Below are 288,358 nucleotides of genomic sequence, written 5' to 3' on the forward strand. Positions count from 1 at the left end.
AACCTCGAACAGCCGAATTTTTCTCAAATTGTTCGTGTTCGCCGAACGGCTCGAACACCGCCTAAAACAGCTCGAATTTGAGATTGGCAAACAGTTTGAGTAGAACAACGCTCATCTCTATTAACAAGACGGTTTTAATGCCCCTTACAAGACCCATGCAGTACAGCATATTAAAAACATTATTCCCATCATTGGGGAGTGGGTCTCCCATTGTCTTTGCCTATGCCTTCCAAGCAAAAGCTGCTAAAAATTAGGACGGAGGAACTGGCAATACTGGCAACACGGACCATGGTCACCCTGGTGGTATAGTGGTGGTGGAGGCTGAGGATAAGGAGAAGAGCAAAAAACAGCCAAAATGAGGAAGCGCATACCCATGTGTGGGTGTGAAGCGGTGCATGGGAATACACCTCCCGAAATAACACAGTGGATTTGACTTTATGTTACTCTGCAGTCATTTGGTGGTGATGAGAAATCTGGCCCAATCCAGCCCTTGTTCATTTTGATAAGGGTCAGCTTGTCAGCATTGTCAGTTGACAGGCGAATGCGCTTATCAGTTATAATTCCTCCAGCAGCACTAAAAACACGCTCCGATAACACACTAGCGGCAAGGCAGGCCAGGACCTCCAAGGCGTACAGAGCGAGTTCATTCCACGTTTCCAGCTTGGATACCCAATAATTAAAAGGCACAGAGGAATCACGGAGAACGCTGGTACGGTCGGCAAGATACTCCCTCACCATCTTTTGAAACTTTCCACTCCTTGTGAGAGTACCCCGTGCCTCAGGGCATGTAAGCTGGGCGGGACTCAGAAAACTGTCCCAGAATGTTGACAGTGCTCCCCTGCCTCTGCTGGATTGGAGTTGGGTCTCTCTTTCCTGCACGCCTTGGTTGGGCAGCGAACTGTGACCTCTTCCACTAGCGTGTTCAGATGGGAATTTTTTTTAACAGTTCTGCAGCAAGGGCCTACTGGTACTGCCCCATTTTTGTAGACCTCTCCACCTCAGGAATAAGAGAGTGAAAGTTCTCCTTGTAGCGGGGATATAAAAGTGTCATCAACCAGTAATGACTGTTATCCAACATTATGACAACGCGAGGGTCACAGTTAAAGCAGCGTAACTTAAAGTCAGCCATGCGTGCCAGACTGGTAATGGGCAAGACTTCCGTGTCCTCACCAAGATGTTGACTTTCCATGCTCTCCTCCTCCTCCTCCCCCTTGTCCTCAGGCCACCCACGCTTAACCGACGGTATGACAGTTGTACAGGTACTACCGTCTACAGCGCATGATACCAGCTCCTGTTCTTCCTCCTCCTCCTCTTCCTCATTGTCCCAAAGTGCACGTTGGGATGAGATGAGGCTGGGCTGTGTGTAATCGCCCGCTACGGCTTCTTGATCCATCTCATCATACTCTCGCTGCAATGCCTCCTCTTTAATTCTCTGCAGAGAGCGTTGCAAAAGACAGACAAGTGGGATGCTGACGCTAATGATGGCGTCATCGCCACTCATCATCTTGGTGGACTCCTCAAAGTTTGACAGGATGGTACATATGTCAGACATCCAGGTCGACTCCTGAGGTCTTATGTGTGGAGTCTGACCTGAATATGGACGGCCTTGTTGCAGCTGGTACTCCACAACTGCTCTATTCTGCTCACAAATCCTTTGCAACATGTGGAGGGTAGAGTTCCAAAGTGTGGGGACATCACACACAAGTCGGTGTGCTGGAAGCTGCAAACGCTGCTGTTACACATCAAAGGAAGCGGAAGCTGTAGCCGACTTCTGAAAATGAGCTGACAGGCGGCGTACTTTGACGAGCAGATCTGGCAACTCGAGGTACGATTTAAGAAACCGCTGAACCACGAGGTTAAGCACATGAGCCAGGCATGGTACGTGTGTGATCTCGCCTCGCATCAGAGCCGCCACCAGGTTACAGCCATTGTCACACACAACCATGCCTGGATATAGGTTCAGCAGTCTCAGCCACAGATCTGCCTGCTATTTCACAGCTGTCCACAACTCACAAGCAGTGTGAAGTTTATCACCTAAGCTTATGAGTTTCAGCACAGCCTGTTGCCGCTTGGCTGAGGCAGTACTGCAGTGCTTCCAGCTTGTAACTGATGTGGTGATACCTGAGATGGAGGCTGAACATGAGGAGGAGGAGGATGATGCGCAGGAGCTGTACACTGTGGGGGCAACTCTGACTGACATAGGGCCCGCAATCCTCGGTGTGGGGAGGATGTGTTCCGTCCCAAGGTCCGACTGGGTTCCAGCTTTCACTATGTTTGCCCAGTGTGCCATCAGGGAGATGTACCGTCCTTGGCCACAAGCACTCGTCCACGTGTCCGTTGTCAGGTGGACTCTCCCTGTTACTGCATTGTTGAGGGCACGGCAGATGTTTTGGGATACGTGCTTGTGTAGTGCAGGGATGGCACACCAGACAAAATAGTGTCGGCTGGGGCCCAAGTACCGAGGGACAGCCACCGCCATAAGGTTGCGGAAGGATTCCATCTCCACCAGCCTAAAAGGCAGCATTTCCAATGAAAGCAGTCGTGAAATGTGCAAATTTAGGACTGTGGCCTGTGGGGCGTTGGCTGTGAATTTACGCTTTCATTCAAAGGTCTGGGATATGGACAATTGAACGCTGTGATGGGACGTGGATGTAGACATTGATGCTGTTTCTTGAGAAACTGCCATAACAAGTGAATACTGAGAGGAGGGGCCATCGTTGCATGCAGTATGGACACGGGATTGACTTGCACGCAGTGGTGACACCCGCTGACACTGGTCGTGGACCCTGGGGTTCGCCCCACAAAGTCGGGTGCTTTGCTGACATGTGCCTGATCATGCTGGTGGTGGTCAGGCTGGTAGTTTTGTCACCCCTGCTGATGCTGGCCTGGCAGGTGGTACAAATGGCCTTTTTGGGCTTATCAGCAGAGTCTTTAAAAAAATTCCAGACTCTGGAAAACCTACCGGTTGTACTGGCAACGTCCCTCGTGTTGGTGTGACGGGGAATGGTTGCCCGTAGTGTTGAGCGAGCACTAAAATGCTCGGGTGCTCGAAGCTCGGGCCGAGCTCGCCGTGATACTCGGGTGCTCGACCCGAGCAATGAGCCCAATGTTAGTCTATGGGAGAGCGAAGCATTTTTGCGGACAGCATACGCATCGCCCCAGGAAGCATTTCTGACCCCCAGGTCACTGCTGTTAACAACGTGGTCAGAGGTATTAAGCCACTTTTACTGGCTCACAAGAAAACGTTCAAAAACAAAACTGAAAGTGCTTTCCTTTGAAATATGTTAAGGAACTTCCTTTCCAGGGTAAAGACTTGTGTATGAGGTAAAATAAATAACCAAAAACAAAAATACTCCTCCACACCTTAGGCTATGTTCACAAGTAGCATGCGTTGTTGAACTTTTGTATTGCTTTCAACCGTAACAAATGCATTCACTGGAAAATGTCATTTTAACATTTTACAATCTTATCTGGCCATGTGCTGTGTGACACATGCATACAGTGCTGAAAAGACATGGGAACAGCATGGGGAAGACCCCTGGAAGCATCTCTGACACCCAGGTCACTGCCTAAAAGTGTGCCCATCAGAAGTGATCCTTGCCGCATCAGAAGATGCAGACTTGCAACTATCCCCGTGCAAGTCCTTGTCCCAGAGCAGTGTTCAATTGTACCTCCCCCATTCCTTGCAATGCAAGCGCAAATATGCATCCTGCCACCCACCCACCCCCAGTCTGCAATACCATACCGCTAGCTTGCACTTGAAATGGGGCCTTTTAGTTTGGAGGAGGCCGAAGCTGGCCACTCCCTCATGGCTGCTTTGGCAGCGAGGTATCCATACTCAGTCCCCAGCTGCTTAGCGGCTGGGTGTCCACGTTCGGTCCCCAGCCGCCAGGGGGCGGCTGGGTGTCCATACTCGGTCCTCAGCCGCCTGCGGCCGGGTGTCTACACACGGTCCCCAGGCGCCTGGGGGCGGCGGGTGTCCATAAACTGTCCCCAGCCGCCCCTATTTCTCCATGGAACATCCCCCCACACTTTTCTTAACCCGACCTGCTTTAGGGCTGCATTGGACGAGCCTACCAGAGAACCAGTCTCCTCCGGTGGGCCCTGGCTTTTCCATCAGGGAGTTGAGAGTGCCAATGTGAGGAGCATGATGATGATGATAGAAGTTAGCATCTGCTTTGTTTTCTTGGAATGCAAGCGTAAGTGTGCAACCTGCCACCCCCCCAGGCTGCAATACCATACTGCTAGTTTGCACTTGAAATGGGTCCTTTTAGTTTTGAGGAGGCTGAAGCTGGCCACTACCTCATGGTTGCTTCAGCAGCGAGGTATCCATACTCAGTCCCCAGCCGCCCCGTGGCCAGGTGTCCACACACGCTCCCCAGCCGCCTGGGGGCGGCCGGGTGTCCATAAACAGTCCCCAGCCACCCCTATTTGAAGGACAGCCTAACCACAAACACGTAGACAAGTGAATGTGGCCAGGGATGGTCCATCTCACGCCTTCACACTGGGTTAATATTGTGGAAGCCGGGACACAGTTGGACACTGGGATGCAACACGTCCTCCAGACATAGAGGATTGCGGGTCCTGGGTCAATCAGGCTTCAACACAAAGTTCAAAAGGTAGACAGCAGCAGTGGTCGGCCTCCTACACAACGAATAAATTATTCATGATTATGAGGCCATCCATCTCCTTAGCTTTCTGTTCCTTGGAATGCAAGCGCATGTATGTAGTAGCGGCTAGGCCTGAGGTGATCAGCGTTTTGGCGCATATCCTACCTCCTCCGAGGATTGCTGGATGTTTTCCTGCTACTATCCCAGTTTTATGACTCCCATTAAAACAAAGCTTCAGGTGATGAATGATGGATGAGGTGGTGGCAAAGGAGAAAGAGCAGGAGGAACCGGGACCATTCACATCAATATCAGGCCAGTCAACCACACATGTCTTGTAGTATATGTTTCTGTACCAAAAGGAGCGGTTCGGCTACACAGTTATAGGGCATACAGTGAGTGCAATGCCTACCAAAAATTTTGAGGCACTCAAATACCCCTTGGAAGTGACATGGAGGTCAGAGGGCCTTAATTAAACTGTTTTTTCCATTTATAGCAACTGGGTCTCCTGTACACTGTTGGCCTAAGCAGTGAATGGAAGGCTTTCCAAAAATTATGAGGAAATGCAATGGCCCTTGAAACAGACGTGGATTACAGCATACTAAAAACTTCTAACCATTATTGGGGAGTGGGTCTCCCTTAGTGTTCGCCTATGCATTGAAAAGGAAAAGCTGACTAAAATTAGGAGGAAATGCAATGCCCGTTGGAAGAGTTATGGAGGTTAGAGTTAATTAAAAACAACATTTCAATGCCCCTTGGAAGAGCTGTGGAGTTCAGAATGGTTTAACAAGACGTTTTAAATGCCCCTTGGAAGAGACGTGGAGGTCACTATAGCTTAAAAAGATGGTTTTAATGCCCCTGGGAAGAGCGGTGGAGGTCGCAGTAGCTTAACAAGACTGTTTTAATGCCCCTCGGAAAAGTGGTGGAGGTCGCAGTAGCTTAACAAGACGGTTTAAATGCCCCTTGGAAGAGACGTGGAGGTCGCAGTAGCTTAAAAAGACGGTTTTAATGTCCCTTGGAAAAGTGGTGGAGGTCTCAGTTGCTTAACAAAACGGTTTAAATGCCCCTTGGAAGAGATTTGGAGGTCGCAGTAGCTTAACAAGACGGTTTTAATGCCCCTTGGAAGAGACGTGGAGGTCGCAGTAGCTTAAAAGACGATTTTAATGCCCCTTGGAATAGACGTGGAGGTCACAGTGGAATAAAAAGACGATATCAATGCCCCTTGAAAATGAGGTGGAGGTCACAGTAGCTTAAGAAGATGGTTTTAATACCCCTTGGAAGAGCGGTGGAGGTCGCAGTAGCTTAACAAGATGGTTTAAATGTCCCTTGGAAGAGACGTGGAGGTCGGAATAGCTTAAAAAGACGGTTTTAATGCCCCTGGGAAAAGTTGTGGAGGTCGCAGTAGCTTAACAAGACGGTTTTAATGCCCCTTGGAGAAGTGGTGGAGGTCACAGTAGGTTAAAAAGACGATTTTAATGCCCCTTGGAAGAGACGTGGATGTCACAGTAGCTTAACAAGACGGTTTTAATGCCCCTTGTAAGAGACATGGAGGTTGCAGTAGCTTAAAAAGACGGTTTTAATGCCCCTTTGAAGAGACGTGGAGGTCGCAGTAGCTTAACAAGATGGTTTTAATGCCCCTTGGAAGAGACGTGGAGGTTTCAGTAGCTTAACAAGACGGTTTAAATTCCCCTTGGAAGAGACGTGGAGGTTGCAGTAGCTTAACCAGATGGTTTTTATGCCCCTTGGAAAAGTGGTGGAGGTCTCAGTTGCTTAACAAGACAGTTTAAATGCCCCTTGAGAGAGACGTGGAGGTCGCAGTAGCTTAACAAGACGGTTTTAATGCCCCTTGGAAGAGACGTGGAGGTCGCAGTAGCTTAAAAAGACGGTTTTAATGCCCCTTGGAAGAGCGGTGGAAGTCGCAGTAGCTTAAAAAGACGGTTTTAATGCGCCTTGGAAGAAACGTGGAGGTCACAGTGGAATAAAAAGACAATATCAATGCCCCTTGGAAATGTGGTGGAGGTCTCAGTTGCTTAACAAGATGGTTTAAATGCCCCTTGGAAGAGACGTGGAGGTCGCAGTAGCTTAACAAGACGGTTTTAATGCCCCTTGGAAGAATGGTGGAGGTCGCAGTAGCTTAACAAGATGGTTTAAATGCCCCTTGGAAGAGACGTGGAGGTCACAGTAGCTTAACAAGACGGTTTTAATGCCCCTTGGAAGAATAGTGGAGGTCGCAGTAGCTTAACAAGATAATTTTAATGCCCCTTACAAGAGCCATGCAGTACAGCATATTAAAAACATTATTCCCATTATTGGGGAGTGGGTCTCCCATAGTCTTTACCTATGCCTTCCAAGCAAAAGCTGCCAAAAATTAGGATGGAGGAACTTGCAATGCTGGCAACACGGACCACGGTCACCCTGGTGGTATAGTGGTGGTGGAGGCTGAGGATAAGTAGAAGAGCAAAAAACAGCCGAAATGAGGAAGCGTATACACATTTGTGGGTGTGAAGCGGTGCATGGGAATACACCTCCCGAAATAACACAGTGGATTTGACTTTATGTTACTCTGCTGTCATTTGGTGGTGATGAGAAGTCTGGCCCAATCCAGCTCTTGTTCATTTTGATAAGGGTAGGCTTGTCAGCATTGTCAGTTGATAGGCGAGTGCGCTTATCAGTTATAATTTCCCTAGCAACACTAAAAACACGCTCCGATAACACGCTAGTGACAGGGCAGGCCAGGACCTCCAAGGCATACAGAGCGAGTTCATTCCAAGTGTCCAGTTTGGATACCCAATAATTAAAAGGCACAGAGGAATCACGGAGGACGCTGGTACGGTTGGCAAGGTACTCCCTCACCATCTTTTAAAACTTTCCCTCCTTGTGAGGTTACCCTGCGCCTCAGGGCCTGCAAGGTGGGCGGGTCTCAGAAAACTGTCCCAGAATGTTCCCAGTGTTCCCCTGCCTCTGCTGTATTGGAGTTGTGTCTCTCTCGCCTGTACGCCTTGGTTGGTCAATGAACTGTGACCTCTGCCGATAGCGTGTTCAGATGGGAATTTTTTTAACAGTTCTGCAGCAAGGGCCTTCAGGTACTGCCACATTTTTGTAGACCTCTCCACCTCAGGAATAAGAGATTCAAAGTTGTCCTTGTTGCGGGGGTCTAAAAGTTTCACCAACCAGTAATGACAGTCACCCAACATTTTGACAACGTGAGGGTCACGGTTAAGGCAGAGTAACATAAAGTCAGCCATGCGTGCCAGACTGGTAACGGGCAAGACTTCCGTGTCTTCACCAAGATGACGACTGACCATGCTCTCCTGCTCCTCCTCCTCCTGCTCCCCCCTGTCCTCAGGCCACCCACGCTGAACCGACTGTATGACAGTTGTACCGGTACTACCGTCTACAGCGCATGATACCAGCTGCTGTTCTTCCTCCTCCTCCTCCTCTCCCTCATTGTCCCCCAATGCACATTGGGATGAGATGAGGCTCGGCTGTGTGTAATCGCCCGCTACTGCTTCTTGATCCATCTCATCATACTCTGGCTGCAATGCCTTCTTTTTAATTCTCTGCAGAGAGCGTTGCAAAAGACAGACAAGTGGGATGCTGACGCTAATGATGGCGTCATCGCCACTCACCATCTTGGTGGACTCCTCAAAGTTTATCAGGGTGGTTTATATGTCAGACATCCAGGTCCACTCCTGAGGTCTTATGTGTGGAGTCTGACCTGAATATCGACTGCCTTGCTGCAGCTGGTATTCCACAACTGCTCTCTTCTGCTCACAAATCCTTTGCAACATGTGGAGAGTAGAGTTCCAATGAGTGGGGACATCACACACCAGTCGGTTTGCAAGAAGCTGCAAACGCTGCTGCAACACAGCAAGGGCGGCAGAAGCTGTAGCCGACTTCTGAAAATGAGCTGACAGGCAGTGTACGTTGATGAGCAGATCTGGCAACTCAGGGTACGATTTAAGAAACCGCTGAACCACGAGGTTAAGCACATGAGCCAGGCATGGTACGTGTGTGATCTCGCCTCGCATCAGAGCCGCCACCAGGTTACGGCCATTGTCACACACGACCATGCCTGGATGTAGGTTCAGCGGTCTCAGCCACAGATCTGCCTGCTCTTTCACAGCTGTCCACAACTCACAAGCAGTGTGAGGTTTATCACCTAAGCTTATGAGTTTCAGCACAGCCTGTTGCCGCTTGGCTGAGGCAGTACTGCAGTGCTTCCAGCTTGTAACTGATGTGGTGATATCTGAGATGGAGGCTGAACATGAGGAGGAGGAGGATGATGCGCAGGAGCTGTACACTGTGGGGGCAACTCTGACTGACATAGGGCCCGCAATCCTCGGTGTGGGGAGGATGTGTTCCGTCCCAAGGTCCGACTGGTTCCCGACTTCCACTATGTTTACCCAGTGTGCCGTCAGGGAGATGTACCGTCCCTGGTCACGATCACTTGTCCACATGTCCGTTGTCAGGTGGACTCTCCCAGTCAATGCGTTGTTGAGGGCACGGCAGATGTTTTGGGACACGTGCTTGTGTAGTGCGGGGATGGCATACCGGGCAAAATAGTGTCGGCTGGGGACTAGTGTTGAGCGATACCTTCCGATAACGGGAAATATCGGATCGGATTGGATCGGACCGATACTGAAAAAGTATCGGATATCGCCGATTCCGATACCGGAAACCAATGCAAGTCAATGGGACAGAAATATCGGAATGAAAATAAACCCTTTCTTTCCTTGTAGGTTAATTCTACATGAAGGAAAACAACTAAGAATAATGTAGAATGTATTGGGGGAGGTGGGGGAGACAATAAAGGCATAGAGGTTTAGCCCAATCAAATGGAATAGCAGGAATTAATTTTTTTTTTAAGACGTTCTGAGTTACGGAAATATTGACTATGTTAAGTATTTTTATATTTTGTCAGATATTTATGTTTCACTACTTCCATGCTCTTCACCTTCTTTTTTACTTCTCCCACACTTTCTCCTTCATCATCCTCAGCATCTTTTTCATCCACTTCTTCTTCACCTTCTTCATCTTCTTCTTCTTCACCTTCTTCGTATTATTCTTTTTTTTTACATTCTTCATATTCTACTTCTTCATCATATTCTTATTTGTGACAGGCATTCCTGTAGTTGTTATCTATAAAAGGTTGGACATTACACCTTTCGTTCTGCCCGTCACAAAAGATTTACAACAGGATTTGTCCGCGTTCAGTTTGTCCTGCAGCAGCAGGTCTTTTCCAGGGGCACCACGAGGAGGAACGGACTCACCCCTATACACTGCTTAGTCATCTTCTGCTTATAATTTAGATATTATCTTTTGCTCTGATTTTTAGTCTTATGCTTAATGTTCTTCCGCTTTTTGTTCTGCAGCTTCTTGTATTTCTGCTTCTTGGTTTTCTGTCTCTTGTTCTTCTGTATCTTGGTGCTTGTCTTCTCTTCTTTGTCCTTTTGGTCAACTTCTTCAGGGTAATCTTCTTCGTCTTCTTCGAGGTGGTCTTCAGGGTCGTCGTCTTCGGGGGTCCTCGTCTTCGGGGTCCTCGTCTTCTTCGGGTTGGTCTTCTGGGTCCTCGTCTTCGGGGTCCTCGTCTTCTTCGGGGTGGTCTTCAGGGTCCTCATCTTCAGGGTCATCGTCTTCGGGGTCCTCGTCTTCTTCGGGTTGGTCTTCAGGGTCCTCGTCTTCAGGGTCTTCGTCAGGGAGATCCAGAGTGATTACCAAGAACCATTTCAAGAAGCTTGAACTTGGAAATGTAGCAGAAGGTACAAGAAGGCTGAGGAACTACCAAGGACCAGCTGACGGTACTGGAACCCGGATGGGTAGCAAAAGGTACAAGAGCCAATGGAACTACCGAAGACCAGCTGACGGTACTGGAACTCGGTTGCTAAGCAGGAGGTACCTGTGCCAGAAAGCACTACCAAGGACCAGCAGACGTTGGTGGAACTTGGATACCGAGAAGGAGGCATCTAATCCAAAGGCACTGCCGAGAACCAGCTGACGGTACTGGAACCCGGATGGGTAGCAGAAGGTACCCATGTAAAAAAAAGTTTCAAGGCCGCGAGCCGGCCGCAGTTACCAAAACCCACAGTCCTACAGGGGGTGCTTGTCCTATTGGCACTATGGAACCAGCCTTCATTGCCAGATCCCGCAGCCCACATAGGAGTCACTTAAACTGCAGGCACCATAGAGTCGGCTAACCCGACCGCAACACGACAGGACAACTCATTGGAGGCAAAGTGACGTTGACACTACCTGGAAACAGCTGGCGTGCTGGATCCAGGCTGGGCAGGAGGGAGTACCCGTGCCACAGACACTGCCGAGAAACTGCTGACGGTACTGGAACCCAGATGGGTAGTAGAAGGTACAAGAGCAAATGGAACTACTGAGGACCAGCTGATGGTACTGGAACCCAGATGGGTAGCAGAAGGTACAAGAGCCAATGGAACTGTCGAAGACCAGCTGACGGTACTGGAATTCGGTTACTAAGCAGGAGGTACCTGTGCCAGAAAGCACTACCAAGGACCAGCAGACGTTGGTGGAACTTGGATACCAAGAAGGAGGCACCTAATCCAAAGGCACTGCCGAGAACCAGCTGACTGTACTGGAACCCAGATGGGTAGCAGAAGGTACCCATGTAAAAAAAAGTTTCAAGGCCGCGAGCCGGCCACAGTTACCAAAACCCACAGTCCTACAGTGGGTGCTTGTCCTATTGGCACTATGGAACCAGCCTTCATTGCCAGATCCCGCAGCCCACATAGGAGTCACCTAAACTGCAGGCACCATAGAGTCGGCTAACCCGACCGCAACATGACAGGACAACGCATAGGAGGCAAAGTAAGGTTGACACTACCCGGAAGCAGCTGGCGTGCTGGAACCAGGCTGGGCAGGAGGGAGTACCCGTGCCAAAGACATTGCCGAGAACCAGCTGACGGTACTGGAACCCGGATGGGTAGTAGAAGGTACAAGAGCAAATGGAACTACCGAGGACCAGCTCACAGTACTGGAACCCGGATGGGTAGCAGAAGGTACAAGAGCCAATGGAACTGCCGAAGACCAGCTGACGGTACTGGAACTCGGTTACTAAGCAGGAGGTACCTGTGCCAGAAAGCAATACCAAGGACCAGCAGACGTTGGTGGAACTTTGATACCGAGAAGGAGGCACCTAATCCAAAGGCACTGCCGAGAACCAGCTGACGGTACTGGAACCCGGATGGGTAGCAGAAGGTACCCATGTAAAAAAAAGTTTCAAGGCCGCGAGCCGGCCGCAGTTACCAAAACCCACAGTCCTACAGGGGGAGCTTGTCCTATTGGCACTATGGAACCAGCCTTCATTGCCAGATCCCGCAGCCCACATAGGAGTCACCTAAACTGCAGGCACCATAGAGTCGGCTAACCCGACCGCAACACGACAGGACAACGCATTGGAGGCAAAGTGACACTCCCCGGAAACAGCTGGCGTGCTGGAACCAGGCTGGGCAGGAGGGAGTACCCGTGCCAAAGACACTGCGGGGAAACAGCTGGCGGTGCTGGAACCCAGGGTAAATACTAAAAGCAGAGTGGAGCCAGAGGCGTAATTGGAGCAACTTTAAAATCTGTAGAAGTGTGAATGTGGACAGAACAGGAGAATTTGCCGGACACACAGCAGGGGAACAGCTGACGTTACTGAACCCCAATAACACTGGAGCAAGCGTTGACTGTGCAGATGGCACTTCTGAGCAGCAACTAGCGGTATTGGAGCCCAGGGTAAATACTAAAAACAGAGGAGAAAGAGGTGTAATTGGAGCTAGTTTTAAATCAGTAGTACAGTGGATGTGGACAAAGCAGGAGAATTTGCCAGACACACAGCAGGGGAACAGCTGACATTACTGAACCCCAATAACACGGCAGCAAGTGTTGACTGTGCAGACGGCACTTCTGAGCGCCAACTGGCGGTGTTGGAGCTCAGGGAAAATACTGAAAACAGAGGAGCCAGAGGTGTAATTGGAGCAACTTTAAAATCTGTAGTAGTGAGAATGTGCACAGAGCAGGAGAATTGGCCGTCCGCACAGCAGGGGAACAGCTGACGTTACTGAACCCCAATAACACGGCAGCAAGTGTTGACTGTGCAGACGGCACTTCCGAGCGCCAACTGGCGGTGTTGGAGCTCAGGGATAATACTGAAAACAGAGGAGCCAGAGGTGTAATTGGAGCAACTTTAAAATCTGTAGTAGTGAGAATGTGGACAGAGCAGGAGAAATTGCCGTCCACACAGCAGGGAAACAGCTGACGTTACTGAACCCTAATAACACGGCAGCAAGTGTTGACTGTGCAGATGGCACTTCCGAGCACCAACTGGCGGTGTTGGAGCTCAGGGATAATACTGAAAACAGAGGAGCCAGAGGTGTAATTGGAGCAACTTTAAAATCTGCAGTAGTGAGAATGTGGACAGAGCAGGAGAAATTGCCGTCCGCACAGCAGGGGAACAGCTGACGTTACTGAACCCCAATAACACGGCAGCAAGTGTTGACTGTGCAGACGGCACTTCCGAGCGCCAACTGGTGGTGTTGGAGCTCAGGGATAATACTGAAAACAGAGGAGCCAGAGGTGTAATTGGAGCAACTTTAAAATCTGTAGTAGTGAGAATGTGGACAGAGCAGGAGAAATTGCCGTCCACACAGCAGGGGAACAGCTGACGTTACTGAACTCCAATAACACGGCAGCAAATGTTGACTGTGTAGACGGCACTTCCGAGCGCAAACTGGCGGTGTTGGAGCTCAGGGATAATACTGAAAACAGAGGAGCCAGAGGTGTAATTGTTGCAACTTTAAAATCTGTAGTAGTGAGAATGTGGACAGAGCAGGAGAAATTGCCATCCACACAGCAGGGGAACAGCTGACGTTACTGAACCCCAATAACACGGCAGCAAGTGTTGACTATGCAGACGGCACTTCCGAGCGCCAACTGGCGGTGTTGGAGCTCAGGGATAATACTGAAAACAGAGGAGCCCGAGGTGTAATTGGAGCAACTTTAAAATCTGTAGTAGTGAGAATGTGGACAGAGAAGGAGAAATTGCCGTCCGCACAGCAGGGGAACAGCTGACGTTACTGAACCCCAATAACACTGGAGCAAGCGTTGACTGTGCAGACGGCACTTCTGAGCAGCAACTAGCGGTATTGTAGCCCAGGGTAAATACTAAAAACAGAGGAGCCAGAGGTGTAATTGGAGCTAGTTTTAAATCAGTAGTACAGTGAATGTGGACAAAGCAGGAGAATTTATCGGACACACAGCAGGGGAACAGCTGACGTTACTGAACCCCAATAACACTGGAGCAAGCGTTGACTGTGCAGACGGCACTTCTGAGCAGCAACTAGCTGTATTGGAGCCCAGGGTAAATACTAAAAACAGAGGAGCCAGAGGTGTAATTGGAGCAACTTTAAAATCTGTAGTAGTGAGAATGTGGACAGAGCAGGAGAAATTGCCATCCGCACAGCAGGGGAACAGCTGACGTTACTGAACCCCAATAACACGGCAGCAAGTGTTGACTGTGCAGACGTCACTTCCGAGTGCCAACTGGCGGTGTTGGAGCTCAGGGATAATACTGAAAACAGAGGAGCCAGAGGTGTAATTGGAGCAACTTTAAAATCTGTAGTAGTGAGAATGTGAACAGAGCAGGAGAAATTTCCTTCCGCACAGCAGGGGAACAGCTGACGTTACTGAACCCCTATAACACGGCAGCAAGTGTTGACTGTGCAGACGGCACTTCCGAGCGCAAACTGGCGGTGTTGGAGCTCAGGGATAATACTGAAAACAGAGGAGCCAGAGGTGTAATTGGAGCAACTTTAAAATCTGTAGTAGTGAGAATGTGGACAGAGAAGGAGAAATTGCCGTCCGCACAGCAGGGGAACAGCTGACTTTACTGAACCCCAATAACACTGGAGCAAGCGTTGACTGTGCAGACGGCACTTCTGAGCAGCAACTAGCGGTATTGTAGCCCAGGGTAAATACTAAAAACAGAGGAGCCAGAGGTGTAATTGGAGCTAGTTTTAAATCAGTAGTACAGTGAATGTGGACAAAGCAGGAGAATTTGTCGGACACACAGCAGGGGAACAGCTGACGTTACTGAACCCCAATAACACTGGAGCAAGCGTTGACTGTGCAGACGGCACTTCTGAGCAGCAACTAGCTGTATTGGAGCCCAGGGTAAATACTAAAAACAGAGGAGCCAGAGGTGTAATTGGAGCAACTTTAAAATCTGTAGTAGTGAGAATGTGGACAGAGCAGGAGAAATTGCCGTCCGCACAGCAGGGAAACAGCTGACGTTACTGAACCCCAATAACATGGCAGCAAGTGTTGACTGTGCAGACGGCACTTCCGAGCGCCAACTGGCGGTGTTGGAGCTCAGGCATAATACTGAAAACAGAGGAGCCAGAGGTGTAATTGGAGCAACTTTAAAATCTGTAGTAGTGATAATGTGGACAGAGCAGGAGAATTTGCCGTCCGCACAACAGGGGAACAGCTGACGTTACTGAACCCCAATAACACGGCAGCAAGTGTTGACTGTGCAGACAGCACTTCCGAGCGCCAACTGGCGGTGTTGGAGCTCAGGGATAATACTGAAAACAGAGGAGCCAGAGGTGTAATTGGAGCAACTTTAAAATCTGTAGTAGTGAGAATGTGGACAGAGCAGGAGAAATTGCCGTCCACACAGCAGGGGAACAGCTGACTTTACTGAACCCCAATAACACGGCAGCAAGTGTTGACTGTGCAGACGGCACTTCCGAGCGCCAACTGGCGGTGTTGGAGCTCAGGGATTACAGTTCAGGTGGTAGAAACATGAACACAACAGGAGACCTGGATACTATTGCCAACCAATTATTTATTCTGGAAGAGGACTGGCAAATTCATGAGAGATCCAGGCCTTGTTCATTTTGAGAAAAGTAAGCCGGTCAACGTTATCGGAGGATAGTCGCATGCGACGGTCTGTTAGTATACCACCTGCGGCACTAAAGACGCGTTCCGATAATACACTAGCAGCAGGGCAAGCTAGCACCTCCAATGCATACTGACTAAGCTCTGGCCATGTATCCAGCTTACAGACCCAAAACTTGAAGGGAGAAGAGCCGTCTGGGAGTACACTAAGAGGGCAAGACATGTAGTCTGTTACCATCTGACGGAAAAGTTGCTTCCTGCTGACTGGAGCCGTCTGTGATGGTGTAGACATTTGTGGCGGCGGGGACACAAAACTTTGCCACATTTCAGCCATACTGGTCTTGCCTTGTGCTGAGGCGCTGCTTCTGCTCCCTCTTTGTGCAGAGCTTCCTCCACTGCCTCGACACACTGAGCTGCTTTGTAAAGCACTAGCAGCACTGCTCTCGGTTGGAATGGAGAACATGATGGAATGCACTAGTGCGTCTTGGTACTCCCGCATTTTACGCTCCCGGTTCAACGGTGTTATGAGGCTTTGTAAGTTGTCCCGGTAGTGAGGATCTAGGAGGGTGGACACCCAATAATCAGTCGTGTTGAGAATGTGGGCGATGCGGCGGTCGTTTCTCAGGCACTGCAGCATGAAATCAACCATGTGCTGCAGACTGCCAACTGGCCAAGAAACGCTGTCCCCTGCTTGAGGCGTGATCTCTGCCTGCTCTGCATCACCCCACCCTCGCTCTAGATACTGACTACTAGAGCATTGTGAACCTCCCTCCTCTGGACAGATGTCTTCCTCATCCATTGACTCCTCCTCATCCTCCTCACAAAGTGTCCCCTGCCTAGGCCTTTGTGAGGAACCACGTTGCGCAGACTGTAGAGAAGCAGATGGCATTTGTGACTCCTCATCCTCCACCTCTTCCAAAACCTCGTCCCTTAGTGCTTGCAGTGTTTTTTCAAGCAGGCAGATAAGGGGGATAGTCATGCTGACTAGTGCATCATCTGCACTCGCCATCCGCGTGGAATAATCAAAGGCACGCAAAACGTGGCAAATGTCCTTCATAGAGGCCCACTCAGTGGTGGTGACGTGTGAACGGCGCGCACTGCGACTTGTTTGCGCCTGCTGCAGCTGGTACTCCATTACTGCTGTCTGCTGCTCACACAACCTCTCCAACATATGTAACGTTGAATTCCACCTGGTGGGTAGGTCACATATGATGCGATGTTCCAGAAGACGTAATCGGCGCTGCAGAGCTGCAATGCGTGATTTTGCGTTGCTGGAACGCCGCAAGTGAGCGCACTCTATGCGGACCTTGTGAAGCAGTGCATCAAGATCCGGATAGTCCCTCAAAAAACTCTGCACGACCAAGTTGAGCACATGTGCCAGACATGGGATGTGAGTGAGGTTGTCTAGGCCCAGAGCTGCCACCAGATTTCTGCCATTGTCACACACTACCATGCCTGGCTGGAGATTCGCTGGCACAAACCACACGTCGCTCTGCTGCTTGATGGCATTCCAGAGCTCCTGCGCTGTGTGGCTTCGATTCCCCAAAGAAATTCATTTTAATACGGCCTGTTGACGTTTGGCCACGGCTGTGCTCATATCGGTCATCATAACAGGTAACCGTTCACGGGTCGTTGTGGAGGTAGACCGTGACGGCTCCTGCAGCGCTGATTCAGAGGAACTGGAGTATGAGGAGGAGTCAATGTATACAGACTGGATTCCTGTAATCCTTGGAGTTGGCAGAACACGTACAGCGCCACTCTCAAGATCTGTACCCGGCTTCACAACATTTACCCAATGGGCAGTGAGGGATAGGTATCGTCCCTGTCCATGCTTACTGGTCCACGCATCGGTGGTCAGGTGGACCTTGCTACTGACGGCGTTTTGTAGCGCATGTTTAATTTTTCCCCCCACATGATGTTGCAGGGCAGGGACGGCTTGTCTGCTGAAATAAAAGCGGCTGGGCATGTTGTATTGTGGGGCTGCCAATGCCATAAAGTTACGGAATGTGTCAGTCTCCACCAGCCTGAATGATAGCATTTCAAGAGCCAGTAGTTTAGCAATGCCAGCATTCAGAGCCTGTGCTCGGGGGTGGGTTGCCGAGTATGGGCCCCTTTTCTCCCATGCCTGTGGTAACGATGGCTGTAGACTGGCCTGGGAGTGTGAGGATGACTGGGAAAGTGGTGCTGTGGGTGGAATTACACTGTGTCTCTGTACAACAGTGCCAGAGATTCTTCCATGGCGATCCTGTGAGGAAGACGAACTAGCTGTGTGTGAGCTGGAGGAAGAGGCTACAACACGAGCTGAAGAGGTGGTAGGTGGCGCTGTAGGTTGGCCTAGGTCTTCAGTGTGTTTTTGTAACTCCACCATGTGCTTGGTGCGCACATGTTTCCACATATTTGTGGTATTGAGGTTGCTGACAATTTTCCCTCTTTTCACCTTCTGATTACACAGCTTGCATTTGACAAAGCAAATGTCATCTGCAACTGTGTCAAAAAAGGACCAGGCACTGCAAGTCTTGGGAGCGCCCGCTTTGGATTTTGGAAGAGCCATGCTCCTAATGGGTGCTGAAGTGGAGTCTGCAGGCAACCAAGTCTGCCCCCTCCCTCTCCCTCCTTTTTGGGCTGTTCGGGGAATCTCTTCCTCAGAGCTGCTCCCACCACCTTCCTGTTCCTCACGCCATGATGGGTCAAGGACCTCATCATCTACACCACCCTCTTCAAACAACTGCTTCTCCTGGGTAGTCTCGACAGCACAGTACTCACCAGAAAGTGTCACCTGAGTCTCATCATCAGATGCGTACTGAGGTGTGCTGCTGACCATAGGCACTGGCCCACCCGCCTCTTCAGATTCAGAGAGACAAAACGGTTGCGCATCACTGCATACTACCTCTTCTTCAAATTCTCGAATTCTGCTTGGCTGGCCCCCTCTTTTCAAGCCAAGAGATTCAGAGAACAGAAGTAGAGATGGCTCCTGTCCAGGGCTCTCTGACTGCCTGGGCAATTTGGCAGGTGGTGAAGAGACAGATGGGTGCTCTTCAGTGCTCAGGACCTGAGAGGATCTGGAACTAATTGAAGTCGATGCATTAGCTGCCATCCATCCGACAACGGCTTCAATTTGGTCCTCCCGCAGCAGTGGGGTACGGCTAGCTGCTACAAAGCTGCGCATAAAGGACTGTTCCCTGGTAAAACTGGGGGATGCTGATGCAGGCACAGAATCCCCACGTCCTCTCCCTGCAGGCACAGAATCCTCACGTCCTCTCCCTGCAGAAACTCCACGCCCACGCCCACGACCACATGCCTTACTCCCTGCCTTCTTCATCTTGGTAGACTGATAAAGATAGGCAGAAAAGTACTAAGGGCTTAGTGTGCTTATTCCTGAACAGCTGCTAACAGGTATAAGAAACACTAATTTTATAAAGTGTGGACTAGACTTTAATATGAGCTAATGTGGCCTACATAACTGTAAAGTGGAGTGTTTGGTTAACTTTATTTAGTTTTTTTTTGTCACAAAAAGACACTGGATGTGCCTAAAGATGTAATACCGATAGTATCACAAACTTTTTGTAGCTATTACAATGTAGGAAGGTAACCTACAATGCAATAGATAAGGCTACAAAAAATAGGCTAATACTAATCTGGCTGGGGCTGCAGGGCCCAATGCTGCAGAAAGGCTCCTCTAACTACTCCTATATAGTGTGTTTGGAACCAATTTAGCTGAATACGGATGGAACCACCACACTAATAGAAGAAATCAGGAAAAATTATGAATTGGCAAAAAAGGACAATGTATGAGGCAGTGACACACACTGAGTGCACTACAACCAGACGTGGCTGAAGCACACACTACAGGGTGAGCTGCACTCACACACACAGACCTTTCAGACAGCGGTGAACAGTGCAGATGCAGAGCACTGTGCACTAGCGCTGCAAGACCAAAAAAATTTCTCTATCTACTCCTATATAGTGTGTTTGGAACCTATTTAGCTGAATACGGATGGAACCACCACACTAATAGGAGATATCAGGAAAAATTATGAATTGGCAAAAAAGGACAATGTATGAGGCAGTGACACACACTGAGTGCACTACAACAAGGCGTGGCTGAAGTACACACTACAGGGTGAGCTGCACTCACACACACAGACCTTTCAGACAGCGGTGAACAGTGCAGATGCAGAGCACTGTGCACTAGCGCTGCAAGACCAAAAACATTTCTCTATCTACTCCTATATAGTGTGTTTGGAACCTATTTAGCTGAATACGGATGGAACCACCACACTAATAGGAGATATCAGGAAAAATTATGAATTGGCAAAAAAGGACAATGTATGAGGCAGTGACACACACTGAGTGCACTACAACCAGACGTGGTTGAAGCACACACTACAGGGTGAGCTGCACTCACACACACAGACCTTGCAGAAAGAGGTGAACAGCACAGAGAACTGTGCACTAGCACTGCAAGGCACAACGATTTATAAAGTAGCTTGGGTAAAGCAGAATAGACCAAATAGGTAGCTAAAACTGTCCCTCAGAACAACAGCGTCCTATCCCTAACTGAATTCACAGCAGAGTGAGCTCAAAATGGCGGCGGCGGCTTTTATAGTGCATCATGACATCGTTTCAGCAGTGAATCACAGCCATGCCATTAGTTAAGATGCCTACATGCCTAACAGGATGTGCCCACACTTCTTAGGATCCTCATTGGCTGAATAAAATGAAAATGGCTCATTGCATTATGGGAACTTCCGATTCCGGTATACGATATCGGAATTAAGTATCGGAATTCCGATACCACGAATATCGGCTGATACCCGATATTTCAGTATCGGAATGCTCAACACTACTGGGGACCGAGTACCGAGGGACGGCCACCGCCATAAGGTTGCAGAAGGATTCCATCTCCACCAGCCTAAAAGGCAGCATTTCCAATGCAAGCAGTCGTGAAATGTGCGTATTTAGGACTGTGGCCTGTGGGGCGTTGGCTGCGAATTTGCACTTTCATTCAAAGGTCTGGGATATGGACAATTGAACGCTGCGGTGGGATGTGGACGTGGACGTTGATGCTATTTCTTGAGAAACTGCCATAACAAGTGAAGACTGAGAGGAGGGGGCATTTTTGCATGCAGTATGGACAGGGGATTGCCTTGCACGCATAACAGGGGGTTCTATTACACGCACAACAGCGGAAGAAGCAATGGTGACACCCGCTGACACTGGTCGTGGACCCTGGGTTTCACCCCACAAAGTCGGGTGCTTTGCTGCCATGTGCCTGATCATGCTAGTGGTGGTCAGGCTGGTAGTTTTGTCACCCCTGCTGATGCTGGCATGGCAGGTGGTACAAATGGCTTTTTTGGGGTTATCAGCAGAGTCTTTAAAAAAATTCCAGACTCTGGAAGACCTACCGGTTTTACTCGCAACGGCCCTCATTTTGGTGTTACGGGGAACGGTTGCCCGCCTTCTGTCTGCGGCTACCACACTACTTCTTCCTGCCTGTTGGGGTACTCTGCCTCCCTCCCCCGTGTGCTGCAGGCTTCGCTCTGCATGTCCTCCTGCCACATTGGGTCAGTTACTAGATCATCCACCACCTCCTCCTCTTCCACTTGCGCACCACGATCCTCCTCCTCACTTTGTGCCAATTGTGTTAGAACTCTCCTGTTAGTTTTTTTCTATTTTGGTTATGTGACCTGCTGCCTATTTATTCCAGCTCTGCCCTTCGGGCTTTGCTGGACTTCAGTGTTATTTGACTCTCTATCTAGCCAGGTGCTTTGGTACCTATCTCTCTAGTTCGTTTGGTCCTTTGGACCTCTAAGTACTTTTTGTCTGTTTGTCTTTTTGCTCCGCTGCAACATCTGCTAGGAGGTGTCCAATTTTGTCCCAGTCCTTAGTTCTTTTAGGGATCCCTCCCTTTATTCTATAGGTCTGCATTCAGACTAGCTGAGGAGGAAGGCGGGTCTGTTCACAAGGAACATGTCGCCCGCTGCAACGTAGGGAATCAGCTCAGTCTCATTGTAGGGACAGATTCCCTTTCTTTCCTTAGTTCTTGGAGCAGATTATAACAGTGAGTCCAGCCCAAACTAAACTTGGAAAGAAATCCTGGGATCAGTATGGTGTCTGTTCAAGAGTTGGCTCAACGCCTGCAGGGATTGTCTCTAGAGATGGCCGATCTCCAGCAACACGTGAGTAGCTGTCCTGGAGCGCATTTTGTGGAACCAAAGGTAGGACTGCCTGATATTTTTGATGGTAAACAACAAGATTTTTTTTCCTTTAAAAATGCTTGTTTGCTATATTTTCGTTTGAGACCCAGGTCCTCTGGGAATGAATCACAGCACATTGGGTTTATCATGTCACTTTTGCGCAAGGAACCACAGGGGTGGGCCTTTTCTCTCCAACCTAATGATCCGTGTTTTAGATCAGTGGAGGATTTTTTTTCTCTTATGGGGTTATAGTAGGACGATCCTGATCGAGTCTCATCTGCTGAGACAGAACTGAGACGTTTGAAGCAGGGGTCAGGTGATGTTGAAAATTATTGTACACACTTCAGAAGGTGGTCTTCAGAAGTGAAATGGAATGATTCGGCGTTAAAATGTTCGTTTCTTGCCGGTCTAAGTGAAAGGGTTAAAGATCTGCTGATTGCATTTCCTGCACCTGTGACATTGCAAGAGGCCATGCAATTAGCTATACATGTGGACAGGAGACTGCGTGCCAGGGTTAATGATGAGAAAATTCCTGCAATGGCAGCTCCTAGTCCTCAGAGGGTCTGCTCGGACGGCGGAGGACCAATGGAGGTTGGGGCGATGTCACTCCGCTCTCAGGAAAGAGACCGCATGTTTTCCAAGGGATTGTGTTTTTACTGTGGTAAATCTGACCATTTACTTAAGAACTGTGAGCTTCGTTTAAGCAAAGAAAAAAAAAAGGTCAGTTACGCCCGTATTGCTTGTTTGAATTCTAAGGGAGTATTTCTTTCAGGGAGTACCTTATTGCAGGAAGATTTGATTGAATTTCAGGTATTTGTGGATTGTGGTTCAACACTTAATGTGATTGATAAGGGGCTTTTAGAAAAACTTAAATTGGAATCCAAACCTTTGTCATCACCTATTTCTGTGATTGCTATTGACAACACTCCTTTGAAATGTATTACTCACAAGGTTGCTGAATTTCCCCTCACTATCAATGGTATTCACCAGGAAAATTTGGATTTGGTGGTATTAAATAATTTGCCTTCTCCAGTAGTTTTAGGTTTGCCTTGGTTAAAACTGCACAATCCTTTACTGGACTGGTCTACTAATGAGATTAAATCATGGAGTCCTAAGTGCTATGATCAGTGTTGTAACGGTCGCATTGCGGCTGTGGAAAAAGGGGAATTACCTGTACCTATTCAGGATTTTTGGAAAGTTTTTTCAGAGGAGGAGTCGCAAGTTTTACCTCCTCATAGGGACGATGATTGCATCATTGAGTTTGTTCCTGGAGCTACTCTTCCCCAGAGTCGCTTATTTAATCTGACTATCCCTGAGAGAAAGGCCTTGGAGGAATACATACAGACGAGCTTGGCTGATGGTCACATTAGACCTTCTAAGTCACCTGTGGCTGTTGGATTTTTTTTTGTAAAAAAAAAGGACGGCGGTTTTACGTCCATGTCTGGACTTTCGTGAAATTAATAAAATTACGGTACGCAATTGCTACCCATTGCCGTTAATTCCTGACTTGTTTAACCAGTTAGTGGGGGCCAAGTGGTTCTCTAAAATTGATCTCCGGGGGGCATATAATTTGTTACGAATAAAGGAGGGTGTTGAATGGAAAACTGCTTTTAACACTCCGGTAGGTCATTTTGAGAATCTGGTGATGCCTTTTGGTCTTACCAATGCACCCGCGTTTTTCAGAACCTTATTAATGACATCTTGAGACCTTTGATTGGTAAGAATGTGGTTGTGTATTTGGATGACATTTTGATTTATTCGCCAGATCTGGAGTCTCATTGGCAGAGCGTACGTGAGGTATTGCAGTTATTATGTGACAATTCACTTTTTGCTAAGCTGGAGAAATGTGAGTTCGCTGTGCAGAGAATTAGTTTTTTGGGCTACATTATCTCCAGCAAGGGCTTTGAGATGGACCCGGTGAAGGTTCAGGCTGTGCAGGAATGGCCTAGGCCTATTGGTTTGAAATCGATACAGAGATTTTTGGGTTTCGCCAATTATTACAGAAAATTCATTAAGAATTTTTCTATAATTGTTAAGCCACTGACCGATCTCACCAGGAAAGGTGCGAATACTGTCCAGTGGACTACTGAGTAGTGTTGAGCCACCCCCGTAGTGTTCGGGTTCGGTTCGGTTCGTCGAACACCTTAGAACACCGTCGGACACCGTTAAAATCAATGGCAGGCAAACAAAAACACATAGGAACACATAGAAAACACCTTCAAAGGTGTCCAAAAGCTGACAAACTGCTCAGAAGACGCTTTCTTTAAAAAAGCCGGCCGGCAATTCAGCAGCGGCATACACCGGTACCCGACAATTTAGACATGAAGGAATAGAGCATCACACATAGATTAGATAGATAGAAACATGTCAGTCACATATATATGAAGTACAGTGACAGTGTTGCTTACTGTACTTGTCATTTAGTGTAAAGGATTTATTAAAAAATATAATAGTGTTTTCGTGCACCGTCTCTTTAAAAAAGCCGGCCGGCAATTCAGCAGCGGTACCCGACAATTTATAACAGACAGAATAGAGCTTCACACATAGATTAGATAGATAGAAACATGTCAGTCACATATATATGAAGTACTGTGACAGTGTTGCTTACTGTACTTGTCATTTACTGCAAAGGATTTATTAAAAAAAATAATAGTGTTTTCATGCACCGTCTCTTTAAAAAAGCCGGCCGGCAATTCAGCATCTGTACCCGACAATTTATAACAGACAGAATAGAGCTTCACACATAGATTAGATAGATAGAAACATGTCAGTCACATATTTTCATTATTTCATGAATTTCCTGAAATAATTTTAAAAAAATTGACGTGGGGCTTCACACTATATTTGTGTCCAGTCAGGTACAGCAGGCAGGAACGGGCTGCCCCCAACCACCAGCTGCCTATTTGTACCTGGCCAGACACAACAATATAGGGAAGCCCTTTTTGAAAAAAATTATTTCATGAAATAATTAAAAAAAAATTGACGTGGGGCTTCGCACTATATTTGTGTCCAGCCAGGTACAGCAGGCAGGGACGGGCTGCCCCCAATCACCAGCTGCCTATTTGTACCTGGTTGGACACAACAATATAGGGAAGCCCTTTTTTTCTTAATTATTCCATGAATTTCATGAAATAATTAAAAAAAAAAATGCGTGGGGCTTCGCCCTATTTTTGTGCCCAGCCAGGTACAACTAGGCAGCTGGGAGCTGGAATCCGCAGCGCAGGGAGGCCCAAGCTTTCTGGGCCCCACCCGCTGCAAATTGCAGTCCGCAGCCGCCCCAGAAAATGGCGCGTTCATAGAAGCGCCATCTTCTGGCGCTGTACCCAACTCATCCAGGGCCCTGGTGCGGTGGCTCACTGGGTAATAAAGGGGTTAAGGCCAGCTTGGCATTATCAGCTGGCCCTAAGCCCGAAATTCATGGGGTCACGCCAATATTAGACATGACCACCATGAATTTCTAGTAAAGTATTTAAAAAAACACAACACCCAGAATAAAGTCCTTTAATTGAAATAAACACACAATTCTTTATTGTTCTAAATTAAACCATACTTACCGTCACGCCCATTCCAGCTGAAGCCAATGTCTTCTGCAATAAAAGTAAAATAATTAAGCAACCTCATCCTTACCTTTCCATGGTTCCCACGACAGCTTCAGCTCTGCTACATCGAGATGACAGGCTGGACCGCAGCAGAACGCTGCCATCCAGCCTGTCATCCCGCGGACACTCAGAAGCGCAGGCATGCTTGCGCTCCTCAGTGTCTCGCTGTGACGGCATAAAGATGAGACAAGCTCATGTCCAATGAACTCGGCGCACCTCATGCACGTCACTGACAGCGTGGGAGAATTCTCCTGCACTCAGCACTTCAGCGTGAAAATTCTCCCACACTGTCAGTGACGTACATGAGGTCAGCTGAGTTCATTGGACATGAATGAGCTCACCTCATGCACGTCACTGACAGCGTGGGAAAATTCTCACGCTGAAGCGCTGAGTGCAGGAGAATTTTCCCACGCTGTCAGTGACGTGCATGAGGTGAGCTCATTCATGTCCAATGATCTCAGCTCACCTCATGCACGTCACTGACAGCGTGGGAAAATTCTCCTGCACTCAGCGCTACAGCGTGAGAATTCTCCCACGCTGTCAGTGACGTGCATGAGGTGAGCTCATTCATGTCCAATGAACTCAGCTGACCTCATGCACGTCACTGACAGCGTGGGAGAATTCTCACGCTGAAGTGCTGAGTGCAGGAGAATTCTCCCACGCTGTCAGTGACGTGCATGAGGTGCGCCGAGTTCATTGGACATGAACTCGTCTCATCTTTATGCCGTCACAGCCAGACACTGCAGAGCGCAAGCATGCCTGCGCTTCTCAGTGTCTGCGGGATGACAGGCTGGATGGCAGCGTTCTGCTGCGGTCCAGCCTGTTATCTCGATGTAGCAGAGCTGAAGCTGTCGTGGGAACCATGGAAAGGTAAGGATGAGGTTGCTTTATTATTTTTCTTTTATTGCAGGAGATCGTTGGCTTCAGCTGGAATGGGCGTGACGGTAAGTATGGTTTAATTTAGAACAATAAAGGAATGTGTCTTTATTTCAATTAAAGGACTTTATTCTGGGTGTTTGTGTTTTCTTTTAACTTTGACTATGGGGTTAGTAATGGGGGTGTCTTATAGACGCCTCTCCATTACTAACCTGGGCTTGATGTCAGCTGGCATTATAAGCTGACATCAACCCCAACCCTATTACCCCCTGCCACCGCACCAGGGCAGCGTGGAAGAGCGAGGCTAAGTGCCAGAATTGGCGCATCCTATGGATGCGCCATTTCTGGGGCGGCTGACGGCTGGTGTTTCTAGCCTGGGAGGGGGCCAATATTCATGGCTCCCTTCCTGGGCTATTAATATCAGCCCCCAGCTGTCTGCCTAGCCTTTGCTAGCTATTAAATTAGGGGGTACCCCACGTCATTTTTTTGGGGGGGTCCTCCATTTTAATAGCTAGTAAAGGCTAGGTATTCAGCTGGGGGCTGACATTAGTAGCCTGGGAAGCTCCGTGGGTATTACCCCCTTCCCAGGCTTCAAACATCTGCCCCAGCTGTCTGCTTAACCTCCGCTAGAGACTAAAATTACGGGGAACCCCACGCCAATTTTTTTTAATAATAAATCCTTTATTTTAATACTAAATGACAAGTACAGTAACCAACACTGTCACTGTACTTATTATATATGTGACTGACATGTTTCTATCTATCTAATCTATGTGTGAAGCTCTATTCTGTCTGTTATAAATTGTCGGGTACAGATGCTGAATTGCCGGCCGGCTTTTTTAAAGAGACGGTGCATGAAAACACTATTATTTTTTTTAATAAATCCTTTGCAGTAAATGACAAGTACAGTAAGCAACACTGTCACAGTACTTCATATATATGTGACTGACATGATTCTATCTATCTAATCTATGTGTGAAGCTCTATTCTGTCTGTTATAAATTGTCGGGTACAGATGCTGAATTGCCGGCCGGCTTTTTTAAAGAGACGGTGCACGAAAACACTATTATATTTTTTAATAAATCCTTTACACTAAATGACAAGTACAGTAAGCAACACTGTCACTGTACTTCGTATATATGTGGCTGACATGTTTCTATCTATCTAATCTATGTGTGATTCTCTATTCCTTCTATTCTAAATTGTCGGGTACCCTGCTGAATTGCCAGCCGGCTTTTTTAAAGAGACGGTGCATGAAAACACTATTATTTTTTTTGATAAATCCTTTACACTAAATGACAAGTACAGTAAGCAACACTGTCACTGTGCTTCTTATATGTGTGACTGACATGTTTCTATCTATCTAATCTATGTGTGAAGCTCTATTCTTTCGGTTCTAAATTGTCGGGTACCGGTGTATGCCGCTGCTGAATTGCCAGCTTTTCATGTTTCACTGTGAGCACTGTTCCCATCGATTTGGGCAATCACTGTAATGCCACAACCACCATGGCTGTGGCATTACAGTGAGTGGCAGACAATCCCTGCATGATTGGTGCTCTAAATAGCGCCAGACATGCAGGACACGCTTTTGGTGCACGAACAGTTATCGAACATAACCTCGAACAGCCGAATTTTTTGCAAATCGTTCGGGTTCATCGAACAACTCGAACACCACCCAAAACAGCTCGAATTTGAGATTGGCGCACAGTTCTAGTCGAACACCGCTCATCTCTACTACTGAGGCCATTGAAGCTTTTGTGTATCTCAAGCAGAGGTTCAGTTCTGCCCCTATCCTTATGCAGCCTGATGAGACCAAGCCTTTTTTGGTCGAGGTTGATGCTTCTTCGGTGGGGGTCGGTGCCGTTTTGTCTCAGGAGAACAATGATGGAGTACATCCCTGTGCTTTTTTTTCGAAAACATTTTCAGAAACCGAACTTAATTACGATGTTGGTAAGTGGGAATTGCTGGCTATTAAACTCGCGTTTGAACATTGGCGGCATTTCTTAGAAGGTGCTACATTTCCGGTTCAGGTTTTCACTGATCATAAAAATTTGATTTATCTGGATGCTGCCAAGCGCTTGAATGCCCGTCAGGCTAGGTGGGCACTTTTTTTTTCTCGGTTTAATTTTTCTGTTACTTACATCCCTGGTACCAAGAATGTTAAAACCGATGCTTTATCTCGCAGTTTTTCTCCCATGGTTGGTACCGAGGAGGAGGAGAGCATTTTACAGGAAGGAGTTGTGGTAGCAGCATTGGACTCCGTTTTGGAAGATGGGATTCTGAAAGCCCAGGAGGATGCCCCATCTAAAACTCCCCATGGGAGGTTGTTTGTGCCTAGAACCTTTAGGAAAGATTTGTACGGTGTGTGCTAGGTCAAAGGCTTCGTATACCCCTGCTGCGGGGTTGCTTTGCCCTCTGGAGGTTCCTAGTGCACCTTGGACGCATCTGGCAATGGATTTTATTACTGACCTTCCTGTGTCCGAGGGTTTCACTGTCATCTGGGTGGTCGTGGACCGTTTTAGCAAGATGTGTCATTTGGTTCCTTTCATTAACCCCTTTACCCCCGAGGGTGGTTTGCACGTTAATGACCGGGCCAATTTTTACAATTCTGACCACTGTCACTTTATGAGGTAAATACTCTGGAACGCTTCAACGGATCCCCCTGATTCTGAGAATGTTTTTTCGTGACATATTGTACTTCATGATAGCGGTAAAATTTCTTCGATATCACTTGCGTTTATTTGTAAAAAAAAGTGGAAATTTGGCGAAAATTTTGAAAATTTTGCAATTTTCAAAATTTGAATTTTTATGCCCTTAAATCAGAGAGATATGTCACACAAAAAAGGTTAATAAATAACATTTCCCACATGTCTACTTTACATCAGTACAATTTTGGAACAAAATTTTTTTTTGCTAGGAAGCTATAAGGGTTAAAAGTTGATCAGCGATTTCTCATTTTTCCAACAAAATTTACAAAACCATTTTTTTAGTGACCACATCAAGTAACTTTGAGGGGTCTTTGTGACAGAAAATACTCAAAAGTGACACCATTATAAAAACTTCACCCCTCAAGGTGCTCAAAACCACATTCAAGAACTTTATTAACCCTTCAGGTGCTTCACAGGAATTTTGGGAATGTGGAAGAAAAAAATGAACATTTAACTTTTTTCACAAAAATGTTAATTTAGACCCAAATTTTTTTATTTTCGCAGGGGTAACAGGAAAAAATGGACCCCAAAATTTGTTGTGCAATTTCCCCTGGGCACGCAGATACCCCATATGTGGGGAAAAACCACTGTTTGGGCACACAGCAGGGCTCGGAAGGGAAGGAGCACCATTTGACTTTTTGATTGTAAAATTTGCTGGAATAATTAGTGGACGCCATGTTGTGTTTGGAGCGCCCCCTATATGCCTAAACAGTGGAAACACCCCACAAGTGACCCCATTTTTTTTCACTTTTTCATTATTACGAATCAATTTGTGATGCACCTGGGGGTTCCAAGTGCCTACTATGCATCTAGATAGGTGCCTTGGGGGGTCTAGTTTCCAAAATTGGGTCACTTGTGGGGGAGCTCCAATGTTTAGGCACAAAGAGGCTCTACAAACGCAACATGGTGTCCGCTAACAAATTGAATGGAAAATCCGCTCAAATTGTTAGCGGACACCATGTTGCGTTTGGAGAGCCCCTGTGTGCCTAAACATTGGAGCTCCCCCACAAGTGACCCCATTTTGGAAACTAGACCCCCAAGGCACCTATCTAGATGCATAGTGAGCACTTGGAATCCCCAGGTGCTTCACAAATTGATTCGTAAAAATGAAAAAGTGGAAAAAAATAATTTTTCATTTTTACGAATCAATTTGTGAAGCATCTGGGGGTTCCAAGTGCTCACTATGCATCTAGATAGGTGCCTTGGGGGGTCTAGTTTCCAAAATGGGGTCACTTGTGGGGGAGCTCCAATGTTTAGACACACAGGGGCTCTCCAAACGCAACATGGTGTCCGCTAACAAATTGAATGGAAAATCTGCTCAAATTGTTAGCGGACACCATGTTGCATTTGGAGAGCCCCTGTGTGCCTAAACATTGGAGCTCCCCCACAAGTGACCCCATTTTGGAAACTAGACCCCTCAAGGATTTTATCAAGGGGTGTAGTGATCATTTTAAACCCAGAGGTATGACACAGAATTTGATAACATTAGGTCATCATATTAAGTTGTCATTAATCTTGAGCGCAAGTACTCGCTTCTTGAGTTTGCATCTGGTACCTGGGTATGCACCATGTACTGCTTGTGCTCGAGTGACATGCTTGAGTCCCTGCCCCGCATGTTTCACGGTTATTAGACACCCAAAAAAAAACATGCGGGGATCACTCGTCCATGGCAGGCAATCCCCGCAAAGTTTTTTTGGTCGCGAAGCATATGGGGCGGAGACTCGAACATGTCACTCAAATACCCACGATACTCAATGCATACCAGAGCACCCGATGCAAACTCAAGTAGCGAGCACTTGCACTCAACACTAGTCGCCATATCGCCATCTTTTTTTCTTACTTTTGAAAAAATCACAACCCCATCACAACTCTAACCCCAAACCCAGCCCTAACCCTAGCACAACCCTAACACGAGAGTTTATTTTTTACGCCGTTCCTTGTGCGGTATAAGTGATTAGACGACTTTATTCTTCGGGTTGGTACAATTACAGTGATACCAGAATCATATGGGGTTTTTATGATTGACAGCTGTCACACACTAAAAGACGCATTTTTTTGTAAAATCTAGTTTTTGCATCGCCATATTTTGAGAGCTATAATTTTTCCAGATTTTGGCAGACAGTCATGTGGTGGCTTGTTTTTTGCGGGATGAGTTGATGTTTTTATTGGTGCCATTTTCAGGCATGTGACATTTTTTGATCGCTTTTCATTCTGATTTTTGGGAGGCAGAATAAACAAAATCCAACAATTCAGGAGCTGTTTTTTTTAATTTTTTTATTCTGTTCCGCGTGTGGTAAAATTGATAAGGCAGTTTTATTCTTTGGGTCAGTACGTTTACAGCGGTACCACATTTATATAGTTTTTCTATGTTTTGGCGCTTTTACACAATAAAAGCTATTTTATAGAAAAAATTATTTTTTAGCATCGCTTTATTCTGAGAGCTATAACTTTTATATTTTTCGGATGATGGAGCTGTATGGCGGCTTGTTTTTTGCGGGATGAGATGACGTTTTCAGCTGTAGTATATTTATTTATATTCGTCTTTTTGATCGCGTGTTATTCCATTTTTTGTTTGACGGTATGGTGATAAAGCTTTTTTTTTTGCTTCGTTTTTTTTTTTTTTTTTACCGTGTTCACTGAAGGGGTTAACTAGTGGGACAGTTTTATAGGTCAGGTCGTTATGGATGCGGCGATACCAAATATGTGTACTTTTATTGTTTTTTTTGTTTTTTCATAATATTTATTGATGGGTACATTATATTTTTATTTTTGGTGGATTATTTTTTTTATTTTTTTTAAAATATTTTTACAAATTTTTTTTTTTTTTTTCGCTTTCTGACAGTTTTTTAACTTGTTTATTTTGTCCCACTCTGGGACTTTAACTTTTTTTTCTCTGATCGCCTGCATGGCACAGGAATGAAGCACCATCCCTGTGCCGTGCAGGCTGTCAGCGCTGGACAGGGAGAAGATCATTTGGAAATGCACTGCTTATGTTCAAAAAATCTTCCTGCTGTCTAGTGACCAGGATGTTGTCATAACGACATCGGGTCGTCATGGCAACATCCTGGAAGCCGCGGCAGACAGCGCTGGAGGCCGGAATAGGAGGTGAGAATACCGATCACCTCCCCTTAGCCACCGCAATGCTGCGATCAGGGTGAGGAGGAGTATGCGGTCGAGACTCACGGCTACTAAAACTTGACCGTGTGGAAGACAGACCGGAGGTGGTGGTGCCTAGGTAACTGGAAGTATTATCTGCTATCCAATTAATAACCTGTTCACACTGATCAGTTCGCAATAGTGGTCTTGTTGTGTGCTTCCCTAGTAATTCGGTCAAGAACTGGGAGCGAGAAGATGTGGCTGTTGGTTGTGGCACATTTTCACCTTGACCACGGTCCCATCCTCTACACGCACCATTACCAGAATATCCAGTTCCACGTCCCTTGCCACGCGCCTTGCCCATTGTAAATGAAGTAAAATAGCTTACACTCGCACTATCAATGGAAAAAGGGTAATAAAAAGCAGATTAGAACCGTGGAAGAGGAAAACCACAGTTATATTTTTCTGGCCTACACCAGACTCTTTTAAACAGATATATTTGTGTCTGACCAGTCAGGTGAGATCCAAAGTAGAGAAGAAGTTTGCAGATTTTAATGCAGCTAAGGACTCTTCTATCCTTGGTAACGGGTACGCATCTTTGTGTGTGATACGGTTGACCTTCCTGTAGTCTACACACATTCTCATGGTGTTGTCTTTCTTTTTCACTAAGACTAGTGGAGCTGCCCAGGGGCTACAGCTGTCCCTGATTACCCCAGCCTCCTTCATGTCTCTTAGCATCCCCTTGGCGTGTTGATAGTGTGCAGGGGGTACGGGTCGGTATCTCCCCTTTATAGGGGGATGGTCTCCCGTGGGGATGTGGTGTTCTACCCCCTTTACTCGCCCGAAGTCTAGCGGGTGTTTACTAAACACTCTCTCGTACTCTTGAACCACCCGATAGACTCCCTGTTTCTGGTGTGAGGGAGTGGAGTCAGTACCCAAATGCAGTTGCTGACACCAGTCCTCCATTGGTTTCTTAGAGCCGTTACCTTCCTCTGGTTGAGATGGAGGCAAGGGTTCCACAGCCTGTACCGAGTTCTGGTTGATGCTGAACAATTTGGCTAGCGTGGCATACCGGGGCAGGTATACTTCTCTCTCCCCGATATTTATGATGCGAACGGGCACCCTCCCATGGCGTACATCGACCACCCCCCGTGCTGTCAAAATGGTGGGCCTACTGTCTGAGTAGACGGGTTCTACCATTGCTTGGTAGTCTCTACCTCTTAGACCAATAGCTGTCCGGCATCAAATCATCATCTCACTTTTCGGGGGCATGGCAATAGGGAACGGGTCGCACATTCTCACGCTACCTATCTCACCACCAGATAGTTCCACTTGTTGCCGCTTCATCAGTGCCCGGATCTCTTTTTGGAGCACACGCTGCTGGCCGGAACTGGCATTCTTGGCAACCTGCTGTAAAATGAGAATCACCTCTGCAAGACAATTTTCAATCACATTAGTTCCCAAGGTTATTCTAGGGTGACTCTCATGACGGTCTATGTCCACTATAATCAGTCCTTGTGCCGCCAGTTCGACTTTACCGATCTTAATGGTCACCTCCTTGAATCCCACCTGCGGCATGGGCTGACCATTGCTGGCGATGATACTCAGGTCGTCATCTGGGTAGCGGGTTATGTCCGAGTCATTCCAGTACTGCTTAAAGAGCACGTACGGGATGGTGGTCACCTGTGACCCAGTGTATAGTAGGGCACTCATAGGAATGCCATCCAGTACCACAGGCAAGATTGGACGTCCCTCTACGTATTTATAACGCCAGTTTGATGGGCCTGATGATCTTATGCCTGGGGGTTGGCCCTCTACCCCAGGTTGTGCCCGTTTAAATGACAGTACCTTGCCATATGTCCGGGTTGATTGCAGCGGCGGCAGATGGGTCGTCCGTCCTCGTTATATCTGTCGCTGGGTCTTCCTCTGGCCGGTGGGGTCCTCCTCAGTCGGCGCCACGGGACGTCCTCTGGTCCGGATGCCAGCTGGATCTTTCCTGGAGAAGAGACCTGTAAAGACTGCACAGTTCTGGTTAGCGCGGCAACGCTTTTAGTAAGCTCTTGGACCTGATGGTGCAGGTCTGTAGCCGGGTTACTGTTTAAAGCCTGCGAATCAGCTCCCACAGGCCCTGCAGACAAGGGCGCCATCTCCTGGTGGTAAGTGATAGCAGGGCGCCTGTAGGTCACAGCGCCACCTGGTGCCGGTTCTCGGAGCACCCGGATGGCTCTGTCCTTGAACTGTGCAAAGTCCAGGTCAGGGTCCTGTAAGGCCATTGCCCGCAACTGGGTTCGGTGGGCATTGCACAGTAGACCCTCAATAAATTGTTCGGTCAACAGCTTGTCTTCATTCCCCACGCGGTCAGGGTCTGCATGCTTAATGGCTCTCAGGGCCTCTTGTAGGTTTAGAGCATAGTCTCTTATACTTTCATGTGCCCGCTGTTTGCACCCGTAAAATCGGAGCTTTATTTCGGCTGAGGTGCCGGTGTCAAATGTGTCTTTCAGCCGGGCTAGTATTTCTCTGACAGTTCTCTTCCTCCTAGGTGGCCAGGACTTTACCTCCCTTTGGGCTGCCCCGATTAACTGGGCCACCAGGATGCTTACTTTTTGCTCTTCCGTGAGGGGGTATACCTGGAAGAGGCTATCCAGTCTTTCCCTAAAGTCACTTAGAGTATGTGACTCCCCTGAGTACTGGGGTAGCCAGGTTGCCCCCGGGATATAGGGCATGGTGAATGGCATGACCGCTGCAGCGGTTGCGCTGGTGGTGGCTGTGGCGGTGGAGCTCCCCTCGGTATCCGACATCCTCCTCCCCCCTAATGGACCGTGGCCTACCTTGCGATGCTCTTCTTCCGTAGGCCGCGGCTCCGCAGTCAATCGTTGGGGTAGAGGACCTGGCGTCGCGCTCCGATGACGTCAGCGTCGCTCTTTCTCCCTTCCAGGACCTTGCGCAGCGTTAGAGCGTGGGGCGGAGCTTCGGGTCTCGCGCGCTTTCGGCGTCCACGCCCCTCTTCTTCCCACGAGGCGTCCTGAAGATGGCGACCGATGGCGGGAAGCAGCTGCGGATGGCGGGGAAGACGGCGGGAAATGACCCAAGATGGCGTCCGATGGCGGGAAACGGCTCTGGAAGGCGGGAAACTTCACCACAGGTAAGTACCAAAGTCTTTTTCAGGCACGCAGTACCCGGTGGTTGCGGGCACAAAATCCTGCCGACTACGCCAAAGTTGACTCACCCCCTGGGCCGCACAGGGAACCCGGAACCGGGCCTTTTTGTAGGATGCTGGGGGGTTGTAGTCTCCGTGTGGCGGTGACCCGGTCCATGGCTCAGGGTGGTCAAACCAGTGGCAGTCTTAGTGTAACAGCAAGTGTCCGACTACTCCACCTGTGGATTGCGGTCAGTGGGGACCGCCGCTGCACTACAGACCGCTGAGGCTGATGTTGTTTCCACAGCCAAGAATGGGATAACTCCCCACGGGAGAAGTATTACCTCAGGGCAGCTAGTGTGGATGATGGGAGTGATAGTGTGAGCATCCCAGTACTAATGGTGCTGGTGCAGCGATGAAACACAGAGACGTGTGGTGCGGTTCAGGGTCTTTACTGATGGTATAAAGCAGACCCTCCCGGGAGTACTGGTTAGCAGTAGGGGCCTGGTCAGTCTGTGAGCAAGCAGGATCTCCCCCTGGCCAGGTGAAGTTGTAGGCCTCCCCGTCTATCTGCATTCTTTCTGGCTACCTTGCTGTAAGCGGTTACAAGTAGCCCACGTCCCTGATTATACCGCGTGGTGCTCACCCGTATGGCTGGTGACTTGGGGCCTTCTGTTAGCTCCCGCTCCTGGATGGCGGCGCTGGTCCCTTCTTTGTGACTGAGCCTCCGGGCTTCTAAGGCCAGAGGACCTGGAATCCCCTGCCGGCTGGTTTCTGCTGCTGGGTGTATATCAGTCCCCACAGCCTCGGACTCCTGTGTCCGGTTACTAAGTTACTCTGCCAGGGCGAGCTATATCTCTGCTTCCAGCCCCTGGTCTTCTGCTCCTGCTCCTACAGAGCTCCTGTTGTAGTTCTCCCTCTTCAGGCTCTGACTCTACTCTGCTTGTTCTGCAGGCTCTGTCTAACCTAATCCCGCCCCAGACCCAGTTTATAAGGGCAGATTCCTCCCCTCCCAGGTCTGGGTGGGCGGTGTTGCATGCTTAGGGCTCCTGACCAGAGAAACCTCCCACTTGCTTTCAGACATAATATTTCTATTACTGTGGCAACCAGACCCCTGGGGTGCCACACATACACTCTGTGCAGAATTATTAGGCAAGTTGTATTTTAGAGGATTATTTTTATTACTAGATAGTGGCCCGATTCTAACACATCAGGTATTCTAGAACATGTATGCGGCCGACCAGGCGCAATCAGCAGAGCGGTGTTTAAATTTGGCGCCAATATTGCAGATTGGTCGCGGCCGGCGGCCGCGCCCAATCAGCAGAGCGGTGTTTAAATTTGGCGCCAATCAGCGAACCGTATTACTGAGGATCGGGCAGTGGCGCTGCCTGTGCGGGTACTTCCGCTGCGAGCAGCCGTCCCTCCCTTCACACTTGCTGTCGGGAGATCAGTGGCCCAAGCCGCTGATCTCCGGACGGTAGCCGCATGGGGGTCAGCGGCGCCGCAGGTCGGGGTACTTATACTGCTAGCAGCCGGGAGATGAGTGGCTAGCGCAGCTCATCTCCCCGCTGCATCGCCGCTGACCTCTGTGCAGAGCGGTGTTTAAACTCGGCGCCAATCTCGCTGATTGGTCGCGGCCGCGACCAATCTGCAGAGCGGTGTTTAAATTTGGTGGCAAAATCACTGATTGGTCGCGGCGGCCGGCCGCAACCAATCAGCGAACCGTATTACTGAGGATCGGGCAGCGGCGCCGTCCATCCCTTCACACTTGCCGTCGGGAGATCAGCGGGCCAAGCCGCTGATCTCCCGACGGTAGCCGCATGGAAGTCAGTGGCGCCGCTCACTGGTCCTCCCTTCACACTTGCCATTGGGAGATCAGCGGGCCAAGCCGCTGATCTCCTGACGGTAGCCGCATGGAGGTCAGCGGCACCGCCCGTCGGGGTACTTGTGCTGCCAGCAGCCGGGAGATGAACCGCTAATGGCCGCCATCTTTTTCTGAAATCCTGCGTCACTGATTGGCCGCGGCCGGACCAATCAGCGACGCGGGATTTCCTGGACAGACGGACAGACAGACAGACAGACAGACGGGATAAGACGATTATATATATTAGATTGATCAACAACTATGTTCTCAATCATACCAAAAGGCTCATAAATATCCAAGCGTAATATTTTTGGTTGGAGTGGGGTTTTTTTTAGATTTGGCTATCTTAGTAGGATATCTGTTTGTGCAGGTAACTATTACTGTGCAGAATTATTAGGCAACTTAATAAAAAACAAATATTATCCCATCTCACTTGTTTATTTTCACCAGGTAAACCAATATCAGTGCACAAAATTTAGAAATAAACATTTCTGACATGCAAAAACAAAAACAAAAAAATTAGTGATCAATATAGCCACCTTTCTTTATGATAACACTCAACAGCCTTCCATTCATCGATTCTGTCAGTTGCTTGATCTGTTTTCCATCAACATTGCGTGCAGCAGCCACCACAGCCTCCCAGACATTGTTCCGAGAGGTGTATTGTTTTCCTTCCCTGTAGATCTCACATTTTATGATGAACCACAGGTTCTCTATGGGGTTCAGATCAGGTGAACAAGGTGGCCATGTCATTATTTTTTCTTCTTTTAGACCTTTACTGGCCAGCCATGCTGTGGAGTAGTTGGATGCATGTGATGGAGCATTGTCCTGCATGAAAATCATGTTTTTCTTGAACGATACAGACTTCTTCCTGTACCACTGCTTGAAGAAGTTGTCTTCCAGAAACTGGCAGAAGGTCTGGGAGTTGAGCTTCACTTCATCCTCAACCCGAAAAGGTCTCACGAGTTCATCTTTGATGATACCAGCCCATACCAGTACCCCACCTCCACCTTGCTGGCATCTGAGTCAGAGTGGAGCTCTCTGCCCTTTACTGATCCAGCCTCTGGCCCATCCATCTGGCCCATCAAGAGTCACTCTCATTTCATCAGTCCATAAAACCTTTGAAAAATCAGTCTTAAGATATTTCTTGGCCCATTCTTGACATTTTATCTTATGTTTCTTGTTCAAAGGTGGTTGTTTTACAGTCTTCCTTACCTTGGCCATGTCCCTGAGTATCGCACACCTTGTGCTTTTTGATACTCCAGTTACGTTGCAGCTCTGAAATATGACAAAATTGGTGGCGAATGGCATCTTGGCAGCTTCACGCTTGATTTTCCTCAATTCATGGGCAGTTATTTTGTGCATTTTTTGGCCAACACGCTTCTTGCAACCCTGTTGGCTATTTGCCATGAAATGCTTGATTGTTCGGTGATCACGCTTCAAAAGTTTGGAAATTTCAAGACTGCTGAATCCCTCTGCAAGACATCTCACAATTTTGGACTTTTCAGAGCCCGTCAAACCTCTCTTCTGACCCATTTTGCCAAAGGAAAGGAAGTTGACTAATAATTAAGCACACCTTATATAGGGTGATGATGTCATTAGTTAACACCCCTCCTCATTACAGAGTTTAACATCACCAGATTTACTTAATTGGTAGTTGGCTCTCAAGCCTATGCAGCTTGGAGTAGGACAACATGTATAAAAAGCATCATGTGATCAAAATACTCATTTGCCTAATAATTCTGCACACAGTATAGACTCAAGTGCAGTGTCTTTTTTTGGGAGGTCTAACTCTATTCCCATGCACCTCTGTCTTCACACTCAGACATGGGTATATGCTTCCTGATTTTGTCTATTTGCTCTTGTCCTCCTCTTTCTCCTCATCCTCCACCACCATTTCACCACCATATGTACCATATCAACATATCTACATCTCTTGCAAGGAACATTGGAGTTCCTCCAAATTTTTGGCAGCCGTTGCTTCGCTGCATAGGCAAACAATATGGGAGACCCACTTCCTAAAAATGGGAACATTGTTTCAGGAGGCCCTCCGACCTCTACGTCTCTTGCAAGGGGCATTGGAGTTCCTCCAAATTTTTGGCAGCCATTGTTTCACTGCATAGAAAACAGTATGGGAGACCCACTTCCTAATAATGGGGACATTGTTTTCAGGAGGCCCTCTTACCTCTACATCTCTTGCAAGGGGCATTGGAGTGCCTCCAAATTTTTACAGCCATTACAGTCACTGCATAGGCAAAGAGTATGGGAGACCCTCTCCTTTCTAATGGGAACATGTCGTTACTGTGGCCCAGCTCTATGTGTCTTTAAATTGTTAGTAGGGTTTTTTCTTAATTCGGGCAGCCTTTGGACTCACTGCATTCCCTATAACTGAATAGCAGACCCTATCCTTTCTATTGGGAACATGTCGTACTCGTTACTGTGGCCCAGCTCTATGTGCCTTTAAATTGTTAGTGGCGTTTTTCCTAAATTTTGGCAGCAATTGCACTCACTGCATACTCTATAACTCTATAGCAGACCCTCTTCTTTCTAATGGGAACATGTCGTTACTGTGGCCCAGCTCTATGTGTCTTTAAATTGTTAGTGGGGTTTTTCCCAAATTTTGGCAGCCCTTGCAGTCACTGCATAGGCACTCATGATTATGATCATAATTAAGACCGGGTTGGGTGGAAACATGTTGGTTTCTATGCCTATTTTGCAATCATGAGTGTATCCAAACTACCTGACCTTCTTGTTACATGTTTTTAGTATGAAGAAATAAACGGATGTTTTAAGAAACCTTGGATTTCCTGGGATCATTCATCCAAAAAGGCGCTGGATGCTTATTATTTTGAGTATAGGAGACTCACTCGTTAATAATGGGCACAACAAAGCATAGCCGGCTGATGGCTCTCTAACAATAGAGAGGGCCGACTGCTGGCCCTTTAATAGTAAAGGCCACCTGATGGCTCTAGAAAAATAGGGTTTGTGACTTTCAGAGTCCCTCCATCATAAATTAAACAAGATGTGTCTGATGATGTGTCACACACCACATGGTCAGATAAGGTTGTAAAATGTTAAAATGACATTTCCTGGTGAATGCATTTGTCTTGGTTGAAAGCAATGCAAAAGTTCAAAAACGCATCAAAAACGCTATGTGTGAACATAGCCCAAGGTGTGGAGGAGCATTTTTGTTTTTGTATATTTATTTTACCTTATATACAAGTCATTCCCCTGGAATGGATGTTCCTTGACATATTTCCCAGGAAAATCCATTTTGGTTTAATTTTTGTATGTTTTATTGTGAGTCCGTAAAAGTGGCGTAATACCTCTGACAACATTGTTGACAGTATTGACCTGGGAGTCAGAAATGCTTCCAGGGGTCTTCCCCATGCTGATCATATGTGCCCATCAATTTGGGCAATTTTTAGGCCCTTTGCAGACCGCCGGGGGGAGCCACTGGTTAAATGCTCAAGATTCCCATAGACTTACATTGGGCTCGTTACTCGGACTGAGAACTCGAGCATTCCAATTTGCTCAACTTGAACAACGAGTACCAGAGCATTTTAGAGCTCGCTCATCACTAGTACTTACCATTGGCAGAATTTGCAGTAAACAACCGTACTCATGAGTCTACTGGTAAGTTTCCATTTTTCAGGGCATATGGTTTTCATCCATAATTTAGCGCTTTTAATAGGAGTTTTTTCTCTGGTGTTCCTGAAGAGGAACGGTTTTCTATCTCCATCTCTTCCATATGGCAAGGGGTTCTCAATAAGATGAAGAGGATGGGTTCCAGATATAAGAATGCGGTTGATCTGAGACGTGTGAGAGGTCCGGACCTATGTGTTGGCGATTGTGTGTGGTTGTCGTCTAAGAATATGAAACTGAGGGTTCCCTCGTGGAAACTGGGCCCCAGGTTTATTGGTCCATATAGGATTGAGGCTGTCATCAATCCTGTTGCATTCCAGCTGGCTTTGCCACACTCTTTTAGGATCCATAATGTTTTCCACCGTTCCTTACTCAAAAGATTTGTGGCCTCTCTCAATCCATCACTTCCACCTCCCTCTCCAGTTCTTGTGGATGGGATCTTGAGTTCCAGATTTCTACAGTCATAGATTCTCGATTTATTCGTCGGTCCCTTCAGTATTTGGTACACTGGAGAGGTTACGGTCCTGAGGAGAGGATGTGGGTACCAGCGGCCGACGTTCATGCTGTCAAGTTGGTGCGATCCTTTAATGTGGCCCATCCTGAGAAACCTGCCCCTAAGGTTTTGGAGGTCCCTCGTAGAAGGGGGGTACTGTCACGGGGTTACCGCGATAGAGAGGTTTCAGAGTACTGCAATGTTCTGGGCATAGTTCACACACACTGGGCCGTAGCTCCTCTCCAGTTTATTAGCTTACTGCTTCTTGCCAGCAGTGCGGGAGTTAATCTGGATTTCTGGGTTTTCCTGAGATTCTGGTCTATCAGCTGATTTGGGTTAACTACTCTCCCCTTCTATATAGACTCAGCTCTGACTTCCCGGAATGTCAGTCAGCAGTTCTTCTGCCTGACTTGGAGAGTGAAGGAGGAGCATTGTGTTTAGGAGCTTGGAGGTTTACTTAGCTATCGTGGTTGCTGTTTTGCTGTGTGTTTACCTGCTTTCTCTCCTTTTTGGTTTCCCCTCCTTAGCTCCCTTGTGTTTCCTCTGTGGCTCAGTGAGCATTTCGTGTAACTGCTATTTCTGTTTACCCTGTCTGTATTTTCCTGTCTTGTCACAGTTACATTATTTTGCACTGTCTTCCTCCCTGGGGGGAGAGGGGGTCACTGTCAGGGCCAGTGCAGGAGTTAAGGAGACGCTGGCAGCTCAGGCCTCCTCACCATCAGAGGTACCCCTGAGATAAGGGAAAGTCAGGGCCCCCCTAGTGTGGCAGGGACGGGTGCAGGTCCCAACACTTCCCAGTTTCGCCGTTTACGGCGTGACATAGACATGTGATAAATGTTATTTTCTAACTATTTTGTGTGACATAACTCCCTGGTTTAACACCTTTAAAGCCCATGAAGTACTAATACGCGTCTGTGCCCTGGGACTTAAGAGCCTGACCCGTATTAGTACGTCATCGCGATCGCGCGCACACACAGGCTGTGCGGGCGCGATCGCCGCCGGGTGTCAGCTGATTGTCACAGCTGACACCCGGTACTATGTGCAGGGGGCGGTCCCGCACCGCTCCCAGCACATTAACCCCCGCAATGCTGCGATTGAAGTCGATCGCAGCATTGCGGTGGCTAAGGGGAAGTGATCGCAATACTCACCTCCTCTTCCGGCCTTCAGCACAGTCTGCCGCGGCTTCCCAGGTGTTGCCATGATGACCCGATGTCGTCATGACAACATCCGGGTCACCAGACAGCAGGAAGATCATTTGGTCATGCGCAGTACATGACCAAACGATCGTCTTACTGTGCAGCGCTGACTGCCTGCATAGCACAGGGTTGGTGCTCCATCCCTATGCTATGCAGGCGATCAGAATAAAAAAAGTGAAAGTCCCATAGTGGGACAAAGTAAAATAGTAAAAAAAACTCTCAGAAAGTGAAAAAAAAATAAAAAAAAATTGTAAAAATATTTAAAAAAAAAAAAAAAAAAAGAATCCACCAAAAATAAAAATATAATGTACCCATCAATAAATAATTTTATGAAAGAAAAAAAAACAAACAATAAAAGTACACATATTTGGTATCGCCGTGTCCGTAACGACCTGACCTATAAAATTGTCCCACTAGTTAACCCCTTCAGTGAACACAGTAAAAAAATAAAATAAAAAACGAAGCAAAAAACAATGCTTTATCATCATACTGCCAAACAAAAAATGGAATAACATGCGATCAAAAAAACGAATATAAAAAAAAATGGTACCACTGAAAACGTCATCTTGTCTCACAAAAAACAAGCCACCATACAGCTCCATCATCCGAAAAATCAGAAAGTTATAGCTCTCAGAATAAAGCGATGCAAAAAAAATGTTTTTTCTATAAAATAGCTTTTATTGTGTAAAAGCGCCAATACATAGAAAAACTATATAAATGTGGTACCGCTGTAAACGTACTGACCCAAATAATAAAGCTACTTTATCAATTTTACCACACGCGGAGTAGAATAAAAAAAATAAAAAAAAAACAATTCCTGAATTGTTGGTTTTTGTTTATTCTGCCTCCCAAAAGCTGGAATAGAAAGCGATCAAAAAACGTCACGTGCCTGAAAATGGCACCAATAAAAATTTCAACTCATCCCGCAAAAAACAAGCCATCACATGACTCTGTCGGCCAAAATATGGAAAAATTATAGCTCTCAAAATATGGCGATGCAAAAACTAGATTTTACAAAATATGTGTCTTTTAGTGTGTGACAGCTGTCAATCATAATATCACTCTGGTATCTCTGTAGTCGCACCGACCCGAAGAATAAGGTTGTCTAATCACTTATACCGCACTAGGAACGGCGCAAAAAATAAACGCTAGGGCTGCGGTTGGGGTTAGGGTTGTGCTAATGTTAGGGTAGGGGTTAGGGTTGTTCTTTTTTCAAAAGTAAAAAAAAAAAAAGAAGACGATATGGCAACTAGTGTTGAATGCAAGTGCTCGCTACTTGAGTTTGCATCGGGTGCTCGGGTATGCATTGAATATCGCGGGTGCTCGAGTCTCCACCCAATATGCTTCGCGGCCAAAAAAAACTTGCGGGGATTGCCTGCCATGCACGAGCGATCCCCGCATGTTTTTTTGGGGGTGTCTAATAACCCTGAAACATGTGGGCGGGGACTCGAGCATTTCACTCGAGCATGAGTGATACATGGTGCATACCTTAGTACCCGATGCAAACTCAAGTAGCGAGCACTTGCGCTCAAGACTAATGACAACTTATTCAATATGATGACCTAATGTCATCAAATTCTGTGTCGTACCTCTGGGTTCAAAATGTTCACTATACCCCTTGATAAAATCCATGAGGGGTGTCGTTTCCAAAATGGGGTCACTTGTGGGGGGTTTCAACTATTTAGGCACATCAGAGACATGGCGTCCACTCTCGATTTTGCGTTCAAAAAGTCACACAGTGCTCCTTCCCTTTTGAACTCTGCCGTGCGCCCAAACACTGTATTTTCCCCACATATGGGGTTTTGGAGTACTCAGGAGAAATTGCACAAAAGTTTGTGAAAATAAAAAAATTGGGGCTAAAACATCATTTTTGTGGAAAAAGTTAGATTTTTTTTATTTTCACGGCTCCATGTTATAAACTTCTGTAAAGGACTTGGGGGTTCAAGGTGCTCACCACACATCTAGATAAGTTCCCTGAGGGGTCTAGTTTCCAAAATGGTGTCACTTGTGGGGGGTTTCCACTGTTTAGGCACATCAGGGGCTCCCCAAATGCAACATGGCGTCCGCTAATTATTCAAGCAAATTTTACATTCGAAAAGTCAAATGGCGCTCCTTCCCTTCCGAACCCTGCCGTGTGCCCAAACAGTGGTTTTCCCACACATATTGGGTATCTGCTAACTCAGGAGAAATTGCACTACAAACTGCATGGTGAAATTTCTCCTGTTACCCTTATGAAAATGCAAAAGTGGGGGCTGAAAAACATTTTTGCGGGAAAAATGTGAAAATTTTATTTTTACGGCTCAATGTTATCAACTTCTGTGAAGCACCTGGGGGTTCAAGGTGCTCACCACACATCTAGATAAGTTGCCTAAGGCGTCTAGTTTCCAAAATGGTGTCACTTGTGGGGGGTTTCCACTGTTTAGGCACATCAGGGGCTCCCCAAATGCAACATGGCGTCCGCTAATTATTCAAGCAAATTTTACATTCAAAAAGTCAAATGGCGCTCCTTCCCTTCCGAACCCTGCCGTGCACCCAAACAGTGGTTTTCCTCCACATATGGGGTATCGGCTTACTCAGGAGAAATTGCACAATACATTTTGGGGTCCATTTTTTCCAGTTACCCCTGCGAAAATAAAAAAAAATTGGGTCTAAAGTAACATTTTTGTGAAAAAAGTTAAATGTTAATTTTTTTCTTCCACATTCCAAAAATTCCTGTGAAGCACCTAAAGGGTTAATAAAGTTCTTGAATGTGGTTTTGAGCGCCTTGAGGGGTGCAGTTTTTATAATGGTGTCACTTTTGGGTATTTTCTGTCACAAAGACCCCTCAAAGTGACTTTAAATATGATGTGGTCCCTAAAAAAATGGTTTTGTAAATTTTGTTGGAAAAATGAGAAATCGCTTGTCAACTTTTAACTCTTATAGCTCCCCAATAAAAAAAAAATTTGGTTCCATAATTGTGCTGATGTAAAGTAGACATGTGGGAAATGTTATTTATTAACTATTTTGTGTGACATATCTCTCTGATTTAAGGGCATAAAAATTCAAATTTTGAAAATTGCAAAATTTTCTAAATTTTTGCCAAATTTCCATTTTTTTCACAAATAAACGCAAGTGATATCGAAGAAATGTTACCACTATCATGAAGTACAATATGTCACGAAAAACATTCTCAGAATCAGGGGGATCCGTTGAAGCGTTCAGAATTGTAAAAATTGGCCTTGTCATTAACGTGCAAACCACCTTGGGCTGTAAAGGGGTTAAGGACATAACAATTAAAAGTTTTAAATTTTTTACCACTATCATGAAGTACAATGTATCACAAAAAATATTATTAGAATCAACGGGATCCGTTGAAGGATTCCAGAGTTATTACCCATAAAGTGACACTGACCAGATTTGTAAAATTTGGCTTGGTCATTAAGGTGAAAACTGACATGGGGGATGAAGCGATTAAAATACTAATTTTTGGCAAAATTGTTAATAATCTTTGGGAGCAGATGAATTGGCGACCAATGCCAATCGCATGTCTGACCAGGAGAACCCTCTCCATTACATGCAGAGTCCACACTTTCCACGTGTGTGGATCCAAGGCAGTGCAGTAGAACAAGGAGAACATTTTTTGTAAATTATATAAACAAAATTTTCGAAATTCTCTAGTGCATTTTTAATTAACAAGATTTACATTTTTTGTCACGTGTGTTAGCACTACGGCTACAAAAAATAACAAAGTCAGCAATAATTACTGTATATATATACTGTACATACATACTGTACATACTGTATATATATAATATATAGTGTATATATAGTATATACACTGCTCAAAAAAATAAAGGGAACACTTAAACAACAGATTATAACTCCAAGTAAGTCAAACTTCTGTGAAATCAAACTGTCCACTTAGGAAGCAACACTGATTGACAATCAATTTCACATGCTGTTGTGCAAATGGAATAGACAATAGATGGAAATTATTGGTAATTATCAAGACACACTCAATAAAGGAGTGGTTCTGCAGGTGGGGAACACAGACCACATCTCAGTACCAATGCTTTCTGGCTGATGTTTTGGTCACTTTTTAATGTTGGTTGTGCTTTCACACTCGTGGTAGCATGAGATGGACTCTACAACCCACTGAAGTTGCTCAGGTAGCACAGCTCATCCAGGATGGCACATCAATGTGAGCTGTGGCAAGAAGGTTTGCTGTGTCTGTCAGCGTAGTGTCCAGAGGCTGGAGGCGCTATCAGGAGACAGGCCAGTACACCAGGAGATGTGGAGGGGGCCGTAGGAGGGCAACAACCCAGCAGCAGGACCACTACCTCCGCCTTTGTGCAAGGAGGAAGAGGAGGAGCACTGCCAGAGCCCTGCAAAATGACCTCCAGCAGGCCACAAATGTGCATATGTCTGCACAAACAGTTAGAAATCGACTCCATGAGGGTGGTATGAGGGCCCGACGTCCACAGATGGGGGTTGTGCTCACAGCCCAACACCGTGCAGGACGTTTGGCATTTGCCACGGAACAGCAGGATTGGCAAAGTCGCCACTGGTGCCCTGTGCTCTTCACAGATGAAAGTAGGTTCACACTGAGCACATGTGACACACTTGACAGAGTCTGGAGACGCCGTGGAGAGCGATCTGCTGCCTGCAACATCCTTCAGCATGACCGGTTTGGCAGTGGGTCAGTAATGGTGTGGGGTGGCATTTCTTTAGAGGGCCGCACAGCCCTCCATGTTCTCGACAGAGGTAGCCTGACTGCCATTAGGTACCGAGATGAGATCCTCAGACCCCTTGTGAGACCATATGCTGGTGCGGTTGGCCCTGGGTTCCTCCTAATGCAGGACAATGCCAGACCTCATGTTGCTGGAGCGTGTCAGCAGTTCCTGCAAGATGAAGGCATTGAAGCTATGGACTGGCCCGCCCGTTCCCCAGACCTGAATCCAATTGAGCACATCTGGGACATCATGTCTCGCTGCATCCACAAACGTCACGTTGCACCACAGACTGTCCAGGAGTGGGCGGATGCTTCAGTCCAGGTCTGGGAGGAGATCCCACAGGAGACCATCCGCAACCTCATCAGGAGCATGCCCAGGCGCTGTAGGGAGGTCATACAGGCACGTGGAGGCCACACACAATACTGAGCCTCATTCTGACTTATTTTAAGGACATTACATCAAAGTTGGATCAGCCTGTAGTGTGTTTTACCACTTTAATTTTGGGGGTGACTCCAAATCCAGGCCTCCATTGGTTAATAAATTTGATTTCCATTGATGATTTTTGTGTGATTTTGTTGTCAGCACATTCAACTTTGTACAGAACAAAGTATTCAATGAGAATATTTCATTCATTCAGATCTAGGATGTGTTATTTGAGTGTTCCCTTTATTTTTTTGAGCAGTGTATATAGTATAGTATACATACAGTATATACTGTGTATATATACTGTACATGATGCACTACATGTTTCATCTGTCACAGCATCAACCTGATGAATATCAGCAAACAGACTTGCACTGTCTCAACAGCCAGGTTAAGTCATACCTGCACTGTGTCCTTTCTATGGCAGATACCCTAAGCTCATGGACATCTGGCTCAGTAGATTGGACAAGTGGCAAGAACTGTCTCAGTTAATTAGGGGTGTAACATCAAGTTCAGCCTCCAGTATACTATCAGAGAGGAGCTTTAGCGCAGCCTGTGGCTTTGTCAAACCCAAGTGGCCAGGTTCTCCACTGCAAGCATGGAAAATTTTACATTTGTCAAAATAAATCAGGCATAGATCAGGGCTGACTTTCATTCACCCACGGCTGATTATTTTTATTATTATTTATTATTATATCGCCATTTTTTCCTTGGCACTTTACATGTGAAAAGGGTTGGCTGATGCCAATGATTCGATCAGCTGTCCCTTCTGCCTACCTGACTGTCCATTGTCTGTCTTCTACAAAGTTCTGCTGCCACCATTGCTGATGACCCATGCTCAGTCAAACATCTTCTCCTTGTCAATCATGTCATCTTTACTGTAATACTGTTGTTGGCACGGCCAATGCCGTCCCACACCTCCTTTCCTGCCTTATCCTATTTTTATACAGTGCACCTTCTGCCACTGCCACTGCAGAACCACACTAGCCACACATCTGCTGGCTGCTCACTATGTTGTATAGTTGTAGTGTACTGAAGCTGGGAAGTGTACACTAGGTACACAATTTAGGCATAGTTATTAATGTGGAACTGTCTCTCATAAAACAAATAGCTGTCATTATTAACTATTCAGCTATGCACCTAAGGAAAATTTTGGTTGTTGGTGTTACACCTGAGAAGTGCACATCTTTATAACCTAGCTGCCTGTAATGCCTTATATGCAGGCCACCCGGACAAAGCAATATACCTCCTCCAATTAGTCTAAAATGCTGCAGCAATTTAAATCACCAATAAACTTTGACATGTCCCCTTAATCCAAACTGTTCCGACACTGCATTTGCATTTTCTGCCTGTGAATGGAAAATACATTTTAAAATTTGCTTGATGATCTTTAATCCCTTAATCAACTTTTTTCAGACGTCATCAATTTCTAAATGAGTTAATTTGTTTTCAAATGAAATGGAAAAATGTCTCATGTTCAACTTCTGATCTGTTTTTTCTGTCCTGTTGTGAAATCTTTTTTGGAATTAGAGTTGTAGATCTAAAAGAAGTAATTTATTTTTATGCTGATATTAAAGACTTTTTTATTCAGTCCTAAAAATAAATAAACAAATTAAAGGTATATTTATTGTGAATTAATGTTATCACACAATCAAACTGCAAAATTTCAAGTAGAGGAATAGTTTTATTAAGCAGATTATAAATACAATACTTGCGGTTTATTTCAAATATTATTTATTATCACAGTACAAGAAGAATATTCATATTTAAGTCTAATTATAGATGTTCATATTGCTTACAAATTTTAAATAGTATATCAAAATACTCATCTATATAGGGAAAAAACATTGCTGCATATTGCTGATTAATTATCCAGAAAATTAATCAGACTTATAGAACTTTTCATATAGACTCATACATTCATGTGCCAAAGATGGAAAATGGAATATGTTACAGTATATACACATTTAGCCACATTTTGAAAACTATATAGAGGAGATCAAAACACCATGAACATTTACTTTGATAAAATTGCTGAAAAAAATCAGTGCCTGCAGGTTTAAAGCTGAAAAATAAGAATTGATCAATATACTAACATTACTGACTGCTTTGGTCTTTTGTGTGCGCTTGTTATACAGCAGTGACAACAGCAGTATCAAAGTAAGATTACTATGGACAGAATGTGGCCCCAGCTCTAGCTATGGCTCAGAATAAGAAAGACAAGTGTATTAAGGAGTTTGTTTGTAATAGTATATAAAATATACTGAAATGTTGACAAAATTATCAGAATATAAATAAAAAGTTGCCTTGATAATTTAACGTAAAATCAGTGTATTGCTGTATATTAATAAAAGTGCACAAGATGCTGTAAAGCAAAGTACTTCAAATAGTCTTTTCAAGCAGAGGTATATCCAGGCACGACACCTTCAAACACTATTTGCAGTCATTAGGTCAGTATATCAGTGTTTATGCTCCTTGATCCATTTGGTGGTGCATATAGCCAAGTCCATATAAGCAATCACTCAATAAGAAAAATGAAAGGCAGCACACACCGAATCATAAATAAAAGTCCTTTATTCCTGTGCAAGGGACTTCATAGCGTGCGGCAGGTATTGGGAGGAGCAGACAAGGGAGCAGCGCACAGGACTACGGACGTTTCGCACCTTCCGATACCTGCCGCACGCTATGAAGTCCCCTGCACGGGAATAAAGGACTTTTTATTTATGATTCGGTGAGTGCTGACTTTCATTTTTCTTATTGAGTGATTGAAAAGTGCTTGAAATAATTTAGTTCTGTTGTTGCCAACTTGTTTCCATATCACAGATAAGTTTCCTCTATCAATTCACCATTTAGCTCTTTTTCATCACAAGTGGTTTCTTTAACCATTGACACCAAACTGGAGACTTGTGTGCTGGGATCGAGTAGCTTCACCAGCGGTATATTTACATTCTTCTCTTTAAAGATACGGCTTTGTAATGTCATGGCTGACATTGAGTCAATCCCCAGAGAACTGAGAAGAGTACTGCTACTGATATCACTTGAGCTGACTCCCGTGAGCTCCGTAAGTACTAAGAGAATATAATCTTCACAAGTTTCTCTATTACCACCACCAGGTTGTTTTTCTGTTGGTGTTTGCTCCCAACTCTTCATCTCTTCCACCACCACATTATAGAACCGCTTCTTCAATCCTGGAATATTTGAGATCAAGTTTTCATACATGGTTTTGAAGTTAAATTTGACAATTGCTTGAATTGAATTATTTATTTGAAGACATTTCTTCAGATACTTGTGAATTTCCTCAGTATTTAAAAGGAGTATTCCTTTTGCTTCTAAGAGTTTATGAATTTGGTGCTGATTGAGTAAAACTCCAAGGTTGAGGCCACCCCAACAGATCGATTGTCCACAAAGACCCTTATTTCTTCTGTATAGGCAGAACATGTCTAGAAAAGAGTTGGCAGCTGCATAATTTGCTTGGCCTGAATTTCCAACAAATGAAGCAACAGATGAAAAGCACACGAAGTAGTCAAGTGTCATGTCTGACGTGACAAGGTGGAGATTCACTGCTCCATCTACTTTTGGGCTGAGAACTTTCTCAAAGTGGAGCAAATTTAGGTTCTGCAGAATTCCATCGTGAAAAACCACAGCACTATGGAAAACGCCCTTTACTGGGATATTTGGAAATATTTTTTTCATTAATTCCATGGCTTTTTTTACTTCAGGGTAGAAGGAAATGTTACATTGTATGGCAACTATCTTGGCAGCTTCCTTTAGATTCTGAACCGCATTTAATTGTTGTTCCATTTCTGGGGTTGGCTTTCTTCTAGATAAAATTGCTATATGGCTACCACCATTGTTCACAATGAATTTCACGGTTTCAAGTCCAAGACCAGTCAGACCACCTGTGACAACGTAAACCGCGTTATCTTTGAAAAGCACTGGATCAGGTGCTGACATTGGTATCTTTGCGATAGTACTGGTTAGCTCAATTACAGGTAAGGACTGGGTTACAAAGTAGCTGGTTTCTTTACTATCCAAGCAAGGTTCATGTTGAACCAAAACTTTTGGAATGATAATGTTGGTTTCTGGAGATATAGAATAAAGCCACTTGTGCAGTTCCTTTGCATTCTGATGTAAATATGCCTTCTGGAAAGGAGCAGAAATATCAAGTAAGTGAATGTGAAAGTCTTGATTGCTGCTAAGAATTAGATTGTGCCAGTTTTTAACATTTTTATGATCAGATAAAAAAACCAAATCTTTAAGAAGTGGTAATGTATTAAGCATTTCTATAGTGACAGCACTAGCCATAGGAAGAATGACCATTGAAGTGCATTGCTTATCCACCACACTACTTCGATCAGTTATCACAGTTTCCCATCCAGATTCCTTTGCTGTCTTGGACAAAACTGTGCACAAAACTGACTTTGCATCAGATGTTAAAATAACAAGTTTAGGCTTATTCTTTGCACGTGGTAGTTGATTGTGCAGAATTTCCCAGGCCAAGATAAAGAATGAGATACAAGGTGCATTTTTTATCAGTGGTGCTTTTTTGACCAAGTAGCAAACATTTTCTGGAAGAATGACATTAGAGGTTGCAGTTATCAGATAGCATGCCACAACTCTATCACCAACGTGAATTTTCTTAACAGCTTTGCCAACAGCAGTAACAACCCCTGCAAAATCCAGAGCAACAAGCTCATGCTTATCACTAGACAAAGAGTTCCAGTACAGAGTATTCCCATATTTCCAGCTTGAAAGACTAACAGGAAAATAATCATTTGTGTGGGTGCAAATTTGATCAATACGAATCTTTAAGTCTTGGCTTTTAAGCATAGAAACATTGAAATTAGTTTGTTCAGCAGAAATTTTAGTTACTGTATAAGGCTCTGAAGTATAAAGGGTAAAACTATCAGATTTTATTTCCTGTGTTCTCTGTTCAGTGATGGTGGGAGTAATTTCACTTGTATAAATAGAGCCCTCCTTAATCCAGATCTCTGAATGCACCTCTGGATTGTAATGAAGAAGAACTTGGACTAATGCTGCAACATCTTGGGAACTGGAGGAGCTAATATCGATCAGCTGAAATGTTATGTCAGGTATTTCTATCATACATGCTCTCGTCATTCCGACTAAAGCAAATCCAGGGTTAATGTGATCCACAGTATTGTCCACAGTTCTAAATGTCACTATCCGGATTGAAGGCTTGGGGGTCTTTTTTCTTATTGTTAAAATCAGCTGTTGATAGACTTCACAGCATTTCGCTAGATATTGTGTAAGATTATTTGGAATATCTTTAGTTAATTCTTGGATTCCCCACATAAACACAACATCTTCGCATTCACTATTAAGAAGCTTATGTACTTGAATATCCGAATTCCAACTGTTGAAAGGAATGTAGGTCACCTCTTTCTGAATGTAGTTTGATAACTTTTCACCTATTCCAACTTTGTCAGAATAAATCAACAGCTTTGGCTCATTTTCTGATCTCTGACTGGATTGTAAACTCTTTGTCCAGTTTACTTGGAAAAAAGTATTTTCTATATTATTTGCAGTTTGTTTTACAAATGTCAGCTGAGCAATTTTTATTTCTACTAAAATGGAGCCATTGATATCTGCAAAACATCCACATAGTTCAATGTACTTCTCTGTTGTTTTTATCATTTTCATATAAATAATCATTTCTTCTTGAAGAGGCTGTAGCATCATTAAACTTCCTATGGATGATGGGAAGAGTGCTGATTCTTTCATTCTTGTTCCCATACAAACCACCATTTGAAGGAAGCAGTCTAAAATGACTGGATGTATGTGGTACTCGTACATTGTTTCCCTTACTTCTTCACTCACTTTTATTCTGGCAATTCCTTCATTAAGATCTTTTCCATAATGTACATCACCCAGCTGTTTGTAAGTCTCCCCATACTCAAATCCAACTGCAGAGAGTTGATCATATACTGTTTCTGCTTTGAAAATCGAAGTACATCTCTTGAAGATATGTTCAGCTGAGATTTTTTTGTCTTTGTTTAGTTTATAGTTACGTTTTTGTATTTTCCCACTTGCAAAAACATGTGATGTTAGAACTTCAAAAAGCATTAATTTCTCTTCTTGGTGTAGCTTGACTTTTAGGTCCACAGAGTCTTGGTGGAGAACACAGGGACTGGAAAATGTTGCACTGACTTCCAAAGAACTTAACGGCAATTTAGGTTTAAAGCTGGTAGCCGCAGCTGCCAATCCAAGTTCTACGTAGAATGCACCTGGAATAAGGGCAGATCCTCCATGTTTATGTTCATAGACATATGGTGTATTGACTTTAGAAACCTTGCAGTGGAAGTCAGACAAATCTTCACTCAAGCTATGGATTAATGGATGATTTGGACTTGATGATGTTTGGTTCCCTTGTCTAATTTTTTCATATTTAATATCTTGCTTGATACAATCAAATTGATATCTTGGAATTGTTGACGGTGAAGATTTATAGGCACCGAATACATTGCTCCAGTCAGGATTGTATCCTTGAGTAAAAAGTGACATCAGCATGGAAAAGACAGCTTCATATTCTTTTTGGGGCTGTATAGCAGGTAATACTGTTGTTTTTGCTCCTAAAGTTTCAATGATGTTCCTTTGTAGTGCTCTCCGGGGACCTATTTCAATGATCAATGGGTTTTCTTTATCTCTTGCTGAAGCTTCTACAGCTTGTTGAAAGGCAACTGGTTCACGAATATTTTTAGCCAAGTAATCACTAGTGGTGAAATCTCCTTTGGATGCTAGTTTACCTGTCACTGTAGAGAAAATATCAACTTCCATGCTATTTTCTTGCAAATCATGCAGCGTCTCTTTTACTTCATGTAATATAGGGTCCATCATTGGGCTGTGGTATGCTGCAGGAACATTAAGCTTTACGAGAAATATATTCTTTTCACTGTAATTTTTGGTCAGCTCCCCATGAAGGTGTTCTAATGAGTAAGTATCGCCTGACAATGTGCATGAAGTAGGACTGTTGAAAGCAGCAATGCAAACTTTTTCTTTGTATGACTGAATTATTTTTGATAATTTGGTCACAAGCAGATTGCCAACTACCAGCATACTGCCCCCGGTAGCTTTGCATTGCAGCATGCTTCTGTAATAAATGACTTTTACAGCATCTTCAAGTGAAAGAAGTCCAGAACAATGAGCTGCTGCAACTTCTCCAACTGATTGTCCAACAATTCCATCTGGCCTCACCCCCCAATGTGTCAGAAGAGCCACTAATGACACCTGAATTGTAAAGAGCAGCAACTGGGCCACATCCGGCCTTGAGAAATCATCAAACTCCATCTCTAACAACTGCAGCACAGAAATGGAGGTATAAGCTTGGATCAACTTATCGATTGCCACACATTTTGCTCTAAACACTGGCTCATGTTCAAGTAGCATCTTACACATTCCTTTATAAAGGACTCCATTTCCACAGAATATGAACACAATATGATGGCTGGATTTAACCATAGGAGCCAATTTGCTCACCGTTTGTAGTTGGTGGTGTAAATGAGTTACAGAAGAGGCGAGAAATGCTGTTCTGTATTTGTAATTTAGGTGACTTCTCCTGCAAGCTGCTGTGTAGACCAGGTTCTCCAGGGATAATTTTGTGTTGCTTAACACTCGTTTTGTGTCTTCAATACAGAGGAGAAGGGAATTGATGGAAGCTGCCGATAATATAAATAATTCTACTGATCTTTTCGAATGATACTTAGGGTATTCTTGATTATCTTGCTTTACAACAACATGAACATTAGTTCCGCCAAACCCAAAACAATTTATTCCTGCCATTCTTCCAAATTTGATGTCCTCTTGCCATTTTTCAGGACTGGTTGGAATTTCTAGATTGGATTTCTCTATGATTTTGTTCCCATTTTTTTTAGAATAGTGTAAAGATGGAGGAATAATTTCATGATGCATCATGAGAAGAACTTTAATCAACCCAGCAGCCCCAGCAGCAGATTCAGTGTGACCGATATTTCCTTTAACTGATCCAATCTTCAGGGGCTTCATTCCATTACAGCGTTTTTTCCCAATGATATTTCCTAAGCTTGTAGCTTCTATTGGGTCACCAGTTGGTGTCCCAGTACCATGAGCTTCAACATACTGCACAGAACATGGATCTGTCCTACTATAGATCTGCTGTAATAGATGTTCCTGCTGATGTTGAGATGGTCGTGTGATTGGTGATACAGAGTGTCCATCTTGGTTTACTGAACTTGCAGTTATAAGTCCCCAGATTTTGCAGTATTCTTCTTTAGCCTGAAAAAAAAAGTTAAAAAATGTTAAACAGAATTCCCACAGGAAAATGGAAGTAGGCAGCAGAATAACAACCTTCACACTAAAATTTAAATGGGTTATCTATTTTTCTATGGGACTAAACAATTGGTCGGTAGTTGCTAATTACATGCTTGTTCTGCCATATGCTGATCTCTCTTGTATAAGAGCGGTCACAGACTGTTCCTGGTGGCGATTTTCCCACTTTCTGTGATGTCATGTTGACAGAGCAGTGCCTTCTCTTCCACTCTGCTCTATCAATGACACATCAGTGCTGATGTCATACTGATTGACAGCTGGCTCCCTACTACCTAACTGAGCGCAGGTGCACTAAGCTAGTGTGATTCATGTTTTACGAGCTAGCGCATGAGCAGTGCAAATAACTGTGCAAGTGACTCTGATTTCCAGCACCTTCACTGGGTATAAGTGTCACTAGCAGACCTATCAAACTACACTGCTCATGCAATGCAAATCACAGAAACTCAGTGTGCCTGTGCGGAGTTAGGTAGCAGGGAGCTGGCTGCCAAAAAACATGACGTTGGCAATGACACACCATCGACAGAGCAGAGCAGATGCGAAGGAACTGCTCTGTCAACGTCACATCACAGAAAGTAGGAAAATCGCTGCCAGGAGTGGTTTGTGACTGCTTTCAGCCAGGAGAGAATAGCAAGTACCTACCGATAAGTGCTTAGTCCCATAGAAGAAAGAAAAAAGTTCCCCCTTTTAAACTTGGGAAAAGGAAAAGTCTCACTGACGTATTGGTCACTTTGGAGAATAGTGGATAGTAGATGAAGCATAGGCAATGAGCAAGAGGAAGATTGCAATTAAAGTGAGGAGAAAAAAACAACTAAAAATGAATGATACCTCTAGAAATGAAAGAAAAGATTTACGGTACACAGATCTGACCTAGTGACTAAGCCTCACACAATGTCATGATGACATGGGTCTAAGGAAGTGACAGATTTTGCTAGAAGATACCTAATTAAAGGATGTTGGCCAAAGAAGTGAAGCCCAGCTGAAACAGATGGGAAATGACATCGGAACTAGATGTCTTGGATATTTTTGCTCATTTCTAATAATATCAAAGAGATGGTAGAAAACATTGAGACTGTAAACATTTCATACCTTTTTTAAAGGTTTTAGAAGAACAATGCCACATCCTTCTCCTCTTCCATATCCATCAGCTTGATTGGAGAAAGGTTTACTTATACCATCTACAGAAAGCATTTTTGCTTTGCAAAGGGCAACAAAGATGCGAGGTTCGAGGATGCAGCTGACTCCGCCACATATGGCCATCTGACAATCACCTTAAATATACAGAAATAAATATAGATTTCAACACAAATTAAACAGAAGCGTACATACACACATGGTCAAAATTGTTGGTACCCCTCGTTTAATGAAAGAAAAACCCACAATGGTCACAGAAGTAACTTGAATCTGACAAAAGTAATAATAAATTAAAAATCTATGAAAATGAACAAATGAAAGTCAGACATTGCTTTTCTGCTTCTACAGAATTAAAAAAAATTAAACTCATGAAATAGGCCTGGACAGAAATGATGGTTCTTCTTAACTTAATATTTTTTTGAACAACCTTTTGAGGCAATCACTGCAATCAAACGATTCCTGTAACTGTCAATGAGACTTCTGCACCTCTCGACAGGTATTTTGGCCCACTCCTCATGAGCAAACTGCTCCAGTTGTCTCGTGTTTGAGGGTTGCCTTTTCCAGATAGCATGTTTCAGCGCTTTCCAAAGATGCTCAATAGGATTTAGGTTAGGGCTCATAGAAGGCCACTTCAGAATAGTCCAATGTTTTCCTCTTAGCCATTCTTGGGTATTTATAGCTTTGTGTTTTGGGTCATTATCCTGTTGGAAGACCCATGACCTGTGACTGAGACCAAGCTTTCTGACTCTGGGCAGCACATTTCTCTCTAGAATCCCTTGATAGTCTTGAGATTTCATTGTACCCTGCACAGATTCAAGACACCCTGTGCCACATGCAGCAAAGCAGCCCCAGAACATAACAGAGCTTCCTCCATGTTTCACAGTAGGGACAGTGTTCTTTTCTTGATATGCTTAATTTTTCCGTCTGTCAACATAGAGCTGATGTGCCTTGCCAAAAACTTCCATTTTTGTCTCATCTGTCCATAGGACATTCTCCCAGAAGCTTTGTGGCTTGTCAACATGTAGTTTGGCAAATTCCAGTCTGGCTTTTTTATGATTTTTTTTCAACAATGGTGCTCTACTTGGTCGTCTCCCATGAAGTCCACTGTGGATCAAACAACGCCGGATGATGCGATCTGACACTGATGTTCCTTGAGCTTGAAGTTCACCTTTAATCTCTTTAGAAGTTTTACTGGGCTCTTTTGTTACCATTCGTATTATCCGTCTCTTTGATTTGTCATCAATTTTCCTCCTGCGGCCAAGTCCAGGGAGGTTGGCTACAGTCCCATGGATCTTAAATTTCTGAATAATATGTGCAACTGTAGTCACAGGAACATCAAGCTGCTTGGAGATGGTCTTATAACCTTTACCTTTAACATGCTTGTCTGTAATTTTCTTTCTAATCTCCTGAGACAACTCTTTCCTTTGCTTTCTCTGGTCCATGTTGAGTGTGGTACGCACCATGTCATCAAACAGCACAGTGAGTATCTGTAGCCCTATATACAGGACCACTGACTGATTACAAGATTGTAGACACCTGTGATGCTAATTAGTGGACACAACTTGATTTACCATGTCCCTTTTGTCAAATTATTTTCAGGGGTACCATCATTTCTGTCCAGGCCTATTTCATGAGTTTAATTTTTTTTAAATTCTGTGGAAGCAGGGTTGAAAAGCAATGTCTGACTTTCATTTCTTCATTTTCATAGATTTTTAATTTATTATTACTTTTGTCAGAGTCAAGTTATTTCTGTGACCATTGTGGGTTTTTCTTTCATTAAACGAGGGGTACCAACAATTTTGACCATGTGTGTATGTACAATACTGTTCGCTATCTGTATTGAACACTGACTTTATGGTCGACTAGAGATGTTTTTTGACCTCCAAGATTAGTTGTTAGTTCACTGTAGGAGCCCTGATTGATAATCCTCTCAAGATTCAGGACTGTTCCATCTGGACTCCACATTTAGATTAGACTGTCATTGTGGCTCTTTATGAGCTAGCGCATGAGCAGTGCAAAGGAATAACATTGTGACATAACGATGATGCGGTGCTTAGACCGTGCCAAAGGTGCCTTGCAGGACCTTTCACGACATTATGACGTGTGTAATGAGATGATGATGTGTGTCACAATGTCATGACGTTGCAGGGCCTCGTCAGTGTGAAAGATGCCAAGAGCTGAAGAAAGACAAAAAAGATGACAGATGGGACAAAAGGAGACCACTGGAGCAGCAATAAAGGACACAATAAGGCTGAATGAGTATCATTGTTTTTTTAACCCCTTTTATTAGACTGAATTTGATTTTTTTTTTAGGATAATTTTATTCAATCCAACTCAAACAGATTCACTCATCTCCATCCATCAGATCACCGTTCACAGGTTGCTCAGGCATCAGATGATTATTATGTGCTGAGAACTGTCATCAAAGGTGCAACACATGAACATGATCTTATTTCTTGCATGTGTACCATCTTAGACCTCAGTTCACATTGCTTGGTTTTTTGTCTTGTTTGCATTCTGTGCAAATTAGGGGTGTGGCATCCCCCTTGTTGAGCTGGTCAGTATATATGTAGCTTACCACGGGCTTGGGTGGTCTGATATTGGGACCCGGTTCTATTTGTCTACCCTTTTATATGCATTACTTCAACTCTGATATACAGTAAGGTTTTTAATATAGACAGTGTAGGACCATCCCAATTAGGGTCACCTAGTCGCTGGTGTGACGGCTTGTATACTTTTTTTGATCAAAAATAGTTCACTAAGTACCCTATATTTCATATGCAACTTTGCTTTACATTTATATATAATGATGGTAGGGATGTGATATATTTTTTGTCTTTTGTAGGTTTTGTATCTTTTTGCTAGTGTGAACATGCTCTTATTTCTTGCATGTGTACCATCTTAGACCTCAGTTCACATTGCTTGTTTTTTTGTCTTGTTTGCATTCTGTGCAAATTAGGGGTGTGGCATCCCCCTTGTTGAGCTGGTCAGTATATATGTAGCTTACCACGGGCTTGGGTGGTCTGATATTGGGACCCGGTTCTATTTGTCTACCCTTTTATATGCATTACTTCAACTTTGATATACAGTAAGGTTTTTAATATAGACAGTGTGGGACCGTCCCAATTAGGGTCACCTTGTCGCTGGTCGGACGGCTTGTATACTTTTTTTGATCAAAAATTGTTCACTAAGTACCCTATATTTCATATACAACTTTGCTTTACATTTATATATAATGATGGTAGGGATGTGATATATTTTTTGTCTTTTGTAGGTTTTGTATCTTTTTGCTAGTGTGAACATGCTCTTATTTCTTGCATATGTACCATCTTAGACCTCAGTTCACATTGCTTGGTGACATGAAGAAAGGAAGTTGTAAAGCTTTTAAACATTTGTAATACTTTATGTAAAGAACAAACAAAGAACAACATATCTATCAAGTCTTGGTCTATTTAATTGTTTTTACCTTGTCTGATGGCTTGGCATGCATAATGTAAAGCAACTAAGGAAGAAGAGCAGGCAGTGTCAATTGATAGGGATGGTCCCGTCAGATTAAAGCAGTATGATATCCTGTTTGCAGCGATGCTCGTTGCTGTCCCAGTGCCATTAAAATGATTAATGTTATCTGGAGAATTATTATACACACTGACAGCATCTCTGTTCATAAGACCTGTATACAATAATACATTATTCTGTGTTAACATCGTCTTAATTTATTTTCTTATTATTCTGTACATAGTGGATTAATAATAATGTAATGATAACATTACTACAACATTTATAAAGAGCATAATGAAAAAGTAAAATGCAAAACATTCTAATTGACAAAGTGCAATGTAATTAGTGGAGGGCAGAGCAAACAGTAATGATTGTGATGATGACATGTAGAATAGCTGTATTGACATAGGAAAGTGGAAATCATTTGATTTTGTTTAATCACGCAGGGTAAAAAGATGCCCACAGTCCCTGAATCAAAGCATAAAGGAGTTTCCTGGTTTTGGAATACCCATCTCCCATTTGAAGTTTGTACTGAACTGTACTCACCCTCCTCAGGTCCAGTGCCGAGTCTCCGCCTCTGTTCCTATTGTCGGTTATTGTCTGCAGCACCTTCGTCACGTTAACAGCACTGCAGCCAATTATTGAGTTTATCAGCTTGGAAGTTAAATTAATTAGATTTAAACCGTTTTGAGGAGAACAAACATGGCTAACATATAGCCTCCAAAAAACAACAAAATTGTATTATTGATAATATTAAAAAGCGGGAACAAACAAATAACCCAAGTGTGAACAGATCAAGTACACTCATGAATCACCAAACCACCCCCCCTCAAAAAAGGGTGTGTATAGGGTAGTGAATAGGGTCCAAGTTAGGGGTTGTGTCAATAACACCCAAGCCCTCAGGATTCCCCACCATTTGTACGTAAGGCCACCACCCTACTACCTCCTATATATAGCCAGAAAAATTGAGATTTAAACGGAGTCCCATATGATGTTGGTTCATATCTCTCAGTGTACCGAGCTAATTAAGTGACAAAAGTGCATAAAGTAATACAGTGCATATAAAAACTGAAAAGACAAGTTTCCCACTAGGCTCTTATGATAGAGACTAGACACAGTATAAATATCTTGACTAACAGGACCCTAAGTCAAAGAACCTATATGCTGATAACCAGCCTTGCAGTGGAGGTTGGCACCCTAGTTAAAGCAGGCGATATGGCACCCACGCTCCACGGCGGCTTTCCCTGACTTGCCCTGGTTAGACCTAGGACTATATCGTTTGTTGCATAACAGTCATATGCAGACAATGAATATACGGCATAACAATAATAATGCATTAAATGGAAACTTATCTTGATATGAATATACACTGTGTGCAGAATTATTAGGCAAATGAGTATTTTGATCACATGATACTTTTTATACATGTTGTCCTACTCCAAGCTGCATAGGCTTGAGAGCCAACTACCAATTAAGTAAATCTGGTGATGTGCATCTCTGTAATAAGGAGGGGTGTTGACTAATGACATCAACACCCTATATAAGGTGTGCTTAATTATTAGGCAACTTCCTTTCCTTTGGCAAAATGGGTCAGAAGAGAGATTTGACGGGCTCTGAAAAGTCCAAAATTGTGAGATGTCTTTCAGAGGGATGCAGCAGTCTTGAAATTTCCAAACTTTTCAAGCGTGATCACCGAACAATCAAGTGTTTTATAGCAAATAGCCAACAGGGTCGCAAGAAGCGTGTTGGCCAAAAAAGGCGCAAAATAACTGCCCATGAATTGAGGAAAATCAAGTGTGAAGCTGCCAAGATGCCATTCGCCACCAGTTTTGCCATATTTCAGGGCTGCAACGTTACTGGAGTATCAAAAAGCACAAGGTGTGCGATACTCAGGGACATGGCCAAGGTAAGGAAGGCTGAAAAACGACCACCTTTGAACAAGAAACATAAGATAAAACGTCAAGAATGGGTCAAGAAATATCTTAAGACTGATTTTTCAAAGGTTTTATGGACTGATGAAATGAGAGTGACTCTTGATAGGCCAGATGGATGGGCCAGAGGCTGGATCAGTAAAGGGCAGAGGGCTCCACTCCGACTCAGACGCCAGCAAGGTGGAGGTGGGGTACTGGTATGGGCTGGTATCATCAAAGATGAACTTGCGGGACCTTTTCGGGTTGAGGATGGAGTGAAGCTCAACTCCCAGACCTACGGCCAGTTTCTGGAAGACAACTTCTTCAAGCAGTGGTACAGGGAGAAGTCGGTATTGTTCAAGAAAAACATGATTTTCATGCAGGACAATGCTCCATCACATGCACCCAACTAGTGTTGAGCCACCCCCGTAGTGTTCGAGTTCGGTTCGGTTCGTCGAACACCCGTGTGTTCGCCGAACTGTTCGTCGAACTGTTCGTCGAACACCTTCGAACACCGTTAAAACCAATGGCAGGCAAACAAAAACACATAGAAACACATAGAAAACACCTTCAAAGGTGTCCAAAAGCTGACAAACTGCTCAGAAGACACAACTAACACATGGAAAAGTGACAAGTACATATAGTCATGCGAAAAGAAAAGAGGTGGAGGAGTAAAAGGAGGGGGAGACACAGATATAGGCATGTCATGCCCTTCTAAAATCCAAAAAGTGAGAAGCCGAGACGGCCAGTCCGCTCCTGCCCGTGCCACCTCCGTGTCGCCGGGTTTGTGCCAGAGCCGCGGTGAACCCTGACGGCCAGCCCCCCTCTCCCAATACTGGTGCCTGTCCGCTGGTGGGTCGAGAGAGCCCCCCTGTGGTGGAGGCAGCTCTAAGCTTTTTAATTTAAATTGTCCCTCTAATTTGAATGAATACACTTTAAATCCATTTACAAGGATCTATTGGAGGGCAAGTCTCATGCCAGCAGCCGCGTAATTCCAGCTCCAGTAGCGTCCACTAAAGCTGCTGCAGTTAAAAAGCTTTTATAAGGATCGAGCTCGGCTGTCCACCGCAAGGCATCCTAGTGCCAGTCCCAGCCCCTATGCCTTGGGGTGCCTCCTGATGCTCTTCACTAAGTATCCCGTGGTCCCGAAGCATTTCCTTTGAAAAAATTAAGTGTCCAAACTACAGGTGGTGTAGCTTGCTTAACAGCCGGGATAATCCGCTGACTAGCAGACACTGCTACTAGGCACAAAGTATTTCCTGGGCTAGATGCAGTTAAAAATTTGTAAGTAGATACTCTCGTTGGATGCTGAGAAAGCATTCCATAGAGTCTCCTGGCACGCCATATATGATTCTCTTAAAAAGCTTGGGGTAGGGGTCTAGGGGACCCTTTTATAGCCAAAATCACGGCCCTGTATCACAATACGTCACCTAGGCTGAAGATAAATGGAACTGTAGCACCGAGGGCTCGGTTGCTACAGACGTATTGCACCTCACCCAGAGGTGTGATATCTCACTCTCAGATAAGGATGGAGTGTGGATCAGGACCCGACACCTGCATGCATTACACCACATTGCCGTGGGGCAGGGCGACCAATATGCCCCTGAGATGGGCACGACAGTCCCTGTCCCTGGCTGGAGTGGGGGGAGGGAACACTGAGGAAGGGGAACCCTGCAGTGCAGGAGCAGGGAGGAAGCAGTTCCTGGGTGCATTGAGAAGGGAGTATAAAAGGTGGGCACCATCTTAGTTCAGTGCAGAGAAGTCTGAGCAGAAGTGGCAGGGAGCAGGGGCTCTGCATGAGCTCTGCTCCGGAGGCGGGCCTAGTAACAGAGGCCCAGGCCTGCAAGAGGGAGAAGGAAGGAAGAGGAGCGGAGAAGGCTCCAGGAACGAGGAATGAAGGGATCCCAGGGGTGCGGACGGGCGAGTCGCCACCGCACGCCCGAATCCACCTGCGTGGAGGGGTCAGGCCAAAGGGGGAGACCGGTCCCCGAACTAGTGGAGGCAGGAAACGACCCTCAGCTAGAAACCGGAGGCTCTGACATTTTATGTGGCGCAGCCCCTTGCTCCACCCGCTAGGAAGGCACCACATAGGGTCAGGGAAACTGGCGCCAAGTTTACCAAGAGGAGGCCCGAGGCAGCCGGACAGAAGTGTTGGTAAGAAAGGCCAGACAAAGGACACACAAAGGGGGTCCTGTGAAGCGCTCCAAAGTTATCTGGGAGTTGTCTGAGCCCCTCACCTGGTGAGCACAGTACGACGTGGGCAGCCGTTACCTGCAGACGTGGTCTGGATAATAAGAACTGTGAGTAAAGGCCCTGAACTGCATCACTGACTCCGTGTCGTTACTGCTGCTGCCCTGCACCATCACCCCCATCCTCCGCATACACTGCCCTGAGGCTATACTCCTCCCGTGGGGAGTTATGCTACGCTCTGCTGCACCCACAACACCAGCCTTAGCGGTCTGCCCTGTAGCGGCGGTTCACTCTGACCGCAATCCACGGGTGGCGTAGTCGGACATTTAAACATCAAAACCACATAAATAGTTCCGCCACTGGTTTGACCGCCCTGAGCCACGGAACCGGATCGCCGCCACGAAGACTACAACCACCAGCATCCACCAAAAAGGGTCCGGCTCCGGGTGTCCCAAGGCCCAGGGGGTGCGTCAGAACATTTTCATCACCTTTCACAATCACCAATGGGACAAGGCAGGGATGTCCTCTGTCCCCTCTCTTATACATCCTAGTGACGGAGCACCTGCTCTCATCAATTCGCCATAACCCCAATATTAGGTGGATTGAGGTGGGAGGCACCGAGTACAAGTGCTCTCTATTTGCTGATGATGTCCTAGTATATATCACTCAATCACATATATCCATCCCTGCTGTTATGGCTGAAATAGATCACTTTGTTACATGGTAAAATTTTAAAATCAATGCAGCGAAGTCTGAGGCCCTCGATGTCTCCCTCCCTAAATCCATATAGGATTCCATCCAGTCCAACTTTCCCTTTGCCTGGCCCTCACAGGGTATCAAATACTTAGGAATTCCTATTCATAGAGACCTCTCCCATCTATGTTATCTTAATTTTGGGCCCTTTATTGAACAATTCCATACAGACCACGGTTGGCAAGTTAGAACTGTAAGATTCACTACGTGAACCACTGGTGTTTTGTGGAAAAGCACATGTACACCGCGTTCCAAATTATTATGCAAAAAGTGTTTAGGAGTGATAAGGGAAGAATTTGTTTGTTTGTCAGTTAAACTCATTGATGGTGATGTGTGTCAGGGCTCTTTATATCACTGTAAGCAATTGCAGACACCTGTGCTAATTAGTTTGGCAGGTGTGTCCAATGAAAGGCAAGATTACTTAAGAAGGCTCTCTCACATTATTAAGCAGCCTACATTTTCTGCCAAAATGGGAAAGAAAAAGGATGTGTCGGCTGCTGAGAAGCAACAAATTGTGGAGTGTTTAGGTCAAGGCATGACTACAATCAACATTGTGCGATGATCAGGATGAAGTGTCTTGGCAATCAAGAAGTATGTAGCTGATTCACAGTACACACGTGTGCGTGCTGATAAGGGCAAATTGAGGACTCTTTCCTACAGGCAATTACGTCAGGTTGAAAGAGCAGCGGCAAAAAAGCCTTGTCATAGCAGCAGACAAGTTTTTGAAGCTGCTTGTGCCTCCAACGTCCCCCGAACAACAAGATGCAGGGTCCTTCAGAGGTTTGCAGCTGTGCATACGCCATCCTGTCGACCTCCTCTATCCACTTCACACAAGCAGAAACGGCTCCAGTGGGCCAAACATTACATGAAGACTGATTTCAAAACTGTTTTGTTCACGGATGAGTGCCGTGCAGCGCTCGATGGTCCAGATGAATGGAGTGGAGGATGGCTGGTTGATGGACACCCCACGCAAACACGGCTACAGCGCCAACAAGGAGGAGGTGGAGTAATGTTTTGGGCTGGAATCATGGGGAGAGAGATTGTCGGCCCCTTTAGGATCCCTGAAGGCGCTAAAGATGAACTCCATAATGTATGTGGATTTTCTCAAACAGCACTTCCTGCCATGGTTCAAGAAGAAGAACTGTGTATTTCACAGCAAGATCATTTTTCTGCATGATAATGCACCATCTCATGCTGCACATAAAACATCTGCATCTCTGGCTGATATGGGCATAAAAGGGGACAAACTTATGGTGTGACCCCCATGCTCCCCTGACCTCTACCCCATTCAGAACCTTTGGAGCATCATTAAAAGGAGTGTCTATGATGGCGGGAGGCAGTTCACATCTAAGCAACAGCTCTGGGAGGGTATTCTGTCCTCATGCAAAACAATTGAAGCAGAAACCATCCAAAACCTGACAAATTCAATGGACGAGAGAGTTCAGAAGCTCCTTTCGAACAAGGGGTCCTATGTGAAAATGTAACATCACCTAGAATAAAGTTTTGAGTTGAAAACTGTTTGATTTCAGTTTCTAACAACCTGCTAATGCTTATAATTTCAAAAATGACCATTTTTTTGGTCTTTATTAAAATGAAAAGGTTGATCGAAAAGTTTGGGGGATCTAAGAGTGTGGCAACCCAGTAGTCATGATTACTTCGAATTCTGACAATATGAGGGTCATGCTGCAGGTAGTGCAGCAAGAAGGCACTTATGTGTCTTGCGCATCTCGGAGCCCCAAAATTATTTTCCGGGCTAGATGCAGCTAAAAATTATTTTTAATTTTAAATCTGGTGAAGCTTATTATAGATGGCCTAATAGGATCAGTGCTGCACACTGCTACAAAGCCCAAATTATTTTCCAGTCAAGATACAGATAAACATGATTAGTAATTTGAAAGCTTAAAACGGTTGGTAGGGTGATTTTAACCAATCATCAAGCTTTTACTCTCCCCAGGATGACACAGGGGTAGAAAAGTCGTTTCGGATCCATGATTTGTTCATCTTTATGAACGTGAGTCTGTCTAAATTATCAGTGGAGAGCCGCGTGCGCTTATCTGTCAGCACACCACCAGCAGCGCTGAACACACGTTCAGACAGAACGCTGGCTGCGGGGCATGACAAGATCTCCAAGGCGTAAGTGGCTAGCTCCGGCCATTTATCCAGATTGGAAGCCCAAAAAGAGCAAGGGTCCAGTGACACAGTCGTGGCTTCAATGTTTACTTGGAGATACTCCTGTACCATCGTCTCTAGGCGTTGACTATGTGTCAGACTTCTTGTCTCCTGTGGCCTTGCAAAGGATGGGCTAAAAAAGTGGTGAAATGATTCCGCAAAATTGATGTTACCAGCAGATACTGTGGTTCTGTTACGGTTTGAGTGCTGAACACTTGACGGTCCCACGGTTGGCAAGTTGGAACTGTGAGATTCACTACGTGCACCACTGGTATTTTGTGGAAAAGCACATGTAAGATTCTGCAACAGTCTCTGCTGATACTCCTGCATGCGTGCATCCCTTTCTATGGCAGGAATAATTTCTGCAAATTTACTTTTGTACCGGGGATCTAACAGTGTGGCAACCCAGTAGTCAGGATTATTTCTAATTCTCACAATTCGAGGGTCATGTTGCAGGTAGTGCATCAAGAAGGCACTCATGTGTGTTGCGCATCCAGGAGCACCAAGTCCCTGTTGTGTTGGTGGCGAGGTAACAATCATGCTTCCTTCCTCTGTCCTCTCCCCCCAACCTCGCACAACAGAAATGTGATCAAGGTCTCCCTCATCTGATTAGTCTTCCATCAGTTCGTCCTCCACTTCTTCCTGGGCTCCTGCACCTTCCTCACTAGTTTGGCTGCTACCATGCGCCCTGGTTAAACCATCTCCCCCACCCTCACATGCCTGCCGCCTTGGTGCTGCCGACCGTCTGGACCTTGCAGATGTTAGCCCTTCCGCATACAACTCCTCCTCCTCTACTTCCTCCACCTCCTCTTGTGCCACCACCTGACTCCGAATTCTGTTTAACATGTGCTCCAGCATGTAAATCACCGGAATAGTCATGCTGATAATGGCATCGTCAGCACTAAACATCTTCGTCGCCATTTCAAAACTGTGCAGAAGGGTGCATAGGTCCCTGATCTGAGACCACTCCTCCAGCGTGATTTGCCCCACCTCTGAATCTCGTTGGCCCAGGCTATACGTCAGAACGTATTGCACCAGGGCTTGTCGGTGCTGCCACAGTCGCTGCAACATGTGCAGAGTTGAATTCCACCGGGTAGGCACATCGCATTTTAGCCGGTGAAGTGGCAGGCCCAACGACTTCTGTAGAGATGTAAGTCGCTGAGCTGCGGGATGCGAACGGCGGAAGTGAGCACACAGCGACCGTGCCCTCTGCAGAAGGCCATCTAGTCTGGGATAGTGGGCTAAAAATTGCTGGACAACCAGGTTCAACACGTGAGCCATACAAGGCACGTGTGTGACATTGCCCCGGCGAAGGGCCGCACCCAGGTTTGCAGCATTGTCGCACACGGCCTTCCCTGGTTTCAGGTCCAGTGGAGACAACCATTCATGAAATTGGTTCTCCAGAGCTGACCACAACTCCTCAGCTGTGTGACTCACATTTCCCAGACATTTCAATGTAAAAACCGCCTGATGACGTTGAGCCCTACTGCCAGCATAGTAAGGAGGTGTGCAGGATCCCTTCTGCGCAGTTAGAAAGCTTGTGGCATGACCAGACAGGCTTTGGGTGCAGGTGGAAGACCGAGAGGAGGTTGAGGAGGCAGAAGCAGTGGAGGAACTTTGACATAAAGAGGATTGACGCACAACTCGTGGGGACGGCAAGACTTGGACAGCAGCCCCTTGTCCTGCTGTCACCATAGTTTCCCAGTGCCCAGTCAGCGACATGTAACGCCCCTGTCCATGCCTACTCGTCCAAGTGTCTGTGGTGAAATGCACCCTGTCACACACAGAGTTTCTCAAAGAAGCGGTGATGTTGTGTGCGACATGCTGGTGGAGCGCAGGCACACCTTTCTTTGAGAAGTAGTGCCGACTGGGCATCTGGTACTGGGGCACTGCGACGGACATAAGGTCTCGAAAATCCTCTGTGTCCACCAGGCGGAAAGGCAGCATTTCTGTAGCCAAGAGCTTGCAGATGGTGAAATTCAACCTCTTAGCTTTCTCATGGCTAGGAGGAAATGGTCTTTTACTTGTCCACATCTGAGGGACCGAGGGCTGGCTATTGTGCTTAGATGGGGTTGATAAGGGTGTCCCCAGCAAACTGCCGGTCTGTGAGGAAGATGCAGGCGGACATGTTAGGTTGCCTTGATCCAAAGGTGGTGCTATCGATGTCGGACAGTGCTCAAGACCAGCTAGTGTTACCACCTCCAAAGAAAATGATGACCTGCCAATCACGCTGGCTGTTGCGGGTAAAGAGGTGGCAGGTCTGCGCCCCAAAACAGGTGTGACTGCTGTCCCCCCAGTCACAGAGGATGAAGAGGCCGCGGATGCACAAGATATGGCAGACGGTGGTTGGCCCGGCCGGCTAGACCGCATTGTAGCACACTGAGCTTCCCACTGCAACTTATGCTTCATGTCCATGTGCCGGTTCATGCATGAAGTACTCAAACTATGTATTTTTTGGCCTCTACTTAGCTTTTGCTGACAAATGTTACAGATAACACGAGTTGGGTCATCTTTATCGATCTGAAAAAATGCCCAGGCTATGCAAGGCTTAGCACCCATGCGACCTGAAGAGCCACCACGACTTGTGGTGAGAGGCAGAGTTGTGTTTGAGGATGCAGTTGTTGACGTGCTTCCAGTACTACGTCTCTGTCCAGGAAGGCGCAACCTGACCTCGTCGTCACTAGCATCTTCCTCCACCTCCTCTGCTGACCTCATCTCTTGGCTGACTGTGGGTTGACAGTAAGTGGGATCTCCGACCTCATCATCATCACCCTGTGCGTTATCACACCCGTCGTCCTCAGAGCCAACCTGTTCGTGCCCTGACAAAAAACTAAAGTTGTCGCTCCAATCAGGTATTTGAGTCTTATCATCGTCTTCCTCATTGTCTCCACCAACAGGAGTTACAGTTTGGGAATGAGGGTCTACATTATGGTCAGAACCTTCTGCGTCTGGTCCTGGATCCGACTCATAAAGATTCTGGGCATCAGTGCAGATCATTTCCTCGTCTGGATTCACAGAAGCGCTGGAGTCGACCTCTGATTCCCAGGCTATAGTATGAGTAAACAGCTCTGCAGACTCAACCATCTGTTCTACCTCATACTCAGACGGGCAGCTGGAGATTTGGGAGCTGTGAGGAAGCAAGTGCGATTTGGGTGACACCTTTGAGGACTGGAGTATTTGTGATGTTGAAGTTGATGTGGAGGAGAGCCCACTTAAAGGAGCACTTGATATCCGTTGAAGCACCTGCTGTTTTTGTGCCTCATCTGGAATTTGTAGCGATTGGCGTGGCCGTAAGAAAGGGATCTTATCACATTGTCCGCTAAAAGAAGTAGACATTTTAGTTTGGCTGGAAGATGGTCTTTCTTCTGCACCTACCCCACGGACACAACCTTTTTTCCCCTTCCCAACACGCCTATTCCCCTTTCCACCAGCAGCAGGCCTTTTTCCACTCATTTTGGTGGTTAACTAATTCACAACTCTGGAGTTGTTTGCACAAAAAAACAATGGATGGTAACCGAGCAGAGCTGAGTGGCCAAACTGTGGTATTAGGCCAAAACTATTGGCTGGGTTAGATGCAGAAAAAAATTATTTTTAATTTGCAACCTGATGGAGGTCAGTATAGATGGACTAATAGACCAAGTCCCACACACTGCTAGAAGCCCAAATATTTTTTCAGAGCTAGATGCAGAAATTTTTTTTATTCAATTTGCAACCTGATGGAGGTCAGTATAGATGGACTAATAGACCAAGTCCCACACACTGCTAGAAGCCCAAATATTTTTTCAGAGCTAGATGCAGAAAAAAATTATTTTTAATTTGCAACCTGATGGAGGTCAGTATAGATGGACTAATAGAACAAGTCCCACACGCTGCTAGAAGCCCAAATATTTTTTCAGAGATAAATGAAGAAAAAAATTATTTTTAATTTGCAACCTGATGGAGGTCAGTATAGATGGACTAATAGACCAAGTCCCACACACTGCTAGAAGCCCAAATATTTTTTCAGAGCTAGATGCAGAAAAAAATTATTTTTAATTTGCAACCTGATGGAGGTCAGTATAGATGGACTAATAGACCAAGTCCCACACACCGCTAGAAGCCCAAATATTTTTTCAGAGCTAGATGCAGAAAAAAATTATATTCAGTTTGCAACCTGATGGAGGTCAGTATAGATGGACTAATAGAATGATGCTATGCCCAAAAGATTTTACTTCACTAGGTGCAGTAAAAAAATTGGTATTCTATACACAGGTGGTATATCTTGCAACACAGATAGGCTACTCCACTGACTAACACACTCTGCAATAGGCCAAAAAGGATTAGCTTTGCTAGATTCAGCCAAATGCTGTGAAAAAAACTTGCACAGCACTGGCACAGACCTGCCTGGCAAAAACTGATAGGAACTGATGTAACCTAGTCCTGAAAAGGACTCCAATTACAATTAGTCTTTACTCCCACAATCTATCTATTTAAGAGCACAGACCTGCCTGATAAAAGTCGTAGGAAATGCTGTAACCTAGTCCTTAAAAGGACTGCAATCACAACTATTCCCTACTCCCAAGCTATCTGTATATTTGTGCGAAAATTGGCTTGAAATTAACAAGGTATAGCGCACACAGCAACAGCGTTGCCGTCTAACACGCAGCTGCAGCAGTGAGAAAATGGTGGCGACGGGGAAAATGGCTTGGTCTTATAGGGCAAGGACATGTGACATACACTGCCAATCACACATGCCCTTGCTTGTGTGAAAAAAAGCACTTCGCTCCGTGTGTGCGCTGCTGATAGGCTGACAGATTGCACCTCCCCACTGCAAATGCGGGAAAGAGAAAAAAAAATGGAGATCTTCATTGTTCCTGCAGAGATCCATCCCCTGCCCCTCCCCCCGCCCCGCTGTACACTCAAACTGCGTATTAACATTAATTTTCATCATTACTGAGAAAAAATCCAGTTATGATTTTGGTGCACGAACAGTTATCGAACATAACCTCGAACAGCCGAATTTTTCTCAAATTGTCCGTGTTCGCCGACCGGCTCGAACACCGCCCAAAACAGCTCGAATTTGAGATTGGCGAACAGTTCGAGTAGAACAACGCTCATCTCTAATAGATACCTCCCCCTGATTACTGACCTTAGGTATATGTGACCACCCCAGGCAGTGCCCTTGGGTCTCTCAATTTCAGCACCATCAGTCAATATCATGTCCTCCTGTAATGCGGTCCAGGCTGGAATGCACTCAGAAGTCGCGTGTCCCAGAGACATGGTCATGCATTCCACACAATGCTCCGCATAAAAAATAATCCGACTTCCAGTCTTGTCATATCCGGTCAGCGCTCACTCAAACAGACATCTGCGTTCCAGGGAATGGAGTGCATAGAAAATACACGTCCCTTCCGGTTCTGTCATTTTCGGTACAGAGCTCTAGTAAAGACTAGCATATTGCACTATAGCAACCATCATGGAACGCAAAAGGACAAGATAACGCCCCAATGCGCTTCAACCAGTGTAGCCCATTGGGGTGTTATCATCCTTCAAAAAAATTTTGATTTTGACAGGGGCCTTTACAAGAATATATTTAAGAATAAATGCCAAAACCTCATTTGATGCAAAATCATTAAATATCAAAATTAAATAACTAGCCTGGAAAATATGAAAGTTCAATATATCAGAGAGAGGGAAAGAGTTTCTAATGGTAACATGATATATTATGATACGGGTATCCAAAATTAAGGACAACCCATAGATTATGGCAAGTAATAAATAAAACAGTACTGAAATCCCACATATAGCTCGAGAGACACTCCAAAACATACAAAAAGGGGGCAAATGATAATTGTTTGTTTAATCCCTTTGGTGACACACTCTTAAGTCTAAAAATCCATTCACTTTCTTTTTTTAGTATTTGCTTATCATGGCCCCCTTTCCTGATAGTTCAACCACACTGAAGGAAACCTCATGTATACTTGCATGGTGGATTCCATTAATGTATCTCGCCAACAGTATGTGTAGTTTATGCCGTATATCACCTAAATGCTCCCCTACCCTTCGCCTAAATTCTCTCGATGTCTTTCCCACATAGTCCAGTGGGCAGGTGCAGGTGGCTTTGTAAACTACACTCTCCATCTTACAATTAGAGAAATCACGCAGAAAAAAGTTTTTTCCTGTGGAAGCAGTGGTGAAGATCTTGCCTGGAATCATCCAATCACACATTTTACAGTTACCATAGCGAAAAAGGCCACATATCTTCCAATCATACAATATGCCCATGGTAGGCAGTTTTTGGTATAGACTATGGACCAGGCGGTCTCGGATTGACTGTCCTTTCCTAAAAGTTACGCTCCGTGATGCTAGAATAATGCCTCTTAGATCAGGATCAAACAACAAGATATCCCAATGCTTTCTCGGGATCCTAAAGATTTGTTAATTCTTGTTGTTAAAAGTTCCTATCAGTATTGTGATGCTGTTCTCTTTCTATTCGGCCCAGAAGTAGAGAATTCCTCTTGCAGTTCCCCGCATAGTCACAGGCCTAATTGAGGATATGTGTGGGGTATATGTGTGGAGTAAATCTTCGCTTTAGATCAGAGGATTGCCTGCAATAGTCAGTTAAATCAGAACACTTTCTTCTAATCCGACAAAATTGGCCCTTAGGTATCCCCTTCGGGTGGTGACTGTCCCATCTTAGAAGACTATTTGTGGCCGTTGGCTTCCGATGGGTAAGGGTTTATAAACATCCACCATGGTCTTTTATGATGACTAGATCAAGAAAAGGTAGTCTGGTGGAATCAGATTCTGACGTGAGCCAAAGCCCCACCTTGTTGATGTTTAGGAGCCTGACAAATTTTACAAAGTCATCTGTCATCCCTGTCCTCAAAATCAGAAAGTCATCTATTAATCTGACCCACATCAAGATCTTACTATACCACCATTTCTCTTCCTCTCCAAAGACAATGATTTCCTCCTACCAGTCCTCCCACCAGCCCAGGAAGATGTTAGCATACGAGGGGGAACATGGGCTCCTCATCACAGTACCCCTGATCTGGTGGAAGTACTTCCCATTGAAGAGGAAGTAGTTGTGGGTCAGAATGAATTCCAGAAGATTCACGGCAAAGGTTGTGTTTCTCACACTGGATCGCTCTTGATCTAAGATAATAATCCACAGCTTGAAGGCCGGCTTCATTATTATTATAGCACCATTTATTCTATGGCACTTTACATGTGAAAAGGGGTACACACAATACAAACAAGTACAATACTACTAGAAGTACTAGAAGCCGTGAGACTATGAGCTTCCCCAGGCCAGAGGTGTAAATGGAGAAGAGCAGGGGCCCTAGGACTAAAGCTTTTGGGACACCAACAGATAGAGGGCGAGGTGAGGAGGTGGTGTGTGAGTGGGAGACGCTGAATGTCTGGTCTGTCAGGTATGACGAGATCCGAGGTAGGGCCAAGTCAGTGATGCCAAAAGATGAGAGAATAATAGGTAATAGGGAATGGTCCACTGTATCAAAAGCAGAGGACAAGTACTGTAGGAGGAGGACAGAGTAGTGTCGCTTGGATTTGGCAGTTAGTAGGTCGTTAGTGACATTAGTCAGGGCAGTTTCAGTGGAGTGTTGTGGTCAGAAGCCAGATTGCAAGTGGTCAAAAAGGGAGCAAGAGGAGAGGTGGGAGGACAGTTCAAGATGGACGTGTTGTTCCAGTAGTTTTGAGGCATAGAAAAGAAGTGATATGGGGTGATAGCTAGACACACAGCATGGGACAAGGGAGGGCTTTTTGAGAATGGGTGTGATTGAGGCATGTTTATACCTCATAAGGTATGTTACTGTATAACGCTTCCACATCTATTGATGCCAAGATGGTATTAGCATCAACAGTTATACCTTCAAGTTTCCTTAATAAATCAGTAGTATCCCTGATGTAAGATGGAAGCATGGTAACTAGTGATGAGTGAGCATGCTCGCTACTGCTCAGTGCTCGCCCGAGCATCTCACTGCTCAAGATGCTCGGCACTCGCCGAGTATTTCTGGGGTTGCTCGACGGGAGCTCGGGTCCCCTGCCTGCATGTTTGGAACTCTTTAGAATGCCAATCAACATGTAGGGATTGTCTGCCACACACTGTAATACCGCAGCCATGTTGGTTGTGGCATTACAGTGATTGGCTGGCCGCGCAGCATCATCAGGTCTATATGAGACCTGGTGCCACCATGCTCGTCACAGTCACTCCGGAATCAGACAGTGTAGGGAGAGCTGCTGCTGAGCTAAGGAGAGATTTGCTTGTTTTTAGTTAGTGTAGGTATACCAGACTATATTAGAGACACATATCCATGTTAACTAACAGTCCTTCTGAGAACTAATCCAGCTGCAGAGATATCAGTGCTAGGCAGGCAGGCAGGGTATATAGCAGACTGCAGTGCACATACCAAGAGGGTCCATTCCAGTTCTGTCTGCTGGTGCTTTTACAGATATTTGTAGAAAAAGGCCCAGGGATCAGGGGCCAGGAATTTTTTTTTATCTTAATCCTGATTATTTGCTTAAAAAGCAATCCAGAGAACACCGTTTATCTGCGCCATTTGCTTGTTGGCACTGCAGAATACAGCCAGGTCCTTTCCATATTACAGCGCTAAAAATCCAGCTATTTACAGTAAAACTGTGGTTTGTCTGTCACACGGATCACATATAATTGCACTGAAAATATTGCCATTTCTGCCCTCCATTGAAATTTTGTTGCAGTGTGTCAGTGAACTTATTGACACGAGGTCGGCGCTGTTGAAAATAGTTACCTACAGGCCAGCTATTTAAAACTGTGGTTTGTCCGTCACACGGATCACATATAAGTTTGCTCCAAATTCAGCCATTTGTAGTGAGCATGGAAGATATTGTCCTCCATTTAAAATGGGCAAGGAGTGTGGCAAGGGACGAGGAACTGGACGTGATGGTGATGGTACATGCAGATGCCAAGGCCGTGGGCTAGCTGAAATTGTGTCACAACAAACACCCACATCTTCTCGCTCGACCTTCCTGTCCCAATTAATAGGGGACCGCAGAACAACACTACTGAACACAGAGCAGTGTGAAAAGGTTATTGATTGGATAGCAGATAATGCTTCCAGTCCCTCAGCCACCACCACCCTGTCTTCCACACGGTCAAGTCTCAGTAGCCGTGAGTCTGGACTGCATATTTCTCACCCTGATACTCCTTCCTCCCACCATGCCGAGTGCCCGGAGACAACTGATCCCACACTTGGACACTCCGAAGAGCTGTTCGCTTTTCCATTTATAGATTCGGGCCTAACGCCTGGTCCACTTGAAGCGGGGCAAGAGGAGATCGCATGTAACGATGCCCAAATATTTGAGCAGCCACGGTCATACGAAGGCGACAGTGGGAAAGTGTCACAAGAGGTGGACGATGATGAGACACAATTGCCAGAAAGTCAGAAGGAGGACCAGGGTGCGGAATTGGAAGACGAGGTGGTGGATGATATAGTAACTGACCCAACCCGGCAGGAGGACATGCAGAGCGAGGACAGCAGCACACAGGGGGAGGGAGGCAGAGCACCCCAACAGGCAGGAAGAAGCAGTGTGGTGGCAGCACTTTGTGGGCCGAACCCCAGGGTCCAGGAACAGTGTCTGCGGGTGACACCATTGCTTCTTCCGCTGTTGTGCGTGCAAGCCAATCCCCTGTCCATAGTGCATGCAAAGATGCCTCCTGCCCTGCACCTGTCGTTGCACACTCTCAACTAGCACCATCAGCAAACACGTCCTTGTCCCAGCGCAGGCATTCAGTTGTCCATACCCCAGTCCTTGAAGCGCAAATACGCAGCCAACACCCCACAGGCCACACTACTAAATTCCCACATTTCACGACTGCTTGTGCTCGAAATATTGCCTTTTAGGCTCGTGGAGACAAAATCTTTCCGCAACCTGACAGCGGCAACCGTCCCTCAGTACTCGGTCCCCAGCCGCCACTATTTCTCCCAGTGTGCCGTCCCCGCATTACACAAGCACGTGTCCCACGACATTAGCCGTGCCTTCAACAATGCAGTTACAGGGAAAGTCCACCTAACCACGGACACGTGGACAAGTGCTTATGGGCAGGGACGGTACATCTTGCTGACGGCACACTGGGTTAACATAGTGGAAGCCGGGACCCAGTCGGACCTTGGGATGGAACACATCCTCCCGACGCCAAGGATTGCAGGCCCTAGGTCAATCTGGGTTGCCCCCACAGTCTACAGCTCCTGCACCTCAGCCTCCTCCTCCTCTTCAGTCTCCATCTCCGAAATGACCACATCAGTCACAAGCTGGAAGCACTGCAGCACTGCCTCGGCCAAGCGGCAGCAGGCTGCTGAAGCTAATATGCTTAGGTGACAAACAGCACAATGCTGAAGAGTTGTGGACAGCTCTGAAAGAGCAGGCAGATCTGTGATCAATGGCCGGAACCTGGTGGTGGCTCTGAGGCGAGGGGAGTTCACACATGTACCATGCCTGGCCCATGGGCCAGACTTCTCAACACCACCGAATGGTAGCAGCGTAACAAACTCAAATTCAGTGTCTTTTTTTGTGAGGTGTATTCCCATGCACCTTTTCACACCCACACATGGGTATACGCTTCCTGATTTTGGCTATTTGCTCTTGTCCTCCTCCTTCTCCTCATCCTCATCCTCCACCACCATATCACCAGGGTGACCGTGGTCCGTGATGCAACACCCACATAATTTTTTTAAAGGGTGTTTATGATGCCCGTAAAAAATTTTTTTTATACAGTATGTTCATGTATACCCCCCAGGGGTAAATGTTTGTCAGCCCATACACTTAGTGCATGGGCATTACAAGTATAGGAGACCCGCTCCTTTCTAATGGGAATATTTTTTCATGAGGCCCTCTACGTCTCTTCCAAGGGGCATTGGAGTGCCTCCAAATTTTTGGCAGCTCTTGCTTTCACTGCATAGGCCAACACTATGGGAGACCCACTTCCTAATAATGGGAACATTTTTTCATGAGGCCCTCTATGTCTCTTCCAAGGGGCATTGGAGTGCCTCCAAATTTTTGGCAGCTCTTGCTTTCACTGCATAGGCCAAAACTATGGGAGACCCACTTCCTACTAATGGGAACATTTTTTTCATGAGGCCCTCTACGTCTTTTCCAAGGGGCATTGGAGTGCCTCCCTATTTTTGGCATCCCTTGCATTCACTGCGTTGGCAAACACAATGGGAGACCCACTATCTAATAATGGGAACATTGTTTTTTAGGAGGCCCTCTGACCTCCACGTCTCTTCCAAGGGGCATTGGAGTGCCTCCAAATTTTTGGCAACCTTTGCATTCACTGCATAGGCAAACACAATGGGAGACCCACTTCCTAATAAAGGGAACATTTTTTTTTCAGGAGGCCCTCCTCTACGTCTCTTCCAAGGGGCATTGCAGTAGGTCCAAATTTTTGGCAGCCCTTGCATTCACTGCATAGGCAAACAGTAAGGGAGACCCACTTCCTAATAATGGGAACATTGTTTTCATGAGGCCCTTTTCAAAGTCTCTTCAAAGGGGTATTGCGGTGCGTCCAAATTTTTTGGGCAGCCCTGTCACTCACTGCATATGCAATAACAGTTAACAATATGGAACATGTGGGGTGATCTAATGTTGAAAATCGGTAACACCCCATATCATGGCACTTATATTGTTAGGTTTTTGGGATAATCAAAGTATAACAATATTAAAGAAAGGACAAAAGGAGAAAAAACTTCGAAACACATCCCACTTTAGAAAAAGTACATATATAGCTTTTTATTAGAAAAATCCAAGAAAATGACAAGAAATACATATGGATCACACCTAATCTTGTTAAAAATAGGAAAGAGCCCGGAAGCAAAAAAGGCGTACAAATAGATCAAGTTTAAATACAAAAAAGGCTCATATAGGGCAAAACATGACTATAATTGACCAATAATTTGATGCAGAGACTTCAATAAATATCATACTAAGTATACGGCTATTCCATGTTAATGTTCAAGGATAAATCTAAATTGACATTGCATATACTCAAGGAATGCCAGTTAATATAAATAGTCTCTGCTTTAATATATATACAAAAATTCAATCACATGTGCCCATAGGGATGCATCATTGCAACACCTACATCAGATCATAACAATACCCAGTCACTGTATAGAGCAGAATAGAAGGATTGTATAACGTTTAATATGCATAGTGATCCATAAAGATCTCTCACTTACAGCAACTGAAAAGCACGCCACCTGTTCCTGCTCTCCCTACGCGTGTTTCGGCTAGAACTGCCTTCGTCAGGGGGTGGAGAATGGGAGAGGTGAAAGGAGTTAAAAAGGCCAAGCGACCAATGAGAAATGGGGGTGTGTGGGTAGCTGGCTAATCAATGCAGAGCGGGCGTGGTGTGATGCATGTCTGTCACTGCCCCAACGCCACATCCACGGCAACCGCGTCATGTGACCCTCGACAACACAGCCACGCGAGTTATCACGTGACTGTGCGTCCGAGGAACACATATAGACACAGCCAGCGAAGAGGTAGAGGCAGGCAGTGAGGCAGGCGAAGAGGTAGAGGCAGCCCTGCCACTTTTGAGTCCGCAAAAGTGGCAGGGCTGCCCAAAATTAGGACGCACCCCAATACCTCTTTGAAAATTTGGATGCACCCCAATACCCCTTTGAAGAGACTTAGAGGAGTGCTTCCTGAAAACAATGTTCCCATTATTAGGAAGTGGGTCTCCCATACTGTTTGCCTATGCAGTGAATGCAAGGGCTGCCAAAAATTTGGACCTACTCCAATGCCCCTTGGAAGAGACGTAGAGGAGGGTCTCATAAAAAAAATGTTCCCATTATTAGGAAGTGCGTCTCCCATTGTGTTTGCCTATGCAGTGAATTCAAGGGTTGCCAAAAATTTGGAGGCACTCCAATGCCCCTTGGAAGAGACGTGGAGGTCAGAGGGCCTCCTGAAAACAATGCTCCCATTATTAGAAAGTGGGTCTCCCATACTGTTTGCCTATGCATTGAATGTAAGTGTTGCCAAAAATTTGGACCTACTCCAATGCCCCTTGGTAGAGAAGTAGAGGAGGACCTCCTAAAAAAAATGTTCCCATTATTAGGAAGTGGGTCTCCCATAGTGTTGGCCTATGCAGTGAATGCAAGGGCTGATAAAAATTGGGAGGTACTCCAATGCCCTTTGGAAGAGACGTAGAGGACCTCCTTAATAAATGTTCCCATTATTAGGAAGTGGGTCTCCCATAGTGTTGGTCTAAGCAGTGATGTTAATTATGGCGTCATCGCCGCTCACCATCTTGGTGGAGTCCTCAAAGTTTTGAAGGATAGTACAGATGTGTGACATCTATATCCACTCCTGAGGTCTTATGTGTGGAGTCTGAACTGAATACCGACAGCCTTGTTGATGCTGGTAGTCAACAACTGCCCTCTTCTGCTCACAAATCCTTCCCAGCATCTGTAGTGTAGAGTTCCAACACGTGGGCACATCACACATCAGTCGGTGAGCCGGAAGCTGCAAACGCTGCCGAAACATGGCAAGAGCGGCGGAAGCTGTAGCTAACTTTCTAAAATGGGCCCAGAGGCAGAGTACTTTGACAAGCAGATCCGATAGCTCCGGGTAGCTTTTGAGAAACCGCTGAACCACGAGGTTAAACACATGGGCCAGGCATGGTACATGTGTGAGCTCGCCTCAGAACCACCACCAGGTACCAGCCATTGTCACACAAGACCATGCCTGGCTGTAGGTTCAGCGGTGTCAGCCACAGATCTGCCTGCTCTTTCAGAGCTGTCCACAACTCTTCAGCATTGTGCGTTTTTTCACCTAAGCATATTAGCTTCAGCACAGCCTGTTGCCTGTTCCCCATCCCTTGCCACATGCCTTGCCCATTTTAAAAGGAGGACAATATATTCCACCTTCACTACAAGTGGCTGAATTTGGAGCGAACTTATATGTGATCCGTGTGACGGACAAACCACAGTTTTAAATAGCTGGCCTGTAGGTAACTATTTTTAACAGCAAACTGGTGTCAATAACTTCACTGACACACTGAAACAAAATTTTAATGGAGGCTAGAAATGGCTGAGTTTTCAGGGCAATTATATGTGATCCGTGTGATGGACAAACCACAGTTTTAAATAGCTGGATTTTTAGCGCTGTAATATGGAAAGGACCTGGCTGAATTCTGCAGTGCAAACAAGCATATGGCGCAGATAAACAGTGTTCTCCAGATTGCTTTTTAAGCAAATAATCAGGATTAAGATAAAAAAAAAAAATTATTCCTGACCCCTGATACCTGGGCCTTTTTCTACAAATATCTGTAAAAGCACCAGCAGACAGAACTGTAAATCTATTTTATTAGAAAATTAGAAACACTTCCAGAAATAAACCAAAACAGAACATTTTTGTAGCGCCGGCGTCCCTGCCCTCTGCTAGGCAGGGACGCTGTTCCCCTCACCCCTCTGCTCCGAGCCCGGCGTCCTCCTCCCACTCTGCTGGCAGCGCGCACTCCTTCCCGGCCACTGAGCTTAGGGCGCGCGCGCGCTCCCTCCCTCTTAAAGGGGCCGCGCGCGCCGTCCTAAGGAGTCCCCGGCCAATGGCCGGAGGACTTCACCATATATTAGGCACCTCCTCCAAAATGGAGGTGCCCGAGCAATATTGTTGCACTGTTCACTACTCTGCTTCAGCCCTCAGGTCCCGTTGCCAGTTACCTGCCAGTTACCTGCCAGAAACCTGCCAGAAACCTGCCAGTTTGCTGTCTGTTTCCTGCCTGACATTCCTCCTACCTGCTTGCTAGCCTGAGGTCCGACGGTCTGCCTTCCTACTCCTGTCAGTCTGCCTATGGACCATCTTGCCCGCTCACCTGGGAGCGCACATCTGCTACCTGCCTGCTAGCCTACCTGGAGGCTCCGCCGTCACGTGCTGTGACCACCTGCCATTCCAGAGACTCCTGCCCGCTCACCTGGGAGCGCACATCTGCTACCTGCCTGCTAGCCTACCTGGAGGCTCCGCCGTCACGTGCTGTGACCACCTGCCATTCCAGAGACTCCTGCCCGCTCACCTGGGAGCGCTCATCTGCTGCCTGTCTGTTGGCCTACCTGGAGGCTCCGCCGTCACATGCTGTGACCACCCGTTTATCCAGAGACACTCGCTTACTCACCTGGGAGCACACATCTACCATCTGCCTGCTAGCCTACCTGGAGGCTCAGCCATCACAGGTCGTACCTACCCTTTACCCAGAGACTGCCCCGGTCACTTGCCGTGACCTCCTGCCCGTTCATCCAGAGACTGCCTCGGTCACTTGCCGTGACCTCCTGCCCGTTCATCCAGAGACTACCCCGGTCACTTGCCGTGACCTCCAGCCCGTTCACCCAGAGACTGTCCCGGTCACCTGCTGTGACTGCCTGCCCGTCTTCCCTGGTCGCCACCCGCTCCCTTACAAGGACCGCCCCCTTGTATAGTAGCTCAGAGGTTCCGCCTCCCAGACCCGTTACAGTTTGCTCGGGCCATGGAACCCGGTGGCACCCAAGCTCCCTCACTCTCGGATCTGTGTCATGAACTGTCCCGTCAGAGGTCCCAACAGGAGTCCATCCTGGGTCACCTGCGGAATGTCAATTCTCGCCTGGACACTCTGACTGCTCCACCAGCAACCACCGCCAGTGCCATGACTCGCAATCCGGCAGCTCTGCTGCCCACCAATACTATGGTATCCTACCCCGGACCCCGGCTTTCTGCACCTCCTCGCTTCGGAGGCGACTCCACTCAGGCTCGGGGCTTTATAAATCAGTGCACCCTGCACTTTGAACTCCTGTCCCACCAGTTTAACTCCGACCGGGCCAAAATTGCCTTCATCATGTCCCATCTCACCGGGGAGGCCCTGGCCTGGCTAAATCCTCTATGGGAGAGAGGAGACCCCCTGGTGTCCGACTTGCCTGCCTTTCTCACGGCTTTCCGGAAAGTCTTCGACGAACCCGGACGGAGGACCTCATCCGCATCATCTCTGCTACGCCTCCGTCAGGGAAGCCTCACCGTGGGCCAATATGCCATACGGTTCCGTACCCTTGCCTCGGAGCTGGCCTGGGATAACGACGCTCTGGTATCTGTCTTCTGGGAGGGTCTGTCCGGCCGTATTAAAGATGAACTCGCCGGTCGAGACATTCCTACCACTCTCGATGACCTAATAACTCTTGCCACCCGGATTGACCTACGGTTCCAGGAGCGTGCCAAAGAAGTCACCCGTGAGAGGAGGTGTCCACGTCTAGCTCCTACTTTTCAGAAACCCGTCACTCCCTCCGTTTCTCCCCAGGTACACTCTCCCGAGCCTATGCAGGTCGACCTGACCAAGATGGTCAAAACCCGTCAGGATTTACGCCGTGCCGAGCGGAGCTGCTTCTACTGTGGCAGTAAGGAGCACCGGATCCGTACCTGCCCGGAGAGGTCGGGAAACGCCTGTGTCTAGGTTCGCTCAGAGAGGTCGACCTAGACAAGAATAAATCCTCTCCATCTCTGCTGCTGTCAGTCTCAATTATCTGCGGGGAGAATCGTTATTTCGAACTAGCCCAACTTGACTCTGGAGCGGCCGGGAATCTTATTTCACAGGCCCTGGTAGAAAAATACCGCATTCCCACCAAACCTCTGGCTATACCATTATCTGTCGCTGCTGTGGATGGGGGCCTCTTACCACGTCCCATCCAACTCATCACCGAATTCATAACTCTGCAGGTGGGAATGCTGCATTCTGAGAGCATCTCTTTTCATGTTCTGCCTGGACTCTCTCACGCCCTCTTACTAGGTCTACCTTGGCTCCAGAGACATGCACCCGTGCTTGACTGGCAGACCGGAGAAGTCCTTCGCTGGGGACAGGACTGTCATAAGACTTGTTTGGTTCCTGCTCATCCCGCCCGTCCTTCTCCTACCCCAACTAATCTACCTGGACTTCTGATTCCCTATTGGTCATTTGCTGATATCTTTAATAAAAAGGAGGCAGAGACATTACCCCCTCATAGACCATACGACTGTCCTATCAACCTGTTACCCGGTACTATGCCTCCCTGTGGGCGTATTTACCCATTGTCCGCTGCTGAGACCCGGTCGATGTCCGAATATATTGAGGAGAATTTGGCCAGGGGATTCATCCGGAAATCTACCTCCCCGGCGGGAGCAGGCTTCTTTTTCATAAAAAAGAAGGACGGCTCTCTCCGTCCCTGTATAGACTATAGAGGCCTTAACCAGATCACGGTGAAGAATAAGTACCCCCTTCCGCTCATTCCAGAATTATTTGATCGTCTGAGGGGGGCTAGAATCTTCACCAAACTGGACCTCCGTGGGGCGTACAACCTGGTCCGTATCCGTCAAGGGGATGAATGGAAGACTGCATTCAACACCCGGGACGGCCACTATGAATATCTGGTAATGCCCTTTGGTCTCTGTAACGCTCCTGCCGTCTTTCAAGAGTTGGTCAATGACATCTTCCGGGACCTTCTCTACTCCTGCGTAGTGGTGTACCTGGACGACATCTTGGTCTTCTCTCCGGATCTCCAGACTCACCGGAGAGACGTTCGTCAGGTCCTGCTCAGGCTCAGGCAGAATCACCTCTTCGCTAAATATGAGAAGTGCCTCTTTGAGCAGACCTCGCTTCCGTTTTTGGGCTACATTATTTCTCAGACCGGCCTACGAATGGATCCAGAGAAACTGTCTGCCATCGAGAAATGGCCCCGACCGGAGGGGTTGAAGGCCATTCAGCGGTTCCTGGGCTTCGCCAACTACTACCGCCTCTTCATACCGCACTTCTCTTCCCGGACTGCCCCAATTTCCGCGCTCACCCGTAAGGGCACTAATCCCAGAGAGTGGCCGCCCGAAGCAGAGGAGGCCTTTCTTTCCTTAAAACAGGCCTTCTCTTCCGCCCCGGTGCTGCATCGCCCAGATGGCAACAAGCAGTTCTTCCTGGAGGTTGACGCCTCCTCCTCTGGAGCCGGAGCGGTACTTACCCAAAAATCATCTTCCGGGAGAATGGTAACTTGTGGCTTCTTCTCCAAACTCTTCTCCTCTTCTGAGCGCAACTATTCCATAGGAGATCGAGAGTTATTGGCCATCAAGCTGGCATTGGAGGAGTGGCGTTACCTGCTCGAAGGGGCTCTTCACCCGGTAATAATTTACACTGACCACAAGAACTTGGCTTACCTCCAGCATGCCCAGAGACTTAACCCGCGCCAAGCTCGGTGGTCCTTGTTTTTTGCTCGCTTTGATTTTATTCTTCATTTTCGCCCGGCTGACAAAAACATCAAGGCGGACGCCTTGCCCCGATCCTTTCTGGTGTCTGATCTCGAGGAAGAACCGAAACACATCATCGATCCCGCCAGAGTAATGCAGGTGGCTCCCGTGAGTCTAAATTGTCTCCCTCCCGGTAAGACGTTCGTATCAGTACCTGATCGGGAGAAGATCCTACACTGGGGTCACTCGTCTAAACTAGCTGGCCACGCCGGTCAGAAAAAGACCCTCCAGCTTATTACCCGGCACTACTGGTGGCCTACCCTGCACAAGGATGTAATAGACTTTGTTTCTGCCTGTGTGTCCTGCGCCCGCAACAAGGTTCCGAGACATCTGCCAGCAGGTCGCCTCCTTCCGCTCTCAGTACCTGCTGCCCCCTGGCAGCATATAGCAATGGACTTTATAACTGATCTCCCCGTCTCTGCCGGTTGTACGGTCATTTGGGTGGTCGCTGACCGCTTTTCCAAGATGGCTCATTTCGTTCCCCTGCCAGGCCTCCCGTCTGCACCCGAGCTGGCTAAAGACTTTATCCGCCACATCTTCCGTCTTCATGGACTGCCCCTCCACATAGTGTCGGATCGTGGGGTACAGTTCACCTCACGCTTCTGTAGAGCCACTTGTAAACTGCTAGACGTCACCCTGGACTTCTCCTCCGCTTACCACCCACAGTCTAATGGTCAAGTGGAGCGGATCAATCAGAACCTGACCAGTTACCTCCGGCACTTCGTTAATGCCCACCATTCAGACTGGGAGGATCTCCTGCCATGGGCCGAATTTTCTTACAACAATCACGAGAGCGAATCTTCCTCCAAATCCCCGTTTTTTGTTGTCTTCGGTCAGCATCCTCGGATCCCATTTCAAGTCTCCACCTCGGTGGACAATCCGGCTGCGGAATCTCTTGTTAACAAATTTTCCTCCATATGGGAGAGTACCCGGTCCGCACTCCTTCTGTCATCCGAGCGTATGAAAAGACATGCTGACAAAAAACGTCTGGATCCTCCTCAATTCCGTCCAGGGGATAAGGTCTGGCTCTCGTCCAAGTATGTCCGGCTCAAGATTCCTTCCTATAAGTTAGGGCCTCGGTTCATCGGTCCTCTGGAGGTCATCAGTCAGATCAACCCGGTGGCCTATAAATTGAAACTCCCGGCCAACTTGCGGATCCCTAACTCCTTCCATGTATCTCTCCTCAAACCTGTGGTACTTAACTCTTTTTCCAAGTCTACAGGTACGCCTCCTGCTCCGGTTTCCGCTGAAAACGAATTTGAGGTAGAGAACATTCTGGCCACCAAAAGTGTAAGAGGGAAGACCTTTTTTCTAGTAGATTGGAAGGGGTTTGGTCTTGAAGAGAGAACGTGGGAGCCCCGGGAGAACATCCATGCCCCTCTCATCCTAGCTAAATTTCTCTCTGGCCTAAAAAAGGGGGGGCCTAAAGGGGGGGGTACTGTAGCACCGGCGTCCCTGCCCTCTGCTAGGCAGGGACGCTGTTCCCCTCACCCCTCTGCTCCGAGCCCGGCGTCCTCCTCCCGCTCTGCTGGCAGCGCGCGTTTCTTCCCGGCCACTGTGCTTAGGGCGCGCGCGCGCGCTCCCTCCCTCTTAAAGGGGCTGCGCGCGCCGTCCTAAGGAGTCCCCGGCCAATGGCCGGAGGACTTCACCATATATTAGGCACCTCCTCCAAAATGGAGGTGCCCAAGCAATGTTGTTGCACTGTTCACTACTCTGCTTCAGCCCTCAGGTCCCGTTGCCAGTTACCTGCCAGTTACCTGCCAGAAACCTGCCAGTTTGCTGTCTGTTTCCTGCCTGACATTCCTCCTACCTGCTTGCTAGCCTGAGGTCCGACGGTCTGCCTTCCTACTCCTGTCAGTCTGTCTATGGACCATCTTGCCCGCTCACCTGGGAGCGCACATCTGCTACCTGCCTGCTAGCCTACCTGGAGGCTCCGCCGTCACGTGCTGTGACCACCTGCCATTCCAGAGACTCCTGCCCGCTCACCTGGGAGCGCTCATCTGCTGCCTGTCTGTTGGCCTACCTGGAGGCTCCGCCGTCACATGCTGTGACCACCCGTTTATCCAGAGACACTCGCTTACTCACCTGGGAGCACACATCTACCATCTGCCTGCTAGCCTACCTGGAGGCTCAACCATCACAGGTCGTACCTACCCTTTACCCAGAGACTGCCCCGGTCACTTGCCGTGACCTCCTGCCCGTTCATCCAGAGACTGCCCCGGTCACTTGCCGTGACCTCCTGCCCGTTCATCCAGAGACTACCCCGGTCACTTGCCGTGACCTCCAGCCCGTTCACCCAGAGACTGTCCCGGTCACCTGCTGTGACTGCCTGCCCGTCTTCCCTGGTCGCCACCCGCTCCCTTTCAAGGACCGCCCCCTTGTATAGTAGCTCAGAGGTTCCGCCTCCCAGACCCGTTACAATTTTCCTGTTACAATATCCAGCAACACAGACAAGTAGACCCCACCTACCCGACTCCACATCAGCTACCATACAACCATCCCTATACAGTGGGGTCGGAAAGTATTCAGACCCCTTTACATTTTTAACTCTTTGTTTCATTGCAGCCATTTGGTAAATTCTAAAAAGTTCATTTTTTTTTCATTAAAGTACACTCTGCACCCCATCTTCACTGAAAAAAAAAACTGAATTGTAGAAATGTTTGCAAATTTATTAAAAGAGAAAAACTGAAATATCACATGGTCATAAGTATTCAGACCCTTTGCTCAGTATTGAGTAGAAGCACCCTTTTGAGCTATTACAGCCATGAGTCTTCTTGAGAATGATGCAACAAGTTTTTCACACCTGAATTTGGGGATCCTCTGCCATTCTTCCTTGCAGAACCATTTTCAGGTCTCTCCAGAGATGCTCAATTGCGTTTAGGTCAGGGCTCCTGCTGGGCCAGTCAAGAATGGTCACAGAGTTATACTGAAGCTATTCCTTTGTTATTTTAGCTGTGTGCTTAGGGTCATTGTCTTGTTGGAAGGTGAACCTTCGGCCAAGTCTGAGGTCCAGAGCACTCTTGAAGAGGTTTTCATCCAGGATATCTCTGTACTTGGCCGCATTCATGTTTCCTTCAATTGCAACCAGTTGTCCTGTCCCTGCAGCTGAAAAACACCTCCATAGCATGATGCCGCCACCACCATGTTTCACTGTAGGGATTGTATTGGGCAGGTGATGAGCAGTGCCTGGTTTTCTCTACACATTCCGCTTAGAATTATCACCAAAAAGTTCTGTCTTCATCTCATCAGACCAGAGAATATTATTTCTCATAGTCTGGGAGTCCTTCATGTGTTTTTGAGCAAACTCTATGCGGGTGTCACGGGTGTGTCGCCACGAAGATCGTCGCGACTACACAGCCTGACTTCTCGCAGCTGAGTTTTTGGTGCTTTGTGTTTTTTGGTAGTGAGGGAGTTAATTCTCTCTCTCTGTGCTTGACGAGGCTCAGCCTTGCCCAGCTGCAGTTAATGCTGCAGTATTGGGATTCCTTCAAATACCTGCTGGTCTGATAGGGAAGTTGTCGGTGAAAGCATTTCTTGCAGACCTTCAGAGCGGATTGTTGTTTGGTGGAGTTCGGAGCGAAGAGTATTTGGTGTGGTTTCTTCCCTTCCTCCCTTTATCATTTATCTCCTAACCTGTTGTTGTTCCCTCTGTAATTGTGGTGTGAGTTTTTGTATGCAAGGTGGTTTTTGGTTTTCCCCTTGTACTGTCTCGTTTGTCTAGTACTGTGTTTTGGGCTTTTTCTATCCTGTTCCCCATTGTTGTGATCGGGGTCCTTCTCAGGACTAGATTACTGAGGTTCAGGGATATTCAGGAGTTTAGGGTTACGCTGGCGGCCTGGACTTCTGTACCATTAACAGTACCTCCAGGTTGAGGGATTAGTCAGGGCCCCCGTTTAGGGTCAGCTCAGGCCCCTGACCTCCTGTACGCTGAGACAGCGTGACATTTTCACCGACCGACAAAAAAAAAAAGAAAAAAAAATTTCTCTCCAGCCACCATGGATCCAGTAGCCAGTCTAGCTCCGCAGTTGCAGAGTTTGTCCGTTTTGCTGACGGACGTTAAGTCCAAGGTTTTGTATCCCCAGGAGCAAGCCGGACCAGCACCTAAAGTAGCTCTCCCTGACAGGTTCATTGGGGGGCGGGACAAGTTTTTTGTTTTCCGGGAGGCATGCATGTTGTACTTTCGGCTGCGGCCTCGGTCATCGGGGAGTGAGGAGCAAAGGGTGGGAATTGTCATCTCGCTCCTACAAGGGGACCCACAATCTTGGGCGTTCTCTCTTCCCCCGGGCTCCCCGGCTCTCCAGTCAGTGGATAGGTTCTTCGCTGCTCTGGGACTCGTATATGATGACCCGGATCGGATCTCCCTTGCTGAATCTAAGTTACGTAGGATCCACCAGGGAGATCGTCCGGCGGAGGAATTCTGTTCGGAGTTCCGTAGGTGGGCCACGGACACCCAGTGGAATGACCCGGCTCTTAGGAGCCAGTTTTGTCAAGGGTTATCTGACAAATTAAAGGATGTGTTGGCACAGTATGATCCTCCCGCCTCACTGGAAGCCGCTATGGCCCTTTCTATTCGCATTGACAGACAACTTCGGGAGAGGTGCGGGATAACTCCGTTCCCTGTGATGACTCCACCTCCTACAAGGTCCCCTCATATGGAGGTTCCCCTGGTCAGTCCAGAGGAGCCTATGCAGTTAGGAGGGACATCATTCCGGGGGTGGGGACCGGCGGTGCGCCACAAGACTGGAAGGTGCTTCTTCTGCGGGAGAAAGGGACATTTTATTGGGGGGTGTCCATCCCGTCCTTTGCAGAGTAAAGAGTCGTCGGAAAACTGTTGATCCCAGGTTGTGTGGTGGACAGCAATCTGGGAGTAGGTATTTCGTCCCTAGGTTCGTCTCAGTTTCTCGTGTCGGCGGAGGTGGTGGTGGGTACGAGAACTGAGAGGATATCTGTTCTTCTAGATAGTGGGGCCGGGGCTAATCTGGTGGAGGCTCGGTTTGCCCGGGTTCAAGGTATGCTATTGAATATGTTGGCTAAACCCATCCCCATATTTTCGATCGACGCCAGGCCTCTCGGTCAGGGAAGTTTTTTGCAAGTGGTGCATAACGTAAATCTTCAAGTGGGGGCAATACATAAAGAACTGTTGTCTTGTTACGTGTTGGAGGGTCTTCCCACTCCTATTGTGTTGGGCCTTCCTTGGTTAACTAAGCATAATACGGTTATTAATTGGCAATCCAGGGAGATAAGCCAATGGAGTGAATTCTGTAATAAAAACTGCATGAATACGGTCATCGGTGCTGTCACTCCTAGGGTCTTACCTCCATTTCTGGCGGACTTTGAGGATGTATTCTCGGAGAAAGGGTGTCAGGAACTACCTCCTCATCGCGTGTATGACTGTTCTGTAAAATTGCTCCCTGGGGCCAAGTTACCTAAATCTAGGTTGTATAACCTATCTGGTCCGGAAAGGCAGGCCATGAAGGATTATATTTCAGAGAGTCTGGCTAAGGGGCATATTAGACCTTCATCTTCCCCGGTGGCCTCGGGGTTCTTCTTTGTGAAGAAGAAAGATGGAGGCCTACGCCCTTGCCTGGATTTCCGTGAACTTAATCGGATTACGGTCCAAGATCCTTATCCACTCCCACTTATCCCCGATCTCTTTAATCAGATCGTGGGCGCCAAGTGGTTCTCTAAGTTGGATCTCAGGGGGGCGTACAATCTGATTAGGGTGAAGGAGGGGGATGAGTGGAAGACGGCGTTTAACACTCCGGAGGGGCATTATGAGAACCTTGTCATGCCATTCGGTCTGACTAATGCCCCGGCGGTGTTCCAACACTTTGTTAATGATATTTTTCGCCGCCTGGTGGGTCAATTTGTGGTCATATATCTGGATGACATCTTAATTTACTCGCCTGATCTTGTGTCTCATCAGGAGCATGTTAGGCAGGTGTTACAGATCTTGCGGGATAATAAACTGTACGCCAAATGGGAGAAGTGTGTGTTCGCCGTACAGGAACTCCAGTTTTTAGGTTTCCTGGTGTCAGCGTCCGGTTTTCGTATGGACCCAGGGAAAGTGCGGGCAGTTCTGGAGTGGGATCTGCCAGAGAATCTTAAGGCACTACAACGTTTCCTGGGGTTTGCTAATTATTACTGGAAATTCATTCGTAATTTCTCATCCATGGTTAAACCTCTCACAGACATGACAAAAAAGGGGACGGATTTTTCTAGGTGGTCTGACAAGGCTTGTCAAGCATTCTCCTGCTTGAAAAAATGTTTTGCTTTGGCACCCATACTCATTCAACCTGATGCGTCACAGCCGTTCATTGTAGAGGTAGACTCTTCTGAGGTAGGGGTGGGAGCAGTTTTATCACAAGGTTCGTCCCCTGGTAAGTGGCGTCCATGCGCTTTTTTCTCCAAAAAATTGTCGTCCGCTGAGAGGAATTACGATGTCGGCAATAGGGAACTCTTGGCCATTAAGTTAGCTTTTGAGGAGTGGTGCCATTTTTTGGAGGGGGCAGTCCATCCGGTCACCGTTATCACCGATCACAAGAACCTGCTATATCTGGAGTCCGCAAAACGTCTGAATCCCAGACAAGCCAGGTGGTCGTTGTTTTTTACCAGGTTTAATTTTGTCGTTACATATCGTCCTGGGTCAAAAAATGTGAAGGCGGATGCCTTATCTCGTAGTTTCCCTGGGGCCGGGAATACGGATGATCCGGTTCCTATCCTTCAAGAGGGGGTGGTGATGTCGGCAGTATGCTCTGAGCTTGAGGAGGAGGTATTGGAGGCTCAGGGGGACGCCCCTGTTGGACCTCCAGGGAGACTGTTTGTTCCAGATCAGCTACGACAAAAGGTGATCGAGGCACACCATAACTCAGCTTTGGCAGGACACCCAGAGAGTAAAGCAACTGTGAATCTCCTCTCGCGTCGGTTTTGGTGGCCTAACTTACATAAGGAGGTGGTAACTTTTGTTGCGTCCTGTGGGGTTTGTGCACGCTCTAAGACCCCACATACCCGTCCGTCTGGGGCCCTCTTACCTTTGAAGATCCCGGAGCGTCCTTGGACTCATCTGTCTATGGACTTTATTACGGACCTCCCGCCGTCCTCGGGTAAAGCGGTCATACTCGTTGTAGTAGACAGGTTCAGCAAGATGGCACATTTTATCGCTCTTCCTGCCCTTCCTAATGCTAAAACTCTTGCGCAGGTGTTCATTGGAGAGATTGTGAGGCTTCACGGGGTACCCTCCGATGTGGTGTCAGATCGGGGGTCTCAGTTGGTGTCCAAATTCTGGAAGGCTTTTTGTACTCGGCGGGGGATGCATTTATCGTTCTCATCAGCTTTTCATCCTCAGACCAATGGTCAGACGGAACGTCTGAACCAGAGTTTGGAGACATATCTCCGGTGTTTTGTGTCAGAGAACCAGGAGGACTGGGCTTCTTTCTTACCTCTGGCGGAGTTTGCTCTTAATAATTGGCGGAGCCAATCCACTGGTAAGTCCCCGTTTTTTGGGGCATATGGTTTTCACCCCCAGTTTTGTACTTTCAGTAGAGGGGACTCTTCGGGGGTTCCTGAGGAGGAACGATTTTCGTCATCACTCGCTTCAGTACCTGGTTCATTGGAAAGGGTATGGTCCTGAGGAGAGAATGTGGGTTCCTGCGTCAGATATTAACGCAGACCGGTTAATTCGGGCCTTCCACACGACTCACCTGGATAAACCTGGCCCTGAGGGTCCAGAGGCCCCTCGTAGAAGGGGGGGTACTGTCACGGGTGTGTCGCCACGAAGATCGTAGCGACTACACAGCCTGACTTCTCGCAGCTGAGTTTTTGGTGCTTTGTGTTTTTTGGTAGTGAGGGAGTTAATTCTCTCTCTCTGTGCTTGACAAGGCTCAGCCTCGCCCAGCTGCAGTTAATGCTGCAGTATTGGGATTCCTTCAAATACCTGCTGGTCTGATAGGGAAGTTGTCGGTGAAAGCATTTCTTGCAGACCTTCAGAGCGGATCGTTGTTTGGTGGAGTTCGGAGCGAAGAGTATTCGGTGTGGTTTCTTCCCTTCCTCCCTTTATCATTTATCTCCTAACCTGTTGTTGTTCCCTCTGTAATTGTGGTGTGAGTTTTTGTATGCAAGGTGGTTTTTGGTTTTCCCCTTGTACTGTCTCGTTTGTCTAGTACTGTGTTTTGGGCTTTTTCTATCCTGTTCCCCATTGTTGTGATCGGGGTCCTTCTCAGGACTAGATTACTGAGGTTCAGGGATATTCAGGAGTTTAGGGTTACGCTCGCAGCCTGGACCTCTGTACCATTAACAGTACCTCCAGGTTGAGGGATTAGTCAGGGCCCCCGTTTAGTGTCAGCTCAGGCCCCTGACCTCCTGTACGCTGAGACAGCGTGACAGCGGGCTTTCATATGTCTTGCACTGAGAAGAGGCTTCCGTCGGGCCACTCTGCCATAAAGGCCCGACTGATGGAGGGCTGCAGTGATAGTTGTCTTTGTCTATCTTTTTCCCATCTCCCTACTGCATCTCTGGAGCTCAGCCACAGTGATCTTGTGGTTCTTCTTTACCTCTCTCACCAAGGCTCTTCTCCCACAATTGCTCAGTTTGGCTGGACGGCCAGGTCTAGGAAGACTTCTGGTGGTCCCAAACTTCTTCCATTTAAGGATTATGGAGGCCACTGTGCTCTTAGGAACCTTGAGTAATGCAGAAATTCTTTTGTAACCTTGGCCAGATCTGTGCCTTGCCACAATTCTGTATCTGAGCTCCTTAGGCAGTTCCTTTGAGCTCATGATTCTCATTTGGTCTGACATGCACTGTGAGCTGTGAGGTCTTATGTAGACAGGTGTATGCCTTTCCAAATCAAGTCCTATCAGTTTAATTAAACACAGTTGGACTCAAATGAAGAAGTAGAACCATCTCAAGGAGGATCACAAGAAAATGGACAGCATGTAACTTAAATATGAGTGTCTGAGCAAAGGGTCTGAATACTTATGACCATGTGATATTTAAATTTTTCTTTTTTAATAAATTTACAAAAATTTCTACATTTCTGTTTTTTTTCAGTCAAGATGGAGTGCAAGAGTGTACTTTAATGAGAAAAAAATGAACTTTTTAGAATTTACCAAATGGCTGCAATGAAACAAAGTGAAAAATTTAAAGGGGTCTGAATACTTTCTGTACCCACTGTACATAATCATAAAACATACACACCACTAACTCCACCACTGGTTCCGCTGCCATACCTAATTACATATATATTATTTCCATATATATGCATGGCACCATAATACAACAACATGATACTATAGCATAATAATAACATACAATAGCATAACGGTACAATAGCAAGATGCCATAAAAAGCAACCGCATAAAGCACAAACATCCCACCGACCCCTCTGACCCCTAACTCCACATAACTGCACCCCCCTCCTCTAAACCAGCCTCCAAGTTCATGAGAAAGTCCTCCAAGCTTGGGACCCCCAAAGTCCAGATGGGGCCGGGGCCAGGGCCAGTCCAAGTTAACACATACCGCCCACCCCCCCAACCCCTCAAACCCCCACCTCACCAAACTAAACCCCCCCAAGATAAAACAAAACAATAACAATAACAGAAGCCCAAAGGGCCAACATGCCATATCCCATATCCTTGCACCGGTTTGGTGCTTGCAAACCCTTTTCCATCATATTTCTGCTTTCCAAACAAAAAGCTATAGTGAGAGCTTAGCCCACCACCAGGAAGTTTGGAGTACTCCAGAACTAGGGCACCTGGAAGGAAAAACCCCTCCAGAGATGAGAGGCCCCCCGTGCACCCAGTCTTTCATACTCCAAAGAGCGCGCTTTCACCAGGTCACCAAGGATGTTGCTACATACCTCACCCATTGGGAGGATTTTACTGCCAGTCGACACTAAGCAATCCAGGTGAAAAACCTAACCACTACGCTGACTAGAAAAAGAATGCATTGGTCCCGTCCACCAAGGTCTCTGAATGCCCCATCGGCCCACTCAGCATAGGAGAGACCCGCCAGCCAATGGAAGTGCCCACCCTGTTATATACCTCTGTATTAAAGGGGCATCGAAGCAGGAAGTGCTCGATGCTTTCAGGCATGTCAGCACAACTCTCACGAGGACAATTCCTGTCCTCGGAGTTCCTGTACTTCAGATTGTCACTCACGTACAGCTTACCCTAAAAAGCAGTGCCAAATCAAGTCCCAATAGTTCGAGGGGATCCGTTTCGAATTCAAAAGACGTAACCCAACCTCCAGAACCCGACTTGTGCAGTCCCTGAGGGCCAATGGTTTTCGGAAATGGGTCGACAAGATCCTCTCATCGAGGAGTTTCCTTATCAGAGTCCTCACCTCCCACACCCCCAAACCCCACTTGCGGATCACTTTGAAAACCAGGGTAACGTAAGCCGGGAGATGCCCGTGTGGTGTGCGAAGATCCTTCACACGCCCTCCTGTCTCCCCCCTCCTGTCACCCCCCAATCCAGCGTTCAGCATATTGGGTCTCCCTGGAGGTACAGCCGCACATGCACCAGGAGATTGGCGAGATGCTGAAGCTGAGGGTCATCTAACCATCCAGCAGCGCTTGGGCCTCGCCTGTAGTTGTCCCCCCAAGAAGGACCGGACAACCCGGCCCTGCGTGGACTACAGGGGGCTCAATTCTGTCACAGTCACCGATGCGTACCCAATGCCACGCATCGATGACCTGCTCAATCATTTGGCCGGGGCTAAGTGTTACACGCACGCCACCAGGTTCAGATAGGGGCGAGACAGGTGACATGAATTCTTTGGAATCCTGAGGGAACCGTTACTCAGGGTGACCATAGACCATGTGCTGCAGCTTCTCTCAGGCACACAGGGGTATTGACCCTCAGGCACAGACACGTAGATTGTTTCACTTGCTGACCAGGCACACTTGACAAGAGTCCTCATAAATGGTAGAACAGTAGCATTTAATAAGAAGCCGCACAGCCAGTGCACGTTAAGTCGTATGAGCAACAGGCTCCAGTGACAAACAGTACCGTTTCCTTAGCAGCACAGCAGTTCACAGTCTCCCCAGTAGTACAGGACAGCACAGTTATAATGCAAAGGCACATTAATGAACACAGCATTCTTTACAGCACAGTGAGATTGAGGAGGGGGGGAGGGTTTGCTGAGGAAGATGATGCCTATGACACCATTTCTTCCAGTCCTTATTTTTCTGCCTGACAATACTCTGCACTGCTAGATCAGGAACTCTACACCCCCCAGTTGCGGATGCTTCTGGAGCACAATACTTCCTGTCTCATGTGCTTGTGTTACTTCTAATAGTTGCTGAATGCTTTTAAAGCATCAGCACTACTTCTGCATGTCACACTCATCCCTCCTTTTTTAATGTCGTCCTCGACATTCATCTTAATTGGTCAATCTGACCAATTCTGAAACAGTGGTGAAAGTTGGATAACTTTTAGTGTTGAGCCACCCCCGTAGTGTTCGAGTTCGGTTCGGTTCGTCGAACACCCGTGTGTTCGCCGAACTGTTCGTCGAACTGTTCGTCGAACACCTTCGAACACCGTTAAAACCAATGGCAGGCAAACAAAAACACATAGAAAACACCTTCAAAGGTGTCCAAAAGCTGACAAACTGCTCAGAAGACACAACTAACACATGGAAAAGTGACAAGTACATATAGTCATGCAAAAAGAAAAGAGGTGGAGGAGTAAAAGGAGGGGGAGACACAGATATAGGCATGTCATGCCCTTCTAAAATCCAAAAAGTGAGAAGCCGACACGTTCAGTCCGCTCCTGCCCGTGCCACCTCCGTGTCGCCGGGTTTGTGCCAGAGCCGCGGTGAACCCTGACGGCCAGCCCCCCTCTCCCAATACTAGTGCCTGTCCGCTGGTGGGTCGAGTGAGCCCCCCTGTGGTGGAGGCAGCTCTAAGCTTTTTAATTTAAATTGTCTCTCTAATTTGAATAAATACACTTTAAATCCATTTACAAGGATCTATTGGAGGGCAAGTCTCATGCCAGCAGCAGCGTAATTCCAGCTCCAGTAGCGTCCACTAAAGCTGCTGCAGTTAAAAAGCTTTTATAAGGATCGAGCTCGGCTGTCCACCGCAAGGCATCCTACTGCCAGTCCGAGCCCCTATGCCTTGGGGTGCCTCCTGATGCTCTTCACTGAGTATCCCGTGGTCCCGAAGCATTTCCTTTGAAAAAATGAAGTGTCCAAACTACAGGTGGTGTAGCTTGCTTAAGAACCGGGATAATCCGCTGACTAGCAGACCCTGCTACTAGGCACAAAGTATTTCCTGGGCTAGATGCAGTTAAAAATTTGTAATTAGATACTCTCGTTGGATGCTGAGAAAGCATTCCATAGAGTCTCCTGGCACGCCATATATGATTCTCTTAAAAAGCTTGGGGTAGGGGTCTAGGGGACCCTTTTATAGCCAAAATCACGGCCCTGTATCGCAATACGTCACCTAGGCTGAAGATGAATGGAACTGTAGCACCCTGAGGGCTCTGTTGCTACAGAGGTATTGCACCTCACCCAGAGGTGTGATATCTCACTCTCAGGTAAGGATGTAGTGTGGATCAGGACCTGACACCTGCATGCATTACACCACATTGCCGTGGGGCAGGGCGACCAATATGCCCCTGAGATGGGCACGACAGTCCCTGTCCCTGGCTGGAGTGGGGGGAGGGAACACTGAGGAAGGGGAACCCTGTAGTGCAGGAGCAGGGAGGAAGCAGTTCCTGGGTGCATTGAGAAGGGAGTATAAAAGGTGGGCACCATCTTAGTTCAGTGCAGAGAAGTCTGAGCAGAAGTGGCAGGGAGCAGGGGCTCTGCATGAGCTCTGCTCCGGAGGCGGGCCTAGTAACAGAGGCCCAGGCCTGGAAGAGGGAGAAGGAAGGAAGAGGAGCGGAGAAGGCTCCAGGAACGAGGAACGAAGGGATCTCAGGGGTGCGGACGGGCGAGTCGCCACCGCACACCAGAATCCACCTGCGTGGAGGGGTCAGGCCAAAGGGGGAGACCGGTCCCCGAAACTAGTGGAGGCAGGAAACGACCCTCAGCTAGAAACAGGAGGCTGTGACATTTTATGTGGCGCAGCCCCTCGCTACACCCGCTAGGAAGGCACCACATAGGGTCAGGGAAACTGGCGCCAAGTTTACCAAGAGGAGGCCCGAGGCAGCCGGACAGAAGGGTTGGTAAGAAAGGCCAGACAAAGGACACACAAAGGGGGTCCTGTGAAGCACTCCAAAGTTATCTGGGAGTTGTCTGAGCCCCTCACCTGGTGAGCACAGTACGACGTGGGCAGCCGTTACCTGCAGACGTGGTCTGTATAATAAGAACTGTGAGTAAAGGCAATGGACTGCATCACTGACTCCGTGTCATTACTGCTGCTGCCCTGCACCATCACCCCCATCCTCCGCATACACTGCCCTGAGGCTATACTCCTCCCGTGGGGAGTTATGCTACGCTCTGCTGCACCCACAACACCAGCCTCAGCGGTCTGCCCTGGAGCGGCGGTTCACTCTGACCGCAATCCACGGGTGGCGTAGTCGGACATTTAAACATCAAAACCACATAAATAGTTCCGCCACTGGTTTGACCGCCCTGAGCCACGGAACCGGGTTGCCGCCACGGAGACTACAACCACCAGCATCCACCAAATAGGGTCCGGCTCCGGGTGTCCCAAGGCCCAGGGGGCGCGTCAGAACATTTTCATCACCTTTCACAATCACCAATGGGACAAGGCAGGGATGTTCTCTGTCCCCTCTCTTATACATCCTAGTGACGGAGCACCTGCTCTCATCAATTCGCCATAACCCCAATATTAGGTGGATTGAGGTGGGAGGCACCGAGTACAAGTGCTCTCTATTTGCTGATGATGTCCTAGTATATATCACTCAATCACATATATCCATCCATGCTGTTATGGCTGAAATAGATCACTTTGTTACATGGTCAAATTTTAAAATCAATGCAGCGAAGTCTGAGGCCCTCGATGTCTCCCTCCCCAAATCCATATAGGATTCCATCCAGTCCAACTTTCCCTTTGCCTGGCCCTCACAGGGTATCAAATACTTAGGAATTCCTATTCATAGAGACCTCTCCCATCTATGTTATCTTAATTTTGGGCCCTTTATTGAACAACTCCATACAGACCACGGTTGGCAAGTTAGAACTGTAAGATTCACTACGTGAACCACTGGTGTTTTGTGGAAAAGCACATGTACACTGTGTTCCAAATTATTATGCAAAAAGTGTTTAGGAGTGATAAGGGAAGAATTTGTTTGTTTGTCAGTTAAACTCATTGATGGTGATGTGTGTCAGGGCTCTTTATATCACTGTAAGCAATTGCAGACACCTGTGCTAATTAGTTTGGCAGGTGTGTCCAATGAAAGGCAAGATTACTTAAGAAGGCTGTCTCACATTATTAAGCAGCCTACATTTTCTGCCAAAATGGGAAAGAAAAAGGATGTGTCGGCTGCTGAGAAACAACAAATTGTGGAGTGTTTAGGTCAAGGCATGACTACAATCAACATTGTGCGATGATCAGGATGAAGTGTCTTGGCAATCAAGAAGTATGTAGCTGATTCACAGTACACACGTGTGCGTGCTGATAAGGGCAAATTGAGGACTCTTTCCTACAGGCAATTACGTCAGGTTGAAAGAGCAGCGGCAAAAAAGCCTTGTCATAGCAGCAGACAAGTTTTTGAAGCTACTGGTGCCTCCAACGTCCCCCGAACAACAAGATGCAGGGTCCTTCAGAGGTTTGCAGCTGTGCATACGCCATCCTGTCGACCTCCTCTATCCACTTCACACAAGCAGAAACGGCTCCAGTGGGCCAAACATTACATGAAGACTGATTTCAAAACTGTTTTGTTCACGGATGAGTGCCGTGCAGCGCTCGATGGTCCAGATGGATGGAGTGGAGGATGGCTGGTTGATGGACACCCCACGCAAACACGGCTACAGCGCCAACAAGGAGGAGGTGGAGTAATGTTTTGGGCTGGAATCATGGGGAGAGAGATTGTCGGCCCCTTTAGGATCCCTGAAGGCGCTAAAGATGAACTCCATAATGTATGTGGATTTTCTCAAACAGCACTTCCTGCCATGGTTCAAGAAGAAGAACCGTGTATTTCACAGCAAGATCATTTTTTTGCATGATAATGCACCATCTCATGCTGCACATAAAACATCTGCATCTCTGGCTGATATGGGCATAAAAGGGGACAAACTTATGGTGTGACCCCCATGCTCCCCTGACCTCTACCCCATTCAGAACCTTTGGAGCATCATTAAAAGGAGTGTCTATGATGGCGGGAGGCAGTTCACATCTAAGCAACAGCTCTGGGAGGGTATTCTGTCCTCATGCAAAACAATTGAAGCAGAAACCATCCAAAACCTGACAAATTCAATGGACGAGAGAGTTGAGAAGCTCCTTTCGAACAAGGGGTCCTATGTGAAAATGTAACATCACCTAGAATAAAGTTTTGAGTTGAAAACTGTTTGATTTCAGTTTCTAACAACCTGCTAATGCTTATAATTTCAAAAATGACCATTTTTTTGGTCTTTATTAAAATGAAAAGGTTGATCGAAAAGTTTGGGGGATCTAAGAGTGTGGCAACCCAGTAATCATGATTACTTCGAATTCTGACAATATGAGGGTCATGCTGCAGGTAGTGCAGCAAGAAGGCACTTATGTGTCTTGCGCATCTCGGAGCCCCAAAATTATTTTCTGGGCTAGATGCAGCTAAAAATTATTATTAATTTTAAATCTGGTGAAGCTTTAGTATAGATGGCCTAATAGGATCAGTGCTGCACACTGCTACAAAGCCCAAATTATTTTCCAGTCAAGATACAGATAAACATGATTAGTAATTTTAAATCTGGTGGAGCTTATTATAGATGGCCTAATAGAATCAGTGCTGCACACTGCTACAAAGCCCAAATTATTTTCCAGCCAAGATACAGATAAACATGATTAGTAATTTGAAAGCTTAAAACGGTTGGTAGGGTGATTTTAACCAATCATCAAGCTTTTACTCTCCCCAGGATGACACAGGGGTAGAAAAGTCGTTTCGGATCCATGATTTGTTCATCTTTATGAACGTGAGTCTGTCTACATTATCAGTGGAGAGCCGCGTGCGCTTATCTGTCAGCACACCACCAGCAGCTCTGAACACACGTTCAGACAGAACGCTGGCTGCGGGGCATGACAAGATCTCCAAGGCGTAAGTGGCTAGCTCCGGCCATTTATCCAGATTGGAAGCCCAAAAAGAGCAAGGGTCCAGTGACACAGTCATGGCTTCAATGTTTACTTGGAGATACTCCTGTACCATCGTCTCTAGGCGTTGACTATGTGTCAGACTTCTTGTCTCCTGTGGCCTTGCAAAGGATGGGCTAAAAAAGTGGTGAAATGATTCCGCAAAATTGATGTTACCAGCAGATACTGTGGTTCTGCTACGGTTTGAGTGCTGAACACTTGACGGTCCCACGGTTGGCAAGTTGGAACTGTGAGATTCACTACATGCACCACTGGTATTTTGTGGAAAAGCACATGTAAGATTCTGCAACAGTCTCTGCTGATACTCCTGCATGCGTGCATCCCTTTCTATGGCAGGAATAATTTCTGCAAATTTACTTTTGTACCGGGGATCTAACAGTGTGGCAACCCAGTAGTCAGGATTATTTCTAATTCTCACAATTCGAGGGTCATGTTGCAGGTAGTGCAGCAAGAAGGCACTCATGTGTGTTGCGCATCCAGGAGCACCAAGTCCCTGTTGTGTTGGTGGCGAGGTAACAATCATGCTTCCTTCCTCTGTCCTCTCCCCCCAACCTCGCACAACAGAAATGTGATCAAGGTCTCCCTCATCTGATGAGTCTTCCATCAGTTCGTCCTCCACTTCTTCCTGGGCTCCTGCACCTTCCTCACTAGTTTGGCTGCTACCATGCGCCCTGGTAAAACCATCTCCCCCACCCTCACATGCCTGCCGCCTTGGTGCTGCCGACCGTCTGGACCTTGCAGATGTTAGCCCTTCCGCATACAACTCCTCCTCCTCTACTTCCTCCACCTCCTCTTGTGCCACCACCTGACTCCGAATTCTGTTTAACATGTGCTCCAGCATGTAAATCACCGGAATAGTCATGCTGATAATGGCATCGTCAGCACTAAACATCTTCGTCGCCATTTCAAAACTGTGCAGAAGGGTGCATAGGTCCCTGATCTGAGACCACTCCTCCAGCGTGATTTGCCCCACCTCTGAATCTCGTTGGCCCAGGCTATACGTCAGAACGTATTGCACCAGGGCTTGTCGGTGCTGCCACAGTCGCTGCAACATGTGCAGAGTTGAATTCCACCGGGTAGGCACATCGCATTTTAGCCGGTGAAGTGGCAGGCCCAACGACTTCTGTAGAGATGTAAGTCGCTGAGCTGCGGGATGCGAACGGCGGAAGTGAGCACACAGCGACCGTGCCCTCTGCAGAAGGCCATCTAGTCTGGGATAGTGGGCTAAAAATTGCTGGACAACCAGGTTCAACACGTGAGCCATACAAGGCACGTGTGTGACATTGCCCCGGCGAAGGGCCGCACCCAGGTTTGCAGCATTGTCGCACACGGCCTTCCCTGGTTTCAGGTCCAGTGGAGACAACCATTCATGAAATTGGTTCTCCAGAGCTGACCACAACTCCTCAGCTGTGTGACTCACATTTCCCAGACATTTCAATGTAAAAACCGCCTGATGACGTTGAGCCCTACTGCCAGCATAGTAAGGAGGTGTGCAGGATCCCTTCTGCGCAGTTAGAAAGCTTGTGGCATGACCAGACAGGCTTTGGGTGCAGGTGGAAGACCGAGAGGAGGTTGAGGAGGCAGAAGCAGTGGAGGAACTTTGACATAAAGAGGATTGACGCACAACTCGTGGGGACGGCAAGACTTGGACAGCAGCCCCTTGTCCTGCTGTCACCATAGTTACCCAGTGCCCAGTCAGTGACATGTAACTCCCCTGTCCATGCCTACTCGTCCAAGTGTCTGTGGTGAAATGCACCCTGTCACACACAGAGTTTCTCAAAGAAGCGGTGATGTTGTGTGCGACATGCTGGTGGAGCGCAGGCACACCTTTCTTTGAGAAGTAGTGCCGACTGGGCATCTGGTACTGGGGCACTGCGACGGACATAAGGTCTCGAAAATCCTCTGTGTCCACCAGGCGGAAAGGCAGCATTTCTGTAGCCAAGAGCTTGCAGATGGTGAAATTCAACCTCTTAGCTTTCTCATGGCTAGGAGGAAATGGTCTTTTACTTGTCCACATCTGAGGGACCGAGGGCTGGCTATTGTGCTTAGACGGGGTTGATAAGGGTGTCCCCGGCAAACTGCCGGTCTGTGAGGAAGATGCAGGCGGACATGTTAGGTTGCCTTGATCCAAAGGTGGTGCTATCGATGTCGGACAGCGCTCAACACCAGCTGGTGTTACCACCTCCAAAGAAAATGATGACCTGCCAATCACGCTGGCTGTTGCGGGTAAAGAGGTGGCAGGTCTGCGCCCCAAAACAGGTGTGACTGCTGTCCCCCCAGTCACAGAGGATGAAGAGGCCGCGGATGCACAAGATATGGCAGACGGTGGTTGGCCCGGCCGGCTAGGCCGCATTGTAGCACACTGAGCTTCCCACTGCAACTTATGCTTCATGTCCATGTGCCGGTTCATGCATGAAGTACTCAAACTATGTATTTTTTGGCCTCTACTTAGCTTTTGCTGACAAATGTTACAGATAACACGAGTTGGGTCATCTTTATCGATCTGAAAAAATGCCCAGGCTATGCAAGGCTTAGCACCCATGCGACCTGAAGAGCCACCACGACTTGTGGTGAGAGGCAGAGTTGTGTTTGAGGATGCAGTTGTTGACGTGCTTCCAGTACTACGTCTCTGTCCAGGAAGGCGCAACCTGACCTCGTCGTCACTAGCATCTTCCTCCACCTCCTCTGCTGACCTCATCTCTTGGCTGACTGTGGGTTGACAGTAAGTGGGATCTCCAACCTCATCATCATCACCCTGTGCGTTATCACACCCGTCGTCCTCAGAGCCAACCTGTTCCTGCCCTGACAAAAAACTAAAGTTGTCGCTCCAATCAGGTATTTGAGTCCTATCATCGTCTTCCTCATTGTCTCCACCAACAGGAGTTACAGTTTGGGAATGAGGGTCTACATTATGGTCAGAACCTTCTGCGTCTGGTCCTGGATCCGACTCATAAAGATTCTGGGCATCAGTGCAGATCATTTCCTCGTCTGGATTCACAGAAGCGCTGGAGTCGACCTCTGATTCCCAGGCTATAGTATGAGTAAACAGCTCTGCAGACTCAACCATCTGTTCTACCTCATACTCAGACGGGCAGCTGGAGATTTGGGAGCTGTGAGGAAGCAAGTGCGATTGGGGTGACACCTTTGAGGACTGGAGTATTTGTGATGTTGAAGTTGATGTGGAGGAGAGACCACTTAAAGGAGCACTTGATATCCGTTGAAGCACCTGCTGTTTTTGTGCCTCATCTGGAATTTGTAGCGATTGGCGTGGCCATAAGAAAGGGATCTTATCACATTGTCCGCTAAAAGAAGTAGACATTTTAGTTTGGCTGGAAGATGGTCTTTCTTCTGCAGATGTTACTGTTGCTTTAACACCTACCCCACGGACACAACCTTTTTTCCCCTTCCCAACACGCCTCTTCCCCTTTCCACCAGCAGCAGGCCTTTTTCCACTCATTTTGGTGATTAACTAATTCACAACTCTGGAGTCGTTTGCACAAAAAAACAATGGATGGGAACCGAGCAGAGCTGAGTGGCCAAACTGTGGTATTAGGTTAAAACTATTGGCTGGGTTAGATGCAGAAAAAAATTATATTCAATTTGCAACCTGATGGAGGTCAGTATAGATGGACTAATAGAACAAGTCCCACACACAGCTAGAAGCCCAAATATTTTTTCAGAGGTAGATGCAGAAAAATTTTTTATTCAGTTTGCAACCTGATGGAGGTCTGTATAGATGGATTAATAGAACAAGTCCCACACACAGCTACAAGCCCAATATTTTTTCAGAGGTAGATGCAGAAAAAAATATATTCAGTTTGCAACCTGATGGAGGTCTGTATAGATGGATTAATAGAACAAGTCCCACACACAGCTAGAAGCCCAATATTTTTTCAGAGGTAGATGCAGAAAAAAATATATTCAGTTTGCAACCTGATGGAGGTCAGTATAGATGGACTAATACAACAAGTCCCACACACAGCTAGAAGCCCAATATTTTTTCAGAGGTAGATGCAGAAAAAAATATATTCAGTTTGCAACCTGATGGAGGTCTGTATAGATGGACTAATAGAACAAGTCCCACACACAGCTAGAAGCCCAATATTTTTTCAGAGGTAGATGCAGAAAAAAATATATTCAGTTTGCAACCTGATGGAGGTCAGTATAGATGGACTAATACAACAAGTCCCACACACAGCTAGAAGCCCAATATTTTTTCAGAGGTAGATGCAGAAAAAAATATATTCAGTTTGCAACCTGATGGAGGTCTGTATAGATGGATTAATAGAATGATGCTATGCCCAAAGATTTTACTTCACTAGGTGCAGTAAAAAAATTGGTATTCTATACACAGGTGGTATATCTTGCAACACAGATAGGCTACTCCACTGACTAACACACTCTGCAATAGGCCAAAAAGGATTAGCTTTGCTAGATTCAGCCAAATGCTGTGAAAAAAACTTGCACAGCACTGGCACAGACCTGCCTGGCAAAAACTGATAGGAACTGATGTAACCTAGTCCTGAAAAGGACTCCAATTACAATTAGTCTTTACTCCCACAATCTATCTATTTAAGAGCACAGACCTGCCTGATAAAAGTCGTAGGAAATGCTGTAACCTAGTCCTTAAAAGGACTGCAATCACAACTATTCCCTACTCCCAAGCTATCTGTAGATTTGTGCGAAAATTGGCTTGAAATTAACAAGGTATAGCGCACACAGCAACAGCGGTGCCGTCTAACACGCAGCTGCAGCAGTGAGAAAATGGTGGCGACGGGGAAAATGGCTTGGTCTTATAGGGCAAGGACATGTGACATACTGTAACATACCTGGCGGCGTCCTTGCATGGTGGTCCATCTCCCACTGTGCAAGAGCGCGCACTTGATCTCCAGTCCAGAATGTCTCTCTGGCTTCCCTCCATGCTGTCTGTTTATGTCTGCTTCTGCTGCTTAAGGGCGGCGCCCGATCACTTCCTGCTTTTTGTACCTGCTGTGGGTCACACCCCTTGTGCGTCCTCAGCCTATTGCTGTCTGTCACCTGGTATATAGCTCAGCTGCTCCCATCTATCCCTGCCTGAGCATAGTGTTTCATTCAGTGTGTGCTTTCACTCTGAAGGTGCCAGGTCCTGTTCTTTGTCTCCTGTCTTGCGATTTCAGTTCCCGTGTCTGAACTGAGTCCTGTCTGTGTACTCTTGCCTGCTGCCTCTCCTGGAGGCTGTATTTCCAGGCCTGTCTGAACACGCTCCTAGCCTGTTCCTCCCGCCTTCTAGGGGCCGATTACCTAGATCCGTTCCTGTATCTTGTCTGTCCTGTCTGAACACACTCCTTGCCTGTTCGTCCTGCCTCTCTGGGGGCTGATTACCCAGACCTGCTCCTGTATCTTGTCTGTCCTGTCTGAACATGCTCCTTGCCTGTTCGTCCCGCCTCTCTGGGGGCCGTATTCCCAGACCCGCTCCTGTGTCCCGCTCCTGTGTCGGTCTCCTCCGTACACTCAGTTCCAGTCTGTACTCTCTCCTATCTTTCATCTGTCTTTTCTCTATGTCCGTTCCTTTCCTTTTTCTGCAGAGTCTGAACTCGTACCTAACTCCTGCCTGTTGTCTCTGTACTCCCGTTTGTGAGTTTGTGGTCCACTCGCTACTTCACTGCAAGTACCCTGTGGGTGTCTGGCTCTGCCTTTCCCTTCCTGTCTGTTCCGTGTGAACAGAGCCCTGTCCCCCCTACTCAGCCTTGCCTGCTCTGACTCCTTTGCTCACTGCTCCGGCGGTTCTAGCCTGCTCTGACTCCTTTGCTCACCGCTCTGGCGGTTCTAGTCTGCTCTGACTCCTTTGCTCACCGCTCTGGCGGTTCTAGTCTGCTCTGACTCCTTTGCTCACCGCTCCGGCGGTTCTAGTCTGCTCTGACTCCTTTGCTCACCGCTCCGGCAGTTCTAGTCTGCTCTGACTCCTTTGCTCACCGCTCCGGCGGTTCTAGTCTGCTCTGACTCCTTTGCTCACCGCTCCGGCGGTTCTAGTCTGCTCTGACTCCTTTGCTCGCTGCTCCGGCAGCCTTGCTCCGCTCTGACCCTTTTGCTCGCTGCTCCGGCAGTCTCGCTCCACTCTTGCTCACCACTCCAGGCGGCCTCGTCCTGCTTTACTCTTACTCACTGCTCCAGCAGTCTCGCTCAGCTCTGATCCTTTGTTCACTGCTCCTGGCGGCCTTGTCCTGCTCTACTCTTGCTCACCGCTACAGGTGGCCTTGTCCTGCCCTGTTCTCGCTCACCTCTCTGGGCGGCCTCACTCTGCTGTGTTTGTCCGCCACATCTGTGGTTCTGTTCCTGAGTCCCAGTGTGTACTGGGTCCTATCCCGCCAGTGTCCCTACCTGCTAGTGCCTCCCTGTCTGCACTCTAGCTGTGCTTGCCTGTACCCCTCTGCCTGTATTGTTCCTGAGTCCCAGTGTGTACTGGGTCCTATCCCGCCTGTGTTCCTACCTGCTAGTGCCTCCCTGTCTGCACTCTAGCTGTGCTTGCCTGTACCCCCCTGCCTGCATACCCGCCTGCCTGCATACCCGCCTGCCTGCATACCAGTCATGCCTGCCTATACCCACCAGTCTGTGTGCCAGCCTACCAGTCTGTTCCTGTATTCCCCTGTGTGGGTCAACAGCCGTGTCCGGGGTCTGTCCTGGAGTAGCACCTGGTCCCTCTGCTCGGTTCCTCCTTGGTGCACTGGCGTCGTATGCCGTCGTGCCACCTTGGTCGGATCGGGCAGATACTTAGTTACGCCCCTCCAGGCACTCTCCGGTTCATGGCACAGTGGAATCACTACATAAACACGCACACGCCAGTCAGTCCGGGCGTGTGCATAATACATACACTGCCAATGACACATGCCCTTGCTTGTGTGAAAAAAAGCACTTCGCTCCGTGTGTGCGCTGCTGATAGGCTGACAGATTGCACCTCCCCACTGTAAATGCGGGAAAGAGAAAAAAAAAATGGAGATCTTCATTGTTCCTGCAGAGATCCATCCCCTGCCCCTCCCCCCACCCCGCTGTACACTCAAACTGCGTATTAACATTAATTTTCATCATTACTGAGAAAAAATCCAGTTATGATTTTGGTGCACGAACAGTTATCGAACATAACCTCGAACAGCCGAATTTTTCTCAAATTGTTCGTGTTCGCCGAACGGCTCGAACACCGCCCAAAACAGCTCGAATTTGAGATTGGCGAACAGTTCGAGTAGAACAACGCTCATCTCTAATAACTTTATATACAAATCGGCATTGTGAAATTGGTATAACGTTCATAAACATTGATAACAACTTAATCTTACGACCTTTTTCTGGTAGGACGCCTGTAAGAAATAAGCAATTAAAACAATCACCATGTAGCATCGGCGTCTCTGCCCCATTCTAGGCAGAGACACCGTCCCTCTCACCTCCCCGCTGCTTCCGGCGCGCGCTCCTTCCCCGGCAGTGTGCTTAGGGCGCGCGCGCGCTCCCCCTCTCTTAAAGGGACCGCGCGCGCCGTCCTAAGGAGTCCCCGGCCAATTGCCGGAGGACCTCCCATATAAAGGGCACCTCCTCCAAAATGGAGGTGCCCGAGCAATGTTGTTTGCACCTGTGTCTCACCTGTGCTTCAGCCCTCAGGTCCCGTTGCCAGTTACCTGCCAGTTACCTGCCAGATTCCTGCCAGCTTGCTGCCTTTGTCCTGCCTGATATCCAGTCACCTGCCTGCTAGCCTGAGGTCCGACGGTCTGCCTTCCAACTCCTGTCAGTCTGTCTATGGACCAGCTTGCCCGCTCACCTGGGAGCGCACACCTGTTACCTGCCTGCTAGCCTACCTGGAGGCTCCGCCGTCACGTGCTGTGACCATCTGCCTTTTCAGAGACTCCTGCCCGCTCACCTGGGAGCGCACACCTGTTACCTGCCTGCTAGCCTACCTGGAGGCTCCGCCGTCACGTGCTGTGACCATCTGCCTTTCCAGAGACTCCTGCCCGCTCACCTGGGAGCGCCCACCTGTTACCTGCCTGCTAGCCTACCTGGAGGCTTCGCCGTCACGTGCTGTGACCACCTACCATTCCAGAGACTCTCGCTTGCTCACCTGGGAGCACACATCTACCATCTGCCTGCTAGCCTACCCGGAGGCTCTGCCATCACAGGTCGTACCTACCCTTTACCCAGAGACTGCCCCGGTCACTTGCCGTAACTCCCTGCCCGTTCATCCAGAGACTGCCCCGGTCACTTGCCGTAACTCCCTGCCCGTTCTTCCAGAGACTACCCCGGTCACTTGCCGTGACCTCCTGCCCGTTCTTCCAGAGACTGCCCCGGTCACTTGCCGTGACCTCCAGCCCGTCCACTCAGAGACTGTCCCGGTCACCTGCTGTGACTGCCTGCCCGTCATCCCTGATTGCCACCCGCTCCCTTATAAGGACCGCCCCCTTGTATAGTAGCTCAGAGGTTCCGCCTCCCAGACCCGTTACAGTTTGCTCGGGCCCTGGAACCCGGTGGCACCCAAGCTCCCTAGCTCTCGGACCTGTGTCATGAACTGTCCCGCCAGAGGTCCCAACAGGAGTCCATCCTGGGTCACCTGCGGAATGTCAATTCTTGCCTGGACACTCTGACTGCTCCGCCAGCAACCTCTGCCAGCGCCATGATTCGCAATCCGACAGCTCCGCTGTCCACCAACACTATGGTATCCTACCCCGGACCCCGGCTTTCTGCACCTCCTCGCTTCGGAGGCGACTCCGCTCAGGCTCGGGGCTTCATAAATCAGTGCACCCTGCACTTTGAACTCCTGTCCCACCAGTTTAACTCCGACCGGGCCAAAATTGCCTTCATCATGTCCCATCTCAACGGAGAGGCTCTGGCCTGGCTAAATCCTCTATGGGAGAGAGGAGACCCCCTGGTGTCCAACTTGCCTGCCTTTCTCACGGCCTTCCGGAAAGTCTTCGACGAACCCGGACGGAAGACCTCATCCGCATCGTCACTGCTACGCCTCCGTCAGGGAAGCCTCACCGTGGGCCAATATGCCATACGGTTCCGTACCCTTGCCTCGGAGCTGGCCTGGGATAATGACGCTCTGGTTTCAGTCTTCTGGGAGGGTCTATCCGGCCGTATTAAAGATGAACTTGCCGGTCGGGACATTCCTACCACCCTCGATGACCTGATAGCTCTTGCCACCCGGATTGACCTGCGGTTCCAGGAGCGTGCCAAAGAGGTCACCCGTGAGAGGAGGTTTCCACGCCTAGCTCCTACTTTTCAGCAACCCGTCACTCCCTCCGTCTCTCCTGAGCCTATGCAGGTCGACCAGACCAAGATGGTCGGTTCTCGCCAAGAATCTCGCCGAGCCGAGGGAAGCTGTTTCTATTGTGGCAGTAAGAAGCACTTCATCCGTTCCTGCCCGGAAAAGCCGGGAAACGCCAGTGTCTAGGACCACTCGGAGAGGTCGTCCTAGACAAAAGTAAGTCCTCTCCGTCTCTGACCTTACCGGTCTCTATTGCTTGGGGAGAAAACCGTCTCTTCGAACTCGCCCATCTGGATTCTGGAGCTGCTGGAAACCTCATCGCCCAGTCTCTGGTAGAGAGATACCATATTCCCACCAAGTCCCTGGCGGAGCCATTGTCAGTTGCTTCCGTGGATGGAAGACTTCTCTCGGAGACCATCCTGCTCGTCACCGAAACTATAACCCTACAGGTGGGAATGCTGCACTCTGAGGAGATCTCATTCCATGTGCTGTCCGGACTTTCTCACTCCTTGTTGCTAGGTCTACCTTGGCTCCAGACACATGAACCCGTATTGAACTGGCGGTCCGGTGAAGTACTCCGATGGGGTCCTGACTGCCATAGGACCTGCCTGGTTCCGGTCCGTCCACTTCGCCCTCAGCCTACTCCAGCTAATTTACCTGGTCTCCCGGCTCCCTACTGGCCCTATGCGGACGTCTTCGGTAAGAAGGAAGCTGAGACGTTGCCGCCCCATAGGCCATACGATTGCCCGATCGACCTGGTACCTGGCACCACTCCTCCCCGTGGGCGTATCTACCCGTTATCTGCAGCCGAGACCCGAGCCATGTCTGAGTACATTGAAGAGAATCTGGCTAGGGGATTTATCCGAAAATCTACCTCCCCGGCTGGAGCCGGATTCTTCTTTGTCAAAAAGAAAGACGGCTCGCTACGTCCCTGTATTGACTACAGAGGACTCAATCTCATTACGGTAAAAAACAAATATCCTCTGCCACTCATCTCCGAATTGTTTGACCGGCTCAAGGGCGCCAGGATCTTCTCCAAGCTGGATCTTCGAGGAGCGTATAATCTGGTCCGTATCCGTCAAGGAGACAAGTGGAAGACGGCATTCAATACCCGGGACGGTCACTACGAGTACCTTGTGATGCCCTTCGGTCTCTGTAATGCTCCCGCGGTCTTTCAGGAACTAGTCAATGACATCTTCCGTGACCTCCTGTACTCCTGCGTAGTGGTATACCTGGACGATATCTTGGTCTTCTCTCCGGATCTCCCCACACACCGGAGGGATGTTCGTCAGGTCCTGCTTAGGCTTCGGCAGAACCACCTTTACGCCAAATACGAGAAGTGCCTCTTCGATCAGACCTCCCTTCCGTTCTTGGGCTATGTCATCTCCCAAACAGGTCTGCAAATGGATCCCGAGAAGCTCTCTTCCGTTCTAAAATGGCCTCGTCCTGAAGGTTTGAAGGCGATACAGCGATTCCTGGGCTTCGCTAATTATTATCGTCTTTTCATCCCACACTTCTCGTCTCGGACTGCTCCCATATCTGCACTTACCCGTAAGGGGGCTAACCCCAGGATATGGTCGCCTGAAGCCGAGGAGGCCTTCCTTTCCCTAAAGAAAGCCTTCGCCTCTGCTCCCGTCCTGCACCGTCCGGACTGTAATAAACAATTCTACCTGGAGGTTGATGCTTCCTCCTCCGGAGCCGGAGCGGTGCTCACCCAGAAGTCTTCTACCGGGAGAATGGTAACGTGCGGCTTCTTCTCCAAAATCTTCTCCTCGTCGGAGCGCAACTACTCCATTGGAGACCGGGAATTGCTAGCCATCAAATTGGCACTAGGAGAGTGGCGCTATCTGCTTGAAGGGGCTCTCTACCCGGTAATTATCTACACGGATCACAAAAACCTGGCATATCTCCAAAATGCCCAGAGGCTCAATCCTCGCCAGGCCCGGTGGTCGTTGTTTTTTGCCCGCTTCGACTTCACTCTTCATTTCCGTCCGGCGGACAAGAACGTCAAAGCTGATGCCTTGTCTCGGTCTTTCCTGTCCTCCGATCAAGAGGAGGAACCTACGCACATCATCGACTCCTCCAAGGTGATGAATGTGGCTCCCTTGGATCTAACTCGTCTTCCACCCGGTAAGACGTTCATAGCTGTGCCAGATCGGGAGAGGGTTCTTCGCTGGGGACATTCTTCTAAACTAGCTGGCCATGCTGGCCAAAAAAAGACCTTTCAACTTATTGCCCGGCATTACTGTTGGCCTACCCTACGTAAGGACGTGGTAGACTTCGTCGCGGCCTGTTCATCCTGTGCTCGTAACAAAGTTCCCCGACATCTACCTGCCGGCCATCTCCTGCCCCTTCCCGTACCTGCTGCTCCTTGGCAACACATCGCTATGGACATTATCACCGACCTTCCAGTTTCTGCCGGTTGTACCGTCATTTGGGTTGTCGCTGACCGTTTTTCTAAGATGGCCCACTTCATTCCCCTGCCTGGTCTTCCGTCTGCACCCGAGTTGGCTAAAGACTTTATCCGCCACATCTTCCGTCTCCATGGTCTGCCCCTCCACATCGTGTCGGATCGTGGGGTTCAGTTCACCTCTCGTTTCTGGAGAGCCACTTGTAAGCTGCTGGACATTACCCTGGATTTCTCCTCCGCTTACCACCCTCAGTCCAATGGTCAAGTGGAGCGGATCAATCAGATCTTGTCCAGCTACCTCCGGCACTTCGTGGATGCTCACCACTCGGACTGGGTGGATCTTCTACCGCGGGCCGAGTTCTCTTATAACAACCATGAGAGCGAGTCCTCTTCCAAATCCCCGTTCTTTATAGTTGGTGGCCAACATCCCCGGATTCCACTTCCTGTCTCCGTTTCTGTGGACAACCCTGCTGCGGAGTCTCTTGTCAGCGAATTTTCTACTATTTGGGAGAGCACCAGGTCCGCTCTTCTTCTCTCCTCTGAGCGGATGAAGAGATATGCTGATAAGAGACGTCTGGATCCGCCCCAATTCCGTCCGGGAGACAAGGTTTGGCTCTCATCCAAACATGTGCGGCTCAAAATACCCTCCTACAAGTTGGGTCCTCGATTCATCGGCCCCTTCGAAGTCCTCAGGCAAACTAACCCTGTGGCCTACAAATTAAAACTCCCGGCCACCCTACGGATCCCCAACTCCTTCCACGTATCTCTCCTCAAACCCGTTGTCTTTAACTCTTTTTCCAAAAATCCAGGTGCCCCTCCTGCTCCGGTTTCCGCTGATGACATCTTTGAGGTAGAGAGTATTCTGGCCTCCAAGAGGGTAAGAGGAAAAACCTTTTTTCTGGTAGATTGGAAGGGGTTTGGTCCTGAGGAGAGAACTTGGGAACCCAGGGAGAACATCAACGCCCCGCTTCTCCTTGAAAAATTTCTTTCTGGCCTAAAGGAGAGGGGGCCTAAAGGGGGGGTACTGTAGCATCGGCGTCTCTGCCCCGTTCTAGGCAGAGACGCCGTCCCTCTCACCTCCCCGCTCCTGGCGCGGCGTCCTCCAGCGCTGCTCTCCCCGCTGCTTCCGGCGCGCGCTCCTTCCCCGGCAGTGTGCTTAGGGCGCGCGCGCGCTCCCCCTCTCTTAAAGGGACCGCGCGCGCCGTCCTAAGGAGTCCCCGGCCAATTGCCGGAGGACCTCCCATATAAAGGGCACCTCCTCCAAAATGGAGGTGCCCGAGCAATGTTGTTTGCACCTGTGTATCACCTGTGCTTCAGCCCTCAGGTCCCGTTGCCAGTTACCTGCCAGTTACCTGCCAGATTCCTGCCAGCTTGCTGCCTTTGTCCTGCCTGATATCCAGTCACCTGCCTGCTAGCCTGAGGTCCGACGGTCTGCCTTCCAACTCCCGTCAGTCTGTCTATGGACCAGCTTGCCCGCTCACCTGGGAGCACACACCTGTTACTTGCCTGCTAGCCTACCTGGAGGCTCCGCCGTCACGTGCTGTGACCATCTGCCTTTTCAGAGACTCCTGCCCGCTCACCTGGGAGCGCACACCTGTTACCTGCCTGCTAGCCTACCTGGAGGCTCCGCCGTCACGTGCTGTGACCATCTGCCTTTCCAGAGACTCCTGCCCGCTCACCTGGGAGCGCCCACCTGTTACCTGCCTGCTAGCCTACCTGGAGGCTTCGCCGTCACGTGCTGTGACCACCTACCATTCCAGAGACTCTCGCTTGCTCACCTGGGAGCACACATCTACCATCTGCCTGCTAGCCTACCCGGAGGCTCTGCCATCACAGGTCGTACCTACCCTTTACCCAGAGACTGCCCCGGTCACTTGCCGTAACTCCCTGCCCGTTCATCCAGAGACTGCCCCGGTCACTTGCCGTAACTCCCTGCCCGTTCTTCCAGAGACTGCCCCGGTCACTTGCCGTGACCTCCAGCCCGTCCACTCAGAGACTGTCCCGGTCACCTGCTGTGACTCCCTGCCCGTCATCCCTGATTGCCACCCGCTCCCTTACAAGGACCGCCCCCTTGTATAGTAGCTCAGAGGTTCCGCCTCCCAGACCCGTTACACACCATCTCTTCAGCTGGAGCTTTTCGTACGTCTTCAACTAGCTCTCTCTCTCTATGCTTTTACCGTTCTTTATTTCTGCAAAGTCTTTTAAGAAAAATCAAAGCATGAAAACAAGTCTTTCCACCAGGCAACATCTTCCATCCTGCCTCTCAGTGGTGAATACCACTCAAGTGGGCTTACCTGGTCCGCAGGCAGAGATACATGATTCCAGTCGACAGTCCTTGGCACTTGACTTGGTTCATCAAGTGTCTCATATGTCAGCATCACGGGCCTCCTCACTTCTCGAGTCGACAACCTCCTGGTGGGTTGTTCCTCAGAGACCACGGGTTCTTCAATCACAGAAGTTTCTTCCGCCGCACTCATTTCCCATGCTTCCTCAGATGATCTTGGAGCTGCCTCTGTAAGTTCCTGTACTTCTCCTGAGTCGCTTGTTTCCGCATGGTCTGGTAATTCCGCTCCTCCTGAGTTTCGATCGGTCTCTACAGGGGCCGTTGTTAGATTATCAGATCTGAATTGGACTTCATCTGTACTCCTTGGTACGAACTCTGGTGCCTCAGGACTAAGTTCACTGTCCTGAGGATGGTACATCCCTCTCCTTGCTGGTCCAAGAAATACAACGGTGTGCTATTCTCCATCGGAACTTTCAAGGTCACTATCGACCCCCGGAGCTTCAGTCTGTGGTGGTCCCTTAGTCGATTTCTGAAGATGTCGGTCATGGTCCACATTGGCACCAATGACAAAGTGAGTGGTAGATGGAGGGTCCTTAAAAATGATTTCAGGGACCTAGGTAGGAAGCTTAGGGCAAGGACCTCCAAGGTAGTTTTCTCAGAAATACTACCAATCCCGCGAGCCACACAGGAGCGCCAACGGGAAGTTAGGGAGGTGAATAAGTGGCTAAAGAGTTGGTGCAAGGCAGAAGGGTTTGGGTTCATGGAGAACTGGGCCGACTTCGCGGTCGGCTACAGGCTCTACCGTAGGGACGGGCTGCACCTCAATGGGGAGGGTGCAGCGGTGCTGGGGAAGAAGATGGCTAATAGGTTGGAGGAGTTTTTAAACTAGAGACGGGGGGGGGAACCAAGGAAATAGGTGGGATGTGAGGCAAGCAAGGGGGAAGGGGAGAAGTGAATATAATGAGGGTGGAGAGGGGGGTGGGGATAGTACAGTTAGATCGTTAGAGAAGAATAGGATGCTAAATAACCCCAAAGTTTTATCTTGCATGCTGACCAACGCAAGAAGCCTGACCAATAAGGCGGATGAGCTGCAGGCGCTTATATCGGAGGAGAGGTATGACATCGTAGGTATAACAGAGACTTGGCTAGACGATAGCTACGACTGGGCGGTAAATTTATTAGATTATAGTTTATTTAGAAGGGACCGGAAACAGGGGAAAGGCGGAGGAGTCTGCTTATATGTAAAGTCATGTCTAAAACCCAGACTAAGGGAAGATATAGGAGAGGGAGAAGAGGGGGTCGAGTCCATGTGGGTAGAGATAGAGGGAACTAAAAATAATAATAAAATATTACTGGGGGTCTGCTATAAGCCACCAAATATAACAGAGGAGAATGAGAATCTGCTATTAGGACAAATAGACAAAGTAGCAAAACATAATGAAGTGATTGTAATGGGGGATTTAAACTACCCGGATATTGACTGGGAAACAGAAACCTGTAGATCTCAGAAAGGAAAAAGGTTCTTGACAAATATTAAGGATAATTATCTCTCCCAACTAGTGCAGGAACCAACGAGAGGGAAGGCCGTGTTGGACTTAATATTGACTAATAGGCCTGATAGAATAACTGAGGTACAGATAGGGGGGCACCTAGGTAATAGCGACCATAATATTATAGACTTCAAAATGCCCTTCAGTAGGGTTATCAATAAGGGAGCAACAAAAACATTAAACTTTAGGAGGGCGAAGTTTGATCAGCTGAAAGAAAGCCTTCAACTTATTGACTGGGACAAAGTTCTTAATCAAAGGAATACGAATAGTAAATGGGAAACCTTCAAAAGAATTCTGAATACTCAGTGCGAGAGGTATATACCGTATGGGAATAAAAGGGCCAGAAATAAGAGGAAACCAATATGGTTGAATAAGAACGTAAAAGGGGCGTTAAATAGCAAAAAAGAGGCATTCAAGAGATTAAAACAGGAAAACAGCAAGGAGGCACTAATGTGTTACAAGGAAAAAACGAGAACCTGTAAAAAACAAATAAAAATAGCGAGGGAGGAAACAGAGAGACGTATTGCTAGGGAATGTAGATCAAATCCCAAACTGTTCTTTACGTATATAAATAGTAAAAGGATTAAATCGGATAATATTGGACCGATAAAAAGTGAGGAAGGCAAAATCATAGAGAAAGATGAGGATAAAGCTAATCTATTAAATAATTTTTTTTCGACAACTTTCACAAAGGAAATCGAACTAACAGGAGAAATGAGAAGTGACAAACTTAATCCTCCACTAAGTATGACAAATCTAACCCAAGCTGGGGTACAGAAACGCCTCAGTAACATTAAAATAAACAAATCACCAGGACCTGATGGCATACACCCACGGGTACTAAGGGAACTAAGTAATGTGATAGACAGACCGTTATATCTTATATTTAAGGACTCTGTTGAGACTGGGTCTGTGCCACTTGATTGGCGACAGGCGAATGTAGTGCCAATATTCAAAAAGGGAGCGAAAAGTGACGCCGGAAACTATCGGCCGGTGAGTCTGACGTCCATTGTGGGCAAAATTTTTGAAAGCTTCATTAAAGAGGCAATTACGGAGCATCTTGATGCTAATAATCTTTTAATCCCGAACCAACATGGATTCATGAGGAATCGCTCCTGCCAAACAAACCTGATTGACTTCTACGAGGAGGTTAGCTCTCGAGTAGATCAGGGGGAACCAGTGGATGTCGTGTATCTCGACTTCTCAAAAGCGTTCGATAGCGTGCCACAAAATAGGTTGGTATACAAAATGAGAATGATGGGGCTGGGGGAAAATGTCTGCAAGTGGGTAGGTAACTGGCTAAAGGATAGAAGGCAGAGGGTGGTTATAAATGGAATATACTCAGATTGGGTAAGCGTCACTAGTGGGGTACCACAGGGGTCTGTACTAGGCCCAATTTAATTTAATATCTTTATTAACGACATAGTCAACGGGATAAATAGTAAAATATCAATATTTGCAGATGACACAAAGTTATGTATAACAATTAATACAAAAGAGGACAGTGCAGACCTACAGAGGGATTTGGATAAGCTGGGTAGATGGAGCATTAAATGGCAAATGAGGTTTAACGAGGAGAAATGTAAGGTCATACATATGGGAAGGAAAAATGGAAGTCACCAGTACTCACTGAATGGGAAATCATTGGGGAATTCAGAGATGGAGAAGGACTTGGGCATCTTGATTGATAGCAAACTAAATTGGAGTGCCCAAAGTCAGGCCGCTGCTGTAAGGGCAAACAGGGTAATGGGATGTATCAGAAGAGGTATAGCTGCAAAGGATGAGAACATTGTTCTTCCACTGTACAAAGCACTGGTCAGACCACACTTGGAATACTGTGCTCAGTTATGGGCCCCAATATATAGAAAGGATATAAATGAGCTTGAAAAGGTACAAAGGAGGGAAACAAAATTAATAACGGGAACGGAGGGACTGCAATACCCAGAGAGGCTGGCAAAACTAGGACTATTCAGCCTGGAAAAGAGAAGGTTGAGGGGGGACATAATAAATGTGTACAAATATGTTAGGGGACAGTATAGAGATCTTGCCCGGGATTTGTTCAAAAGGAGGGATATTACGGTAACAAGAGGGCACTCACTAAGACTGGAAGAGAAAAGGTTTCAGCACCAGCATAGGAAGGGGTTCTTTACGGTAAGAGCAGTGAGAATATGGAATTCACTGAGTGAGGAGACGGTAATGTCAGATTCACTACACCAGTTCAAGCGGGGACTGGATGCATTTCTAGACACCAGGCAGATTTCAGCGTATACTTAAAAATAAAATAAAATAGTAGGTTGATACAGGGATTTATTCTGACTGCTGGTTTCAGAGTCGGGAGGGAATTTTTCCTCAGGTGAAGATTGGCTAAATCATTTGGGGTTTTTGCCCTCCTCTGGATCAACTTTAGCAATTACAGAACTAACAGGTCGAACTTGATGGACGCAAGTCTTTATTCAGCTTTACAAACTATGTTACTATGTTACTATGTTACTTCTGGGAAGTCTTGTTGTGGTGGGAGATAATAACAGGGTAATAGTAAATTCCGATGGACTAATCTGGTTTTCTTGTCTCCTGTTTCCAATCGAATTTCATACACTGGGCTGTCATCATCTTTCCTCCTTATGACCACATACACCTTGTCTTCCCAGTACGAATGAAGTTTTTCTGGACCGCCTTTCTCACGTACGTTCTTGACTAGCACCCGGCTTCCCGGTGCCAATTCTGCTCCATAACATTTTTGATCATAGTACTCTTTACTAGAGATGAGCGGTGTTCGACTAGAACTGTTCGCCAATCTCAAATTCGAGCTGTTTTGGGCGGTGTTCGAGTTGTTCAACGAACCCGAACGATTTGCAAAAAATTCGGCTGTTCGAGGTTATGTTCGATAACTGTTCGTGCACCAAAAGCTTGTCCTGCATGTCTGGCGCTATTTAGAGCACCAATCATGCAGGGATTGTCTGTCACTCACTGTAATGCCACAGCCATGGTGGTTGTGGCATTACAGTGATTGCCCAAATCGATGGGAACAGTGTCAACAGTGAAAAATGAAAAGCCGGCAATTCAGCAGCGGCATACACCGGTACCCGACAATTTAGAACCGAAAGAATAGAGCTTCACACATAGATTAGATAGATATAAACATGTCAGCCACATATATACGAAGTACAGTGAAAGTGCTGCTTACTGTACTTGTCATTTAGCGTAAAGGATTTATCAAAAAAAATAATAGTGTTTTCATGCACCGTCTCTTTAAAAAAGCCGGCCGGCAATTCAGCAGCGGTACCCGACAATTTATAACAGACAGAATAGAGCTTCACACATAGATTAGATAGATAGAAACATGTCAGTCACATATATATGAAGTACAGTGATAGTGTTGGTTACTGTACTTGTCATTTAGTATTAAAATAAAGGATTTATTATTAAAAAAAATGGCGTGGGGTTCCCCTTAATTTTAGGCTCTAGCGGAGGTTAAGCAGACGGCTGGGGCAGATGTTTGAAGCCTGGGAAGGGGGTAATACCCACGGAGCTTCCCAGGCTACTAATATCAGCCCCCAGCTGAATACATAGCCTTTACTAGCTATTAAAATGGGGGACCCCCCAAAAAAAATGACGTGGGGTCCCCCCTAATTTAATAGCTAGCAAAGGCTAGGCAGACAGCTGGGGGCTGATATTAATAGCCCAGGAAGGGAGCCATGAATATTGGCCCCCTCCCAGGCTAGAAACACCAGCCGTCAGCCGCCCCAGAAATGGCGCATTCATAGGATGCGCCAATTCTGGCACTTAGCCTCGCTCTTCCACGCTGCCCTGGTGCGGTGGCAGGGGGTAATAGGGTTGGGGTTGATGTCAGCTTATAATGCCAGCTGACATCAAGCCCAGGTTAGTAATGGAGAGGCGTCTATAAGACACCCCCATTACTAACCCCATAGTCAAAGTTAAAAAAAACACAAACACCCAGAATAAAGTCCTTTAATTGAAATAAAGACACAATCCTTTATTGTTCTAAATTAAACCATACTTACCGTCACGCCCATTCCAGCTGAAGCCAACGATCTCCTGCAATAAAAGAAAAATAATAAAGCAACCTCATCCTTACCTTTCCATGGTTCCCACGACAGCTTCAGCTCTGCTACATCGAGATGACAGGCTGGACCGCAGCAGAACGCTGCCATCCAGCCTCTCATCCCGCAGACACTGAGAAGCGCAGGCTTACTTGCGCTGCTCAGCGTCTCTCTGTGACGACATCCAGATGAGCCGAGTTCATGTCCAATGAACTCAGCTCACCTCCTGCACGTCACTGACAGCGTGGGAGAATTCTCCTGCACTCAGTGCTTCAGCGTGAGAATTCTCCCGCTGAAGCGCTGAGTGCAGGAGAATTTTCCCACGCTGTCAGTGACGTGCATAAGGTGAGCTCATGTCCAATGAACTCAGCTCACCTCCTGCACGTCACTGACAGCGTGGGAGAATTCTCCTGCACTCAGCGCTTCAGTGTGAGAATTCTCCCACGCTGAAGCGGTGAGTGCAGGAGAATTTTCCCACGCTGTCAGTGACGTGCATGAGGTGAGCCGAGTTCATTGGACATTAACTCGGCTCATCTGGATGCCCTCACAGAGAGACACTGTGGAGCGCAAGCAAGCCTGCGCTTCTCAGTGTCTGCGGGATGACAGACTGGATGGCAGCGTTCTGCTGCGGTCCAGCCTGTCATCTCGATGTAGCAGAGCTGAAGCTGTCATGGGAACCATGGAAAGGTAAGGATGATGTTGCTTTATTATTTTTCTTTTATTTCAGGAGATCGTTGGCTTCAGCTGGAATGGGCGTGATGGTAAGTATGGTTTAATTTAGAACAATAAAGAATTGTGTGTTTATTTCAATTAAAGGACTTTTTTCTGGGTGTTGTGTTTTTTTTAAATACTTTACTAGAAATTCATGGTGGTCATGTCTAATATTGGCGTGACCCCATGAATTTCGGGCTTAGGGCCAGCTGATAATGCCAAGCTGGCCCTAACCCCTTTATTACCCAGTGAGCCACCGCATCAGGGCCCTGGATGAGTTGGGTACAGCGCCAGAAGATGGCGCTTCTATGAACGCGCCATTTTCCGGGGTGGCTGCGGACTGCAATTTGCAGCGGGGGTGGCCCAGAAAGCTTGGGCCTCCCTGCGCTGCGGATTCCAGCCCCCAGCTGCCTAGTTGTACCTGGCTGGACACAAAAATAGGGCGAAGCCCCACGTACTTTTTTTTTAATTATTTCATGAAATTCATGAAATAATTAAGAAAAAAAGGCCTTCCCTATATTGTTGTGTCCGGCCAGGTACAAATAGGCAGCTGGTGGTTGGGGGCAGCCCGTTCCTGCCTGCTGTACCTGACTGGACACAAATATAGTGCGAAGCCCCACGTCAATTTTTTTTAAATTATTTCATGAAATAATTAAGAAAAAAGGGCTTCCCTATATTGTTGTGTCCGGCCAGGTACAAATAGGCAGCTGGTGGATGGGGGCAGCCCGTTCCTGCCTGCTGTACCTGGCTGGACACAAATATAGTGCGAAGCCCCACGTCAATTTTTTTTAAATTATTTCATGAATTTCCTGAAATAATTTAAAAAAATTGAAGTGGGGCTTCGCACTATATTTGTGTCCAGCCAGGTACAGCAGGCAGGAACGGGCTGCCCCCATCCACCAGCTGCCTATTTGTACCTGGCCGGACACAACAATATAGGGAAGCCCTTTTTTTCTTAATTATTTCATGAATTTCATGAAATAATTAAAAAAAATTGAAGTGGGGCTTCGCACTATATTTGTGTCCAGCCAGGTACAGCAGGCAGGAACGGGCTGCCCCCATCCACCAGCTGCCTATTTGCACCTGGCCGGACACAACAATATAGGGAAGCCCTTTTTTTCTTAATTATTTCATGAATTTCATGAAATAATTAAAAAAAATTGAAGTGGGGCTTCGCACTATATTTGTGTCCAGCCAGGTACAGCAGGCAGGAACGGGCTGCCCCCAACCACCAGCTGCCTATTTGTACCTGGCCGGACACAACAATATAGGGAAGGCCTTTTTTTCTTAATTATTTCATGAATTTCATGAAATAATTAAAAAAAAAGTACGTGGGGCTTCGCCCTATTTTTGTGTCCAGCCAGGTACAACTAGGCAGCTGGGGGCTGGAATCTGCAGCGCAGGGAGGCCCAAGCTTTCTGGGCCCCCCCCCGCTACAAATTGCAGTCCGCAGCCACCCCGGAAAATGGCGCGTTCATAGAAGCGCCATCTTCTGGCGCTGTACCCAACTCATCCAGGGCCCTGGTGCGGTGGCTCACTGGGTAATAAAGGGGTTAGGGCCAGCTTGGTATTATCAGCTGGCCCCAAGCCCAAAATTCATGGGGTCACGCCAGTATTAGACATGACCGCCATGAATTTCTAGTAAAGTATTTAAAAAAAACACAACACCCAGAATAAAGTCCTTTAATTGAAATAAAGACACAATTCTTTATTGTTCTAAATTAAACCATACTTACCATCACACCCATTCCAGCTGAAGCCAACGATCTCCTGCAATAAAAGAAAAATAATAAACCAACCTCATCCTTACCTTTCCATGGTTCCCACGACAGCTTCAGCTCTGCTACATCGAGATGACTGGCTGGACCGCAGCAGAACGCTGCCATCCAGTCTGTCATCCCGCAGACACTGAGAAGCGCAGGCATGCTTGCGCTCCTCACTGTCTCGCTGTGACGGCATCCAGATGAGCCGAGGTCATGTCCAATGAACTCGGCTCACCTCATGCACGTCACTGACAGCGTGGGAAAATTCTCACGCTGAAGTGCTGAGTGCAGGAGAATACTCCCACGCTGTCAGTGATGTGCATGAGGTGAGCTCATGTCCAATGAACTCAGCTCACCTCCTGCACGTCACTGACAGCGTGGGAAAATTCTCCTGCAATCAGCGCTTCAGCGTGAGAATTTTCCCACGCTGTCAGTGACGTGCATGAGGTGAGCCGAGTTCATTGGACATGAACTCGGCTCATCTGGATGTCGTCACAGAGAGACGCTGAGCAGCGCAAGCAAGCCTGCGCTTCTCAGTGTCTGCGGGATGACAGGCTGGATGGCAGCGTTCTGCTGCGGTCCAGCCTGTCATCTCGATGTAGCAGAGCTGAAGCTGTCGTGGGAACCATGGAAAGGTAAGGATGAGGTTGCTTTATTATTTTTCTTTTATTGCAGGAGATCGTTGGCTTCAGCTGGAATGGGCGTGATGGTAAGTATGGTTTAATTTAGAACAATAAAGGATTGTGTCTTTATTTCAATTAAAGGACTTTATTCTGGGTGTTTGTGTTTTTTTTAACTTTGACTATGGGGTTAGTAATGGGGGTGTCTTATAGACGCCTCTCCATTACTAACCTGGGCTTGATGTCAGCTGGCATTATAAGCTGACATCAACCCCAACCCTATTACCCCCTGCCACCGCACCAGGGCAGCGTGGAAGAGCGAGGCTAAGTGCCAGAATTGGCGCATCCTATGAATGCGCCATTTCTGGGGCGGCTGACGGCTGGTGTTTCTAGCCTGGGAGGGGGCCAATATTCATGGCTCCCTTCCTGGGCTATTAATATCAGCCCCCAGCTGTCTGCCTAGCCTTTGCTAGCTATTAAATTAGGGGGGACCCCACGTCATTTTTTTTGGGGGGTCCCCCATTTTAATAGCTAGTAAAGGCTATGTATTCAGCTGGAGGCTGATATTAGTAGCCTGGGAAGCTCCGTGGGTATTACCCCCTTCCCAGGCTTCAAACATCTGCCCCAGCCGTCTGCTTAACCTCCGCTAGAGCCTAAAATTAAGGGGAACCCCACGCCAATTTTTTTAATAATAAATCCTTTATTTTAATACTAAATGACAAGTACAGTAACCAACACTATCACTGTACTTCATATATATGTGACTGACATGTTTCTATCTATCTAATCTATGTGTGATGCTCTATCTTTCTGTTCTAAATTGTCGGGTACCGCTGCTGAATTGCCGGCCGGCTTTTTTAAAGAGACAGTGCATGAAAACACTATTATTTTTTTAAATAAATCCTTTACACTAAATGACAAGTACAGTAAGCAACACTATCACTGTACTTATTATATATGTGACTGACATGTTTCTATCTATCTAATCTATGTGTGAAGCTCTATTCTTTCTGTTCTAAATTGTCGGGTACAGATGCTGAATTGCCGGCCGGCTTTTTTAAAGAGACGGTGCATGAAAACACTAATATTTTTTTTAATAAATCCTTTACACTAAATGACAAGTGCAGTAACCAACACTGTCACTGTGCTTCTTATATGTGTGACTGACATGTTTCTATCTATCTAATCTATGTGTGATGCTCTATTCCTTCTTGTCTAAATTGTCGGGTACCGGTGTATGCCGCTGCTGAATTTGCCGGCCGGCTTTTTTAAAGAGAGTGTCTTCTGAGCAGTTTGTCAGCTTTTGGACACCTTTGCAGGTGTTTTCTATGTGTTTCTATGTGTTTTTGTTTGCCTGCCATTGGTTTTAACGGTGTTCGACGGTGTTCTAAGGTGTTCGACGAACAGTTCGACGAACAGTTCCTCGAACATCCCGGTGTTCGACGAACCGAACCGAACCCGAACACTACGGGGGTGGCTCAACACTACTCTTTACTCTTGCTTCTGTAAGTCTCTGACATCGGAGTATCGAGCATGATGTCGATTGGCAGTCTTGGCGATCGTCCATACAATAGGAAAAAGTGTGAGTAACCCATTGCATCGCTCTTTGTACAGTTATAGGCATGTACCACTTTTGACAGACAACTCTTCCAGTCTTTCTTCTTATCAGCTGTTAAAGTGTGCAACATCGACAATAATGTCTGGTTAAAACATTCCACTTGTCCATTACCCTCTGGGTGATAGGGCGTTGTATGGGATCTCTGAATTCTACAATACTTTCCTAGCTTGGCAAAGAGCTGGTTCTCAAATTCTCTTCCTTGGTTGTGGTGTAACCTCGTAGGTAACCCAAACCTCAAAGCAAAATCATTGAAGATCTTCTCTGATGCTGTTCGACCCGATTTATTGGTGGTGGCATATGCTTGAGCAAATCGAGTGAAATGGCCCATCACCACCAAGATGTATTCATAACCACCCTTGCACGTCTCGAGATGTAGAAAGTCTATTGAGACCATCTCAAATGGATATGTAGTTTGAATGTTGCCCATAGGTGCCAGGTTGATGTGTTGGGATGTTTATCTTTCAGACACTCACACTCCCTGGTCACGTACCTTTCAATATCTCTCTGCATGGATGGCCAGAAGAAACGTTCACGGATCAAATTTGTTGTCCTTTCCACTCCCAGGTGTCCCATGTTTTCTTGGAGTTCTTTGAAAACCAACCTATGGAATACTCTGGGTAGTAGCAACTGCTGGGTTTGTCCTCCTTTACGATACAGGATACCATCTTCACTGAGGTAGAGCTTCGTCCATTCTTTAATTAAAACAGATACTGCTGGTGACTCATTGTCTCTCTCCCGTTTACTTGGAAACCGATTTTGGTCCACATAAAGGAGTATTCTACCAATTATCTGATCTTCCCATTGTGCTCTATGGATTTTCCCTTTTGGTAGTTGTTGAATAGACAAGGGGTGATCTTGTTCTCTCGCTTTTATGGTGGTTTCCACCGTCAATGGACACCACAATGGTGTGTCTTTCTCCTGATAAGCTTGTACTGCTTGGGTAGTGCTCACGATTGCTTCCAGACTGACTTCCTCCGAGCATTCTTGCATGAACTCCTCAGGCTCTTGTGGCATTCTTGACAATCCGTCAGCATCCGCATTGCATTTTCCTGGCCTGTACTTGATGCTGAAATTGAAGTCAGCTAGTTCAGCGACCCATCTCTGACCCGTTACATTCAGTTTGGCTGTAGTAAGGACATGGGTCAAAGGGTTGTTGTCAGTGTCTATCTCAAATTCTTTGCTGTAGTAGAGATAATCTCTAAATCGTTCACAGATAACCCATTTCAATGCCAGGAACTCAAGTTTTCCGGAATGTAGATGGTAATTCTTCTCGGCGTCTGTCAAAGTTTTAGAACCGTAACCGATGACCCTCAATTTTACATTTTGATTCTGATAAAGGGCAGCTCCCAGTCCAACTTGAGAAGCGTCAAAATGAAGAACAAATGGTAAATTGAAATCAGGATATCCCAAGAAGGATGGTTTTACCAGGTAATCTACTAGTTCTTCCAATACTTTCTGGTGATCTGCTGTCCAGAGAATGGGCTGTTGGGACGAAACGGCGTTGTTTCTTTTAAGAGTTGTCATCTCTGTCATCCCCCCGAAGATGAGGTATAGTGGGGCAGCAATCCTGGAGAAGTTCTGAATGTAAGTACGATAGTAGGAGAGGAATCCTAATATCTGCCTCAACTCCCCGACGGTAGAGGGCCGCTTGTCTTTTAAGGCCAGTACCAGAGCAATTTCTACCGGGTCCCTGGTATATCCTTCTCCCGACACAATTTTTCCTAGAAATCGGACTTGCCTTTTGAACAGTTCACAATTCTTTGGGGTCAACTTAACTCCATGTTCTTGATACCGCTGTAATATGGTACTCACGTATTCAACATGCTCCCGGAAGGTTTTGCTGTGTACCACATTGTCATCCAAGTACGGCTAACCGATACCATCCCTCAATCCTTCTAAACATGTCTCCATGCTCCTCTGGAATTCTGCTGGAGCTGAACTGAGCCCAAACGGTATGCGGATCCACTCATATAATTCCTATGGTGTGATGAATGCTGTCAAGGGTCTACTGGACTCTTCGACAAACCTTTGGTGGTATGCCTTACCCTGATCGAGGACAGAGAACCAGGTACTTCCTGATAGGCTATCCAGCATATCTTGAATCTTTGGTATCGGGTGTTGATCAGGTACTGACTTTCTGTTTAGTTCCCGGTAATCACAACAGAGTCTCAACGTACTGTTCTTCTTCCTAACACAGACAATAGGAGAGGAATAAGATGACTTCGACTTTTGGACCTAACCTGTGTTGATGAGATCTTGTAAATATTCTTTCACTTCACGGTGTAATGGCTTTGGCACAGACATGTAACTTCTCGTTACTGGGATCGTGTCTTTCAGATTTACAATTGCAACGATGGGATGCAGCCTATATCAGAGTCATCTTTAGAGCATAACACTCTTCTCTCAGCATCTGTTTTGCTATCGCTATATCTTCACCACACAAGTGTTCCAGTGATACTGGAGGATCCCAGGACCCTGAGGTGGGTCTTGCAATTTCCTCTCCTGGGCAACTCTTGTTCCTTGGTGGGAAAACTGAATTCACTGTAGACCCCTGGGCTAGTCTCACACTGGCTGGATATACTGTTTTAACGGTTTCGATGTGACCTAACACAGTCTTTGGATCCAGTCTAATTTTGTGTTTCGTAGTATTCATCACTGGTACTATTACTCGAGCAAACCCACCAGTAGGAATCGTAAGCACAGTCTCACCTTGAACTAGGCCTTCTGTAAGTTCTGAGGAGTCTTTTGGCACAAACAATCTTTTCTGGACTTTTCTTCCCGGTTCTACCCAGACTCCACACCTCACCCCCACCATTTGGTTTGCAGGGATGAGGGTTGGGCACAAGCCTACCTTGACTTCCTTTAGGTCCATTGTATTCTGTGCTTTCTTTACTCTATGAATCACGTTTTCCGCCATGGTGTTGAGTATGTTGAGCGATGTGGCAATTGCATCCACCACCAACGCCCCTGTCTTGTGTTTCGTGATGACCTCACTGATTACATTATAACCCAGGATAGGATCCTCTGCCACGTTCTGATCACTGGTCACGAGAAAAGGTACCAAAAGCTCGATGGTGTTGCTGTTCTTCGTGCCCCTGAGTTGGAAAGTCACTTCCACCCAGTCTATGAAAGGCATTTCAGTCTGGTAGACGGCTTTGCTGTGGAGTTCCACTGGTCCCAAGAGCTCTTTTAGTGACTGAAGGCAAGTGTGTGGCAGGTAGCGCCTTCTCCTTTCTTCATTTAAAAGGCTCGCTTGGGCTCCTGTGTCCCACAGTGCTTTTACTAGGAGTCCATCTAGCTGGCACTGTATAAAGCACCTTTCACCGATTAGGTTGATGAGGCTATCTTTACTGACTGAGGAATCCTCCTCACAGGAGTACATTGTTTGACCTCCGCACTGGGCATTAAGTAACTGATGCCCCTGTCTCCCTTGAAGCTGTTGTAGACGGAAACACACTTGGGGATAGTACTGACGCAGCCATTTTTACCTCATGCGCTGATTTGGATGAGATTTGGATTTTCTGGCGCCTTCTCTGTGTCGCGGTTACCACTGGTAACTTCCTGTCTTTTAACCCAAACAACCGTTACCATTGGCATTCCTTGGCATAATGTCCTTCCCCACCACATCTTAGACAGTAGACACACCGTACTCTGATTTGATGAACGCCACGCTTCACAAGCTGGGTATCTTCGGTTTTGGAACCACTTCCTGGCCTGGAACGAATCAACTTTTTCACCTCAATCAACTCGGCTTGCAGTTCTCCTATTACTTCCTTCCAATCAGAGCTGGCAGGCCTCTCTTTTGTTGGTGATTTAAGGTTCACTCTTGGAGGTGGCACTGGAGGGTCTCTATGATGATCTTCGGACTGGCCACCGGTGGTCTCCAACTTCAGCTGACTCATTTTGGTGATCTTAGGATTAGAGCCTTTCTTTAACTTCTGTTCGCTCTCTGACTCCAAACTAGCGGCTTCATTCATTTTTTCAGTTAGGACTTCGTCCAAAATGCCAGGATCTTCTAGGTACTGTTTCAGCTACAACTTGATATCTTTGCTGATTAATCCCATTCCCAATGATCTCAAGAATTTCTTCTGGACTAGTCCAGCATCAAACTTCTCTTCCGCTTCTACATCTCTGGATACAAACAACAGTCTATCCTTCAGTTCAATTGCTCTGAACAAGAAATTTTGGGGGGATTCATTTTTTTTCTGTGAGAGGTTACTGAGTCGGTGGAACAATTCTAAAGCACTCTCTTTATAGTGCCCTTTTAAAATCATCTTCAGCTGTTGCAAGGTCAATTGACTTTTCATTTCTAGCATACTACGGAGGTTCAGTCCTGGGCTGATCGCTTTCACCACCCCCTCAACGATCTCATCTGGCTGGTAGGCTTTCTGTAAGCCTGCATCGATCTGGTGCAACAAGTTCATATAAGACAGTCTCTCCAATCTGTCCCAGGATCTTGAATTCTTTCGTTATGGTGATTTGTGGTGTTAGAGAGGACTGTCTTCCTGATTTATCTAACCAAACAGGTTAAAGGCCCTGTCTGAGTCTATCACCCGTTCAGAGATTTTGGTCTATTCCTGCAGGACTGTTGTTAGGGCTTTGAATTGTTCTTTCAGTTCCTGTAGTTCAGTCTGTGGACTGAGATTCCTGCTTTTGGTAATTGGTGCTGCCCCTCCATCCTCCAACTTCAATCTGGTTAGAAACTGTGTTAGTTCCTGGAGGAATGTCCCCATGATGTCTTCAGCTTCTTTATCCCCCAGCTCATCCATTTTTGCATTAATTGCTGCTAACAGTTGCCTGCGGTTGTGTGCTTTGGAAATCTGTTCTACTGACATCTTTATATGTTTTGCCACTATTCTCAATTCTTCACAGGTTAACTGAAGAAGCAGCTCACTAATTCTGTCTATTTGTATTTCCACATCCATTGCTGCTAGTGAGTTTTTCTTTAGGGCTGGTCCCCTTTAACTGGTGTTGCAGAGTTGAGTTGAGGTGCTGTGCTGCTGTGTTTTTCCAGACACTTTTCCTCTTCTCCCTCTACACGCTAATTCCCACTCAGGATTCTCTGTACGGGTCACCAATGGTAGAACAGTAGCATTTAATAAGAAGCCGCACAGCCAGTGCAAGTTAAGTCATACGAGCAACAGGCTCCAGTGACAAACAATACAGTTTCCTTAGCAGCACAGCAGTTCACAGTCTTCCCAGTAGTACAGGACAGCACAGATCTAATGCAAAGGCACATTAATGAACACAGCATTCTTTACAGCACAGCACTACTTCTGCATGTCACACAAGAACCTGACTATCATGGATCTGAGCTGGTGATATTGGCAGATTCCCCTGACCAGCAAGGCATGGGAACTCTCTACCTTTGTCACCCCATTCAGACTGTACGAGTCCACTATGATGTCATTTGGCATGAAGAATGCCCCTGCTACTTTTCAGCGGATGGTTAACACGCTACTCAAGGGACTTCAAGGGTACGTGGCCGCATACCTGGATGACATTGCCATCTTCAGTTCCACCTGGGAGGATCACTCTCTGATGCATGTGGTTCACTTCGAACAGGGGGGCTTACGCTGAGTAACGTTATGTGAAGGACCTAGGAACACGCTGGAAGCTCAGGCCCCCATGAGACCCAGCGAACACATGGTCAGATGTCACCAGTTGACCTGATTCATCTGCTTATATCTTTTGTCCTACTACTATTGTATTTGTATTGTGACACAGGTACTTTAGATGCAGTGACACAGAAACACAGAGCAGCCAGTACAGGGTTAATAAACAGGGGGGATTTATTGTAACAGGGTCAATCTCCACACAGGGAGTAACAGGGGAAATTTGGGGACAACAAGGGGAGTAGCAGGTAACAGACTATAACTGACAATCCACAGTTTGGCTGGATGCAGCAGAGTTGACATGGTTGTAATCGGCAGTTTTACACTTAGCTGACTCTTGTTCCCCACAAGGCAGTTGCTGGCTGATGCCGGTGTTGTTTTCTTCTGGCTTCCCCGCCTAAACAATGCTCCATCTTCTGGCGGCAGCGGACAGTCTCTGGTTTGACCCGCTGAGCCCCTAGTCCATAACACTGCACCTCACTTGCTCAGCTCCACATCTTCTGGTGGCAGCGGGTGATCTCCGGTTTGACCCACTGAGCCCCTAGTCCATAACACTGCACCTCACTTGCTCGGCTCCACGGACCCTGCGTCTCTTCTCCCTCTAGTGGGGTTTGACCCCAACTGAACACTCTCTGCTTTCCCGTGCAAAATAACTCCTTTTTCTCCCTCTTCCTAGACACGCCCCCAGCTCCCCAGTCACCTGACTCCTGAGCTCTGGCTCTGGACACGCCCCCAGCTTCCCGGTCACCTAACTCCTGTGTAGAGATGAGCGTTGTTCTACTCGAACTGTTCGCCAATCTCAAATTCGAGCTGTTTTGGGCGGTGTTCGAGCCGTTCGGCGAACACGAACGATTTGAGAAAAATTCGGCTGTTCGAGGTTATGTTCGATAACTGTTCGTGCACCAAAATCATAACTGGATTTTTTCTCAGTAATGATGAAAATTAATGTTAATACGCAGTTTGAGTGTACAGCGGGGTGGGGGGAGGGGCAGGGGATGGATCTCTGCAGGAATAATGAAGATCTCCATTTTTTTTTCTCTTTCCCGCATTTACAGTGGGGAGGTGCAATCTGTCAGCCTATCAGCAGCGCACACACGGAGCGAAGTGCTTTTTTCACACAAGCAAGGGCATGTGTCATTGGCAGTGTATGTCACATGTCCTTGCCCTATAAGACCAAGCCATTTTCCCCGTCGCCACCATTTTCTCACTGCTGCAGCTGCATGTTAGACGGCACCGCTGTTGCTGTGTGCGCTATACCTTGTTAATTTCAAGCCAATTTTCGCACAAATCTACAGATAGCTTGGGAGTAGGGAATAGTTGTGATTGCAGTCCTTTTAAGGACTAGGTTACAGCATTTCCTATGACTTTTATCAGGCAGGTCTGTGCTCTTAAATAGATAGATTGTGGGAGTAAAGACTAATTGTAATTGCAGTCCTTTTCAGGACTAGGTTACATCAGTTCCTATCAGTTTTTGCCAGGCAGGTCTGTGCCAGTGCTGTGCAAGTTTTTTTCACAGCATTTGGCTGAATCTAGCAAAGCTAATCCTTTTTGGCCTATTGCAGAGTGTGTTAGTCAGTGGAGTAGCCTATCTGTGTTGCAAGAAATACCACCTGTGCATAGAATACCAATTTTTTTACTGCATCTAGTGAAGTAAAATCTTTTGGGCATAGCATCATTCTATTAGTCCATCTATACTGACCTCCATCAGGTTGCAAATTGAATATAATTTTTTTCTGCATCTAGCTCTGAAAAAATATTTGGGCTTCTAGCAGTGTGTGGGACTTGTTCTATTAGTCCATCTATACTGACCTCCATCAGGTTGCAAACTGAATATAATTTTTTTCTGCATCTAGCTCTGAAAAAATATTTGGCCTTCTAGCAGTGTGTGGGACTTTCTCTATTAGTCCATCTATACTGACCTCCATCAGGTTGCAAACTGAATATATTTTTTTTCTGCATCTACCTCTGAAAAAATATTGGGCTTCTAGCTGTGTGTAGGACTTGTTCTATTAATCCATCTATACAGACCTCCATCAGGTTGCAAACTGAATATATTTTTTTTCTGCATCTACCTCTGAAAAAATATTTGGGCTTCTAGCTGTGTGTGGGACTTGTTCTATTAGTCCATCTATACTGACCTCCATCAGGTTGCAAATTAAAAATAATTTTTATCTGCATCTACCTCTGAAAAAATATTTGGGCTTCTAGCTGTGTGTGGGACTTGTTCTATTAGTCCATCTATACTGACCTCCATCAGGTTGCAAACTGAATATAATTTTTTTCTGCATCTAGCTCTGAAAAAATATTTGGCCTTCTAGCAGTGTGTGGGACTTTCTCTATTAGTCCATCTATACTGACCTCCATCAGGTTGCAAATTAAAAATAATTTTTATCTGCATCCAGCTCTGAAAAAATATTTGGCCTTCTAGCAGTGTGTGGGACTTTCTCTATTAGTCCATCTATACTGACCTCCATCAGGTTGCAAATTAAAAATAAATTTTTGTCTGCATCTAGCTCTGAAAAAATATTTGGCCTTCTAGCAGTGTGTGGGACTTTCTCTATTAGTCCATCTATACTGACCTCCATCAGGTTGCAAATTAAAAGTAATTTTTATCTGCATCTACCTCTGAAAAAGTATTTGGGCTTCTAGCTGTGTGTGGGACTTGTTCTATTAGTCCATCTATACTGACCTCCATCAGGTTGCAAACTGAATATAATTTTTTTCTTCATCTAGCTCTGAAAAAATATTTGGCCTTCTAGCAGTGTGTGGGACTTTCTCTATTAGTCCATCTATACTGACCTCCATCAGGTTGCAAATTAAAAATAATTTTTATCTGCATCCAGCTCTGAAAAAATATTTGGCCTTCTAGCAGTGTGTGGGACTTTCTCTATTAGTCCATCTATACTGACCTCCATCAGGTTGCAAATTAAAAATAATTTTTTGTCTGCATCTAGCTCTGAAAAAATATTTGGCCTTCTAGCAGTGTGTGGGACTTTCTCTATTAGTCCATCTATACTGACCTCCATCAGGTTGCAAACTGAAAATAATTTTTTGTCTGCATCTACCTCTGAAAAAATATTTGGCCTTCTAGCTGTGTGTGGGACTTGTTCTATTAGTCCATCTATACTGACCTCCATCAGGTTGCAAACTGAATATATTTTTTTTCTGCATCTACCTCTGAAAAAATATTGGGCTTCTAGCTGTGTGTGGGACTTGTTCTATTAATCCATCTATACTGACCTGCATCAGGTTGCAAACTGAAAATAATTTTTTGTCTGCATCTACCTCTGAAAAAATATTTGGGCTTCTAGCTGTGTGTGGGACTTTCTCTATTAGTCCATCTATACTGACCTCCATCAGGTTGCAAATTGAATATAATTTTTTTCTGCATCTAACCCAGCCAATAGTTTTGGCCTAATACCACAGTTTGGCCACTCAGCTCTGCTCGGTTCCCATCCATTGTTTTTTTGTGCAAACAACTCCAGAGTTGTGAATTAGTTAACCACCAAAATGAGTGGAAAAAGGCCTGCTGCTGGTGGAAAGGGGAATAGGCGTGTTGGGAAGGGGAAAAAAGGTTGTGTCCGTGGGGTAGGTGTTAAAGCAACAGTAACATCTGCAGAAGAAAGACCATCTTCCAGCCAAACTAAAATGTCTACTTCTTTTAGCGGACAATGTGATAAGATCCCTTTCTTACGGCCACGCCAATCGCTACAAATTCCAGATGAGGCACAAAAACAGCAGGTGCTTCAACGGATATCAAGTGCTCCTTTAAGTGGGCTCTCCTCCACATCAACTTCAACATCACAAATACTCCAGTCCTCAAAGGTGTCACCCCAATCGCACTTGCTTCCTCACAGCTCCCAAATCTCCAGCTGCCCGTCTGAGTATGAGGTAGAACAGATGGTTGAGTCTGCAGAGCTGTTTACTCATACTATAGCCTGGGAATCAGAGGTCGACTCCAGCGCTTCTGTGAATCCAGACGAGGAAATGATCTGCACTGATGCCCAGAATCTTTATGAATCGGATCCAGGACCAGACGCAGAAGGTTCTGACCATAATGTAGACCCTCATTCCCAAACTGTAACTCCTGTTGGTGGAGACAATGAGGAAGACGATGATGAGACTCAAATACCTGATTGGAGCGACAACTTTAGTTTTTTGTCAGGGCAGGAACAGGTTGGCTCTGAGGACGACGGGTGTGATAACGCACAGGGTGATGATGATGAGGTTGGAGATCCCACTTACTGTCAACCCACAGTCAGCCAAGAGATGAGGTCAGCAGAGGAGGTGGAGGAAGATGCTAGTGACGACGAGGTCAGGTTGCGCCTTCCTGGACAGAGACGTAGTACTGGAAGCACGTCAACAACTGCATCCTCAAACACAACTCTGCCTCTCACCACAAGTCGTGGTGGCTCTTCAGGTCGTATGGGTGCTAAGCCTTGCATAGCCTGGGCATTTTTTCAGATCGATAAAGATGACCCAACTCGTGTTATCTGTAACATTTGTCAGCAAAAGCTAAGTAGAGGCCAAAAAATACATAGTTTGAGTACTTCATGCATGAACCGGCACATGGACATGAAGCATAAGTTGCAGTGGGAAGCTCAGTGTGCTACAATGCGGCCTAGCCGGCCGGGCCAACTACCGTCTGCCATATCTTGTGCATTCGCGGCCTCTTCATCCTCTGTGACTGGGGGGACAGCAGTCACACCTGTTTTGGGGCGCAGACCTGCCACCTCTTTACCCGCAACAGCCAGCGTGATTGGCAGGTCATCATTTTCTTTGGAGGTGGTAACACCAGCTGGTGTTGAGCGCTGTCCGACATCGATAGCACCACCTTTGGATCAAGGCAACCTAACATGTCCGCCTGCATCTTCCTCACAGACCGGCAGTTTGCCGGGGACACCCTTATCAACCCCGTCTAAGCACAATAGCCAGCCCTCGGTCCCTCAGATGTGGACAAGTAAAAGACCATTTCCTCCTAGCCATGAGAAAGCTAAGAGGTTGAATTTCACCATCTGCAAGCTCTTGGCTACAGAAATGCTGCCTTTCCGCCTGGTGGACACAGAGGATTTTCGAGACCTTATGTCGGTCGCAGTGCCCCAGTACCAGATGCCCAGTCGGCAATACTTCTCAAAGAAAGGTGTGCCTGCGCTCCACCAGCATGTCGCACACAACATCACCGCTTCTTTGAGAAACTCTGTGTGTGACAGGGTGCATTTCACCACAGACACTTGGACGAGTAGGCATGGACAGGGGCGTTACATGTCGCTGACTGGGCACTGGGTAACTATGGTGACAGCAGGACAAGGGGCTGCTGTCCAAGTCTTGCCGTCCCCACGAGTTGTGCGTCAATCCTCTTTATGTCAAAGTTCCTCCACTGCTTCTGCCTCCTCAACCTCCTCTCGGTCTTCCACCTGCACCCAAAGCCTGTCTGGTCATGCCACAAGCTTTCTAACTGCACAGAAAGGATCCTGCACACCTCCTTACTATGCTGGCAGTAGGGCTCAACGTCATCAGGCGGTTTTTACTTTGAAATGTCTGGGAAATGTGAGTCACACAGCTGAGGAGTTGTGGTCAGCTCTGGAGAACCAATTTCATGAATGGTTGTCTCCACTGGACCTGAAACCAGGGAAGGCCGTGTGCGACAATGCTGCAAACCTGGGTGCGGCCCTTCGCCGGGGCAATGTCACACACGTGGCTCACGTGTTGAACCTGGTTGTCCAGCAATTTTTAGCCCACTATCCCAGACTAGATGGCCTTCTGCAGAGGGCACGGTCGCTGTGTGCTCACTTCCGCCGTTCGCATCCCGCAGCTCAGCGACTTACATCTCTACAGAAGTCGTTGGGCCTGCCACTTCACCGGCTAAAATGCGATGTGCCTACCCGGTGGAATTCAACTCTGCACATGTTGCAGCGACTGTGGCAGCACCGACAAGCCCTGGTGCAATACGTTCTGACGTATAGCCTGGGCCAACGAGATCCGGAGGTGGGGCAAATCACGCTGGAGGAGTGGTCTCAGATCAGGGACCTATGCACCCTTCTGCACAGTTTTGAAATGGCGACGAAGATGTTTAGTGCTGACGATGCCATTATCAGCATGACTATTCCGGTGATTTACATGCTGGAGCACATGTTAAACAGAATTTGGAGTCAGGTGGTGGCACAAGAGGAGGTGGAGGAAGTAGAGGAGGAGGAGTTGTATGCGGAAGGGCTAACATCTGCAAGGTCCAGACGGTCGGCAGCACCAAGGCGGCAGGCATGTGAGGGTGGGGGAGATGGTTTTACCAGGGCGCATGGTAGCAGCCAAACTAGTGAGGAAGGTGCAGGAGCCCAGGAAGAAGTGGAGGACGAACTGATGGAAGACTCATCAGATGAGGGAGACCTTGATCACATTTCTGTTGTGCGAGGTTGGGGGGAGAGGACAGAGGAAGGAAGCATGATTGTTACCTCGCCACCAACACAACAGGGACTTGGTGCTCCTGGATGCGCAACACACATGAGTGCCTTCTTGCTGCACTACCTGCAACATGACCCTCGAATTGTGAGAATTAAAAATAATCCTGACTACTGGGTTGCCACACTGTTAGATCCCCGGTACAAAAGTAAATTTGCAGAAATTATTCCTGCCATAGAAAGGGATGCACGCATGCAGGAGTATCAGCAGAGACTGTTGCAGAATCTTACATGTGCTTTTCCACAAAACACCAGTGGTGCACGTAGTGAATCTCACAGTTCCAACTTGCCAACCGTGGGACCGTCAAGTGTTCAGCACTCAAACCGTAACAGAACCACAGTATCTGCTGGTAACATCAATTTTGCGGAATCACCCTACCAACCGTTTTAAGCTTTCAAATTACTAATCATGTTTATCTGTATCTTGACTGGAAAATAATTTGGGCTTTGTAGCAGTGTGCAGCACTGATCCTATTAGCCCATCAATACTAAGCTCCACCAGATTTAAAATTAATAATAATTTTTAGCTGCATCTAGCCCGGAAAATAATTTTGGGGCTCCGAGATGCGCAAGACACATAAGTGCCTTTTTGCTGCACTACCTGCAACATGACCCTCATATTGTCAGAATTCGAAGTAATCATGACTACTGGGTTGCCACACTCTTAGATCCCCCAAACTTTTCGATCAACCTTTTCATTTTAATAAAGACCAAAAAAATGGTAATTTTTGAAATTATAAGCATTAGCAGGTTATTAGAAACTGAAATCAAACAGTTTTCAACTCAAAACTTTATTCTAGGTGATGTTACATTTTCACATAGGACCCCTTGTTCGAAAGGAGCTTCTGAACTCTCTCGTCCATTGAATTTGTCAGGTTTTGGATGGTTTCTGCTTCAATTGTTTTGCATGAGGACAGAATACCCTCCCAGAGCTGTTGCTTAGATGTGAACTGCCTCCCGCCATCATAGACACTCCTTTTGATGATGCTCCAGAGGTTCTGAATGGGGTAGAGGTCAGGGGAGCATGGGGGTCACACCATAAGTTTGTCCCCTTTTATGCCCATATCAGCCAGAGATGCAGATGTTTTATGTGCAGCATGAGATGGTGCATTATCATGCAAAAAAATGATCTTGCTGTGAAATACATGGTTCTTCTTCTTGAACCATGGCAGGAAGTGCTGTTTGAGAAAATCCACATACATTATGGAGTTCATCTTTAGCGCCTTCAGGGATCCTAAAGGGGCCGACAATCTCTCTCCCCATGATTCCAGCCCAAAACATTACTCCACCTCCTCCTTGTTGGCGCTGTAGCCGTGTTTGCGTGGGGTGTCCATCAACCAGCCATCCTCCACTCCATCCATCTGGACCATCGAGCGCTGCACGGCACTCATCCGTGAACAAAACAGTTTTGAAATCAGTCTTCATGTAATGTTTGGCCCACTGGAGCCATTTCTGCTTGTGTGAAGTGGATAGAGGAGGTCGACAGGATGGCATATGCACAGCTGCAAACCTCTGAAGGACCCTGCATCTTGTTGTTCGGGGGACGTTGGAGGCACCAGCAGCTTCAAAAACTTGTCTGCTGCTATGACAAGCCTTTTTTGCCGCTGCTCTTTTAACCTGACGTAATTGCCTGTAGGAAAGAGTCCTCAATTTGCCCTTATCAGCACGCACACGTGTGTACTGTGAATCAGCTACTTACTTCTTGATTGCCAAGACACTTCATCCTGATCATCGCACAATGTTGATTGTAGTCATGCCTTGATCTAAACACTCCACAATTTGTTGCTTCTCAGCAGCCGACACATCCTTTTTCTTTCCCATTTTGGCAGAAAATGTAGGCTGCTTAATAATGTGAGACAGCCTTCTTAAGTAGTCTTGCCTTTCATTGGACACACCTGCCAAACTAATTAGCACAGGTGTCTGCAATTGCTTACAATGATATAAAGAGCCCTGACACACATCACCATCAATGAGTTTAACTGACAAACAAACAAATTCTTTCCTTATCACTCCTAAACACTTTTTGCATAATAATTTGGAACACAGTGTACATGTGCTTTTCCACAAAACACCAGTGGTTCACGTAGTGAATCTTACAGTTCTAACTTGCCAACCGTGGTCTGTATGGAGTTGTTCAATAAAGGGCCCAAAATTAAGATAACATAGATGGGAGAGGTCTCTATGAATAGGAATTCCTAAGTATTTGATACCCTGTGAGGGCCAGGCAAAGGGAAAGTTGGACTGGATGGAATCCTATATGGATTTGGGGAGGGAGACATCGAGGGCCTCAGACTTCGCTGCATTGATTTTAAAATTTGACCATGTAACAAAGTGATCTATTTCAGCCATAACAGCATGGATGGATATATGTGATTGAGTGATATATACTAGTACATCATCAGCAAATAGAGAGCACTTGTACTCGGTGCCTCCCACCTCAATCCACCTAATATTGGGGTTATGGCGAATTGATGAGAGCAGGTGCTCCGTCACTAGGATGTATAAGAGAGGGGACAGAGGACATCCCTGCCTTGTCCCATTGGTGATTGTGAAAGGTGATGAAAATGTTCTGATGCACCCCCTGGGCCTTGGGACACCCGGAGCCGGACCCTTTTTGGTGGATGCTGGTGGTTGTAGTCTTCGTGGCGGCGACCCGGTTCCGTGGCTCAGGGTGGTCAAACCAGTGGCGGAACTATTTATGTGGTTTTGATGTTTAAATGTCCGACTACGCCACCCATGGATTGCGGTCAGAGTGAACCGCCGCTGCAGGGCAGACCGCTGAGGCTGGTGTTATGGGTGCAGCAGAGCATAGCATAACTCCCCACGGGAGGAGTATAGCCTCAGGGCAGTGTATGCGGAGGATGGGGGTGATGGTGCAGGGCAGCAGCAGTAACGACACGGAGTCAGTGATGCAGTCCATTGCCTTTACTCACAGTTCTTATTATCCAGACCACGTCTGCAGGTAACGGCTGCCCACGTCGTACTGTGCTCACCAGGTGAGGGGCTCAGACAACTCCCAGATAACTTTGGAGCGCTTCACAGGACCCCCTTTGTGTGTCCTTTGTCTGGCCTTTCTTACCAACCCTTCTGTCCGGCTGCCTCGGGCCTCCTCTTGGTAAACTTGGCGCCAGTTTCCCTGACCCTATGTGCTGCCCTCCTAGCGGGTGTAGCGAGGGGCTGCGCCACATAAAATGTCACAGCCTCCGGTTTCTAGCTGAGGGTCGTTTCCTGCCTCCACTAGTTTCGGGGACCGGTCTCCCCGTTTGGCCTGACCCCTCCACGCAGGTGGATTCGGGCGTGCGGTGGCGACTCGCCCATCCGCACCCCTGGGATCCCTTCGTTCCTCGTTCCTGGAGCCTTCTCCGCTCCTCTTCCTTCCTTCTCCCTCTTCCAGGCCTGGGCCTCTGTTACTAGGCCCGCCTCCGGAGCAGAGCTCATGCAGAGCCCCTGCTCCCTGCCACTTCTGCTCAGACTTCTCTGCACTGAACTAAGATGGTGCCCACCTTTTATACTCCCTTCTCAATGCACCCAGGAACTGCTTCCTCCCTGCTCCTGCACTACAGGGTTCCCCTTCCTCAGTGTTCCCTCCCCCCACTCCAGCCAGGGACAGGGACTGTCGTGCCCATCTCAGGGGCATATTGGTCACCCTGCCCCACGGCAATGTGGTGTAATGCATGCAGGTGTCGGGTCCTGATCCACACTCCATCCTTACCTGAGAGTGAGATATCACACCTCTGGGTGAGGTGCAATACCTCTGTAGCAACAGAGCCCTCAGGGTGCTACAGTTCCATTTATCTTCAGCCTAGGTGACGTATTGCGATACAGGGCCGTGATTTTGGCTATAAAAGGGTCCCCTAGACCCCTACCCCAAGCTTTTTAAGAGAATCATATATGGCGTGCCAGGAGACTCTATGGAATGCTTTCTCAGCATCCAACGAGAGTATCTAATTACAAATTTTTAACTGCATCTAGCCCAGGAAATACTTTGTGCCTAGTAGCAGTGTCTGCTAGTCAGCGGATTATCCCGGCTGTTAAGCAAGCTACACCACCTGTAGTTTGGACACTTAATTTTTTCAAAGCAAATGCTTCGGGACCACAGGATACTCAGTGAAGAGCATTAGGAGGCACCCCAAGGCATAGGGGCTGGGACTGGCAGTAGGATGCCTTGCGGTGGACAGCCGAGCTCGATCCTTATAAAAGCTTTTTAACTGCAGCAGCTTTAGTGGACGCTACTGGAGCTGGAATTACGCGGCTGCTGGCATGAGACTTGCCCTCCAATAGATCCTTGTAAATGGATTTTAAGTGTATTCATTCAAATTAGAGAGACAATTTAAATTAAAAAGCTTAGAGCTGCCTCCACCACAGGTGGGCTCGCTCGACCCACCAGCGGACAGGCACCAGTATTGGGAGAGGGGGGCTGGCCGTCAGGGTTCACCGCGGCTCTGGCACAAACCCGGCGACACGGAGGTGGCACGGGCAGGAGCGGACTGAACGTGTCGGCTTCTCACTTTTTGGATTTTAGAAGGGCATGACATGCCTATATCTGTGTCTCCCCCTCCTTTTACTCCTCCACCTCTTTTCTTTTCTCATGACTATATGTACTTGTCACTTTTCCATGTGTTAGTTGTGTCTTCTGAGTAGTTTGTCAGCTTTTGGACACCTTTGAAGGTGTTTTCTATGTGTTTCTATGTGTTTTTGTTTGCCTGCCATTGGTTTTAACGGTGTTCGAAGGTGTTCGACGAACAGTTCGGCGAACACACGGGTGTTCGACGAACCGAACCGAACTCGAACACTACGGGGGTGGCTCAACACTACTCCTGTGCTCGCAGTCTGTCTTTCCCCTGCAACCTGAGGCACGGCCCCGGAAGTTTCAGGTCCCTTGTTCTGAAAGTACTTACACCCCGGTCTTCCCCCTTACAGTATATCTGACCATTATATATGTATAACCCTTGTGTATATAGTGTGCCCTTAAGGCAATTAAAAATATAATTTAACCTTGGGTTGCCCTTTTATCTTGATTCGCGAAACCACACATCCGTTGCTTGGTTTAATTTCCCATACTACCGGAGCTGGTTTCTGGCCCGATATAATTACTGTTAACAGACTGGGCTTATATCGAATAGGAACTGGTGGTGGCTCTACAGGGCTAATAAGGTTCTGTTTCACTGGGGCTAGTGAAAGGGGCCTCTCAACCTGTCAGGGGTGTGAGTGAGTGTGGTGCCACATCAGTGACTGAGCGGGACACCTCTTCTCACTCCTGGTACCTTCCTGAGTCCGTGAAGACAGGGGCTGTCTGTGTAAAACTGTACCAATCTGACCTTACATGTCCCCGAGGGGTACGGAACGTCACGTTGGTGCAAAGTGAGGATCCCTATCACGTGATCCGTCTAACCTAATAGTGACGTTAGGCGGGCGGTGAAGTGCAGATTCATCACAACATCTGTTTAGACAAATGATGCCCAACTTTATGGTACCCTAAAGTGTTGTTTATGCAACTTACTTATCTTTGAAAACTTTTTTATTTATATATTTTAGGAAATGTTATTATAATAATTTTCTTACCTATAAAGACTCCAATGTTACTTCCATGTATGGTTTCGGAGGCATAGCCTGCATCTTCCAGAGCTCTGTATGTGCATTCAAGCAATAGCTTGTGTTGTGGGTCCATATTTTCAGTCTCTGATTTAGTCATACCAAATACTTTGTTGTCAAATTCATCAATCCTTAATAAATAAAAAAGGGATTTTTTAGCTTTTTTATATTTCCAAAAATCTTCTTTATAGCTTAGATATACATCATGATACAGTACATGATTCCAATATCATCAAGAAAAATGCAAAACCCCTAAAATGTATTAGTTGTGAGTAGTGTTGAGCGATACCTTCCGATATCGGGAAATATCGGATCGGATTGGATCGGACCGATACCGAAAAAGTATCGGATATCGCCGATTCCGATACCGGAAACCAATGCAAGTCAATGGGACATAAATATCGGAATTAAAATAAACCCTTTCTTTCCTTGTAGGTTATTTCTACATGAAGGAAAACAACTAAGAATAATGTAGAATGTATTGGGGGAGGTGGGGGAGACAATAAAGGCATAGAGGTTTAGCCCAGTCAAATGGAATAGCAGGAATTAATATTTTTTTATTATGTTCTGAGTTACGGAAATATTAACTATGTTAAGTATTTTTATATTTTGTCAGATATTTATGTTTCACTACTTCCATGCTCTTCACCTTCTTTTTTACTTCTCCCACACTTTCTCCTTCATCATCCTCAGCATCTTTTTCATCCACTTCTTCTTCACCTTCTTCTTCTTCACCTTCTTCGTATTATTCTTTTTTTTACATTCTTCATATTCTACTTCTTCATCTTCTTCATATTCTTCTTCTTCATCATATTCTTATTTGTGACAGGCATTCCTGTAGTTGTTATCTATAAAAGGTTGGACATTACACCTTTCGTTCTGCCCGTCACAAAAGATTTACAACAGGATTTGTCCGCGTTCAGTTTGGCCTGCAGCAGCAGGTCTTTTCCAGGGGCACCACGAGGAGGAACGGACTCACCCCCATACACTGCTTAGTCATCTTCTGCTTATAATTTAGATATTATCTTTTGCTCTGATTTTTAGTCTTATGCTTAATGTTCTTCCGCTTTTTGTTCTGCAGCTTCTTGTATTTCTGCTTCTTGGTTTTCTGTCTCTTGTTTTTCTGTATCTTGGTGCTTGTCTTCTCTTCTTTGTCTTCTTGGTCAACTTCTTCAGGGTCATCTTCTTGGTCTTCTTCGGGGTGGTCTTCAGGGTCGTCGTCTTCGGGGGTCCTCGTCTTCGGGGTCCTCGTCTTCTTCGGGTTGGTCTTCTGGGTCCTCGTCTTCGGGGTCCTCGTCTTCTTCGGGGTGGTCTTCAGGGTCCTCGTCTTCTTCGGGGTGGTCTTCAGGGTCCTCGTCTTCTTCGGGGTGGTCTTCAGGGTCCTCGTCTTCAGGGTCATTGTCTTCGGGGTCCTCGTCTTCTTAGGGTTGGTCTTCAGGGTCCTCGTCTTCAGGGTCCTCGTCAGGGAGATCCAGAGTGATTACCAAGAACCATTTCAAAAAGCTTGAACTTGGAAATGTAGCAGAAGGTACAAGAAAGCTGAGGAACTACCGAGGACCAGCTGACGGTACTGGAACCCGGATGGATAGCAGAAGGTACAAGAGCCAATGGAACTACCGAGGACCAGCTGATGTTACTGGAACTCGGTTACTAAGCAGGAGGTACCTGTGCCAGAAAGCACTACCAAGGACCAGCAGACGTTGGTGGAACTTGGATACCGAGAAGGAGGCACCTAATCCAAAGGCACTGCCGAGAACCAGCTGACGGTACTGGAACCCGGATGGGTAGCAGAAGGTACAAGAGCCAATGGAACTACCGAGGACCAGCTGATGTTACTGGAACCCGGATGGGTAGCAGAAGGTACAAGAGCCAATGGAACTACCGAGGACCAGCTGATGTTACTGGAACTCGGTTACTAAGCAGGAGGTACCTGTGCCAGAAAGCACTACCAAGGACCAGCAGACGTTGGTGGAACTTGGATACCGAGAAGGAGGCACCTAATCCAAAGGCACTGCCGAGAACCAGCTGACGGTACTGGAACCCGGATGGGTAGCAGAAGGTACCCATGTAAAAAAAAAGTTCAAGGCCGCGAGCCGGCCGCAGTTACCAAAACCCACAGTCCTACAGAGGGTGCTTGTCCTATTGGCACTATGGAACCAGCCTTCATTGCCAGATCCCGCAGCCCACATAGGAGTCACCTAAACTGCAGGCACCATAGAGTCGGCTAACCCGACCGCAACACGACAGGACAACGCATTGGAGGCAAAGTGACGTTGACACTACCCGGAAACAGCTGGCGTGCTGGAACCAGGCTGGGCAGGAGGGAGTACCCGTGCCAAAGACACTGCCGAGAACCAGCTGACGGTACTGGAACCCGGATGGGTAGCAGAAGGTACAAGAGCCAATGGAACTGCCGAGAACCAGCTGGCGGTGCTGGAGCCCAGGGTAAATACTAAAAACAGAAGAGCCAGAGGTGTATTTGGAGGAGGTTTTAAATCCGTACTACAGTGGATGTGGACAAAGCAGGAGAATTTGCCGGACACACAGCTGGGGATCAGCTGACGTTACTGAATCCCAATAACACTGGAGCAAGCGTTGACTGTGCAGACGGCACTTCTGAGCAGCAACTAGCGGTATTGGAGCCCAGGGTAAATACTAAAAACGGAGGAGCCAGAGGTGTAATTGGAGCAAGTTTTAAATAAGTAGCACAGTGAATATGGACAGAGCAGGAGAAATTGCCGTGAACACAGCAGGGGAACAGCTGACGTTACCGAACCCCAATAACACCGCAGCAAGTGTTGACTGTGCAGACGGCACTTCCGAGCGCCAACTGGCGGTGCTGGAGCCCAGGGATAAGAATGAAAACAGAGGAGCCAGAGGTGTAATTCGAGCAACTTAAAATGTGTAGTACAGTGGATGTGGACAAAGCAGGAGAAATTGCCGTCCGCACAGCAGGAGAACAGCTGACGTTACTGAACCCCAATAACACGGCAGCAAGTGTTGACTGTGCAGACAGCACTTCCGAGCGCCAACTGGCGGTGTTGGAGCCCAGGGTAAATACTAAAAACGGAGGAGCCAGAGGTGTAATTGGAGCAAGTTTTAAATAAGTAGCACAGTGAATATGGACAGAGCAGGAGAAATTGCCGTGAACACAGCAGGGGAACAGCTGACGTTACTGAACCCCAATAACATGGTAGCAAGTGTTGACTGTGCAGACGGCACTTCCGAGCGCCAACTGGCGGTGCTGGAGCCCAGGGATAAGAATGAAAACAGAGGAGCCAGAGGTGTAATTCGAGCAACTTTAAAATGTGTAGTACAGTGGATGTGGACAAAGCAGGAGAAATTGCCGTCCGCACAGCAGGAGAACAGCTGACGTTACTGAACCCCAATAACACGGCAGCAAGTGTTGACTGTGCAGACGGCACTTCCGAGCGCCAACTGGCGGTGCTGGAGCCCAGGGATAAGAATGAAAACAGAGGAGCCAGAGGTGTAATTCGAGCAACTTTAAAATGTGTAGTACAGTGGATTTGGACAAAGCAGGAGAAATTGCCGTCCGCACAGCAGGAGAACAGCTGACGTTACTGAACCCCAATAACACGGCAGCAAGTGTTGACTGTGCAGACGGCACTTCCGTGCGCCAACTGGCGGTGTTGGAGCTCAGGGATAATACTGAAAACAGAGGAGCCAGAGGTGTAATTGGAGCAACTTTAAAATCTGTAGTAGTGAGAATGTGGACAGAGCAGGAGAAATTGCCGTCCGCACAGCAGGGGAACAGCTGACGTTACTGAACCCCAATAACATGGTAGCAAGTGTTGACTGTGCAGACAGCACTTCCGAGCGCCAACTGGCGGTGCTGGAGCCCAGGGATAAGAATGAAAACAGAGGAGCCAGAGGAGTAATTGGAGCAACTTTAAAATGTGTAGTACAGTGGATGTGGACAAATCAGGAGAAATTGCCGTCCGCACAGCAGGAGAACAGCTGACGTTACTGAACCCCAATAACACGGCAGCAAGTGTTGACTGTGCAGACGGCACTTCCGAGCGCCAACTGGCGGTGCTGGAGCCCAGGGATAAGAATGAAAACAGAGGAGCCAGAGGTGTAATTGGAGCAACTTTAAAATCTGTAGTAGTGAGAATGTGGACAGAGCAGGAGAAATTGCCGTCCGCACAGCAGGGGAACAGCTGACGTTACTGAACCCCAATAACATGGTAGCAAGTGTTGACTGTGCAGACAGCACTTCCGAGCGCCAACTGGCGGTGCTGGAGCCCAGGGATAAGAATGAAAACAGAGGAGCCAGAGGTGTAATTGGAGCAACTTTAAAATCTGTAGTAGTGAGAATGTGGACAGAGCAGGAGAAATTGCCGTCCGCACAGCAGGGGAACAGCTGACGTTACTGAACCCCAATAACACGGCAGCAAGTGTTGACTGTGCAGACAGCACTTCCGAGCGCCAACTGGCGGTGTTGGAGCCCAGGGTAAATACTAAAAACGGAGGAGCCAGAGGTGTAATTGGAGCAAGTTTTAAATAAGTAGCACAGTGAATATGGACAGAGCAGGAGAAATTGCCGTGAACACAGCAGGGGAACAGCTGACGTTACTGAACCCCAATAACATGGTAGCAAGTGTTGACTGTGCAGACGGCACTTCCGAGCGCCAACTGGCGGTGCTGGAGCCCAGGGATAAGAATGAAAACAGAGGAGCCAGAGGTGTAATTCGAGCAACTTTAAAATGTGTAGTACAGTGGATGTGGACAAAGCAGGAGAAATTGCCGTCCGCACAGCAGGAGAACAGCTGACGTTACTGAACCCCAATAACACGGCAGCAAGTGTTGACTGTGCAGACGGCACTTCCGAGCGCCAACTGGCGGTGCTGGAGCCCAGGGATAAGAATGAAAACAGAGGAGCCAGAGGTGTAATTCGAGCAACTTTAAAATGTGTAGTACAGTGGATGTGGACAAAGCAGGAGAAATTGCCGTCCGCACAGCAGGAGAACAGCTGACGTTACTGAACCCCAATAACACGGCAGCAAGTGTTGACTGTGCAGACGGCACTTCCGAGCGCCAACTGGCGGTGCTGGAGCCCAGGGATAAGAATGAAAACAGAGGAGCCAGAGGTGTAATTCGAGCAACTTTAAAATGTGTAGTACAGTGGATGTGGACAAATCAGGAGAAATTGCCGTCCGCACAGCAGGAGAACAGCTGACGTTACTGAACCCCAATAACACGGCAGCAAGTGTTGACTGTGCAGACGGCACTTCCGAGCGCCAACTGGCGGTGTTGGAGCTCAGGGATTACAGTTCAGGTGGTAGAAACATGAACAGAACAGGAGACCTGGATACTGTTGCCAACCAATTATTTATTCTGGAAGAGGACTGGCAAATTCATGAGAGATCCAGGCCTTGTTCATTTTGAGAAAAGTAAGCCGGTCAACGTTATCGGAGGATAGTCGCATGCGACGGTCTGTTAGTACACCACCTGCGGCACTAAAGACGCGTTCCGATAATACACTAGCAGCAGGGCAAGCTAGCACCTCCAGTGCATACTGACTAAGCTCTGGCCATGTATCCAGCTTACAGACCCAAAACTTGAAGGGAGAAGAGCCGTCTGGGAGTACACTAAGAGGGCAAGACATGTAGTCTGTCACCATCTGACGGAAACGTTGCCTCCTGCTGACTGGAGCTGTCTGTGATGGTGTAGACATTTGTGGCGGCGGGGACACAAAACTTTGCCACATTTCGGCCATACTGGTCTTGCCTTGTGCTGAGGCGCTGCTTCTGCTCCCTCTTTGTGCAGAGCTTCCTCCACTGCCTCGACGCACTGAGCTGCTTTGTAAAGCACTAGCAGCACTGCTCTCGGTTGGAATGGAGAACATGATGGAATGCACCAGTGCGTCTTGGTACTCCCGCATTTTACGCTCCCGGTTCAATGGTGTTATGAGGCTTTGTAAGTTGTCCCGGTAGCGAGGATCTAGGAGGGTGGACACCCAATAATCAGCCGTGTTGAGAATGTGGGCGATGCGGCGGTCGTTTCTGAGGCACTGCAGCATGAAATCAACCATGTGCTGCAGACTGCCAACTGGCCAAGAAACGCTGTCCCCTGCTTGAGGCGTGATCTCTGCCTGCTCTGCATCACCCCACCCTCGCTCTAGATACTGACTACTAGAGCATTGTGTACCTCCCTCCTCTGGACAGATGTCTTCCTCATCCATTGACTCCTCCTCATCCTCCTCACAAAGTGTCCCCTGCCTAGGCCTTTGTGAGGAACCACGTTGCGCAGACTGTAGAGAAGCAGATGGCATTTGTGACTCCTCATCCTCCACCTCTTCCAAAACCTCGTCCCTTAGTGCTTGCAGTGTTTTTTCAAGCAGGCAGATAAGGGGGATAGTCATGCTGACTAGTGCATCATCTGCACTCGCCATCCGCGTGGAATAATCGAAGGCACGCAAAACGTGGCAAATGTCCTTCATAGAGGCCCACTCAGTGGTGGTGAAGTGTGAACGGCGCGCACTGCGACTTGTTTGCGCCTGCTGCAGCTGGTACTCCATTACTGCTGCCTGCTGCTCACACAACCTCTCCAACATATGTAACGTTGAATTCCACCTGGTGGGTAGGTCACATATGATGCGATGTTCCGGAAGACATAATCGGCGCTGCAGAGCTGCAATGCGTGATCTTGCATTGCTGGAACGCCGCAAGTGAGCGCACTCTATGCGGACCTTGTGAAGCAGTGCATCAAGATCCGGATAGTCCCTCAAAAAACTCTGCACGACCAAGTTGAGCACATGTGCCAGACATGGGATGTGAGTGAGGTTGCCTAGGCCCAGAGCTGCCACCAGATTTCGGCCATTGTCACACACTACCATGCCTGGCTGGAGATTCGCTGGCACAAACCACACGTCACTCTGCTGCTTGATGGCATTCCAGAGCTCCTGCGCTGTGTGGCTTCGATTCCCCAAAGAAATTAATTTTAATACGGCCTGTTGACGTTTGGCCACGGCTGTGCTCATATCGGTCATCATAACAGGTAACCGTTCACGGGTCGATGTGGAGGTAGACCGTGACGGCTCCTGCAGCGCTGATTCAGAGGAACTGGAGTATGAGGAGGAGTCAATGTGTACAGACTGGATTCCTGCAATCCTTGGAGTTGGCAGAACACGTACAGCGCCACTCTCAAGATCTGTACCCGGCTCCACAACATTTACCCAATGGGCAGTGAGGGAAAGGTATCGTCCCTGTCCATGCTTACTGGTCCACGCATCAGTGGTCAGGTGGACCTTGCTACTGACGGCGTTTTGTAGCGCATGTTTAATTTTTCCCTCCACATGATGTTGCAGGGCAGGGACGGCTTGCCTGCTGAAATAAAAGCGGCTGGGCACGTTGTATTGTGGGACTGCCAATGCCATAAAGTTACGGAATGTGTCAGTCTCCACCAGCCTGAATGATAGCATTTCAAGGGCCAGTAGTTTAGCAATGCCAGCATTCAGAGCCTGTGCTCGGGGGTGGTTTGCCGAGTATGGGCGCCTTTTCTCCCATGCCTGTGCTAACGATGGCTGTAGACTGGCCTGGGAGTGTGAGGATGACTGGGAAAGTGGTGCTGTGGGTGGAATTACACTGTGTCTCTGTACAACAGTGCCAGAGATTCTTCCATGGCGATCCTGTGAGGAAGCCGAACCAGCTGTGTGTGAGCTGGAGGAAGAGGCTACAACACGAGCTGAAGAGGTGGTAGGTGGCGCTGTAGGTTGGCCTAGGTCTTCAGTGTGTTTGTGTAACTCCACCACGTGCTTGGTCCGCACATGTTTCCACATATTTGTGGTATTGAGGTTGCTGACACTTTTCCCTCTTTTCACCTTCTGATTACACAGCTTGCATTTGACAAAGCAAATGTCATCTGCAACTGTGTCAAAAAAGGACCAGGCACTGCAAGTCTTGGGAGCGCCCGCTTTGGATTTTGGAAGAGCCATGCTCCTAATGGGTGCCGAAGTGGAGGCTACAGGCAACCAAGTCTGCCCCCTCCCTCTCCCTCCTTTTTGGGCCGTTCGGGGAATCTCTTCCTCAGAGCTGCTCCCACCACCTTCCTGTCCCTCACGCCATGATGGGTCAAGGACCTCATCATCTACACCACCCTCTTCAAACAACTGCTTCTCCTGGGTAGTCTCGACAGCACAGTACGCACCAGAAAGTGGCACCTGAGTCTCATCATCAGATGCGTACTGAGGTGTGCTGCTGACCATAGGCACTGGCCCACCCGCCTCTTCAGATTCAGAGAGACAAAACGGTTGCGCATCACTGCATACTACCTCTTCTTCAAATTCTCGAATTCTGCTTGGCTGGCCCCCTCTTTCCAAGCCAAGAGATTCAGAGAACAGAAGTAGAGATGGCTCCTGTCCAGGGCTCTCTGACTGCCTGGGCAATTTGGCAGGTGGTGAAGAGACAGATGGGTGCTCTTCAGTGCTCAGGACCTGAGAGGATCTGGAACTAATTGAAGTCGATGCGTTAGCTGCCATCCATCCGACAACGGCTTCAATTTGGTCCTCGCGCAGCAGTGGGGTACGGCTAGCTCCTACAAAGCTGCGCATAAAGGACTGTTCCCTGGTAAAACTGGGGGATGCTGAGTCACTGGTGCCCGCAGCAGGCACAGAATCCCCACGTCCTCTCCCTGCAGGCACAGAATCCTCACGTCCTCTCCCTGCAGAAACTCCACGCCCACGCCCACGACCACGACCACATGCCTTACTCCCTGCCTTCTTCATCTTGGTAGACTGATAAAGATAGGCAGAAAAGTACTAAGGGCTTAGTGTGCTTATTCCTGAACAGCTGCTAACAGGTATAAGAAACACTAATTTTATAAAGTGTGGACTAGACTTTAATATGAGCTAATGTGGCCTACACAACTGTAAAGTGGAGTGTTTGGTGAACTTTATTTAGGTTTTTTTTGTCACAAAAAGACACTGGATGTGCCTAAAGATGTAATAACGATAGTATCACAAACTTTTTGTAGCTATTACAATGTAGGAAGGTAACCTACAATGCAATAGATGAGGCTGCAAAAAATAGGCTAATACTAATCTGGCTGGGGCTGCAGGGCCCAATGCTGCAGAAAGGCTCCTCTATCTACTCCTATATAGTGTGTTTGGAATCAATTTAGCTGAATATGGATGGAACCACCACACTAATAGGAGATATCAGGAAAAATTATGAATTGGCAATAAAGGACAATGTATGAGGCAGTGACACACACTGAGTGCACTACAACCAGACGGGGTTGAAGCACACACTACAGGGTGAGCTGCACTCACACACCAGACCTTGCAGACAGCGGTGAACAGTACAGATGCAGAGCACTGTGCACTAGTGCTGCAAGACGGAAAAAAAATTCTCTATCTACTCCTATATAGTGTGTTTGGAACCAATTTAGCTGAATACAGATGGAACCACCACACTAATAGGAGATATCAGGAAAAATTATGAATTGGCAATAAAGGACAATGTATGAGGCAGTGACACACACTGAGTGCACTACAACCAGACGGGGTTGAAGCACACACTACAGGGTGAGCTGCACTCACACACCAGACCTTGCAGACAGCGGTGAACAGTACAGATGCAGAGCACTGTGCACTAGTGCTGCAAGACGGAAAAAAATTTCTCTATCTACTCCTATATAGTGTGTTTGGAACCAATTTAGCTGAATACAGATGGAACCACCACACTAATAGGAGATATCAGGAAAAATTATGAATTGGCAATAAAGGACAATGTATGAGGCAGTGACACACACTGAGTGCACTACAACCAGACGGGGTTGAAGCACACACTACAGGGTGAGCTGCACTCACACACCAGACCTTGCAGACAGCGGTGAACAGTACAGATGCAGAGCACTGTGCACTAGTGCTGCAAGACGGAAAAAAATTTCTCTATCTACTCCTATATAGTGTGTTTGGAACCAATTTAGCTGAATACAGATGGAACCACCACACTAATAGGAGATATCAGGAAAAATTATGAATTGGCAAAAAAGGACAATGTATGAGGCAGTGACACACACTGAGTGCACTACAACCAGACTTGGCTGAAGCACACACTACAGGGTGAGCTGCACTCACACACACAGACCTTGCAGATAGCGGTGAACAGCACAGGGAACTGTGCACTAGCACTGCAAGGCACAGTGATTTAGAAAGTAGCTTGGGTAAAGCAGTATAGAGCAAATAGGTAGCTAAAACTGTCCCTCAGAACAACAGCGTCCTATCCCTAACTGAATTCACAGCAGAGTGAGCTCAAAATGGCGGCGGTGGCTTTTATAGTGCATCATGACATCATTTCAGCAGCCAATCACAGCCATGCCATTAGTTAAGATGCCTACATGCCTAACAGGATGTGCCCACACTTCTTAGGATCCTCATTGGCTGAATAAAATGAAAATGTCTCATTGCATTATGGGAACTTCCGATTCCGGTATACGATATTGCAATAGTATCGGAATTAAGTATCGGAATTCCGATACCGCGAATATCGGCCGATACCCGATATTTCAGTATCGGAATGCTCAACACTAGTTGTGAGTAGTTTTTTCGAATTTAATAAATTGCCCTATGATATTACAAACTTTTTAGCAAGAAAGCCTCTCTTCTTAGGAATAGATCCTTATGTTCAATTTGGGATTATCCTCACATTTGAAGTGTATTTGAAATTTTTTTTTCATAATGTATTGTGAGGCAGTGAGAGAGATCATATGCGAGGGACGATATGTGTCTCCTAGGATGTGCATATATGCTTATTGAACCTTCTGGAGTGCATTGCAATCACTGACACAGCTGTGGTAGCAATGCAGAATAAAAGTAAAGTTTGAACTTGGTCAAGCTATTTGGCTAAGTTGGATTTAAGAAAACCCGGCATGGGCTTTTATTTTGGGAGTGAACTACAGGTGGCAGTGGGGCAGTTCATTCCCTCTAGCTGGGTCTTACAAGTGGCTCATGGCCACAGATTCCATTTAAAAACCTGCAGCAAAGGTCTGGGCGTGTCAGTATTTGGTTTGCAAGCTGCAGAGCAGGAGGCTCTGTACTATAGAGGCCTGTGTGAAGTGAACACAGAGCCCCAGGAAGGCAAAGCTTCTGACACACCTCGGCGTGATACGGCGGTGCAATCGCCCACAGCAACGGTGTTTTGTTTGTACGGACTATTGTGGACAACCCGGCTGTGATCCAGAGGATAAAGCTGCCTTCATTGTGTGAGTTTTTTGGATAAGAAAAACTTTAAGTTGGACATTCTTGGGTCACTACCTGTTAAATCGCAATGTGTGAACACCGCCGCACTACAGTATTCACTATTTAGCAATTTCTTGGCAAACCTATTTGATTTCACAAATTAAAGTTGTGCTATTGTTGGTTGTTACCATAAAAAAATCCTGTTTTTCTGTTTGAGAGTTTTGATAAATGAGACCCAGGATCTTGGGTTGCCAAGATATAATTTTTTTCAGGTATGTAAAATTAAGTAAGGCCATACAAAAAAAGTGAGTGGGAGATAATGGTGTAATGGAATTTTTGGAGAAACAGAGAAATATGAGAGGTATTATGTCTAAATTGTATAAGGAAATTTCGAGTAAAAAAAGATGGTGATATTCTTAGGGATATTCGAATGAAATGAGAAAGAGAAGGTGGTGATGTAACAAAAAATCTATGGGATAAAGTCTTTCCTCAACTACATGACGTAGACTAATGCAAATATTTATTTTATATAGAGCTTTTGCACTCCATATAGAATAGTAACATTTCATAGAATATATGTTCAACATGTAAAGAGACATTGGGAAAAACATTACATATGTTATTGGATTGCTGTAATGTGAGTATGAATTTGATATTAATGATGTTGGGGTATTTATATTGATATAAGGCAGCATGGTGGCTCAGTGGTTAGCACTGCAGCTTTGCAGCGCTGGGGTCCTGGATTCAAATCTCACCAAGGACAACATCTGCAAGGAGTTTGTAGGTTCTCCCCGGGTTTGCGTGGGTTTCCTCCGGATTCTCCGGTTTCATCCCACACACTAAAGACATACTGATAGGGAATCTGGATTGCGAGCCCCAATGGGGGCAGTGCAGATAGTGTCTGTAAAGCACTGTGGAATTAATGGCGCTATATAAATTAATAAAATAAATGTTTTTTTTATGGATTTATAGTTATATATTTTAATACTAATAAAGATGAAGAAAAAAAACAAACTATTTTTATGGATGTAATGGAGAAAAAAAGTCTGCATTTTTCCCCTATTTACCAATCAACATAATCTTTTCACTGTATTGTATGTGTTTTTACAATTACAGGGATACCAAATATGTTTGCTATTTACTGATTTGTGACATTTATTTAAAAAAATGTATTAAAAAGTATGATTATTGTAATTTGTTTTTCATTATTTTACAAGTAATGAAGAAGTATTGTAGAAAATCTTACTCTATTACAGGTATTTAGAGTACTGGTATATACAGTAGAGATTTATCTTTACCAGTACAGTGTGCCTGTAAAGACGGAGAATACAATTTAGATCTTTAGACAGAAAAAAAAAATATTCACATCTAAATCACTGGCCTAATATGAAAAGGAGTTGAATTCTGAGACCGACCACACGTAAAGATAATATTGAACTATATATGAAAGCATCTACTAAAACAGTGAGAGACACAGGGGCCTTTCCCCCAATGTCCTGATTTGAAGAAGAAGAATGTACACAGGGAGAAAGTGGTATAATCACAATAGCATCTTAGAAACCTGATGTATGACTGGATCTCCTTCCCCATGGCCCCTGTGTAGTTGAACCAACTACACATGTGATATGTCTGTCCCTGCTTATTTTCACATTTTCAAATTGTCACATAATGTTTAATAAATTTGGCACAAGTTCAGATATTAAAATTCTATCTAGAAATATTACTCCACTTTTTACATAACTCCCACCCATATACTGGAGTGAGTTTGCAACTTTTGTGTACCATTTTAAAAAAGTTCCAAATCATAAATATGGCATAAAAAGGGGAAATGACGAGGACCTGCCTCTTCTTAAGCGCTATTATAAAATAACAGAGTTGGCGCAAAATTCATTAAAGATGCTGAAAAAATTCCTCCCAGTGTACTTACCCGTTTACAAAAGCTGCTCGACTGGTGTATATTTTGCCTGGTTTGGCTTGATCCGTATCATACCATTTTTTCAGGTCAAATCTTTCTTCTGGTATCTCTGTTGTACAATTTTTCCCATTAGAAATAACTTTCCAAAAATTTTCAATTCCTTCTCCTGATAAATGAGCATTTTTAATATTATAGAAGAGAGTTGTATCAAAATAATTTTATCACACAATAGTTGATAATTATAAGACAAAAAAAACTAAAAGAAAGAAGAAACATTGTTTGCTTTTTTATTATTTTTCCTATTATAAATTTTAATGTATGTTTAGAATATATTTATATTTCTTAAAATAAGAAATAATAAAAGTTAACCAATAATTTGTATGTACCACAAAATGATTTGTATAAAAATTTTTTATAACTTATCCTGCCAAAAAATCTCACATACTACTGTGTTTGATAGAATCATTTTATAGCATGGAAAGATCATGGACCTATAGGTATAGATTACAAAGTATAGACACTCCTAGTCCAGGCAACAAATGGCAAACAATCTTGCTTACAGTGAGATTGCCTTAGCAAAAAGTACCACAGACAAGTAGGACAAATAATAAAGTGTCACAGTGCAAAAAGAAGTGCAAAAAAGTGTCACCCATTTGGTCCATAGAGGGTTACCATATAAGAAAGATTCTTCTTAATTCTCTGGAGCAGATGTTAGATGACCTTTGCAGGTGATTGCGCCCTGACAAGGGCAGCACCCAATTATGGACCTCAAACCATGTTTCACATAAAAAATTCATCCCGACGCGTTTCTTTTCTCGGTATAGAGATGTCACCAGGGGAGTGTACTTGCTAGGGGGATCTGAGCAATGAAACTCATGAGGTCCATATCTCTCTCTATTTCATGGAGCAGTAAGTGCTTCAGTGCTTGAAAGTGCTTAGTATCAAAAAATAGAAAAAGCGAATCCCACAGTGGTGGGCATTCATATGTGGGGAACAGAGTGCTGTCCTCTCCTTACAAAAGATGGGGAGAGACACTGAGAGTGGTGTATACACTTCATATAGGGGACACTGGGACTGGTGTATATATATCACACAAGAGAAACTGCGACTCATGTATATATATCACATAGGAGACACTTGGACTGCTGTGTGTGTATATGTGTCTATATCTCTCTCTCTCTATGTATAGAGAGAAAGATATATATCTATATATATATATCACATAGGATACACTAGTGATGGTGTATATTATTATTGTTCATTTATATAGCACCATTGATTTCATGATGCTGTACATGAGGAGGGGTTTCATACAAAATACAGATATCAAATACAGTAAACAAACTACTGACAATTATAGACTAGTACAGAGGGGAGAGGAGCTCTGCCCTCGTGGGCTTGCATTCTACAGGATGATTGAGAAGGAGACAGTAGGTTGGGGGGGGCTTGCAGCAGTTCCGGTGTTGGTGAGGTGACAGCTTCTGTAGTGGTGAGGATCACATTGGATAGACTGGGACTGGTGTATATACTTCACATAGGAGACACTTAGACTGCTGCGTGTATATACAGTGGGGGGAATAAGTATTTGATCCACTGCTGTTTTTGTAAGTTTGCCCACTGACAAAGACATGAACAGTCTATAATTTTAAGGGTAGGTCAGTTTTAACATTGAGAGATAGAATATCCCCCCCAAAAAATCAAGAAAATCACATTGTATAAATTAGATCCTTTTTTTGCATTTTGCAGTGAGAAATAAGTATTTGATCCCTGTGGCAAACAACACTTAATACTTGGTAGCAAAACCCTTGTTGGCAAGCACAGCAGTCAGACGTTTTTTGTAGTTGATGATGAGGGTTGCACACATGTCAGGAGGAATTTTGGTCCATTTGTCTTTGCAGATCATCTCTAAATCATTAAGATTTTGAGGCTCTCCCTTGGCAACTTGGAGCCTCAACTCCCTCCATAAGTTTTCTATGGGATTAAGGTCTGGAGACTGGTTAGGCCACTCCATAACCTTACTGTGCTTCTTTTTGAGCCACTCCTTTGTTGTGTTGGCTGTATGTTTTGGGTCATTGTCTTGCTGGAAGACCCAGCCACGACCCATCTTCAATGCTTTTACTGAGGGAAGGAGGTTGCTGGCCAAAATCTTGCGATGCATGACCCCATCCATCTTCCCTTCAGTACGGTGCAGTCATCATATCCCCTTTGCAGAAAAGCACCCCCAAAGTATAATGTTTCCCCCACCATGCTTCACGGTTGGGACGATGTTCTTAGAGTTGTTCTAATCCTTCTTCTTCCTTCAAACATGGAGAGTTGAGTTAATGCCACATAGCTCAATTTTTGTCTCATCTGACCACAGCACCTTCTCCTAATAACTCACAGAATCATCCAGGTGTTCATTGACAAACTTCAGATGGGCCTGCACATGTGCCTTCTTGAGCAGGGGGACCTTGCGGGCACTGCAGGATTTTAAACTTTTAAGGTGTAATGTGTTACCAATGGTTTTCTTGGTGACTGTGGTCCCAGCTGCCTGGAGATCATTAATAAGTTTCCCCTCGTGTAGTTTTAGGCTGATCTCTCACCTTTCTCATGATCAAGGATACCCCACGAGGTGAGATTTTGCATGGTAACCCAGATCGATGTCGACTGACAGTCATTTTGTATTTCTTTCATTTTCTTACTATTGCACTAACAGTTGTCTCCTTCTAAGCCAGCATCTTTCTTATGGTTTTGTAGCCCATTCCAGCTTTGTGCAGATCTATGATCTTGTCCCTGACTTCCTTAGAAAGCTCTTTGGTCTTGCCCATGTTGTAGAGGTTAGACTGATTAATTGAGTCTGTGGACTGGAGTCTTTTATACAGGTGACTATGTAAGACTGCTGTCTTTAATGCAGGTAACGAGTTGATTAGGAACATCTAACTGGTCTGTAGAAGCCAGAACTCATAATGGTTTGTTGGGGATCAAATACTTATTTGTCAATGCAAAATGCAAAAAAAAATATCTAATTTATACAATGTGATTTTCTTGATTTTTTTTGGATATTCTATCTCTCGATGTTAAAATTAACCTACCCTTAAAATTACAGACTGTTCATGTCTTTGTCAGTGGGCAAACTTACAAAAACAGCAAAAGATCAGATACTCATTTCCCCCACTGTATATAGATATATATATATATATATATATATATATATATATATATATATATATATATATATATGTACACTGCTCAAAAAATAAAGGGAACACTCAAATAACACATCCTAGATCTGAATGAATGAAATATTCTCATTGAATACTTTGTTCTGTACAAAGTTGAATGTGCTGACAACAAAATCACACAAAAATCATCAATGGAAATCAAATTTATTAACCAATGGAGGCCTGGATTTGGAGTCACCCCCAAAATTAAATTGGAAAAACACACTACAGGCTGATCCAACTTTGATGTAATGTACTTAAAACAAGTCAAAATGAGGCTCAGTATTGTGTGTGGCCTCCACTTGCCTGTATGACCTCCCTACAACGCCTGGGCATGCTCCTGATGAGGTTGCGGATGGTCTCCTGTGGGATCTCCCAGACCTGGACTAAAGCATCTGCCAACTCCTGGACAGTTTGTGGTGCAACGTGACATTGGTGGATGGAGGGAGACATGATGTCCCAGATGTGCTCAATCGGATTCAGGTCTGGGGAACGGGCGGGCCAGTCCATAGCTTCAATGCCTTCATCTTGCAGGAGCTGCTGACACCCTCCAGCCACATGAGGTCTGGCATTGTCCTGCATTAGGAGGAACCCAGGGCCAACTGCACCAGCATATGGTCTCACAAGGGGTCTGAGGACCTCATCTCGGTACCTAATGGCAGTCAGGCTGTTATGTTCTGCTACCAAAGCTAAGGAAAGAGAGGAGATCTGTCCCTACTATAGGACTCAGCTGAATCCCTACGATGTAACAGGGAACCTGATCCTGCGATCAGACCTGCTAAAGTCCTAATCTAGTCTGTACGGAGACCTATAGATGTGGGGAGGGAATCCCTACAAGTACTAAGGACTGGGAGGAATATGGGACACCTCCTAACAGAAATAGTAGCAGACAGACGAACAAACAAAATAGATAGAACATAGAGGTCCGTAGACCAAGCAAACTAACAGAGCTAGATACAGAGCACAGGCTAGCTAGAAAGTAGATATACAATGAAGTCCAGCAAAGCCAGAAGGGCGGAGCAGGATTAAATAGGCCAACAAGGTCATGTGACCAGCAAAGGAAAAAAAACCTAACAGCAAGGTTCTAACAGTACCCCCCCTTCTAAGAGGATCCTCCGGATCCCCTAGGACCAGGCTTATCAGGAAATCTCCTGTGAAACGCTCTGATAAGTCTGGACGCGGAAACATCATCCGACCTCACCCAAGAGTTATCCTCGGGTCCGAAACCTTTCCAGGCCACAAGATACTGCAAACTACCTCTATACCGTCTAGAGTCAAGGATGCGAGAAATTTCATATTCCCCGTCCTCCACCACCGGAGGAACAGAGGCAGAGGCGTCACCATCCGACACAACAGCTTTTTTTAACAGAGAGACATGAAAGACCGGATTAATTCTCCAGGAGGTAGGAACCTCCAACCTAACAGCAGATTGATTGACAAACTGAAGCACCTTAAAGGGCCCTACAAACTTGGGACCCAATTTCTTAGAAGGAATCCTCAACCGCAGATTCCTAGAGGACAACCAAACCATGTCACCAACAGCGAACAAAACTTCCTGTCGTTTCCTATCAAAGTAGTCTTTAGATTTTCTGTTGGCCTCCTGAAGATTACCACGCACATCCGTCCAAACTCTTTCCAAATCACCGGAAAAATTCTCCTCCTCAGGCACGGCAGATCCCAACTTGGAGAACGACCCAAACGACGGATGTCTCCCAGAACAACAAAAAAAAGGCGAACAACCAGCAGAAGAAGATGTATGATTGTTCAGAGCAAATTCGGCAAGTGGCAGAAACTCAGACCACCCCTCTTGATTGTCTGCCACAAAACAACGCAAGAACTGCTCAACATCCTGGTTTTTCCTTTCTGTCTGGCCATTAGATTCAGGATGATATCCGGACGAAAACGACAAATGAATTCCCAACCTGTCACAAAAGGCACGCCAAAAACGAGCCACGAACTGAGGACCCCTATCAGAAACAATGTCAGTAGGAACGCCATGAAGTCTGACAATTTCCTTGACAAAGGCCTTAGCGAGAGTTTTAGCGCAGGGCAGTTTGACGAAGGGAACCAAGTGACACATCTTGCTAAAACGGTCCACGACCACCCAGATGACAGTAAAACCCTCAGAGGGGGGAAGGTCAGTTATAAAGTCCATAGCCAAATGTGTCCAAGGAGCACTGGGGACCTCCAAAGGACAAAGTAACCCCGCAGCAGGAGTATGTGAGGACTTAGATCTAGCACATATAGTACATTGGCGCACCCACTTAATGACTTCCTTCTGCCATCCAGGCCACCAAAAACTGCGACCCACCAGTCTCTTGGTCTCAGAGATTCCGGGATGACCTGCCAACCGAGATTCGTGACACTCAACAAACAAATCTCTCCTAAAGGTCCCAGGCACAAACAACCTCCCATGAGGAGTGTTAGATGGGGCATTCTCCTGAGCTTTAAGAATCTCATCTTCCAAAACGGAGTCTAAAGCAGCTATCACAACACCTTCTTGTAAAATGTTTTCCTCTTTCTCAGCACCGACTATGGGAGAAAAACTGCGAGACAAGGCATCCGCCTTAACATTCTTAGTACCAGGGATGTAAGTAACGGAGAAATTAAACCGCGAGAAAAACAGTGCCCACCTAGCCTGACGGGCATTCAGGCGCTTGGCAGCATCAAGATATATCAGATTTTTATGATCCGTAAGAACCTGAACGGGAAATTCCGCACCTTCCAAGAAGTGGCGCCAGTGTTCAAATGCGAGTTTAATAGCCAATAATTCCCGATTACCAATATCGTAATTCAATTCAGTCTCCGAAAATTTTTTTTGAAAAAAAGGCACAGGGATGTAATCCATCCCCGTTATCCTGAGACAATACTGCGCCAACCCCCACAGAGGAAGCATCAACCTCAACCAAAAACGGCCTAGTAACATCAGGCTGCATAAGGATGGGAGCAGAGGTGAACCTCTCCTTGAGATACACAAAAGCTTCAATGGCCTCAGAAGACCACTGAACCGCATCAGCATCTTTCCTGGTGAGATCAGTCAGAGGTTTGACAATACTAGAAAAATTTTTTATGAATTTTCTATAGTAATTGGCGAAACCCAAAAACCTCTGTATCGATTTCAAACCAATAGGCCTAGGCCATTCCTGCACAGCCTGAACCTTAACCGGATCCATCTCAAAACCTTTGCTGGAGATAATGTAGCCCAAAAAACTAATTCTCTGTACAGCGAACTCACATTTCTCCAGCTTAGCAAAAAGCGAATTGTCCATTAATAACTGTAATACCTCACGCACGCTCCGCCAATGAGACTCCAGATCTGGCGAATAAATCAAAATGTCATCCAAATACACAACCACATTTTTACCGATCAAAGGTCTAAGGATGTCATTAATCAGATTCTGAAAAAATGCAGGAGCATTAGTAAGACCAAAAGGCATAACCAGATTCTCAAAATGACCCACAGGAGTGTTAAAAGCAGTCTTCCATTCATCACCCTCCTTCATGCGCAACAGATTGTATGCCCCCTTAAGGTCAATTTTAGAGAACCACTTGGCCCCCAATAACTGGTTAAACAGATCAGGAATCAATGGCAGTGGGTAAGGATTGCGTACCGTAATTTTGTTAATCTCACGAAAATCCAGACAAGGACGTAAACCGCCGTCCTTTTTTTTTACAAAAAAAAATCCAACCGCCACAGGAGACTTAGAGGGCCTAATGTGACCGGCGGCCAAACTTGTCTGTATGTATTCCTCCAAAGCCTTCCTCTCAGGAATAGTAAGTTAAATAAACGACTTTTAGGAAGAATCGCTCCAGGGACAAATTCAATAGAACAATCATAGTCTCTATGGGGAGGCAAAACCTGCGATTCCTTCTCAGAAAAAACTCTCCAAAAATCCTGAATAGGAACAGGCAATTCTCCCCTATCCAAAGCTGCAATACGCCCGTTACAACACTTGTCATAACATTTATGGCTCCAGGATTTAATTTCACTGGTAGACCAATCCAGTACAGGATTGTGAAATTTTAACCAGGGCAAACCCAATATTACTGGAGAAGGCAAGTTATTCAACACTACCAAATCCAATTTCTCATGGTGAACACCATTAATAGTGAGAGGAAATTCACTGACCTTGAGAGTAATATTCTTCAAAGGGGAGCCATCCACAGAAACCACAGCAATGGGGGATGATAAAGGTTCAGGTTTTAAATTGAGTTTTTCCACAAATCCCCCATCAATTACATTCAGTGTAGACCCGCAATCAACAAACACCCGAAATTCCATTAATTTTTCCTGAGCAATCGTGGAAGCAGCTAAAAATATACCCTTGGAATTTAAACAGGCAATACGGGCGTGACTGACCATTTTTTTTTCTTTCTTCATACGAAGCTCACAGCCTTTAATCAAATGACCAGATTTTCCGCAATAGAAACACAAGCCTTCCGAAAAACGACGGTCTTTTTCTTGAGAGCGAGGTGCCACCGATCCAATCTCCATCGGTTCACCACTGTTAGTACACACATTATCATAACCAGAAACTGACATAGCAGAGGATTTGCTCTCATTAACCCTAGCACGCAGTCTTCTATCCACCCGTATAGCTAATTGCATAGCCTGTTGCAAATCCTCAGGTGTAGGATAAGCAATTAGCAGGTCTTTAACCCTTTCACTGAGCCCAGCAAGAAATAGACTTTTCAGAGCAGAATCGTTCCACCCTGTTTGAGTGGACCAACCACGAAAATGAGTACAATATTTTTCCACATTACCTGATCCTTGTTTTAAACGTCTCAACTCAGTCTCAGCTGATGCCACACGGTCAGGATCATCATATAATAATCCTAAAGCAGAAAAAAAACTATCCACTGATCTGAAGCATGTATCACTAGGTTGTAAGGAAAAGGCCCACTCCTGAGGCTCTTTGCGCAAAAGTGACATTATGAACCCTACGCGCTGGGATTCATCCCCAGAGGACTTGGGTCTCAAACGAAAATACAATAAGCAAGCATTTTTAAATGAAAAAAATTCTCGATGTTCACCAAAAAATAAATCCGGCAAACATACCTTAGGCTCCAAGAAATATGCTCCAGGACAGTTACTCACGTGCTGACGGAGCTCGGCCACTTCCAGAGAGAGTCCCTGCAGGTGTTTAGCCAAATCCTGAACCGACACCATGATGGAACAAAAAAAAAAAAAAAAATCTTTCCTTAGAGAATTTGCAGGCTGGACTTACTGTTATGTTCTGCTACCAAAGCTAAGGAAAGAGAGGAGATCTGTCCCTACTATAGGACTCAGCTGAATCCCTACGATGTAACAGGGAACCTGATCCTGCGATCAGACCTGCTAAAGTCCTAATCTAGTCTGTACGGAGACCTATAGATGTGGGGAGGGAATCCCTACAAGTACTAAGGACTGGGAGGAATATGGGACACCTCCTAACAGAAATAGTAGCAGACAGACGAACAAACAAAATAGATAGAACATAGAGGTCCGTAGACCAAGCAAACTAACAGAGCTAGATACAGAGCACAGGCTAGCTAGAAAGTAGATATACAATGAAGTCCAGCAAAGCCAGAAGGGCGGAGCAGGATTAAATAGGCCAACAAGGTCATGTGACCAGCAAAGGAAAAAAAACCTAACAGCAAGGTTCTAACACAGGCTACCTCTGGTGAGCACATGGAGGGCTGTGCGACCTTCCAAAGAAATGCCACCCTACACCATTACTGATCCATTGCCAAACTGGTCATACTGAAGGATGTTGCAGGCAGCAGATCACTCTCCACGGCGCCTCCAGAATCTGTCACGTCTGTCACATGTACTCAGTGTGAACCTGCTTTCATCTGTGAAGAGCATAGGGTGCCAGTGGTGACTTTGCCAATCCTGGTGTTTTGTGGCAAATGCCAAGCGTTCTGCACAGTGTTGGGCTGTGAGCACAACCCCCATCTGTGGACGTCGGGCCCTTATACCGTCCTCATGGAGTCGGTTTCTAACCGTTTGCACAGACACATGCACATTTGTGGCCTGCTGGAGGTCATTTTGCAGGGCTCTGGCAGTGCTCCTCCTGTTGCTCCTTGCACAAAGACGGAAGTAGCGGTCCTGCTGCTGGGTTGTTGCCCTCCTACGGCCCTCTCCACGTCTCCTGGTGTACTTGTCTGTCTCCTGGTAGCTCCTCCAGCCTCTGGACACTACGCTGACAGACACAGCAAACCTTCTTGCCACAGCTCACATTGATGTGCCATCCTGGATGAGCTGCACTACCTGAGCAACTTCTGTGGGTTGTAGAGTCTGTCTCATGCTACCACGAGTGTGAAAGCACAACCAACATTCAAAAGTCACCAAAACATCAGCCAGAAAGCATTGGTACTGAGATGTGGTCTGTGGTCCCCACCTGCTGAACCACTCCTTTATTGAGTGTGTCTTGATAATTGCCAATAATTTCCATCTATTGTCTATTCCATTTGCATTACAGCATGTGAAATTGATTGTCAATCAGTGTTGCTTCCTAAGTGGACAGTTTGATTTCACAGAAGTTTGATTTACCTGGAGTTATATTCTGTTGTTTAAGTGTTCCCTTTATTTTTTTTAGCAGTGTGTGTGTGTATATATACACTGGCAGAGCGCACTAACTCCACTCGCAAAGAACTTCCTGACGCTGGCATTCTTCATTGCATGCACTGCTGCGCTCACTTTAAGGATGAATTAAATGGCGGCTTGCAAAATGGGGCCGGGGCAGGAGGAAATGAAATTGCAGGCCATAAACAGCCCGTGAGTCAGTAGTTCCCCACCCCAGCAGTAAATTATCAATGATTTTTTGGGAATATCCCTTTAAATTGTAAACCATGGTTTATAATACTCACCTCCAGGGAAATTGCATCCTATGCCAAAAACTGCTATGTGATCTTCTGCCTCCTCCATCCTGATCCTTGAGTTCTAAAAAAAAAAAATAGATAGAAGCACGGGTCTTATGATGGAAAGCAATTACTATTTCTACCATTTTGCTGAACAGAATTTTTTCGTATCTAAGTTGATAAATGTTAGTGCAATGCATCGTTTCAAGAAATTCTTAGAAAAATAAGTTCTGCTTTTATGCTAACATTGTACACTTTTTTAGTTCCCACTGTCAAAAGGTATGTTTAATTTAAATTGTCCTTGCGTTGAAAGTATATTATTGGATATAATAATACTCACATACTAATGTGTATTTGTACCATACTTTAAGTGAATATCCACTTTTTATCACATTAACATTTCTAGGGCTTAATTTTTTTGCTAAGGTTTTTTTTTCTGATATTGAGTTTCAAGTCTTGTTCATGTAGATATAAGGTTAAAAAATTATTAAAGATTTGCTATTATTTTTTACATGTTATTTTTCTCTTAATTGCAAGTAAATTGGTGAGGATCTGGGTTGTTGAGATACTCACTGATTGCTGAAAAATCCCCCAAGAAGTGCACAGCTCAGGAGCGCACAACTTTTGGCACATACCGTATTTTTCAGACTATAAGATGCACTTTTTTCCTCCAAAATTTTGGAGAAAAGTGGTGGGTGCGTCTTATAGTCCGATATACATAAATACAGTGGTTGTTAGTGGTAGGCAGGGCTGGCGTCAGTACCCGGGCAAGTGCCGAGGCCCTGAATATCCTGCATGGGGCATTATATGGGGGGGAGTGACATCCTGCATGGGGCATTATAAGAGGGGGGGTGACATCCTGTATGGGGTATTATAAGGAGGGGTGACATCCTGCATGGGGCATTATAAGGGGGGGTAACATCCTGCATGGGACATTATAAGGGGGGGTGACATAATGCATGCGGCATAATAAGGGGGGTGACATCCTGCATGGGGCATTATAAGGGGGGAACGGCCTGAGTGGGACATTATAAGGGGGGGAACAGCCTGCATGAGGCATTATGTGGGGGGAGCAGCCTCCATTTGGAGCGTTTTATGGGGGCCAGTATCCTGTATGGATCATTTTATGGGGGCCAGTATTCTGTATGGAGCGATTCGCCGGTTTCTGAGCTATTGTGGAATTTACAATAGATATCGGTCATGTAATGTAAGTGAAATCTTCGGCATTGTACTATATATATATATTTCTCTGCGGTATCTGTGCATCATGAATCGTGGTATGTGTTAAAGGGGCCCACTGAGACTCTTTCGCCCAGGGCCCACAAAAACCTGGAGCTGGTCCTGGTGGTGGTGGGTGTGGGGGAAGCTATATCAGTGGTGAAGCGGGGCACAGGAGGAAGCAGCCGCCTGCTGCAGTCTATACTGTGTCTGCTACTAAAGAAAATGAATATTTAGTGCTCCCCACGCCCATGGGAGTGGGAAGCAGTGAATATTCATTTTCCTTAATAGTTGGCACACTGTGCCTGCAGTTGGGCTCCTGGTATGTATGGCACCATTCATCCCTGTATGTATGCCCCCCCTCATCCCTGTATGTATGGTCCCCCTCATCCTGGTATGCTTGGCACCCCCTGATCCCATCGCGCTGCACAGAAAAAAAATAAACAATTATATTCCCCTCCTCTCTCCTCCAGCGCTGTGTCCCGCTCTGTGCCAGAATAGTCACTGCTCTCCACGCCGGGACTGTGTTCGTGGGGAGCAGTGACCATTCATTCTCCCTAATAGCTCGCACACTGTAGCCGCAGTGCGGCTCCTGCTGCGCTTGGCTGTCAGCGTGCCTGCTATTAAAGACCATGAATATTCACTACTCCCATGGATGTGGTGAATATTCATGGTCTTTAATAGCGGGCACACTGACAGAGCACAGCAGGAGCCGCGCTGCGGCTACAGTGTGTGCGCTATTAGGGAGAATGAATAGTCACTGCTCCCCACGAACGCAGTCCCGGCATGGGGAGCAGTGACTATTCTAGCACAGAGTGGGACACAGTGTTGGAGGAGAGAGGAGGTGAGTATAATTGTTTATTTTTTTATGTGCAGCGCAACGGGGATCAGGGGGTGCCAAGCATTCCAGGATGAGGGGGGCCATACATACAGGGATGAAGGGGGCCATACATACAGAGATGAGGGGGGCCATACATGCAGGGATGAGGCATGAGGGGGGTCAAACATAAGGGATGAAGGGTTCCATACATACCAGGATGAGGGAGGCCATACATACAGGGATGAAGGGTGCTATACATACCAGGAAGAGGAATGAAGGTGCCATACATACCAAGAAGAGGGACGAAGGTGCCATACATACCAGGATGGTTGTAAGGGGGGCATACATACCAGGATGAAGGGTGCCATACATACCAGGAAGAGGGATGAGGGGGGTCATGCATACCAGGAAGGGGGATTGGGGTGCCATGCATATCAGGATGGGAATGAGGGCCACGTATAACAGGAAGGAGGGGGCCATATATACAATGATGGGGGATAGTAACATAATTGGGGGACATTACCCATATAAGCAGACCCCCTCCCCCTTAACAGGGCATCATGACCACATTTTTTGCTTACATTTTTTTTTCTATTTTCCGCCTCTAAAACCTAGGTGCGTCTTATAGTCCGAAAAATACGGTACATAGTGTAGTATGGATGCAGTAGAAAGATTAGGCTGTCTAGTGTATCTGTAACCCGCTCTGTGTGTGCATTGAAGCACGAGCTGTGCGTTTCTGACTCCAAAGCTGATCACCTTTCTAGGCTTTTTTGAGCACTTGTTGTGGGTTTCATGACCCCGACCCCCACCAATCTACTTGCAATAAAGAAATCAACTTCATATAAATAAGAGCAAACGTTGAATTACTTTTTAAAGATAGAAAAAATTGTTTCAGCTGCCACTAGTGGGAGCTTATGAGCTTATTTTATACTGTGTCACCTCTGCTTTCAATATCAACATCCTATTGAAGAAAGTATGCCAGGGATTATTATGGCTATTCAACCCAGAAATGCATTTAAAAAAGATAGTGCCATTAATTCCACAGCACTTTACAGACATCATCATCACTGTCCCCATTGGGGCTCACAACCTAAATTCCCTATCAGTATGTCTTTGGAGTGTGGGAGTAAACCAGAGAACCCAGAGGAAACCCACGCAAACACGGGGAGAAGATCCTTGCAGATGTTGTGCTTGGTGGGATTTAAATCCAGGATCCCAGCGCTACAAGGCTGCAGTGCTAACCACTGAGCCACCACGCGGCCCTATATGTATATTTTAATTCTTTCCCATTTCCAGGTTCCCTAGTACTGTAATTTATAACATTGTTGTTATATTAGTGTGAAAACTACAATGCTAGAATTGCTGTTTATAAAAAAAAACAGAATATAAAGCAAGAAAATAATTAAGCATACTTCAAAATGGTATCAATGAAAATCTCAAATGATCTCTCAAATAACAAGTCCTCAAAGATTGAAAAGTCTCAAAATATGGCAACACAAAACCAAATGATATTTAAATGTAACTAGAAGTTCTTGGGCAAAAGAATTAAAGCTAAAAATATATATAAATGTGCTATTACCACAATCATACTAACCTGAAGTATAAAGTTATAATATCACTTATGCAAAGTGAACTCCTAAAAAATTGCACAATTGCCTTTCCATTCCTTCCTCCCCCCCAAAAAGAACGATAATAGTTTTCCAACACAAGCTTACTACAAAATAATATCATTAAAAAATACACCTTGTACTTGCTACAACAGAAAAATTGAACAGCTATGATTCATGGAACACATTAATTAAAAAAAAAATTGCTGTGTCCTTAAAGGTCAAAATAGTTGCCCCTGAAGGGGTATGGATGTAGCCAGTAATATTTGCAGTGATGGACCAAAAAGAGGAATCATGATCAAGGAATTGATGCACAAAGTGCACTAGAGAGCTGCCTTTACTATGCAAGAATTAATCTATATTTATATAGCATAAAAATATCTTTAGCATAGGAACAGATCTTTATTTCTAAAAAAAACAGATTCAAAGTGTCATGCAACTTACTATTATTAAAATTATAAAACAATAAAAAATAGATTATCTTAACTTCCAGTAACTAATGTTTTTGCTAGAACTAGTTAAAAAGGTCATGTTTAACGTCAGTACACTTTTATTATTATGCGCATGTAAATTTCCAAATCAAATTATCGGTGTTATGGTACAACCTTTGTAAGAGAGACTTCAACAGCAAAAAAAACAGTACTCGGAATACTTACGTGCCTGGGATATTCAGTGAGTGAAAGTAAAACTAATGGGATTCACTAATTTTGTACTTGCAATCCACCAGCCCATCCTTATTTTTGATAACTTGGGTTTTCTTACAAAAAGTACTGGCTGTGATAAAACATTTCAAAGTGCTGAGAGATAGATTTATATGACTTAATCTAGAAATGGAAAATGTCAAGTAGGGATGAGTATAACTTTGCCTTGTCTACGAATTAGCAAATATTGTTTTGTTTAATGATTCTGACTTCTTTGTTGGATTATAAACAGACTCCTGGACGTTCATTCTATTCTTTCACCACAGTCTTTTATTTCATAACCTTTTGACACGCTTCATCAAATATTAATGCGTTTTCATTACCACTAATCCTTCCTTTTACTTGGTGTACACAGTATTTTTAAGTTTCTAGAAGGATTTGTCACATATAGTTGCTTACCTTTTTTACAGTCATTCATTTTCAGATGTTCTGGAGAGCTTCCATTTTTACAGTGTGGTTGGAAATTACTTATGTGATTCACATTGGTCTCTGTTTAGGAAACTGCCATTTTAAAGCTCTGTTCACATTTGATTCATGGCTTTTTCTTACAAAAAAAGTTACCATGCAGTGCCCGTTCTATCATATAACGGATGCCAACAGCATCGGAAAGACCCCATTTAAAGGGCATCCATGAGTAGGATCAAGTCTCCTAAGCCATCTATTTGGGTATGTAAGGTATTTAAAGTTGAACCAAACCTTGATGTTTGTAATCTGATGATACAGGGACGGACATACCGCCGGTGCAGTCAGTGCAACTGCATCGGGGCCCGGGGATGCAGGGGGACCCTTGCCCGGTGGCTAATACTGAGGGCAATCTGGCCAGTTTCTCAGACCCCCAGGCTCCGGGGGGGGGGCCCATGGCCAGATTGCCCTCATTATACACGGCGGGCAGGGAGTGATCCCTGCAGCTCCACTGCCTATAGGAGAGAATGGCAGCATAGCTGAAGGATCCATCCTCTGCTTCCTGCGCGCCCGGCGCTTTCTGTTTGACACAGAAGCACACAGCTTGATGATGTCATCATGCAGCGTGCGCCTGTATCAGAAAGAATGTTGCTGGTGAAGACGATGCTGCAGGGGAGCGGGCTGAGAAGTATTTTTTTTTTTTAATTTTTTTTTTATTAAAATACACTGGGGAGACTGAGGACACTGAGGTGTGGTGGGGGAGAGCAATGATGAGGATGATAGAGGGAGAGCAATGATGAGGATGATGTGTAGAGTAATGATGAGGATGATGGGGGAGAGCAATAATGAGGGTGGTGTGGAAGAGCAATGATGAGGGTGGTGTACCACAGCAATGATGGGGAGAGCAATGATGAGGGTGATGGAGGGAGAGCAATGATGGGGGTGATGTGGGAGAGCAGTGATAGGGGAGAGCAATGATGAGGGTGATGGGGAGAGCAGTGATGGGAGTTGTGTGGAAGAGCAATGATGAGGGGTGGCGTGGGACAGCAATGCTGGGGGTTGGTGTGCGACGGCAATGATGGGGGTGGTGTGGGACAGCAATGAATGGGGGGTGGTGTGCAACAGCAATGATGGGGGGTGGTGTGTGACAGCAATAATGGGGGTTGTGTGTGACAGCAATAATGGGGGTGGTGTGGGACAGCAATGATGGGGGTGGTGTGGGACAGCATTGATGGGGGGTGGTGTGGGAGAACAATGATGAGGGAGGTGTGGGAGAGCAATTATGGAGGTGGTATGGGAGAACAATGATGAGGAAGGTGTGGGAGAACAATGATGGAGGTGGTGTGGGAGAACAATGATGAGGGTGGTGTGGGAGAGCAATGATTGAGGTGGTGTGGGAGAACAATGATGAGAATCATGTGGGAGAGCAATGATGGGGGTGGTGTGGGAACGCAATGATGGGGGTGGTGTGGGACAACAATGATGGGGTGATGTGGAACAACAATGATGGGGGTAGTGTGGGAGAGCAATGATGGGGTGGTGTGGGAGAGCAATGATGGGGGTGGTGTGGGAGAGCAATGATGGGGGTGGGGTGGGAGAGCAATGATGAGTGTAGGGGAGAAGACACTGAGGTGTGGTGTGGGAGAACAAAGATGGGAGGAGAGCAATGATGGAGGTAAGGTGCATAGGACACTTTATAATAGATTGAAAGGTGGGAGAAGGCGGTGTCAGGGACTTGCAATGAATTGGGGGAGGTAGCAAAGGATGCTCAGTACCTGATATTGTCTACTCCCACCTCCAAATTCATTATGATGCTATCAAGGACTTATAATGAATGGGGGGACACAGGGCAAGGACAAAAGCTATGTGCACACATTCAGGATTTGCAGGGGAAAACTCTGTGTTGGCAGGAAGAACGCTACGTAAAATATATTTTTTTGCCACGTTTTGCTATTGTTTCGTACCCCCCCCTCATTAGTATGGGTGAAATACGCTGCAAGAATTGACATTATGCAGATTTTAATCTGCTGCAAATCTGCAAGGAAAAAAATAAGCAACGTGTGCATGAGACTTCAGAGATCTCATTCACTTTGCTTGTACTGTAAAACCTTGTATATTTTCCGTGTGCACATAGCCTTGCAGTTAATTGGGGAAAGATACAGAGACTAAATAGTTTATATTATTGGACGGTGGAGATTATAGTTAATGGGGACACAATGTTGCTTATCACTTTATATTGTGATTGGTGCGTGGCTAATAGTATATTAATGGTGGGGTACATATCTGTATTCAAGAGCAGTGTGGGTGAAACGCATGTACAAGTGCATCTCACTAAATTAGAATATCATCAAAAAGTTAATTTATTTCAGTTCTTCCATACAAAAAGTGAAGCTCCTATATTATATAGAGTCATTACTAACAGAGGGATCTATTTCAGGTGTTTATTTCTGTTAATGTTGATGATTATGGCTTACAGCCAATGAAAACACAACAGTCATTATCTCAGTAAATTAGAATACTTTATAACAACAGCTTGAAATTTTTTTTTTAAATCCAAAATGTTGGCCTACTGAAATGTATGTTCAGTAAATGTCCTCAATACTTGGTCGGGGCTCCTTTTGCATCATTTACTGCATCAATGCGGCGTGGCATGGAGGCGATCAGCCTGTGGCACTGCTGAGGTGTTATGGAAGCCCAGGTTGCTTTGATAGCAGCCTTCTGCATTGTTGGGTCTGGTGTTTCTCATATTCCTCTTGACAATACCCCATAGATTCTCTATAAGGTTAAGGTCAGGCAAGTTTGCTGGCCAATCAAGCACAGTAATACTGTTGTGTGTAAACCAGGTATTGGTACTTTTGGCAGTGTGGACAGGTGCCAAGTCCTGCTGGAGAATGAAATTTCCATCCCCAAAAAGCTTGGCGGCAGAGGGAAGCATGAAGTGCTCTAAAATTTCCTGGTAGACGGCTGCACTGACTTTGATCTTGATAAAACACAGTGGACCTACACCAGCAGATGACATGGCTCCCCAAACCATCACTGATTGTGGAAGCTTCACACTAGACCTCAAGCAGCTTGGATTGTGGCCTCTCCACTCTTCCTCCAGACTCTGGGACTTTGATTTTCAAATGAAAATTGGAACTCTGAGACCTTATGGAGTGTGTCAATGACAGCCTTCTGGACATCTGTCAAGTCAGCAGTCTTCCCCATGATTGTAGAGCCTACTGAAACAGACTAAGGGACCTTTTTAAATTCTTAGGAAGCCTTTGCAGGTGTTTTTTGTTAATTATTTTAATTTACTGAGATAATGACTTTTGTGTTTTCATTGGCTGTAAGCCATAATCATCAACATTAACAGAAATAAATTATTTATTGGACAGCACAAGGACTTGTAGAGTTTTATAGATTCATTCACACATCCGTGAAAATCACGAATCTGAGAATGAGATCTGTGAGGGTCAGAGAATGTCCTATTCTGATCTGATTTTGAGGATCAGAATAGGATAAGCATGCTCAATGCGTCTGTAAAAGCGGACAGCACACCGACACTGCACACAGATACAGTAATGTAGCCTTATTATGTATAGCATAGTCCCTTAGTATATAGTGTATTCACTTATTATGCATAGTGCCGTCCTTAGTTATATAGTTTCCTCTTTTATTATGTATAACACCCTCCTTTATTACGTACCATCCTCTCTAGCTATATATGGTGCCGTCTATTATTATATAGCTTCCTCTGCTGTTATGTACAGTGCTGTCCCTTACATAGTGTATTCTTGTTATTTTTGGCAGTCACAGTGCCCTCTTTTATTACATAGTCATCTCTTGTTAGATATAAAATGATTGCTGATGGAGCAGACGGTGACCAGAAGATCAGTCCATCTGTTCCTCCATCAGAAAAGAAGCTTTCCCTTGCTCCATCAGCCGACATTGCTGATATATCTAACAAGAGAGGACGGTATTAGTGATGAGTAGTGTTGAGCGATACCTTCCGATATCGGGAAATATCGGATCGGATTGGATCGGACCGATACCGAAAAAGTATCGGATATCGCCGATTCCGATACCGGAAACCAATGCAAGTCAATGGGACAGAAATATCGGAATGAAAATAAACCCTTTCTTTCCTTGTAGGTTAATTCTACATGAAGGAAAACAACTAAGAATAATGTAGAATGTATTGGGGGAGGTGGGGGAGATAATAAAGGCATAGAGGTTTAGCCCAATCAAATGGAATAGCAGGAATTAATATTTTTTTTAAGACGTTCTGAGTTACGGAAATATTGACTATGTTAAGTATTTTTATATTTTGTCAGATATTTATGTTTCACTACTTCCATGCTCTTCACCTTCTTTTTTACTTCTCCCACACTTTCTCCTTCATCATCCTCAGCATCTTTTTCATCCACTTCTTCTTCACCTTCTTCATCTTCTTCTTCTTCACCTTCTTCGTATTATTCTTTTTTTTTACATTCTTCATATTCTACTTCTTCATCTTCTTCATATTCTTCTTCTTCATCATATTCTTATTTGTGGCAGGCATTCCTGTAGTTGTTATCTATAAAAGGTTGGACATTACACCTTTCGTTCTGCCCGTCACAAAAGATTTACAACAGGATTTGTCTGCGTTCAGTTTGGCCTGCAGCAGCAGGTCTTTTCCAGGGGCACCACGAGGAGGAACGGACTCACCCCCATACACTGCTTAGTCATCTTCTGCTTATAATTTAGATATTATCTTTTGCTCTGATTTTTAGTCTTATGCTTAATGTTTTTCCGCTTTTTGTTCTGCAGCTTCTTGTATTTCTGCTTCTTGGTTTTCTGTCTCTTGTTCTTCTGTATCTAGGTGCTTGTCTTCTCTTCTTTGTCCTCTTGGTCAACTTCTTCAGGGTCATCTTCTTGGTCTTCTTCGGGGTGGTCTTCAGGGTCGTCGTCTTCGGGGGTCCTCGTCTTCGGGGTCCTCGTCTTCTTCGGGTTGGTCTTCTGGGTCCTCGTCTTCGGGGTCCTCGCCTTCTTCGGGGTGGTCTTCAGGGTCCTCGTCTTCTTCGGGGTGGTCTTCAGGGTCCTCGTCTTCAGGGTCGTCGTCTTCGGGGTCCTCGTCTTCTTAGGGTTGGTCTTCAGGGTCCTCGTCTTCAGGGTCCTCGTCAGGGAAATCTAGAGTGATTACCAAGAACCATTTCAAAAAGCTTGAACTTGGAAATGTAGCAGAAGGTACAAGAAAGCTGAGGAACTACCGAGGACCAGCTGACGGTACTGGAACCCGGATCGGTAGCAGAAGGTACAAGAGCCAATGGAACTGCCGAAGACCAGCTGACGGTACTGGAACTCGGTTACTAAGCAGTAGGTACCTGTGCCAGAAAGCACTACCAAGGACCAGCAGACGTTGGTGGAACTTGGATACCGAGAAGGAGGCACCTAATCCAAAGGCACTGCCGAGAACCAGCTGACGGTACTGGAACCCGGATGGGTAGCAGAAGGTACCCATGTAAAAAAAAGTTCAAGGCCGCGAGCCGGCCGCAGTTACCAAAACCCACAGTCCTACAGGGGGTGCTTGTCCTATTGGCACTATGGAACCAGCCTTCATTGCCAGATCCCGCAGCCCACATAGGAGTCACCTAAACTGCAGGCACCATAGAGTCGGCTAACCCGACCGCAACACGACAGGACAACGCATTGGAGGCAAAGTGACGTTGACACTACCCGGAAACAGCTGGCGTGCTGGAACCAGGCTGGGCAGGAGGGAGTACCCATGCCAAAGTCACTGCCGAGAACCAGCTGACGGTACTGGAACCCGGATCGGTAGTAGAAGGTACAAGAGCAAATGGAACTACTGAGGACCAGCTGACGGTACTGGAACCCGGATGGGTAGCAGAAGGTACAAGAGCCAATGGAACTGCCGAAGACCAGCTGACGGTACTGGAACTCGGTTACTAAGCAGGAGGTACCTGTGCCAGAAAGCACTACCAAGGACCAGCAGACGTTGGTGGAACTTGGATACCGAGAAGGAGGCACCTAATCCAAAGGCACTGCCGAGAACCAGCTGACGGTACTGGAACCCGGATGGGTAGCAGAAGGTACCCATGTAAAAAAAAGTTCAAGGCCGCGAGCCGGCCGCAGTTACCAAAACCCACAGTCCTACAGGGGGTGCTTGTCCTATTGGCACTATGGAACCAGCCTTCATTGCCAGATCCTGCAGCCCACATAGGAGTCACCTAAACTGCAGGCACCATAGAGTCGGCTAACCCGACCGCAACACGACAGGACAACGCATTGGAGGCAAAGTGACGTTGACACTACCCAGAAACAGTTGGCGTGCTGGAACCAGGCTGGGCAGGAGGGAGTACCCATGCCAAAGTCACTGCCGAGAACCAGCTGACGGTACTGGAACCCGGATGGGTAGTAGAAGGTACAAGAGCAAATGGAACTACCGAGGACCAGCTGACGGTACTGGAACCCGGATGGGTAGCAGAAGGTGCAAGAGCCAATGGAACTGCCGAAGACCAGCTGACGGTACTGGAACTCGGTTACTAAGCAGGAGGTACCTGTGCCAGAAAGCACTACCAAGGACCAGCGGACGTTGGTGGAACTTGGATACCGAGAAGCAGGCACCTAATCCAAAGGCACTGCCGAGAACCAGCTGGCGGTGCTGGAACCCTGGGTAAATACTAAAAACAGAGTGGAGCCAGAGGTGTAATTGGAGCAAGTTTTAAATCAGTAGTACAGTGGATGTGGACAAAGCAGGAGAATTTGCCGGACACACAGCAGGGGAACAGCTGACGTTACTGAACCCCAATAACACTGGAGCAAGCGTTGACTGTGCAGACGGCACTTCTGAGCAGCAACTAGCGGTATTGGAGCCCAGGGTAAATACTAAAAACAGAGGAGCCAGAGGTGTATTTGGAGGAGGTTTTAAATCAGTAGTACAGTGGATGTGGACAAAGCAGGAGAAATTGCCGTCCGCACAGCAGGGGAACAGCTGACGTTACCGAACCCCAATAACACGGCAGCAAGTGTTGACTGTGCAGACGGCACTTCCGAGCGCCAATTGGCGGTGTTGGAGCTCAGGGATAATACTGAAAACAGAGGAGCCAGAGGTGTATTTGGAGGAACTTTAAAATCTGTAGCAGTGAGAATGTGGACAGAGCAGGAGAAATTACCATCCGCACAGCAGGGGAACAGCTGACGTTACTGAACCCCAATAACACGGCAGCAAGTGTTGACTGTGCAGACGGCACTTCTGAGCGCCAACTGGCGGTGTTGGAGCTCAGGGATAATACTGAAAACAGAGGAGCCAGAGGTGTATTTGGAGGAGGTTTTAAATCAGTAGTAGTGAGAATGTGGACAGAGCAGGAGAAATTGCCGTCCGCACAGCAGGGGAACAGCTGACGTTACTGAACCCCAATAACACGGCAGCAAGTGTTGACTGTGCAGACGGCACTTCCGAGCGCCAACTGGCGGTGTTGGAGCTCAGGGATAATACTGAAAACAGAGGACCAGAGGTGTAATTGGAGCAACTTTAAAATCTGTAGTAGTGAGAATGTGGACAGAGCAGGAGAAATTGCCGTCCGCACAGCAGGGGAACAGCTGACGTTACTGAACCCCAATAACACGGCAGCAAGTGTTGACTGTGCAGACGGCACTTCCAAGCGCCAACTGGCGGTGTTGGAGCTCAGGGATTACAGTTCAGGTGGTAGAAACATGAACACAACAGGAGACCTGGATACTGTTGCCAACCAATTATTTATTCTGGAAGAGGACTGGCAAATTCATGAGAGATCCAGGCCTTGTTCATTTTGAGAAAAGTAAGCCGGTCAACGTTATCGGAGGATAGTCGCATGCGACGGTCTGTTAGTACACCACCTGCAGCTCTAAAGACGCGTTCCGATAATACACTAGCAGCAGGGCAAGCTAGCACCTCCAATGCATACTGACTAAGCTCTGGCCATGTATCCAGCTTACAGACCCAAAACTTGAAGGGAGAAGAGCCATCTGGGAGTACACTAAGAGGGCAAGACACGTAGCCTATCACCATCTGACGGAAACGTTGCCTCCTGCTGACTGGAGCCGTCTGTGATGGTGTAGACATTTGTGGCGGCGGGGACACAAAACTTTGCCACTTTTCGGCCATACTGGCCTTGCCTTGTGCTGAGGCGCTGCTTCTGCTCCCTCTTTGTGCAGAGCTTCCTCCACTGCCTCGACGCACTGAGCTGCTTTGTAAAGCACTAGCAGCACTGCTCTCGGTTGGAATGGAGAACATGATGGAATGCACCAGTGCGTCTTGGTACTCCCGCATTTTACGCTCCCGGTTCAACGGTGTTATGAGGCTTTGTAAGTTGTCCCAGTAGCGAGGATCTAGGAGGGTGGACACCCAATAATCAGCCATGTTGAGAATGTGGGCGATGCGGCGGTCGTTTCTCAGGCACTGCAGCATGAAATCAACCATGTGCTGCAGACTGCCAACTGGCCAAGAAACGCTGTCCCCTGCTTGAGGCGTGATCTCTGCCTGCTCTGCATCACCCTACCCTCGCTCTAGATACTGACTACTAGAACATTGTGTACCTCCCTCCTCTGGACAGATGTCTTCCTCATCCATTGACTCCTCCTCATCCCCCTCACAAAGTGTCCCCTGCCTAGGCCTTTGTGAGGAACCACGTTGCGCAGACTGTAGAGAAGCAGATGGCATTTGTGACTCCTCATCCTCCACCTCTTCCAAAACCTCGTCCCTTAGTGCTTGCAGTGTTTTTTCAAGCAGGCAGATAAGGGGGATAGTCATGCTGACTAGTGCATCATCTGCACTCGCCATCCGCGTGGAATAATCGAAGGCACGCAAAACGTGGCAAATGTCCTTCATAGAGGCCCACTCAGTGGTGGTGAAGTGTGAACGGCGCGCACTGCGACTTGTTTGCGCCTGCTGCAGCTGGTACTCCATTACTGCTGCCTGCTGCTCACACAACCTCTCCAACATATGTAACGTTGAATTCCACCTGGTAGGTAGGTCACATATGATGCGATGTTCCGGAAGACGTAATCGGCGCTGCAGAGCTGCAATGCGTGATCTTGCATTGCTGGAATGCCGCAAGTGAGCGCACTCTATGCGGACCTTGTGAAGCAGTGCATCAAGATCCGGATAGTCCCTCAAAAAACTCTGCACGACCAAGTTGAGCACATGTGCCAGACATGGGATGTGAGTGAGGTTGCCTAGGCCCAGAGCTGCCACCAGATTTCGGCCATTGTCACACACTACCATGCCTGGCTGGAGATTCGCTGGCACAAACCACACGTCGCTCTGCTGCTTGATGGCATTCCAGAGCTCCTGCGCTGTGTGGCTTCGATTCCCCAAAGAAATTAATTTTAATACGGCCTGTTGACGTTTGGCCACGGCTGTGCTCATATTGGTCACCATAACAGGTAACCGTTCACGGGTCGATGTGGAGGTAGACCGTGACGGCTCCTGCAGCGCTGATTCAGAGGAACTGGAGTATGAGGAGGAGTCAATGTGTACAGACTGGATTCCTGCAATCCTTGGAGTTGGCAGAACACGTACAGCGCCACTCTCAAGATCTGTACCCGGCTCCACAACATTTACCCAATGGGCAGTGAGGGAAAGGTATCGTCCCTGTCCATGCTTACTGGTCCACGCATCGGTGGTCAGGTGGACCTTGCTACTGACGGCGTTTTGTAGCGCATGTTTAATTTTTCCCTCCACATGACGTTGCAGGGCAGGGACAGCTTGCCTGCTGAAATAAAAGCGGCTGGGCACGTTGTATTGTGGGACTGCCAATGCCATAAAGTTACGGAATGTGTCAGTCTCCACCAGCCTGAATGATAGCATTTCAAGGGCCAGTAGTTTAGCAATGCCAGCATTCAGAGCCTGTGCTCGGGGTTGGTTTGCCGAGTATGGGCGCCTTTTCTCCCATGCCTGTGCTAACGATGGCTGTAGACTGGCCTGGGAGTGTGAGGATGACTGGGAAAGTGGTGCTGTGGGTGGAATTACACTGTGTCTCTGTACGACAGTGCCAGAGATTCTTCCATGGCGATCCTGTGAGGAAGCCGAACCAGCTGTGTGTGAGCTGGAGGAAGAGGCTACAACACGAGCTGAAGAGGTGGTAGGTGGCGCTGTATGTTGGCCTTGGTCTTCAGTGTGTTTTTGTAACTCCACCACGTGCTTGGTCCGCACATGTTTCCACATATTTGTGGTATTGAGGTTGCTGACACTTTTCCCTCTTTTCACCTTCTGATTACACAGCTTGCATTTGACAAAGCAAATGTCATCTGCAACTGTGTCAAAAAAGGACCAGGCACTGCAAGTCTTGGGAGCGCCCGCTTTGGATTTTGGAAGAGCCATGCTCCTAATGGGTGCCGAAGTGGAGGCTACAGGCAACCAAGTCTGCACCCTCCCTCTCCCTCCTTTTTGGGCTGTTCGGGGAATCTCTTCCTCAGAGCTGCTCCCACCACCTTCCTGTCCCTCACGCCATGATGGGTCAAGGACCTCATCATCTACACCACCCTCTTCAAACAACTGCTTCTCCTGGGTAGTCTCGACAGCACAGTACGCACCAGAAAGTGGCACCTGAGTCTCATCATCAGATGCGTACTGAGGTGTGCTGCTGACCATAGGCACTGGCCCACCCGCCTCTTCAGATTCAGAGAGACAAAACGGTTGCGCATCACTGCATACTACCTCTTCTTCAAATTCTCGAATTCTGCTTGGCTGGCCCCCTCTTTCCAAGCCAAGAGATTCAGAGAACAGAAGTAGAGATGGCTCCTGTCCAGGGCTCTCTGACTGCCTGGGCAATTTGGCAGGTGGTGAAGAGACAGATGGGTGCTCTTCAGTGCTCAGGACCTGAGAGGATCTGGAACTAATTGAAGTCGATGCGTTAGCTGCCATCCATCCGACAACGGCTTCAATTTGGTCCTCCCGCAGCAGTGGGGTACGGCTAGCTCCTACAAAGCTGCGCATAAAGGACTGTTCCCTGGTAAAACTGGGGGATGCTGAGTCACTGGTGCCCACAGCAGGCACAGAATCCCCACGTCCTCTCCCTGCAGGCACAGAATCCTCATGTCCTCTCCCTGCAGAAACTCCACGCCCACGCCCACGACCACATGCCTTATTCCCTGCCTTCTTCATCTTGGTAGACTGATAAAGATAGGCAGAAAAGTACTAAGGGCTTAGTGTGCTTATTCCTGAACAGCTGCTAACAGGTATAAGAAACAGTAATTTTATAAAGTGTGGACTAGACTTTAATATGAGCTAATGTGGCCTACACAACTGTAAAGTGGAGTGTTTGGTGAACTTTATTTAGGTTTTTTTTGTCACAAAAAGACACTGGATGTGCCTAAAGATGTAATAACGATAGTATCACAAACTTTTTGTAGCTATTACAATGTAGGAAGGTAACCTACAATGCAATAGATGAGGCTACAAAAAATAGGCTAATACTAATCTGGCTGGGGCTGCAGGGCCCAATGCTGCAGAAAGGCTCCTCTAACTACTCCTATATAGTGTGTTTGGAACCAATTTAGCTGAATACGGATGGAACCACCACACTAATAGGAGAAATCAGGAAAAATTATGAATTGGCAAAAAAGGACAATGTATGAGGCAGTGACACACACTGAGTGCACTACAACCAGACGTGGTTGAAGCACACACTACAGGGTGAGCTGCACTCACACACAAGACCTTGCAGACAGCGGTGAACAGTACAGATGCAGAGCACTGTGCACTAGCGCTGCAAGACCAAAAAAAATTCTCTATCTACTCCTATATAGTGTGTTTGGAACCAATTTAGCTGAATACGGATGGAACCACCACACTAATAGGAGATATCAGGAAAAATTATGAATTGACAAAAAAGGACAATGTATGAGGCAGTGACACACACTGAGTGCACTACAACCAGACGTAGTTGAAGCACACACTACAGGGTGAGCTGCACTCACACACAGAGACCTTGCAGAAAGCGGTGAACAGTACAGAGAACTGTGCACTAGCGCTGCAAGGCACAGCGATTTATAAAGTAGCTTGGGTAAAGCAGAATAGACCAAATAGGTAGCTAAAACTGTCCCTCAGAACAACAGCGTCCTATCCCTAACTGAATTCACAGCAGAGTGAGCTCAAAATGGCGGCGGCGGCTTTTATAGTGCATCATGACATCATTTCAGCAGCCAATCACAGCCATGCCATTAGTTAAGATGCCTACATGCCTAACAGGATGTGCCCACACTTCTTAGGATCCTCATTGGCTGAATAAAATGAAAATGGCTCATTGCATTATGGGAACTTCCGATTCCGGTATACGATATTGCAAAAGTATCGGAATTAAGTATCGGAATTCCGATACTGCAAATATCGTCCGATACCCGATATTTCAGTATCGAAATGCTCAACACTAGTGATGAGCAAACGTGCTCGCCACTGCTTGGTATTCGCCCGAGCATCTCACTGCTCGATATGCTCGGCGCTCTGCGAGTATTTCCTGGTTGCTCGGGCGGGAGCTCGGGTCCCCTCCCTGCATGTTTGGCACTCTTTAGAGAGCCAGTGAACATGCAGGGATTGCCTGCCATACACTGTAATGCCTTAGCCATGTTGCTTGTGGCATTACAGTGATTGGCTGATCGTACTGCATCATGAGGTGTATATAAGACCAGGAGCCGCCATGTTCATCACAGTCTATCCCGGAATCAGGCAGAGTAGGGAGAGGTGCTGCTGCGTCAGGGAGAGATTTGCTTGTTTAGAGTTAGAATAGGTATTCCACAACATAATATCTATAATATCCATCTGAACTAACAGTCCTTCTAATCCAGCTGCATATAATCAGTGGTGATAGCAGGAATTAGGCAGGCAGGCAGGATATGTGGCAGACTGCAGTGCATATAGCAAGAGGGTCCATTGAACGTCCTGTTAGTCTAGGTATTCCACAACACACACACATATATATATATATATATATATATATATATATATATATATATATATATATATATATATATATTCATATATATTCACACACATAGATAGATATCAGAGCTAGGCAGGCAGGAAGTGTATGTGGCAGACTGCAGTGTATAATACAGCACAAGAGGCTCCATTCCAGTTCTGTCTGCTGCTGCTGTCACAGATATTTCTACAAATAGCCCCAGGTATCAGGGGCCAGGGATAATTATTTTTTTCATCTTAATCCTGATTATTTGGTTAAAAAGCAACCGGCTGTGCTGAAGTGAATATGCTTAGGTGACAAACCGCACAACGTTGAAGAGTCGTGGACAGCTCTGAAAGAGCAGGCAGATCTGTGGCTGAAACCGCTGACCCTACAGCCTGGCATGGTCGTGTGTGAAAATGACCGGAACCTAGTGGCGGCTCTGAGGCGAGGCGAGCTCAAACACGTACCATGCCTGGCCCATGTGCTTAACCTTATGGTTCAGCAGTTTCTCAAAACCTACCCAGATCTGCTTGTCGAAGTATGCCACGTGTGTACCCATTTTAGAAAATCAGCTACAGCTTCCGCCACCCTTGCCGTGCTTCAGCAGCGTTTGCAGCTTCGAGCTCCCAACGCGTTGCAACTCTACATTGCAGATGTTGGGAAGGATTTGTGAGCAGAAGGGCATTTGTTGACTACTAGCATCAGCAAGGCCGTCGGTATTCAGTTCAGACTCCACACATAAGAGCTCAGGAGTGGACATGAATGTCAGACATATGTACCATCCTCCAAAACTTTAAGGACTCCACCAAGATGGTGAGTGGCGATGACGCCATAATTAGCATCACCATTCCGCTTCTCTGTCTTCTGAAACGCTCTCTGCTCACAATAAAAGAGGATGCATTGAAGGCGGAGCACGATGAGATGGAGCAAGGAACCATACAGGGTGATTCCACACAGCCCAGCCTCATCTCATCCCAATGTGGATTGGGTGACAATGAGGAAGAGGAGGAAGAGGAAGAACAGGAGCTAGTTTCCTGCGCTATAGACGGTACTACCTGTACAACTGTCATACCGTCTGTTCAGCGTGGATGGCCTGAGGACAGGGATGAGGAGGAGAGCATGGTCAGTCGTCCTCTTGTTGGGGACACAGAAGTCTTGCCTCTTTGCAGTCTGACACACATGGCTGAGTTTATGCTACACTGCCTTTCCCATGACCCTTGCGTTGTCCAAATTTTGAGTGACAGTCATGACTGGCTGTTGACACTTCTGGACCCACGCTACAAGAAGAACTTTCTGTCTCTTATTCCCACGCAGGACAGGCCTAATAAAATGGTGCAGTATGAGAAGGCCCTTGTTGCTGAATTATTTTAAAAATTTCCATTTGAAAATGCTGGCATCAGAGGTCACAGTTCGTTGGACAACCAAGGAGTACAGGCGAGAGAGCCACAAATGCAATCCAGCAGAGGCAGGGGAACACTGTCCAAGTTCTGGGAGAGTTTTCTCAGCCTTTCCCATCGCACAAGCCCTGAGGCGCGGGGTACTCTCACAAGGAGTGCAAAGTTTTGGAACATGGTGAGGGAGTACCTTGCCGACCGTACCAACGTCCTCCGTGATTCCGCTGTGCCAGATAATTATTGGGCATCCAAGCTGCACACGTAGCATGAACTGGCTCTCTATGCCTTGGAGGTCCTGGCCTGCCCTGCCCTAGCGTTTTGTCAGGGCGGGTTTTTAGTGCCGCCAGTGGGATTATAACCGATTGGCGCATCCTCCTGTTAACTGAAAATGCTGACAGGCTGACTCTTATAAAAATGAACAAGGGCTGGATTGGGCCAGACTTCTCAACACCATCAAATGATAGCAGCATAACATAAACTCAAATGATTTTTTTTTTGGGAGGTCTAACTCTATTCCCATGCTGCTCAGTCTTCACACCCAGACATGGGTATATACTTCCTGATTTTGTCTATTTGCTCTTGTCCTCTTCCTTCTACTCATCCTTCACATCCTCCTCCATATCATTACCATATATACCATATCAACATATCTACTGTATGTCTCTTGCAAGGGACATTGGAGTTCCTCTGAATTTTTGGCAGCCGTTACATTCACTGCATAGGCAAACAGTATGGGAGACCCACTCCTTTTTAATGGGAACATGTCGTACTCATTACTGTAGCCCACCTCTATGTGTCTTTAAATTGTTAGTGGGGTTTTTCCTAAATTTTGGCAGCCCTTGCAGTCACAGCATACCCTATAACTGGATAGTAGACCCTCTCCTTTCTAATAGGAACATGTCGTTACTGTGGCCCAGCTCTATGTGTGTTTAAATTGTTAGTGGGGTTTTTCCTAAATTTTTGCAGCCATTGGACTCACTGCATACCCTATAACTGGATAGCAGACCCTCTGCTTTCTAATAGGAACATGTCGTTACTGTGGCCCAGCTATATGTGTCTTTAAATTGTTAGTGGGGTTTTTCCTAAATTTTGGCAGCCGTTGGACTCACTGCATACCCTATAACTGGATAGCAGACCTTCTCCTTTCTAATGGGAACCTGTACTTACTGTGGCCCAGCTCTATGTGTGTTTAAATTGTTAGTCGGGTTTTTCCTAAATTTTGCCAGCCGTTGGACTCACTGCATACCCTATAACTGGATAGCAGACCCTCTCCTTTCTAATGGGAACATGTCATTAATGTGGCCCAGCTCTATGTGTCTTTAAATTGCTAGTGGGGTTTTTCCCAAATTTTGGCAGGCCTTGCTGTCACAGCATGGGCATTACCACTATAGGAGACCCACTCCTTTATATTGGGAGCATTTTTTTTACATAAACCCTCCTCTATGTCTCTTCAAAGGGGTATTGGGTTGCGTCCAAATTTTTAACAGTCCTTGCAGTCACTGCATACGCAATAACAGTATAGGAGACCCACTCTTTAATAATGGGAACATCAAAGAATAGCCGACTGCTGGCTCTTTAAGAATAGTAAGGCTGTAAAAATAGTGTTTGTGACTTTCACAATCCCTCCTTCATAAATGAAACAGAATGTGTCTGATCATGTTTCACACACCACATGGCCTGATAAGGTTGTAAAATGTTAAAATGACATTTCCCGGTAAATGCATTTGTCACAGTGGAAAGCAATGCAAAAGTGCAAGAAAACATCAAAAACACTACGTGTGAACATAGCCCAAGGTGTGGAGGAGCATTTTTGTTTTTGGTTATTTATTTTGCCTTATATACAAGTCATTACCCTGGAAAGGATATTCCTTAACATATTTCCCAGGAAAATCCATTTTGGTTTCGTTTTTGTATGTTTTATTCTGAGTTTGTAAAAGTGGTGTAATACCACTGACAACATTGTTGACAGCAGTGACCTGGGACTCAGAAATGCTTCCAGGGGTCTTCCCTATGCTGTTCTCATGCTATTTGAGCACTGTTCCCATCGATTTGGGCAATTTTTAGGCCCTGTGCAGACCACCGGGGGGGGGCCAAAAAAATGCTCGAGTTTCCCATAGACTTACATTGTGCTCGTTACTTGGGCCGAGCACTCGAGCATTCCAATTTGCTCGACTCGAGCAATGAGTACCCAAGCATTTTAGTGCGTCCGCTCTCGATTCCAGACAATTTTGCGTTCAAAAAGTCACACAGTGCTTCTTCCCTCCTGAACCCTGCTGTGCACCGAATCAGTGTTTTTTCCTCACATATGGGGTATCGGCGTACTCAGGAGAAATTGCACAACAGTCCATTTTCTCTTCTTACCTTTGTGAAAATAAAAAAATTGGGGCTAAAAGATAATTTTTGTGGAAAAAGTTAGATTTTTTATTTTCATGGCTCTACGTTATAAACTTCTGTGAAGCACCTGGGCGTTCAGGGTGCTCACCACACATCTAGAGAAGTTCCTTGTGGGTCTAATTTCCAAAATGTGGTCAGTTGTGGGCAGTTCCACTATTTAGACACATCAGGGTCTCCCCAAACGCGACATGGCATCCGCTAATTATTCAAGCAAATTTTACATTCAAAAAGTCAAATGACGCTCCTTCCCTTCCGAGGTCTACCATGTGCCCAAACAGTGGTTTTCCCCCACATATTGGGTATCGACTTACTCATAACAAATAGCACAACAAGTGGTATGGTACAATTTCCCCTGTTAACTTTATGAATATGCAAAATTGGGGGCTGAAAAACATTTTTGTGGGAAAAATGTGAATTTTATTTATGCGGTCCAATGTTATAAATATCTGTGAAGCACTTGGGGGTTCAAGATGCTCACCAAAATGGTGTCAATTGTGGGGGTTTAAACTGTTTAGACACATCAGGGGCTCTCCAAATGCGACATGGCGTCCACTAATTATTCAAGCAAATTTTACATTCAAATGTCCCTCCTTCTCTTCCAAGAAGTGCCCAAACAGTGGTTTTCCCCCACATATGGGGTATCGGCGTGCTCAGGAGAAATTGCACAACAAATTTTGGGGTCCAATTTTTCCTGTTACCCTTGCAAAAATAAAAAAAAATTGGTCTAAAGTAACATTTTTTGTGAAAAAAAGTTAAATGTAGGTAACTATTTTTAACAGCGACCTCGTGTCAATAACTTCGCTGACACACTGCAACAAAATTTCAATGGAGGCCAGAAATGGTAGAATTTTCAGCGCAATTATATGTGATCTGTGTGACGGACAAACCACAGTTTTAAATAGATGTATTTTTAGCGCTGTAATATGGAAAGGATCTGGCTGTATTCTGCAGTGCCAACAAGCAAATGGAGCAGAAAAACTGTGTTCTCTGGATTGCTTGTTAAGCAAATAATCAGGATTAAGATCCAAAAAAAATTATTCCTGGCCCCTGTTCCCTGAGCTATTTCTAGAAATATCTGTAAAAGCAACAGCAGACAGAACTGGAATAGACCCTCCTGCTATATGCACTGCAGTCTGCCACATACACTGCCTGCCTGCCTAGCATTGATATCTATGCAGCTGGATTAGACGGACAGAGATAAATATGTGTAGAATATGTTGTGGTATACCTACACTAACTAAGAAAAATCTCTCCCTAGCTCAGCAGCACCTCTCCCTACACTGTCTGATTCTGGAGTAGACAGTGAAGAGCATGACTGCCCCAGGTCTGATAGAGACCTGATGACTAATGTTGAGCCACCCCCGTAGTATTTGGGTTCGGTTCGTCGAACACCGTTAAAACCAATGGCAGGCAAACAAAAACACATAGAAACACATAGAAAACACCTTCAAAGGTGTCCAAAAGCTTACAAACTGCTCAGAAGACACTCTCTTTAAAAAAGCCGGCCGGCAATTCAGCAGCGGCATACACTGGTACCCGACAATTTAGAACAGAAAGAATAGAGCATCACACATAGATTAGATAGATATAAACATGTCAGTCACATATATAAGAAGTACAGTGACAGTGTTGATTACTGTACTTGTCATTTAGTGCTAAAATAAAGGATTTATTTAAAAAAAAATTGGCGTGGGGTTCCCCGTAATTTTAGTCTCTAGCGGAGGTTAAGCAGACGGCTGGGGCAGATGTTTGAAGCCTGGGAAGGGGGTAATATCCACGGAGCTTCCCAGGCTACTAATATCAGCCCCCAGCTGAATACCTAGCCTTTACTAGCTATTAAAATGGGGGACCCCAAAAAAAATGTCGTCCCTATTTTAATAGCTAGCAAAGGCTAGGCAGACAGCTGGGGGCTGATATTAATAGTCCAGGAAGGGTGCCATGAATATTGGCCCCCTCCCAGGCTAAAAACACCAGCCGTCAGCCGCCCCAGAAATGGCGCATCCATGAAATAATTAAAAAAAGGGCTTCCCTGTATTTTTGTTTCCAGCCAGGTACAAATAGGCATCTAGGGGTTGAGGGCAGCCCGTTCCTGGAAGCTGTACCTGGCTGGACACAAAAATATGGCGAAGGCCACGTCAAATTTTTGGTGAAAAATTCAATAAATTTAAAAAAAAAAAACACATTTAGGGACTGCATCTTTATTAACCCCTCCACATGGAGGGTTAATAAAGATGCAGTCCCTAAATTATTATTATTTTTTTATTATTTTTTAATTTTTCCCAAAAATTTTGACGTGGGCTTCACCATATTTTTGTATGCCAGCCAGGTACAGCATCCAGGAACGGGCTGCCCCAACCACCAGCTGCCTATTTGTACCTGGCCGGACACAACAATATAGGGAAGCCCTTTTTTTTTAAAATTATTTCATGAAATAATTAAAAAAAAAATACGTGGGGCTTCGCCCTATTTTTGTGTCCAGCCAGGTACATCTAGGCAGCTTGGGGCTAGAATCTGCAGCGCAGGGAGGCCCAAGCTTTCTGAGCCCCCCCGCTGCAAATTGCAGTCCGCAGCCACCCCAGAAAATGGCGCGTTCATAGAAGCGCCATCTTCTGGCGCTGTACCTAACTCATCCAGGGCCCTGGTGCGGTGGCTCACTGGGTAATAAAGGGGTTAGGGCCAGCTTGGCATTATCAGCTGGCCCTAAGCCCGAAATTCATGGGGTCACGCCAATATTAGACATGACCGCCATGAATTTCTAGTAAAGTATTTAAAAAAACACAACACCCAGAATAAAGTCCTTTAATTGAAATAAATACACAATTTTTTAATGTTCTAAATTAAACCATACTTACCATCATGCCCATTGCAGCTGAAGCCAATGTCTTCTGCAATAAAAGTAAAATAATAAAGCAACCTCATTCTTACCTTTCCATGGTTCCCACGGCGGCTCCAGCTCTGCTACATTGACATGACAGGCTGGATCGCAGCCGAAAGCTGCCATCCAGCTTGCCATGCCGCTGACACTGAGAAGCGCAGGCATGCTTGCGCTCCTCAGTGTCTCGCTGTGACGGCATCCAGATGAGCCGATGTCATGTCCAATGAACTCAGCTCACCTCATGCACGTCACTGACAGTGTGGGAAAATTCTCCTGCGCTCAGTGCTTCAGCAGGAGAATTGTAGTCTGGCTGAAGCCGAAGAGACAGGTGGTGTGTTATCTGGATCTGACAGAAGGCAACTGAACAGGATTCAGATCAGGAGAGAAACTAAACACAGGTCGGATAAACTCCCTGAACTAACAGTGCAGAGTATTATCAGGCAGGAAGATAAGGACTGGAAGAAATTGTGTCACAGGGATCATCTCCCACATCAAACCCTCCCCCCTCTATCTCCATGCTGGATAAAGAATGCTGTGTACTATTGTGTCCTTGTGAAGGAAAAGCCTGTGGTTGTGTATGCATAAAAGTGTGCTGCTAAGAGATCTAATCTATGCTGAATTATGCTACTGAAGAGACTGTAATACTGTGCCTTGTGAAGAAACTACTGTATTGTTACTGAAGAGGGTTGCTCAAGAAACTCAGATGGTACTGTAATGAAGATTGTTGCTGTAATATCCCTGAATTTCACTGGTCGTGCTTCAGATTAAATTTCACTGTTAAACTGTTGAAAAAGACTCTTGTCAGATGTGTCTGGTCAGCAATTAAATCTATCGTGTGCCTGAGAGAAACTGCAGCCTATGGTCGCCCTGAGTAACGGTTCCCCCAGGATTCCAAAGAATTCATGAAACCCGTCTCGCCCTATCTGAACCTAGCGGCGTGCGTGTAACATGACATGTGTCATAACATTGGTCCAGGTACAATCCTATGCTTTGTCAGATTGCACTCAGACCAAAAATACTCTCATCTGCACCTGGCCTTACGGTGATTACTGTGGAATGCAAATTTCAAGGGTTATTATCAACCATTTCATTAAGATGACTGACAAGCAGGGCCAAGCAGGGTGTGGATCAAGCACTTGCCTCCCCTTCCACATAGGAGGCTCACAGTTATGTCCCTACCCATCTATTGCTTGCTGAGTCTTCAGATGTAGTGATCCCAAGACTCAGTGCTGCATGCACTTTTACTGCGGCTGGCGCTCAGCTAAAAGAGCGCAAGTCCTCAGTGCTCTACTGACCTCTGCCGCTGCAGCGGAGCTATAAATGATACTAGGCAGCAACATTGCATTAGAGAAGCATAAATATATGGTTAACTGCTTACCTGTCTTTTCTTCTGCTGAACGCTGTGGTTCTCAATGTTATTTGTAACAAAAGAAAAAAAGGTGGAAAAAGAAAAAAAGGTGGAAAAAGAAAAAGCAAATAATAAGGTAATAAAAAAAAAAAAATGAATGATACCTGATGTCACCGACCAGGATCCAGCACAAGCCACTCAATGGTGCACATCAGAACTGATATTGTGCTCACCATTCACAGTACCACCGCGTCCTGTGATAGGCTGCAGCAGTCAAGTGACTTAACACTAGAACTACTGATGGAGTCATTTTGACTCCTTTCGTTTTTTATTTCTCTTCTGTGACTACATTTTTCAGAATTCCGGCTTGAAACTCGGTGACTTTTCCTCAAATATGATGTGAAAAAAGATTTTGTGAGAATAAATAATTTTGGTGAAAAATTTGCGCGTTTTTTTCAAAATTTACCAAGAACTACTGAAGGGAGTCATTTTGACTCCCTACTATATTTTGAGGTCCTTTTGTCACTAAATGTTGCTATAAAGTTTTGTGCATAATTTTTTCACTCTGTCTTATTTACCCTTATGTTCATATAGATGTAGTTCAATTTACATGTCAACTTTTCACATTTTCCTTGTGTTTTACCTGCTTGTATTACTGTGTAATCGATAGTCCTTTGAGCGCATGGCGTTTATTTTTTTTATTTTTTGATTCATATATATTGACACATATAAAGAACTGTACGCTTGCAGAAGCATGCAGGAACAATAATTTACAGTTTACTCTATCTGATGAGGAGCTAGATGCATTCATTGCGATATTCTATGCTCGTGGAATATCTGGCACGAACCGTCACTCGATTAGCAGTATTTGGTGTAATGACTGGGGAATACCGTTTTGCAAAGCGACAATGTCTAGGGACCGCTTTGTTGAAATTATGAGGTTTCTCAGATTTGATGAGAAATCTACTCGATCGGAGAGACTGCAAACGGACAAGTTTGCTCTATTTTCTACTGTGTGGGACAGGTTTATTAAAAATTGTATTGCGTGTTACAAACCTGGCCCATACATAACGGTGGATGAGCAACTTTTCCCAAGCAAAACTAGGTGTCCATTCACGCAGTACATGCCTTCCAAACCAGATAAATATGGCCACAAATATTGGCTAGCTGTTGATAAGAGGAGCAAATATCTGGCAAATGGCTTCCCTTATCTAGGCAAAGATGACACACGCCGTGCTGAGGACCGTTTAGCTGACCATGTGGTAATGAAGTTATTGGACCCGTTTTTGAAAAAAGGTCGCAATGTTACAACCGATAATTATTTTACTTCAGTAAAATTAGCTAAACAGCTAAAAAGCAAAGGAACAACCATCGTGGGAACACTGAACAAGATAAGGCGAGAAGTGCCTAAAGAAATAAAATCCATGAAAGAGGAATTGTACAACACTAAAGTGTTTAGAAATGAAGACAATTTTACACTTACAGTATATCAAGGAAAGCCCAACAAAAATGTTGTCATTTTGAGTTCCGTCCATCCAGATGTTGTTGTTGCGTCTGATTCCGCTAAAAAAACTCCAGAAACGGTAAAGTTTTACAATGAAACAAAATATGGAGTGGATGTAGTGGATCAGATGGCACGAAAATATACCACACGAACATGCACAAGGAGATGGCCTGTTCATGCATTTGAAAGTGCCTTAGACTTTGCGGGTATAAATGCATGGATAATATTCGAGGAGATTACCCACCAAAAAATGTCACGCAAGGCATTTTTGCAAACGCTTGTGAGAGAGTTGAGTGGTCCTTATGTCACAGATAGGGAAAAGGGTTCCACGTCCCAAGTTTCTACATGCTCAGAAGTGATGGTTCAAACAAAATTTTGCCAGATCAAAGAAAAGTGCAAGAAAAATAGATCTGTCGGAAATTGTAAGACTTGTGGTAAGTCTTTGTGTGGGCAATGTACTGCCATAAATCAAAGGCAATGCCTAAAATGCGAAACACCAAATGTTTAGAAGGTGAATTGTGCGCCATATTTTCATTTTTATGCTCCTCCACCTACATTTTCTCTGCCTTTTGTTCTTCAGTTGTTGTTTATATGTGTGCACTTGAATAAAAAAAAATGTTTGAAAAACGTCTATTATAATTATTGTTATTTTCTGTAGAAAAATAAGAAAAGCAGAAAAAAAACAATCAAAAGCATTACTGTTGGATCTCACAATAATAATACATTACAAAAAATATAATTATTAATAAATAACCACAAATGAAACTCTAAAAATAAACGAAAACAAGCAAGGAGTCAAAATGACTCCTTTCAGTAGTTCTAGGCGGGGTCACGAGTCCAGTAGTCCTAGTGTTAAATAGAGTGTCATCAGAAAAACATGTTCAAGTCAGCTGACTGCTGGAGCCTATTACAGACCCTGTGACTGGTGAGGGTGTCATCACTTCTGGTGCCAGTGCACACCAAGTGTGGCCTGACTTGGTGTACTGGATCCAGGTGACTGACAGCTGATATTGTATCACTGATTTAGTTTTTTTGTATGTTTTTTATTAATTTATGTTTGTGCTTTTTCGTTCTTTTTTTTTTTTTTTTAACATTTAGTACTTTTGTTGTTAGGGTTGCTGCCTAGAGTGTTATGTGTGACTGATGTTGCGGTGCAATATAAATCTCACCAGTGAATTGCTGGCTAAAAGCTAAGGGGACCCCACCAACCATGAGAGTCACTCAGTTGATTAGAGCACTGCCAGAGCATAGACATTAACATACAGGTCTATAGGACTGATGGAAATACCAGAGCACAGTACTCTCCCATAGACTATTCACATAGTGGTAAGGCACATTAATCATAATTGCCGCAAACAGTTTGACTTTGACCCTGGAGATCATATTCATGATCTGTATTTCAGACAAGAAGCCAAAAAAGAAATGTCTATTAAAAAAATCCAACTGTACCAACCATCAGGTCTGTTTTTTACACCTGGGATTCTCATAAATAGCACCCCATAAGCCTCTTCAATGAGGTGCTTGCCATTTAAATTATGAATTGTTCTCCTGAGCCGAACTTGTTATAAGGCCACAGCCCCACTATCAGTATTTGGTCAGTATTCAGTCAGTATTTTGTCTCAGGAGTGGGAGACAAAACCAGGAGTGGGTGATAAATGCAGAATTGGTGACTTGTTTCTATTATACCTTTTCTCTGATTGTTCCTCACCTGGTTTTGGCTCCCACTCCTGAGAAAAAATACTGACCAAATACTGATAGTGGGGCCGTGGCCTTAGATGTATTTTGACAAATAGACCACCCATGTATGACTAGTTTGAATCTTCCTAGGATCAAAGACGTGCAAATAACCCAAGTTTTTTTTTTGTTTTCGTTTTTCTACTTTCGTCAAGGTTAATATTAGTTCTTTCCTACATAATACTACATTGTCTTTTTTCTTTTTTAAATGGTTTACTGATTCATTTGTTCTAGCTAATAGGTTACTGTATAACTATGTTATGCTTTATTAGGAAATATTCGACATATTGCAAAGTGTTACCGACAACTTAAATGTAAAATCTATAAATCATTGTTCACTCTGTATAGCAAATCTTGCACATATCGTAAAGATCCATTAATTTTTAAAACACAACAGCACATTTTGACTAAAATGTAAAAATAAAAGTCATGAGCAAAAGGAACATTGGGCCCAATTCATTACGACTGGTGTTTGTTTTTTCATGTTTTTAAAAACTTTTTCTTACTTTTCACTGTTCTTAATAGTTTTGGGGACTTAAAGCTGCGATTGTCTGATTGCTTGTGTTATATACAGCGATGCCACAGTGTTTTTTTTTACCAGATTAACATTTAAAGCGCATGTCTTGAAGGAGTTAAAAGGATCCAACTGCATCAACTCTCAGGACTAATTTTTACACCTGGAATTCTCATAAATCCCATAAGCATCTTTAATGGAGCACTTGCCATTGAAATTATGAATTGTTCTCCTGGGCTAAACTTGTTATAAGATGTATTCTGAAAAAAAACTTCCACCTAGGACTACTTTGGAAGTTCCTGAGAACAAAGATATGCGAATAACTCAAGTGTTTCTTGCTTTTGTTTTCTACTTTTGGCAAGGCTAATATAAGTTAGGTCCTGCTTAATGCTACATTGTCTTTTCTTCTTCCTTACTAATTAATTTGTTCTAGCTAATAAGTTACTATACAACTGAATTATGCAAAGTGTTGCCAAAAACAAAATGTTAAAGTAATATTTATTTAGCTTAAATAATTATAAATTTTTGTCACATTTTGATCTTTGTTTCTTATCTAGTATCTAAGAAGACAAAAGGATATACTAAATATTGGATAAGGATAACGGATAATGCTTCGAAATGTCCTTATTTATACTTATAGTAGACAAAAGATAATAGAGCATAAACAGCAACTAGGCAATAACGACTGATATTTTGTAAAAAAAAAAAATTAAGGGGAAATTAAAAATGAAGCACAATTTGATTGCAGGAAACCACTGTTGAAAGCAAAACATAAAAAAGAGAGACTTGCATTTGCCAAAATGCATATTAAAAAGCCACAAAACATCTGGGAGAATGTCTGTCACGGGGATACCACGACAGAGTGGGGTCAGAAGATCGCAGCGTCTGGTGACACATACACCTGCAGTTGTTAGAACGGCTTCACCGTCCCGTTAGCAGTTCTGGCTTTCATTACTCTGTTTCTGCAAGGGTTAAACTGCTTACTGGGACTCCTGGTGTACTCTGTCTTTTTGTGTCAGCTGTTCTGAGTTGGTTACTCCCCACAAGTTTAAGAACCCTCCTCCTTGCTTATTTCTTTGTCAGTGATAGCTTACCACTTCCTGGTTTACAGTTGAAGGAGAGTCCAGAGTTAGGAACTCGTGGTTCGAGATGTTTTAAGGAGATTTCTGCATGGATTTGGTTTGTGTGTGTTTCTCCTAAACATCTTCCCATTTGGTTTGTTCCACCTATCCCTCCCTTAATTCAAACTCGGTCATTTTCTGAGTGTATTTGTATGATTGTGGTTTTCTTTTATCTTTGTCTGTTTTCCCCTTTCTGTCAGATTTGTGTTATTCCATTTGCTTCTGTCCCATACCTCCTTTGGTGGGGGAATAAACAGATAAGCGTGCATATAGCAGCATAGCGAGGTATGAGATCCTGGCATCACCACTATCAGGGGTAATCTGGGGGATAGGGATAGCCCTAGGATTCCCCTAGTTTGAGGGACAGGGTTGGAGCCCATTGTCCCTGGAAATCCTACTGCATTATTGTGACAATGTCCTTTGGACAGATGAGACAAAACTGGAGCTTTATTGCAAGTCTCATCAACTCTATATTCACAGGCACAAAAAGAAAAGACGATTCTACTTACTATGAAGCATGGAGGAGGCTCAGTTATGTTGTGGGGCTGCTTTGCTGCATCTGGCACAGGGTGTCTTGAATCTGTCCAGTTCTGGCTAGTATCAGAAAGCTTGGTCTGAGTCGCAAGTCATGGCTTCTCCAACAGGATAATGACCCAAAACACACAGATAATAACATCCAAGAAAGGCTAAGAGCAAAGCATTGGACTCTTCTGAAGTGTCTTTTGTGAGCCTTATCTATTAACGCAGCTGAAACCTGCAGTTTGGAGTAGGCTTCTTCACACTTGAGATAGCTGGAGCAGTTTGCTCACATGAAGTGGCCAAATACCTGTGGACACGTGCAGAAGTCTCATTGAGAGTTATAGAAATTGAAAAGAGAATTAGATGGGTAGAAAGGCAAAATAAGCAATTGTAAGCACACAGCGCTATATAATAGGATGATTGTACTATATTAAGAGGATGAACATTTTGATGGGAGGAGGGCTTCTTTACCTACCATCATCATCTGTTTCTGAGCTGCCCAGCACGGGGAAACAAGAGAAAAAACACAGCCTATAAAGTCAGCCACATGTGAAGAAGTTGGAGAAACTACAGAAGTTGATGGTTTTCTGAGCACTGATTTCCCCGTGGGTGTTGCTGAAAGGTTTCTTACACCCAGATATGAAATGGTGAAAAGAGGACTTATAGGGGTACTCTGGGGAGATACATTTTTTTGTACTGTTCCTGCCCTTATACACTAAAAATATGAGATGGTCAGTGCAGGTATATGATCTTTTTAGTCCTTGTAATTCCATGTGACAGAATCTGCTCTTTCACAGCTCCCCCCTCTCTTCTTGGTCATTACACCATACACTAGGTGCTGCTCCTCCCTGTAAGGAACAGCCGGCTCGTGGCCACATCCCCTGTACTCTGCAGAGAAACAGCTCTGGGTCTTCCCGAACACAACCCCTCAAATCAGCCATTATTAGGGGTCTGTGTGACAGAAGCTGGTTTTCACTGCACTGCTCATTACATTACAGGAACATTACAGCAATGTGTTGCTTCCCACTGTTATCAGCCAGTCTAATAGCTGTTTCTCTGTAGAGTACAGGGGGCATGGCCACGCCCCCTCTCCTCAAGCTGGCTGTTCCTTACAGGGGGAGCAGCACTTGGTGTATGATGTAATGACCCAGAAAGGGGGGGGGAGCAGTGAAAGAGCAGATTCTGTCACATGGAATGACAAGGGTTAAAAAGATCATATGACTGCACTTACCATCTCATCTTTTTAGTGTATGAGGACAGGAACAATATAATTTTTTTTTATCTCCTCGGAATACCCCTTTAAGCAAATTATGAATATCATATTCACACAAGTCAAAAGTCCCAAGACGCTTACCATCTGAAAACTATTTTATCCAAGTAGTCAATGTTGCCAATCGCCCAGATAGGCGCTGGGAGAAGTTGGTCAGGGGCGGCATCAGACTAGACTTGTCTCCAGCTGTGTTCCCAGGCAGTGGTGTAACTAGAGTCTGATGGGCCCCGGTGCAAGATTTGGACCAGGGCCCCCATCCATCCTGAACATATATATACATCCCTCCATTCTGGTCCACTTTCTGGTATACAGTAATGGTCAAAAGTATTGGCACCCCTGCAATTCTGTCAGATAATACTCAGTTTCTTCCTGAAAATGATTGCAATCACAAATTCTTTAGTATTATTCTCTTCATTTAATTTGCATGCAAGGAAAAAACACAAAAGAGAATGAAGCAAAAATCAAATCATTGATCATTTCACACAAAACTCCAAAAATGGGCCGGACAAAAGTATTGGCACCCTCAGCCTAATACTTGGTTGCACAACCTTTAGCCAAAATAACTGCGAACAACCGCTTCTGGTAACCATCAATGAGTTTCTTACAATGCTCTTCTGGAATTGTAGACCATTCTTCTTTGGCAAACTGCTCCAGGTCCCTGATATTTGAAGGGTGCATTCTCCAAACTGCCATTTTGAGATCTCTCCACAGGTGTTCTATGGGATTCAGGTCTGGACTCATTGCTGGCCACCTTAGGAGTCTCCAGTGCTTTCTCTAAAACCATTTTATAGTGCTTTTGGAAGTGTGTTTTGGGTCATTGTCCTGCTGGAAGACCCATGACCTCTGAGGGAGACCCAGCTTTCTCACACTGGGCCCTACATTATGCTGCAAAATTTGTTGGTAGTCTTCAGACTTCATATTGCCATGCACACGGTCAAGCAGTCCAGTGCCAGAGGCAGCAAAGCAACCCCAAAACATCAGGGAACCTCCGCCTTGTTTGACTGTAGGGACCGTGTTCTTTTCTTTGAATGACTCTTTTTTTTTCCTGTACACTCTATGTTGATGCTTTTTCCCAAAAAGCTCTACTTTTGTCTCATCTGACCTGAGAACATTCTTCCAAAACGTTTTAAGCTTTCTCAGGTAAGTTTTGGCAAACTACAGCCTGGCTTTTTTATGTCTCGGGGTAAGAAGTGGGGTCTTCCTGGGTATCCTACCATACAGTCCCTTTTCATTCAGACGCCGTCGGATAGTACGGGTTGACACTGTTGTACCCTCGGACTGCAGGGCAGCTTGAACTTGTTTGGATGTTAGTCGAGGTTCTGTATCCACCATCCGCACAATCTTGCGTTGAAATCTCTCGTCAATTTTTCTTTTCCGTCCACATCTAGGGAGGTTAGCCACAGTGCCATGGGCTTTAAACTTCTTGATGACACTGCACACGGAAGACACAGGAACATTCAGGTCTTTGGAGATGGACTTGTAGCCTTGAGATTGCTCATGCTTCCTCACAATTTGGTTTCTCAAGTCCTCAGACAGTTCTTTGGTCTTCTTTCTTTTCTCCATGCTCAATGTGGTACACACAAGGACACACGACAGAGGTTGAGTCAACTTTAATCCATGTTAACTGGCTGCAAATGTGATTTAGTTATTGCCAACACCTGTTAGGTGCCACAGGTAAGTTACAGGTGCTGTTAATTAGACGAATTAGAGAAGCATCACATGATTTTTCAAAGGGTGCCAATACTTTTGTCCACCCCATTTTTTAGGTTTGGTGTGGAATTATATCCAATTTGGCTTTAGGACAATTCTTTTTGTGTTTTTTTCATTGAAGACAAATTAAATGAAGAGAATAATACCAAAGAATTTGTGATTGCAATCATTTTCAGGAAGAAACTGAGTATTATCTGACAGAATTGCCGGGGTGCCAATACTTTTGGCCAGCACTGTATATCCCCCACCTCAAAATATGTCCCTCGTTCTGCCGCTGTTATTTAATGTATAAAAAAAAGAAATTATTTTATATTATACTCACCAGGGGCGTAAATACAAGTCATGGGGCTCCATAGTAGAAGTATAATGCACACCCCATAATCCTCCATATAGTATATTGCACAGCCCATAGTCTTCCATATAATATACTGCACCGCCCATGGTCCTTCACATAATATACTGCACAGCCCATAGTCATCCATGTAGTATAATGCACAGCCCATAGTCCTCCATATACTATAATGCACAGCTGATAATTTTCCATAATAGTATAATGCACTCCCATAGTCATCCACAGTAGTATTATGTACCCCTTAGTCATCCATTTTAGTATAATGCACATCCCATAGTCATCCATAGTCATCCATAGTAGTATAATGCACCCCTATAGCCATCCATAGTAGTATAGTATCATAAAAACATAGGTTGAATAAAGACCTAGGTCCATCCAGTTCAACCTTTCTCCCCCAATTGTACTCCCTACACTAACATACTAACTTATTGAGACTAGGCCTCACAAATGTATTATTACCATTTTTATTAATGCTGCACTATTACAATTAAAAATGAACCAGTTTATAATTGTTTTGATTAGTTGTATATTTTGTATTAGGGTATGTGCACACGATGCAGAAATGCTCAGGATTTTTTCCTGAGCGTTTCTGCATCTCTCTGGCAGGAAAAAACGCATGCGGATTGAACATGCGGTTTCCTGCCAGGGACATGCGGAAATGAAGCGGTCTTCACTTTCATTTCCGCATGCGGGTTGACAAGCGCTTCCCAAGCGATTTTAGCATCACTTGGAAAGTGCTTGTCAACTTTACACTATATAAATCCATGCAACCGGCATGGATTTATATAGTGTGTGAATGTCAAAAAATAAAAAATCAATATATACTTTACCCTCTGATGGCCCCCGGTGTCCGGCTTCGCTCGGTCCCGGCTGCCGGCAGTGAAGACTTTAGGACCTTCCGACGTCAGCGTCACGTGACCCGTCACATGACTCTGACGTCAGCGAAGGTCCTTCATTCAACCGCGAAGTGCCCGGGAAGCCAGCAGGACGCCGCGCGGGCCGTCAGAAGGTGAGAATATATATATTTTTTATTTTATTCTTTTTTTTTTTAATGGTACCTGGGTCTGGATGCGAGTCCTCTCATCCACACCCGGGTGCCATCCGCACATTAGACCGCATGAAAAGCGCATCAACATATACAGTGATGCGGATTCCATGCGGTCTAATGCAAGTCAATGGCGGCAAAAGAGCAGCGTTTCCGCAAAATTAATTGACATGCTGTGGATTTTTGACCGCAGCGTTTACGCTGCGGAAAAATCCGCATCATGGGCACAGCACATGCGGATTTCAATTGGGGAACATTGCTGCCCTTCTACCATGCGTTTTTAATGCATTTCCGCGGCGTTTACGCAACTGCAAAAACGCCGCGGAAACGCATGAAAAACGCATCGTGTGAACTCAGCCTCTCTGTTATGATTCTAATAATGGTATTATTAAAATCCCTATGCCTAAATCTGTTGATCCAGAAAAAGGCAGGACACATTCAGCCAATTTGCATCATACGGAAAAATTCCTTCTTGACTCCGAGAAAAGGCGATCAGTCCAAGAATCCTGGATCAAACCTAATTATGATACTAGTTATGTAATTACTATTACCGTATTAAATGTACTACAATAGGTGTAATATTTTGTCTAATTTAACTGTAAAACACAATGTTATGTGTATCGAGGAAATCATACAGCACTTTTTTGAAAGCTGTTATAGTGTCTGCCATTACTACCTCTTGTGGTCGGCATTCCACGGTCTGACTGCTTGGACTGTAAAGAACCCTTTCCTGTTTAGGTGCGGAATCGCCTTTCTTCCACCTGTAATGAGTGCCCCCTGGTCCTTAGTATGGTCTTTGGAAGGAATAAGTTGTGTGCTAGTCCTTTGTATTGACCACAGATATATTTATACATGTAAATGAGATCCCCTCTGAGGCGTCATTTTTCTAAGCTAAACCAGCTCAACTTTTTCAACCTCTCATCATATGAGAGGCCTTCCATTCTTTGTAATAATCTAGTAGCCCACCTTTGAACTGACTCTAACTTCTGAATATCCTTTTCAAAATGTGGAGCCCAAAACTGGATCCCATATTCCAGATGTGGCCTCACCAGTGATTTATAAAGGGGTAACAATACGTTGGGATCGTGGGATTTTATTTCTCTTTTTATACATCCTAAAATCTTGTTTGCTTTTGCGGCTGCTGCTTGACATTGAGTACTGCTGTTCAGCTTGCTTGTAACCAGAATACTCAAGTCCTTCTCCTGTTCTGTAGTCCCGAGTATTCTCCCATTTAATGTGTATACAGCAACAGGATTACTCCGTCCTAGGTGCATTACTCTACATTTATCTATATTAAATCTCATCTGCCAAGTGTTTGTCCATTCAGACATCTTTTCCAGATCGTTCTGCAATATCGTAATGTCAAGATCAGATTTTAATATCCTACATAGTTTGGTGTCTTCAGCAAAAACTGACACTTTACTCTCAATCCCATCCCCGAGGTCATTACTAAAGAAGTTAAAAATAATTGGTCCGAGCACAAATCCCTGAGGTCTCCACTGCTGATTATATCCCATTTAGAGAACGTACCATTTATGATGACGCTTTGTTTCCTATCATTTAGCCAATTCCTTACCTATCTACATATAGTTCCCCCAAGTTCTTGCTTCTGTAGCTTCAGTATAAGGCTGCTACGTGGTACAGTATCAAATGCCTTTGCAAAGTCCAGATAAATCACATCAGCCGCATTACCAACATCCATATTTGCACTTACCTCCTCATAGAACCCCAACATGTTGGTTAGACACAACCTATTTTTCATGAATCCATGCTGATTATCATTTATTATATTATTCTCTGTGATATAACTCTGCAGGTCATCTCTTATGATGCCCTCAAAAACTTTGCACACCACTGATGTCAAACTTACCGGACGGTAGTTACCTGGATCCACCTTCTTACCTTTCTTAAATAGTATTATTATTATTATATATTATTATAACGCTATTTATTCCATGGCGCTTTACATGTGAAAAAAAGGGGTATATATACAAAAACAATTACAATGATCTTTAACAAATCGTGACTGCGACTGGTACAGAAAGAGAGAAGACCCTGCCCCCGAGGACTCACAGTCTACAAGGGATGGCTGAGGAGACAGTGGGTGGGGGTATCAGTACCACATCAGCTATCCTCCAATCCTGTGGCACTATCCCTGTTACAAGAGAGGAAAATGAGATTCAGCGTTCTGTCAATTACTGAGCTCAATTCTCTCAGTATCTGTGGATGAATGCCATCTAGGCTGGAGGATTTGTTTAATTTGCTCAGTACTTCTTTTTGTGTTAAACTAGTTATATCAGATGGTGAACTTTGATTTTTCGCCTGTTGAAAGATCCGTGGAACAGACGGTTTGTTGGTGAACATGGATGAAAAGTGCATGTTTAATATCTCAGCCTTTTCTTTGTCCTCTATAATTATCTAGTTATCATCTTTTAATGGGCTGATACCATCTGATTTTTTTCTTTTTGGCATTGATGTATGTATAAAAATTTTTGGGATTTATTTTAATGTCTCTGGTGATTTGTTGCTCTGTAGATAATTTTGCTAGTTTGATTTCTTTTTTACATGTCTTATTTAGATCTTTATACTCCTAAAATGCTATTTCTGTATTCTCGGCCTTCAAAATTTGGAATGCCCTTTGTTTTTGTCTTAGTACAAAGTTTAATATCTTATTTATCCATAATGGTTTCTTTTTATTCCTGGACATTTTATTACCAGAGGGTATACATTTTCTACAGGATTCTAGTAGTATTTCCTTAAACATGCCCCATTTGCATTCGGTATCCCCAGTTACCATGATATGGTCCCAGTCTACAATATTAAGCTCTTCCCTTAATTTGTTGAAATCAGCTTTCCTAAAGTTCAAGGTTTTTGCATTTCCTTTTTGAAATGTTTTATTGAATATTACATTGAAACGTATCATATTATGGTCGCTGTTTCCCAAATACTCCCAGACCTGTAGATCAGAAATTGTATCTGGTCTATTTGACAGAACCAGATCCAGCAGATTACCTCCCCTGGTTGGTTCATCTACCAGCTGAGAGAGGTAATTGTCCTAAACTGTGGATAACAACTTGCAGCTTTTAGCACAGCTGGAAGATTCTATGTCCCATTGAATATCTGGATAGTTAAAATCCCCGTAATAAGGACCCTATTATTATTTGCTGCATTTTTAATTTGTTGCAGCATATTGTCCTCTACCAGTTCAGCTATATTAGGAGGCTTGTAACAAATTCCAATTAAAAACTTTCCATTATGGCCATCCCCATGTACATTAACCCATCTAATACACCCCATAGTCATACATAGTAGTATAATGCACCCCATAGTCATCCATAGTAGTATAATACACCCCATAGTCATCCATAGTAGTATAATACACTCCATAGTCATCCATAGTAGTATAATGCACCCCATAGTTATATATAGCAGTATAATTTGTTTTGTGATCTGAAACATTTAAATGTGACAAACAGGGAAAAGAATAAGAAATCAGGAAGGGGACAAATACTTTTTCACACACTGTACATAGCCGTTTATCGCACCCCCATCAGGGCCGGCGTCAGAACTCGGCGCACCCGGGCAAGTGACAGGGCCCTGAGCAGACGGGAGGGCCCACTCGCCGTCGGGCACCCTGCCGCGCTATTGGACCCATGAGCGGAGGAGAGCGGTACCAGTGCTTGCTCCTCTCCCTGTGTCTCCCCAGCAGCTCCAGTCTCTTCCGCGTCCTCTGACTGTGACATCTCAGGTCAGAGGGTGCGGTGACGTCTTTCTACCATGCTCTCTCCTGAACTGTCACAGTGCAGAGCGGGAAGACGCTGGAGTCCAGAGCAGTGGCAGCAGGTGAGGAGAAGTGAGGTGAGTATTTGATTTTTTTTTTAATGTATGGAGGCATGGGGCATTATATGGGGGGGGGGGAGTGACATCCTGCATGCGGCATTATAAGGGAAGGGGGGGGTGACATCCTGCATGGGGCATTATAAGGGGGGGTGACATCCTGCATGGGGCATTATAAGGGAGGGGGTGTGACATCCTGCATGGGGCATTAAAAGGGGGGGTGACATCCTGCATGGGGCATTATAAGGGAGGGTGGGTGTGTGTGACATCCTGCATGGGGCATTGAAAGGGGGGAAGTGACATCCTGTATGGGGCATTAAAAGGGGGGGAGTGACATCCTGAATGGGGCATTATAAGGGAAGGGGGGGGTGACATCCTAGATGGGGCAATATAAGGGGGGGTGACATCCTGCATGGGGCATTATAAGGGGGGGAAGTGACATCCTGCATGGGGCATTAAAAGGGGGGGAAGTGACATCCTGTATGGGGCATTATAAGGGTGGTGACATCCTGCATGGGGTATTATAAGGGGGGGGGGAGTGACATCCTGAATGGGGCATTATAAGGCGGGGAAGTGACATTCTGCATGGGGCATTATAAGGGAGGGGGTGTGTGTGTGACATCCTGCATGGGGCATTAAAAAGGGGGGAAGTGACATCCTGTATGGGGCATTAAAAGGGGAGGAGTGACATCCTGCATGGGGCATTATAAGGGAAGGGGGGTGTGACAACTTGTATGGGTCATTATAAGGGGGGGAGTGACATCCTGCATGGGGCATTATATGGGGGGAAGTGACATACTGCATGGTGCATTATAAGGCAGGGGGGTGCGTGTGACATCCTGCATGGGGCATTAAAAGGGGGGGAGTGACATCCTGCATGGGGCATTATAAGGGAGGGGGTGTGACATCCTGCATGGGGCATTAAAAGGGGGGGTGACATCCTGCATGGGGCATTATAAGGGAGGGGGTGTGTGTGACATCCTGCATGGGGCATTAAAAGGGGGGAAGTGACATCCTGTATGGGGCATTAAAAGGGAGGGTGACATCCTGAATGGGGCATTATAAGGGAAGGGGGGTGTGACATCCTGGATGGGGCATTATAAGGGGGAAGTGACATCCTGCATGGGGCATTATAAGGGGGGAAGTGACATCCTGCATGGGGCATTAAAAGGGGGGGAAGTGACATCCTGCATGGGGCATTATAAGGGGGGGTGACATCCTGCATGGGGTATTATAAGGGGGGGTAGTGACATCCTGAATGGTGCATTGTTCTTCCACTGTACAAAGCACTGGTCAGACCACACTTGGAATACTGTGCTCAGTTATGGGCCCCAATATATAGAAAGGATATAAATGAGCTTGAAAAGGTACAAAGGAGGGCAACAAAATTAATAAAGGGAATGGAGGGACTGCAATACCCAGAGAGGTTGGCAAAACTAGGACTATTCAGCCTGGAAAAGAGAAGGTTGAGGGGGGACATAATAAATGTGTACAAATATGTTAGGGGACAGTATAGAGACCTTGCCCGGGATTTGTTCAAAAGGAGGGATATTACGGTAACAAGAGGGCACTCACTAAGACTGGAAGAGAAAAGGTTTCAGCACCAGCATAGGAAGGGGTTCTTTACGGTAAGAGCAGTGAGAATATGGAATTCACTGAGTGAGGAGACGGTAATGTCGGATTCACTACACCAGTTCAAGCGGGGACTGGATGCTTTTCTAGATACCAGGCAGATTTCTGCATATACTTAAAAATAGAATAAAATAGTAGGTTGATACAGGGATTTATTCTGACTGCTGGTTTCAGAGTCGGGAGGGAATTTTTCCTCAGGTGAAGATTGGCTAAATCATTTGGGGTTTTTGCCCTCCTCTGGATCAACTTTAGCAACTACAGAACTTACAGGTCGAACTTGATGGACGCAAGTCTTTATTCGGCTTTACAAACTATGTATGTACTATGTACTATGTATTAAAAAGGGAGGAAAGTGACATCCTATATGGGGCATTATAAGGGGGGGTGACGTCCTGCATGGGGCATTATAAGGGGGGGAAGTGACATCCTGCATGGGGCATTAAAAGGGGAGGAGTGACATCCTGCATGGGGCATTATAAGGGAAGGGGGGGGTGACAACTTGCATGAGTCATTATAAGGGGGGGGAGTGACATCTTGCATGGGACATTATATGGGGGAAGTGACATACTGCATGGTGCACTATAAGGCAGGGGGGTGCGTGTGACATCCTGCATGGGGCATTAAAAGGGGGGGGAGTGACATCCTGCATGGGGCATTTAAAAGGGGGGAGTGACATCCTGCAGGTGGCATTATAAGGGAAGGGGGTGCTACATCCTGCATGGGGCATTATAAGGGGGAAGAAGTGACATCCTGTATGGGGCATTATATGGGGGGGAAGTGACATCTTGCATGGGGCATTATAAGGTGGGGGGGTTGACATCCTGTATGGGGCATTATAAGGGAGGGGGGGTGACATCCTGCATGGGGCATTAAAAGGGGGGGGGGAGTGACATCCTGCATGGGGCATTATATGGGGGAGAGTGACATCCTGCATTGGGCATTATAAGGGAGAGGGGGTGACATCCTGCGTGGGACATTATAAGGGTGTGACATCCTGCATGGGGCATTATAAGGGAAAGGGGGTGTGACATCCTGCATGGGGCATTAAAGAGGGGAAGTGACATCCTGCATGGGGCATTATATGGGGGGAGTTACATCCTGCATGGGGCATTATAAGGTGGGGGGGTGACATTCTGTATGGGGCATTATAAGGGAGGGGGGTATGACATCCTGCATGGGGCATTAAAAGGGGGGAAGTGACATCCTGCATGGGGCATTATAAGGGGGGTGGCATAATGCATGGGGCATTATAATGGGGGAACAGCCTGCGTGGGGAATTATGTGGGGGGAACAGCCTGCATGAGGCATTATGTGGGGGGAACAGCCTGCATGGAGCATTATGTAGGAGCACAGCCTGCATGGAGCGTTATATGGGGGCCAGTATTCTGTATGGAGCGTTATATGGCAGCCAGTATCCTGTATGGAGCGTTATAAGTGGGCCAATATCCTGTATGAAGCGTTATATGGGGCCAGTATCCTGTATGGAGCATTTTATGGGGGCCAGTATTCTGTATGGAGCGATTCGCCGGTTTCTGAGCTATTGTGGAATTTACAATAGATATTGGTCATGTAATGTAAGAAGTGAAATCTTCGGCATTGTACTATATATATATATACACATATATATAGTGGTGGTCAAAAGTATTGGCACCCCTGCAATTCTGTCAGATAATACTCAGTTTCTTCCTGAAAATGATTGCAATCACAAATTCGTTGGTATTATTATCTTCATTTAATTTGTCTTCAATGAAAAAACACAAAAAGAATTGTCCTAAAGCCAAATTGGATATAATTCCACACCAAACCTATAAAAGGGGGTGGATAAAAGTATTGGCACGGTTTGAAAATCATGTGATGCTTCTCTAATTCGTATAATTAACAGCACCTGTAACTTACCTGTGGCACCTAACAGGTGTTGGCAATAACTAAATCACACTTGCAACCAGTTAACATGGATTAAAGTTGACTCAACCTCTGTCCTGTGTCCTTGTGTGTACCACATTCAGCATGGAGAAAAGAAAGAAGACCAAAGAACTGTCTGAGGACTTGAGAAACCAAATTGTGAGGAAGTATGAGCAATTTCAAGGCTACAGGTCCATCTCCTGTGTCTTCAGTGTGCAGTGTCATCAAGAAGTTTAAAGCCCATGGCACTGTGGCTAACCTCCCTAGATGTGGACGGAAAAGAAAAGAGAGATTTCAACGCAAGATTGTGCGGATGGTGGATAAAGAACCTCAACTAACATCCAAACAAGTTCAAGCGCCCTGCAGTCCGAGGGTTCAACAGTGTCAACCCGTACTATCCATCGGCATCTGAATGAAAAGGGACTGTATGGTAGGATACCCAGGAAGACCCCACTTCTTACCCCGAAACATAATAAAAAAGCCAGGCTGGAGTTTGCCAAAACTTACCTGAGAAAGCCTAAAACATTTTGGAAGAATATTCTCTGGTCAGATGAGACAAAAGTAGAGCTTTTTGGCAAAAAGCATCAACATAGAGTGTACAGGAAAAAAAAGAGGCATTCAATGAAAAGAACACAGTCCCTACAGTCAAATATGGCGGAGGTTCCCTGATGTTTTGGGGTTGCTTTGCTGCCTCTGGCACTGGACTGCTTGACCATGTGCATGGCATTATGAAGTCTGAAGGCTACCAACAAATTTTGCAGCATAATGTAGGGCCCAGTGTGAGAAAGCTGGGTCTCCCTCAGAGGTCATGGGTCTTCCAGCAGGACAATGACCCAAAACACACTTCCAAAAGCACTATAAAATGGTTTGAGAGAAAGCACTGGAGACTTCTAAGGTGGCCAGCAATGAGTCCAGACTTGAATCCCATAGAACACCTGTGGAGAGATCTCAAAATGGCAGTTTGGAGAAGGCATCCTTAAAATATCATGGACCTGGAGCAGTTTGCCAAAGAAGAATGGTCTACAATTCCAGCAGAGCATTGTAAGAAACTCATTGATGGTTACCGGAAGCGGTTGTTCGCAGTTATTTTGGCTAAAGGTTGTGCAACCAAGTATTAGGCTGAGAGTGCCAATACTTTTGTCTGGCCGATTTTTGGAGTTTTGTGTGAAATGATCAATGATTTGATTTTTGCTTCATTGTCTTTTGGGTTTTTTCCTTGCAAGCAAATTAAATGAAGATAATAATGCCAAAGAATTTGTGATTGCAATCATTTTCAGGAAGAAATTGAGTATTATCTGACAGAATTGCAGGGGTGCCAATACTTTTGGCCACCACTATATATATATATATATATATATATATATATATATTTTTCTCTGCGGTATCTGTGCATCATGAATCGTGGTATGTGTTAAAGGGGCCCACTGAGACTATTTCGCCCAGGGCCCACAAAAACCTGAAGCCGGCCCTGACCCCCATAGTCATATAAAGCAGTATAATGTACCCCCATAATAATATATAGCAGTACAATGCACCCCCATTGTCATCCATAGTAGTATAATGCACCTCCATAGTCATATATAGCAGTATAATGCACACCCCATAGTTAAACATAATAATATGACCACTTATTTAAAAACAATAAATACTTTGCTCACTTTTTCTTTGCTCCCACGCCACATGCATCCTCTTGTGAGGCCAGCAGCTGACGTCAGCGTGCGATAAGAGCTTCAAGCGCCCTGACACGTTCACGCCGATGTTAGCTGCTGGCCTCTGATTGGCCGTCAGTGTGTATTGACGCGGACAGACCCAATGCGTCTGTCCACGGCAATACTGTTCTTCTGGCGTCTGCGGGCCCCTGACCTGCCGGCCCGGTCACGGTGGCGACTGTTGTTGTTACACCCCTGTTCCCAGGCCAGTTCTTCAAACTAAATCTTCTCTAAGATGCAAGAGCATTTCAGAGGAAACATTACCTTGCTGAAAGCTGAAATCCTGTGGGGGGGATATATACTATGTGTGGGGGGGTATTTAATGTGTGGGGGGTATTTACTATGTGTAGGGGTATATACTGTGTGTGGTGGGGTATTTACTGTTTGGGAGTATATACTATATGTGGGGGGTATTTACTGTGTGTGGGGGGTATATACTCTGTGGGAGTATTTACTGTGTGTGGGGTATATAATCTGTGGGGGGTGTTTACTGTGTGTGGGGGTATATACTCTGTGTGGGGGGTATATATAGTGTGTGTAGGGGGTATATACTATGTGTGTTTTTTTTTACTGTGAGTGTGGGGTATATACTCTGAGGGGTATTTACTGTGGGGGTATTTACTGTGTGTGTGGGGGGGATATTTACTGTGTGTGGGGTACTTATTGTGTGTGGGGGTATTTACTCTGTGGGGGGGTATTTACTTTGTGTTGTGGTATATACTCTGTGCGTGGGGTATTTATTGCATGTGGGGGTGTATACTCTGTGTGGGGGGTATTTACTGTGTGTGGGGGTATGTACTCTGTGTGGGGGATATTTACTGTGTGTGTGGAGGGTATATACTCTGTGTGGCGGATATTTACTGTGTATGGGGTGGATATATACTCTATATGGGGGGTATATACTCTGTGTGTGGGGGTATTTACTGTGTGGGGGCAATTAACTGTGTGTGGGGGAGATTTAGTGTAACGGGGTTGGGTGAGATTTAGTGTAACGGGGGGTAGATTTGATGACACAAGTTTTAAGGTGCAAGGAAGGGACTGGTGCAGACACAGTTTGGTGAGTGGGGTGATGGGTGCTAACTAGTGTTGAGCCACCCCCATAGTGTTCGGGTTCGGTTCGGTTCGTCGAACACCGGGATGTTCGAGGAACTGTTCGTCGAACTGTTCGTCGAACACCTTAGAACACCGTCGAACACCGTTAAAACCAATGGCAGGCAAACAAAAACACATAGAAACACATAGAAAACACCTGCAAAGGTGTCCAAAAGCTGACAAACTGCTCAGAAGACACTCTCTTTAAAAAAGCCGGCCGGCAAATTCAGCAGCGGCATACACCGGTACCCGACAATTTAGACAAGAAGGAATAGAGCATCACACATAGATTAGATAGATAGAAACATGTCAGTCACACATATAAGAAGCACAGTGACAGTGTTGGTTACTGTACTTGCCATTTAGTGTAAAGGATTTATTAAAAAAAATAATAGTGTTTTCATGCACTGTCTCTTTAAAAAAGCCGGCCGGCAATTCAGCAGCGGTACCCGACAATTTAGAATAGAAGGAATAGAGCTTCACACATAGATTAGATAGATAGAAACATGTCAGTCACATTTATAATAAGTACAGCGACAGTGTTGGTTACTGTACTTGTCATTTAGTGTTAAAATAAAGGATTTATTAAAATAAAAATTGGCGTGGGGTTCCCCGTAATTTTAGTCTCTAGCGGAGGTTAAGCAGACGGCTGGGGCAGATGTTTGAAGCCTGGGAAGGGGGTAATACCCACGGAGCTTCCCAGGCTACTAATTAGTGTTGAGCCACCCCCGTAGTGTTCGAGTTCGGTTCGGTTCGTCGAACACCCGTGTGTTCGCCGAACTGTTCGTCGAACTGTTCGTCGAACACCTTCGAACACCGTTAAAACCAATGGCAGGCAAACAAAAACACATAGAAACACATAGAAAACACCTTCAAAGGTGTCCAAAAGCTGACAAACTGCTCAGAAGACACAACTAACACATGGAAAAGTGACAAGTACATATAGTCATGCGAAAAGAAAAGAGGTGGAGGAGTAAAAGGAGGGGGAGACACAGATATAGGCATGTCATGCCCTTCTAAAATCCAAAAAGTGAGAAGCCGAGACGGCCAGTCCGCTCCTGCCCGTGCCACCTCCGTGTCGCCGGGTTTGTGCCAGAGCCGCGGTGAACCCTGACGGCCAGCCCCCCTCTCCCAATACTGGTGCCTGTCCGCTGGTGGGTGAGAGCCCCCCTGTGGTGGAGGCAGCTCTAAGCTTTTTAATTTAAATTGTCCCTCTAATTTGAATGAATACACTTTAAATCCATTTACAAGGATCTATTGGAGGGCAAGTCTCATGCCAGCAGCCGCGTAATTCCAGCTCCAGTAGCGTCCACTAAAGCTGCTGCAGTTAAAAAGCTTTTATAAGGATCGAGCTCGGCTGTCCACCGCAAGGCATCCTAGTGCCAGTCCCAGCCCCTATGCCTTGGGGTGCCTCCTGATGCTCTTCACTAAGTATCCCGTGGTCCCGAAGCATTTCCTTTGAAAAAATTAAGTGTCCAAACTACAGGTGGTGTAGCTTGCTTAACAGCCGGGATAATCCGCTGACTAGCAGACACTGCTACTAGGCACAAAGTATTTCCTGGGCTAGATGCAGTTAAAAATTTGTAAGTAGATACTCTCGTTGGATGCTGAGAAAGCATTCCATAGAGTCTCCTGGCACGCCATATATGATTCTCTTAAAAAGCTTGGGGTAGGGGTCTAGGGGACCCTTTTATAGCCAAAATCACGGCCCTGTATCACAATACGTCACCTAGGCTGAAGATAAATGGAACTGTAGCACCGAGGGCTCGGTTGCTACAGACGTATTGCACCTCACCCAGAGGTGTGATATCTCACTCTCAGATAAGGATGGAGTGTGGATCAGGACCCGACACCTGCATGCATTACACCACATTGCCGTGGGGCAGGGCGACCAATATGCCCCTGAGATGGGCACGACAGTCCCTGTCCCTGGCTGGAGTGGGGGGAGGGAACACTGAGGAAGGGGAACCCTGCAGTGCAGGAGCAGGGAGGAAGCAGTTCCTGGGTGCATTGAGAAGGGAGTATAAAAGGTGGGCACCATCTTAGTTCAGTGCAGAGAAGTCTGAGCAGAAGTGGCAGGGAGCAGGGGCTCTGCATGAGCTCTGCTCCGGAGGCGGGCCTAGTAACAGAGGCCCAGGCCTGCAAGAGGGAGAAGGAAGGAAGAGGAGCGGTGAAGGCTCCAGGAACGAGGAATGAAGGGATCCCAGGGGTGCGGACGGGCGAGTCGCCACCGCACGCCCGAATCCACCTGCGTGGAGGGGTCAGGCCAAAGGGGGAGACCGGTCCCCGAACTAGTGGAGGCAGGAAACGACCCTCAGCTAGAAACCGGAGGCCCTGACATTTTATGTGGCGCAGCCCCTTGCTCCACCCGCTAGGAAGGCACCACATAGGGTCAGGGAAACTGGCGCCAAGTTTACCAAGAGGAGGCCCGAGGCAGCCGGACAGAAGTGTTGGTAAGAAAGGCCAGACAAAGGACACACAAAGGGGGTCCTGTGAAGCGCTCCAAAGTTATCTGGGAGTTGTCTGAGCCCCTCACCTGGTGAGCACAGTACGACGTGGGCAGCCGTTACCTGCAGACGTGGTCTGGATAATAAGAACTGTGAGTAAAGGCCATGAACTGCATCACTGACTCCGTGTCGTTACTGCTGCTGCCCTGCACCATCACCCCCATCCTCCGCATACACTGCCCTGAGGCTATACTCCTCCCGTGGGGACTTATGCTACGCTCTGCTGCACCCACAACACCAGCCTTAGCGGTCTGCCCTGTAGCGGCGGTTCACTCTGACCGCAATCCACGGGTGGCGTAGTCGGACATTTAAACATCAAAACCACATAAATAGTTCCGCCACTGGTTTGACCGCCCTGAGCCACGGAACCGGATCGCCGCCACGAAGACTACAACCACCAGCATCCACCAAAAAGGGTCCGGCTCCGGGTGTCCCAAGGCCCAGGGGGTGCGTCAGAACATTTTCATCACCTTTCACAATCACCAATGGGACAAGGCAGGGATGTCCTCTGTCCCCTCTCTTATACATCCTAGTGACGGAGCACCTGCTCTCATCAATTCGCCATAACCCCAATATTAGGTGGATTGAGGTGGGAGGCACCGAGTACAAGTGCTCTCTATTTGCTGATGATGTCCTAGTATATATCACTCAATCACATATATCCATCCCTGCTGTTATGGCTGAAATAGATCACTTTGTTACATGGTAAAATTTTAAAATCAATGCAGCGAAGTCTGAGGCCCTCGATGTCTCCCTCCCTAAATCCATATAGGATTCCATCCAGTCCAACTTTCCCTTTGCCTGGCCCTCACAGGGTATCAAATACTTAGGAATTCCTATTCATAGAGACCTCTCCCATCTATGTTATCTTAATTTTGGGCCCTTTATTGAACAATTCCATACAGACCACGGTTGGCAAGTTGGAACTGTGAGATTCACTACGTGCACCACTGGTATTTTGTGGAAAAGCACATGTAAGATTCTGCAACAGTCTCTGCTGATACTCCTGCATGCGTGCATCCCTTTCTATGGCAGGAATAATTTCTGCAAATTTACTTTTGTACCGGGGATCTAACAGTGTGGCAACCCAGTAGTCAGGATTATTTCTAATTCTCACAATTCGAGGGTCATGTTGCAGGTAGTGCAGCAAGAAGGCACTCATGTGTGTTGCGCATCCAGGAGCACCAAGTCCCTGTTGTGTTGGTGGCGAGGTAACAATCATGCTTCCTTCCTCTGTCCTCTCCCCCCAACCTCGCACAACAGAAATGTGATCAAGGTCTCCCTCATCTGATGAGTCTTCCATCAGTTCGTCCTCCACTTCTTCCTGGGCTCCTGCACCTTCCTCACTAGTTTGGCTGCTACCATGCGCCCTGGTAAAATCATCTCCCCCACCCTCACATGCCTACCGCCCTGGTGCTGCCGACCGTCTGGACCTTGCAGATGTTAGCCCTTCCGCATACAACTCCTCCTCCTCTACTTCCTCCACCTCCTCTTGTGCCACCACCTGACTCCGAATTCTGTTTAACATGTGCTCCAGCATGTAAATCACCGGAATAGTCATGCTGATAATGGCATCGTCAGCACTAAACATCTTCGTCGCCATTTCAAAACTGTGCAGAAGGGTGCATAGGTCCCTGATCTGAGACCACTCCTCCAGCGTGATTTGCCCCACCTCTGAATCTCGTTGGCCCAGGCTATACGTCAGAACGTATTGCACCAGGGCTTGTCGGTGCTGCCACAGTCGCTGCAACATGTGCAGAGTTGAATTCCACCGGGTAGGCACATCGCATTTTAGCCGGTGAAGTGGCAGGCCCAACGACTTCTGTAGAGATGTAAGTCGCTGAGCTGCGGGATGCGAACGGCGGAAGTGAGCACACAGCGACCGTGCCCTCTGCAGAAGGCCATCTAGTCTGGGATAGTGGGCTAAAAATTGCTGGACAACCAGGTTCAACACGTGAGCCATACAAGGCACGTGTGTGACATTGCCCCGGCGAAGGGCCGCACCCAGGTTTGCAGCATTGTCGCACACGGCCTTCCCTGGTTTCAGGTCCAGTGGAGACAACCATTCATGAAATTGGTTCTCCAGAGCTGACCACAACTCCTCAGCTGTGTGACTCACATTTCCCAGACATTTCAATGTAAAAACCGCCTGATGACGTTGAGCCCTACTGCCAGCATAGTAAGGAGGTGTGCAGGATCCCTTCTGCGCAGTTAGAAAGCTTGTGGCATGACCAGACAGGCTTTGGGTGCAGGTGGAAGACCGAGAGGAGGTTGAGGAGGCAGAAGCAGTGGAGGAAAAATGACATAAAGAGGATTGACGCACAACTCGTGGGGACGGCAAGACTTGGACAGCAGCCCCTTGTCCTGCTGTCACCATAGTTACCCAGTGCCCAGTCAGCGACATGTAACGCCCCTGTCCATGCCTACTCGTCCAAGTGTCTGTGGTGAAATGCACCCTGTCACACACAGAGTTTCTCAAAGAAGCGGTGATGTTGTGTGCGACATGCTGGTGGAGCGCAGGCACACCTTTCTTTGAGAAGTAGTGCCGACTGGGCATCTGGTACTGGGGCACTGCGACGGACATAAGGTCTCGAAAATCCTCTGTGTCCACCAGGCGGAAAGGCAGCATTTCTGTAGCCAAGAGCTTGCAGATGGTGAAATTCAACCTCTTAGCTTTCTCATGGCTAGGAGGAAATGGTCTTTTACTTGTCCACATCTGAGGGACCGAGGGCTGGCTATTGTGCTTAGACAGGGTTGATAAGGGTGTCCCCGGCAAACTGCCGGTCTGTGAGGAAGATGCAGGCGGACATGTTAGGTTGCCTTGATCCAAAGGTGGTGCTATCGATGTCGGACAGCGCTCAAGACCAGCTGGTGTTACCACCTCCAAAGAAAATGATGACCTGCCAATCACGCTGGCTGTTGCGGGTAAAGAGGTGGCAGGTCTGCGCCCCAAAACAGGTGTGACTGCTGTCCCCCCAGTCACAGAGGATGAAGAGGCCGCGGATGCACAAGATATGGCAGACGGTGGTTGGCCCGGCCGGCTAGACCGCATTGTAGCACACTGAGCTTCCCACTGCAACTTATGCTTCATGTCCATGTGCCGGTTCATGCATGAAGTACTCAAACTATGTATTTTTTGGCCTCTACTTAGCTTTTGCTGACAAATGTTACAGATAACACGAGTTGGGTCATCTTTATCGATCTGAAAAAATGCCCAGGCTATGCAAGGCTTAGCACCCATGCGACCTGAAGAGCCACCACGACTTGTGGTGAGAGGCAGAGTTGTGTTTGAGGATGCAGTTGTTGACGTGCTTCCAGTACTACGTCTCTGTCCAGGAAGGCGCAACCTGACCTCGTCGTCACTAGCATCTTCCTCCACCTCCTCTGCTGACCTCATCTCTTGGCTGACTGTGGGTTGACAGTAAGTGGGATCTCCGACCTCATCATCATCACCCTGTGCGTTATCACACCCGTCGTCCTCAGAGCCAACCTGTTCCTGCCCTGACAAAAAACTAAAGTTGTCGCTCCAATCAGGTATTTGAGTCTTATCATCGTCTTCCTCATTGTCTCCACCAACAGGAGTTACAGTTTGGGAATGAGGGTCTACATTATGGTCAGAACCTTCTGCGTCTGGTCCTGGATCCGACTCATAAAGATTCTGGGCATCAGTGCAGATCATTTCCTCGTCTGGATTCACAGAAGCGCTGGAGTCGACCTCTGATTCCCAGGCTATAGTATGAGTAAACAGCTCTGCAGACTCAACCATCTGTTCTACCTCATACTCAGACGGGCAGCTGGAGATTTGGGAGCTGTGAGGAAGCAAGTGCGATTTGGGTGACACCTTTGAGGACTGGAGTATTTGTGATGTTGAAGTTGATGTGGAGGAGAGCCCACTTAAAGGAGCACTTGATATCCGTTGAAGCACCTGCTGTTTTTGTGCCTCATCTGGAATTTGTAGCGATTGGCGTGGCCGTAAGAAAGGGATCTTATCACATTGTCCGCTAAAAGAAGTAGACATTTTAGTTTGGCTGGAAGATGGTCTTTCTTCTGCACCTACCCCACGGACACAACCTTTTTTCCCCTTCCCAACACGCCTATTCCCCTTTCCACCAGCAGCAGGCCTTTTTCCACTCATTTTGGTGGTTAACTAATTCACAACTCTGGAGTTGTTTGCACAAAAAAACAATGGATGGTAACCGAGCAGAGCTGAGTGGCCAAACTGTGGTATTAGGCCAAAACTATTGGCTGGGTTAGATGCAGAAAAAAATTATTTTTAATTTGCAACCTGATGGAGGTCAGTATAGATGGACTAATAGACCAAGTCCCACACACTGCTAGAAGCCCAAATATTTTTTCAGAGCTAGATGCAGAAAAAAATTATTTTTAATTTGCAACCTGATGGAGGTCAGTATAGATGGACTAATAGACCAAGTCCCACACACCGCTAGAAGCCCAAATATTTTTTCAGAGCTAGATGCAGAAAAAAATTATATTCAATTTGCAACCTGCTGGAGGTCAGTATAGAAGGACTAATAGAACAAGTCCCACACACTGCTAGAAGCCCAAATATTTTTTCAGAGCTAAATGAAGAAAAAAATTATTTTTAATTTGCAACCTGATGGAGGTCAGTATAGATGGACTAATAGACCAAGTCCCACACACTGCTAGAAGCCCAAATATTTTTTCAGAGCTAGATGCAGAAAAAAATTATATTCAGTTTGCAACCTGATGGAGGTCAGTATAGATGGACTAATAGAATGATGCTATGCCCAAAAGATTTTACTTCACTAGGTGCAGTAAAAAAATTGGTATTCTATACACAGGTGGTATATCTTGCAACACAGATAGGCTACTCCACTGACTAACACACTCTGCAATAGGCCAAAAAGGATTAGCTTTGCTAGATTCAGCCAAATGCTGTGAAAAAAACTTGCACAGCACTGGCACAGACCTGCCTGGCAAAAACTGATAGGAACTGATGTAACCTAGTCCTGAAAAGGACTCCAATTACAATTAGTCTTTACTCCCACAATCTATCTATTTAAGAGCACAGACCTGCCTGATAAAAGTCGTAGGAAATGCTGTAACCTAGTCCTTAAAAGGACTGCAATCACAACTATTCCCTACTCCCAAGCTATCTGTATATTTGTGCGAAAATTGGCTTGAAATTAACAAGGTATAGCGCACACAGCAACAGCGGTGCCGTCTAACACGCAGCTGCAGCAGTGAGAAAATGGTGGCGACGGGGAAAATGGCTTGGTCTTATAGGGCAAGGACATGTGACATACACTGCCAATCACACATGCCCTTGCTTGTGTGAAAAAAAGCACTTCGCTCCGTGTGATAGGCTGACAGATTGCACCTCCCCACTGCAAATGCGGGAAAGAGAAAAAAAAATGGAGATCTTCATTGTTCCTGCAGAGATCCATCCCCTGCCCCTCCCCCCGCCCCGCTGTACACTCAAACTGCGTATTAACATTAATTTTCATCATTACTGAGAAAAATTCCAGTTATGATTTTGGTGCACGAACAGTTATCGAACATAACCTCGAACAGCCGAATTTTTCTCAAATTGTTCGTGTTCGCCGACCGGCTCGAACACCGCCCAAAACAGCTCGAATTTGAGATTGGCGAACAGTTCGAGTAGAACAACGCTCATCTCTACTACTAATATCAGCCCCCAGCTGAATACCTAGCCTTTACTAGCTATTAAAATGGGGGACCCCCCCAAAAAAAATTACGTGGGGTCCCCCCTATGTTAATAGCTAGCAAAGGCTAGGCAGACAGCTGGGGGCTGATATTAATAGCTCAGGAAGGGTGCCATGAATATTGGCCCCCTCCCAGGCTAGAAATACCAGCCGTCAGCCGCCCCAGAAATGGCGCATCCATAGGATGCGCCAATTCTGGCACTTAGCCTCGCTCTTCCACGCTGCCCTGGTGCGGTGGCAGTGGGGTAATAGGGCTGGGGTTGATGTCAGCTTATAATGCCAGCTGACATCAAGCCCAGGTTAGTAATGGAGAGGCGTCTATAAGACACCCCCATTACTAACCCCATAGTAAAAGTTTAAAAAAACACAAACACCCAGAATAAAGTCCTTTAATTGAAATAAACACACAATTCTTTATTGTTCTAAATTAAACCATACTTACCATCACGCCCATTCCAGCTGAAGCCAACGATCTCCTGCAATAAAAATAAAATAATAAACCAACATCATCCTTACCTTTCGATGGTTCCCAGGACAGCTTCAGCTCTGCTACATCGAGATGACAGGCTGGACCGCAGGAGAACGCTGCCATCCAGCCTGTCATCCCGCGGACACTGAGAAGCGCAGGCATGCTTGCGCTCCTCAGTGTCTCGCTGTGACGGCATCCAGATGAGCCGAGGTCATGTTCAATGAACTCGGCGCACCTCATGCACGTCACTGACAGCGTGGGAAAATTCTCCTGCACTCAGCGCTTCAGCGTGGGAGAATTCTCACGCTGAAGCGCTGAGTGCAGGAGAATTCTCCCACGCTGTCAGTGACGTGCATGAGGTGAGCAGAGATCATTGGACATGAACTCACCTCATGCACGTCACTGACAGCGTGGGAAAATTCTCCTGCACTCAGCGCTTCAGCGTGGGAGAATTCTCACGCTGAAGCGCTGAGTGCAGGAGAATTCTCCCACGCTGTCAGTGACGTGCATGAGGTGAGCAGAGATCATTGGACCTGAACTCACCTCATGCACGTCACTGACAGCGTGGGAAAATTCTCACGCTGAAGCACTGTCAGTGACGTGCATGAGGTGAGTTCATGTCCAATGATCTCTGCTCACCTCATGCACGTCACTTACAGCGTGGGAGAATTCTCCTGCACTCAGCACTTCAGCGTGAGAATTTTCCCACGCTGTCAGTGACGTGAATGAGGTGAGCTGAGTTCATTGGACATGACCTAGGCTCATCTTTATGCCGTCACAGCGAGACACTGAGGAGCGCAAGCATGCCTGCGCTTCTCAGTGTCCGCGGGATGACAGGCTGGATGGCAGCTTTCTGCTGCGGTCCAGCCTGTCATCTCGATGTAGCAGAGCTGGAGCCGTCCTGGGAACCATGGAAAGGTAAGGATGATGTTGGTTTATTATTTTTCTTTTATTGCAGGAGATCGTTGGCTTCAGCTGGAATGGGTGTGATGGTAAGTATGGTTTAATTTAGAACAATAAAGAATTGTGTGTTTATTTCAATTAAAGGACTTTATTCTGGGTGTTGTGTTTTTTTTAAATACTTTACTAGAAATTCATGGCGGTCATGTCTAATACTGGCGTGACCCCATGAATTTTGGGCTTAGGGCCAGCTGATAATACCAAGCTGGCCCTAACCCCTTTATTACCCAGTGAGCCACCGCACCAGGGCCCTGGATGAGTTGGGTACAGCGCCAGAAGATGGCGCTTCTATGAACGCGCCATTTTCCGGGGTGGCTGCGGACTGCAATTTGCAGCGGGCGGGGGGGGGGGCAGAAAGCTTGGGCCTCCCTGCGCTGCAGATTCCAGCCCCCAGCTGCCTAGTTGTACCTGGCTGGACACAAAAATAGGGCGAAGCCCCACGTATTTTTTTTTTAATTATTTCATGAAATTCATGAAATAATTAAGAAAAAAAGGCCTTCCCTATATTGTTGTGTCCGGCCAGGTACAAATAGGCAGCTGGTGGTTGGGGGCAGCCCGTTCCTGCCTGCTGTACCTGGCTGGACACAAATATAGTGCGAAGCCCCACTTCAATTTTTTTTTATTATTTCATGAAATTCATGAAATAATTAAGAAAAAAAGGCCTTCCCTATATTGTTGTGTCCGGCCAGGTACAAATAGGCAGCTGGTGGTTGGGGGCAGCCCGTTCCTGCCTGCTGTACCTGGCTGGACACAAATATAGTGCGAAGCCCCACTTCAATTTTTTTTTATTATTTCAGCCGCTGCTGAATTGCCGGCCAGCTTTTTTAAAGAGACAGTGCATGAAAACACTATTATTTTTTTTAATAAATCCTTTACACTAAATGGCAAGTACAGTAATCAACACTGTCACTGTACTTCTTATATATGTGACTGACATGTTTCTATCTATCTAATTTATGTGTGATTCTCTATTCCTTCTATTCTAAATTTTCCGGTACCGCTGCTGAATTGCCGGCCGGCTTTTTTAAAGAGACGGTGCATGAAAACACTATTATTTTTTTTTATAAATCCTTTACACTAAATGACAAGTACAGTAATCAACACTGTCACTGTATTTCTTATATATGTGACTGACATGTTTCTATCTATCTAATCTATGTGTGATGCTCTATTTTTTCGGTTCTAAATTGTCGGGTACCTGTGTACGCCGCTGCTGAATTGCCGGCTTTTCATGTTTCACTGTGAGCACAGTTCCCATCGATTTGGGCAATCACTCTAATGCCATAACTACCATGGCTGTGGCATTACAGTGAGTGGCAGACAATCCCTGCATGATTGGTGCTCTAAATAGCGCCAGATATGCAGGACACGCTTTTGGTGCACGAACAGTTATCGAACATAACCTCGAACAGCCGAATTTTTTGCAAATCGTTCGGGTTCGTCGAACAACTCGAACACCGCCCAAAACAGCTCGAATTTGAGATTGGCGAACAGTTCTAGTCGAACACCGCTCATCTCTAGTGCTAACACAGTATGAGGAGCAAGGGTAAAATGTATGCAGACACAGTATGAGGAGTGAGGGTGATGGCATGGGTGTGGACACAGTATGGGGAGTCAGGGGGGATGTGTGAGGAGGCAGTATGGAAAGCGAGAGGGTAAATATACGAGGAGGGAAGGGAAACGTGCGAGTAAACTATTGAGGGGAATAGTGCAAGGAAACAGTATGGGGGGAGAAAATTGTGAGTGAGCACAGAATAAAGACTGAGTAGTGTGTGTATGTGGGGGGGTGGGTGGCATGGGGGAACAGTGTAAGGGCACAGCCACTAAGGGATAGTAAGCCAAGGAAGGGGAGTGTGGTGATGGGGCACAGTATAGAGACTGGGACCTATAGGGGGGACACAGTGTGAGAGGACAGTGTGAAGAGGGGTCCCAGTATGAAAAGGAGAGGGCAGTGTGGAGGGCATGTACCATAAGAGGGACAATGCGAGGATCATATTTTGTGCAGGGAATATAGTGAGGCTATATACACACGTTCAGGATTTGAAGCAGAAATTTCTGCAGCGTTTCTGCATTTCCTTGGCAGGAAAAAGGCTGCAGAAAAAATGTGCTGTCTGCTGTTTTTTAGATGCGTTTTTTAATGCGTTTTTTGAAGCATTTTTTGATGCGTTTTTAGAAGCATTTTTGTACATGAATGAATGCATTTTGGAGCTAAATAAAGTTATTTAAAAAGTAACGTGGGACATTGATTTAACCCTTGGATTACCGTCAGAACTGGATGAGTATATTAGTTAATATAAGAATGTGTCTGTTATATTTCAAATAAACTGTTTGCTTTGTGTCTGTGTGTTTATTTAACTCTTTACGTTACTTTAATTAGGTTTGGTGATGAAAGCATCTTATTGACACTTTGTCATCCCCAAACAAAAGACCTAGGTGTCAGCTAATCCTATAAACCCAATCTTCATTACCATTTCCATTCATGTAATTTCTGGGGCTGTGAGCTGCTATTTTTAGCCTAGGAAGGTGCCATTGGCAAACATGGTTCCTGGCTATTATTAACAGCTGACAGCTGTTAGCTGCTACAACCCACACACAGCAAGAAGCAGCGCTTTGGACGCAGCGTATTTTTGCTGCGTCCAAAACGCAGTGTTCTAATGCAGCACTTTTGTTGTCGGTACAAGTGAAGCTACCGAATATAATGACACTTCGGTCAAAATCTGCAGGGGAGACTAGGGTGTCCGCTACAGAAATTGACATGCTGCGGGTGAGTTTTGGTAAGTTGCCACGATCAGGAGCCGCTGTGGGTTTGACGCTGTGTTCTTATGCAGTGTAAAACCTGCAGCGTCCAGATGTTACAGAATAGTGGATGGTATTTCTTGAAATCCCATGTCCACTATGCATGCATCTGAAGCTGTGGATCACCTGTGGACATCGACATGGGGCGTGTCTTTCAGGACCGCAGCATGTCAAATTCTCTTGCGGAGTCGATAGTCTCTGGAACACAAATTTGACAACTAGAATATATTGAATGCGGTAAATCCGCATGGTTCAGAGAACACATGTGGATTTACCTGCATTTAATAGAATGCAACGTTTTGGACATAGGAAAAATATGCATGTCCGGATCGTGGACATATAGCCCAAATTTTTTTAAAAAAAAAAAAATGGCTCCCACGTCATTTTCATAACCAGCAGAGGGAAAGCTGACCGCTGGGGGCTGATATTAGTAGCCAGGGAAGGGGCCATTAGCCAAAAATGTTCCCTGGCTATTAATAACTGCCCACAGCTGTTTGCTTAGCCTTTACTGATTAGATTAAGATTAGAAAAAAATTGACGTAGGGTCCCCCTATAAAATCTAACCAGAAAAGGCTAAACAGACAGCTGCGGGCTGATATTAATAGCCAGGGAAGAGGCCATGAATACGAGCTCCCTCCGCGGCTAATAATATCACTCCTCAGCAGACCCAGAAATGGCGGATCCATAAGATGCGCCAAATCTGGAACTTAGCCTCTGCTCTTCCCACTGCCCTGTAGCGGTGGCGAGTGAGGTAATGGAGTTGGGGTTCATATCAGCCTTGTATTGGTGGCTGACATGAAGCCCAGGTTAGTAATAGAGGGCGTCTATAAGACGCCCCCATCACTAACTGAGTAGTAAAGTTTTTGTTGGTTTTTCAATAAAAGACACGGCCAAAATAAAGTATTTTAATGAAATGAAAATACATAAGGTTTTAATAATTTTTTAATTGCACGCTCAGTCCCCGAAAAATAAGACTAACCATATTCCTCACCTGTCCGCCGTCACGACATAGTCCAGATTGTCCCTCGGTGATGTCACGGCTGTAGAAGACAGCAATGTACACTTACAGGGGTGTAATCAATCCTGCCAGTGTACATGGCTCTGCTGCAGGGGTGAGGTCACTTGGGTTCATAAGCTGAAGATCAGCTGATTAGCCCTGGTGACCTCAGCATCAGTACTGGTGGGAACATTCTTGAGGATGTTCCCCCACAGCACCGGAGCCATAAAGTGAAGTCACGTGAGCTTTCGACTGATATTCAGCTGAAACCTCAGGTACTCTCAGCGCAGCAATGTACACTGCCGGGAGAGAGAACACTCCCGTCAGTGTACCGCCGGCCACTAGGAGGATCACATTGCCGGGAGACATCGTGAGGACCGGTAGGACACCGGGGTACGCCGGACAGGTGAGGATAGTGTTTTTTTTGGTTATTTTTTTTTTTTACACAGCGCGCAGCCTCGACTTGGCTGAGGACACTACTAGAGATGAGCGTTGTTCGACTCGAACTGTTCGCCAATCTCAAATTCGAGCTGTTTTGAGCGGTGTTCGAGCCGTTCGGCGAACACGAACGATTTGAAAAAAATTCGGCTGTTCGAGGTTATGTTCGATAACTGTTCGTGCACCAAAATCATAACTGGATTTTTTCTCAGTAATGCTGAAAATTAATGTAAATACGCAGTTTGAGTGTACAGCGGGGCGGGGGGAGGGGCAGGGGATGGATCTCTGCAGGAGTAATGAAGATCTCCATTTTTTTTTCTCTTTCCCGCATTTACAGTGGGGAGGTGCAATCTGTCAGCCTATCAGCAGAGCACACACGGAGCGAAGTGCTTTTTTTCACACAAGCAAGGGCATGTATCATTGGCAGTATATGTCACATGTCCTTGCCCTATAAGACCCAGCCATTTTCCCCATCGCCACCATTTTCTCACTGCTGCAGCTGCGTGTTAGACGGCACCGCTGTTGCTGTGTGCGCTATACCTTGTTAATTTCAAGCCAATTTTCGCACAAATCTACAGATAGCTTGGGAGTAGGGAATAGTTGTGATTGCAGTCATTTTAAGGACTAGGTGACAGCACTTCCTACGACTTTTATCAGGCAGGTCTGTGCTCTTAAATAGATAGGTTGGGAGTAAAGACTAATTGTAATTGCAGTCCCTTTCAGGACTAAGTTACATCAGTTCCTACCAGTTTTTGCCAGACAGGTCTGTGCCAGTGCTGTGCAAGCTTTTTTCACAGCATTTAGCTAAATCTAGCAAAGCTAATCCTTTTTGGCCTATTGCAGAGTGTGTTAGTCAGTGGAGTAGCCTATCTGTGTTGCAAGCTACACCACCTGTGTATAGAATACAAATTTTTTTACTGCACCTAGTGAAGTAAAACCTTTGGGGCATAGCATCATTCTATTAGTCCATCTAAACTAACCTCCACCAGGTTGCAAATTGAATATAATTTTTTTCTGCATCTAGCTCTGAAAAAATATTTGGGCTTCTAGCAGTGTGTGGGACTTGTTCTATTAGTCCATCTATACTGACCTCCATCAGGTTGCAAATTGAATATAATTTTTTTCTGCATCTAGCTCTGAAAAAATATTTGGGCTTCTAGCAGTGTGTGGGACTTGTTCTATTAGTCCATCTATACTGACCTCCATCAGGTTGCAAATTCAATATAATTTTTTCTGCATCTAGCTCTGAAAAAATATTTGGGCTTCTAGCAGTGTGTGGGACTTGTTCTATTAGTCCATCTATACTGACCTCCATCAGGTTGCAAATTGAATATAATTTTTTTCTGCATCTAGCTCTGAAAAAATATTTGGGATTCTAGCAGTGTGTGGGACTTGGTCTATTAGTCCATCTATACTAACCTCCACCAGGTTGAAAAATTAAAAATAAATTTTATCTGCATCTTGCTCTGAAAAAATATTTGAACTTCTAGCAGTGTGTGGGACTTGTTCTATTAGTCCATCTATACTGACCTCCATCAGGTTGCAAATTGAATATAATTTTTTTCTGCATCTAGCTCTGAAAAAATATTTGGGCTTCTAGCAGTGTATGGGACTTGTTCTATTAGTCCATCTATACTGAACTCCATCAGGTTGCAAATTGAATATAATTTTTTTCTGCATCTAGCTCTGAAAAAATATTTGGGCTTCTAGCAGTGTGTGGGACTTGTTCTATTAGTCCATCTATACTGACCTCCATCAGGTTGCAAATTCAATATAATTTGTTTCTGCATCTAGCTCTTAAAAAATATTTGGGCTTCTAGCAGTGTGTGGGACTTGTTCTATTAGTCCATCTATACTGACCTCCATCAGGTTGCAAATTCAATATAATTTTTTTCTGCATCTAGCTCTGAAAAAATATTTGGGCTTCTAGCAGTGTGTGGGACTTGGTCTATTAGTCCATCTATACTGACCTCCATCAGGTTGCAAATTCAATAGAATTTTTTTCTGCATCTAACCCAGCGAATAGTTTTGGCCTAATACCACAGTTTGGCCACGCAGCTCTGCTCGGTTCCCATCCATTGTTTTTTTATGCAAACAACTCCAGAGTTGTGAATTAGTTAACCACCAAAATGAGTGGAAAAAGGCCTGCTGCTGGTGGAAAGGGGAATAGGCGTGTTGGGAAGGGGAAAAAAGGTTGCGTCCGTGGGGTAGGTGTTAAAGCAACAGTAACATCTGCAGAAGAAAGACCATCTTCCAGCCAAACTAAAATGTCTACTTCTTTTAGCGGACAATGTGATAAGATCCCTTTCTTACGGCCACGCCAATCGCTACAAATTCCAGATGAGGCACAAAAACAGCAGGTGCTTCAACGGATATCAAGTGCTCCTTTAAGTGGGCTCTCCTCCACCTCAACTTCAACATCACAAATACTCCAGTCCTCAGAGGTGTCTCCCCAATCACACTTGCTTCCTCACAGCTCCCAAATCTCCAGCTGCCCGTCTGAGTATGAAGTAGAACAGATGGTTGAGTCTGCAGAGCTGTTTACTCATACTAAAGCCTGGGAATCAGAGGTCAGCTCCAGAGCTTCTGTGAATCCAGACGAGGAAATGATCTGCACTGATGCCCAGAATCTTTATGAGTCGGATCCAGGACCAGACGCAGAAGGTTCTGACCATAATGTAGACCCTCATTCCCAAACTGTAACTCCTGTTGGTGGAGACAATGAGGAAGACGATGATGAGACTCAAATACCTGATTGGAGCGACAACTTTAGTTTTTTGTCAGGGCAGGAACAGGTTGGCTCTGAGGACGATGGGTGTGATAACACACAGGGTGATGATGATGAGGTTGGAGATCCCACTTACTGTCAACCCACAGTCAGCCAAGAGATGAGGTCAGCAGAGGAGGTGGAGGAGGATGCTAGTGACGACGAGGTCAGGTTGCGCCTTCCTGGACAGAGACGTAGTACTGGAAGCACGTCAACAACTGCATCCTCAAACACAACTCTGCCTTTCACCACAAGTCGTGGTGGCTCTTCAGGTCGCATGGGTGCTAAGCCTTGCATAGCCTGGGCATTTTTTCAGATCGATAAAGATGACCCAACTCGTGTTATCTGTAACATTTGTCAGCAAAAGCTAAGTAGAGGCCAAAAAATACATAGTTTGAGTACTTCATGCCTGAACCGGCACATGAAGCATAAATTGCAGTGGGAAGCTCACTGTGCTACAATGCGGCCTAGCCGGCCGGGCCAACCACCGTCTGCCACATCTTGTGCATCCGCGGCCTCTTCATCCTCTGTGACTGGGGGGACAGCAGTCACAGATGTTTTGGGACGCAGACCTGCCACCTCTTTACCCGCAACAGCCAGCGTGACTGACAGGTCATCATTTTCTTTGGAGATGGTAACACCAGCTGGTGTTGAGCGCTGTCCGACATCGATAGCACCACCTTTGGATCAAGGCAACCTAACATCTCCGCCTGCATCTTCCTCACAGACCGGCAGTTTGCCGGGGACACACTTATCAACCCCGTCTAAGCACAACAGCCAGCCCTCGGTCCCTCAGATGTGGACAAGTAAAAGACCATTTCCTCCTAGCCATGAGAATGCTAAGAGGTTGAAAAGACTCATCAGATGAGGGAGACCTTTATCAAATTTCTGTTGTGCGAGGTTGGGGGGAGAGGACAGAGGAAGGAAGCATGATTGTTACCTCGCCACCAACACAACAGGGACTTGGTGCTCCTGGATGCGCAACACACATGAGTGCCTTCTTGCTGCACTACCTGCAACATGACCCTCGAATTGTGAGAATTAGAAATAATCCTGACTACTGGGTTGCCACACTGTTAGATCCCCGGTACAAAAGTAAATTTGCAGAAATTATTCCTGCCATAGAAAGGGATGCACACATGCAGGAGTATTAGCAGAGATTGTTGCAGAATCTTACATGTGCTTTTCCACAAAACACCAGTGGTGCACGTAGTGCATCTCATAGTTCCAACTTGCCAACCGTGGGACCGTCAAGTGTTCAGCACTCAAACCGTAACAGAAACACAGTATCTGCTGGTGACATCAGTTTTGCGGGATCATTTCACCACTTTTTTAGCCCATGCTTTGCAAGGCCACAGGAGACAAGAAGTCTGACACATAGTCAACGCCTAGAGACGATGGTACAGGAGTATCTCCAAGTAAACATTGAAGCCATGACTGTGTCACTGGACCCTTGCTCTTTTTGGGCTTCCAATCTGGATAAATGGCCGGAGCTCGCCACTTAAGCCTTGTAGATCTTGTCATGCCCCGCAGCCAGCGTTCTGTCTGAACGTGTGTTCAGCGCTGCTGGTGGTGTGCTGACAAATAAGCGCACGCGGCTCTCCACTGATAATGTAGACAGACTCACGTTCACAAAGATGAACAAATCATGGATCCGAAACGACTTTTTTACCCCTGTGTCATCCTGGGGAGAGTAAAAGCTTGATGATTGGTTAAAATCACCTCACCAACCGTTTTAAGCATTCAAATTACTAATCATGTTTATCTGTATCTTGGCTGGAAAATAATTTGGGCTTTGTAGCAGTGTGCAGTCAGAGGTCAGGGGTAGTGTTGAGCCACCCCCGTAGTGTTCGAGTTCGGTTCGGTTCGTCGAACACCCGTGTGTTCGCCGAACTGTTCGTCGAACTGTTCGTCGAACACCTTCGAACACCGTTAAAACCAATGGCAGGCAAACAAAAACACATAGAAACACATAGAAAACACCTTCAAAGGTGTCCAAAAGCTGACAAACTGCTCAGAAGACATAAATAACACATGGAAAAGTGACAAGTACATATAGTCATGCGAAAATAAAAGAGGTGGAGGAGTAAAAGGAGGGGGAGACACAGATATAGGCATATCATGCCCTTCTAAAATCCAAAAAGTGAGAAGCCGACACGGCCAGTCCGCTCCTGCCCGTGCCACCTCCGTGTCGCCGGGTTTGTGCCAGAGCCGCGGTGAACCCTGACGGCCAGCCCCCCTCTCCCAATACTGGTGCCTGTCCGCTGGTGGGTCGAGCGAGCCCCCCTGTGGTGGAGGCAGCTCTAAGCTTTTTAATTTAAATTGTCTCTCTAATTTGAATGAATACACTTTAAATCCATTTACAAGGATCTATTGGAGGGCAAGTCTCATGCCAGCAGCCGCGGTAATTCCAGCTCCAGTAGCGTCCACTAAAGCTGCTGCAGTTAAAAAGCTTTTATAAGGATCGAGCTCGGCTGTCCACCGCAAGGCATCCTACTGCCAGTCCCAGCCCCTATGCCTTGGGGTGCCTCCTGATGCTCTTCACTAAGTATCCCATGGTCCCGAAGCATTTCCTTTGAAAAAATTAAGTGTCTAAACTACAGGTGGTGCAGCTTGCTTAACAGCCGGGATAATCCGCTTACTAGCAGACACTGCTACTAGGCACAAAGTATTTCCTGGGCTAGATGCAGTTAAAAATTTGTAATTAGATACTCTCGTTGGATGCTGAGAAAGCATTCCATAGAGTCTCCTGGCACGCCATATATGATTCTCTTAAAAAGCTTGGGGTAGGGGTCTAGGGGACCCTTTTATAGCCAAAATCACGGCCCTGTATCGCAATACGTCACCTAGGCTGAAGATAAATGGAACTGTAGCACCCTGAGGGCTCGGTTGCTAAAGACGTATTGCACCTCACCCAGAGGTGTGATATCTCACTCTCAGGTAAGGATGGAGTGTGGATCAGGACCCGACACCTGCATGCATTACACCACATTGCCGTGGGGCAGGGCGACCAATATGCCCCTGAGATGGGCACGACAGTCACTGTCCCTGGCTGGAGTGGGGGGAGGGAACACTGAGGAAGGGGAACCCTGTAGTGCAGGAGCAGGGAGGAAGCAGTTCCTGGGTGCATTGAGAAGGGAGTATAAAAGGTGGGCACCATCTTAGTTCAGTGCAGAGAAGTCTGAGCAGAAGTGGCAGGGAGCAGGGGCTCTGCATGAGCTCTGCTCCGGAGGCGGGCCTAGTAACAGAGGCCCAGGCCTGGAAGAGGGAGAAGGAAGGAAGAGGAGCGGAGAAGGCTCCAGGAACGAGGAATGAAGGGATCCCAGGGGTGCGGACGGGCGAGTCGCCACCGCACGCCCGAATCCACCTGCGTGGAGGGGTCAGGCCAAAGGGGGAGACCGGTCCCCGAACTAGTGGAGGCAGGAAACGACCCTCAGCTAGAAACCGGAGGCTCTGACATTTTATGTGGCGCAGCCCCTCGCTACACCCGCTAGGAAGGCACCACATAGGGTCAGGGAAACTGGCGCCAAGTTTACCAAGAGGAGGCCCGAGGCAGCCGGACAGAAGTGTTGGTAAGAAAGGCCAGACAAAGGACACACAAAGGGGGTCCTGTGAAGTGCTCCAAAGTTATCTGGGAGTTGTCTGAGCCCCTCACCTGGTGAGCACAGTACGACGTGGGCAGCCGTTACCTGCAGACGTGGTCTGGATAATAAGAACTGTGAGTAAAGGCCCTGAACTGCATCACTGACTCCGTGTCGTTACTGCTGCTGCCCTGCACCATCACCCCCATCCTCCGCATACACTGCCCTGAGGCTATACTCCTCCCGTGGGGAGTTATGCTATGCTCTGCTGCACCCACAACACCAGCCTCAGTGGTCTGCCCTGTAGCGGCGGTTCACTCTGACCGCAATCCACGGGTGGCGTAGTCGGACATTTAAACATGAAAACCACATAAATAGTTCCGCCACTGGTTTGACCGCCCTGAGCCACGGAACTGGGTCGCCGCCACGAAGACTACAACCACCAGCATCCACCAAAAAGGGTCCGGCTCCGGGTGTCCCAAGGCCCAGGGGGTGCGTCAGAACATTTTCATCACCTTTCACAATCACCAATGGGACAAGGCAGTGATGTCCTCTGTCCCCTCTCTTATACATCCTAGTGACGGAGCACCTGCTCTCATCAATTCGCCATAACCCCAATATTAGGTGGATTGAGGTGGGAGGCACCGAGTACAAGTGCTCTCTATTTGCTGATGATGTCCTAGTATATATCACTCAATCACATATATCCATCCATGCTGTTATGGCTGAAATAGATCACTTTGTTACATGGTAAAATTTTAAAATCAATGCAGCGAAGTCTGAGGCCCTCGATGTCTCCCTCCCCAAATCCATATAGGATTCCATCCAGTCCAACTTTCCCTTTGCCTGGCCCTCACAGGATATCAAATACTTAGGAATTCCTATTCATAGAGACCTCTCCCATCTATGTTATCTTAATTTTGGGCCCTTTATTGAACAACTCCATACAGACCACGGTTGGCAAGTTAGAACTGTAAGATTCACTACGTGAACCACTGGTGTTTTGTGGAAAAGCACATGTACACTGCGTTCCAAATTATTATACAAAAAGTGTTTAGGAGTGATAAGGGAAGAATTTGTTTGTTTGTCAGTTAAACTCATTGATGGTGATGTGTGTCAGGGCTCTTTATATCACTGTAAGCAATTGCAGACACCTGTGCTAATTAGTTTGGCAGCTGTGTCCAATGAAAGGCAAGACTACTTAAGAAGGCTCTCTCACATTATTAAGCAGCCTACATTTTCTGCCAAAATGGGAAAGAAAAAGGATGTGTCGGCTGCTGAGAAGCAACAAATTGTGGAGTGTTTAGGTCAAGGCATGACTACAATCAACATTGTGCGATGATCAGGATGAAGTGTCTTGGCAATCAAGAAGTATGTAGATGATTCACAGTACACACGTGTGCGTGCTGATAAGGGCAAATTGAGGACTCTTTCCTACAGGCAATTACGTCAGGTTGAAAGAGCAGCGGCAAAAAAGCCTTGTCATAGCAGCAGACAAGTTTTTGAAGCTGCTTGTGCCTCCAACGTCCCCCGAACAACAAGATGCAGGGTCCTTCAGAGGTTTGCAGCTGTGCATGCGCCATCCTGTCGACCTCCTCTATCCACTTCACACAAGCAGAAACGGCTCCAGTGGGCCAAACATTACATGAAGACTGATTTCAAAACTGTTTTGTTCACGGATGAGAGCCGTGCAGCACTCGATGGTCCAGATGGATGGAGTGGAGGATGGCTGGTTGATGGACACCCCACGCAAACACGGCTACAGCGCCAACAAGGAGGAGGTGGAGTAATGTTTTGGGCTGGAATCATGGGGAGAGAGATTGTCGGCCCCTTTAGGATCCCTGAAGGCGCTAAAGATGAACTCCATAATGTATTTGGATTTTCTCAAACAGCACTTCCTGCCATGGTTCAAGAAGAAGAACCGTGTATTTCACAGCAAGATCATTTTTCTGCATGATAATGCACCATCTCATGCTGCACATAAAACATCTGCATCTCTGGCTGATATGGGCATAAAAGGGGACAAACTTATGGTGTGACCCCCATGCTCCCCTGACCTCTACCCCATTCAGAACCTTTGGAGCATCATTAAAAGGAGTGTCTATGATGGCGGGAGGCAGTTCACATCTAAGCAACAGCTCTGGGAGGGTATTCTGTCCTCATGCAAAACAATTGAAGCAGAAACCATCCAAAACCTGACAAATTCAATGGACGAGAGAGTTCAGAAGCTCCTTTCGAACAAGGGGTCCTATGTGAAAATGTAACATCACCTAGAATAAAGTTTTGAGTTGAAAACTGTTTGATTTCAGTTTCTAACAACCTGCTAATGCTTATAATTTCAAAAATGACCATTTTTTTGGTCTTTATTAAAATGAAAAGGTTGATCGAAAAGTTTGGGGGATCTAAGAGTGTGGCAACCCAGTAGTCATGATTACTTCGAATTCTGACAATATGAGGGTCATGCTGCAGGTAGTGCAGCAAGAAGGCACTTATGTGCCTTGCGCATCTCGGAGCCCCAAAATTATTTTCCGGGCTAGATGCAGCTAAAAATTATTTTTAATTTTAAATCTGGTGAAGCTTTAGTATAGATGGCCTAATAGGATCAGTGCTGCACACTGCTACAAAGCCCAAATTATTTTCCAGTCAAGATACAGATAAACATGATTAGTAATTTGAAAGCTTAAAACGGTTGGTAGGGTGATTTTAACCAATCATCAAGCTTTTACTCTCCCCAGGATGACACAGGGGTAGAAAAGTCGTTTCGGATCCATGATTTGTTCATCTTTATGAACGTGAGTCTGTCTACATTATCAGTGGAGAGCCGCGTGCGCTTATCTGTCAGCACACCACCAGCAGCGCTGAACACACGTTCAGACAGAACGCTGGCTGCGGGGCATGACAAGATCTCCAAGGCGTAAGTGGCTAGCTCCGGCCATTTATCCAGATTGGAAGCCCAAAAAGAGCAAGGGTCCAGTGACACAGTCGTGGCTTCAATGTTTACTTGGAGATACTCCTGTACCATCGTCTCTAGGCGTTGACTATGTGTCAGACTTCTTGTCTCCTGTGGCCTTGCAAAGGATGGGCTAAAAAAGTGGTGAAATGATTCCGCAAAATTGATGTTACCAGCAGATACTGTGGTTCTGTCACGGTTTGAGTGCTGAACACTTGACGGTCCCACGGTTGGCAAGTTGGAACTGTGAGATTCACTACGTGCACCACTGGTATTTTGTGGAAAAGCACATGTAAGATTCTGCAACAGTCTCTGCTGATACTCCTGCATGCGTGCATCCCTTTCTATGGCAGGAATAATTTCTGCAAATTTACTTTTGTACCGGGGATCTAACAGTGTGGCAACCCAGTAGTCAGGATTATTTCTAATTCTCACAATTCGAGGGTCATGTTGCAGGTAGTGCAGCAAGAAGGCACTCATGTGTGTTGCGCATCCAGGAGCACCAAGTCCCTGTTGTGTTGGTGGCGAGGTAACAATCATGCTTCCTTCCTCTGTCCTCTCCCCCCAACCTCGCACAACAGAAATGTGATCAAGGTCTCCCTCATCTGATGAGTCTTCCATCAGTTCGTCCTCCACTTCTTCCTGGGCTCCTGCACCTTCCTCACTAGTTTGGCTGCTACCATGCGCCCTGGTAAAACCATCTCCCCCACCCTCACATGCCTGCCGCCTTGGTGCTGCCGACCATCTGGACCTTGCAGATGTTAGCCCTTCCGCATACAACTCCTCCTCCTCTACTTCCTCCACCTCCTCTTGTGCCACCACCTGACTCCGAATTCTGTTTAACATGTGCTTCAGCATGTAAATCACCGGAATAGTCATGCTGATAATGGCATCGTCAGCACTAAACATCTTCGTCGCCATTTCAAAACTGTGCAGAAGGGTGCATAGGTCCCTGATCTGAGACCACTCCTCCAGCGTGATTTGCCCCACCTCTGAATCTCGTTGGCCCAGGCTATACGTCAGAACGTATTGCACCAGGGCTTGTCGGTGCTGCCACAGTCGCTGCAACATGTGCAGAGTTGAATTCCACCGGGTAGGCACATCGCATTTTAGCCGGTGAAGTGGCAGGCCCAGCGACTTCTATAGAGATGTAAGTCGCTGAGCTGCGGGATGCGAACGGCGGAAGTGAGCACACAGCGACCGTGCCCTCTGCAGAAGGCCATCTAGTCTGGGATAGTGGGCTAAAAATTGCTGGACAACCAGGTTCAACACGTGAGCCATACAAGGCACGTGTGTGACATTGCCCCGGCGAAGGGCCACACCCAGGTTTGCAGCATTGTCGCACACGGCCTTCCCTGGTTTCAGGTCCAGTGGAGACAACCATTCATGAAATTGGTTCTCCCGAGCTGACCACAACTCCTCAGCTGTGTGACTCACATTTCCCAGACATTTCAATGTAAAAACCGCCTGATGACGTTGAGCCCTACTGCCAGCATAGTAAGGAGGTGTGCAGGATCCCTTCTGCGCAGTTAGAAAGCTTGTGGCATGACCAGACAGGCTTTGGGTGCAGGTGGAAGACCGAGAGGAGGTTGAGGAGGCAGAAGCAGTGGTGGAACTTTGACATAAAGAGGATTGACGCACAACTCGTGGGGACGGCAAGACTTGGACAGCAGCCCCTTGTCCTGCTGTCACCATAGTTACCCAGTGCCCAGTCAGCGACATGTAACGCCCCTGTCCATGCCTACTCGTCCAAGTGTCTGTGGTGAAATGCACCCTGTCACACACAGAGTTTCTCAAAGAAGCGGTGATGTTGTGTGCGACATGCTGGTGGAGCGCAGGCACACCTTTCTTTGAGAAGTAGTGCCGACTGGGCATCTGGTACTGGGGCACTGCGACGGACATAAGGTCTCGAAAATCCTCTGTGTCCACCAGGCAGAAAGGCAGCATTTCTGTAGCCAAGAGCTTGCAGATGGTGAAATTCAACCTCTTAGCTTTCTCATGGCTAGGAGGAAATGGTCTTTTACTTGTCCACATCTGAGGGACCGAGGGCTGGCTATTGTGCTTAGACGGGGTTGATAAGGGTGTCCCCGGCAAACTGCCGGTCTGTGAGGAAGATGCAGGCGGACATGTTAGGTTGCCTTGATCCAAAGGTGGTGCTATCGATGTCGGACAGCGCTCAAGACCATCTGGTGTTACCACCTCCAAAGAAAATGATGACCTGCCAATCACGCTGGCTGTTGCGGGTAAAGAGGTGGCAGGTCTGCGCCCCAAAACAGGTGTGACTGCTGTCCCCCCAGTCACAGAGGATGAAGAGGCCGCGGATGCACAAGATATGGCAGACGGTGGTTGGCCCGGCCGGCTAGACCGCATTGTAGCACACTGAGCTTCCCACTGCAACTTATGCTTCATGTCCATGTGCCGGTTCATGCATGAAGTACTCAAACTATGTATTTTTTGGCCTCTACTTAGCTTTTGCTGACAAATGTTACAGATAACACGAGTTGGGTCATCTTTATCGATCTGAAAAAATGCCCAGGCTATGCAAGGCTTAGCACCCATGCGACCTGAAGAGCCACCACGACTTGTGGTGAGAGGCAGAGTTGTGTTTGAGGATGCAGTTGTTGACGTGCTTCCAGTACTACGTCTCTGTCCAGGAAGGAGCAACCTGACCTCGTCGTCACTAGCATCTTCCTCCACCTCCTCTGCTGACCTCATCTCTTGGCTGACTGTGGGTTGACAGTAAGTGGGATCTCCGACCTCATCATCATCACCCTGTGCGTTATCACACCCGTCGTCCTCAGAGCCAACCTGTTCCTGCCCTGACAAAAAACTAAAGTTGTCGCTCCAATCAGGTATTTGAGTCTTATCATCGTCTTCCTCATTGTCTCCACCAACAGGAGTTACAGTTTGGGAATGAGGGTCTACATTATGGTCAGAACCTTCTGCGTCTGGTCCTGGATCCGACTCATAAAGATTCTGGGCATCAGTGCAGATCATTTCCTCGTCTGGATTCACAGAAGCGCTGGAGTCGACCTCTGATTCCCAGGCTATAGTATGAGTAAACAGCTCTGCAGACTCAACTATCTGTTCTACCTCATACTCAGACGGGCAGCTGGAGATTTGGGAGCTGTGAGGAAGCAAGTGCGATTTGGGTGACACCTTTGAGGACTGGAGTATTTGTGATGTTGAAGTTGATGTGGAGGAGAGCCCACTTAAAGGAGCACTTGATATCCGTTGAAGCACCTGCTGTTTTTGTGCCTCATCTGGAATTTGTAGCGATTGGCGTGGCCGTAAGAAAGGGATCTTATCACATTGTCCGCTAAAAGAAGTAGACATTTTAGTTTGGCTGGAAGATGGTCTTTCTTCTGCACCTACCCCACGGACACAACCTTTTTTCCCCTTCCCAACACGCCTATTCCCCTTTCCACCAGCAGCAGGCCTTTTTCCACTCATTTTGGTGGTTAACTAATTCACAACTCTGGAGTTGTTTGCACAAAAAAACAATGGATGGTAACCGAGCAGAGCTGAGTGGCCAAACTGTGGTATTAGGCCAAAACTATTGGCTGGGTTAGATGCAGAAAAAAATTATTTTTAATTTGCAACCTGATGGAGGTCAGTATAGATGGACTAATAGACCAAGTCCCACACACCGCTAGAAGCCCAAATATTTTTTCAGAGCTAGATGCAGAAAATTTTTTTATTCAATTTGCAACCTGATGGAGGTCAGTATAGATGGACTAATAGACCAAGTCCCACACACTGCTAGAAGCCCAAATATTTTTTCAGAGCTAGATGCAGAAAAAAATTATTTTTAATTTGCAACCTGATGGAGGTCAGTATAGATGGACTAATAGACCAAGTCCCACACACTGCTAGAAGCCCAAATATTTTTTCAGAGCTAGATGCAGAAAAAAATTATTTTTAATTTGCAACCTGATGGAGGTCAGTATAGATGGACTAATAGAACAAGTCCCACACGCTGCTAGAAGCCCAAATATTTTTTCAGAGATAATAGAAGAAAAAAAATATTTTTAATTTGCAACCTGATGGAGGTCAGTATAGATGGACTAATAGACCAAGTCCCACACACTGCTAGAAGCCCAAATATTTTTTCAGAGCTAGATGCAGAAAAAAATTATTTTTAATTTGCAACCTGATGGAGGTCAGTATAGATGGACTAATAGACCAAGTCCCACACACCGCTAGAAGCCCAAATATTTTTTCAGAGCTAGATGCAGAAAAAAATTACATTCAATTTGCAACCTGCTGGAGGTCAGTATAGAAGGACTAATAGAACAAGTCCCACACACTGCTAGAAGCCCAAATATTTTTTCAGAGCTAAATGAAGAAAAAAATTATTTTTAATTTGCAACCTGATGGAGGTCAGTATAGATGGACTAATAGACCAAGTCCCACACACCGCTAGAAGCCCAAATATTTTTTCAGAGCTAGATGCAGAAATTTTTTTTATTCAATTTGCAACCTGATGGAGGTCAGTATAGATGGACTAATAGACCAAGTCCCACACACTGCTAGAAGCCCAAATATTTTTTCAGAGCTAGATGCAGAAAAAAATGATTTTTAATTTGCAACCTGATGGAGGTCAGTATAGATGGACTAATAGACCAAGTCCCACACACTGCTAGAAGCCCAAATATTTTTTCAGAGCTAGATGCAGAAAAAAATTATTTTTAATTTGCAACCTGATGGAGGTCAGTATAGATGGACTAATAGAACAAGTCCCACACGCTGCTAGAAGCCCAAATATTTTTTCAGAGATAAATGAAGAAAAAAATTATTTTTAATTTGCAACCTGATGGAGGTCAGTATAGATGGACTAATAGACTAAGTCCCACACACTGCTAGAAGCCCAAATATTTTTTCAGAGCTAGATGCAGAAAAAAATTATTTTTAATTTGCAACCTGATGGAGGTCAGTATAGATGGACTAATAGACCAAGTCCCACACACCGCTAGAAGCCCAAATATTTTTTCAGAGCTAGATGCAGAAAAAAATTATATTCAATTTGCAACCTGCTGGAGGTCAGTATAGAAGGACTAATAGAACAAGTCCCACACACTGCTAGAAGCCCAAATATTTTTTCAGAGCTAAATGAAGAAAAAAATTATTTTTAATTTGCAACTTGATGGAGGTCAGTATAGATGGACTAATAGACCAAGTCCCACACACTGCTAGAAGCCCAAATATTTTTTCAGAGCTAGATGCAGAAAAAAATTATATTCAGTTTGCAACCTGATGGAGGTCAGTATAGATGGACTAATAGAATGATGCTATGCCCAAAAGATTTTACTTCACTAGGTGCAGTAAAAAAATTGGTATTCTATACACAGGTGGTATATCTTGCAACACAGATAGGCTACTCCACTGACTAACACACTCTGCAATAGGCCAAAAAGGATTAGCTTTGCTAGATTCAGCCAAATGCTGTGAAAAAAACTTGCACAGCACTGGCACAGACCTGCCTGGCAAAAACTGATAGGAACTGATGTAACCTAGTCCTGAAAAGGACTCCAATTACAATTAGTCTTTACTCCCACAATCTATCTATTTAAGAGCACAGACCTGCCTGATAAAAGTCGTAGGAAATGCTGTAACCTAGTCCTTAAAAGGACTGCAATCACAACTATTCCCTACTCCCAAGCTATCTGTATATTTGTGCGAAAATTGGCTTGAAATTAACAAGGTATAGCACACACAGCAACAGCGGTGCCGTCTAACACGCAGCTGCAGCAGTGAGAAAATGGTGGCGACGGGGAAAATGGCTTGGTCTTATAGGGCAAGGACATGTGACATACACTGCCAATCACACATGCCCTTGCTTGTGTGAAAAAAAGCACTTCGCTCCGTGTGTGCGCTGCTGATAGGCTGACAGATTGCACCTCCCCACTGCAAATGCGGGAAAGAGAAAAAAAAATGGAGATCTTCATTGTTCCTGCAGAGATCCATCCCCTGCCCCTCCCCCCGCCCCGCTGTACACTCAAACTGCGTATTAACATTAATTTTCATCATTACTGAGAAAAAATCCAGTTATGATTTCGGTGCACGAACAGTTATCGAACATAACCTCGAACAGCCGAATTTTTCTCAAATTGTTCGTGTTCGCCGACCGGCTCGAACACCGCCCAAAACAGCTCGAATTTGAGATTGGCGAACAGTTCGAGTAGAACAACGCTCATCTCTAGTCAGGGGAGCATGGAGGTCACACCATAAGTTTGTCCCCTTTTATGCACATATCAGCCAGAGATGCAGATGTGTTATGTGCAGCATGAGACGGTGCATTATCATGCATGAAAATCATCTTGCTGTGGAATACACGGTTTTTCTTCTTGAACCATGGCAGGAAGTGCTGTTTGAGAAACTCCACATACATTATGGAGTTCATCTTTACCCCTTCAGGGATCCTAAAGGTGCCAACAATCTCTCTCCCCATGATTCCAGCCCAAAACATTACTCCACCTCCTCCTTGTTGGCGCTGTAGCCGTGTTTGCGTGGGGTGTCCATCAACCAGCCATCCTCCACTCCATCCATCTGGACCATCGAGCGTTGCACGGCACTCATCCGTGAACAAAACAGTTTTGAAGTCAGTCTTCATGTATTGTTTGGCCCACTAGAGCCGTTTCTGCTTGTGTGCAGTGGATAGAGGAGGTCGACAGGATGGCGTATGCACAGCTGCAAACCTCTGAAGGACCCTGCATCTTGTGGTTCGGGGGACGTTGGAGGCACCAGCAGCTTCAAAAACTTGTCTGCTGCTATGACAAGGCTTTTTGCCGCTGCTCTTTTAACCTGACGTAATTGCCTGTAGGAAAGAGTCCTCAATTTGCCCTTATCAGCACGCACACGTGTGTACTGTGAATCAGCTACATACTTCTTGATTGCCAAGACACTTCATCCTGATCATCTCACAATGTTGATTGTAGTCATGCCTTGACCTAAACACTCCACAATTTGTTGCTACTCAGCAGCCGACACATCCTTTTTCTTTCCCATTTTGGCAGAAAATGTAGGCTGCTTAATAATGTGGGACAGCCTTCTTAAGTAGTCTTTCCTTTCATTGGACACACCTGCCAAACTAATTAGCACAGGTGTCTGCAATTGCTTACAGTGATATAAAGAGCCCTGACACACATCACCATCAATGAGTTTAACTGACAAACAAACAAATTCTTCCCTTATCACTCCTAAACACTTTTTGCATAATAATTTGGAACACAGTGTACATGTGCTTTTCCACAAAACACCAGTGGTTCACGTAGTGAATCTTACAGTTCTAACTTGCCAACTGTGGTCTGTATGGAGTTGTTCAATAAAGGGCCCAAAATTAAGATAACATAGACGGGAGAGGTCTCTATGAATAGGAATTCCTAAGTATTTGATACCCTGTGAGGGCCAGGCAAAGGGAAAGTTGGACTGGATGGAATCCTGTATGGATTTGGGGAGGGAGACATCGAGGGCCTCAGACTTCGCTGCATTGATTTTAAAATTTGACCATGTAACAAAGTGATCTATTTCAGCCATAACAGCAGGGATGGATATATGTGATTGAGTGATATATACTAGGACATCATCAGCAAATAGAGAGCACTTGTACTCGGTGCCGCCCACCTCAATCCACCTAATATTGGGGTTATGGCGAATTGATGAGAGCAGGTGCTCCGTCACTAGGATGTATAAGAGAGGGGACAGAGGACATCCCTGCCTTGTCCCATTGGTGATTATGAAAGGTGATGAAAATGTTCTGACGCGCCCCCTGGGCCTTGGGACACCCGGAGCCGGACACTTTTTGGTGGATGCTGGTGGTTGTAGTCTCCGTGGCGGCGACCCGGTTCTGTGGCTCAGGGCAGTCAAACCAGTGGCGGAACTATTTATGTGGTTTTGATGTTTAAATGTCCGACTACGCCACCCGTGGATTGCGGTCAGAGTGAACCGCCGCTCCAGGGCAGACCGCTGAGGCTGGTGTTGTGGGTGCAGCAGAGCGTAGCATAACTCCCCACGGGAGGAGTATAGCCTCAGGGCAGTGTATGCGGAGGATGGGGGTGATAGTGCAGGGCAGCAGCAGTAATGACACAGAGTCAGTGATGCAGTCCAGGGCCTTTACTCACAGTTCTTATTATCCAGACCACTTCTGCAGGTAACAGCTGCCCACGTCGTACTGTGCTCACCAGGTGAGGGGCTCAGACAACTCCCAGATAACTTTGGAGCGCTTCACAGGACCCCCTTGGTGTGTCCTTTGTCTGGCCTTTCTTACCAACCCTTCTGTCCGGCTGCCTCGGGCCTCCTCTTGGTAAACTTGGTGCCAGTTTCCCTGACCCTATGTGGTGCCTTCCTAGCGGGTGTAGCGAGGGGCTGCGCCACATAAAATGTCACAGCCTCCGGTTTCTAGCTGAGGGTCATTTCCCGCCTCCACTAGTTTCGGGGACCGGTCTCCCCCTTTGGCCTGACCCCTCCACGCAGGTGGATTCGGGCGTGCGGTGGCGACTCGCCCGTCCGCACCCCTGGGATCCCTTCGTTCCTCGTTCCTGGAGCCTTCTCTGCTCCTCTTCCTTCCTTCTCCCTCTTCCAGGCCTGGGCCTCTGTTACTAGGCCCACCTACGGAGCAGAGCTCATGCAGAGCCCCTGCTCCCTGTCACTTTTGCTCAGACTTCTCTGCACTGAACTAAGTTGGTGCCCCCCTTTTATACTCCCTTCTCAATGCACCCAGAAACTGCTTCCTCCCTGCTCCTGCACTACAGGGTTCTCCTTCCTCAGTGTTCCCTCCCCCCACTCCAGCCAGGGACAGGGACTGTCGTGCCCATCTCAGGGGCATATTGGTCGCCCTGCCCCACGGCAATGTGGTGTAATGCATGCAGGTGTCGGGTCCTGATCCATACTCCATCATTACCTGAGAGTGAGATATCACACCTCTGGGTGAGGTGCAATACCTCTGTAGCAACCGAGCCCTCAGGGTGCTACAGTTCCATTTATCTTCAGCCTAGGTGACGTATTGCAATACAGGGCCGTGATTTTGGCTATGAAAGGGTCCCCTAGACCCCTACCCCAAGTTTTTTAAGAGAATAATATATGGCGTGCCAGGAGACTCTATGGAATGCTTTCTCAGCATCCAACGAGAGTATCTAATTACAAATTTTTAACTGCATCTAGCCCAGGAAATACTTTGTGCCTAGTAGCAGTGTCTGCTAGTCAGCGGATTATCCCGGCTGTTAAGCAAGCTACACCACCTGTAGTTTGGACACTTAATTTTTTCAAAGGAAATGCTTCGGGACCACGGGATACTCAGTGAAGAGCATCAGGAGGCACCCCAAGGCATAGGGGCTGGGACTGACGGTAGGACGCCTTGCAGTGGACAGCCGAGCTCGATCCTTATAAAAGCTTTTTAACTGCAGCAGCTTTAGTGGACGCTACTGGAGCTGGAATTACGCGGCTGCTGGTATGAGACTTGCCCTCCAATAGATCCTTGTAAAAGGATTTAAAGTGTATTCATTCAAATTAGAGAGACAATTTAAATTAAAAAGCTTAGAGCTGCCTCCACCACAGGGGTGCTCGCTCGACCCACCAGCGGACAGGCACCAGTACTGCGAGAGGGGGGCTGGCCGTCAGGGTCCACCGCGGCTCTGGCACAAACCCGGCGACACGGAGGTGGCACAGGTAGGAACGGACTGGCCGTGTCGGCTTCTCACTTTTTGGATTTTAGAAGGGCATGACATGCCTATATCTGTGTCTCCCCCTCCTTTTACTCCTCCACCTCTTTTCTTTTCGCATGACTATATGTACTTGTCACTTTTCCATGTGTTAGTTATGTCTTCTGAGCAGTTTGTCAGCTTTTGGACACCTTTGAAGGTGTTTTCTATGTGTTTCTATGTGTTTTTGTTTGCCTGCGATTGGTTTTAACGGTGTTCGAAGGTGTTCGACGAACAGTTCAGCGAACACACGGGTGTTCGACGAACCGAACCGAACTCGAACACTACGGGGGAGGCTCAACACTAGACACTACTACTCCCCTCAGCTGCGCTATTCTTCCTGTTATCAGCAGGAGCAGGGGTCAGATGATGGAAGTAGTAGTTCTCCTCTGCCTACCCAGGTACCCCTTCTATGTGCGTTTTTGCAGCATTTCACTGCCCATTGACTTTAATTGATACGCAGCAAATCCGAAGGTACTGTATAAATATTATAAGTCAATTGACGGGAAACGCTGCATAGAAAGGACATGCTGCATTTTTAAACGCAATGGCAATCCTGAGCAGAAATTTCCGCATCATGTGCACAGCACATCAGGATTGCCATTGCATTAGCTTGCAGACCGATTACCAAGCGTTTTTAATGCATTTCCGCATGGAAAAACCGTCACGAAATCGCATCAAAAACGCTACTTGGGCACTTAACCTGAGGGGCAATTATTTCTTCAGGGGCTCAGTGTAGGGCAGATATTTTTATTCAGGAGTATTATAATGACACTGCTATCTTTAAGGGCATTGTGTTGGGATGTGCTGCAAAAGACCGGAGAAAATGGAAATCTGCAGAGATGAGGAGTGGATGAGAAAAGTCATAATGACAAAGATAAGATGCCAAGATGAAGAAAAGAAAGAGAACGACTCCAGAGATGAAGCAATCTATCAGGTACCTAGATGTTAATGTTTTTTGAGATACTGGCTAACTGTCATATTTTTATTCATGTTAGGAGTAGTGTTGAGCCACCCCCGTAGTGTTCGGGTTCGGTTCGGTTCGTCGAACACCGGGATGTTCGAGGAACTGTTCGTCGAACTGTTCGTCGAACACCTTAGAACACCATCGAACACCGTTAAAACCAATGGCAGGCAAACAAAAACACATAGAAACACATAGAAAACACCTGCAAAGGTGTCCAAAAGCTGACAAACTGCTCAGAAGACACTCTCTTTAAAAAAGCCGGCCGGCAAATTCAGCAGCGGCATACACCGGTACCCGACAATTTAGACAAGAAGGAATAGAGCATCACACATAGATTAGATAGATAGAAGCATGTCAGTCACACATATAAGAAGCACAGTGACAGTGTTGGTTACTGCACTTGTCATTTAGTGTAAAGCATTTATTAAAAAAAATATTAGTGTTTTCATGCACCGTCTCTTTAAAAAAGCCGGCCGGCAATTCAGCAGCGGTACCCGACAATTTAGAATAGAAAGAATAGAGAATCACACATAGATTAGATAGATAGAAACATGTCAGTCACATTTATAATAAGTACAGCGACAGTGTTGGTTACTGTACTTGTCATTTAGTGTTAAAATAAAGAATTTATTAAAATAAAAGTTGGCGTGGGGTTCCCCGTAATTTTAGTCTCTAGCGGAGGTTAAGCAGACGGCTGGGGCAGATGTTTGAAGCCTGGGAAGGGGGTAATACCCACGGAGCATCCCAGGCTACTAATATCAGCCCCCAGCTGAATACCTAGCCTTTACTAGCTATTAAAATGGGGGACCCCCCCAAAAAAATGACGTGGGGTCCCCCCTATTTTAATAGCTAGCAAAGGCTAGGCAGACAGCTGGGGGCTGATATTAATAGCTCAGGAAGGGTGCCATGAATATTGGCCCCCTCCCAGGCTAGAAACACCAGCCGTCAGCCGCCCCAGAAATGGCGCATCCATAGGATGCGCCAATTCTGGCACTTAGCCTCGCTCTTCCCACTGCCCTGTAGCGGTGGCAGTGGGGTAATAGGGCTGGGGTTGATGTCAGCTTATAATGCCAGCTGACATCAAGCCCAGGTTAGTAATGGAGAGGCGTCTATAAGACACCCCCATTACTAACCCCATAGTGAAAGTTAAAAAAAACACAAACACCCAGAATAAAGTCCTTTAATTGAAATAAACACACAATTCTTTATTGTTCTAAATTAAATCATACTTACCGTCACGCCCATTCCAGTTGAAGCCAACGATCTCCTGTAATAAAAATAAAATAATAGACCAACATCATCCTTACCTTTCGATGGTTCCCAGGACAGCTCCAGCTCTGCTACATCGAGATGACAGGCTGGACCGCAGCAGAACGCTGCCATCCAGCCTGTCATCCCGCGGACACTGAGAAGCACAGGCATGCTTGCGCTCCTCAGTGTCTCGCTGTGACGGCATCCAGATGAGCCGAGGTCATGTCCAATGAACTCGGCGCACCTCATGCACGTCACTGACAGCGTGGGAAAATTCTCCTGCACTCAGCGCTTCAGCGTGGGAGAATTCTCACGCTGAAGCGCTGAGTGCAGGAGAATTTTCCCATGCTGTCAGTGACGTGCATGAGGTGAGCTGAGATTATTGGACATGATCTCACCTCATGCACGTCACTGACAGCGTGGGAAAATTCTCACGCTGAAGCGCTGTCAGTGACGTGCATGAGGTGAGTTCATGTCCAATGATCTCAGCTCACCTCATGCACGTCACTTACAGCGTGGGAGAATTCTCACGCTGAAGCGCTGAGTGCAGGAGAATATTCCCACGCTGTCAGTGAGGTGCATGAGGTGAGCTGAGTTCATTGGACATGAGCTCACCTCATGCACGTCACTGACAGCGTGGGAGAATTCTCCTGCACTCAGCACTTCAGCGTGAGAATTCTCGGCTCATCTGGATGCCGTCACAGAGAGACACTGAGGAGCGCAAGCAAGCCTGCTCTTCTCAGTGTCTGCGGGATGACAGGCTGGATGGCAGCGTTCTGCTGCGGTCCAGCCTGTCATCTCGATGTAGCAGAGCTGAAGCTGTCATGGGAACCATGGAAAGATAAGGATGATGTTGGTTTATTATTTTTCTTTTATTGCAGGAGATCGTTGGCTTCAGCTGGAATGGGCGTGATGGTAAGTATGGTTTAATTTAGAACAATAAAGAATTGTGTGTTTATTTCAATTAAAGGACTTTATTCTGGGTGTTGTGTTTTTTTTAAATACTTTACTAGAAATTCATGGCGGTCATGTCTAATACTGGCGTGACCCCATGAATTTTGGGCTTAGGGCCAGCTGATAATACCAAGCTGGCCCTAACCCCTTTATTACCCAGTGAGCCACCGCACCAGGGCCCTGGATGAGTTGGGTACAGCGCCAAAAGATGGCGCTTCTATGAACGCGCCATTTTCCGGGGTGGCTGCGGACTGCAATTTGCAGCGGGTGGGGCCCAGAAAGCTTGGGCCTCCCTGCACTGCAGATTCCAGCCCCCAGCTGCCTAGTTGTACCTGGCTGGACAAAAAAATAGGGCGAAGCCCCACGTATTTTTTTTTTAATTATTTCATGAAATTCATGAAATAATTAAGAAAAAAAGGCCTTCCCTATATTGTTGTGTCCGGCCAGGTACAAATAGTCAGCTGGTGGTTGGGGGCAGCCCGTTCCTGCCTGCTGTACCTAGCTGGACACAAATATAGTGCGAAGCCCCACTTCAATTTTTTTTTATTATTTCATGAAATTCATGAAATAATTAAGAAAAAAAGGCCTTCCCTATATTGTTGTGTCCGGCCAGGTACAAATAGGCAGCTGGTGGTTGGGGGCAGCCCGTTCCTGCCTGCTGTACCTGGCTGGACACAAATATAGTGCGAAGCCCCACTTCAATTTTTTTAAATTATTTCAGGAAATTCATGAAATAATTAAAAAAAAATTGACGTGGGGCTTCGCCCTGTTTTTGTGTCCAGCCAGGTACAACTAGGCAGCTGGGGGCTGGAATCCGCAGCGCAGGGAGGCCCAAGCTTTCTGGGCCACCCCCGCTGCAAATTGCAGTCCGCAGCCACCCCGGAAAATGGCGCGTTCATAGAAGCGCCATCTTCTGGCGCTGTACCCAACTCATCCAGGGCCCTGATGCGGTGGCTCACTGGGTAATAAAGGGGTTAGGGCCAGCTTGGCATTATCAGCTGGCCCTAAGCCCGAAATTCATGGGGTCACGCCAATATTAGACATGACCACCATGAATTTCTAGTAAAGTATTTAAAAAAAACACAACACCCAGAAAAAAATCCTTTAATTGAAATAAACACACAATTCTTTATTGTTCTAAATTAAACCATACTTACCGTCACGCCCATTCCAGCTGAAGCCAACGATCTCCTGAAATAAAAGAAAAATAATAAAGAAACATCATCCTTACCTTTCCATGGTTCCCATGACAGCTTCAGCTCTGCTACATCGAGATGACAGGATGGACTGCAGCAGAACGCTGCCATCCAGCCTGTCATCCCGCAGACACTGAGAAGCGCAGGCATGCTTGCGCTCCACAGTGTCTCTCTGTGATGGCATCCAGATGAGCCGAGTTAATGTCCAATGAACTCGGCTCACCTCATGCACGTCGCTGACAGCGTGGGAAAATTCTCCTGCACTCAGTGCTTCAGCGTGGGAGAATTCTCACGCTGAAGCGCTGAGTGCAGGAGAATTTTCCCACGCTGTCAGTGACGTGCATGAGGTGAGCTGAGTTCATTGGACATGAACTCACCTTATGCACGTCACTGACAGCGTGGGAGAATTCTCCTACATTCAGTTCTTCAGCGTGAGAAATTTCCCACGCTGTCAGTGACGTGCATGAGGTGAGCCGAGTTCATTGGACATGAACTCGGCTCATCTGGATGCCGTCACAGAGAGACGCTGAGGAGCGCAAGCAAGCCTGCGCTTCTCAGTGTCTGCGGGTTGACAGGCTGGACGGCAGCTTTCTGCTGCGGTCCAGCTTGTCATCTCGATGTAGCAGAGCTGAAGCTGTCGTGGGAACCATGGAAAGGTAAGGATTATGTTGCTTTATTATTTTTCTTTTATTGCAGGGGATCGTTGGCTTCAGCTGGAATGGGCGTGACTGTAAGTATGGTTTAATTTAGAACAATAAAGAATTGTGTCTTTATTTCAATTAAAGGACTTTATTCTGGGTGTTTGTGTTTTATTTTTAACTTTGACTATGGGGTTAGTAATGGGGGTGTCTTATAGACGCCTCTCCATTACTAACCTGGGCTTGATGTCAGCTGGCATTATAAGCTGACATCAACCCCAACCCTATTACCCCACTGCCACCGCCACAGGGCAGTGGGAAGAGCGAGGCTAAGTGCCAGAATTGGCGCATCCTATGGATGTGCCATTTCTGGGGCGGCTGACGGCTGGTGTTTCTAGCCTGGGAGGGGGCCAATATTCATGGCCCCCTTCCTGAGCTATTAATATCAGCCCCCAGTTGTCTGCCTAGCCTTTGCTAGCTATTAAAATAAGGGGGACCCCACGTCATTTTTTGGGGGGTCCCCCATTTTAATAGCTAGTAAAGGCTAGGTATTCAGCTGGGGGCTGATATTAGTAGCCTGGGAAGCTCCGTGGGTATTACCCCTTCCCAGGCTTCAAACATCTGCCCCAGCTGTCTGCTTAACCTCCGCTAGAGACTAAAATTATGGGGAACCCCACGCCAATTTTTTTTTAAATAAATCCTTTATTTTAACACTAAATGACAAGTACAGTAATCAACACTGTCACTGTACTTCATATATATGTGACTGACATGTTTCTATCTATCTAATCTATGTGTGATGCTCTATTCCTTCCATTCTAAATTGTCGGGTACCGCTGCTGAATTGCCGGCCGGCTTTTTTAAAGAGACGGTGCATGAAAACACTATAATTTTTTTTAATAAATCCTTTACACTAAATGGCAAGTACAGTAATCAACACTGCCACTATACTTCTTATATATGTGACTGACATGTTTCTATCTATCTAATCTATGTGTGATTCTCTATTCCTTCTATTCTAAATTGTCGGGTACCGCTGCTGAATTGCCGGCCGGCTTTTTTAAAGAGACGGTGCATGAAAACACTAATATTTTTTTTTAATAAATCCTTTACACTAAATGGCAAGTACAGTAATCAACACTGTCACTGTACTTCTTATATATGTGACTGACATGTTTCTATCTATCTAATCTATGTGTGAAGCTCTATTCTTTCGGTCCTAAATTGCCGGGTACCGGTGTATGCCGCTGCTGAATTGCCGGCTTTTCATGTTTCACTGTGAGCACAGTTCCCATCGATTTGGGCAATCACTCTAATGCCACAACCACCATGGCTGTGGCATTACAGTGAGTGGCAGACAATCCCTGCATGATTGGTGCTCTAAATAGCGCCAGACATGCAGGACACGCTTTTGGTGCACGAACAGTTATCGAACATAACCTCGAACAGCCAAATTTTTTGCAAATCGTTCGGGTTCGTCGAACAACTCGAACACCGCCCAAAACAGCTCGAATTTGAAATTGGCTTACAGTTCTAGTCGAACACCGCTCATCTCTAGTTAGGAGCATTAACGGGATTATCCAAGTTTGTGATGAGTCTGCAGTGATTGCAGACTTCTGAATTCTCACGGTGCGCACTGCATGCTGTCAGGATTCTCTCAAGCAGGCGATTTGTACACTTGCAGTCACATGCCGACAAGACATGCGTGGCCTCACTAGATAAAAATGAATTGAGTGAGGCCGGACCAGTCTAGTCGGAATGTGGCCAGAAGCATACAAATCACATACTTGTGCAAGGGAGAATCCTAAAAGTGTGCAGTGCATGCGCTGTGAGAATTCAGAAGCCTGCAGTAACATAGAGTGACTGCAGACTTTCATCTCAAACCTGGACGAGCCCTTTAATTATAAAATGAAGCCCTGTAGCATGCCAATCCTAACAGTGTGTAATATACTCACTGTCAGGATTCGGCTCTGCTTGCAGGTTCTTGCAGCTTCTCTGTTTTCCACTGAACATTGACAGAATTAGGAAGAGCAGCTCCTTGGCACATGACTTTAAGTGTGCAAATTGCATATGTGCTTGAAAGGGGTGGTGCGGGTGGGCGCCAAACTGAATTCTTGCCCCGGGTGCCAGAAAACCTGGATACACCTCTGGATCCCAGTGACTTGAATTTTGAAATATTTTCAGCAATAAGAAGCATGCCAGATGAGCTTTCCGATTTACCACTGAACAAGCTTAATTACATATACTGTACAAACTAATTGGATTTGTACCCAAATCTTAGTGTGGCATTGTGCATCCTCAAGAGTGTTTTTGTGATAATGGCTTTTTCATGTTTCAGATTAATCTTGTTTGAAATTTTTCACGCTTGCCATTTAAAAATATTTAAAGTCCTCAGCGTCACAAGATCTCTTAAATGGTTTAGCGGAGATTACATTTGTGTGTGACATTTTCAGAAATCTGAACTTTTCTAAATTATTTGAAAACTTTGCCTTTGATTTAATCAGCCATCATATGCCTTTAATAGCTGCAGGCATAGCAGTGCTCCATGCGCGGCTGTTAACCTGTTAAATCCCATTGTCAATCTCTGATAGTGGGATTTAACAAGCGCCGGCAGAGAACACGTCATTGCATGCTCCCATCATTGCGCCTGTGGTGCCCCTGAGGGTTCGATCGCCACAGGGATACTGCACCTCTTTAATGGGGTGTGGTATCTCTCCTTCGAGGTAAGGATTAGTGTTGAGCCACCCCCGTAGTGTTCGGGTTCGGTTCGTCGAACACCGGGATGTTCGTGGAACTGTTCGTCGAACACCTTAGAACACCGTCGAACACCGTCGAACACCGTTAAAGCCAATGGCAGGCAAACAAAACCACATAGAAACACATAGAAAACACCTTCAAAGGTGTCCAAAAGCTGACAAACTGCTCAGAAGACACTCTCTTTAAAAAAGCCTCTATTTTAACACTAAATGACAAGTACAGTAAGCAACACTATCACTGTACTTCATATATATGTGACTGACATGTTTATATCTATCTAATCTATGTGTGATGCTCTATTCTTTCTGTTCTAAATTGTCGGGTACCGGTGCTGAATAGCCAGCCGGCTTTTTTAAAGAGACGGTGCATGAAAACACTGTTATTTTTTTTAATAAATCCTTTACACTAAATGATAAATACAGTAAGCAACACTGTCACTGTACTTCATATATATGTCGAACGACTTGAACACCGCCCAAAACAGCTCGAATTTGAGATTGGCGAACAGTTCTAGTCGAACACCGCTCATCTCTAGTAAGGATGGTGCAAGTGTCAGGACCACACCTCTGCATCCAACACTACACCTCTCCCACCTGAAGGGGGCTAATATGCACCAGGGTGCTGCCCCAGCCGGGATAAGTGGAGATGGGGGAACCAAAAGATAGAGGGAACCAAGTAGTGGGTGAGGGTGGAGAATGCACATGTAGGTTACACTTAATAATTCATATTTAATAAACAGCCATCTTGGGCTTATTGTCTTTTGATTGCGATCTTCATCACTGAACGTGGCTTTCTGTGTGAACCTGCAGTTGATGGGGACACGGTCCTCGTACTCTGGCCTTGAGTCGAGGGGCAGGCAAGAGTTAGCAGTTGTCTCTACCCGGTCAAGGTCCCTGCCCAAGAAGGCCTGGAGCTGAGGAGTCTAGCTCCACCGCAAAAGGATCCCAGGGGAATGCAGACGGAGCGGTATACGCCACCTGTCCTCGCTGCTCTGGCCTAGTCACAGGGATTCCTGCTGCAAAAGGGGTACCGGCCCCCGATATCTGACTTTGTTACTCTATGTCTCAGTCGGAGAAGCCCGGAGGCTCAGTGGATCCCAGCGGGTAACGGAGTCGCCACCCATACCCTTGTTCTGTGCATGGTCCAGAGGGAGACCCGGCCTTTCTACACACACGGATAGGAGAGGACTTAGTTTGAAGTCTAGGAACACTGTGGTGTGGGGTCCTGGCTAAAGCACCTGAATTACTCTGAGGTTGTCGGACCCCCGGTCCTGGTGGCCGCAGAGCCCTGTGAGGAGCAGGGAGAAGCCATGCAGCTGCATGCTCTACCATGAGTAAAAACCCTGGAAGTCAACCCCTATGGCCTCCGATCTCTTTATTTCTGCACCGCACAGCACAGCACCAGAACTCCTCCACTACAGCTACCTCCATACGCCTCTCTGCCCTGAGGACCTGCTCCGCTTGTGAGGAGTAGCACCATCTCCTGCTGCCACTACATCCCACCTCAGAGGACTGCTGCAGCGCTGGTGGCGATCACCAGACACCATGGGTGGCGTAGTCGATAATAACCACTCAACCCTGTTAGCCCATTACTTTTATGTGACGGCCCTGGGCACGGAACGGGTCCAGGCCACGACTGCTTCCTCCAACATCTGACCCGGCTCCGAGTACCCCATCTCCCAGGGAGGGCTGTGAGCGTCACACATGACGTGATTGGTGGACGCTGATGTTTTGCCATGACAGCCGGGGGTCTGCTGATGACCCGCGTACTCGTCATTAATATCCTCCTATGAATGCCAGTGTTCATAAGAGATCGTGATTTCTGCTATACGTAGTGGTATTGTTGCACTGCTATATTTAGTACAAGTGGTCAGATGATCGAAGCTTCAAGTCTCCTAAGAGGACTATTAAATACAGTAAAAAAAGTATAAAAACAAAGTTTTAAAAAATTTTAGACAAATAGAAAAAACACAAGTTTAAATCACCCACTGTATCCCCATTAAAAGTAAAACAATAAAAAAATGCACATACTGTATTTCGTATCACTGTATTCAGAAATGTCCGATCTATCAAAATATAAAATACATTAATTCGATTGGTAAATGCCGTAACAAGAAACAAATTCAAAACACCAGAATTACTTTTTTTTTGGCAGCCGCAACATTGCAATAAAATGCAATAAAAGGCAATCAAAACATTGCAACTATCCCAAAATGGTATCAATAAACACGTCAACTCAGGGAGCAAAAAAATAAGCCCTCACACATTCCCAGGTCCAAAAAATGAAAATGGCGACTAAAGCAAAAAAATTCCAAATTTTTTTCACTACTTAAATAAAAAAACTATACATGTCTGTTGGTATCATCGTACTTGTATTGACCTGGAGAATCTTATTGCCAGGTCAGTTTTACCATACATACTGTAGTGAACATGGTAGATAATAGACCCAAAAAAACACTGTAGAATTGCACTTTTTCTGCAATTTCACCGCACTTGGAATTTTCCCCCGTTTTCCAGTACACTGTGTGGTATAATTAACAATGTCTTTTAAAAGCCCTCATATGGCTATACTGAGGGAAAAATAAAAAAGTTATGACTCTTGGAAGAAGGGGACGAAAAAACGGAAATGAAAAATCGTAAAAATCGCATGGGGGTGAAAGGGTTAAGAGCATGAACAAATCTGAGAAGGGCCAAATTTTGAAGGATAAATGACTGGGCCAAAAAATCTTGGGGTGTTTTCCTGACCCACCTGTATATTAGAATAATTATAATTGAAAATTGTTTAAATAAACTTCATAATTTCTTTAACATTTTTTTAAAAATAATATTTTCACATTCATTAATAAATTCTGTTTTATTAATTATTGACTTTGATTTTTATATTTTAGTCAAATAGTCTTGGTGTGCAAAACAATTGATGTATCATGTCTACGTGCAAGAAAAGCCACACATCTATGTTTGTAGAGGATTATGTAATTCTATACATTTATGTTGTTGGCAACAGATTAATAATTATTACAGTCCTTTATTTCTTGTAAATAACCAGAGTCATTACATTCTTGAGTGACTCTTACAGGAATTGGTGAGGTGCATACCTGAAGTTGAGCCAAATTTAGAAGACTGTATCAGATCCGTCACTGTTATGCTAGGGTTACATGTCCTTATAAATTGAATGAGTGCTATCCATTGTTTTAATTAACAGCACTCGCCCCCAAGTTATTCTATGGGGCAGTCCATATGTCTGATTTTTTCCTCATGTCTATGACAATTCATGTCTATGGATCTGTGGAAAACATCGGACTGCGCTCGGATGACATCTGAGTATGGTTCGATTTTCACGGATAGACTGAATGGAGAAAATGGAGATATGTTTTAATTTTTCTCCTCATCTGTCAGGGGACCACCTGGGAGATCATGCAGATCCCACCTCTGTCACCCATTGTTAGAGGAACATCTAGGAGATCCCACAGATCCCACCACTGCCACTCTTTGTCAAGAATAAGAGTAGAGAGATAATGCAGATCCCACCACTGCCACCAGTTTGTCAGGAGAAATGCAATCAGCTGACCCAATTGTCAGGACAATTGCGCAATTGACCGACAAGGGATGGACACAGCCAAAGCTATTTCCTCTAATAGGCCTGTTATTGGGTAACTCAAAGTGAGCTTATAGTACGGTGCTGGTCCCCATTATTGGCACCCCTTCATTTTTTTCATAGATCTTCAACTCAAACCAAGATTTCCTTCACTGGGTAGGACATTTCGCTCTCAAAATCGCTTGATAATTCTCTGATTTCATGATTCATGTGATACAGCCAAGGCCTCCAGTACCAGATGCAGCAAAGCAACCTCACAGCATTATAGATCCTCCACTAGGCTTAACTGTTGGTAAAGTGTTCTTTTCCTTATAAGCTTCATTGCGCTGTTTATAAACAAACTGTTGCTTTGCATTGCCAAAAAGCTCTATTTTTGTTTAATCTGTCCACAGAACATTTTCCCACAAGGTTTGTGGTTTGTCAAGGACCTCTTTGGCAAAGATCAGTCATTCCTTTTTATATGTCTTTTTTTCAGCAATGGTTTCTTCCTTGACCTTCGCCCATAAAGCTCTGCTTAGTTCAGCGTGCGGCATATGGTACTTGTTGAAACCATAACCCCAGACTCTTCCAGGTTGGTCTTCAGGTATTTGGATGGTTGACATGGTGTTTTTTCCACCATTTTCACTAACATTTGAAGACATCTCTTGTCAATTTTCCTCTTTCCCCCACGTCCAGGGAGGTTCTTGATGGTTCCATGTTTGGCAAACTTCTTAATAACATTGTGCACTGTTGAAACTGAGATACCAAGGTCTTTGGAAGTAGTCTTATACTCTTTGCAAGTTTTGTGTTTGCTAATAATAGCAGTTTTGATTTCCTCAAACTGCTCCTTTGTCTTCACCATTGTGACAAACCATTAGGGCCTACCATGTGGCTTTTTAAAACACTGAAGTCAATTGGCTAATTCATGTCACATGGGCACCGACAATCACAGGAGAATGTCTTTTGTAATTTACCACAGGCGTGTCAAAATGTGTTTCCACTACTAAATTAATGTAAAGGGTGCCAATACCAGTGACACAGTAAGCTTTAGGTTTTTCAATTTTTCCCTCCATTATGTTTGGTTTTAAATTATTGTTTAGAATTTGCACTTTTATATTTAACACGAGGGCTCTATACAAAAAAACTATTTCAGTTGATTCTTTTTTTTCAGGAAATATTCCACATTATGTACTTAAACTTCATGGGTCCCAATAACGATGAGCAGGACTGTATATGCACATCCAATTTCACCGCATGGAATATATATCACGGTACGGTCACTGCCAAACTCCACAATAACAAAAGAACCAACTAGCTGCCAACACCAATTGTTTATACAGACCGATTGAACACCCGTTACAGATAGCGCATTGCTTCAGGGGTGCGGTTTATAGAGCAAGAGGAATGAAGCTATTAAATTTTATACATTTAATCCGAAACATAGGCAGTGTTTATAAAAAGTATATCAAGATGTTACAAAATGGGAACAAAACAATATAGTATATACAATTACACAAAATAAAAAGGATAACAAGAAGAAATGTTCTAAACCTGATGTCGCAGGATTGGCGCTAACTTTTATGAAGGGGAGCTCTTCATTTTGGGAAATGGACAGAACTACAGCGCACTGTATCTCACAGGATTGTCAATAATTATAGTTCATAGAATCATAGAATGGTAGAGTTGGAAGGGACCTCCTGGGTCATCTGGTCCAACCCCCTGCTCAAAGCAGGATTCACTAGATCATCTCAGACAGATGTCTGTCCAGCCTCTGTTTGAAGACGTCCATTGAAGGGGAACTCACCACCTCTCGTGGCAGCCTGTTCCACTCATTAATCACCCTAACTGTCTAGTTTAGCAATTGCTGCTATTAACACAGTCACGTCTACATACCTCCACTCTGGTGACTTATAACTGGGCTGGTCATGGGATGTGTGGCTAAGTCTTATGAAAATAATGGGATTCCCAAATTTCACAATATCTTTGCCCCTAGATGTTAATGTCATATTTCCTATCACAATTTTATCTTTCTATAGATATGAAACATGTCATGGATATTCATCAAAATAAGCTAAGAAAGAAGAGCCTCACCATGCACAAATGTAGGATGTCTTTCCCATAATGAGCGTGTGTCAGTCCATGACCGCTGACAAGTGTTAAATGTCCAAGAAAAAAGCAAAAATAGACTTCAAGGTATATTATCACATTAAAACAGAAACCACCATGGTAGTGAGTAAAAACACGCTGACACTTAGTCATAGAGTATTGCTGGGTATTATGGGATATCCTATTTAAAGGTTGACCAATAATTGAACAGAGCAGGATGTTTAAAAAAGGTAGGAAATCATTAGAAATGCAAACAACATACAAAATACATTACAATGACAAAATAAATATACCTCAAATAAAGAAAAAATAAATAAATAAACATGCTCATCATTTCTATAATTCATGCATTTTGGTATCCAATCTAATAATCCAAAAGGATTATCTGAGAAAGAGCTTTTTTTTGCCAATCCCTTTCCTAACTGGTGGACCTTTTCAATGCCAATAAAGAGAAAAATCATACTGTGTGCATGTAAAAAATGTTTAACTGCTCCAGAATATGTTCTGTTTTCATTATTAATGTTTTGCATATGTTCTGAAGTCCTTTTCTTTAATTTATGGCTAGTACATCCTATGTATTTCCTATTACAAATATTGCATGAATTACAGTAGACAAGATATTGCGTGTTACAATTAATACATTAATTAATGATCCATATGTTATCAGTTTTTTTGTGTTTTTTTGTGTATTTGCACATGTTGCATTTGTTACCGACACATTTAAAAAAAACTTTAACTGATTTCAATGTATAATTGTTTCTGGTATATGCTTGGTGACATTTTATTGTCATATTGTTATATTTAAGTCAGAGTCACATTCTGTTATTTTTTTGGTCTCAAAACATGATTTCTAGGGACATTTTTGATTTTGTTAAAAGATCTGTCAATACTTCTTTTTTTATATCTTCTGTTTTGTAATCTCTTTTTGATAATTTAACTTTCTTTAATACAGTTTTTTTCATCAAAGCAAATTCTTTTGGCCCAGATGAATTCACCGTAAGTAATTGAATAATGGTATGAGCAGGGTGACAACTTTCAGCATATAATGTGGTGTTGCCGCTGACACACCTGCGGCCAATAGAGCAATCAGTTTTTCCCATTTTGGCATTGCCTTTTAGTGTTACATTCAAAAAATTAATTTTTATATCAGGACGTGAACAAGTGCATTTTAAGTTAATCTTATTGTTATTCAAATAATAAAAAAAAAAAAAAAAAAAGGGGGCTCAGCCGTTAAATCACCTGACCATATGAGCAAGATGTCGTCAACATGAAGACGGTACCACATCACATATTTGAAAAGAGGATTAGAATTTGAAAAGAAAAAAAAATTTACCCACCAAGATGCATAGAAAATAGCCAACAATGAGGAGAACCGTGAGGCCATCGGTGCTCCCCTAATCTGCATGCAAAAAATATATCAAAATTGAGCATAAAAAATTATGCTTAACCACTTTGCGCCAGAGCCTGTTTTTGCCTTCGTGACCGGGCCAATTTTTTCAATTCTGACTACTGTCACTTTATGAAGTAATTACTCTGGGACGCTTCAGCGGATTCCCCTGATTCTGAGGTTGTTTTTTCGTTACATATTGTACTTCATGATAGTGGTAAAATTTCTTCGATATCACTTGCGTTTATTTGTGAAAAAATCGGAAATTTGGGGGAAAATTTAGAAAATTTTGCAATTTTCAAACTTTGAATTTTCATGGCCTTAAATCAGAGAGATATGTCACACAAAATAGTTAATAAATAACATTTCCCACATGTCTACTTTACATCAGCACAATTTTGGAACCAACATTTTTTTTTGTTAGGAAGTTACAAGGGTTAAAAGTTGACCAGCGATTTCTCATTTTTCCAACAAAATTTACAAAAACATTTGAAGTCACTTTGAGGGGCCTTTACGACAGAAAATACCCAAAAGTGACACCATTCTAAAAACTGCACACCTCATGGTGCTCAAAACCACATTCAAGAAGTTTATTAACCCTTCAGGTGTTTCACTGGAATTTTTGGAATGTGGAAGAAAACAATGAACATTTACATTTTTTTCACAAAAATGTTACTTGAGACCCAATTTTTTTATTTTCAAAAGGTTAACAGGAAAAAATGGACTACACAATTTGTAGTGCAATTTCTCATGAGCGTGCTGATACCCCATATGTGAGGGAAAACCACTGTTTGGGTGCACTGCAGGGTTTGGAAGGGAAGGAGCGCCATTAGACTTTTTGAATGTTTGAATGTAAAACATAGCGGACACCATGTTGCATTTGGGGAGCCCCTGATGTGTCTAAACAGTGGAACCCCCCCACAAGTGACACCATTTTGGAAACTATACCCCTTAAGGAACTTACTAGATGTGTGGTGAGCACCTTGCACCCCCAGGTGCTTCACAGAAGTTTATAATATTGAGCCGTAAAAATAAAATTTTCACATTTTTCCCACAAAAAATGTTTTTAATCCCCTAATTTTGCATTATCATAAGGTTAACAGGAGAAATTGCACCATGAAATTTGCTGTGAAATTTCTCCTGAGTATGCTGATACCCCATATGTGGGGGAAAACCACTATTTGGGTACACTGCAGGGTTCGGAAGGGAAGGAGCGCCATTTGACTTTTTGAATGTAAAATTTGTTTGAATAATTAGCGGACGCCATGTCGCATTTGGGGAGCCCCTAATGTGCCTAAACAGTGGTGGAAACCCCCAACAAGTGAAACCATTTTGGAAACTAGACCCCTTAGGGAACTTATCTAGATGTGTGGTGAGCACCTTGCACCCCCAGGTGCTTCACAGAAGTTTATAATATTGAGCCGTAAAAATAAAATTTTCACATTTTTCCCCCCAAAAATTTTTTCATCCCCTAATTTTGCATTATCATAAGGATAACAGGAGAAATTGCACCATGAAGTTTGTTGTGCAATTTCTCCTGAGTACGCTGATACCCCATATGTGGGGGAAAACCACTGCTTTGGTGTACGGCAGGGTTCAGAAGAGAAAGGAGCGCAATGTTGCCTGGGATAGGTTGCAGACACCATGTCACATTTGAAGAGTCGCTGACATGCCGAAACAGCAGAAGTGACCCCATTTTGTAAACTACACCTCTCAAGGAATTCATCTAGGGAAGTAGTGAGTATTTTTTAATTTGTAAATTTATACCATTGGGCAGTGAAGAAAACATAATTATATTTTTACCACAAAAAAAAGTTTTACCCTCAGATTTTACATTTTCACACAGGGCAATGGGTAAAAATGGTGCCGAAATGTGTCACATAATTTCTTCTAAAAGTGTCAATACCCCATATGTAAAGAGAGGAGAGAACAAGGCGCAATGGGTGACTCAGTATTGCAATTGTTAGAGGGGTGTGAGGATGGCTACTAACCTTATGAAGTTGTGCACCTCTGCACAACCCCAGTGTAAAGCTCCACAAGCTCCGCTCTGTTGGTGGCTGTCATCTATTTCCAGCGGCGTTCACAGATCCTGATCTCTCGGTGGTGGATCACGTGGTCAGGTTAGTTGCATGTAACGCCGAGATGGACGCCCAGCTTCACCAACACCCCCGGCAGCGTTCCGGAGGGGTTAGGGCAGCGCAGCTTGGAAAACCAGGGTAGTGATTCTAATTAAATTCCTCCCACAGGTGAAAGAACAATAAGTTAAAGGCAGCTCTACCGCACCCCAACAGGGGGAAAGGGACAATAAATGGATATGAATAGCGGTACCAGAGCGCCAATAACAGGGCAAAAATATTAAAAGGACTGATTTATTAATATACACACAATGCGTTTCGGTGGACACAGCCACCTTCATCAGGTGTGACAAGCAGCAAACAATTGATCCTTATATACATTTGACTAGGTATACAATTACTTAAAAGGGGCGGGGCCAGATACAGAGTAATACCTCTATATTAACCCCTTGAGTTCATATATGCTCAATAGAGTAAAAAGGATTGTTATAAAATAATGCCTAATGAAGCATATAGGGTTCTTATAAAAAGGATTCGCTGTAAAAAAACAACAACTTGTGAATCCTATAATCTTAATACTTCATAGGATATATTGTCATCTACCACCCTATATTTTAGATTATATAAAAAAATAATAATAATTTTTACATACAACATAAAACAATGCATAAATATAAAGTATAAAATTACAATCAGTTTCTATCATTATAATTAGGAAAAGTAGACGAAGAAAGGAAAGAGAAAAAAAAGAGAAAAAAAAAAAAAAAATTTTTTTTCTTTAAATTCTTTCTCCCTTCTCTCTCTCTCCTCCCTCCTCCCCTCCCTCTCTCCTTTCCCCTCTTCCCTCCTTCTCTCTCTCCTCCCCCCTCCTCCTCCATATAAAAGATATATATAATAAATTTGCTAAAATATGAAAACAATTATTTAAAAAGTTGTCTTCTCTATATTAAGGTTCAAACCTTCAGGAGACAAGGTTCCCATTTTGAAAATCCAATAATTTTCACGTGTAATGAGACGATTTAGTCTATCAGGGTGTGTATCAACTATATGATCAATGATAGCTAGTTTTAGGTTATTAGGATTTTTTTGATGTTCTTTTAAGAAATGATTAGAAACACTATGTAGGGGAAAGCCGTTTCTAATATTTTGGTGATGTTTATTTAATCTGGAGTGCATTTCCTGGATAGTGCGGCCAATGTATTGCAGGCCGCAGGTGCACTGGAGCAGATAGATCACATATGAGGACTGACATGTAAGTCTAAAGCGAATGGGATATATCTCTCCAGTGACCGCAGAGACGAATGTTTTGGCTCCGTTATCAATGGATTGACAGCATAAGCATTTAGGGACATTACATTTATAACATCCATTATTGCTAATAGGAACTGAATGGTTCGGTCTTCTACCAATTGTTGTATTGCTAGGGGCTATATAGTTTCCTAGATTTTTACTCCTCCGATATATGACATGAGGAAATTCCGGTAAATGACCAGTTAATATTGGATCATTACTTAAAATGAACCAGTATTTTTTTAATAAACTGGATAACACTTGCGTAGGTTTACCATAGGTAGTAATCAGATTTAAACTGAAATCGCTGTATGGCTCTTGGCTGGTATTCTTGGATTTGTTGATACACAGGTTCTGTGATAGGGATCTAGTTTTGGAGAAAGCATCCTCTAATAATTTCCGGGGGTATCCCTTAGCTCTAAAACGTTTTTGTAAAACCTTAGATTCCAGAAAAAAATCCGAATCATGTGTACAATTTTTTCTGACACGCCAATATTGACCGTATGGAATATTTCTAATCCAGCTGGGTAGATGGCCACTGTCAAATTCAAGATAGCTATTTACATCCACTTCCTTAAAGTGGGTAGATGTGGATATTTTACCCGAATTGTCTATATTTATCTGAAGGTCAAGATATTGAATATTACTCTCAGATATGGTAGAGGTAAAGGAAAGACCCCAGTCGTTAGAGTTTAATTCATCAATAAATTTGGCAGCCTCCACAGTATTTCCCCTCCATATAATAAACAGATCGTCTATAAAGCGGCGGTACATAACGATGGATTTATCGGCGCCGAGGGATTGCGCGATGTGGATAGACTCGAATGCCCCCATATATAGATTTGCATAACTGGGGGCAAACCTCGTCCCCATCGCGCAGCCCCTCAGCTGCCGATACATCACCCCCTCAAAAGAAAATACATTGTTCTCAAGAATGAAAGTTATACCCCTCAATAAAAAGTTTTTTTGAGGATCTTGTAAGTTAGGGTCCTCATCTAGGAATTTTTTAATTGCCTGTAAACCCAATACATGTGTGATATTGGAATAAAGAGAGCTTATATCGAGTGTAATAAGAAGACAGCCTGGAAGAGGGGGTAATTCTCTCAATAGTCTAATTAAATGTGTGGAATCCTTTAAATGAGAATCTAGGGATAAAACGTACTTCTGTAAAAAAAGATCAATATAGTGGGATAAGTTGGATGTGATAGAATTAATACCAGAAATAATAGGACGTCCAGGGGGATTAAATTTATCTTTATGAATTTTGGGTAAAAAATAAAAATAAGGGACTTTGAATTTTTTAAAAAAACCCGAGGCCTCAATAACAAAAATAGTCCAAATGCCGAAATTGAGACACAATCCAAATATAAAGAAAATGAAATCTTGCCAATGAACCAGAATACAAATTCCCTGCAGATAGAAACCCCTATCGGTTGTGGGGGCATTTTTAATATTTCTAGCTATGTGCTATCTGAAGCTGAACGATCCTTGTTAGGTCGAGGATTATCTTTCTGTCCAGCTGTCCCATTTAATAATTTCACTTTGTTCTGTGATTTAAATGAATTTATAAGGAAATTGACACTAAAAAGACATTTTCTATTGGAAGATAAGAGAAAATCACATCCTATTAGTTCATGCTCAACAGTATCCCCCTCCATTCAAGAATCTAATATACCAGGCCCCCCATTACTGGACCCTTTCACTCATGTAAATGTGAAGGGGAAAAATAATTTTTATCCATTACATCACAAAGGTTCACACCTTGAAACTTTCCAACAATTAATTTTGAGGGACCTTAGGACATTCCCCCCAATTTCTAAAAAAGTGAATAACTTGAGCTACCAGGAGAAATGTGCATTAAAAACCCTTCAGGATAATAAAGAAATAATTATAAAGAGAGCAGATAAGGGAGGGGGGACTGTGATAATGAACAGAGGCTGGTACATCAAGGAGGGCCTCAGAATCTTAGACGACTCAAACTACTACGTGAAATTAGAAGCAGACCCATCTGTAACCATTTTTTTGGAGTACAAAGGACTTGTAGCAGGGGCCTCTACAGCTGGCTTCCTCAATAAAAAAGAAAAATCCTTTTTAGACATTAAAAAATTCAAAGTCCCTTATTTTTATTTTTTACCCAAAATTCATAAAGATAAATGTAATCCCCCTGGACGTCCTATTATTTCTGGTATTAATTCTATCACATCCAACTTATCCCACTATATTGATCTTTTTTTACAGAAGTACGTTTTATCCCTAGATTCTCATTTAAAGGATTCCACACATTTAATTAGACTATTGAGAGAATTACCCCCTCTTCCAGGCTGTCTTCTTATTACACTCGATATAAGCTCTCTTTATTCCAATATCACACATGTATTGGGTTTACAGGCAATTAAAAAATTCCTAGATGAGGACCCTAACTTACAAGATCCTCAAAAAAACTTTTTATTGAGGGGTATAACTTTCATTCTTGAGAACAATGTATTTTCTTTTGAGGGGGTGATGTATCGGCAGCTGAGGGGCTGCGCGATGGGGACGAGGTTTGCCCCCAGTTATGCAAATCTATATATGGGGGCATTCGAGTCTATCCACATCGCGCAATCCCTCGGCGCCGATAAATCCATCATTATGTACCGCCGCTTTATAGACGATCTGTTTATTATATGGAGGGGAAATACTGTGGAGGCTGCCAAATTTATTGATGAATTAAACTCTAACGACTGGGGTCTTTCCTTTACCTCTACCATATCTGAGAGTAATATTCAATATCTTGACCTTCAGATAAATATAGACAATTCGGGTAAAATATCCACATCTACCCACTTTAAGGAAGTGGATGTAAATAGCTATCTTGAATTTGACAGTGGCCATCTACCCAGCTGGATTAGAAATATTCCATACGGTCAATATTGGCGTGTCAGAAAAAATTGTACACATGATTCGGATTTTTTTCTGGAATCTAAGGTTTTACAAAAACGTTTTAGAGCTAAGGGATACCCCCGGAAATTATTAGAGGATGCTTTCTCCAAAACTAGATCCCTATCACAGAACCTGTGTATCAACAAATCCAAGAATACCAGCCAAGAGCCATACAGCGATTTCAGTTTAAATCTGATTACTACCTATGGTAAACCTACGCAAGTGTTATCCAGTTTATTAAAAAAATACTGGTTCATTTTAAGTAATGATCCAATATTAACTGGTCATTTACCGGAATTTCCTCATGTCATATATCGGAGGAGTAAAAATCTAGGAAACTATATAGCCCCTAGCAATACAACAATTGGTAGAAGACCGAACCATTCAGTTCCTATTAGCAATAATGGATGTTATAAATGTAATGTCCCTAAATGCTTATGCTGTCAATCCATTGATAACGGAGCCAAAACATTCGTCTCTGCGGTCACTGGAGAGATATATCCCATTCGCTTTAGACTTACATGTCAGTCCTCATATGTGATCTATCTGCTCCAGTGCACCTGCGGCCTGCAATACATTGGCCGCACTATCCAGGAAATGCACTCCAGATTAAATAAACATCGCCAAAATATTAGAAACGGCTTTCCCCTACATAGTGTTTCTAATCATTTCTTAAAAGAACATCAAAAAAATCCTAATAACCTAAAACTAACTATCATTGATCATATAGTTGATACACACCCTGATAGACTAAATCGTCTCATTACACGTGAAAATTATTGGATTTTCAAAATGGGAACCTTGTCTCCTGAAGGTTTGAACCTTAATATAGAGAAGACAACTTTTTAAATAATTGTTTTCATATTTTAGCAAATTTATTATATATATCTTTTATATGGAGGAGGAGGGGGGAGGAGAGAGAGAAGGAGGGAAGAGGGGAAAGGAGAGAGGGAGGGGAGGAGGGAGGAGAGAGAGAGAAGGGAGAAAGAATTTAAAGAAAAAAAATTTTTTATTTTTTTTTTTTTTTATTATTATTATTTTTTTTTTTTTTTTTGGATTTTTTTTTTTTTTTTTTCTCTTTTTTTTCTCTTTCCTTTCTTCGTCTACTTTTCCTAATTATAATGATAGAAACTGATTGTAATTTTATACTTTATATTTATGCATTGTTTTATGTTGTATGTAAAAATTATTATTATTTTTTTATATAATCTAAAATATAGGGTGGTAGATGACAATATATCCTATGAAGTATTAAGATTATAGGATTCACAAGTTGTTGTTTTTTTACAGCGAATCCTTTTTATAAGAACCCTATATGCTTCATTAGGCATTATTTTATAACAATCCTTTTTACTCTATTGAGCATATATGAACTCAAGGGGTTAATATAGAGGTATTACTCTGTATCTGGCCCCGCCCCTTTTAAGTAATTGTATACCTAGTCAAATGTATATAAGGATCAATTGTTTGCTGCTTGTCACACCTGATGAAGGTGGCTGTGTCCACCGAAACGCGTTGTGTGTATATTAATAAATCAGTCCTTTTAATATTTTTGCCCTGTTATTGGCGCTCTGGTACCGCTATTCATATCCATTTATAATACCCCACATGTGGCTGTATTGTACCGCTTACCCATATGGCAAGATCTGGGAAGGACGGAGCGCTATTTGACAATTGGAGAACAAATTATTGTAGAATAGGCATTTGGATTTGGGAGCACAAAATTTTCTGAATTTCTTTTGGGGGGCAAGGGCCATTTCCCTTTTCCAGAGCCTTTCTGCTACCAGAAACTTGGAAGTCCCTTATATTTTTAACAGATAACGGACCTGAGTGGGGACTAGCTTTTTTTGAGGACTGAGTTGAAGCTTTTATTGGGAACATTTTATGTAACATTTATCCGGCGCTCTAGGTTGAGCACTTACATCGGGGTTTCCATCTAAATTTGCAAGTGATGTAATTCAGATGAAACCCCTGCGGGATCCATTCACTGTAATGAGGCAGCAGAGTTACTCTGGACTCCATCTGGCCTCTGTTTAGCGGTGTCCTTTTTTTCAGAAGTGCACAAAACTGTGGCCAACTGCACTTTTATGCACGCCTAAAACAAATGATACCGTGGGATCACAGGCCAGATGGCATCCACAGTGGCCTATATCAGCCTCACTACAGGGAATCTTCCGTCATGGGTTCCGTCTGAATCACGTATTTCAGAGATTTTCACGGAAACTCTGGTGTAAGTGCTCAGCGCAGAGCACAGGATAAATGTGAGCAGAGCCTTACTGCGATCTTTAGGAGACATAATAAACAAATTAGTAGCAGGTGAAGAATTGGTTATATTTATTTTTTACGCCGTTCCTTGTGTGGTATAAGTGATGAGATTACTTTATTCTTTGGGTTGGTGCGATTACAGAGATACCAGATTTATATCGGGTTTTTATGACTGACAGCTGTCACACACTAAAAGATGCTTTTTTTTGCAAAATCTAGTTTTTGCATCACCATATTTTGAGAGCTATAATTTTTCCATATTTCATCCGACAGAGCCATGTGATGGCTTGTTTTTTGTGGGATGAGTTGAAATTTTTATTGGTACCATTTTGGGGTACGTGACATTTTTTGATCGCTTTCTATTCTGTTTTTTGGGAGGTAAAATTAACAAAAACCAACAATTCAGGAATTGTTTTTTGAGGGTTTTTTTGTATGCCGTTCTGCATGTGGTAAAAGTGATAAGGCAGCATTATTCTTCAGGTCAGTATGTTTACAGCGATACTACACTTACTGTATATTTCTTTATGTTTTGGCACTTTTACACAATAAAACAATTTTATAGAAAAAATATTATTTTTGCATCACTTTATTCTGAGAGCTATAACTTTTTTATTTTTCGGCTGATAGAGCTGTATGGCGGCTTTGTTTTGCGGAACAAGATGATGTTTTCAGCGGTACCATTTTATTTCCATTTTGCTTTTTGATCGCATTTTTTTCCATTTTTTGTTTGGCAATATGATGAAAAAGCATAGTTTTTTTGCTCTGTTTTTTATTTATTTTTATTACGGTGTGCACAGAAGGAGTTAATTAGTGTGACAGTTTTATAGATCGGGTTGTTTCGGATGCGGCGATACCAAATATGTGTACTTTTTTGTTTTTGCATAAATATATGGATTATTGGTTTAATATTTTATTTATTTTTATTTATTTTGTGATTTTTTTAACAGTTTGAAAACATTTTTTAGGCCTTTTTTTTACATTTTTAGTCGTGTATGGAACATTCATTTTTATTTTTCTAATCACTGTTCTCATGCAATGCAATAGACATGTATTGCATTGCATGAGAACTTTGCTGACAGTTTCACAGTCAGTGTCTCCTGCTAGACTTCAACTGCAGGCTCAGTCTAGCAGGACACCATATATGGCAGATCTGGAGGCGGTCATGTGACCTCCGGCTGCCATGACAACGGCAGGTCCTGTCAGACATCAGGGGGCCGTCAGAGAGGTAAGTGGATGACCCCCTCTCCTCTCACTATCTTCTAAATGCCGCGATCACTATAGATCGTGGCATATAGAAGATAGAAAAAGGTTAACATCATTGGGACATAATCCAATCAGGTCCCGATGATGTCCCCTGTCAGAGCTGTCGCTCTGCACCGCACCCACAGCGCTTGCAGGACCTTGGGGGTCCTGAGGGCTGCAGGACCACCGACCGATCATAAACATCGGTGCTGCACAGAGCCCAGGCAGCGCCGACGTTTATGTGCAGTTGGCGGTCTGGAAGCAGTTAAGGAGATAATCAATGGCCTTCAGGATCACTTCTTTTAGTTCATGATCAAAGGAACTATATTTGTTGAGATGGTATGTGACGGCTTCCAAATCCAAAGAGTGAGGGATGCAGGAATAAAGATTGACAATATTGCATGTGATGAAGGTGTAGTGATCAGACCATGCGATACCGTCAAAAATTCTGAGCACTGAAGAGCTATCTTTAAGGAAACCTGGCGTTCTCATCACCAAAGGCCGTAAACAACCGTCAACCCAGGTACTCAAACCTTCGTTTGAGGCTAAGTGCCCATGAAGCAGAAATGCTGCAGATTTTTTCTGCATCTCCCTGGCAGGAAAAACACATGCGGATTTTCCATGCGTTTTTCCTTCCAGGTAGAAGCGTCAAGCGCTTTTCCAAACGATTTCAGCATCACTTGGAAAAGTGCTTTACAACTTGGTCACACTATATAAATCCATGCAACCAGCCTGGATTTATATAGTGTGACCAAGTTAATAGTTAAAAAAAATAAAAATGGTAAAAAATAAAACCAAAAACATTATACTCACCTTCCAATGGCCTGCGGTCTTCTCTCCAGTGAGTCCGGCTTCTTGTACTGCTCGCGGTGGTGTAAAAGGACCTTCCATTATGTCATTTAATCATGTGACAGGACACACGACCGCCAACGTCAGCGGTCGCGTGACTTGTCGCATGACTAAATGACGTCATGGAAGGTCCTTTTACACCATCACGAGCCACCGGGGAGGCCGCACCATAGAGGAGACCGGGGGACATCGGAAGGTGAGCATAATGTATATTTTTTATTTTTTTTTTAACAGGTACTATGGTACCCGGGTGTGGAGGAGAGTAGAGATGAGCGGTGTTCGACTAGAACTGTTCGCCAATTTCAAATGCGAGCTGTTTTGGGGGGTGTTCGAGTCGTTCGATGAACACGAACGATTTGCAAAAAATTCAGCTGTTCGAGGTTATGTTCGATAACTGTTCGTGCACCAAAAGTGTAACTGGATTTTTTCACATCATGCAGGGATTGTCTACCACTCACTGTAATGCCAGAGCCATGGTGGTTGTGGCATTACAGTGGTTGCCCAAATCGATGGGAACAGTGCTCACAGTGAAACATGAAAAGCCGTCAATTCAGCAGCGGCATATGTAGCGCCCCAAGGGTTCTGCCGCTACAGAGGTATTGCATCTTAGCCAGATGTGCGATATCTCACTTCCAGGTAAGGATGGAGTGTGGATCAGGACCCTGAAAACTGCATGCATTACACCACATTTCCGGGGGTCAGGGCGACCGATATGTTCCAAGTAGAGCACGACAGTCCCTGTCCCTGGCTGGAGTGGGGGGGGGACACCAAGGAAGGGGTAACCCTGTAGTGCATAGGAGGGAGAGGGCAGTTCCTGGGTGCACCTACAGTGAGGTAGAAAAGGTGGGCACCATCTTAAATCAGGGAGAAGTGTTCAGTAAGCAGTGAGAGGAGGAGACAGGGAGCAGAGGCTCAGGCTGAGCTCTGCTCCGCAGGCAGGCCAGAGAGAAAGGCTGGAGCCTGGAGAAAGGAGAAGGAGGAAAGAGGAGTGGAGGAGGCTCCAGGAACAAGGAACGAAGGGACCCCAGGGGTGTAGACCGGCGAGTCTCCATCGCACGCCCGGATCTACCTGCTTAGAGGGGTCAGGCCAAAAGGGGGAGACCGGTCCCCGAAACTAGTGGACGCGGGGAACTACCCTCAGCTAGAAACCGGAGGCTGTGACATTTTATGTGGCGCAGCCCCTCGCTACACCTGCTAGGAAGGCACCACATAGGGTCAGGGAAACGGCACCAACGCTTACCAGAGAAGGCCCGAGGCAGCCGGACAGAAGCGAGGTCACTGGTGGGGTATGACAGGCCAGAGAAAGGACACACAAAGGGGGTCCTGTGAAACGCTCCAAAGTTTTCTGGAAGTAGGCCGAGCCCCTCACCTGGTTAACACAGTGCGACGTGGGACGTTATGATCAGCTGTAGTAACGTGGATAAACAACTGTGAGTAAATGCCCTGGACTGCATTACAGGACTCTGTGTCGTTACTGCTGCTCCCGTGCCCCATCATCCCCAACATCCACACTTGCTGCCTTGAGGCTATACTCCTCCCGTGGGGAGTTATACTATCCTCTGCTGCACCCACAACACCAGCCTCAGAGGTCTGCCCTGCAGCGGCGGTTCACTCTGACCGCAATCCACGGGTGGCGTAGTCGGACAATTAATTTCATAAAAACCACATAAATAGACTGCCATTTGGTTTGACCGCCCTGGGCACGGACCGGGTCGCCGCCACGGAGACTACGACCCCCAGCATCCACAAAAGATCCGGTTCCGGGTATCCCCACGCACACACGACCCAGGGGGCGCGTCAACTTTGGCGTAGTTGGCAGGATTTTGTGCCCGCAACCACCGGGTACAGCATGCCTGAATAAAGACTGTTTTATTTTATTGAATGTGGCACCCGCCCCAGCAGAACGGACGCTATTATGTGCGCGCCAAAAGACAACAAGAAGCCACCTCCCATCGTGGGCCAGGTCCCAGAATGGCGCCAAAGAAGGAGCCCACCCCCAACAACCTTGAGTGCGGCTGTAGAGATGTCCATCAACGTGGGGGGCTGCCCCTGAGAATGATTGTCAGCAGGTTGCCCCGGGACCACCCTCAACAGGGGCGGAATGAGAAGAAAACCGGGGGGCAGGGTGTGGTTTGGATCAGTCACGGCAGACCACAACCGGAGATGGCGAGCAGCACTGAAATCAGCACCCTGACGGGTGGCCTGCTGCAGGCCATGGCGGCCCCGTATAGCCTCAAGGAGCTGATGGCTCAGCTCCCTGGAGAAGACCCGGAGTTCCTTCGAACTGCGCTGGAGGATCTGGACCGGAGGATGGTTCAGGCGCAGCCCGGCGGGTCGTGGCCCAGCAGCGAGTGACGCCGCCAGCACCGGCCAGCGAGCCAGCCCTTGAAGACGAGGAGCGGAGGCTGGAATCCGAGAGCAGCGCAGCCCTGGAAGCAGGTAAGGGGGACACCCCTGCCACCAGCTCTGATGCTACAGACCTGCCTCTGGACCCCATCACGGAGTCAGATGTTCTGGGAGTCGCTGCGCCTTCCCCGCTCCCGCGGCCGGCACATAGGCCCCAAGCCGCGAGCACAGCTGCCGGATCACGCCCCAGGCCGTGCCCCCTGACCCCGGGTGTGGTCAGAAGTGGCCCGCTCCAGGCCTGGTCACAAGGCCTGATCTCCCCAGGCACCTTCAAGCAGCGTGCGCCCCCGGTCCCAACACTGCCACCCCTAGGGACCGACTGTTGTGATTTGCTACAAGCACTAAGGAAATACAGGAGATCTGTCCCTACAATAGAACTAAGCTGTAACGGGGAAACTGATCCTGCGATCAGACCCGCTAAAGTCCTCGGCTAGTCTGAACGAAGACCTATAGATGTGAGGTAAGGGATCCCTACAAGAACTAGGGACTGGGAGAAAGATGGACACCTCCTAGCAGAAATTGCAGCAGAAATAGGACAAACAAACAAAATAGAACATAGAGGTCCGAAGACCTAGCAAAACTGACAGAGAAAGGTAACAGAGTACCAAGCTAGCTCAAGAGTAGAAATTACAAAGAAGTCCAGCAAGGCCAGGAGGGCGGAGCCGGATTAAATAGGCAAAAATGGTCATGTGACCAGCAAACTAGAAAAAACCTAACAGGAGAGTTCTAACAGTACACCCTCTTCTAAGAGGATCCTCCGGATCCCCTAGGCCCGGGCTTATCAGGAAACCTCCTGTGAAACGCTCTGACAAGTCTGGAAGCAGAAACATCATCCGCCCTCACCCATGAGTTATCCTCGGGTCCGAAACCCTTCCAAGCGACGAGATACTGCAAACTCCCTCTATACCGTCTAGAATTTAGGATGCGGGAAATTTCATATTCCCCGTCCTCCACCACCGGATGAACAGTGGCAGAGGCGTCACCATCCGACACATCAGCTCTTTTCAACAGAGAAATATGAAATACCGGATTAATCTTCCAGGAGGTAGGAACCTCCAACCTAACAGCAGATTGGTTAACTATCTGAAGCACCTTAAAGGGCCCTACGAACTTGGGACCCAATTTTTTAGAAGGAATCCTCAATCGCAGATTCTTAGAGGACAACCAAACCATGTCACCAACAGCAAACAAAACCTCTTGCCGTTTCCTATCAAAGTACCACTTAGATTTTTTGTTAGCCTCCTGAAGATTACCAAGCACATCCGTCCAAACTCTCTCCAAATCACTGGAAAAACTCTCCTCCTCAGGCACAGCCGATACCAATTTGGAGAATGACCCAAAAGACGGATGTCTCCCAGAACAACAAAAAAAAGGCGAACACCCAGCAGAAGAGGATGTATGGTTGTTAAGGGCAAATTCAGCAAGTGGCAGAAACTCAGACCACCCTTCTTGATTGTCTGCCACAAAACAACGCAAGAACTGCTCAACATCCAGGTTCTTTCTTTCTGTCTGGCCATTAGACTCAGGATGATATCCGGATGAAAACGACAAATGAACTCCCAACCTGTCACAAAAGGCACGCCAAAAACGAGCCACGAACTGAGGTCCCCTATCAGAAACAATGTCAGTAGGAACGCCATGTAGTCTGACAATTTCCTTGACAAAGGCCTTAGCGAGTGTCTTAGCGCAGGGCAGTTTGATGAAGGGAACTAAGTGACACATCTTGCTAAAACGGTCCACGACCACCCAGATGACCGTGAAACCCTCAGAGGGGGGAAGGTCAGTAATAAAGTCCATAGCCAGATGTGTCCAAGGTGCACTAGGAACCTCCAGAGGGCAAAGCAACCCCGCAGCAGGAGAATGCGAAGACTTAGATCTAGCACACACAGTACATTGATGCACCCACTTAATGACTTCCTTCTGCCATCCAGGCCACCAAAAACTGCGACCCACAAGTCTCTTGGTCTCAGAAATTCCTGGATGACCTGCCAACCGAGACTCATGACACTCAACAAACAAATCTCTCCTAAAGGTCCTAGGCACAAACAACCTCCCATGGGGAGTGTTAGATGGGGCATTCTCCTGAGCTTTAAGAATCTCATCCTCCAAAACGGAGACAAAGCAGCAATCACAACACCTTCTTGTAAAATGCTCTCCTCCTCCTCCTCAGCACCGACCATGGGAGAAAAGCTGCGAGACAAAGCATCAGCTTTAACATTCTTGGTACCCGGGATGTACGTAACAGAAAAATTAAACCGCGAGAAAAAAAGTGCCCACCTAGCCTGACGGGCATTCAAGCGCTTGGCAGCATCAAGATAGATCAGATTTTTATGATCAGTGAAAACCTGAATGGGAAATTCAGCACCTTCCAAGAGATGACGCCAGTGTTCAAATGCGAGTTTAATCGCCAGCAATTCCCGATTACCAATATCGTAATTAAGTTCAGTCTCAGAAAAAATTTTTGAAAAAAAGGCACAGGGATGTACTCCATCCTTGTTTTCCTGAGACAACACCGCACCGACCCCCACAGAAGAAGCATCAACCTCAACCAAAAACGGCTTAGTCACATCAGGCTGCATAAGGATGGGAGCAGGGGTGAACCTCTCCTTTAGAAACACAAAAGCTTCAATGGCCTCAGAAGTCCACTGAACCGCATTAGCACCTTTCCTGATGAGATCGGTCAGTGGTTTGACAATAATAGAAATTTTTTTTATGAATTTTCTGTAATAATTGGCGAAACCCAAAACCCTCTGTATCGATTTCAAACCAATAGGCCTAGGCCATTCCTGCACAGCTTGAACTTTAACTGGATCCATCTCAAAACCTTCACTGGAGATAATGTAGCCAAAAAAACTAATTCTCTGTACAGCAAACTCACATTTCTCTAGCTTAGCAAAAAGCGAATTGTCCATTAATAACTGTAAAACCTCACGTACGCTCCGCCAATGAGACTCCAGATCCGGCGAATAAATCAAAATGTCATCCAAATACACAACCACATTTTTGCCGATCAAAGGTCTAAGGATGTCATTAATAAGATTCTGAAAAAATGCTGGAGCATTGGTAAGACCAAAAGGCATAATCAGATTCTCAAAATGACCCACAGGAGTGTTAAAAGCAGTCTTCCATTCATCACCCTCCTTCATGCGCAACAAATTGTATGCCCCCCGGAGATCAATTTTAGAGAACCACTTGGCCCCCACTAACTGGTTAAACAAATCAGGAATCAATGGCAGTGGGTAAGGATTGCGTACAGTAATTTTATTAATCTCACGAAAGTCCAGACAAGGACATAAACTGCTGTCCTTTTTTTTAACAAAAAAAAATCCAACAGCCACAGGAGACTTGAAAGGCCTAATGTGACCGGCAGCCAAGCTTGTCTGTATGTATTCCTCCAAAGCCTTTCTCTCAGGAATAGTAAGATTAAATAAACGACTCTTAGGAAGAGTCGCTCCAGGGACAAATTTAATGGTACAATCATAGTCTCTATAGGGAGGCAAAATTTGCGATTCCTTCTCAGAAAAAAAATTCCAAAAATCCTGAATAGGTACAGGTAATTCCCCTTTATCCACAGCAGCAATGCGCCCGTTACAACACTTGTCATAACACTTAGGGCTCCAGGACTTAATTTCATTGGTAGACCAATCCAGTACAGGATTGTGCAATTTTAACCAGGGTAACCCCAACACTACTGGAGAAGGCAAATTATTTAATACTACCAAATCCAAATTCTCTTGGTGAATACCATTAATAGTGAGGGGAAATTCACAGACCTTGTGAGTAACACTCTTTAAGGGAGAGCCATTGACAGAAACCACAGCAATAGGGGATGACAAAGGTTTGGGTTTTAATTTAAGTTTTTCCAGGAATCCCCCATCAATCACATTCAGAGTAGAACCACAATCCACAAATACCCGAAATTCAATTAATTCTTCCTGAGCAGTGGTAGTAGCAGAAAGAAGTACACCCTTAGTATTTAAACAGGCTATACGAGCGTAACTGACCTTTTTTTTTTCTTTGTTCATACGAAGCACACAGTTCTTAATGAAATGATCAGATTTTCCGCAATAAAAGCACAAACCTTCAGAAAATCTGCGGTCTTTTTCCTGAGAGCGGGGTGACATCGCCCCAATCTCCATCGGCTCACCAATGTCAGTACAGACCCTCTCAAGACTCGGAGCTGACATGGCAGAGGATTTACTCTCATTAACCCTTGCACGCAGTCTCCTGTCCACCCGAATAGCTAATTGCATTGCCTCCTGCAAGTTTCCAGGTGAAGGATAAGCAATCAGCAGATCCTTGACCCTTTCACCTAGCCGTGCAAGAAATGAACTTTTCAAAGCTGAATCGTTCCACTCCACCTGAGCAGACCACCGACGGAAGTGAGTACAATAATTTTCCACATTACCTGATCCCTGCCTCAAATGTCTTAATTCAGACTCAGCAGATGAGACACGATCAGGATCATCATACAACAACCCCAAAGCAGAAAAAAAACTATCCACTGATCTAAAGCACGGATCACTAAGTTGGAGAGAAAAGGCCCATTCCTGAGGTTCTTTGCGCAAAAGTGACATTATGAACCCTATGCGCTGTGATTCATCACCAGAGGATCTGGGTCTTAAACGAAAATACAATAAACAAGCATTTTTAAAGGAAAAAAAATCTTGTTGTTCACCAAAAAATAGATCAGGCAGACGTACCTTTGGCTCTACAAAATGTGCTCCAGGGCAGCTACTCACGTGTTGTTGGAGCTTGACCACCTCCAGAGAGAGTCCCTGCAAGCGTTGAGCCAAATTCTGAACCGAGACCATGATAGAAACTGGGGGTCTTTCCTTAGAGAATTTTTTTTGGCTGGACTTACTGTTGTGATCTGCTACAAGCACTAAGGAAAGACAGGAGATCTGTCCCTACAATAGAACTAAGCTACGATGTAACGGGGAACCTGATCCTGCGATCAGACCCGCTAAAGTCCTCGGCTAGTCTGAACGAAGACCTATAGATGTGAGGGAAGGGATCCCTACAAGAACTAGGGACTGGGAGAAAGATGGACACCTCCTAGCAGAAATTGTAGCAGAAATAGGACAAACAAACAAAATAGAACATAGAGGTCTGAAGACCTAGCAAAACTTACAGAGAAAGGTAACAGAGTACCAAGCTAGCTCAAGAGTAGAAATTACAATGAAGTCCAGCAAGGCCAGGAGGGCGGAGCCGGATTAAATAGGCAAAAATGGTCATGTGACCAGCAAACTAGAAAAAAACTAACAGGAGAGTTCTAACACCGACCTATACAGCCAGCTCGCCGGACCCGATGGAGAGCCGGTCCCCCTGCCAAGCGGATGGGTTCACCCTTGTCTCCGGAGGAAACTGTCCGCAGGGGCCGAGGCCCCGCTTGCTCTGCTCCTGCCCGCTCCACAGCCCGTCACTATCCCCCAGCTCCCGGAGGAAGAGGTCCAGATAGAGTCGGACCAGACCGGGGAGCACCTAATGGGGTTTTTCCAGGAGATGCGGGCGGCCGCAGCTCGCAAGAGGGAGTTCTAGGCAGCTAGAGAAGGAGGAGCGGACGCGGCGCCAAATGAGGGAGCACCTGCAGGCCCGGAGTGCGGAGGAGAAGATGCGGACCCGCCGAAACCCCCAAGCTGCACGCGGTCCAAAAATTACCGGGACCGTGGTAAAGTTCCATCAAGAGAAGGGGTGGGGGTTCATCCGGGACCCTACCACAGACACGGACCTCTTTGTCAATAGGAGGGACGTGGAGAGCCACCTGCCCGAGGGTCACCGGGGAGGGGATCTGTATCCGGGGGACTTGGTGTCCTACACCCGACATCGAGGACTGAGAGGGTGGTACGCCCTCAATGTCCAGCGGGAAGAGGAAGAGCACTGCCCTGGACCCTACTACCCAGAGGACCCGGACGGGTCTGAAGAGTACGGCGAGGAGGAGGAGAGTCCACAAGGAGGACATCGCTACTGATGAGCGACAGTCTAACTGTAAATAGTTGCCCGCCAGGGTGAAGAGCTTTGTGTCATGCCGTTTGCGGAGTATGAAAAGTTCAACTGGATCGGGATTGTTGTCAACTCATTTGTTTAATTAAAGTTACCCGTAGATGGGTCAGCAATATCCGACTGAGGACTGGGAGCAGCCAACCCTCTGTGAACTATGCGGCTGAGGACTGGGAGCAGCCAATCCATGTAAATAGTTGCACTTCCTAAAGTGCCCTCTATTGGTTTTATAAATATTGCAACAACAGACCTCAGAGCAAAAACCCGTTTGGCATGGCAGAAGACGTGGTCCAACGGCCGGATCACCTATGCCCTGCAGCCGCGCCCATGGCCTATGTTGAGGGTTTGTGAACGGGTCCATCATGTTCAAAAGTTTTGCCAAGTTTGCACCTTAAGAAAAATGGACACCTGGTCGCGGAAAGAACTGTGGCCTGTTGAAAAGAGACTTCGCCGTTGATGTGCTGCTGATGATGTTTTATATGTTTTCAACTAGAAAGAATGTTTTACATATTGATGAAAAGCGAAAATGTTTCCCATAAAGGGAAGTTGTATGCAGTTGGCAGTCAAAAAAAAAAAAAATCTTTGCATGTCCTAATTTGCATTGTCTTTTGCTCTGTTCCAGCTCGTGGACGTGCTGTGATTTACCAGTGGGGAATGTAGCGCCCCGAGGGTTCGGCCGCTACAGAGGTATTGCATCTCAGCCAGATGTGCGATATCTCACTTCCAGGTAAGGATGGAGTGTGGATCAGGACCCTGAAAACTCCATGCATTACACCACATTTCCGAGGGGCAGTGCGACCGATATGCTCCAAGTAGAGCACGACAGTCCCTGTCCCTGGCTGGAGTGGGAGGAGGGAACACCGAGGAAGGGGGGACCCTGTAGTGCATAGGAGGGAGAGGGCAGTTCCTGGGTGCACATAGAGGGACGTATAAAAGGTGGGCACACTCTTAAATCAGGGAGAAGTGTTCAGTAAGCAGTGAGAGGAGGAGACAGGGATCAGAGGCTCAGGCCGAGCTCTGCTCCCAGGCAGGCCGGAGAGAACGGCTGGAGCCTGGAGGAAGAAGAAGGAGGAAAGAGGAGCAGAGGAGGCTCCAGGAACAAGGAACGAAGGGACCCCAGGGGTGTGGACCGGCGAGTCACCACCGCACGCCCGGATCTACCTGCGTAGAGGGGTCAGGCCAAAAGGGGGAGACCGGTCCCCGAAACTAGTGGAGGAGGGGAACTACCCTCAGCTAGATACCGGAGGCTGTGACATTTTATGTAGCACAGCCCCTTGCTACACCTGCTAGGAAGGCACCACATAGGGTCAGGGAAACGGCACCAATGCTTACCAGAGAAGGCCCGAGGCAGCCGGACAGAAGCGAGGTCACTGGCGGGGTATGACAGGCCAGAGAAAGGACACACAAAGGGGGTCCTGTGAAACGCTCCAAAGTTATCTGGGAGTAGGCCGAGTCCCTCACCTGGTGAACACAGTGCGACGTGGGACGTTATGACCAGCTGTAGTAACGTGAATAAACAACTGTGAGTAAATGCCCCTGGACTGCATTACAGGACTCTGTGTCGTTACTGCTGCTCCCGTGCGCCATCACCCCCAACATCCACACTTGCTGCCCTAAGGCTATACTCCTCCCGTGGGGAGTTATACTATCCTCTGCTGCACCCACAACACCAGCCTCAGCGGTCTGCCCTGCAGCGGCGGTTCACTATGACCGCAATCCACGGGTGGCGTAGTCGGACATTTAATTTCATAAAAAACACATAAATAGACTGCCATTTGGTTTGACCGCCCTGGGCACGGACCGGGTCGCCGCCACGGAGACTACGACTCCCAGCATCCACAAAAGATCCGGTTCCAGGTATTCCCACGCACACACGGTCCAGGGTCGATACCCGACAATTTAGAACAGAAGAATAGAGCATCACACATAGATTAGATAGATATAAACATGTCAGTCACATAAATAATAAGTACAGTGATAGTGTTGATTACTGTACTTGTCATTTAGTGTTAAAATAAAGGATTTATTTATAAAAAAAATTGGCGTGGGGTTCCCCGTAATTTTAGTCTCTAGAGGAGGTTAAGCAGACGGCTGGGACAGATGTTTGAAGCCTGGGAAGGGGGTAATACCCACGGAGCTTCCCAGGCTACTAATATCAGCCCCCAGCTGAATATCTAGCCTTTACTAGCTACTAAAATGGGGGACACCCAAAAAAATGACGTGGGGTCCCCCTTATTTTAATAGCTAGCAAAGGCTAGGCAGACAGCTGGGGGCTGATATTAATAGCCCAGGAAGGGTGCCATGAATATTGGCCCCCTCCCAGGCTAGAAACACCAGCCGTCAGCCGCCCCAAAAATGGCGCATCCATAGGATGCGCCAATTGTGGCACTTAGCCTCGCTCTTCCCACTGCCATGTAGCGGTGGCAGTGGGGTAATAGGGCTGGGGTTGATGTCAGCTTATAATGCCAGCTGACATCAAGCCCAAGTTAGTAATGGTGAGACGTCTATAAGACACCCCCATTACTAACCCCGTAGTCAAAGTTAAAAAAAACACAAACACCCAGAATAAAGTCCTTTACTTGAAATAAACACACAATTCTTTAATGTTCTAAATTAAACCATACTTACCATCACGCCCATTCCAGCTGAAGCCAATGTCTTCTGCAATAAAATTAAAATAATAAACCAACCTCATCCTTACCTTTCCATGGTTCTCAGGATGGCTCCAGCTCTGCTACATTCATATGACAGGCTGGATCGCAGCCGAAAGCTGCCATCCACCTTGCCATGCCGCAGACACTGAGAAGCGCAGGCATGCTTGCTGTGACGGCATCCAGATGAGCCGAGTTCATGTCCAATGAACTCAGCTCACCTCATGCACGTCACTGACAGCGTGGGAGAATTCTCCTGCGCATGCAGTGAGCGTAAGAGAATTCTCCTGCGCTCACGGAAAGCACAGGAGAATTCTCCCACGCTGTCAGTGACGTGCATGAGGTGAGTTCATTGAGTTCATTGAACTCAGGTCACCTCATGCACGTCATTGACAGCATGGGAAAATTCTCCTGCGCTTTCCATGAGTGCAGGAGAATTGTCTTACTCTCACTGCATGTGCAGGAGAATTCCTCAGTGTCTGTCACAGCCAGACACTGAGGAGCGCAGGCATGCCTGCACTTCTCAGTGTCTGTGGCTGGCAGCTTTCTGCTGCGATCCAGCCTGTCATGTGAATGTAGCAGAGCTGGAGCCGTCCTGGGAAGCATGGAAAGGTAAGGATGAGGTTGGTTTATTATTTTATTTTTATTGCAGGAGATCGTTGGCTTCAGCTGGAATGGTCGTGATGGTAAGTATGGTTTAATTTAGAACATTAAAGAATTGTGTTTATTTCAATTAAAGGACATTATTCTGGGTGTTTGTGCTTTTTTCTAACTTTGACTATGGGGTTAGTAATGGGGGTGTCTTATACACGCCTCTCCATTACTAACCTGGGCTTGATGTCAGCTGGCATTATAAGCTGACATCAAACACAGCCCTATTACCCCACTGCCACCGCTACAGGGCAGTGGGAAGAGTGAGGCTAAGTGCCAGAATTGATGCATCCTATGGATGCGCCATTTCTGTGGCAGCTGATGGCTGGTGTTTCTAGCCTGGGAGGGGGCCAATATTCATAGCACCCTTCCTGGGCTATTAATATCAGCCCCCAGCTGTCTGCCTAGCCTTTGCTAGCTATTAAAATAGGGGGGACCCCACGTCATTTTTTTTGGGGGTCCCCCATTTTAATAGCTAGTAAAGGCTAGGTATTCAGCAGGGGGCTGATATTAGTAGCCTTGGAAGCTTTGTGTGTATTACCCCCTTCCCAGGATTCAAACATCTGCCCCAGCCGTCTGCTTAACCTCCGCTAGAGACTAAAATTAAGGGGAACCCCACACCAATTTTTTTTTTAATAAATCCTTTATTTTAACACTAAATGACAATTACAGTAATCAACACTATCACTGTACTTATTATATATGTGACTGACATGTTTCTATCTATCTAATCTATGTGTGATGCTCTATTCTTTCTGTTCTAAATTGTCGGGTACCGATGCTGAATTGCCGGCCGGCTTTTTTAAAGAGACGGTGCATGAAAACACTATTATTTTTTTTAATAAATCCTTTAACACTAAATGACAAGTACAGTAACCAACACTGTCACTGTACTTCTTATATATGTGACTGACATGTTTCTATCTATCTAATCTATGTGTGATGCTCTATTCTTTCTGTTCTAAATTGTCGGGTACTGATGCTGAATTGCCGGCCAGCTTTTTTAAAGAGAGTGTCTTCTGAGCAGTTTGTCAGCTTTTGGACACCTTTGAAGGTGTTTTCTATGTGTTTTTGTTTGCCTGCCATTGGTTGTAATGGTGTTCGACGAACCGAACCGAACCCGAACACTACGGGGGTGGCTCAACACTAGAGGAGAGTCTCCTCTTCTCCAGACCCGGATACCATCCACACATTGAATCGCTTAATATCCGCATGTGCACATGTAGTCATGCGGATATTAAGTGATTAAATGCAAGTCAATGGCGGCAATTACGCTGCATGTCCGCAAAATTAATGAACATGCTGCGGATTTTTCCACAATGACAATCCGCAATGGAAATTTCCTCAGCATGTGAGGCAAAAACACTTGAAAAACGCATAGTGGGCACGCAGCCTCAGGGACCTATTCCTGATATGATGGGATATGATGGGATAAAGGGGTGGTGTAAAAATGCCTTTGTGTGTTTAAGGAAGGTCATGGAATACAGGAACAGTTAGATAATTCTTCCTGAAAGATTTGTCAGTATTTTTTATCAAAAATACCTGTATTTTCTCCATCCTGTATAAGATAATTGAGTGTAGTTATACAAATATTGGTTGGATCAGAGGAGATACGCCTAAGAGGATCAGAGGAAAGGAAAGCATGTTTATTTATTCATTTTTCTTTATTTGAGGTATATTTATTTTGTTATCGTAATGTATATTGTATGCTCTGTTTGCATTTCTAATGATATCCTACCTTCTGTAAACTTCATGTTCCGTTTCATTTGGTTGTGTAACCTTTAAATAGGATATCCCATAGTACCCAGCCATACTCTATAACTAAGGGCGGCAATGTCAGAAATGCATCAGAGTGGCAGCGTGTTTTTACTCATTACTATGGTGGTTTCTGTTTTAATGTGACCCAATAAATCCTGAAGGTTTTTATTTACCCATGGATGTGACAGTCCATTTTTGCCTTTTTCATGGCATGGATATTGTCATCCATCTGATCTATATTAATTCAGAGATGTTACCGTGACCACCCAGTGATTTAAGACAATACGTTACGATCTTTGTCATGATGGCGAAATAGTTTTTTTTTTTTGCCTTTTCACCATACTTTTTCCCACCGATGCCGGTTTTCCTTCATCAGTTTTTATTTTTTCCTCCCTTTCTTCCAATAGCCATAACTTTTTTATTTTTCCACTCACAAAGCTGTGTGAGGGGATTTTTTTTGCATGATGAGTTGAAATTTTGAATGACGCCATTCATTTTATCATGTGATGAACTGGAAAGCAGGAAAAAAATTACAAGTGCATCGGAATTGCAAAAAAGTGCAATTCCACAACTGTTTTTTTTTTAATTTACCATGTTCACTGTACGGTACAACTGACCTGGCAATATGATTCTCCAGGTCAGTACAATTACACAGATACCAAACATGCAGAGTTCTTTTTAATTTAAGTTGTGAAAAAAAATTTGGAATTTTTTTAAAAAAAAATAAATCTCCGAGACCCGTAGCGTTTAACATTTTTGGTTGATGGGGCTATGTGAAGGCTTATTTTATGTGCACTGAGCCGACGTTTTTATTTATACCATTATATCGCCTCTTATTGTCGAGTTGTGTTGGCTGAAAAATAGTAATGCTTGCATTTCTCATTATGCTGTTTAACGATCGGAATAATTTATTTTATATTTTGATAGATCGGATTTTTATGCATGTAACGATACCAAAAATGTATATTTTTTAATATTGTTTATTTATTTTTAGTGGGGGAAAAAACGAGGTGATTTGAATTTTTATGTTTTATTAATTTTTTTTTTTTCCATATTTTTAAAAACATGTTTTTTTTAACTTTCTAATGTACTTGTTAGTCCCTTTGCGGGACTCAAACTTGCGATTGTCTGATCCCTTGCACTATACACAGCAATACCTTTGTATAGTGAAAATCATGGTCTCCTATAAATGTCAGCTACAGGCTGGCCTTCAAAGGAGTACCATTATAACAGATACAGGGGTCTTCAGCAGACCCCCAGTCATCATGGCAACACATCGGCGCCTCGCATTCACATCACGCAGATGGGCTCAAAGAATGGCGCACCTCCTGCTGGAGCACATTCAATGCTGTTGTCAGAGATTGACAGTTGCATTTAACAAGTCAGCTCTGTTTTACCCCCGGCTGGCAGAGCAGGTGCCAACGCTGATCAGAGTTTGATTAGAGTGGGATGTGTTTGTGGTCATCCCATGTCATCCGAGTGCGTTACGATGTTTTCCACATACCCATAGCCCTGAATGGGTGAGTGTTATCGGAGGCATATTGTGCATGCTCTTATCGGACATGTGCACAGTTGCATAGAATAAAATGGGGTCAAGTGCTATCTGTCAAAAGGACGGCTAGCACTCACCTGAGTTGTACGGTCATCTACACGAGGCAGATGATGGCTGAATAACAAATCCATCATCTGTCGAGAAAGATGCAGGCTCGGCTTGTGAGCCCACATCAAAGTCAGGGACCCGGCATTAGACGTAACTGTGCGTCATGTCGGTAAGGGGGTTAATGAATTTGGCACAACTTATTCTTGCACACCCTTCATTAAAACTGTATAAAACACCATTAATTAATGAATCTGGGCCAATGTGTACTGATTATTTCATGCACATAATATATTTACTTGAATATTGTGATATATTATGATAATTAGTATCATGGTGCTTGGAGACCATCGAGGTAACTTTTTTAACTGTGCATATTTTTGTTACTAAAATTGAATTAATAAAAATTGAGGCCACTTGGCTTTTACATCCTGTGTGTATCGCAGTATGTAGCAGATTGCAGAATGTGTTAGGAGTAGTGTTGAGCATTCAGATACTGTAATATCGGGTATTGGCCGATATTCGCGGTATCAGAATTCCGATATTTAATTCCGATACTTTTACAATATCGAATACCGGAATCGGAAGTTCCCATAATGCCTGCACTCTGCAGTGTCTCTGAAGGATGACAAGCTGGATGGCAGCGCTCAGCTGAGATCCAGCCTGTCATCAGAATGCCATCCCAGCGTGGGAGAATTCTCCTGATCGTTTAAAAGCCGGCGGGCGGTAAAAAGCCGCCGGCTTTTAAACAATCACACAGCCCCATACTGCTTCCCCGCAGCCTACCACCCCGATCCTCCGCTCCCCTCGCCACCTCCCATCCCGATCGTAAGTTAGGACCGGGCGGGGAGCGCAGCATCAAGGAGCGGGGAGCGAAGGACCCGGGCGGGGAAGCCGGCAGTGAAAAGACTTCACCGCCGGCTTTCCCGTTCTGTGCTGCGCTTTCCCGCCGGGTATTTCAAATGAACAGCTGAGGTATCAGGTGATGCTGATCAGCTGTTCATTTGAAGTCGCCGCAGTGCCCTCAGAGGGTTCACGTGAGTTCATGCTTGACTGCATTGCATGAACTCACATGAACTTTCCCACGGCCGCACAGGTCAGCCTCACCTCCCAGACGATCAGCCCGTCATGATTGGTGTGTGTGGGTGTCTGTGCGCGGTGTCTGCGAGTGTGTGCGGGGTGTCTGTGCGTGTGTCTGCGAGTGTGTGCGGTGTCTGTGCGATGTCTGCGGGTGTGTGCGTGCAGGCAGACATAGGCCGATGTGACACTACTACTCCCATCGGCCTATGTCTGTCCCCCGTCCACTCGTGCCAGCAGGATCAGCTCGATGGGAGCAGTAGTTCCCATCAGCCTGATCCTGCTATTTAAATTGCCCTACTGTGTCCCCAATAAATTTTAAATACATGTCATTGGTGGCCAGTGGTTACCTAAAATAAATTAGTTTATACATTACCTGTCCCCGCCGATCGCCACCTAAAATAAAGTAAAAAATAAAAAACTACACCTATACTCACCTAGACACCTAATTCCCCGAAGCCATCGATCTCCTGTAATAAAATATAAAATAATAAACCACAACCTTATCCTTACCCCTCCGTAGTAGTCCACGAGTGTCCCACGATGATCTCCAGTTTAGAGCAGCCACATAGAATGTGACCGCTCTGAACCGCTGCCGCCGCTAGAATGATGGGGCCGTAAAGCAGCCCCGTCATTGCATAAGCGGGTTCGCCGGAGTTCAGGCAGCGCTGCTCCGGTTAGCTCCTTTACGGCCCTGCTGTACCGTGAGAAATTCCCACGGTACAGCAGTGCCGTAAAGGAGGTCTCCGGAGCTGCGCTGCCTGAATGCACTCCGGTGACCTCAGTCAGTGGCTCCTGCTCCCGGGAGCGGACGTGTTCCCGGCAGTGTGAGCTTACAGCAGCCATGCACAGCTGTCACCATCTCCAGATGTGACAGCTGTGCATGGGAGATCAGCGCTGGAACGTGGACAGGTAACTATTTTTTTTTAGTAAACTAAGAATTAAATAAAATTGTGTGTTTTATTTCAAATAAATTATTTTTTTCTGGGTGTAGTGTGTGTTTTTTCTTTTTAACACTTTGTAGGTTAGTAATGGGGGTGTCTTATAGACGCCCATCATTACTAACCTGGGCTTCATGGCAGCTGGCGCTGACATGAACCCCAACCCTATTACCCCCTGCCACCGCACCAGGGCAGCGTGGAAGAGCGAGGCTAAGTGCCAGAGTTGGCGCATCCTATGGATGCGCCATTTCTGGGGTGGCTGACGACTGGTGTTTCTAGCCTGGGAGGGGGCCAATATTCATGGCACCCTT

At 46.0% G+C, this 288,358-nt stretch overlaps 1 protein-coding gene across 2 annotated transcripts; it reads right to left on the reverse strand.

Annotated features, from left to right (window-relative positions):
- Nucleotides 1–50,185: 50,185 nt before the first annotated feature.
- LOC141225086 (mycolipanoate synthase-like) lies at nt 50,186–171,477 on the reverse strand. 2 transcript variants are annotated; one of them, XM_073667013.1, is made up of 7 exons: nt 171,311–171,477; nt 167,019–167,091; nt 156,979–157,132; nt 143,819–143,979; nt 60,383–60,586; nt 56,872–57,053; nt 50,186–55,731 (listed from the first exon to the last, which is right to left on the reverse strand). In XM_073667013.1, exons 2-7 carry the CDS (start codon nt 167,074–167,076, stop codon nt 50,278–50,280), a joined length of 6,213 nt encoding a protein of 2,070 aa, XP_073523114.1. In that variant the 5' UTR covers nt 167,077–167,091; nt 171,311–171,477; the 3' UTR covers nt 50,186–50,277. The 2 variants fall into 2 exon arrangements, with proteins under 2 accessions (XP_073523114.1, XP_073523115.1); XM_073667014.1 differs by lacking the exons at nt 156,979–157,132; nt 167,019–167,091; nt 171,311–171,477 and adding an exon at nt 144,498–145,148.
- Nucleotides 171,478–288,358: the final 116,881 nt, after the last annotated feature.

Source organism: Phyllobates terribilis, unplaced genomic scaffold, assembly GCF_046119375.1.
Source record: "Phyllobates terribilis strain yellow unplaced genomic scaffold, ASM4611937v1 Scaffold_402__1_contigs__length_1722832, whole genome shotgun sequence".
NCBI classification, from domain to species: Eukaryota; Metazoa; Chordata; class Amphibia; order Anura; family Dendrobatidae; genus Phyllobates; species Phyllobates terribilis.

Bases quoted from the DNA above. Each gene is read 5' to 3' on its own strand.
- LOC141225086 (XM_073667013.1), bottom strand. From the start codon at position 167,076: ATGGAGGAGGCAGAAGATCACATAGCAGTTTTTGGCATAGGATGCAAT. The intron at 143,980-156,978 runs GTAAGTACACTG...TTATTTATTAAG, and splicing joins CGAGCAGCTTTTGTAAACGG to GATTGATGAATTTGACAACA. The intron at 57,054-60,382 runs GTAAAAACAATT...TGTATATTTAAG, and splicing joins ATGCCAAGCCATCAGACAAG to GTGATTGTCAGATGGCCATA.